The sequence below is a fragment of the Pleuronectes platessa genome, chromosome 15 (genome assembly GCF_947347685.1).
Source record: "Pleuronectes platessa chromosome 15, fPlePla1.1, whole genome shotgun sequence".
NCBI classification, from domain to species: domain Eukaryota; kingdom Metazoa; phylum Chordata; class Actinopteri; order Pleuronectiformes; family Pleuronectidae; genus Pleuronectes; species Pleuronectes platessa.
The window spans coordinates 11,028,237-11,309,873 of record NC_070640.1 but is presented as its reverse complement, the minus strand read 5'-3'; the positions used below and the strand labels follow the sequence as shown (position 1 = coordinate 11,309,873).

Below are 281,637 nucleotides of genomic sequence, written 5' to 3'. Positions count from 1 at the left end.
TCAGGATACACTGTTCCATAGCATCCAGCTTCCTCACTTCCACTAATGGCCCCTGCCACAAATTGGTCCCCTTTGAGATTAGAGAAGAGAACAGACATGTTTGCAGTCTCCTCGCCGTGTGTGAGATAAATGCTTATCTGTTGTGTACAGCTAAACCCATGACACTCCCTTAACTGTAATAACTGCCAAATTTGGGATTTCATTGTGCATTTTAGAGAGGGGACCTGCTTCTATACCACAATCCAAAAGCCTTTTCATTTGTAGCTTTTTCACGACTTAATGTTGACATAATTTGTTCTACATGCAGGTCAGGGCCATTGCGATGCACATTAAGAGTCACAGATTGTGTGTTATATATTTAAAAAACAGCAGTGTCAGTGTTGCAGACGGTTTCAGTTAATAAGCAACCAATTTGCCTGGTGTCTCCGCGTTTCTCACCTGGTGATAAGTCTGTTATCTGTGCCTCCCCTGCTCTGCCACTGGCCCACTCGCCTCAATACTTTGCCCAACCAATCAGACTGGCAGTCACCTCATGCACAGTTAGCCAGGGACTCGGGGAGCTGTGCAGAGGGGACAGAGTGACTGTCACTTCAAATCATTAAGTGAGTAGGAAGATTCTATATATATTTTTTACTTGTTTGTGTCTTTTGTGGGAGAAGCCAAGAGTAAGAAAATAAATAAAAAGGCTTCCCATGCTGTTTGCAGAATGAAGGGCAGGTTCGGCCAATTAAATTGCCCACTCTGTGCCCACATTAGCAGCTATGGCAACATTTAAAATGTGTGAGTGAAGTGAGGCAACGATACCCTCTCATTATGTTGAATTAATGCATTCGGAAGAACGGACGCTAAAAGACACAAATGAGACTTTACCAAACTAATGAGTTCCCCTCCCTCTATATCCTCTTATTTATTTATATATTAAACATGGCATTGTTGGTTATAGAAAAAGGAAAATCCCTATCAATTCTTTATGGAAGGGATTTTCTACAGAGAAACAGTTTCCCAGAGCAAATCTTTACACTCAAGTTTATTTTAACAACTTATTTACTTTGAATTTGTGGAAACTGCATTTTTCTATTTTATGGCATCATCTTTTATGTTTTCACCTCTTTCTGTTATTCTGCTTTGCTACATCCTGAATACAGTGCATCCTGAATGTGCATGTAGAACGGCCATTACATTAAAGCTTTAGTCTATCATCAGTGCATAATGCTGACATGGTCGCTCTTAGTGCTGACCTGAGTGGATGAGTCTTGTTTCCCCATGTTGACCAATGTAATGAGCACACAAACAGCAGATTAGGGTGTTGTATGCTTTACCGCTTCGGAAAGGCAGCGAGGCAGTGAATGATAAAACGCTTTGTCCAGAAATGATTTACTTGGTGTTTCCGTGTTGACAACACTGAGGGAAGACCCGCTCTGTTTCTCTTCACAGTCCAAATATGTTAACAAGGTACCGGACTCCACAGCTCTGGGACGCGTTCCAAACCGTTCTTGGTGTCTATCCAATGCTTGGCTGCATAGGTACTGTATATGATTACCTGGGCTCGCAGGTGGCAGAGAGGAGACAGATGCCAGACTTTTGTTTTCACCTTTTTAAAACGTGTCTCCAGAGAGCGTTTTTCTCCCTTCACTGAGCCATATTAACAAGAGTCTCCACTGCCACTCACTTTCACACTTTTTCTTTCCGTCTAACTTTCTTATCTTGTCTCCCAGTGTTGTCTTCACACAGTTGTATACACACCATTGGGCCAAGTGTGTGGGCACAGACAGACATGAGGACTCTAATTAGATCAAATTACAAAAAATGAGAAAACATCAAAGACACAAGCAGCACCTTGACGATATTCTTCCTCAATGAAAATAATCTAAAAAACTCTTTATGTCGAAAATGATGCAAAGTTTAAAAGTAGAGCAACATTTCCAGATATTTTTGTCCATCAATCCATTGTTCTGCTTATCAAGGCTCGGGTTGGGGTGTAAGCAAGTAAGGTATTCCAGACGTCCGTCTCCCCAGCTACGCTTTACACCTCCTCCTGGAGATCCGGAGGTGTTCCCAGGCCAGATGGGATATATAGCCCCTCCTGCAGGTTCTGAGTCTACACTGGGATCTCCTTCAGATTGGACGTGCTCGGTAATCCTCCAACTGAAAGCTCCCAGGACGAATCCCGGGCCAGATACCTGAACTATACCTAAACCGCCCCCTCTCTTCCTGGAGCTCCCTTCAGGCGTCTGAACATCCTTTCTCTAAAGCTGAGCCCAGCATCCTGACGGAGATATTTGTGATCTGGCTCTTTCGGTCCTACCCAGAGCTGGTGATCACAGTTGACGGTTGACACATAGATTGACTGAAAATTAAGCTCTGCCTTTGGGCTCAGCTCCTTCTTCACCACAACGATCCGATACAAAAAACTCATTATTGCTGACACTGACCCACCTATCCATCTATGCTCCTTCTTTTCATAAGATGCATATTCTTTTTTTTGTCACACCTATGGAATTTATTACAAAACATTGAAATGCTATCTCTTAACAGTTTGAAATCCAACGTCTGAAGATCTTTGATTTTATATAAGATGTAATAGTGTATAAGAAAACAAAATGCATAGTGTATTTTCCAAGCGATATTTAGGTGAAGCTCGGAGCAGCCCGTCATGGTTGACGGCACACAAATCTTTTTCGTTTCTCCTGTGTCTCCCTCCGTTCTAACCTTAACTTTCCCCCTCAAGCTCTTCTTTCTTTTATCCTTCAGCAAACCTTGGTGTCTCCCTTGCGCCTAATTTTCTCCACACTCTAACCTAAATTCACCCCTGCTTTACATTCTTCCTCTTGCAGCCACATAATACCGTCTCGTCTTGGGGTTCTCCCTGCTGCCTGACTGATGATGCTGTTCGACTGATGTAAGATCGCTGCAGGGGTGAAACACCTCGTCTTTGGGGCACCTAGGAAGACAAACAAACTCGGCTATTGTAAACATTTTTCCCAGGGTTGCCAGTTCTTGTATATCCAGGTTGTCCAGCTATGATGTTTTAATTAGGACAACATACCGGCTTTCTCCCCTTGCTTTCCATGTCGGCCTCTCTGAAAACTCATGACTGAGTCATGAGCCTGGAATATTTAAAAGCCTTCTTACTTTCTCCCACAAGAATCTAAAATGTTTTCTCCTCTCCTCCCCACCTCCAACTTTCTTAAAATCGTTAGCGCTCTCATCCAAAGCATCCCAGCTCTTTGAAATTCTGAAGCCCACGTTGGCACAGCCTTTTCCTCAAGCAACAATGGCCACCTACGAGAACGTTGCCATCAATCTCTTACCGTCGTGCATCACCGATGTGGGGGAGCAGTTGTCTGTGTACATATTAAAGATGGGGGAAAGCAGAAATTCTTCACACAGCATTTCTACTTTACTGAATCTCATTATGGGAAGAGTGACAGGAAAAACACAAACTCACGATGAGTGAAGTGGCACAGGATGTGTTTTATTTTGTGAAAAAACTTATTTGGCTATAATCAATCAATCATACCTTATTTGTCAAGTGCCTTTCTTACAGGTTAGTGCAGTTCACAAAAGTGTTTCACAATTGACTGATGAGCCATGCAAGAAAAGATAAAACAAATAAAAATGCTGATATTGAGATACCATATAATACTTTTTATTAGCTATAGCAACAATAAAAACTTTACTTTAAAAAAGTACAACAAACAAGAAAAACAAGTCAATCAAATTGGATATCAAACACAGTGACAGACAAATAAACATAGATAAATAAAATAATGTCTATAAACAATACTTCATAATCAAAAGCAAGACTACATCTAACTAAGACTGTCACTGCTGGTAAACAGAGAAATGTATTTGAACATTGCTCTGCTTTAGCAATGCTGTTCTCGATATTGTAAAGTTTAAATCCGAACCAGAATTATATTGCACAAGAATCAGATTTTGTATCACTGTGGAAATGGTTCTTCTGTCCATGTAGGACCATTTGCCTTTTTTGTGGTGGGGGGGGGGGGGGGGCTAGATCTAACACTGTGCTGTAATTGATTTGCTTGTAAACTGATACCCTGCAGAAAACTGCATCTTGCAAAAACAAGCCTATTGAGAGCTGCGCAAGCAACTACGGCCGTCAAACTTGCTGATGCCATATTTTTGCATTTCAGAAAAGCGATAGATTCAAAGGGAAATCTGGGGGAAGACAGTGCACATGGCCTCTAATGCCTTGAGGGCTCTCGCTAGTCGAGGGCTGTTGGTCCCAAATTGAAGCAACTGATTCATTAATTTGGGCCAGAAGGTAATTTGGATCCATTACTGTAAACTGGATTTATTAGAGTCGAGCTGTACGTCCTATAAAAGGAATAAGTGTCTTGTTAAATCAGTCAGCGCTGATGCTTTAAAATGTAAGAACGGCGGCCATTATAGTACTGAAAGTTGCACAGTAATGACTGCAGTTCCACGGCCAGGAAATATAATAAGAATAAACAGATGAAAAATAAAACAAAGGTAAATACATAAATACATTTTTGCTCAGCAAAGCACATTTTAATGTGTTGAAATTTGACCACAAAGACGTTTTAAATTAGTGCCTTTCTGCTGACGGCAAACTCACAAAGCTGCTCTCTCTTGGTCTCACGCTCATAGCAACATATTGCAAGACAAAATCTGTCACAATACAGATTTCAAATGATCTGGATGAGACTGCACAGGTGTGAACTTGATACATCATCCGATTTATCAAACACCAGCAGTGTTCAGACCACGTCAGCAACATTTTACATCACCTCAAAGCGAAAAAAAATAGTAGTGCAGAAGAATAAAAGGATGCAAAGAGTTGGATTGTGTGTCTTGGGTTATGAGAAATAATTTCAGAGGTAAAAGACTTAAACGTGCAGGTTTACAGCATGTTGTCCTTGTCTGCTGAGTCCATGAAGCTGCTTTTAATGCTTGCGAGACACATCTCAGGATTTGGGGCAACAGCCTGACATAGCAGGTGAGAGATTGTCCTGCCCTGAATCCCAGCCTCCATTTTATTCATGTGTTCTTTCCAAAGACATGAAATCCCCTTGAACTTTTTCTGTTCTGTGTCCCGCGGCACTCTAACCACTTTGTGTTCCTCCAGAGGATCAATAAAGCATCACCTTGTTTGCACATTGTATTTCAGGCTAGTGGAATATTCTTGATCTGATATAATAGGGGAATAGAGAATTGGGGAAGCCAAAGAAACCATTTCAGTACGGCAGAAAAGAGACATGGATTTGAACTAGGAGCAGTATAAAGTGCACTCAAGTCTCTGGTGGGGTTAGCTGGAGGACACAAGTTTCAAAATCTTGCCTGGAGAGACAGAAGGTAGAGGAGAATAATCAGTGAGGTTAGAAAAGTTTGTGGGAGAGTGGAGGAGGATCGTGGATGGGAATAATTGCTTGGGATGTCATCAACCTTCTCTACAATCTAGATATGGACCTAACAGTGTTAGGGTGCTGGAATATGATCGCCACAGTTGATTGGAGGAGAGGAGAGGAGAGGAGAGGAGAGGAGAGGAGAGGAGAGGAGAGAAGCTCCATCTTATCTGATTTGAAACTAACATCATATTCTATCCAGGTTAATTCACACACTTGTGAGTAAACAATAACATTTGCCCTTACCTGATAACGAGCACAATGCCTATAACATAATACATAATACAGATTCAGGATTAATCGACCGTCCAGAAACTTCAGAATCAGAAACTCACACCCATTTAATAGGAAATCAGATAGAAACACATGTCTCTCAAATACACAATATTTAGAAGATCCATCTTGATGCAAGCGTTTCATTATCCCCATGCACAATAGTTTGGTGATGCAAATTCATTGTGGAAAAATGACAGTGAAACCTAAATAATTGATGGAACGAGTGACAATGAGCTACAGCCACAAATGCTGTGCAATAAATGTCAATAGTTAGTGGCAGGACTATATCTTCATCATGTCAAATAATAGTACATTTTTCAAAATCGTATAGACACATCACAGTGGAGGGACATTTCTCCTTCTCGTTACTGTGCACAAATGTTACACCCTTTTCTTGAAGGCCCCCAGAGACCCTCTGGCGTAGAGAGACACACAAAAATGAATTCTACTCGAGGGTGAAAATAGAAAATATGTAAACATTATGTGAGACTGTAGCTCACATACCTGCCTCATCACCATCAACATCTGGCAAAGTGTTTGGCGCCATCACTGAGCCGTGAGCTTGTTGTAAATAAGCTTGTGAATCTTTACTTCTAAATTCCCAGCTTCACCAGCTCCCTCTTTTCTCTCTCACTTCTACAACTTGTCTTTTAAACTCCTGTCTCTCACTCACGTCCCCTCATATTGCATCTGTATAGTGAGTCCATGAACAGTACGTTATTTAAACAATGTGCAATGCTCAGATTGATCATGCTTGAGCTTAGGGGTCGTGCGGCACATGCGCTCTGGGTTTAGTCAGCCTGGAGCTAAAAAGTTGTTGTGTTATCATCCATTCATATAGCCATTGATTTTATCTAACCTGTCACCAGCTCTTGAGGCCCACAGGAATATTCCCATCCTCCTTGATTAGCCAAACTACCCTCACCCTGCATGGTGAATACAGAAGTTATTTACAGTTTCCTCACCTGGCAGCTGTCTTCTCTTTTTCTGCTGGTACCTCGGCACAGGCTAAAGCTGCAGCCTGTACTTCGATTCACCAAAACACAGTGCTGAGAGGTTCATGGACTGTCCTGAGGGGCTCTCCAACAAGGAAAGGTGAGGGGGTAGGTAGCTGACTGCACTGACACTATGGGGCTGATGGCAGGAATAAAACCGCTCGCTCACTCCTGACACACACACACACACACACACACACACACACACACACACACACCAGGAAAGGGGCTGAAAGGAGGACAAAGCCTGAAGCTCTCAGTGGGGAATCCATCCCTGGAAAGATGGATTTCAGAGCGGAGGCACCTCGCTCTCTCTACCTTTCTCCCCCTTATCTCCTCGTCTTTCTTCATCTCTCTCTCTCGGCACTGCAAGGTGAAAGAATGACCGGCTGCAATCAGGAAAAAATGTCTTCTATATTCTGACACGCACGCGCTACATGCCAAACGTAGATACATTTTATTTTTGGTAACCTCTCTATCCAGGGCCCCACTATTCAGTTCATGTCTTTAATCAGGGATAACTGCAAAGCCAGAATCTTTAACAACATCATCCTGTTAAAACGCATGCAGGAAATGTGAGCAATAGAATGCATCTCTCTAACACAACATACGATAGGTGAAGTAGAACGGTTGTACAAGAGAGAACCAAAACATACAAGAATATAAGAGACTGACAACTGACCTGTGGACATGTCATTGACACAGACCTGGCACAGGCACATCTATGTGAGAGAATCCTAATTATAGCCCTTAACAACAATGCTGGCAGCTCTCTAATTGCCAATTAACTCAGGGTCACTGCTGTTATCTCTCAATCGCACCAGCATCCCCGCTTTGCCCCCTGCTCTCCCTCCAGGACAAGAGGGAGCTGTTCTGCTTCCTTTTTGCTCATTTGCCCTCATGTGTGCAGCTCCAAACCTAGGCTGTGTGTTAAATGTGTTGTATTTCCTTTTGAAACGCTTGCAGTAGCACAGGGACATGACAAAAACTAAATGGTTATCATTTTGTGTCACAACTGCCCAAGCTTCCTGCTCGCCCTGGCCGGTCTGCAATTCTGCCCGACGGCCACTAAATCACCTTAACCCTCTCCCAAGAACAAACACACACTGCAGCTCATTACGCGCAGACACACACAGATACACACACAAAGTGAGCCACTAAATCACACAGAGCAAATGTGACAGGATAGCTAATCTAACTGTAAACACATTTGCAGTTAATCCTGAAACAGTAAAGGTCCTTAGAAAATACATAACAGTAATGGGAATATAAAAACAAATTCATCTCAGGAGAGACAGAGAGCTTGAGGTAAGAGATAGATGTTGAGTTTAATTGGAAATAAGCCAAACTCACAATTACACACACACACACACACACACATACACACTCAGCTGCATGTTCAGTTGACTGCAACTCTGTCTCCTTATCACCACCTCACTTATCCAGTTACTTGGGCAGATATAGATATAGTCATTAGGAAAGGTGCACCCACACAGTCATATAGTTGGTACAAGGATTTTAAAATCAACTTGTCAACTCCAATCCACATTTTTGTTAATAATTATTCTGAATCTAAAATCTTCCATATTTTGAAATAAGAAATCTACCCTAGAACAAAACACTACAAGGTTATGGTTAGTTTGGTTTTGGATTGCAGGTGATGTGTGTGGCTCCTTATATACACTGTATATTCAACAGAAACAGATATGTGCAGCTTTTTGAAACGCTAGAAAACTCTCAGAAATTGACTCCTTTCCCTTTGCCTGTAGAGGACTTGCGTTGCGTCACGTTCAACATCACAAACGCATCAAGAACGGAGGCTCTCTCTCACCTCGCTGTCTTGCCAAATTAGCACGTTCACATTTATATGCCAATTGAATTCACTCCAATCGCAGACAGAAGCCAGATGTAAGCTTGTATTAGTGGGTTTTTTGACCAGTGGAAACGGGCCTTTAAAGATATGCGCCCCTCTTTCTCCAAATTCATGTATGTGTCAATCCACTGTGTCCAGTCTGCACTCTTCTTCTCTGGATCGTTTAAAAGGCTTTTTGAAAAACCCAACTTTTCAAAACTTTTTTTCTTTTGTTTGTTTATTGCATGTATGATTTGCATCACTAAATCATGGACGTATGTGTGGCTCAGTCGTCCATTAATCAGACGGAAGGTGGTTTGAGCCCTGCCTCCTTCAGTCTGCATACAGTGTCATAGAGCAAGGCAGTTAACCCCAGATTGTCTCTCACAGCTATTCTGTGTTTACCTGATGTGTGACAGAATGGCTGAATGTGACCTGCAAATATTTTAGTAGAATAAAATTTGAACATTATAATAACCTATTTATTAAATAGTACAAATCCAAAATTCAAGTTAATATGGACCAAGATTTGTGCTGAATATTAAACATATGTTACTTGGTCCAATAGTTATTCAGTAACCCAACATTTGTTAGGGTGTAAGCGGAAACATGCCAAGCTTGATTCTGTATGTGAGTGTGTTTGTGTGTGTGTGTGCCCGTGCAGTGTTTCACACCAATCTTCAAGAGTAAGAGAGAAATAGCGATAAGTCCTGCACTAGTCATCATGCAAGAGTAGAAAAGGTCTTGAGGACCTGGCCTAGGAAACATAAAGGCAACCGTGCCAAAGTATTTCCATTTTTAAAGAGGCTGCTTAGTATTTCAGAGGAGTTCTTTTAAATGTCTCTCTGAGAAAAGACTGGCTAGAGGAACGGGTGGTGGGAGGGATGAGGGGAGACAGAGCGAGGCAGGTGGAGGACAGGAGAGGACAGGAAGAAGGGGGTTATTGTATGAAATGGTATGCAAGGTCTTAGCACTAAGGGGTAATAAGTAAATAACTCTGTCTACAATATTTTTTCTCAACCTGCTTCCTTTTAGAGGCATACGCACACGGTCTTTGCCTTTAATCAATATCATTTGCCAGAGATGGGAAAGGTTAAAAGGATCAATGGTTCCTGTAGCTGACGTCTCCTTTCCATTACATAGGCTGCATCTACTAATAACCTGATGGGACAAATCAGAGCAAATGCCAAAGCTGAAGTGACAAGGTTTATAAACCCTATATTCACATGCTATCAAAGACATATTTATAGATCACTAATACGGTATCTGCGACCAGGCTCCTTGACCTTCAAATCAAGTCCAGAGTGAATAAAAACAAGTCCCCAGGTTTGCATTTTTATTTAACCGTACACACAGAGAGTAGAAAAAACTCTGAGCAAACACTTATTCAATATTCAGCTGGCATACACTATGACTACAAGTTCCTCAATCAAAAGGGTTAATAACAAGTCAAAAATATCTGTTATGTATCAAACAACTGTATTTTTCTTTATATTGTATGGTGTATGGTATTGTATTTTATTTATGTCATAGCAAGAAAACAATCTTAGGAAGGAGCTGTTCATTCATGTTGCAGACGAACAACATCTCCTCACAGGGTCCAAGGACAGTTCCCTGGTCCTCTCTGTGCGATGAGAACTTTCCCTTTAATTAACTAACAGCTCATTTACTATCTCAGACTAATTTAGTTGTAGCTTCACTAACAACAAGCACACAAATAACGTACAGTAACAAGGGCTGCTATCATACTGAGAGCTCTCTTAATATGGCTAGCATGAATACATGTTAGTCACATTGAATCAGTAGAGTATAACAAAATACACACTCACACAGACAAATTTGATCATATCATGTTATTCAGTTTTATTTCAATGGACTTAAATGACACCAACATCTATCTTATGTCCTTCTAACAGATTCTTCCACCAAATGTAAGTGTTGGCTCAGTGAAGGTCTGGAAAGATGTTTGAAAAGAACCGCTGTACTTACAGGTCCGCCTTTTAAAGTATAATATGTCATTGATCTACATACATGGAGCTGCATTTCAGAGCTGTTTAAAGTCTTTTATCATATTGCAACACTTAGTATGCATTCTTATTTACAAATATCTAATTGAACAGACCTTGTATCATTTTGTCTTTCTACCATTTGAGGTAATTTCCCCCTGATGGAAGCTGATGTTAAGCAGACTTAAAGAAATCATTTGCATTTCACAGTCGTGGGAGGAAAACTGTGTTAATACTTCCCTCACTTAAACAGCCAGTATGTCCAATTTTCAGGAATGAAGTCAAACATGTTGTTGAGAAAACAAATCTTATCACAAAGTCCATTTAGACACTGTTGGAGATTTCATTCATTCCACATGGGGCCTGATTTATTAAAAGGTTTGCATGTGTAAAACGTCTGGAAACCTGATTTCACCCGGAAAACAAACATGCAAGATGATCTACTGACGTTGTGCCCTGAGGATTGTGTGCAGAATCACACTCGCTTCCCGTTTACTACGTTTGCCTTAATGGATATGCAATATCAAGCGCTTTTACCCAAGTTCGCAAACATTGGCAAATACTTTTATTTAGCACAAAAAAGTGATTTGCAATGCCTAAAATAAATTGCGGTGGTTGTGACTACGTCTATATTTAGTACTCTATTTAATCAACCAGATGGCTGCAGTTATTTTGGTGAGGAGGAGACGGCATGGAGGAAGACGGAGAGAACGGGTTTTTCTCTGCTCGCGTTAGCATGCTTGGATTGACAGAAGCAGAAAGAATCCCTCTCTTGCCAGGGCGCTGAGGGCCATCGTCACACCAGGTACAGAGCTGACCAGCTGCCTGCTGTGCACTCCCAGGGCTCTACAATGGCCGAGTGTTGTGCCTGAGTGCTTGTGCCACAGAAAGTGAACTGCACCTGCTGCTCATTATTGGTCAGTGGCATCTCTTCCTCTGCCCCCCCCCCCCCCCCCCCCCCCACACTTGTTATATTTGCCGAGGTTATATCATGAGCTATTTTTTTCCTTTGTTCTTCTTCTTTTGTCCCACCATCTTCTCCCATATCACGTTTCTTTGAGTTTAATTAATATATCTTTCCTGTAGCTCAACAAATTCTCGGGAATGTACGGATATGGTTCCTAGACAGAACAAGCGGATTCGGTTTGAATGACCAAGTCTTTGTGAGAATGAGTCATGTCGCTGTCAATTTCCAAATAACTCAGGAGCTCTTTGAGAATCATTCTCTCAACTTGAGTCACTCCAATACGTTATCCGCGAATGTGAGCAGCTCTCAGAAAGTCAGAAATGGAGCTAAAAACACAAGAGTCTAATGTGTAATGTCATATCAAAGCACACTTTCCACACTTTCTAAACCTCACTGTAGGTGTCACTGGTTCTTTATTGTCTCTGTGGCTGGTTGTTGAACGTTTTACTCAATGAAATAAACTATCTATATTATGCCAAGGTTAAGATTATGTTTGCCAATCTTTGCAAGTTTACTTTGTTAAATCCAACATTGCACACGTTAAACATATTTTAGTCTCCTCTTTTCTGCTGTAAGATCCCCTTTTCTTTGATCGTGCACATATCTTTTCCTGGCTCCACTCAATTGCATGTTTGTCTTGGTGTATGTATGTTTTTTGTAAATTCACTTCATATTAATTATTTATAACTCATTGGGGAACTAGAGGGAATGGATATAGGTGTAGGAGAGATTAAGTTTGAATATGTATCACCTCCCCCTCGAAAACAAGACGATTCCTCCTCAGGGCTTTAACCTGTAAATTGTGTAAAACTGCTAAATCTAAATTCATAATGCAAAGAGGGGAAATGTAAAAGTCGTTATTTTCTGGCTGATTTTGTCTGTGTTGTTCAGAGTTGTTTCTTGGCAGATGGTTCGCATGTGGATGGACCTTTAATGGGAGCGTTGGTTTGAAACAGTCTCTCAAGCAGCGAGAAGAGAGAGAGAGAGCAACACGCACACCAAGTATTTACTCCATGCCATGGGATGCGGTAAAAATATAACTGGTCACATTTAAGGGCATACATCACAAAGGAGGGATTACATTCTCCCAGCACAGCTACATGTTATCAGTGACCTTGACCTCTACAATTCAATCATCCTGCATGATGCAAAGGCATGTCATGTGATGTATGTGAACCTCAACATGAATAGTTCCAGCAGAAATCTCTCCAACAGTCTGACGGGAAAAACACAACAACTTTGAACACACACCGTCACACACCTTCTCCTCTTAACTCAGTCATTTCCACTGATCCAAAGCGATTGATTGAGCTGGCCGACCTTTAGGGATCACTGTGCTGCCGGACGTGCTTCTCTGTAACGCCTCCAGTAACACTACTAACAGACTGAATCAATTAGATGGACCAGATACTTGTTTCCTCCTGCCTGGATCCGGAGGGGCCCAGCGGGGGTTCCATCTCTTCATCTAGGTGACACGCGGACACACACATACATGCAGGGTGGCCCACGCAAGCACTGATGTACAGTGCAGTCAGTGTGTGTCAGTGTGTACAGTGTTTGACTAACAGGAGAACCAGAGGGAGTTAAATCCCATGTTTAAGTCCCACGGTTTTTCATTCGATCACCGTGTAGCGGCCCTGACACCAGAGCTAATCCCTGGAAATTGTTTATCAACTGTGTTCTAATGAGCTACAAACCAGCGGAGGCAAGACGAACGCCAAATATCCCAAAACCCTGCCTAGCGTACATGCAGATGTGATGGTCATTCATTTAGAAATGCAAATGCTGGAACAAACATGGCCTCTGAAATGGGCAGACCGCAACATAGGCCGCGGATAATGGAGATGTGTTCAAAGCCCTGTCGATATTTTGGTCATGGATTTAATTTGTTATTCCTGTTCTGATTTATTAATTGCTGCATTTTGTGTGCGTGAAGCCTTTGTTATTGTTGTGGTCCTTTGGCTGTTTGTCTGCACCAATTATGGTTGATCCTCCCGGGAGTAGACTGGACTCTTCAGATGTCTGTTTATAATCTATTGATTCTTTTCATGTCTGCTTGGTGTTGCTGGTGTGTGTCTGTGTGTGTGTGTGTGTCTGTGTGTGTGTGTGTAGGGCGACTTTGTCAAAGACAGATGGGGGTGGTGGTTATGTCTATGTGTTGGAAATGAGTCGATCTCATTTACACTGGTCTCCTCACCCGGCAGGGAGGGGAGGGCCCCTCGCTCGTGCATTTGTTGCTTCACTGTTTCCTTCCTCTTTCCTCCTCTCCCTGTTTTTCTCACATATGCTCGTAGAATCCTGCCCTTATTGTTCTCCGTCTGATTGGTCTCTTTCTCTCCCTATATCTTCCCTCGCACCCTACCCTTGCGTTGCAACATGTTTTTCTGAGTCTGTCGATCTTCTGCCATCTACCCATTCACTCTCAATTTCTGCCTTTGGCTGCTTTCTATTATTCTGTCTATTTCTATTCCACAATCATTCACTCAGAATCCGTTTCAATCTCTTATTCACTCACTCTTTCAGCTCCATCTCCATCCTTTCTTGTTTCTCTCACTGTCTATCAGGGAGTGTTAATTCAAAATCGCACTTGCCAAAATAGCTGGGTGTCAAAGGCAAATGATCAGTTCAAGACCTTGTGCAATAGGGTAACTGTTGGGTGTCAATGCAACCTAATATTCCTGTGTCTAATAAGAGGCAGTTTGACTCTTTCGAGCGACAGTAGTGCTGATCCAGTGGATATCAAATTACTGGAAAAGTGAATTAGCATCAAAGCTCAATAAAAATACAAACATCCTCATAAAGGCTTTGTTGATTTATAGCAAAGAAGGTCGGCCATAAAATAAGGAAAGATGCAGTTTTGACATCAGTTTTGTGAGTCTGATGGATCTGAATAAATTTTAAATGTCATAAGTCTAGGTTGTATATTCAATACTGAATATTAACATTTATTATGTAGCATCCTGCTCTAATGACTGGAGATGTGAGGATAATAAAGCAACGTTGTTCATCACCTTGTATTTGACAGCAGACACTGGTTCCACTTTTACACACAGTAATATTTTACATATGCTGTCCTAAACATGTTATATTCCCTTTTGTCCAAAAAGCACAGTGTTTTTTAGTGGTGCAAAAAAGTGATATAGCGTGCTAATATAGATAAAAAACAAATCTGACGTAGCATATATAATATTTTAAGTACCTTCGGCCCTTTTGAATTGTGACAAGTGTTGTTGTTTATTAGTTAAAGGGAGTGCAGGTCAGTAGTAGAAGAGAAAGACATCTCCCACACACAGCCAGAGACAAACGTGTTGCTTTTCAGCATTTTATTAACACAAACAAACTCACAAAACTCTCAACTTGAACTTGCCAGCTATTCCAGCTGCACCTCGGGTTTGCAGCTTTGTCCTGTCTGTGTCTCTCATCATGTGTGTCCTTCTCACCGAAAGCTCGGCGGCTGCCCTTTGTACCAGGGGATCAATCAGCTAACTAGCCATGCTGATTAATCCTCTGGTACAGGTGGAGGTTCTCCAAATTTACACAGGGAGTAGGTCATCTCTAAGGAGGCCGCCATGTTTTTTACAGTAGCCCAGACTGGACAGGTTTCCACAAGTTCTCTCTCATGTTTGGAAGAGGTGGGTGAGGTGAGGCCCCATGCCTGTGCTTTCATCAAGCATATCCCTGCCGGATGCTCTTTCTAGCTTTGCCTCAACCCTGAGTCTTATCTTATTTAGACATTAGGCACCATTCCAAATCTTGATAGTGTTCAAGCAATGTAATTGATAGAGTACAAATGGACTCTAATCAAGAAGATGTTGCAAAAATTGGAAGCACCCTAGCTAAATTGATGGTGTCATAGCAAAGGATCAGAAGACTTATGACAATGTTATTTTTTCCAATTAACTTTTTGAATAGATTTGCAGAGATTTATAAAATTCTGTTTACAGACATTATTTGGGATTGAGTGAATATTGATGAAGGAAAAATACATTTCAATTATTTTGAAACAATATAACAGAGTGTGAAAAAAGTGAAGGGGTCTGAATACTTTCTGAATTCACTTGCACAAACAAACATGGGCAGATGCTCTATTGATAATCCCTCTCTTTGTGTCTCTATCTCAGCCTCTCTCTCTCTCTCTCTCTCTCTCTCCCTCCCGCGTCTCCATCACTGTGGGCATTTCTGATGAAAGTGGATCTATTTTGCTGCGACAGTGGATGATATGACTTGAAGCCATAAACTCCTAGAGTGGAAAATCAAGCGCTGTCTGGTCTCTTTACCATAATCATGATCCCATCACCTCACACTCATTACACAATTTACAGCAGCCGTTTCGATCAATCACCACCCATTGTGGCATCACTGTAGCAACCTTGAGGCTTTCTCAGCCCTGGGACCTGCTAAATAACTGCCTCACAGCGAGAGAGAGAATAGAAGCACAATGATTCCGTCAAACATTTTCCCTCTGCGCTCTCACCTGTCTGTCGCTGTGTGGCCTGGTTTACTCTTTGAATACAGGTGATCTGAGCAGAGATTATTTGTATCTGTATGTGTGGTTGTAACTGTTGATGTGTAGAAGTATAGATTGAATAGACGGATGGATGTTGTGTCACCGCGTTCTCCCACTATCCAGAAATACAGCCAAAATATCCCCGAATCGTGAGTCAGCCTCGGCTGTCAATCATGACAGTTTCACCCCTTTTTTTTATAAAATCAATTAACCAATTAAAACCAAACATACCTAAGAAAATGAACACTTACATGAGGGTGATAAGAACTACATAAAAGCAGAGAAACATCTCTTTTTGGTACATCCATGTCCCATCCTGTAACATGGGGGAAGGAGACTTTATGACCATACTGCAGCCAGCCACCAGGTGGCAATCAAGACATCTTGGCTTCACTTTTGGTGAGCAGTCATTTCCTCCATCTTTATATACTGTCTATGTTTGGAATCGGTTGCATCAGTGTGTGTGTGTGTGTGTGTGTGTGTGTGTGTGTGTGTGTGTGTGTGTGTGTGTGTGTGTGTGTGTGTGTGTGTGTGTGTGTGTGTGTGTGTGTGAATCTTGGGTAATACTTGGAGAAATACAACATATTGAAGTTTCCTGTTGCTGATACCTTCTTGGCACCATTCCTTTAGTTTTGACTTCAACCTTGAGTTTCTAATTCACATAGTCTCAAAGGTGTTGCTGTGACTTGATATAAACTACATTAGGAGTAGTGTTGCTTCATAAAGTTGTCCGTGCAATGAAGGAATAATGAAGTGATGAGCACCGTGGCATGAGCAGCACATAGTAAAACACACACACACACACACACACATTGGCAAAAGATCTGACAACTGACTGGGGAGAAGCCGGCTGTGGTATAAATGAGGAAATGAGTAGCAGTTGTGTAGGTGGGCGGAGACGTTTCAGTGATGGGCAATGGAAAATAGCCGAGCAGGTGGATCTGGAAACAAGAGGAAAGTCTGGGGACATCTGGTGGGGGGGTGGAGTATGACAGGGAGCCAAAAAGCAGAGATGAGACACAAATCATGACAAGAGTTGGCTTGAAAACAAGAGGGAACGCTTAAAGAGACAGGGAGTCAGACACCTTGGGGCACAACATGCTTCCTCACCAGTAGCAGTAGACAGGCGTGTTATTGAGGCTTTAATCACTTAAGACTGCTCACACCATGTGTAACTGCATGAGTGGGAGGGCTTTCCTCCACCTTAAGAAACAAAGCAGACACCCTGACCTTACTCATGTTAATTTTGTATGGGCATGTATTTACATTGTGCTTGTCAACATATGTTTTTGAGTTTTGCTGAACCTAAGAAATCAGGGGAACTAGGGTGGTAAGATTTCTATTGAGGGGAGTTTGGGTTAGAGTTAATGGAGATTGGACTATGTACAGCACACAATAACCTTTAGTCTGTAGAGCCTCATCTACAGAACCCACATTACAATAGATGTGGAGGAAGAGAAGCCTTCATAACTTAATATGACGCCACACTCAACTTGCTGAGCTCATCTCCTCCTGAGTGTTATCTCAAGTTTCTCTGCTGCTTCATCTAATGACAACCAAAACCTTACTCACGAGGTGTGGGAGTTAGGAGAAGAACCGAAGTATGCAAGAGAAGAGTGGAAAAGTTTTCGAACACACTCTTGCATATAAACAGTATCAAGAAATGGCAGACCTTGAGTGGCAGATGCACCCAGACTTCCCCGTTCAACAAGGTCAGGCACAGGGCTAAATACTTTCTTGAACATGCAAAAGGGGGAAGCACCATGGTGGCACAAATTTGGATCAGAACAAAGTCGGTTACTTCAATGAGTCAATCTCTCCTCAGGGTGTCTTTTGGAATTCACTTGAAGGCAAAACTTTGAGCAGCGGAAGAAGGAGCATTAGTCCCTTGATAGATAGCGTTACCCTGACACAATATGTGAAGTCCAAGAAGACAATGGGTGCCCGTAAGCCCAAACCCTAAGAGGCTAATCCCATCTGCGAGTCTGGGCTCTCTGCCTGTTAACCGGCACCCTATTCAGTCAACTGCCATGCCAGTTGGATTGGACAGGAATCCAGCCCCAGTTACCAAAAGGTCTCAGCTGCCAGGAGGAATACACTTCACCATTCCGAGCTCCAGACTGTGGTGTAGAGGGCTGTCTGTTTTCAGCAGAGATGCAGCTATCATGTGTCCTTGTGGTCTCCAAGGACACACTCAACTTTTGACAAGTCTGCTTCTCCGGCCCAGTCTGCTTGTCCGGTAGAAGATGGTCACAGACTATAGTTTGAGTGTGTTCAACTTTTCTTAGTAACTCAAACCAGCATTTTACTCCTTTTTCCATTCTTCATTCTTCAACAGGAGTGCCTTTAGCTCATTGAATCCTATTTTTATTTGCTATGGACAACACTGTCTTCATTGATGCAATGAACAGATGCCACAAACAAGGATTTGTGGAAGGGCCAGGTTCATCTAAATTCCACTTTCCTAACATTAAAAAAGATGTTGTGTTAGATGTTAGAAATGGGATTTTCATGTTGCCATATGGTACCATGCTGTAACATATGCCATAGTACTGAGCATATTATCCTCAACTACAATTATTTTGGTGACCATAAAACTGCGCTACTCACTGATGAGAGGCACAGTGAGTTTGATTGCAACTAAAAGCAATTTTAAAATAACATTTTCTGATAAACGTTTTCTGAATATCCTGTAAAATATTAGCAAATTTCTCAAGAATGTAAATTTAGAACTTTTTATTTTGAGACACTCTGTAATATGGCAGCACTTTACCATATAAATAATGTTAATATTTGCAATAACAATTTCTAGCACCTGGTTAAGGGCCTTATGTTATACTATGAATTGGCACGTTTGAAAAGTAACAAGCATTTTGGTTTTCTGTCAATCATAACAGCTGACCATGTTTTCATCATTGAGACAATGTATTTGCTCTCTAATGTGTTTAGTTTACCTCATGCCCCATCTGCTTTCATGCTGGAGATGCGGTTTCATGACCTGTACTGCAGTCAGCCACCAGGGGGGCAATCAAGATGTTTTGGCTTCACTTCTGGGAGCTGTCGTGTCCTCCATCTCTATTTACCGTCAGATGTAAAAAAAAAAATCGCTGTTTATTGAGTCTGCATAACTTCAGCTGCACATGCTTCCACAGTGGACATGCAGTTCTCTACAGACTCACAGAACTCGTTGATTACTGTAGATGAGAGATGAGAGAAGTGCATCGGCCAACAGACCCAAGTCGCACTCCCTGGAGACGTAACAGAATTTGTTCATTTTGAGAGAACGAAGGCCTACGGGATATGTACAAGCCTCTGCCTGCTGAGCAATGACTTTACTACGTCCCTCACTCAGTCATGGACATTAAAAAGTATTACGCTGATGCAAATAATAGTACAAAAATGAAGAAATATGTATTTGCTGGGTTATAAACACATTAGCGGTAGTTAATAATGTAACTGGGATTTGTTGAATATGTGGCAGTGAGTCAAGCAACTCGAGTGTGTGTCTGTGTGTGTTTTAAATTCTTGCACATTGTCACATCTTTCCTTCCATCAGCGTCTTCTCCCTCACCCCCCCCCCCCCCCCTCCACTTTTTTTTCCCAGGCTTTCCCTCTGATTGCTGTCTTTGATAGTTCCTCCTCTTCTCTGCGATTCGGCCGCTCCCTCCATCCCCGACTCCTCCGTCTTAAGACAGCCCGGGCTGAGAACAACTCTGCTGTGGGATAACTTCATTACAAAGCAGCCGAGGGAATCGAGGGAAGGTTGAAAGAGAGGAGGAGGGGGAGGAGGAGGGGAGACGGGAGAGATAAGCAGCAGTGTTGTTATAAGGCCTGTCTACCTTTTATGCCTTCATCTCTCCTCGCGGCTCTTGTCCTGCGCTAATAGAGAGATGGTCAGCATTAAAGGAACAGACGCTCATACAACAGAAATCTCAGCGCACTGCTTTCAAACAGTTGGGTTTTGCAGTAATGCGGAGAAACGAAGTACAAATGTGATTCTTCTTTTTTTGTTGAATCCTTGTCGGTTCAGTGTCGTATTGTGTGTTCATCAGGCTCGAAAGGAATGCTGCGGCAGGGACTGTAACAGTATCACTGAGATGATACTTTACGGTACGATAGCCAGAGCTGTTTAATTATATTGTGTATTCACAGGATATGGGTTTGCTTTTGATGTTTGAACTTCAGTAGTTTTATCACAGTGGCAGCCTCAGATGTTCATAATGCAACCAACAATCAGATGCTTACTTCAAGTGTTTGTTTTTATTCATGAGCTTGTTATAATCTCTCTCTCTCTCTCTCTCTCTCTCTCTCTCTCTCTCTCTCTCTCTCTCTCTCTCTCTCTCTCTCTCACACACACACGTTTTCCGTTCCCCCTCTCAAAGCAATGTGTTATTAATGAGATATAATAGGAAAGAAGAGGGACGTGCGTGTGTGAAACGGAGGCCACAAGGCTATGAAGTATTCCTCCCAGCATCATTTAAGTTTCTGTAATTAAATCCTCACAGGCAGAAACAAGTCTGTGAAGTGCACTGGTGTGTGTGTGTGTGTGTATGGGTGTGTGCCTGCATATATCTGTGGCCATGCATGTCGCTCTTTGTCTTGTAGCTGTAGTGTAATATCCTCCTCTGGTTGAAAGACATTTCTCTCCCCACAAAAAGAAGGTTTTGTAAACAAGAGGAACTTGAAGACTCTCTGCCCCAAGGCAGCAAGTCTGCCGTGTCACTCAGCCGGCGCGCACACTCCTCTTCTGGGGTTGAGCGGAGGATCACAGCGTTCGGAGTGACAGAGGCGGAGTGGTAGAAAGTCAGTGTGATCAGCTGCAGAGAGGGTGCATTAAATTCAAATTAATATTCCTGTTAAAGCGTCTTCTCACTGCGCCACATTAAAACGACTTCTCCTGATTTTATCTACATCCAGACAAGTGGCGTAAAACTGCTCATTGTGATTAGACTCCACATGAATTAGAGGCAGGGTGACATAATGAACAGTGCCTCACCACTCTGATAATCGCTGCAGCCGATTCAGAGAGATTCTTCATTTAGAGGATAAAAGCAATTGATTTAGTATCCATGGAAACAATTGCAACAATTGGAGAAGATGTTTTTTTTTTCACCTAATGTGCAGCTAAGTCATGTCTGCCAATTTAGGAGGGAGCATAAATCAAGTGAAAAGTAAATAGTCAGATTATCCAATGGACTTTGTGTTTGTGTTTTACAACCATCAATTTAAGACATTCCTTAAGAATTAGAGACTTCTGGTTAATTCTGGCTTTCTCCCTGGTTGTTGGACTGTTTGTGTGTTTTTTCCCAGTCTCTGTTCTTCTCTCCTCCACTGTTGTGTGTTCTGCTGGCTGCGAGTGACCTTCGGTTCCTGCTCCTCCAACCAATTCTCCCACAGACCTGTTCTTCCTTTTAAAAAATCTCCTACCAGCTTCATTTAAGGACTGGTCTGACCACCAAAGAAACTTTTTTTTAACTTAATTTTTGAAAGTTTGAGTGTAACAACGCCAATTATGCAGCAGTATTATGAGTCAGAGAATCCAATGTGCATAGCAATTTATTTCATTAAATTTGAATGTTATATTACAGAGAATCTTTGTACTTGGTTATTCACCTGATATGTGTAGGCCTGCAGTGTCAATGTGGATTATCTGGTTATGACTTTTACCCCTAGGTGCACTTTTGTGGGAACCCCTGGGTGTGGCTGTGTCCAACCCCCCCCCCCCCCTCCATTCACTAATATACTATACAGGGTCGTCTGTATAGAGCACGATATAGTGAGCTCATCAGAAAAAGAAAAAAAATGCTGTTGGACACGTCTCGGCACAAAGGTAATACATTTTAAATGTTTATTTTACACCTGGTATTAATACTTTAACATTATAGAAAGCATTGAATAACATCTTAAAATGTAGAAATCAACTTGTTTGCCTCAGTTTGTTCTGTGATGCTCTTCTCTGCTCGTATTTACATTTGTACGATAGGTCCACCAGCTAAACAAGCGTGTGGCCTAAACTCTTGTTTGGTCTCCGTTTGCTTCAGGATCAGCAGCTCAGTCAGTCACACTCCAGCTACTCCGTGGATTCCCCTCGGACAAACACTCTAATCTGCACTCTGGCCCCTTCCCTGGACACATTTTCCCCCACATTAGCTCCACACTTAGGTTTGTTCTGTTGTCAGCGTATCGTGTGTTGCACATTTTCTGATTAAGGCTGAGGCCCGTAGCAGTGTCACTTTTTGTATTTATGGTGAAACTTGTTGTGCTCAAACCATCCTCTGTCCCAGAATCAGAGGCTTATCTCTTAAAAATGAACCAACTGCATAAAAACACAGACTTATATATAGAACTGATTCCCAAAAGGCACTCAAGGTCCTTTAGTTGCATTTGTGGTTGAATGAGGGTGCTCAACTATTCAATGTCTTATGATGCCTGTCTTTGTAAGATGGTCACAAGAAAATTTACACTTAATCATATTTTGGATTTAATTATGTTTTTGGCTTCCACAGATTATAAAAAAACGGAATAATCAAAATAAAAAACGTATTCATAGTGCCGCTGTGATTTTGTCTTGTGATAATTCCAGCTTCCCTACAAAAAGTAGGGAAAAGGAAAAGCCCCCTGTACTTCTTCACAAGTCATCGACAGTGTATAACACAACCGACCATTTAACACTCAGAGACATAAAGAAATAACTGATACTATTACCCAGCAGAAGACATACCCAATCAGCACTCTATGCCACTAGGCATTCGTGGGCGAGGAAACATTATTGGACAGCATTACACAAAACCATCTCATCACCATTTCACCAGAGTTGTACTGCCTGCCTCTTTACTACATATTGTATATGATCTATTATCTATTTGATTTATATTTGTTTTACATTTGTTTCACATTTGTTTCTTCAGTTTGATCACATTTTAAGTTCAAGAGAATAAACTGTTAAATGAAGGATTTTTTATAAACTCAAAAAGTGCATTCTATTTCCAAAAGTCATTGACTAAGAGAGTTGAATATTAATAATTGCAATATTGTTTGAAACAATCATTATGATTTTCCATAATAGTTTTTGCCTTAATCAAAATGTTAAAAATACCAAGTTACATAGGAGAGCACTTCAGAGGGTGGATGCTTAGAGTGGTTTATGTTAAGACACAGCTCCAGGGGGTAAGGAGAGTCACATAAGTCCAAATGTTGTGGGTTAAAATAATCTAAATTATATTTTTTGATAAAAAAAAACATGTTGGCAGATTCACTGTCTTGTTTGTCGTATCAGGTGAGTTACACAAACCTTGTGCTTAGTATCTAAAGGACAGAGGTGTTCAGGGATGGTTTCCGCTCTTCCTCCTGTCCAACCTGCTCTGATATTTGGAAGCTTATCACTTCCATTGCTTCAGATTTGAGACGGTGACCTCCATGACGCTGTTTCATTGTAGACATGTAGGTAACACAGGTACAGTGGAGTCTTCCCCTGAAAATCTACGAGACACAAGGAGAGAATAGCGGTTAAACACAGAAGACATGAATATAGAGTACAAACATTTCATTAAAGCTTGTGGACTTTTTCAGATGCCTCTCTTCCTTGTTGTGTTGTTTCAATCTCCCAGCTGTCACTTCTGAGCTGCACACGCGTCACCAAATGGCTCATGGCTAAAACCAGAATAGCCTCTGTCTCCCTCAGACTTTTCATCAGGTGCAAAAATTCACCCGAGCAAGCAAAGGCTGTATGAAATGACTTTAACAACTGCAATGCTCACAGCAGATTTATTTTCCTGCCTCTCCCTGCACCTTGCTCCAAGCTCCCTGGGAGTTACTGAGCTGAGGGCTGCGAAGGAGAAGCAGGATAAGAGCGCTGGTAATCAAATGCAGGTAATAATGGGTAATTGAGGTCTTGTAGCAGAGGGGGAAAAAAGTCCCTCTGCTTTTCTCATTTAGCCCCAAAGGTTCTCTTATTCACGCTCTTAACTTCTTCCAGTGCAAAAGAAGGACACTTTTGGAGGAAGACCTCAGCCAGGACAGCTGTTGTGTTTTCTTTCCTAGGCATTCTCCAGCATCAGTTGTCCTCTTTGTTCCAGACCGCTTCATTTTGTTTTCTCATCATTGCTTTCACCTTTATGTTATCAAAAGTTCACTTTGTCAAGAGTGTTTCAAAGGACTTTGGCAGAAGGGACCCATTATACTGGACCATCAATCTAATCTTCAAACTATTTTTGTTATTACTTCTATCATCTTAATTATGAGCAAAGTGCGGATTATGCATACAGATGAATAATAGGAGAGTAGTTGAATTGAAGCTCAAACTCCTGCCACCTTCCCAGGCACATCATATGCACTCATTTATACCTGTTTCACACAAACATTATAGGTGCACACAGTTTTTTTTAGTAAAGCTATTGAGTCCCTCCCTTTTGCCAGTAGAGGAGTTTCCCTTCTTTTTATCCCTTTTTCCTTGATGCGCCATGTTCGACACGACCAACGCATCGAAACCGAGATGCTCTCCCACCTTGCTGTCTTGGCAAATTAACCTTGCTCACCCGTGTGCCATGTTTCCATCAGAGCCGGAGCCGATTAAAACCTGTGTCCAATGCAGATTCATTTGACCTGCGATGAACCCTGATTGTATCTATTCCTATTGCAGACACAAGTCAGATGTTAATGGGCGATAGTGGTTTTATTCGACCAGTAGAAACGGGACTCTAGACGTTCTAGTCTTCAACCAAAACTTTGGCTTTAGGCAGAAGGCAAGTGGCATGGGGTCTGGTTAGTTGTTTTTTTCAACCATGCTGTTATTGTAGGCTCCTGTATATCACTGATTGTAGAATTTTAGGGAGTTTTCACAAAACTGTTGTTGCATGGGCTAATGTAATCCGCCATTTTTAGGGGCCTAAGGCAACTGCCGGGTTTGCCTGTAGCCTGTTGCGATGCCCCTGTGCCTAGTCCTTCGGTGGAGGAAACTGGAAAGATACACGAATACTTAAATGATACCACTATGTTTGTCTCTGTTTTGTTTTTTTGATTCAGCTTTTTTTCCACTCTCAGTTTTTTATTTACATGCCAGAACTGTGTAAACTCATCAAGGGTGGAGGAATATGGTTTTGACGAGAATGTGTTGGAAGAAACAGCAATTTAAGACGATAGAAGAAAATGTCCTTCCTTATTAAACCAACGATTTGATCACCAGTGTGGGCAATACACCTTGTTAAAACCAGAATAAGATGCTTTCCCAGGATTTTTTCCCCCATAAATGTTTGTCAATTTCCAATGTGATCTGAATAAATTGTTTTGTATTTATATTTGCATTTCTGAGGCGATAGAGAAGTGTGTAGAAGCGGGTTTTCTTTGTTTTGCTTTAAAACGTCTGCCCAGCATGCCTCAGAAGCCCTGGGGTTTAAGTGCTGCTCTCATGTGGTCACACTGAGGCGGCTGAAAGGCTCTTGCACTTGAAAACCCGACAGGACCACTAGGTGCTTCCATTGTCTCCACAACTGTTATATGTGTGATACTCTGAGCATATTTGGCTAGAGAACAGCCTATTAAAATAATTAAATGAAGTGGGCTTCTTGTTTCACTTCAGCCCCCCCCCCGTCTTCTCCATGCTGGCACTTTTTATTTGGACGTAACACTCCAGAGGGACAATTAGGCTGGTGATCCATTGAACAATGCAGACCGCATCAGCTCCCTCCTCCCGTCCCCATTCTTTTATTTATGTTTTTGTTGCTTTTGAATGTCTGGAGAAAGCATATGAGGTTACCATGGAGATAAGAACCAACAAGCGCTCCATCCACGTCATCCATATGTGCTCGAATCATGACAGCGTGTAGAAGCATATGTGGCATTCCTGCCTTGCTTAAGAACACCTTGGTAGCGAGGTGCTTTGTTTCCCCCCCACTCATCCATTCCATTCGTCTTTCCTCATCTTCTGTTTTCTGGACTAATTCTGCCCCCTACTGGGTCTGGCTTTATTATTTTACTCTTTTATTTCTTCTTTTGCTTTATTAAAATTTCCCACTTTACAGCACAATAAGCAGCTGGTAAATATAGCTTTCAATATGCAACCTTGTCTTGAACAAGATTTCATGTCCCCATCCAGGGAAGCGTGGCTGCCGAGTGTGCTGCTCATGTTCATCGTGTCCTTCCTTGTGTCATATTCAGCGAGGACGTGGCAGATAGTAGCCATCTGTTGGGACTTCACATGCGATTTCACAGGCTGCTTTTACTGCCTCAAACTATCCCGGCCTCCTCAGCCTGTCTTTATGAGACGCACCAAGGACGACCAGCGAGCAAAGTGTGTTTGTGAATATAAAGGTGTGTTTGTGTGGGTGTCAGGGAAAGAGAGAGAGAGAGAGAGGCCACCATGCCCTGTAACAAAGGCTGATGTTGTTAAATCACCGAGCTGAATACTCATCAACACTGAATGCATCGTATGCAGAGGTAGGCAGAGACGTGGCACCATTACTCCGTTCCAGCCACTTGACCAGATTTTTCAAATATTTGTCCTCTAAATAGCCTGATTGGTCTATTGGTCGTGCTCAGTGAGGTACATATTGAAACTGGCCTAGTTACAGGGTGTAAACCTTTTCACCATTGTCTCATTAAATTGGTTTTAAAAGGTACCTTTCATTGTGACAATTGTTTTTTAATGTTTTCGCACACAACGAGGTTTAGAAGGTGCACAGGACCAAAAACTACACACTACTTCTCACTGTATTATCATCAACTAATTGAAATTATTAAAAAAATTGTCTGTTTTTCAGACATGGCATAAACAGACATGAGAATGTCTGGGTCAAAAGCATCTTTCTTTCACTTTTGCCTCCGTTGCAGGATGTTCTGCACATTCTATGAAAATGTCCAGAGCAACTGACTCAGACGTTTGCTTTCACACATACAGCCCCTCAGAAGATTCGGTAGAAGTCCAGTGCAAGCCTGAAAGCAGCGATCAGTCCTTATCTCAGGGCAATTATACCAATTAAAGACCTTGAATTTTTTTTTAAGCAAACTCAATTAAAATTTTTATTATTGTTTTTCCCTTTTATATTATGTGGCAGTGAGCAGCTTTTTTAATCCCCAGAAACGGAAAAAAAAGGCACCAATAACTTAAAAAGGGACGACTGTGCTCAGGAGTTATGAAGCTGATTACAGCCTAAAACAATTCCATTAAGAAGTCAACTCAAAGGAATTAACGAGACCTGGCACAAGACGAGCTTCTGCGTTGACACCTTCACTCTGGTGTTAATATCGTGTTCGCGTCATATTGAATTTTCCATAAATACGAGCGGCCAACTGGGAAAAATGGGCCTGTCAGCGTCCTCGTGCTAATTACAAGCAGGATGTGAGGGTCTATCCGTTGGCTCCGATGTTTCCCACTTGGCGTCGCAAATTTCAAAAAGCTCGTCAGCTGGCAAACACTGAAACAAAACCCCACTAACGTCAGTAGTCTAAGGTATTTCAAATTAAAATGATCATTCACAATCACTCTAATACCATCAATTCCACTTTCAAAAAGGCACTAATGCACGTTTTTGGAATCAATGTTGGAGTCCAAATAGGCCACAACAATATCATATAAACAAAAACACAAAAATATCTGATTGCCTGCCAGATTCAAAGCAATGGGACAGATGTTCTTTGGGCATTAGCTGTTTAATTTCCATTGAGTGAACTGAAATGCCACTTGCTTATCCGGTCAAACTAGTGCACACACACACACACACACAGACATTGCATTCGTACACTTGGACCGAAATGACTCGTTGGCTTTACCTGGCTCTCACAGAGCGCTCCTTACCTCAAGTCACACTCACACCTGACACCACAAATCTTTTTAACAGCCCCCTGACAAACCTACGCTCTCACTGAGGTAGATCACTCACATCTGTTTTTCTTTTATAACTTGACAAGGAAGCACCGAGCGTTATTTCCCTCCAGCTCTCGGTAAAACAAACACATAACACCACCACAGTTGCTTACCTTCACCCTTCAGATCACGCAGTATATCAGCGGATCGGCTCTGGACACAGTTGAGCGGAACAGTTTCAATGGCCACTTACCGTGCTGCGTCTCTGCAGCACCTCAACAAGACAGATCCAGAATCAGCTCCCTGGACATGATGGAGACAGTTGTTCTGAAAGTATCCTGTACGGGTTGTTGTTTGCATGAGAATTGACAGTTATACTTTTATTCTCCCCGGGTTTTTAAACTGTACATCCGCTAAGGATTTGCTTGTAAGGAGGATAACAGAAAAACAAGTTGCCAGGTTTCGACAGCCTAGCTGGAGGGATGCAGTATGGGTCATACTGCATTTAAATTCCTCAGGGGCTTTTTTAAACATTGCTTTTTCAACATTTTAACAGTTTTCCAAGGGAATAATATAAAAATCTGGCACATTTTTAGGGAACTAATGTCTTTGGGTGTGTGACATTTGTTCCAGCAGAGTTCAAGAGGACTGGAGTACCTCGGTGGAAGTGTGCGTTTTACTGAGTGTCATAATTGTTGCATCAATGTGTTAGCTCTGGTGACTAACAGACACCACCAATCAGGTAGGGAAGAACTGACTGAGGAAGGAATCTGCAGAAAATAAATAGAAATTAATCTATGTCTCTTTCAACAGCAACATTTTTCTTTCCTAATTGTAATATGCAGATTAATTAATCCCATTCATTGGTTTTCCACATGTTTCCTCTTTAAGCAACTCCAAATAAAATACTTTTACTTCATGAATAATTTAAGCCATGACATGCAGTGAGAAGTGAGAACTAAAGACATCAATAAGTAACAAATTGTCCTGCATCCTGGTACACACTCTCTCCCATGCTGTGGTCAGAGAGATGCTTTCATATCCTTTATTCAATTTCTGTGTTCTTCATTTAGAGTTGTATTTGTTTCCTCACCACAGTCCTGTGGTGTTCTAATGTAATGAATTAGCTTACGGAGGAGAGGCGTCATTCTGGAACTGTCGTGATGGGAAGACGTGAAAAGGATTCTGACGACAATGGAGAGAGAACAGTTACTTTACTTCAATGTGAGTCAACTTGTTAATAATGTAGTCACTTGTGAATACAAAATACCAATAAAAGGGAAACTAAAACGTATCAGTCATTATGGTGTATTGATCGATTGCAGATTCCAGTAAACATTTTAAATCCTGATCATCTAATTCCAGAAAATGACAACAATTTGTGCGATTTGCAATTTTTGGTAAAGTGATTGTTTAAAGTAGCTCCCGACCATTTATTGTTAATTAATAATTTTACAGACACAAACTGTATCATTTTATTTTGATTATTGAATTTTATGTTTTTTTTTAAATACAGTGTCAATGCCATACGAATTCCTTAATTGCTATAAATTCAAAGATTTTTTTACGTCATTAAATGTTAATTATATTGAATTCAGATGGACAAAAATACAAATCCTGTTGCTAAATGTATGTATTTGTGTTTGCATATTTAAAAAAAATCTCTGTTGTACAGCCAAATGTTTTATTCGATGGTATTTGGTAACTTTTGCAGCCAGACTTTTACTGTATCTTTACATTGTGGTCGGCTTTCAACATCCATAAGGCTTCCTAACATCCCTGTGCCATTTTCACTAATTGGTAAACAACTGTATCATTTGAACGCATGTGATTGTCATTTATAAGCCGGATAATTAAGGTCCACGTACACTTTCCTGAGCCTCGTCAGGGGAACTGAAAGTAAACACATTGACTGGCTCCATGTTGGATTCAAACCAGATCCATTTCCCACCCTTGACATCCCCCACCCCACAAGCCCCTACAAAAAACACTACACACACGCTGTTTATTTTACTATATACAGAGACTATATTAATTCATCTACATTGACACATATTTGGGTAGATATACAGTTGAAGCATCAAATTGAAAAACAATTCAATAACGTATTGAAGTCAACGCTTTCTTGTCAACTGTTGTTCGAGGTTTTATGTTCATAAACACATCATTTATCTGGAATTCCCGACTGCTGATATAGATTTAATCTCCACTGAAGAAAATAATGACCCTGATAATAAAATTCGTCATTATATAAATTGGCTGTACTTGTCATAAACTGTGGTGAATTACAGGAAGATTATTAAGCATTTAAGAAGCGTGATCATCATAATTAACTCTCAAAGTTATATCAAAAGATACATCGTCGAGATAAACATCAGAAGTTTTCATTTAATAAGACGTTGGCCTCTAATTAACCATGTAATTGCCTGATGTGAACTCAACACATTAATTATTATTCATGAAACAGTAAAGTTTGCAAAAGCAAGTCTTGGGGAGGTCATTTCATTGAAAGAGGAAGAAATCAGCATTTAAACAGCATCAGCTTTCTGCATCATTTCAACTCATTACACACTCGACTGGAGGGGAGGGCTACCTGGGCTGCGTGTGTGTCTGTGTGTGTGTGTGTGTAAGACATGAAAGTATTTATGTTTCTACTTCCACCTTCCATCGCTTGCAAAAGCAAAAAATGTGTCTATCTCTGCTTCGTATTTGTGTGTCTGATCTGTCTGACTCACTTGAGTGAAAGGGATTTTTCTTGGGAAGGGTGTCTGCACTGTGGTCTTAACCACACAATACCCAAAAGTCTCCCACTCTCTCTTTACACATTCCTTTTGTTGGTCTCTGTAAATATGTGTTGGGTCTGACTGAACTCCCTGACCCTGACGGTGAACTCTCGAGTGCTGGCGGAGAACCGGAGATGACTGTGAAAGAAAAAGAGAAGCAAAAAGCAGCAAATACTGAGCTTAACATGAATCAACATGTAGAACCACAGTATTGGTATAACGTTGTGTCCATTTGTGTGTCCAACAACTGCAAGTGATGCTGCCAAGATGTTGGTATGCGGTATCTACTAAAATTATAAAAAGCAGCATAGAGGCTAGCACCTAACCAGCTCCTCTTCAAGAGGCATAGAGCATTTTTCGATCAAACCAAATGACACATAGATGCACTGATGGCAAGGCAAAATGTGCTTTTTCTATTCCACTGTGTGCCAATTAAGGTTGAACAATCTCAGAGCCCAGTGTCTGATGAAGAATCAGTCTCTGGGGGCAATGGCCAACACATGTGGGTTAAGACAGTGGATATCGTGGCCAGGAAACCGCTGCGCTGTATTTACAATATGATGAGTCCACAGGAATTATACGTTCCTCCACACAAAACACAAAAGAGTGATGCTTTTTGAAGATGTTTTAGGTCCAGACGACATTTTGCTTAATATCTATTGAAATATATCTGGAGATATTGATGCAGATCGATTAAACAGCTTATGTGTTCTGCTCAATGTGCTTCCGGCCCAAGAATCTTGACAGATTTATGCATATTCACATACAAATCTGTTCATAAAGATTGTTTGATTATTAATTGGTGCTGCTATCATTGCTGCTGTTATTATTAGTAACATTATTTCATCTCTAATATTATTAGTTTTATTATTACCATCACAACCAGTTAGTTGCAAAACATCTCCTGGTTTCCTGGCTTCTCTCTATAATAGCGTGAAGTCTCAACCACAAGCTCTTTGAGATAATGTGTTATCTCATTTTGTGAAGCAATTCAGTTCAAATAATGCTGAACTGAATTGTTTCTGTAGGAAGGAAGAAAATAAAGTTTACAAGAGGGAAACCAGCAAACTATTTAATGACCCAGAATATCTTACAGCTTGTGATGCAGACGCCACACTGACTAACTCAGCATTGCAACATTAACGCAAAAAAGAAAAAGAAAAAACAGTTGGGCACAATTACAGCGGCCCCCAAAAGTGTTCCCGGCATTGCTGCAGAAAGTTTGATGGATTTCAAAGACGTTTCAAAAGTAAAGAAGATTTTCAGATTTTTGTTCAGAGCTCCTGAATCAAAGAGGATGAGAGAAAGAAATGACTCACACAGGCAGTCCGTGTTCTTTTGCTTTGTCATTAGGAAGTTAATGAATGTGTGTGACTTTAGTTTTTTATCGTTGCTTTGCTGCCAATCGTTATTTCGCTCAGTCTATCTGACACACATAAACACACACACACACACACACACACACACACACACACACACAGCTGTCTCTGAATCCCTGGAGACCAATTTGCTCCTGCAGCTGGCATACTGTAGGTGGTACAGGCCATGGGGCATTTACCCATTTACCAAAGTAATGAGGCTTACTACTATTCATGGGTCTCTTACTCCTCTTCTTTAAAATAAGCGGAACACTCCTCCATTTTCTCCCACACACAGCGAAGTAAAGTTTTTTTTGTTGACTTTGGCTCAACCTTAGTCAAAGAATTCCTTTAGCACAAAATCAAACTGGACTGAGGTGCAATTTAGCGCTCTTCCCAGGCACAATGAGCCCTGCAGGAACAGTTCATCAAACTGGGCTGTTGTGGAGCAAAAGCAACAACACCGGCACACAGAGCACACAAGCCCATCTGTGTGGAGCAAACAAACCCCTCAAAGAAGTCGTAGAAGAAATACATCACCTGAGGGGAGCAACAGCGTGTGCCAGAGAAGGTTCCCTTGTTGCACAGGCCCTGATAATTGAGCAGGGAAACAGACGTATTACCTGAAAGAGCACAGTTATTCCAGATTCATTATTGGACTGTGGTTTACCTCCGTGCCAAAACTTCAGCCGCACGCTGAAATATCCATAAGGCTTTGCAGTGTTTTAACCTGGCAGGAACTGATGGTCAACAGAAATCTGTTACTGTTTGGAACTGATAACAATAAACGACAACTGTTCTGCATCAATTCTGCAGAGCCTGCCGCCTGTGGAACCATTGACATAAGTGCAGGGGGCGAGATACTGCAGCAACACACACTTTTCAACTATTACACTTTAGCTATAGCAAGATTACTGATTGACAGAAAAGCTTTAGCACAAAAGAGTATTTCGATATTGATTCATGCCTTGTCTATGGTACTGCTGATATTTCATTGATCCTTCGCTTTTTGAAACATCGACATCCACACAAGATGAGAACAAATGCTCAAACAACCATGCCAGGCAGTAGGCGGGGACAGTGTCCAAAATAAAGCCTACGCCTAATACCCCTTGGACCTAAGCTCAAGTGATGTTGGGCGAGTCAGATGCCTGTAAATATTGGTAATGTGGCAGCGGGAAGCTAATTTAGCTGCAAACTTGTAATAAGACCTAGCCGTGCAAACCAAACGTAGAGAAACCGGTATAATATTTGTTGTTGTTTATGGAGCGTGTTCACAACACAAAGCAATAGTTTGCTTGCATGATGTAAGCTGTGATGTTTCACAAATGCTCTCTCACTTGTACACATACAGATGTTTGAAAATACACACTGTGGAAGAAATTGGTAAAAACTTAATTTAAGTGTTTTATAAAGTCTTTTGCATGTGGACAGGACTTTTGAAAAATGTATGTATTATTGTGGACAGGCTGTCAGAGGTGAAGACCATGCATCATGAGGATATTCGTATGTAATGGTCCCTTAGCTTATATCCTCGAGAAATGTAATGTAAGTTCACAATCATTTTTGGCACACATAAAGAAGGAGCACATATTTGGCACATAAAAACCATGATATAAAACAAAATGCTAAGGAGGTCCTGTAAAATACACATATCCTAATGACCAATGTGACAGAGGACATCACATCCATCAACTTGCGTCGTCCTGATTGGAAACCGAAAGGAATCAACACAAACAAGCTTCTATGGCCATTACTCTAAATAGGGGACAGTATGAAACAGGAACCCGCGGTTAGAGTTGAAACTTGGCCTGAATTCATCATTGGGAAGGTGTGTGTTCAGACAGCTGAGGGAGAACAGGGACGAGAGGATTCAAGCAGACAAATGAAAGCAACGTGCAGTCCCATAGTGTCAGCAGGAGTCTGAGGTCTGAATCTGAATTACAGTCCAACACTCGGCCGTCTGTTTACTCGCTAGGACCCACTCTGCCATGAGAGGAATGGAAGATGAGGGCAGAGTATAACTTTTGTGGATTTGAAAGATACATGCATTTCATATATACTTTCCAATATCGATGTGGATACAGTCTAGATATGCTAAAAATTGATTTTGATGAAAGATCTGGCTTTTGAAACACATTGATGCTAGTCTAGTTATAGCTATTTTCTATATGGATGGTGAAATTCATGAAAGTATGATTGTAGGTGTGTGTTCTTCTTTAGAGCTGCAGTATCAAGCTACAAGTCATGAAAATACCTGTTGCCTTCAAAATATTTAAAACACATATCAATCAAATAATGCTGTATCCTACATAGGAAGTATATGAATATGGCTGACATGTTTCCACTTCCTTCCACTATCCATAAATGAAGCCAAATTATCCTGGAATCCGACCCTGCCATCTTGAGCAATTTCAGCCGAGAGTCTTTGCCGTGGCGATGGAGCAGCGATAGCGAGGTTTCCCGCTGATACACGTGTTAGACCAATCAAGAGTCAGTCTTTCTATCTGTCATGACATTAAACTCAGTTTTTATAGCATCAAATTCCATAAACATACCTGGAAATTTGCAATTGAGCAAACAACAGTACTTTGAGAACAACAAGAAAATTGTAGGTTTTTAGGCCTTGGGAGAGGCGGTGGAGTAGTGGCTGAAAAAATGGACTACAGGCAGAAAGTTACGGACATCATACCGGAAGGTCTCTGGTTCGACGCCTCGCAGTGACAATAAAAACATACCTGGATGGACAAACCCTGCATCTGTTCGAATAGTCCAAAGAGGACTCTCCCTACCCCCACTGTCTAAGTGCCCCTGAGCAAGGCACCTTACTCCCCCAACATCTGCTCCCCGGGCGCCGTGCATGGCTGCCCACTGCTCTGTGTGTTCTGCTATGTTCACCAGATGGGTCAAAAGCAGAGGACAAATTTCCCTCATCTGCATGTAGTGTGACTGTGCATGTGTTCGGGATCAATAAATGTATCTTGTATGTAACGTGTGCTTTGTCTTTATAGTTTGGTACATGTACCAACCACTCACATGAAGGTGACTCGTTTATGACCTTTACTGCTTCCAGGCACCAGTTGGCAATCAAGATGCTTTGGCTTCACTTTTGTAGCCTCTGTTCATGTCATCTTTGTATTCGGTCTATGCTATCCTAGCCCTATGCTTCACATAAGCTGTGAGTGATATATAAACAAATATTACATATAATTGCATGCATATTGTAAGTTTTCTCAAAATTTTATCAACTCTCCAGACTCAGACTAAGCCTCGTCTCATCCAACTCCCAACCACGCAACGCAGGATTGCTCCTGTCCCACGGCAAATCGGATTGGTCCTGTGGGAGTCTGATTAATGTCAGCCTCTGCTGTAGATGATTACGAGTCTGATCAGCGATGATGGCGGGTGTTAAGAAGCGGGGCTCTTGTCTCTGGGAATTTGTGTGGGCTGTGCTTAAATAAAAAAGGAAAACAAAAATATAGAAAGATAAAAGTGAGTAGGAGGTACGAGCCTGATCAGACCAGCGACAACACAGAGTCCCAGCTCTCGTTTATCAACCCGTCTCCACACTTGAAACAAAGTTTGCTCCTTAGTCCCTTGTCCTTAATACCATAACAGATGGTTACATCAGATCCCGAGCACTGATCCATTTTCATCGGTATTCTTCTTCTCTGCCGCGTGTGCATGTTGCACAAAAGGCTGGGCATGAAATTTAAGCAGCATACATTTTTCTCAACACAGTAAAGTCCAAGGGAGAGCTGTGGGACTCGTACTTGTTTTTAGTTTTTGCAGAATTACATTTGTCAGAATTTGTTGGCCTTTTTTTTTTCTTCCTCTATTCATGTCATTAAACCATGAGATTTATCCGAAAGCAAAAATTTCTCGTGAGGAATAATTTACAGAAACAAAAGATAAAAAGTCTTGGACATTATTGCCATCGAGGAAGTGAGCAGCCTTGCCTTTAATGTGGCTCTTGCCCTCCCCCTGCCCTTGGATAAAATATACTGCGACCGTAATAGAAGCACAGAGGAGGAAAAGTGGGCTGAAAGTGAAGTCATGTGTAGCAACTATGATATATATATACATGTATTAATTATAGATGAAGTCATGTTCTCATTTTTAATGTCATCTCCCCTGATCAGAGGCGACAGTGTGTGGGCTTCAGACAGTATTTTTGTCCACCTTACCTGACTGCAGCATGGCATGTTATATTACTCTATTAGAACATTTCCACACATCTCTGTTACACTTTTATTATCAGTATCAGTAAAAACTTGTGTTATGTGCCACACAGCGGAGGCCTTGTGTCCAGAGCCTCGTAAGAGGTCCTCGCAGGTTGTGTGTGCATAAATTGTGTTTGTCCGTGAGCTATCAATCAATTTTATGTAATTCCATCACTTTAAGATTATTTTGTGACTCCCTGTATGAAAGGAAATTACTCTCGACGAGGGGGATTTGTATGTGGGTCAGATTTGTTATGCCGTTAGTAGTGCATGGCTTAGTGTAAAAGGAAACAAACGTTCTGAATGTTTCCAATCGAGACTCACATGACTACACACTGGTCGTGCCTCCCCTGTTTTAGACTGAGTTTACATGTGGATTATACATTTTTCACATTCTTTAACTTGACGAGATACGCTCCCTGAATTCTGGATTCTAGTTTCCAGTAGTGATTGATTGGTTTATCTTTCCATCCATACAACCATAGAGTAACTGATGTAAACATTTTATAACCATTTTTAATCTCTACTGTCCGGGTTATACACCACTAAACACACAATCTTTGTGCATGCAGGCCGCACTGTATACATGAAGCTCCCACTAACAATGAGTCAGTCCACAACCCACCTCTCTTCCTCCTCATATTCCTCATCCTCCATCTCATAGCAGGCTGAATATCTATCCTGAATAAAGTGATGATGACAGAGAGCGCTGTGTCTTCTCATTATGCATCTGCCTTCAGAAGGAAGAAAGCATGACTGGATATTTTGCACATTATTAGTCAAAAACATTTCCGAGTCACCCTTTGATAAGTAGGATGATTCTTCCCAGTCCTCAAACGCCCCCTTCTCTTCATCCCCCCCCTCCTCATCCATCTCGTCTCAGGGTCTCAAGCTGCCTGTTGTCCACCAGCACCAGTACCAGCACCGGCACCAGCAGCGACAGCAGCAGCAGCAGCCTCAGCCTGAGCCTCAGCAGCAGCGGCAGATTGTGTTGCCACAAACAGAGAGCGAGCAGGAGAAACCCACCATGACAGGCAGATAACAATGCTGCAACACCACACTAATTGGCCTGGGGCCTACAGCGAGAGTCTAGTGTTCAGCAGCCTGGTATTTTGGGATGTGAGAGCCGAAGGTGGGTAGGTGGGAAGGCGAGGAGGAGGGGGGGGGGCGGGCAGAGGCAAAGAGTGTCAGTTTTGATTATGGATGAGTTGTGAGATAAGTTGAGCGAGGATATGTTTTTTTTGGAACGAATCCTCCGCCTATGTGTGTGTGTGCATATTCATGCGTGTGTGTTTTTGTGTGCACGTCTGCCACACGAAGCTCTAATCAGAGGAGATGGATGATGTTTAAGTTATTTTTTTATTTTTTTATGAGCGATCAAAGAGGATACTTATAAAGTATGCTAACGCAGGCACATTTACCACTGCATGCAGCCCGTCAACAGACACACAGCCGTCTTTGATGCTCTTTCTATAAAACCCTCGTGTTAAAACCAGGCTTTTATGTTTCATCAGGATTTTCAACCGAGGAATTTACAAATGTTTTTGCGTTTCACACCTGCAGTAAAAACAAGCCGCTACTCGCCTCCATCCCACCCTAAAAACGGCATTATGACAAAAGAACATGTGTTTAGTTTTATACCTGCAGTGCTGCACATAATATAATCCAATACCTTTCAGTTTTCTTGATGTTGTTAGCTGCTCAGAAAATAAACGGCCCCATTAATCATCGGCTAAAGACAAGGCTGACCTTTCTGACTTAAAGCGGCCGACTCTCCAGCTCAAAAATCAAGCTCTGTAAGAAATTGCTGGTTTAATAATATACTGTAGCACAATAATAACAAGAGCTGGGACTTCTGCTGAGGCCTACATATCGAGAGTACCTCCGTGTTCTGGGACTTGTGTCAATAGGCTGCTCGGGTCCCTGAAAGATTTCCCCCATTTGTCATTCAGAGTCCTTTATATATTGCTCTGTTCTCTGGCCTCTCCTTCCACTGTCGTGCTTCCTTTCTCACCAGGACCACTGGGACTCCACCTGACAGCGTGTCAGGATTCAGAGAGTCGGAGTGGACATGGCAGCGGGTACTTAAAGTTGTGCAGCGAGAAGAAAAAGATATAAACATGGCATTCATATTTACTGTCTAGGTATGACAACCTGAGGAGTTGCTGTTCCAAACCTCCTTGTTACTTTTAATGGCTTTTCCTTTGGGCACAGTGGTAAAGTGGTTAGCAATGTCCCCTACCAGCAAGAAAGTTCCCGGCTCGAACCCCAAACAGCTGGAATCCTTGTGGAGTTTGCATGTTCTCTGTTCGTTGAATGATTTTTTTGTCGCTGGATGTCGGCCCTGTGAAACCCCGCCTCTCGCCCAATGTGTGCTGGGATTGGCTCCAGCCCCCCTAGCAACCCTCAAAACGATAAGTGATCAGTTTTTCCACTGTTATGCCTTTACATTATGAACTATCATAGACTATTAAGAAGTGAACACAAGTGGCAGATCTAGGACTTCTCTTAATCAGGGGCCATAAAGGGGCCACAATTTACACAGAGGGGATCCTGGATCCCCCAGCAAGTGGAAACAGACTTACATCTTTGACAAGTTCTAACTTCATATTTCTTTTGTGTGTTATAATAATGTTAAACCCACAATTTCAAAAAGGCTAGATGCTTTTCAGTATAAAGTTGAAATCTGAGGATAAAAGATGTCGGAGCCAGAGTGTTTGTAGGCTCCTCACAGGCTTCACATATTCACATTTTCTTATTCATCTTCCAAAAACTAGAAATTGAAAATGTTTAAATTTTTTCTAATCTCACAAAAACACGGAGACACACACACACACACACACACACACACACACACACACACACACACACACACACACACACACACACACACACACACACACATCATTACATTGTATTCAGATTAATTGAAAGATGCCAGAAGGGAAATTGATTTGTGAAAACTGAGTGTAGGAAAAGGTAGTAATAGAATTTTAATAGACTCACAGCATGTGCGGAGTCAAGTAAAGGTCATTAAATCTTTGAGCTTGTGGAATGATGTTCACAAATAATGTCACACCCTGCAGTTGTCAAGTTTTTTCTCACATGTTTAAGCTTGCAAATGTGTGACAAAGTATTGCAGGTGTAGATATATTTTGTGCATTTGTGAAAAGGGTTTGTGTGCACTAGCTTTTTGGAATGTTGTGTGTACATGTACCTGACATTTGTGCAGGAGCACACAAATCTCCTATTTGTGCATGTAGTAAAGCAAAGCATAGTAAGATGTCACATAATTTTAGTGAAGCAGATTTTTAAGGTGAATTACTATAACATAATTCAATACATGTGCATGTATAATAATTATCTGCTGACAAATATCTCTGCTAAATATTGCATATCTTTAATCCTGAATGTCAGTGGGAAGATTAAATAATTTACCTCTTTCACCAGAGGATAAAAAACAAATTTGTCCTTCTCCATTTGAACACTGTCAGTACGTTTGAAATGATGGATGATAAGTTTTTAAAAGATGTATCTGATGTTATGTCTGCAGCGCCAAACGCATTATATTAGAGCGGTGTGGTAGATAACCTTATCAGAGATGAGTAACCTATAAGTATTTTTAATTAATCAAATTAATCTTTTCATTAAAGTTGAACGGTAGAAGTTGATGCTGGAAACGATGACATTTCATGACAAAGATAATCAAGTAATAATGATAATAAGTGAATGGCAATTAGTGGGGAGCGTTACCTTAGCTTAATTCAACGGCAGTTAAAGGTACAGCAACTATTGGTAAAGTCGCATATTTGAACCAGATGAATACACCTCCCCACACCGGCTATTTTCAAGCATATAGAAGAAACATTAGTGACCTTTGGTTAGCATAAATATGCAAAAGCCCTCTTAAGAGCCATTGTTTGGTTTGTCTGTTGTGGGATAATGTAAAAACATGGAGGTCTAACACAGCGGACTCTGTGCAACAGGACCTGCTCCCCATGTAGATGTAAACAGGTTGCCATAAGGTCAAATGAACACAAAGATTCTTAGTTTCTGGTGATTACAAACTAATGACGAGATAATTAAGTCATATTGTATTTCATTACGATTTAAGATCCCTCTAAATCCTACACACTGGCCCTTTAACTGGTCAGCTCATCTTTGTACTGAGTTGAGCTTGACGGAACTTTGAGTAAACAGGTGAACAGCTCTGTGTGCAGCTGTGGTGCTGCAGCTTCAGGGTTGTGTCATCCAGCAGCAGGGCTTTACTTGCTGCTGCAGGTCATTTTTATAGTTTCAGTAAAAAAGCTGCAACCAGCACCACCACAGGCCAAACAGACAGCCCGTTCCAAACAGACAGGTTTAGAAGAGGCACTGCACTAGTTTATCAAACTGGGGAAAGTTTCTCTCATCTCTTCATTTATTCATCTATTCAAGATTCAAGAGTTTTATTATCAAATGAGATAACATTAAGCAGTCGCTGGCAATGAAATGATTGAGTCACAGGCTCTCTTCTAACAATGCTCAAGAATTAAAAATTTTTATCAAATAGTATAAAATATAATATAAAAAATGTAAAATATGAAATTAAATATATATATCTAAATATATATATACAGCTGAAGAAAGAAAAAACAGTAGTGCAATTATGTGCAATAGTGCAAATATGCCACGGTGCTTATTTAGTGGAGTTATTGCAGTTCGGAGGAGTTTAAAAGTCTTAGTGGGTGGCTGTGGCTGAGTGGTAGAGTGTCCGTCCTCCAAGCTGAAGGTCGGCAGTTCGATCCCCAGTCTGACCCATCTGTATGCCGAAGTGTCCTTGGGCAAGATGCTGAACCCTGAATGGCCCCCCCATAGAATAACAAAGTGCTGCGAATAGATGCACTGTATGAATGTGAGACTAGAGAAAGGCTACATAAAAACAAAGCCATTTACCATTTATGGCCTGGGGGATGAAACTGTCTCTGAGCAGAGAGTAAAAGTCTGAGTTCTCGGCCATCTGTTACCAAAGTGTACATTCACTGTAAGTTTTTAATTTGGGTTCATTCCATTTATGCTTTTCTATCTCGAATGCTATCAAGTTTTCAAACAAGGTCAAAGTGCTGAGAGGAAAGAGGGAGAAGACCAGAGGAAGGGCTTCTTGAACGAGTAGCATCCGCTCCTCCCTTTAAAAGAGTGCCAGGGACCTTTTGGGAAGTTTGAGTCATCAATAACCTGTCAGGTTGAAAGCCTTTTCACTTTTTTGGACAGTCCACCTGCTGCTGCTCAACTCAACTCAATCTCTGCTCTTGTTTTCAGCCTATCGAGTGGCTGTGCCGGCTCAAAGAAACATTGTCTCCTCTTGCGCCTCTAAGACTTTTAATAAAACAAGGGTCAGAAGAGCTCAGGTGGAAAAAAACACATATTACAGAGCACAAAGTCACTCCTGTAAGACCAAACCTTTACTCTGCCTTTTTCGAGTGATGCCACTTGCCAGTGACTTTTGCTGCGCTGCTGCCTTTGGATCCTGAGAACAGAAGATGTTTTGTCACTTTAAAATTGATTGTCTGAGCTCTGAAAGGACTGACAGACTTTACAGAAAATCCAAGCTGTTAAGGTGTACTTCTGAGAAAAACGGATGACTGAGGAAACTGATGAAATGTCAGTAAATTATAAGAATTCACCTAGTTATCATTTAAAGCAAACATCTTTTCACAAGTCTACTGATAGATAAGTTTTCTGCCAGTAAATTTAAAGATAAATTCTGTCTGTAGAGACATGAAGGATAGCACTGTTACCTCACATGAAGAAGGTTATTGGTTTGTATCCTGGTTTGGTTGTGTGAAGTTTGCATGTTCTCCCTGTGTCTGTGTGGGTTTTTCCGGGTTCCTCCTAGTGTCTGAAGACATGCAGATTGGGGTGAGGTTAATTATAGACTTGACTTTTCCCCTCTTCATGGGTGTGAATGTGTTTGGGAATGGTTGTTTGTCTCCATGTGTCAGTCCTGTGTTATGCTAACGACCTGCCCAGGGTGTACCCCGCCTCTCGCCCAATGTCAAATGAGCTCCAATGGATGGATGAATAGCATTATAAGAAATACAATTAAATTGTGCAGGGTCTATTAGTTTAGTCTAAATCACATGCACACAGATCTTGAAGTGAATAGAAAGTACCTCACGCAGCATTACTATTGCTGCTCTTATCCTTTTACAATGCATCTGGCTTTTTCAGAGTCGGGAACTTTAAAATAAACGTTAGATTTGAAATGGTTTAGAATGGTTTTCTAACGTGTGCAAGGTTAGCTAGAATAGCACTCAGTAGCAGTAGCATGCACATACCCTGTACAGTCCCTTTATGAAACCACATTTAAATCCTGGATATTTATTTGGATCTGCACTAAATTGATTTCACACACTCATAGATGTCAGTCCTCAGGATACTCTCATGAGAAATCTATGAAGATGTCGCAAATATTGCAATATTAAAGAAAACTTCCTGGATCAGCCTCTTTATACGGATCTGCACCAACATTTTATGTGTTGTTTGTTGGCCCATGTCCCACCCTGTACCAGGTTTAGTGGAAATTCAGGTTTAATCCTGCAGAGAAACCAACAAACCAATAAACAAACAGAAAAGGGTTAAAACATAACCTCTCTGGGTGGAAGTAATGAGAGAGTTAATGATGTGATCTGATAATAGCAGCAAATGTTGCTGTTTCCCACTGTCTCACCAAGGGCTCATCAAAACAGTAGATCTTTTTGACAGCTTGTTTTGATTTATTTAGTGTAAATGTATGTTTTCCTCTCCCTCCCTCTCCAGTCATCTGGAGAACCAAGCAGGTAAAAGCCCCAGAGAGGTTCACCCTCCGGACCAGAAACACCCCTCAGCTCAGGTAATCATCATCTGTCAATCATCCATCACTCAGAGCCTGTCACTGCACGCTCGTGGTACCACATCATTTAGATGATTGATGACCCCTTGGGTTGAAAAAAAAATGATACTAGTCTTACAATCGTTTTCTTCCAAGTACTGCAGATTTCCACATGCCCATTAATGCACACACGCCACATACACACTCATGCGTGAATGGAATAAACTACTGTAGATGTATCCTTCAATTACACACACTGACACAATCAAGGACAATCTAAATATCCATAACGTAATTCAGAGGCCATATTCAATTATTGAACATCTCTTTCTTTAATTGTTTCTTGCTGTGATTTAATCGATTGCTTGTAATTATAACCTTTTGTATTAAAATATCTGTTGGAATTCTATTTGATGTCAAATCGCTTGTTGCGTATAATGCATATAGACGTGTGTTCGATTGTGTGTGTAGTTGAGGGTGTGTGTGTGTGTGTGTGTGTGTGTGTAGGATGGGCAGTGGACCAAACCAAACTTTCTAAACTTAATATATAATTGGCACACGTGATTTAAATTTCACTATGCAAAAATGTATAGTTAGAAAGAGTGGGACAATGCCAGGATGGGGGGGGGGGGGGGGGTCCAGACATGCCCCTGTCCCACCCTAATGACAAACCCTCCAGTGATCCAGAGTCCGTTTCACCTCGAACTGCCCAACCTTTTAATGTATGCCCTGAATGGATGTTAATTGCTTAACTGTACCATACACTTCACTTGGATTTATGTTTCTCCACTTGTTATTCAGGTTTTTCCTTTAATTTGTTGCCCCTTCTTTATTAGACAGAAACACACTCACACATCCCTGTAAAAGGTGAGTGTTAAGCCAGGCACGCTCCTTCATCGACCCACGCAAAATGCCTGAGAGCAAATTGACCGTGGTAGCCTGGTGGGACCGCAAAGTCAATATAAACCAACAGGAGTGATTGATTGATCCCCTGCTACCCTACTCTCCTCCATCTCATCATGCACACCTTCAGGTTCCCTGTCCGTGCACTCTCTGTAGATTTGTTCAGACCGAGCATCCTCTGTGCACATTTATCCAAACTGGATCAAGATCCTGTAGACATTTATTACACTTCACACCTCACATGAGAGTGCATCTCAGAACACATTCTCACACTAAGCCAGTTAAATCATTCATTTTTTTCCTTTTTGGGGGGGGGGGTGGGTTCAAACCACACTATAAGCCTGTGTTTCACAGCCAAAAATGGATCGCTTCAAAAATGCTCTCCAGAATGGAAGTTTACGACCTCACACCTTTAGCACGAGTGGTGAAACATTGCTGAAATGATGTGAGAAGATAAAGTGTTGTCAATGACTTTCTCTGTGCTTGTAATTTTACATAGCCAATCCCACAATGCAGGGGTTTTTTCAATAATCTGACCTACGAAAATCTGATTATTGTGTCAGTGCAGCAGTGAAAGAATCATAATGGATCAGCAGAGTATATAAGGGGTTATATTCTATGTGTAGAAAAGGTTATTTCAGTCGTTTTTTTTTTTTTTTCTGTCCCTTTGAGAGAGAGCATCCTGGCACATTTATCTCAGTTAGGCTTTAAAGCAGTGAAATCATGGTTTTGATACCATATCCTCTCATGATTAGTTAAACATCGAAGGAGTATTTATAAACTATTATGAGATATTTAAGAGATTTTGCTCTTTTTTTTCTGCAAAGTGTAGTCCGGGTATTTTCACTGAGTACAGGGAGGCCTTTACGCACACATGACATGTCCCTGACCTCCTTGAATATTGATCAGCTGGTCCGGTCCCTGTGATTCCACAATAAGCTTTGCTTTTACAGCCACTTGGATGATGTCGAGTGGCTGTAAATGAGAGGTTTTATTGCCAGGTGTCTACAGGGCCAATTTTAAACGGCTGACTCATTGTCGACCAGGGAGCAACAGCAACAGAACAATCCCATCCTTATTTATAGATTATTGATGAGATAGCTAATAAGTGAAGGTGTGGGTTATTGAACGCTGAGGACTAATGACTCGTGTGCAGTTCTCACCTGGTTATTTATTATTTTGTCATTGGGGAGAAAATGAGATGTACATGTTTGACTGGGACTGAGGTAGGTATCACAGTGATCCTCCATCTGGACCTTTTTCTTTCGGGGTACATAAAATGACTAATCATGATGAGCGGAACACAGGAAGAGAGACAGGAGGCAAGGTCAGCTTTAAACACCGTGATTAACAGTTCAAAGAGAACAACTGGGGTTTCATTTTCCTCTCCTCCTCTCCGCCGTTCCCTCCTCTCACACCCGGTTCCTCTCATCTTCAAATAAAGCAGGTGGAGGGTGGAGGGTGAGGGACGGCCTCTCCTGGGTCAGTCCACGGGGAGCATCGATGGCAGGGGGATGGAAGGCTGGAGGGCAGCTTTGTTGCCTGCTTGGCCTCTCCCCTTGCTGGGCAGTGATTAAATCAAGGCCCCGGTGTGAGGCCTTCTGCCGGGGCAGCAGTGGGCTCCTGCCCCTGGTGAGCTTGGATGTGTCCCTCAGAGGAGATGTTACAAAGTCAAAGCCTGTTCTTTGTTGGTTTTTCGAATTCATTGCAAATGCTCACAGTCCGCTCTGTTTTTCCCCTAGCGTGAACCAAATAGAGACGCCCCGTACCTGCCCTGAATCTCAACTTGTTATTGTTAACCTGCTGGATATCAAACATAAGATCAGGCTGGATTTTGATGCTCCTCACAGATATACTTCACATAGCCCTTGGCCTTCAAGAGCAGAAGGTTCTCTGGAGTGGTGACAGGAATCACAAAAAGGCAACCTCAAGTCAAAGGAGTGGCATGAAAACCCCTTGCTTAATATTTAACTGTTCACACACAGACCAGATCTGATTAGAAAATGTAACTTCATTTTTCTACCACTCATAGAACCTTGCAATTGTTATGAGAAAAGTTCAAACTTAGTGTTTAAGACTTTAGGATTAAAACTGAGGAGCAGGTAAGAAAAACTGGGTCAGGTGTAAATGAGCCGTCCCACTACAGCCATTACTGAAGTACCTATGAGCAATCCCCAGTTGTTCCGGTGAAGCTGCTCAGTGGCAAACAGCTGAATGTGGTTGCCCTTGGCAACTCCCCGGTGGGAATCTATATCAATGTATGAATGTGACACAGTATGGTGCTGAAAATAGCAGGCCTGCTCAAGCAAAGCTGCTCAACCCCTGTATAAGTAAAGATTCAAAAAGTTAAACGCTTAAAAAAAAAGTAAAATGTAAACTTTTGGAGGATTGTAACTGCCTCTTGCAGAACAGCAGCAGCAAGTGATTGCTGTGCCCCAGGTCCTGTTCCTGTCAGCGTGACAGAAAGAAGGGGGAATGCACTCAGGGAGAGTTATTCTTATATAATTACTCTGAAATCAAGGTGGAGGGGGAGAAAAAGTCTTTTTGTCTCCACGTATAAACTTTGGGGAGATTCAAACTCCCTCCTGCAGAGGAGAAGTGAGTGATTGCTGTGCCCCGGGTCATGTTCCTGATGGGTTGACAGAAGAGGAGAAGTGCATTCAGGGAGAGTCATCATTTATCCTTATGTAATTACTCTGAAATCAAGGTGCTGAAATATCTGGTACTCAGGCGGGCCGAAGAGAGAAGCCCCCGAAGGACTGTGTGAAGCATACACTGCCGAGGAAATGATGCGACCGAGAGAGGAGGCAGAGTGGAGAAAGAGAAGAGAAATGAAGAGACGAGAGGGGGGAGAGAAAAAGTCAATACAAGGTCAAGTAGTTTTAAAAGAGAGGGTCTAATGAGCAGTCAGATAGAATGATTAATCAGCAGACAGGGATGAAGAATGGAGGGGAGACGTATAAAAAAAACGGTGGAAGTCAAACATTTATTCTTAACCGTCAGATTTACTACGCCAGGATGATCTGTGATGTTTAATTTACCATAGATTGTCGGTATATTGAAGTGTAATTATCCAAACTGCAGAGCACTGTTAAGAGCAGGAACACATGCTGCTCAGACTGTCTTTGTTTGTGATTGTGTACAATGACGTACTTACTGGTTCAGCTTAAACTAAAAAAAATGTTATTGAAATTCCTTTCGGAATTAGTTCCCCTTTCATCTTCTAAACCTCTGCATTGAAAGCTCTCCTTCGTTTTTCTCTTTTCCTGCAGTAATTCTCCCAAACAAGCGTCTCCTCACCCTCCCGTTTTGCCAAATGAGAAGTTTAGTTAACACATCCAGCACTAATCTCACCGCCATTATGAACATTGCTGGAATGAAAGAACATTAAAGGAGCGGATGAAAGGCAGGGAGGGCTCTCTCGTCTGTTGTCCGCTGATGAGGGAGTTCTTGAGGATTTTTTGAAGGAAAATAAATCCCAAAATTCTCTTCTCCTCTCCCACTTGAAGACAGCGGCGTCTCCCAGCACACAACATATTCCAAATTCAATGTGCGTCGCTTTAACACACCCGCGCACTGACTCTTGTGAGCTCTACACATGCACTCAAGTGTGTGTAACTATGGCAGGAAATGAATATTTAAGCACTGAGCCGCAGGTGTTAGGAGCTGCAGCCATTTCTCCAGTTGTCTTGAGCACATCATTTATTTACCAGTTTCCAGCTTCAAAGTGGGTTTAAACGTCATCATTTTCTCTGCCTGTTCTCTTTAATCAGGCACATCATCGGCTTCAACCCCTTCCTCAACTTTAGCCTCCGCCTGCTTTGCTCTCAGGTGCTGTGTGTCTCTGAAATGGTACTTATGTTCTTCCACTGTGAGGGGCTACAGATCAGGGTGTGCCGCTTTTCTTGAATCCTCCACACGAGTGCAGTGCATACTTACAAACGCGTCCGGGTGGGAGAAGTTGTCAGAGAAGGTACAGACTTTAAATGTGAGCTAAAGTCCTGATGGAGTTCCTGCAACTGGACAGGATATATGACACTTTAAGAATAGCTCTGGTTCCAGAAGTACATTTCCCATGCACTTTCTCCATCGTCATTTCAGAAAATGCTTACACGCTTAGTTTTCAGCCTGGAACTAGGTCAACGAGCTGCTAGATGAATCTTGACCATAAGAAATTTGATTTTGAGCATACAAATTATTGGGAAATGTAAAAAAAAAAAAGGTAAAGGTACAAGGCTGTACACAATTATTTCAAGAGTCAACCCATTGCTTATTAAATTTCATTTTTTATCATTTCTAAAACAGAGCATGATAGAAAGTGAAATCATGCCTGCTCTGTAAACGTGATGTTACAATGAACCATCCGATCGAAGCTAACATGATTTTCGCAGCTCCACCAAATACAGACATCACCGTGACACCTAGGGATTATGGGTAGTGTTATACTTCTCCTTGACATTGCGGATAAAACACATTTTTCTTATAACACATCATACAAACCTGTGGCCTCTAGAGGAGCACAACACGTTGTTTATCACAATCTCGTAGCTTGTTGGAAATCTACCTTGGATGGTTCAAATATTACAGCCGATAATCAAAGTCTCTATTCAGAAAATGAATGTTTTTTTTTCTATACCTCCCAAACCAGGCAGCTGAGCTCTGTAGCCAGGTCTCCCCGCTATCAGGCTTTGTTGTTGTCTTGAGTGACAGGAGAGTTGCTTGAGAGTCGAGGAGATGTTGCTGACGCAGTAGTTTCGAGACAGCTTTCTTCCTCATACTTTTTCCGTTTTAAACCTAAAAAAATAAAGTATTTTGTCCCTTTTCTCTCTGCACTTTCAGCATTGAAAACAACAGCTTTGCTCGGAAGGTGGAACGAGGGGAGGCAGCCCGGGGGAGTGGGGGAGCGGAGGGGAGGCTTGAAACGGCCAACGTCAAATTAGTTTCTAATGCGTGACGGAGGCAGATGGAGGTCACTGCCGTGTTCACGAGGATGACGCCTGAGACAAACACATACCTGCTTCACCCATAATCAATTCAGATCGCCGCCACATACAATGAGCTCTGCGACACGAGCAGGCAGAAGGCACAGAACGAATATGCAGATACTCGACGAAGCTCCTGCACATGCACACAAGATACATTATAGCAGAACGGATGGCACTATTCATCGACTAACTCTGGATTTAAGACTCCAAATGTGTTTGTGTTCTTTGTCTTCTTTGTCTGTGATTTTAAGTCCACTTGTGTTCAGATAGTTTGTGTCCCTGGTAACGGAGGCAGTTACTTACTTGATTTGATCTCAGTGATTGATGGTGAGAATGGCCACTAGGAGGAATAAAGTACCACAGCAGTAAAAAGGGCCTAAACAGAAATTACCTTGGTGAATCCTGGTCCCCCGTTAGAGTTAAATATAATTACTTATCCCCATCGGTCAGGTTCTGCAGCTTCTTATGTGCGCTTGTATCACAACATTAATATTCTGTGTTCAAAGGGTGCTATTACCTAAGAGCGCCGGGACCTATGAAGAGCTCCAAATTTAGATAGCCGTCTTTAAACAAAGCTGACACGCTGCATTATGAAACACAATTGCGTTCATTTGAGATTTTCGTGCAATTTATGTTTTAAATGCCAATTAATGTGGGGTTTTAATATACAAAGCCTTGCATTAAGTGGTCAATAAGAGGTGGAGGGTGTAGATCCGCTTGTCCCTCCATTACTGCGCCTCTTGTTTTATTCTCATTCCGTCTTCATTACCTCCCGACGTGCACGCCGTGTATTTAATAAGACGAGCTATTCAACCCTGATGTTTGTTCCATCAGTGCAAATGAAACCTTGGCTTCTAATTTTTGCTTTAAACAGTCACTCCATCCAGCAGCAGCAATTTAAAATGGCCTCACTCCTGTTGCACGACATTAGAGAAAAACAAGACATACTCCCCCGCTCTCCTTTCACTACAGACCCCTGCAGGTAAACAACTAAACAAATAATGACACACAAAACCGATTGATTTCCTTTTACAAATCATCACACACATCAACAGCTTCCTCTATGTGATGAGAGGAGTGATTTGATGAGCCTTATGAACCTTTGAGTAGCAGTATTGATGTCATCTATATTCATGCTGGCTTGTTTCAGATACATTCACTGGATCAGGAAATGTCATTGTATTTCATTAGCATTTATACACAAGTGAACTCTGAGCAGCACCTTGGCCAATCATGAGACACAGAGTTTCTCTTACGAGGGGCTGCAGTGCCCCCAAGTGGACTTTTGATTCATCACCTCCTCGTTGGAAGCGCCGAGGAACAATCGATCTGCGTTTGTGTGTGTGTCTCATTTAAAATCCCCTGTGGTGCCGAGACTCTCTCAACTCTCCAGCCTGGTTTCAGCTAATGAGGCTGACCACAACGTTAAACACTATCACATCAGAACAGGTAACTATTGATTCTGAATTTGAGAATTAGGATATGATGGCACTTACAAATTGGACCTGGGAACAACATATTAATTTCCTTGTCATAACACAATACACACATACACACAAAACACACAGACTGATAGGTAAATATCCAAAGTTCTTACTGCAGATTGTACTGAAGTAAAATGTACTATTCGAAGTAAATACCCTGAATTATCAAGAGCCAGAAAGCAAAATATTCAGATTCTGATCACCACTTTTTTGTCATTTTGTCCTATTATATAGGTCAATACACAGTGTATAAAGAAAAGATCAACTCTGTATAATATGCAATATGATATTGAAAGAAATTAATATACTTATATATATAATATATATTGTAAATACTATATATAATGTAAATATAATTGCTACATTTCCAAAACAATACAAATTAATCTCAACATATACAACTGATAACCTAATTATTTCCATTGACACAACTCCTCCTCCTCCTCCTCCTCCTACTACTACTACTACTACTAATACTAATACTACTACTAATAATAATGATAATAACAACAATCTTCGCTGCATGGAAACATGATTTGAGGTAAAAATGTAGTTATGATATGTGTTTATTTAAATAAGTCAGTATTCCATTCAGACTCAGAAGGTCATTGTAATTCCAGATTTACGATCAATATACATGACACTTAAGTATGACCCTAAATATACTGTGATGTGGAAATAACCACAGTATCTTTATGTTCCAGGATAGTTTTGACTGCATCACAACAGGATTAGAATAAGTTTTCTGCTCTGTTAACTCTGCTCCTCAACAATGAAAGTGTATTGTTATGGGGGGAAAGGGCTCTGGGACTTTTAAACTGGAATGCTGCCAATAATGGGAAGATATTTATCTCCAATTATCGCTTTAATGGCCAAAGTTCATCTCGACATTAATTAATCACAACATATCACTCTGGCTTCATCAGCGGTGACACTTTAATTTCGGCAGTTATTATCACTACCAAAGCGTCGACTACACTGTGTCAAGTAATGGCTCTGTAATGACCCTCACTAACTGCAGCTTACATGTCCTCCATTAATTAAAGGAGCTGAGTGAGCTGGAAGTGCAGAATACATATTATCTGTTTCTGTTTGGGGAGACACATGCTCCGGCTCCCATCACATGTTTACCACGCAGACACTGAAGCAGGAGGCTGCAGTTTCAGAGCTGTGCATCTGGGATAATTGGGGCGATTGAAAGTGAGCTAGAATGAAATTAGAGGGTTTTGAGAGGAGGGAGAAAAGAGGTGTGAGAGGGTCTGTGGGTGTGATTCTTTTGAATTGTCTTTCTCTCTGTGTGTCTGTACTCAGACACAACCTTTTATGTCAACAAGCCACCGACTCGCATGCACACGTCAGGACTTGACCTTGAGTTTTTACACAATGGGCCGAGCAGGAAAAGTCAATCATAACAGTAATTTTGGCTCCATTGTCTCAACAGTGTGATGGTGGTGATGACCCTGACTGATTGACACCTGTTCTTCTCCCTCTGTGACACCTCTGAATGGGTCAAAACAGGCATTTTTATCAACATTCGGTTGATACTGTCACTCTCAGTGCAGAGTTGGCAAAGTGCTGAGATGACACTCAGCTCATAATGAAGATGATCTGATGAAAGCCCTACGACCAGTTAGTCAATGAGAAAAATGTCTTGCTGTTGTGTTTTTCATAATGCTCCTTGTTTCTGCGTCTGGTCATGATACACGTGTGTATCGATTTTCGTGAAGATCGGTCAAAGCATACTCAGTGGCTGTGTATAGGTGGCGCTGTTGGCTAGTGATGGCGACATGAAGCTTTTTGAAGCAGTGAAGCTTTCCATCAAACTAGATCTCTCATGGGCCGAAACTTCATGGTGCTTCATTTGCTCTACTGCGCCATCAAGTGTACAATAAATGTAAAACAGGCAGAGTGATTATAATGACACTATGGCCTTGGTGTCTGAAGCTTTGAATTGAATAAATGAATGAATGATGTTAGTGATGCCAATACATAAATTGTGAACTTATTAATATGGTGTCTGTCTTTCTGATACAAGGAGGGGTCAAAAGGGAAAGTGGGAACAGATTGGGCAGAGGGTTGTGATGTGAATGTGCTTGTGTTACTAGGGACAACATGTAACACCTAAAATAGGGAGAATTTAATTTGGAGATTTTTCAAAGTAAAGTCCAACATTTTCACTGTTTACAATTTTTCAAAGTAAAGTAAAACATTTTCACTGTGGAATAGATCATTTCAGAATACTTCAAAGTACTGTAAAAACACTTTGCTCAATAATTTCAGAGAGAGACTGATATGCCTGTGTTCAGGACCTTCCTGACTACCTACATACATGAATATCAACGATTTTTACTGAATATATTTGGAGTTTTTCAAAGTAAAGTCCAACATTTTCACTGTGGAAAAGATCATTTGAGGATACTTCAGAGTACTGTAAAAATACTTTGCTCAATAAGTTCAGAGAGACTGATATGCCTGTGTTCAGGACCTCTCTGACTACCTACATTCTGAATATCAAAAATCAAATCGTTGATATTCATGTATGTAGGTAGTCAGAGAGGTCCTGAACACAGGCATATCAGTCTCACTCTGAATTTATTGAGTGTTGAGTGTTTTCACAGTACTTTGAAGTATCCAGATATTAACTACTTGAAGCTAAAAATGTGTGATTTTTACTTGTAAAATTGCATAATTGATAGTCAAAATGCTATTCATAAAAATAAAAATGTGAATTTAATCCAAGACATTATTTTTCAATAATGCATTTTGCATAGGCTCCATTGTCAACAGTTTATTTTGAAAACCGGACATAGGCCCACATGTGTTCCTCTAACTTCGAGTACTCCGTTGCCGTCCCCTTTCTGGGCGGTTTGAATACGTTTACCATAAGTATCAGTATATGAGTGCAGTAGAATTTCTGTGTCGGCTGATTTGACCACAGAGATGCGAGTGTCGGCTGGCTTAACCGGAGTAAACAGTCTGATCTTACGTGATGTTTCACACTCTCGTCCAGTAGGTGGCGGTATGCACCTGAAGCTGTTTGCAATCCGACAATAAAGCGAGAGAAGAAGAAGAAAAATAGCGTCTAAAGGAAAATGGCCGCCGGCCAGTGTGTGGATGGTGTCTTTTGGCTCCAACTATAGTTTTTAAGGTGTCCAGCGATCGGAGCATGTGCTGTTGCGTTTAACGAGGGGAGCACGATGTTTAAAAAGGCGAAACGAGCGAATTTCCGTCGGAGGAATGAGTCCGACGAGGACGAGCAGGAGGAGGGCCAGCAGCCCCCGCTGGCGCCCGCATCGCTCGGGCCTGTTGTGGAGGAAATCCCGTTCATGGAGATTTCCAGCAGCAGCTTCACCGCAGCCCCCAGCAGCGCAGACGGCTACCACAGCAACGGCTTCACGTCACACCTCAACAGCGTGAGACCTGTCAAGCGGGAGAAGAAAGTCAAAGAAGTCGTAGCTGTGGTGCCGGCCCCCACCAAAGCCAGTTTGCTGAGTTTCCACGATGACGAAGGTAACGTGCTTAAGCAATGCTAAGTCAGCTAGCTAGGTGATCTAAGCTGGAGAAAACGTGTTATCCTCACCGGGCTTTCTTTCTACGTATACGGAAATCGTATTAATATTTGCATTCACCGGCACAGATCAGTACTTTTCTTATGGATTCAACCAAATCATTAGCAACTAAACCCGGGTTATGTTGCACGATGCACTGCGCTCACTCACACTGTCTCGTTTGTAAACAGATGGATCCGAGGTGTTCAGGGTGAAGAAATCCTACCACAGCAAGAAGATCGCCAAACAGCTGAAGAAAGAATACAAGGATGATTTGGAGAGATCTGGATGTTTCAAGCAGGAAAACAGATCAGGTGGGAGTAGTAGCACGCTGTTCATGTCTCCTGTCAAGTCTGCTGGCACATGACTGACCAATAAGAACGTCTCACCGTGCCAAGCTCAACAACTCAACATGCAGCAGCAGGCAACAAGTAGTTTAAACATTGACAATGTGCACATTTTAAAATCTATAAACATTTGAGGGTGTCATGCTATTGCACATCAAGACAGGATCGGTCTCTGCAGAGATCAATTCAACTTCTCATTGCATTATTATACTCAAAGTCCAGTGTATAAGATGCAGGAGAAAGGGATCTATTGGCATGAATTGAATACAAAATGTTCCTTGAGATGATTTCACAGGTGTGTTTCATCTAAATAGTACAAATTGTTGTTTTCTTTACCCTAGAATGGGCCCTTTTATATTAAGATACGTTATATCTACGTCAGGAGCGGGTCCTCTCTAGGGAGGGTGCTATGTTTTTTACAGTGGCCCAGACTGGACAAACAAAACACCTTTTGAGTTGAGGGGGATTCAGCTGCAACATAAAACTTCACCTCTAGATATCACTAAATTCTACAAACTGAACGTAAAAAAAGTTTGTATATCAGAAATATTGATTGCCTTTTTATATACAGATCTGTATACCTCTTGACTCGTGTGTTTGTGTATCCTGTTTTCCTAGATGCAACACCTCAGCTTTCTATGACAATCAAAGAAGAGGTCACAAGTGCTGCAGGTAGTGAGCATGGGGAGGAAGAGATGGAGGTGGACAGTACAGAAGAGCATGAGGAAGAGGCAAAGAGTCAAGGCAGCCAGACACACAGTCAAGTGGCCAAGACGAACAACACCGTATCAACTTTCAACACGCTGTCCTCCCTCGGCAGCCTAAAACCAGGTAGCACATGCTTGTTCAGTGTTTTGACTATAATCACTGGCACATTTGTGTAGGCTTAGGGTGTGTCTGTGCTTCTTTATCAGCCTCCACCACATTTTTCACATGAAAAAGATGGCGTTGTCAAAGACGGTGACATGTTTATAACTTCAGAGAGGGAATGAAGCTGAACCCATGAATAGACAATGATAGTGAATTTAAAGTGTTTATCTGGGTAGTTCAGCCAAGCGCCAGCATAAATCATATTTTATGTTTGGAAATTTAAAAAATAAAATCTAGGGAGCCAAATGCTTCGCTTAAGATGTCAGTAGAGGAGATACTGGATCATCAGCAATAATCACCAGGCTTTATTTTTTTATGAAAATTTTGCATTCTTAATCTTAAGAATATAGAAAATATTCTATTCAAGTAGTATTGTTTCTTTTTACCTCATTCTTTTCCGCATAGTTTTACTTTTTCTTTGCCGGAGAGATGGAGGGAGGACAGTGGGAGCACTGGGGTGACAGGTGTGGCTTTAGGAATAGAACATGGTATGCGTTACTCACAGTTGTAGGCCCTGTTAACATCATTTTTATTTTATTTTAGGTGAGATCCCTGATGCAGCATTCATCCATGCTGCCAGAAAGCGGCGACAAATGGCTAGAGAACTGGGGGGCGAACCTCCATTGGTAGAAACAGAGACCCCCAAGAAACGTCAGATACGAGAAGACCAAGATGTCAGTGACGACGAAGAAGAGGAGGAGAAGAGGATCCGCTTCAGCGGAGTCAAGAACAAAACCCAGAGACAAAAGATAGCCGAGGAGATAGGTACTGTTATAGCTACAGTGGGCCAACCAACCAGCCATTGATTTGTACAGTCCTGTTTTAAATCGGTTGGTTCCTAAGACATGAACCACGCCTTTCCACATTCAGGTATCGAGGGAAGTGATGATGAGGCACTGGATACAGGTCAGGATGAGGAGGTGAGCCGCTGGGAGCAGGAGCAGATTAGAAAAGGAATCAGTATACCCCAGGTAAGATTTACTTCATCTGTTAACAGCTGTAAAACATTTAGCCTTTCTGTAAGACTGACAATGAATCATGAGCAATTTTGACAAATGATAAACTAATTATTTGTCAAGCATTAATGTCTGACGTTTGAAGATGTCACATTCAGTCCCACCATTTAATAGACTAAATGAGTATAAATAACTATTAGTTGCAACCCTAATTAATTGTTATTAGAAACAGCATGTCTGTGAGTTGTAGTGGTAAAATGTTTGTTTATTTGCCTTGTTTCTATTTCCAGGTCCAGAGCAGCCAGCCAGAGGACAACACAGTCTACTACCAGAACAGCTATGAGAGCCAGCCCTATGGCTCCTCCTACAGCATACCTTTCACCTACAGCACTGTGGCCCCACAGACTGGCAAGCCAACTGGGCGAGCAGACAACGGCTCTGTTCACTACGGGGCTCCTATTAGTGATCTAACCCCAGTAACCATTGATCTGGTAAAGAAACGCCTGCAGGATAGGTAGGTTCAGTGGGAGACTGCTCCAACATCTAATATGAGTTGTCAGCTCAGCTGCTGCCAACTCTTTGTGCTGTGGTCCTGAAAACCCAGCAGAGCAGTCCACATACCTCAGGGCCTGAGACTCCGGTTCAGCCAACATCATTCTAACACATTGTCGCCTGATAATTTGTTATCATGATTTGTGTATTCAATGGTTGCACTCTGCAAACAGTCAGCATTTAAAACTAGATTAGCTCTGTGTTTCATCAGTCTGGTCGAAGTCATCCTTTCTTACTGTCTTCCCCGTATGTCATGTGTCTGTAGACTCGGCCAAATGCACGCAGGCCACAATGCAAACTCCAAGCGCTACAAACAGATCGAGGAAGACCTAGCTGCCTCTGAGAGCGCCATTCAGCAGCTGGAGGGCTCGTCCAATGATAATGCAGAGCAATATAAATTCTTGCAAGAGATGCGAGGGTATGTTGGAGACTTGCTTGAGTGTTTCAATGAAAAGGTAAGGGAGAATTTGTCTGCTGTCCGATTAGCTGTTTTGTGTCTGTGTATCTCTGACCACTTGATGAGAGCTGAGAACCCAGTGTGACTAAAGATTAGTTGTTTGGAGCACTCAGTATTTTCCAATCAAAACAGCTCATTTTAGTCAGAAATATGACTTTGATCTGTTATCTCAGTAACCGACTTCTATGAATTGTTTTTCTGTAGAAGAAAATCTCAGGGTGTTTAATGTTTTCAATGTCTTTTCATTGATACTCATACAGTGAGTAAACAAAGTTATATGATGAGTTGGTGCTTTAGAACGACCCAGAATAGTGGTGTAGCTAAATACACACAGGATCTGTAGCCTGTGTGCTGGATCTGTTTAAAGAGGTAGAGTCCAATTTGGTAAAACATGACAAAATAACGCCTCCAGCTTGAACTATGTTCTCTACTCCTGTAGCGGCTGACTAAATGCATGGGACAATAACTAAACCTTGATCCTGCAGCAGCAGAGTTGGAACTAGATGGAATGGCAGCCGACGATATTTTTTACGCAACCTCACTAATGTCTGTTTTAACTCTGTCAGGTGACTCTGAGTGCACAGAACAATGTGACGGAAACGGGACACTAACCATCCATTATCAGCATGACTTAGTATGGAGTCCATTATTACAGCGTAAAATGACTGGGACTGTATGTTGTCGGTGTTGGGTAGAAACCTTCTAACACAAATTAAGTGGTTCAAACGCATTCGTTTCACGAGACATCTAACACGGTCTTCATATGGGTTTTGGCAGATTAAAAGTACAAAGTGTTTCTACTTAATGGAAACAGACATTTTATAGAATCTCAGGTTTCACCCGACACTTACAATATTTTGCTTCCAGTATTTTACTGTCCATCATGCTCCAGCAAGACATCCCCATGACTCGGAGTCCCACTTTTGTTTGGATCAGAGGTCACAGAAGGCAATATATCTTTCAGGTGCCTGCTGTCCTGGAGCTGGAGGCTGCCATGCACCAGTTACTAAGGCAACGGGCCTTACGACTTGTCCAGAGAAGACAGGATGATATTAAAGATGAATCGTCGGAGTTTGCAAGCCTTTCAAGTCAGTCCATCTTGAAGGTTTTTATGATTTATTTGAACGGCCTCGTTAGTTCTCTGTATGCGAGTGTGTGTCTGTGTGTGTGTTATTCACATCCTTGTTTCCCACCACCCCTGTTATGTTTCCCTCATTCGTGTGCTTGAGGGTGATTGACATGTGGTTTTGAGTGAGTGAGCGTGCACTTGCAATAGAGATGTTTTACTGGAGGAGCTGCTTTGGCTTCTGTTAAGTGGCTGAGTCTCACAGTCACCTGGGTGCCTGTAACTCAGCGCAAGCACTCAGTCACTCAGTAATGATGAGAAAAACGTTAGTGACTTATCATCTGTCACTTTCACTGTGACATGTAGGAAGTTGCAGACAGGTAAGTGACTAGAACATGAATGATATCCAAATTATTTGTCACAAATATGATTTTTGTATTGCTGCTGGTACATTTAGACTAATGTTTGAACTTGTGTAATAAGGTTTAAAACAGTCCTCGTGCCTTTCTGATCTCAGAAAATCGTAATATTGAGTGTCCATACTAAAACTAGATAATGGGTTGTCTCTGCTTTTCGTAACTGGTTCTAAAATTGTTCCTGTCTCTTGCAGATAAAGCTGTCATGGCGCCTAATTTAGACTCATTTGGTCGTGACCGCGCAGCATACCAAGAGCACAGTCGTCAGAGGAGGATAGCAGAAAGAGAAGCTCGACGGTACGAGGCCAAGATTCCATGTGTCAGACTAGCAAATGCCCAAAAAACTCATATCTGACTTTAGCGCTCTGTTCTGTATTCATTACAAAAGTCAACCTTGATTATTGCTTGGTTTGCCTGGTCACAGGTAATTCAATGCAAAACATCCGACCATGGTTTTAATAGTTTTCCTTTGTGCTTGTGGGTGAGTGCAGAACTCGACGGCGACAGGCTCGAGAGCAGAATGGAAAGAGGGCCGAACACAATGAGGGCTTATCGTCTGATGATGAGGAGACGTCTACCGACATCACCAGCTTCACCATGGAGAAAGGTTGGTCATGGAATTGCTGCAAAAGTACAGAATCAACCATTGACAGTGACATTAGACATTCTGTTGGTCTTCACTAATTAAAGACATTTGTCTCACCCAGATCGTATCAGCAGGGAATGTAAGAAAGCGTTTGAAGACGTGGTGGACGATTTTCATTCTCTCGACTGCATCAAATCCCATTTTGAAGTGTGGAGGAGGGAATACGCCGACTGCTACAGGGATGCTTACATTGGCCTCTGTCTGCCTAAACTCTTCAACCCGTTAGTCCGCATGCAGCTGATTACATGGAGCCCACTCGAGGTAAGATGAGATAACACTTCACTGATCTTCAGGCTAGAAATGTAGCAGCAGCAGAAAGACAAATGAAATAAAAAACAAAAGAAAACAAACGCAGAGTCAGAAAAGGAGAAGACGCAGACGAACATGTCAAAAGAGCTTTTGGGGGAAAGAGCCAACGTCGGTGCTGATGTGCTGTAACCGAAAACACGTGATCCTCGCAGCTGAATTAATGCATCACATCCTGCGCCACTCCTCACGTGAATGCGCTGGAGATCGATGTGTAGCTGTGAACACGTCTGAGCTGAGAACCTCCTGCTGCGTTGTATGGAGGTGAAGCCAACTTGTGGAAAGAGTCCGATCCCAATTCCTCCTGACTTCCTCCGGTGGCCATGTCTAAAAAAACGGCTTCCGTGATGGCTCTACTGTAAAAAGTAGCTCGTACAGTTTTGAAGCAGAGGATAGCAGTCATAACATAAGTCCCCATAGCCAATTGCTGTTTGTTAATCAATACTTTATTATTACAATCAAAAATCAACATAACCAAGCAGCCAGCTGTATTTACTAGTCAGCTGTTTGGCAGGGAAGCAGGCAGTGCTAACAGAGATCGCTGAGAGGGGCAGCAGCTGGTGTGTGTGGTGTCCAACATGTTGAGAAACGGGTTTAGCTTATTTGCACACTCCTGCTTCCTTCCACAGCCGAAACAGATTATTTCTCACGTGCAGAGCCAGAGACCCATCCCACTCCTACATGCCTGCTTCTCCCACTAGCTGTCCTGGGCCTTCTTTCTCGTATTGCTACAGAAACACTGGACTTTTTTGCAGGCAACAACAAAACTGAATATACTCTGAGTGGTCTCAAAGACCAGGTTCCAGTCTGTGGTCTCTTAACAGTAATGCAGATTAGACCACACCTTCCCTTGCATGTTGTGTATCAGGTTGTAGTCTGTTCCACCAAGGAGGCAGTGGAGCTCCATGCCTCCTTCATGTTGGCAGAGCCCAACGTAACATTTTCCTTCTGTGAAATGGTTGTTTGAAGTTCTGAAATATATTTTGTGTTTTTCTGTCTTTCAGGCGCAGTGTGCAAACTTCGAGTACATGCTCTGGTTTGAGTCACTATTGTTTTACGGCTTTGAGGAGCACGGCACGCTGCAGAAAGGAGAGGGAGACGCCAGTTTGCTGCCCGCTATCGTGGAGAAGGTCATCCTCTCGAAACTGACAGGTAGGGGAACCAGCGCAGCAGCACCCACTGTGTAGTATCCTCTAAAAAAGTACCTTGGCTTAAAAGTGCAGGCCAGTAAACAAAATATGAAGTGTTGATGTTTGGTTTTTGGTTTGTGTGTGTCAGTGTTGACGGAGCAAGTGTGGGACCCGCTGTCCAGCAGTCAAACAGCCAGGCTGACGGGCTTCATTCACAGACTCATGAAAGGTTACCCCACTGTGCTGCATGGGGACAATCGATACACTGAGGTACTGTCCGCTCTCTCACTGCGTACATACACATGATGTACTTCATCTGAAAAGTATTAGACTACTCTTGCTCCTGGGCTAGAAAATATTGTCATCTTGATTTCTTCTTTCCATCAGGAACTTTTGAAATCTATTGTCTTAAGGACGAGGCGGAGTCTGGATGAAGACGTCTTCCTTCCCCTCTATCCCAAGAAGTACGTTACACAATTGTTAATTTTGCACATTGTCCAGATGTGATTTCTGCATCTGTGTTGCATTTGATTACTGACTGGATGTGGTTTTGCTTCTTTTCAGTGTGTTGGAGAACAAGAATTCTGGTCCCTACTTATTCTACCACAGGCAGTTTTGGTCCTGTGTGAAGGTATGTGGACACACTCATTGTTCTCCTCTGAATCTCATCTGACTGACTTAAAGAGGAGACTTAAGATAGTTCACAGGGTGGAATATTGAGATGACCAGTGACAGGCACTCCTACTGAAGTCCAGATATTTTGCCAAAACCGTCCAGAGTGGCTTCATGTTAGATCACAAATGTCTGATTCGGTTGCTCCTGTCATTATCCGGAACTTTTGCTGCCATCCCCTTAGTAAAGTGTAATATCTCTAGAGTGAGCCCATGTGAGAATATGTCTTGGTACACATCAGAGCGGGGATTGTGTTGATGTCTCTTGAGCTGACAGACACAGAAGTGTGTGGGGGGGGGGAAGGTGCCATACCCGTAGAAGATGCCAGCAAAGATTTCAGATTGGAAAGAATGAGAGCTTTTGATGATTCTACATTTAATTTCGGGCTGCATGTCCCACATATGTTCCTGTTGTTGTGAACATATCTGACCCGAACAATCTCTTACTGTATTCCTCATATGTGAAAGGCTAACTCTTGAAAATGTCTGGACCCAATTTTTCTGCTATTTTTCGGAGTTCACGTCTAAATACTTCAGCAGACAACGACTTTGATAATAACGTTTTGTGCTGCGATGCTCTTGCTCCCACTTTGTGCAGCTGCTGGGGAACATGCTGCAGTGGGAAGGCATCTTATCCACTTCCTGCCTGAAGGACCTGGCGTTGGATAGCACAGTCAACAGATACATCCTCTCTGCACTGCAAACCACAGAAACAGTGGAAGACAATGTTGAGAAGTGCCAGAAGGTGGGAGACGCACGCCGTTTTCTTATCATTTCAGGATTCATGTGTAAACCTACTGAATTGCGAATGTAGCCAGAGACACTATTTGTTTTGAAGTTTCTCTGTCAGTAAGAAACTCATTTTTCAAATGAAGGGGTGAAGGATCTAAGAAGGTTTTGTCTGATTTATGTTGTATAACAAATGCATTGATTTCATAGATATTAAAGGGGAAATTAGTTACTGCTGCTTGTTTCCACACACTTTGAAAAGGTCAACATATACAAGGTTACACTGACAGTCTTCATGTATTTGTATATGAAGTCTGTTGGTTTTATTTCAGTGAGTAGAATGGGATGGGGTGACTTTCCACTCTATGTCCTGTTACATACCGTTCTCCTCATAAAACATGACCTACTGCAGGACTTCTTTTCTTGTGTAACGGACCATATGGCCGTGACACCTCCATGGTCCTGTCTACACCTCACATTTACATATTTACAACAATATCATTCCATACATCTAGTTCTGTGACAAGACACCGGCATTATAACTAGCACGCTGAGAGGAGAAGTGCCACTCAACAGAAGGATCTCCTTTCTCAGATGATTTGACTCCAGGGTCAAGTGCAGAACGTTGTACTAGAACTAATTACGATCTGATTTCCTTTTTAACCAGTTAAACAATTCCGCTCCCTTAACTCGGTCCCAAACCTGCAGAATAAATAATGATGGCAACTTGTTTCATTATAGTTTGAATCTGATGCAAATTGCATTAGGGCCATAGTCTTTAGCAATGTCTAAATATAGAGATTATTTGTTTAGCCACTTGAGCAGTGGAGACCAATTCCTCTCCTTGATCTGACCGTTTGAGAGGAGTTTGTCTTCTATATTAACATTCTCTCGCCCAGGTCAACGAGAGCGGCTGGTCTTCACGTCTGTACCTTCTTTTCTTTTTTTTAATAGCCAGCAGCTGACGAACGCACCTGCTCTGCTGCTCAGATTTATGACTCCCTAAACGGGGGCCACAGAGTTTCCGTCTAACCCGTCCTTGTACCTTTCTCAGGTGGTGGAGTGTCTGCCCGTGCACTGGTTCTCTGGGCTGAAGGGCCAGCAGACGTTGCCTCAATTGGAGCCGTTCTGTCGGTACCTCACCCACCTGGCAAGCTCACTGCACCGCGGCACTGTTGGCTTGTCTGATGTGGAGCGGCGCTCTGCCAAGTAAGACACTCTGCTAAGTTCTGTATATACAGCTCTAGAGTGTTTGTCAGTTCGGGGATGTAGGATTCTTTTATAGCTCTATGTGCTGGAATAACAATGCTATTTCGAGTGCATGAAGTAGCATGACCAGTATTCCGTAATAAAAATGTATTTAAATTACTCTTCAGATCAGTATCTTAACATTGTGTTGTAATTCTTTGGATATGTGCTCACACTTATTCTAATCAAACCCACCTCTGCCAACAGGGATCAAATCAGAGAGGTTGTGAAGATGTTGGCCCGAATGAACGCCCTGGACCACATCGTCGCTGTGGCAGCAGAGCATGGCATTAAAGACATCAAACCGTTTCTTGAGACCATGTCATAGAAGAAGTCTGAACAGCAGCCGCTCATTTGTCTCCTGGTATTTGCAGCACATCTAATGCCAAGAGATGAAAACAACGTGTGAGAGACTAGAGTGAAAATACTTGTAAATATTGTGAATACTGTACAGAGAGGTGTCCTGGCACACCTATCGGCACGGGACTGGTGCTGAAACCAGGCCTTGTGTTGTCAGCACGAAACAGCAGCAGTGTTTTAAATGCATAATTTATTAGAAGTCAACATTTGATGATATGAATTACTGTACAATAGAATCACTATATTCATCTAGGATATGTGTAAAAAACATCCATCCCTCACATACTTGTCCATATTTGCCAAAAGAGGTTTGTAGGTGGTAGAGCCTGCACACAGGAGTATGAGCTTGTCTCTAGATGAATGCTCTTCGATCCCCACTTCATGTTACAGCTCGCCCCTGCTACCCATAGACTGTCCCCATGACCCTGCCACAGCTGAATGCTTTGTGATTACATTTGTAAGACTTGTTTTAGTATTCTGTTTGCCTGTGAATAAAATATTCATTTGAGAGATTGATGTGGAGTTTTCTGGTGACTACTGGGTTTAAAGGTACCGAAGTCCACTATTACTACCTCTGCCAAGGAGTTATAGTGGCATACGGGCGGATTTCCAAGAAACTTGCATGGATTAAGGAAATAACCTGTTAAATTCTGGTCTGGATCCAGGTTGAGAGATGGGGAGTGTTTCAACATTTTAATAATTCACATTAATTTAATTTATTGATCTCGATGCAAAAAAACTTAAATGTGGTTTCATCAGGGGACTGTTGAGGGTTTACAGTCTGAGTGCATTTCTAGTGAGCTTCAATTTATGAATGAGGATTTTAAATCTCTTCTCTACAGACTGAAATTGGATCGCCATCCCTGATTTGAAGGATTTCTTTCATAGGAAAGTGACCTGATATGTTATTTAAACTTCTCTAATCATCTCCCTACGTCAGGGCCGGCCCTTGCAATGTTGGCGCACTAGGCGAGATTTCAAATTGGCGCCCCCCAACATACACATGCATCCCCCAAGAACTTTTGGACTGTATACAGATGCACACACAGGCAGACATCTGCCAAAATGAGTAGGTTTTATACATGTCTTTGTATGCATCATGCTGCTATGAGGAACTGTTGTGAAGTGAAATGAAACTCCCTTCTTTTTTTTCTGTTCATGCTGAAATAAAGTGGATTCACTTGGTCTGACGTTTTTGATCACATCTTTATAAAACACCTCATTAGCTTCACACTACAAACCCTATGGGTGGGGAAATGTATTTTGAGAGAAGATTCCAGATTCATTCACTAGACTGGCACTCAGTAGAGATCAACAGAGTCCTATAGGTTCATCTCTGATCCATGCAGCTTCCTTCTTCCAAGTTGTGTGGTTATTGGTCCAGTAGTTTATTACATAAACCTGTTGACTGACAAATCAGAGGTGAAAACATAACCTCCTTAGCAGAGGTAATAAAACCTCCACACATTTATCAAGGAAATGTCCCCAACATTAATAATAATAAGAAACACAACCGGAAATTAGAAGTAGAATGAAATGTTTTGAGAATATCTAAATAGTTGACAGGTAATTTTCTGTTGGTACTTAGTCTATAGGGTGTTTATATTGGGTTTTATTTACATTGTATATATTGGTTTATTTTTGTCGTGCACTGATTGCTGGTTGTACATAAAATTACCCTTGAAGGATATTAAAGATTTTCTTTTATGGACAACTTTAGTTAATCACAAGCTGCACAAACCAAACTAGAGCAGTAGAAGATCCCAGCAACCAGCAGGGGGCAGCCTCAGGACATCACATGGAAACAAGCAGCAGCAGACTGTGATTCTTGTAAGGCGTTAGAAGACAAGTTTAGAACCTACTGGGTTATTCTCTAACAATAGGTTATTAAAGCATGTTTAATTATCCAGTATCTAAAATCCCAAAATATAAAAGTAACTTTTAAGTAAGGCTGTCAAATAAATGCTGTAAAGTAGAAAATATTTACTCTGAAGCAGGGCCGGGTCTAGGCAGGGGCAAGAGGGGGCCTGGCCCCCTCAAATAAATGTTGTGCCCCCTCAAACTAAATAGGGTTAGGGTTAGGGTTAGGCACAATGCCCCCTCAAGATTTGTGGCTGCCCCCTCATACATGCCTGTCTAGACCCGGCCCTGCTCTGAAGTGTGAATCAAAAGCAGCATAGAAAGACACAAACACACACGATAATTTGTCCATCTTCTTATAGGGCTTAGTTCCTCATGGCAATGAGCAGGTGACGTGGCCTAGTTGGTAGAGTGAATGTTCTTCAACACGAAGGACCCGGGTTTGAATTTCTATTTCCTATTTCCTATCTTCAAGCTAACAATATACTGAGCTCTTAAAATTGGCAGGATTTCTCCTATTAATTGAAAAACATCTTACACTATGAAAATTTAAATTATTTAAATATAAAACAGAAAAAAAGAAGAAAAAATGCGCAGGCAGCAGGATGTTCGCAGTAGGGTTCTGCGCAGGATGTTCACAGTAGGGTTCTGAGCAGGATGTGCGCACTGGGCTTGTGCGCACTCGGCTTGTGCACGATGTGCGCAGTAGGGTTCTGCGCAGGATATGCACAGTGGGCTTCTGCGCCGGATGTGCGTAATGGGCTTCTGCGCAGGATGTGCGCGTGCAGTTTTTAATTTAATTTTTTTAATATTTATTTTAGTTTAATTTAATTTAATTTAATTTAACTTTTCATCATCATCATCATCATTTCTCCGCGCTGGTTCAGGGGTAAATGATGCTGGTCTTCACAGGTGACTGACCTACGCAACTGTAGCCGCCCCCCCCCCCCCCCCCCCCCACAGGAGATTATGTGCTTGTGTGTGTGGTCTCTAGATGCAGTTCGTGGCTGCTCCACCACAGTAGTGAGTAGGCGGGGCTGCCCGTGTACCCCTCTCCTTCTCCGTTTACACTCTCAAAACACAGCAGCCCGAAAACTTAAATTCCTCCACACCACCTGTGGAGAAACACCTCCACCGAGCGTCGACACGGTTCGTTCTTCTCCACTTTGAGGTGCTTCTCAAACCTCGGAGGGAAGCTCTCTGTCTTGGAGCGCTGCTGCAGGATCTCCAAGGTAAAGAACCTCATGTGCAGCGACATGCATTCGGTGTTAACAGTGTGTGAAGACAGAACTTCAAGTATCAGGATGTTGGTTGGACGGTTTTCAGCGTGCACGCAACACTTTGGAGAGTTTTGAGGCAACGCGTTTCCGTGCGTTAAGCTGAGCGGCTGCACGAACACTCACCCGCGCGTGCACGCTGCAAACCACATGTTTCTTTCACTTCCTTTTGCGGCGAAGCCGAATCTGATCGCCTTCCAGGGAGCAGCTCATGAGATGTGAGTTTGCTTCCGACGCTTCAAGCGAGGTGCACGATTCTTCTCCCTTGAATTCGCTCCTCAGATCCTTGCTTCTGAGTTGGAAGCGTTCACGTGAAGGGGGTGCTTGAGTTCATTGTCTGTGCGTGGCCGCGGTGTAACGTGAGAGGGGGTCCGTGTGTGTGTGTGTGTGTGTGTGTTTGTGTTTGTGGGGGGAGTTCTGCAGACAATTGTGGTCTGTTCGAGGAGCCCGGGGACGGACCAGGATGTGTCTCCTGGACTCAGACCCGATCGGAAACCAGCACGGACAGGTCTGCGCTCCTTAGGCTGTGGGGACGCTCTGGAACTAAGCAGAGCTGGGATCAGTAAAGCACATCCACCTATCTGTCTGTCTGTCTGGAGCTGGTCCGAGCTGTGGCCAAGATCTGAAATGTCAGCTCTTCTTTCCATAAAATAGGGTTTATTTTGTAATTTTCTCTAAATCTCTGTCAAAGAGTCTGTGGTTTGTATATATATATATATTGACCTTTTAAATCCTGGTCATGGTTCAGGCCAGTTCTAGTTGGTCTAACTATAGCTGGTCTGAAAGTGGGTCACCAACAGGGAAGTTGCCAAGTGCAGGATTGGATGTAGCCTATACAAATGCACAGGTGTGTGTGTGTGTGTGTGTGTGTGTGTGTGTGTGTGTGTGTGTGTGTGTGTGTGTGTGTGTGTGTGTGTGTGTGTGTGTGTGTGTGTGTGTGTGTGTGTGTGTGTGTGTGTGTGGCTTCACTGGGACTGGCTTCAGCGTTGTTGGGCTTCATGTTTCACTCAGACTAAATGTTAGGCTGGATACATGCTCTGCTGCACATGTTATATATTGCCCAGAATCCGGATTACATAATCCTGTCATCTTTACTGCCTTGCCTATAGTATTTTTATTTTATATAGAATTAATTTGGATTCTTACCACATTTGTCCCTTTTACTGCTTCTTTTAAGACGGACAAGGAAGTTTAAAGTAAGACTTTTGCTCATGAGTGAAGGTTGTGGTTTTAAATGGTTCCTAATGGGCAGAGAATGATAAACGCTTGTCTCTTTTAAGACTTTTGTTATATTGCTACTGATGAAAAATGATATTGTCCAGCCCTAACTAGTGGCATTTAGTAGTTTTTGACTTTGACATCTCAGTGCAGGGTTCAAACTGCCCCCCTGAGTGACTCAAGTAATAGTAAATAGACACAATGTGTACAAAATATGGATCAGGGGTAATAGTATAACACACCTACTCACAGTCACACACACATACTGTGTATTCCTGGTAACAGAAGGGATTATTCATGGAATTGAAATAGATTTAGATTATGAGAATGCACTTTGTACTCAGTGGTGCCCAGTAACAATCCCTAAACAGAACAAAACACTATCACAATAAAATACACACACATCAGAATATAAATGTTCATACATTTTGTATGTTGAAATACACAATCTCTATTTTATGTAATATTACTTTATTAAATAGTCATATAGTACAGGCTCCAAACTGAAAAGAACTCAAATATTCTCTTGTAAAAGCCAGGGTGACCTGGATGACTCAACTGATGCTGACCATCCACTCACATTATTATTATTATTTATTATTTATTTATTTGATTAGGACAGTGCACATTAATCAATATGTCAGCCAGAGCATCAATATAAATATGCCGGAGTTAGCTTAATTGCTAATTTTCATCCGTTGTCCTAAGGCAAGTCAAGAACATAAAAACAACATACCAGTATACAAAATAGATTAAAAAAACACTTTTACACACAAAATAGGTCCCCATATCAAGAGTCCATGTTAAAAAATTAGAATGACCAAAGGTTACATATGAGAGCAGGTCTGGCTTGCTACTAACCACTGTTTAAGGTTTTTTCTAAAGGTGGTGTAAGTGGCACAGTCTCTAACATGTGTTGGTAATATATTCCAGGACTGTGTTCCTCTGATGGACACCACCATTTGACCAAATTTGGTCTTGCGGCGTTGTATTTCGCAGTCACCTCTAGTTAGTGCTCGTGTATTTATTGTAGGGGATTTCTTCTTTATAAAATTCTGTAATGGTGGAGGGGCTAGACCGTTCAGAACCTTAAAGATTAGACAGACATCCAAAAACAGCTGAAAACTATCGAAGTCCATGATTTTGTGTTTATTTGTAATTTTACAATAATGGTAGTATATAGGTTTTTTGTCTAGTGTTTTAAGAGTTCTCTTGAATAAAGATTTGATTGGTTTTAAAGTGCTCTCAGATGTATGTGACCATGTTGTGTAACAGTACGAGATGTGAGTAAATATCATTGCATGCATATAAGTCTTTGCTGTCTCCATAGTCAGGAAAGGTCTTATATACTTGAAATTTGATAAATTAAATTTAATTGTGTTTTTAACTTTCTTAACATGCTGCTTAAAATTAAGGTTAGAATCGAAGATGACCCCGAGGTACTTAAAATATTCAACCACCTCAAGTCTCTCACCACCAACCATGACTGATGGTTGCTGTCCCGCAGTTGACTGTCGGGAGAACAACATACAGACAGTTTTCTTTGTATTCAGATGTAGACAACAGTTTTGGAGCCAATGGGACACTGGCACCATGGCTCCTGAGAGTACTGCAGCAGCATCTTTGATTGAGCTGGCATGACAGTATAATACAGTATCGTCAGCATATAGTTGCATTTTAATATTTCTACAGACATCTGGTAAGTTATTGACATACAGGCTGAATAAAACAGGGCCCAATATTGAGCCCTGTGGTACTCCAGCAGAACAAGTTAGATAAGAAGATAATGAATCACCAATTTGAACTGCCTGTTTCCTGTCTGACAGGTATGATTTCATCCAACAGAGGGCGCTGTTTGAGAAGTTAAAATGGGTTAATTTGGCAATAAGCAAGTCATGATTGATGGTGTCGAAAGCACGCTTTAAATCTAGAAATACCGCAGCTACAAAGCCGCCTTTATCCAGCAGGCTTTTTAAGTTTTCCAGGAAATAGCAAGTAGCAGTCTCTGTTGAGTGAAGTTCCCTAAATCCAAACTGCATTGGATGAAGAGTGGCATAGCCATTATTTAAGTGTTCCGTCAATTTTCTGGTAACCCATTTCTCTGCTACTTTGGAAATTATGGGCAAGATACTTATTGGTCGATAGTTCTCAGATTTTGTTTTGTCCCCAGCCTTAAAGACTGGGGCGACCCTAGCAATCTTCCATGTTGATGGTATTATCAACAAGTTAGGTTAGGTTACTTTATATGTACCTGTAGCCAGTTTGGTTTGCAGCAATAAAAGAGGAGGCATCCATCCAATACACAATTAAAAATAATAACACACTGATATAAGATAAGACCACAAAAACCATGACACGCATTATTGAAAAGTTAAATGTTTCCGGGGGGAGGGTCTGCTTGAACCTGTCCCAATAATTGTGGAGGTTGCGGCTTCGCAGAGTTATATACAAATAACTGCGGTCCCTGAGTTGACGTGATCTCAGTTTGTGAAACAGAAAGGAAAGAGGGGTTAGCAAACTTTTTAAGTTTTCCTGAAGAACCACTTCGTGGAACGGGGCCCGAGGCCTAGCAGCGATGTTGACTGTTCACAGGCCAAATAAGCTTCAATGCAGTCAAGTTTACCGAGCAGAGTTGGATGGCATCCTGTGTGCACAAAGTGTGTGGAATAGGAAGAGAAGGAAAATGTCAACCACCAGCAACAACACTCCACTCACTAAAGTGTGTGTGTGTGTGTGCATGTGGGCCGTTGCACATCGTGTAACTGAACAACTTCCAAGTAGACGACTGAAACACAGAACCCCAAGGATTGTATCTGTCTGTTCCTCAAACATCATGTGGTGTTGCTTGTGTACATTATAATCAGTGGTGTGCAGGGATTTTAACACACAGGCAAACAAAGCTGTGGACTTTGCTGTCAAGGTTATATTTGACAAAAGACAGTGTTGATGGTGGCGCATAATATGTGAGAACATCCGTTATAACCATGGCAGGTGAGGGCAGCAAGACTTTTTTCCCGGGATACAACTAATAAAATAATACAGATTATAGCAATTCCAAGTGCATGTCCTTCAGGTTGCTTGCCTCTGGCTGTCGGTCACTGTCGGATTGAAACACAGCCGTCGCCTGAGACCTTTAAACCTTAAGTAAATACCTTAAAGTAAATACCAAATGTCAAACTGTATGTATGACCCATTTCCACTCAAGTCTGCCTGACCTAAATCTGGAAAACCAGGTGCAAGTAGCATCATCATCATTATTACCATCTTACATCAGACACCTAGCCAAAGAGAAGCAGTTTCAGCCAGTTAGTTGTGAAATGTGTCCTTGGCAAGATACTGAACCCCTATATGGCCCCTCATAAATGGTGAGTGTACTAAAAATGTAAGTCGCTTTGGACAAAAGCGTCAGCTAAATGCCATGTAATGTAAAAATGTAATGATATCCTCCTGGTATCTATTGCCTGGTATACAGTGATCAGTATGCCCCTCTGGGAAAGTATAATAAATGTAGGTTCCGAAGCAGTGTGAACTTTTCTATCACATTAGCCAGCTAGTGAAATGTATTATTTATATTAAGCATTGTTTTATATGTTTTCTAACTTTAAAGGCTGAAGTGAGTGGAGGCTCAATTTGGCCTTTAAAGTGTTGTAGCCCTGAAAAGGTCTCTAACTGTAAGAGGTGTCATATTCATAGACCTCTTTCATTGGTCCTAGAGGATCACACCCCCTTTCTTGTTCAACGCCCACCACTGGTGGGTGCTGCCTCTTCTGTCAGCACATTTCATCTGCTATTCTCTACAAAGCCAGTTTTAAACTTATAAAAGCTCTTGTATTGTGTCATTCGCTGTATACCAAGATAAGAAGAGAACACTCTTTCATAAGCCAGATGGGCTTTGTAGACATTTTCTTAGAGTTTTGAACCTCTTATTCCTGTTGAAAGAATAAATTTCCTTTTTAAATTCAAATAAAGCATGCATGAATGAATTCATGCAAAGGCATGCCTGAGTGACCCCCAAGCCAAAAGCTTCTGTGGATGCAGCCACCAGTTAAGGGCACTTGTTAGAGGCTGCTTCTTTGGCTTCTTTCAAAACATGGTAACTGTGACTGTTTGCCTCCATGCAACTGTAGCTCAGTGACTTCATTAGAATTCATGTGCATCCAGACGTAGGACTTTAATCATTAGGGCCTTGCAGCTACTGCTTGTGTGTGCATTTGTGTGCAAGTGTATGCAGCTTGGAATAGCCAAGCCATGTGATTCCTCCAGATTCTATTTCAGATAGCCGAGGCCTCGGTGAACGCTCTGCACTCCTCACAGCAGCTTGAAAGATACGTAGTCCAGTGCGATGTTTAATCCCCGTATCTGTCCTCATTCTGTCAAGACACAACCGACGGGTGAGGCGTAGCTATAGGGTTTCAAGTTCGAACTCCGCCTCGTGGAAACAGGTTTATTCCATTTCGACATCGATCTGCAACACTGACATTTCACGCAACATTAACAGAGTTTAAATCAAGATGCCTCATGTTTCCAAAAGTTTTTTTGTGTTTTGTCTCAGCTCTTGTATAACCTGTGTTCCCAGGTCACCGATTGCATTAAGGCCTCCTTCTCTCTTGCTTACGTGTGTGCAGGTGCGTCTTCGTGCCCCTAAGTGCTTCATGATTACCGTTGGCGATTCGAATAGTATTTTCCCTCTAAGCTTTTATTTAAGAACTTCCTGGATTTTACAATAATGTGGCACACGTGACGTTGTGATAATCAGCTACTTCTTTATCTTGGGGGATTTATAACGTAAGCATGGGCTCAGCGGTCTAACCGCAGCTGCTTTAGTCCAGTGATTTAATGGATTATTTATTGCTCCTAATGATGGGCAGTAGCACAGTGGTAAACAGTAAGGGAGCTTAACCTCTTAGAGCGTAATATCCACTGTGGGTTTTCTCTTTTCAGTAGTTTTGTCCCAAGCACGTAAATAATTTCCTTTGGATTTGAACACTTGAAAATTGGATTGATGATATCAGAGCTCTCGACCTGGTATCAAGTGAAGAATGTCATGTGTATGATGACATCGTCTCTGTTTTGTTTTTTCCTGATGTAAGGAGGCCGTCTCAGGAGGGGAGGGGAAGTCAAATGCCATAAATACTCCTGATGGCTTTCTAGGAAAACTGAAACAGGAAATGTTTCCCACTGCAAATGTGAGCTTTTTCACAGGAGTTAATCTATTATTCAACATCTATTACTCCATTATGTCTATTCTTCATATGTGGACCAATAGGCTGGATCTGATAGGTTGTAAAGCTGCACTGTTTTTGAGCAGTCACCTCAGCTTACCCTTATGTGGAAGTTTCCACGAGGGTACGACACAACTGTTGCACTGTCCACACAACCTTTTATAGATTTGTGTCCTCATGTCAATGGTTTCTGGATAGCGGCCATTACCTTGAAATGGGTCATTAAGTAATTCTCCTCCACGTCAGTCCCTCAAGTCCCAGTGTTTCTTCCATGGAACATTCCACGGAACTTCTACCAGACATTTTCCGAGTTGTTTACACACACACTACCCCCCCCCCCCTCTTTCTCAAGCTGCCCTCAATGTTTTGTTTCTCCCTTCCAAATATCAAGTATTACCTCTCAGTATATTTGAGCTCAGCACTGGGGAATGTCCGTGAGTCGTTGACTACTGACCCAGAGAAGCGTCTCAGCAGACGGTTATGGAGTCTTACAGCTGTGTTGTGCCTCCAGAGACAGTTGCTCATTTCCCAATGAGTGTGTAGTTATGTCAGATAATAATACGCCTCCAAAAAGAACATGTTCCGGTAGTGCTTCAGTTTAAAGGCTGAGTGCACCAATTTCTAAACTTTATAAAGTCTCAAATAAATCTGATAATAAGCGTTTGTTACAAACTGGAGGTGTCATGAAGTTGCCATTAATAAGGAAGGGAGACATTTTTCAAGATGCGAGTGAGTGTCATTTTGGGAAATGTGGAAACCAGCAGGTTCGGAGCTTGACAAATACAAGGGACTAAAATTCAGGTGGTCTCTGCCTACTTTTTAGATAAACTGTACAATTTTTTCTTAAATCTGTCACTTGCGAGCCCCCCAGCCATATGGAAGTGCAATAAAACCCCTTAAATTTCATTTGAAATATTTTAAATCCTATCCTTAAAGAAAGAATATCGAGAATCAGAACAACTGCTCCTTTTTTGCTTCAGATTTATTCTGTATGCTTTGAAAAATTGACTCCAAGTGCAGATACAGTATTTGTCTTGGTGAGTTTAGTTTCCTCTGCCATGTGCAGGAGTAACTCAATATGATGAGCCTCCACAGTGTCATTGGAGAAAAGTATTTTTGTGTCATGAGTTATGATTCTCTTTGTGTTGAAACAATCTGTTCACGGCTCTGCCTCCTCTCCAGTTGAGTTGCATTGCGTAACACATGTTGGAAACATACCCAGAAATAAGATGGATTATCCCTATAGGTCCTCAGTTTTTTGGCTCGCGGTCACACATTGTGGATTTGGGTTGAAACCGTGTTCTGCTGACGAAAAGTTTGTTGAGCACAGGTGAACCCCTTTACCCGATCTGTAATGCTTGACCCCTGTGACACTGGTGTTTATAGATGTGCATGACGTGCTGCTGTACCAGTGGATCAAGCATGATACATGATTCTGTCAGTATGGGATTCTTGTTTAATGTCCGTCCTTCTGTCCCTCTCCTCCTATTAGGGTACGTGACCTCTCCCCTGCTCCCCTGTGACCTCTGAATCCCAGCCGACCTTCTACTCCTCCCCCAGAGGCCCGACTGTCATCCATGGCGCTGGAGAAGCTCCTGCGTTTCGGGAAGCGGTTGCTGCGGGTGAAGGTGGTGAACTGTAACTCAGATGACTCCCGCCTGTCGCGATGCCTTAACACTTTTGACCTGGTGGCCCTGGGCGTGGGCAGCACGCTGGGCGCCGGCGTCTACGTGCTAGCCGGGGCTGTTGCACGAGAGAATTCGGGTGAGTTAACATCACAGTAAATAAGTCAAGATGTCCTCAGAGACAGATCTTCTAATCCTGTGATTTCTCCTTCAATCCCAGGTCCTGCTATCGTGCTGTCTTTCCTGATAGCAGCCTTGGCCTCAGTGTTGGCCGGTCTATGCTATGCTGAGTTTGGAGCCCGTGTTCCCAAGACAGGTTCAGCTTATCTGTACTCCTATGTGACAGTAGGGGAGCTCTGGGCGTTCATCACTGGATGGAACCTCATCCTCTCCTATATCATCGGTAAACAACACAGCATTTCCTTCTATGTTGTCTCCATATGTCACTTTCTAATTAGACGTGATTTATTGGGGATTTGAAGAACACCAGGTGCTGTAGCTCAGTGACAAATTGAGAAAGGTCTCTCCTCTGCTCTCTCTCCATCTCAGGTACCTCCAGTGTGGCCCGTGCATGGAGCGCCACCTTCGACGAGTTGGTAGGGAAGCGCATAGAGCTGTTCTGTAGAGAGCACATGTCTATGAATGCTCCGGGTATACTGGCAGAATACCCCGACATGTTTGCTGTTGTCATCATATTCACCCTAACAGGTTGGGAAACCCCTCTTTCTGTATTTCTCTATCTCGTCTCATCACTTATGGTTTCCACTGAGCCAGTGTCTGTGATGTTTTCTAAATCCAAGGGCCATAAAGGGGCCCCAATTTACACAGAAGGGCCAGTTAAAAACGTCCTATCTGTGCAGAATTCCTGATTCAGTAGGGTGCACATTTAAGCTATTCTTTGTCTACAGTTAGCTCTATAGCCTTTGGCAAAGACACACGTCACAGAATATTATTTTGAAAATAGTTTCTTGCTCAATCACATTGAATACAAATATTTGACCAACCACTTTATTTGACAATAAACCACAGATATGGAAACACCCGGTATGCAAACACTTTAAATCTGCTGCTGATGATCATTATAGCTGCTGACTGGAAAAAATATGACTGCATTGCGAGTATGATTTATTTTTCTATCTGCAAACACTCGTTCTGATTCCATCCTGTGTCTTCTCTATTCCCAAGGTCTTCTGGCATTCGGGGTGAAAGAGTCAGCCATAGTGAACAAAGTTTTTACGTGTATCAACGTCCTCGTCCTGTTGTTCATGGTGGTCTCTGGGCTGGTCAAGGGTACCATGAAGAACTGGCAGATCGACCCTGACGAGATCCTTAATGCCAATTACACCAGTAACTCCAGTCTCAAGTAAGAAAATAGACCTACAAACATGTTTCACATATTGAAGGTGTTCTGAGAAACATCCCATGTTATATTGGATAATCTTTCTATATTAAAGGTCTCATTCACTCTGGGTAATACACAGTTTGTAATTCTGGTGAACTGACCCTTTAAAACACCACATTTAAGGCGGTATTTTGCTGGTTTCATTTATTCCATACCCTTCCCATCCAGTGAGACAGTTGTCCTGCCAACCAAAGAGAGATTAGGAGCGGGCGGCTTCATGCCATTTGGGATCACAGGCGTCCTCTCAGGAGCTGCTACCTGCTTCTACGCCTTTGTGGGGTTCGACTGCATCGCCACCACAGGTCAGTGCAGCACGAAACCAGACGAAGGAAAAAAAACACACACTCAATTTTGTTGGCCTCGTTCTCTTCTCGTTCCACTTCTCAAATCCTTTCCACTGCCTCATGGGTAGGTTTCAGTTCTGGGGGGGGCGTGGGGGGTGAAACCGGATCTAGAGTCGGGACCATTTCAATCCTCCACTTGTCTGAACATCCAGGGGCCTTGCACGAGAGGGGCAGGGTGTAAAAGAAAAGATGCAGTTTAGTGAGTTGGGCCCTGCTCTTGGCAGAATGCCGAGCAGCGTGACGGAGCTTAGCGACGTAAATCAAGATATGGGCTTTGGTGGGAGTGTTTTTTTCTGTGCAGAGCCACACCTGTGTGTCTTTATGTGTGTAGTTCCTGAACGCTTCAAGGCCCTTGAGTAGTTAAAAAAGGGAGTTTCTTTCAGATTGTCTACTCTCCAGCCCCTGACTTTACCCACCCCTCTTTTTCCTCAATTCTAATTGGCTGGTGTGAAGTTAACCCTGAACGAGTACTGGAGTTTAGCTTGTGGGCATGTTAGTCACACACACACACACACACACACACACACACACTTAGGCACCTTTCAGCCATTATACCTTGTGTGTGTGTGTGTGTGTGTAGCGTCAAGGTGTCATAAAGCCATCATCTCATCCTCCGCCCACACACACACGTGCAGCCAGTACAGTACATTCTCACAACTGTAACCTCTGTTATTCCTGTGACCCCTGACCTTCCAGCAATCTTAAATCAGTAGCTGTCATTCATCATGAATAGTGGCGCAGGACACGCTCCATCATCGCAATGTGATTTCACTGCAGAACAAGACCTGAGTGTTCGCCTTCAGGGCGCTGTTGCATAATCGCCTGCTACGTCCGAATAGTTGGGTGTTTTAGTCTTCTGGGTGCAGAGGGACAAAATAAGCTCCTTGTTCAAATGTGTTGCAAAATAGCACACGGAATGTTTCTCGAATATATCTCTGTTTGGACAGTTTTTCCGTGTTTCCAAGAATGCTGCTGCCACAAACAAGGAGTGGATACTGTGAATTATTCTGAGCTGCATCCCTGCTTTAAAACGGTGAATAGTTAGTTATTAACAAACTGACATAGATGCTAATGGATGGCTGCTAATGAAGTCTCCTCCAAAATAAATTACCGGTCCCACTCAAACCATTTATGGGGTAATTTGACAGCTTAATGTACAATTAACAAAATTGTATTGTCAATGTAACAAAAGCGATTTTACTAAGCTGTGATGCTGGAAACAGTTTATGGAGGTTATTGATACATTAAAAGGAGAGTGATCTTATTGGCCTAAAATATATAAATATCCCTGTAGTTGCCTGCTTTATTAGAGTAATGGCATACTGGAGTCATATGTGTTTTAATAGTCAAGAACTACATCACAGAAGATGCAAACTCAGCACAGAAAGAACCGGGAACCTTTTAGTTCCGAGGCAACAGTCCTATACCACGCACTGCCACTGCCCTTTAAAATAGATACATGTCATTAAAGTTTCAAAGAAAAATGTTTGCACCTGTTGCAGTAAAAAGTGATTCATTGCCACTTTAATTTTCTATCCATGCCTTAGGTGAAGAGGTGAAGAACCCCCAGAGAGCCATCCCTATCGGCATCGTGTCCTCGCTGCTCATCTGCTTCGTGGCGTACTTCGGTGTGTCCGCCGCGCTCACCCTCATGATGCCGTACTACCTGCTGGACAGCAACAGCCCTCTGCCTGTAGCGTTTAAATACGTGGGCTGGGGAGGAGCCAAATACGCTGTAGCTGTAGGCTCTCTGTGTGCTCTGTCGACCAGGTGAGCAGCAGTTACACAAGCCTGCAATGCAAAATGCATGTTCTAGTTCTGTCCCGCGCTCTAATAAACACACAGAGACACGCATTTAGGTGTGTCTGCACGTGTCTTTGTGTGTTTGTGCATGTGTCTGTGTGTGTGACTATGTGAGTGTATATTTAGCTGCAGAGGGCATTTGATCCCTTGGACTGAAAATAAGATTTTAGTATGTGATTATTTAGCAATGCCGCAGGTCACTATCGGTCACCGCAATCTGCATTTATATTACTAAACCAGTTTTTATTTGTTTTATTAAGGTGATATTACCATATGCACACGTTTATTTTGTATGGGAATTTATTGCTTTTTAAAAATACTGCATTATTTTAAATTAAAGAGGTCAGGTTGATAGGTGTGAACAGATGTGGGCTTGGGAATCAAACATGTCCTAGCATGCTATTATTTATCTCACCCTATATGTTGTGCGCAGTATGTATCAGGTTGTGTAAATGTAATGTTTATATACTATATATTTGCTTTGTCTATGTTGATGTATGTTTCACGGCCTTTTCATGTGTGTAAGTGTGGATACTATATATCCTGGTCTTCCCCCCTGGTAGCCTGCTGGGTGCTATGTTCCCTATGCCCCGTGTGATCTGGGCTATGGCCGACGATGGGCTGCTTTTCAAGTTCATGGCCGAGATCAGCCCCCGCACCAAAACCCCGTTAATCGCAACCCTCACCTCGGGCATAGGGGCAGGTGAGACACTAACACGCATGTTTTTAAACTGCATCCACGTACACAGAGGCGTCTCTGCACGCTGCAGCACGAACAGTGTGTATTTAGGTTATTGTGTCTGAACCTGCATGCTCCATTGATTTTGACATGTTTAAATGTGTCTCTGGCGACTTAAGGGATATGTTCCACCTGTGTCTTAGTGATGTGAGGAAGAATATGAATACAGAACTAAACTGCATGGTTAGGTAACCCAGGATTTGACATTGGAATGGTGCGTAACAGCATGGTGGGCACGATATTTGGTATTTAAGGGAGATACATTTTGCATGCTGACATCAGAAGGTCCTTGGACCGCCATCATGACCCTGATGCTCTGCAGTGCACCCTGAGTATCCTGTTGCACATTCTCCGTCCCAGAATCCCCTAACTTCTGTCTCGCTGACATTACTCAACTCTTTCCCCTCACACCTCCCCTGTGTCTCCTACTGAGCCCCTTCAATCATGCCTTCCCTCTTGTTCCTCTGCTCTACACCTACAACTATTCCAATCCGATGTTTTCTTCCCCCACTCCCTCCCAGTCTGTTGGGTTCCATGTTCCCCCTACCCCGTATCATCTTTGCCATGGCTAGGGATGGCCTGCTCTTCTCCTTCTTGGCCCACGTCAGCGAGAGGAAGTCCCCGGTAACGTCCACTATGGTTGCTGGGGTTTTGTCTGGTAAGATTAAAAACAGGGGTTGGTCACTACAACAGATTTCACTCTACTGGATTCCAGAGAGCCCATGTCAGAGATCAGGGTAGATCTAAAGACAATACAAGGCAATAAGTGAAAACCCTACAGACGGCTGGACGGTGTATGGTCAGTGTTCAGGTTCAGTTCGGATCAGGTCCGGGAGGTTTGATTATTGTCGTTGGCCAGTGAGGATGCAGCAAGCTCTCGTTATGGAACTCTAATTCATACCTGCCTGTCAAGGATGGTAAAAACATGGAATATTTTAAAGTTTCAACATTGATCTGGATTTCTCTTCGCTCAACAAGTTACATTAAAGATCTCTTTTTGAAAATGTGATACAATTTGGCAGGCATGGTCTAGATAATTAAGGGGAACCGCTGTCATGGTCAATCGAGGGATGGGGGAAGTGGCAATGACCAAGCCAGGGGGCGATAGAAAGCTTTCTTTTGATAGTGTCGGCCCTTTCAAGGTAAACGGACAGTTAAGGACTCAAAATGAGATAATTGGGTGTATAGCTACATGTCTATTAGGTGCTTCTGCCTTTTTAACATAACCCTATGGAAAGTGATGTTAGAGCTTATTCCTGCTGGCAAAACATTCGACTAGTGAATCAACTCAGCTACTTTATTATAGAAATTTTTGATTTTAATAAAATAGTTTGGATCAGCAAGTTGCGATTCAGTATGTGTGTACATGTGACAACCACTAGCCTCCACTTTAGATTAAGGCCAGCATGATGATGGAGAAACGTGCCCATATTTTGTATCAGTCCTGCGTGTGCGTGTGTGTGTGTGTGTGGGGGGGGGTTCACACGCTCAGCTGAGAGGCTGTGTCCTGCTGGAGACTCATCTTATGTGTTTGACTAATACCAAACTAGTGCACAGCACTGTAATCAACATGTAATCAACCCCCACTGACTCGACCTGAGCTACGGAAAAGAAAGAGAAAGGGTGACAGAGAGATGGAGTGATGAAGAAGTGGAGGATGCATGAGATGATGTTAATATATGATTAAAACGCAGGAGCATTGTTTCAAGTCAGCTGTCGTCTTTCCTGATAACAAATGACATGGCTGTTTTTTCAATGACTTGCGACACTTGAGAAAAACGTTTAATCGCATATCAGAGGGCAATCTTGAAAATATGTATCAATTATCTTTGTTTAAAATGTTCTTACACTCAAGCAAATATCCTCACTGCTCTCTCTCTCTTCTCTTTCCTGCTCATCTAAGCTATCATGGCCTTTCTGTTCGACCTGAAGGACCTGGTGGACCTGATGTCCATAGGGACGCTGCTGGCCTACACGTTAGTGGCGGCCTGTGTCTTGGTGCTCAGGTCAGTGGTGGGGACAGAAGTGTACAGAGCCTAGCGTGGGAGAGGAGAGGAACTCCTTTGTTGAATGTTCCATTTTGATCCTATTTTCAGGCGGAAACACTTTTGAGTTTGAATCAGCTTAGTGTGTGTGTGTGTGTGTGTGTTTGATTGTGTCAGGTACCAGCCGGAGCAGCCTAGTATGGCCTATGAGTTGGCCAGCACCCAGGAGGAGGTGGAGCAAAGTGACGGCATCAGCATTCCCAGTATAGGCATCCTGCCCGGTGTGGAGGAACGGTTCAGCGTCAAGACGATGCTGTTCCCAGACAACCCAGAGCCATCCGCGTTGTCGGGCTTCACCGTCAATGTCTGCACGTCTGTCCTGGGTAGGTGATCCAGACTTACTGTGTGTCAGCGACATAACACAAAATATATCAAAACAATGGTGAGATTCGTGCAGAGTTAAACATGAAGTACTATAAAAATGACTGTCCTCCAGGAACGTTGATCCTGGCGTTCAGTGTGCTGGCTGTGCAGGGAGGCTTCGCTGTGTGGAACATCGTAGCCCTCACCTTCATCTTTATGGTGTGCCTCTCCATCACCTTCATCATCAGGAGACAACCTGAGAGCAAGACCAAACTTTCTTTCAAGGTTCGATTCCACGAACTCCCGTCTGTAGAATAATGAAGGATTAAAAGTAAGCCTCTACTTTTTCCTCATCACCCCCGGCGTTCATGTTTTATCTTTCTCTGACATCTCCCTCCTTAGGTTCCAATGCTGCCGTTCCTCCCGGTGATCAGCATGTTTGTGAACGTCTACCTGATGATGCAGCTGGACAGAGGCACTTGGATACGATTTTCCTTCTGGATGGCCATAGGTAGTGATGCTCTGTTACTATCCACCTCACCCTCGATACTGACCCACCTGGTCCAGAACGTGAACTTGAATTAACTTATAATAGGACACTTTTCACTTGAGTGTCTCTAATCGAATTATGGTTGGTTCAGACACTTAATATACACAACTGCCACCTATTTAGTACCTTGAAACTGCTGTCCAATAAAGTGACCTCTCTTTCAGGTTTATTTTCATCATTTTAAGGTTGTGGGAGTCACATTAAGCAAGTAAATATTATTCCCTGAGAAAATAAATGTTGAAAAAACAAAGCACCTGGATCTGCACCAACATTTTGTGGGTTCTTCCCTGAACTATAATGCATCCTTCTACCCAGATTCCTCGCCCTCTGTCCTATAGTTTTTGTGTAATCCTATTAACTCCCAGATAAACATACACAGATGAAAATCATAGCGATGGTAATAAACCCTTAAATCTCAGGTTATCACAGAAGGCATCAAAAGCAGAGTTATTTTTAATGAAATAAACATAACGTTTCCAAACAGCAAGCTAAAACCATATTTTTAATTTCAATGACTACATCTCAGACACTGATGATATTTCTTGCTCTGCTTCTTCAGGTTTCGTGATCTACTTCGGTTACGGCTACCGTAACAGCGCTGAGGCCGAGATGGCCCGCTCGTCTCCAGACACGGAGATGGTGGGCTTCAAGCACAATCGCCAATCGGAAGCCGCCTCGCAGGAGAAGGAGGCCTTCCTTCAGAACGGAATCCTCGCCGGAGAGGAGCTTGAGGATGAGGAGTTGTAGGAAGCATCGGAACATATGTCAACCTGCCCTGACGCCCAGTCTGTCTGTGTAAGAGTATTTCTGAAAGGACAACTCCCAGCCCCTCACTGACAGTACTCCCAGTTGGGGAGAGTAATGATAAAAATGACAGTTTGGCCTAAAATTCACAGACGTGTAACGTTCCCCCTTCAACTGTCGGGTAGAGCGCAGGCGGCTGGTGATAAATGTATCATCCTAAAACAGAACATTTATGAACTTAACTTGTATTATTTCGGTTTGTGAGAAAGGCTTGTTACTCCCTTGTGGTTGGCCTTGAGGTTTAGCTGCTGTCTGATGCGGGTGGGTGGAGGAGGGGGGCTTCATGCTGGAGACTGGTTATACTGGGAAACCAGAATATCTCATTGTCTTCATGTTAGGGTTGCTTCTTCAGAGAGTGCCTGGGTTACATTTCTGGCAGCAGGACCACGTGCACATGACATTGCAGCTGTCGTCTTGTTGCCAGAAATTTCTGCGGTGATGGATTGCATATATCTGTTTGAGCAGAACAGCTCCTGCTCTGAATCTACACGACTCTGGAACATCGGAAACCACACGTCAGTATTAAATACATATTTGTACCAATAACTGTTGAACCCGATAAACTCTTATGTAACTGATGTTGAAGTGCTCCCAGCGGGGCAGCTTTCACAACACGCCCTGCAGCACACTCTGCTTGTCTGTGATGTAATTGCGCTCGTTCGGAGCAGCAGAACCGTGGCGGCAGGAAGCTGTAACTCACACTTTCCATGTGTCCGACTTTAAGTCTGAATGATTGCGGTTGTACTTGCCGACACTGGCAGCGTGTCGTGGTTATACAGTGTTTTAGGAGAGTGTTTTAAATCAGGCAAGAAGCAGTAGAGAACATTAAAGTCATGGGCGTCGCAGCACATTTTGATGCAGGAATTGGTGTTGAAACTAAATGTCCCATGCAGATACAGTGAGAGTAGGTGATCCGGTCTTACAGGAATATTCTACATTTTCAACAATCCTGGTACATGTTGAACATCAGGTGCAGACCTTGGCGGTTGCTGAATGCCAGCTGCTGTCAAGTCTCCCTAGATCCCAGTGTGTCTTTCACAGTGCTGGCTGCTGTGTCTTTTAGCATCTGTAGCTTATAAAAAAAAAAAAAACAGCCTGACTTTTTTTCTGAAAATGTTTTATTTGGATTAATGTGTCTTTTTATTACCCGCTTTCTAAAATATTATTTTCAGTGTTTTTTTTACAGATTATGGATCTGACTTCATTTTTCAGTAAAAGCGTGTGAAGAATCTGATCAGGTAGAATTTCATCACCCATGATCAGGTTTATTTCCATTTTGTTGTTGTTGCTCTATACAACTCAAGATCTGTGATTGGATTTAAACATGTGGTTCCCCTTTAAAAAAAAAAAAAAAAAAGATGGATTAATCCCATTAAACGCACATATATTCATCGATTAACACATTATCAACATATCAGCAACATGTCAACATTGATCTCATTCGTTTCAACCTTTCAGTGCATTTTGTTTCTTGTTTCTGGAGTCCTACACAAAGTTTTAAATGTGTGATCATTTTAATCATGTGTACATAAAATGTTGTGTATATTTCTTGCAGTAAATTATTTGTATATTAGGGAAAAGGATTGAAGGAATGACTTGTAGTCATTTTTATTGTCTTTGCATGATCAGCGCAACGAAAACTGTGTATCGTCAGAGTTGGTAAAAAATATTAAATCACATCCTTAACTTTCTTAGGATCCGTGGCCTACATGAGCAGTGATGCCTTTTTAATGAAACAGCAGTTATCGTGTTTTTACCGCTTTCCTTTTTTTTCTGGTATGTGTGTTAGACAGATTATACAAAAACTACTGGATGGATTATTACATTTGAGTGTGAAACTCTTTGGTGGAGCTGTCAAAGTGGAGCTGTCAAAGAAAAGAACTCTTCATAGTACAACAGGACAACTATTTACAACAACTCAATCACTTCATTTACACTCAATGGACAATAACGGTTTATAGTATGTGTGTGTGTGTGCATATATGACAGTAACAGGTCAGAGGGAATCATGTGCTTCTTTGGTGAGTTTGTTCGTACATGTCGTGCCAAAGCTCAGTGTTTACCCCTGACAGAAATACTCAGTGTACATACATCTACTCTATAAATAGATGAAGGGAAGGGGCTTCTTTCCGTCTCCTGTGAAGCTGCTTTAAAACTCTGACCTTAGCTCTCCCCTTTCGTAACGCATGTCGGTGTCTGTGACCAGCTGCATCCTGTTTGTCAAGTGGTTGAAATGAAATCGTTTTCTCAGAATAATTTTTTTTTTGTTGTCTTATTTTTTTCGATGTGTGTTGCCATGTGTTTGAGATTGTCGAATTGTGAAAATGAAAATGTAAACCTTGCTGAAATAGCACAAAAGCAGTTTGACTACTGGGGTCACACCAGTGAATTTATCACTGTTGTTTCTCGTTCTGTTCTTCATCGTGTGTTCGGTTTTCCCTCTACGCATCATGATGGTGTCCTCCTTTGCTGCATTAATGGCAACATGGTCGACGAGACACGTGCCCTGTGATGACCTTGACAGATTTTGAAAGACTGTTGAGCCTTTTGGTCGTTACGGCTTCTCAGGAAGATCTTGAGATGCACCTGAAAGCTGCAGAAAACTGAAGAAGTGGTCTTTAGTTGATACAGAGAAACTTAAATATCAGTATCAAGTTAAGATTTCCTAAATGGTTCTTTTTCTTTGCTTGTCACAATGTCTGTTTCTCTCTGTTAAAGTTTGTATGTTTCCTGCACATCTCTCTGTAAATAAAATGAGCCGTTAAAAAAACAACACATGATCTCAGAAGGCTCGTGTTTTCATCTGCTACGGGACTCAAAGGTTTACGAAACACATCAGTAAATATTTTAAAAGCACTCGGGTCAAATCTAAAATAGACATGCATGCCTCACAGTCTGACCTTTCAAGGATGGTTCACCCCAAATATTTAAATTCACTTATTATCCACTCACCACTATGCCGATGGAGGGGTGGGTGAAGTGTGTGAGGACACAAAACACTTTTGGAGTCTCAGAGGTTGCAGTCAAATCCAAAACAATTGATGTAACTGGTGACCACATATTTAAAGGTAGAAAACAACAGGGGGGGGGGGGGGGGGGCATATAATGCCTCCATACTGCTCCTGTGGTGTCATCCGAGTGTCAGCAAGCCCCCAAATTCACCATTCATTGACATTATGCTTCTAAGGCCACATTTTTTAGTAAATGACCTCGTTTCAAGTGGAATTTGAATTTCTGGGCTTTGTGACACCTGGATGACACCAAGGGAGCAGTAAGGAGGATTTAATGTTTATTATCCTGTTGTTTTTATACGTTTGAAGAAGTGGTCACCATTTACTTAAATTGTATTGATGTCAGATGTGGGAACTGTTGAGTTTTTCTCTATACTAATGTCTAGTCTCGACATTTCTATGTGGAGCCTTGAGATTATAATCTGTTGGGATTGGCCGCTCTACAAATACAGTCGAAATGAATGGATTTCTCATATGATCCAGCAGAGGACGCTAACGTGTTGAAAGCGCCTGAGCAGAATGATGCTCTCTGCGAGGTGTCGGCTGCAGCATCAGCACCGCACCTCCTCCTCCTCCTCCTCTTCCTCCTCCTCCTCCTGTCCGCAGCATCTCTCTCTCTCTCTCTCTCCCTCCACTCAGAGAAGTGGTAGAGGAGGAACAGGAAAGACGCGCATGTGTTTTGTTTTTGCAACTCCTGCGTCTCGCCGACATTCTTCAGTGAGGCAGAGGAAGCCGAAGGTGAGTCGCACATGTGGAAAACACCTTTTTATGTGTTTCGTTTCTCTAACGCAGCGACGCCGCGGAGCTCAGCATCGGGTTCGGTGCGTAGTTCGGCTCGTACCGTATCTGCGTATTCTGCTGCTGACTCGGTTCGGTTCAGCAGCCAAACCTCTGATCTTGTTGTTTTTTTTAATTCTGTGTGATTTCATGAGGGAAAGTGTGACATTTCTCAGAGAGAAGGACTGTGATATGGAAGTTGACCCACACACGCAGGTTGTAACTGGAGCAGGAGACTGTGGCTGCATGCGTTGAAGAGAGGGAGAGAGAGAGCGAGAGAGAGAGGGGGAGAGCGAGGTCAGAAACAGCAGGGTGGTGATGGATGGAGCAGATCAGGTCTCTGAGGGTGATGCTAATGATCAGCTATAGATTATGTAGGATTTAGACCAATGATCCACTGCACTGAGAGGGGACCACGAGGAGAGTTTGAAGGAATTTATGAGTTTATTTTTGTGAGGAGTTATTGGGTTTTTTTTGTCCCATCAGACAGAACGTGATTCTGACTTTACAAATATAAGGACCATCCTCCATCTTTAACTTGTTTTGCAATTATTCTATTGTTTTGCTATTATATTGAGCCAGACTTAAACCATTGACTGAAAGCATGTGAGGTTGAAGTAAAGATTTACTTTGATCAAACACTCGAGGAAACCTTTCTCACATCTAACCATCAGTGCTGCTTTCATTTTGTAAAATGCTTCAAGTCTCTCTCTTCTCTCCGTGAATGAGACTCTCACGCTCTCTTGCAGCTGACCTCACTTCATCTTTAGTATCTAATTCTCTAAAAACCCTGAGCAGCCTTATGTCAGAAGAAATTAGGAGGATTTTTTTTTACTTTTGCAACAATTCCCGTGTCCTGGTCGTCAGCTCTTGGTTTCTGAAAGCAGCGAAGGCAGAGCGGTGACCTGGATCAAGTGAAGGTGCAGACGGAGGGCATGTCTTTCACACTCAGCCGTCTCTGGCCCTGATTGATCGGCGTCTGATCCTTCAGACCTGGTTTGGCTGTAAAGTGTGAATCTGCTGTTCTACTTACTGATTGTATTACTGTATTAATTCCCAGTATTTTCAGCTTTGAAACTCCATCAGTTTACTTTGTTTAGCATTTGGCTGCACTGGTTTTTATTGATCCCAAAACCAGGCACGTCCCTCAACCATGGATCTCCCAGTTCATTTTTCTCAAACCTACAAATCCCTCCCTGTCGTTGTTAATGTGCAGGTTGTCACTGCGTGTCGAGCAGGAGCCTGAGGCCTTGGCTTGTAGCGGCACGCTGTCTCTGCTGTAGCTGCTGTTCTCGATGCTGATGCATACGTGATTGATTCATTAGATCTGACCTCGGCACTGTCTGAACAGCAGATCAATCCAGCAGATCTCTGCCAGGAAAACCACTCGCACCAGGGCAAGTGCGAGCGAGTGTGTGTTTTGCTTAAGTGCTTGCGGCTCAGGTACCTGTGTACAAGTGTGTGTGTGTGTGTGTTTGTGTGTTTCTGCAGGTAAGACAGTTTGTCACAAGACCCAGGAGAGTAGCACACGGGTGCAACCTTCAAGGTCATTTTATAGGACAGAAGAGAGCAGGAGGAGGAGGAGGAGGACGGTTGAAGGGAGAAAATGGAGGTTATAAGAAGAGTGAAGGAGAGAGGCAACAAAAAGTGTTCTATCTCTTAATTATATGTTGTGTTTGCAAGGTTTTCTTAATTTTCAAACCAGGTTTTTCACTTTTGTTTTGGATGAAAGTGCTTTCTAATGGTTATGGTGGTTTTTATGTAATTTATCTGTGCATGTTTAAAAAGGGTTTGAATAAAGAGAGAATGACAGAAAGAGGAAGCAATAGTAACCAAAATAATAACAATTGTTGTTGTGATCACCCATCGATACACAATTAGGCTCCGCTCTGCTTGGTGGGAGGATGATGCGTAAGCTTGTGTGAGCTCAGCGTGAATGAAGTGTCAACACACGTGCAAACGCACACTCTCAAATTCACGCTGCCTTTGTCTCGGAAAGGTGGCAACGAGCCTGTCGTAGCTCCTCCCCTGCAGTCACAGGCAGGACATCACAGGGTGAAGGGGAAGGCACGCCTCCACTGATGGAACACACACGCACACACACACACACACACACACACACACACACACACATACACTGAAACTGACACACACATAAACACTGACACACACACAAACACAAACTTCCCTGTCCCGTGGGTGTCAACATGAAAGACCCATTTCCACTTGTGTGTGTATCCATTTGATGAATGTGTGTAGTCACCTCAACGGCAATGCTACAGATTTGTGTTTGTTTATTTTTGTGTGCAAGGTCATATTAGTTAAAACAGCATGTTACGATGCAAATGAATGCAACTCTATGAATGAGCTCAGTGTTTTAGGGCAGGACTGTGAGAGCTTCAGTTAACGTGACTGTAAAGAGCCACCGAACCATTCAGTCCACTCCATTCATTTTTAATAACACATCTCCAGTCTGTAGCCTGTATCCACATTCTCTTGGAGGCTTGTACCCAAAAATAAACTTAAAATGTCAGCCGCAGCATGTTTGAATCCTTGAACTGGATCCTTAAAAATTCCCTCTTGATTTCCCGAGGGAGTTCTTCCCCTCATTGTGTCCCTCCTCATCCTCTTTTACCCAGAGTTTGAGAACAGTCCTTTTTTACAGCCACTTAAAATCATTTGCTTTTTTTTTTCCATCATCATCACCACCAAAAACCCTGAGCTCACTCTATTCTTCGCTCACCTCTCACTGATCCTTCGCCAGCTCTCCCTCCCCCACGCCCCTGGGGTTTATCACTTGCACATTACACATGCATACACACACTTACACATTACAATGCAAACTATAACCCCCCCCCCCCCCCCCAGACAAATCCCCAATTCCTTTCCAACGCCCCCACTTTTCATCCTCTACAGCGTCATTTAATTCTCCTAAAATAAACAGTAGTGACTCAGCCACTCTGAGTTGCTTTTCAGCTTCTCTTTGTTTGGGCTGTCTCACCTTGCCTGACTGTGTGTGTGTGTGTGTGTGTGTGTGTGTGTGTGTGTGTGTGTGTGTGTGTGTGTGTGTGTGTGTGTGTGTGTGTGTGTGTGTGTGTGTGTGTGTGTGAGCATGTGGCAACTTCCTCTTAGTCCCACAGATTCCCCTCCATCCTTTCCTTCTTTGTCTGCTTTGTGTTTGAAGTGAGCCGCGCTCTCTCTCTCTCCTCCTCTCTCTCTCCTCCTCACCTCTTTGTCCCCCTCATTACATTTCGCCCACCAGCCACGCAAGAGTTAACGTTTTCCTCTGCGACAGGAGTGAGGGTAGTGGGCGGAGGGGCTCTGCTAATAACAATGCGGTGCTACCAGCAACCAGCGTGGACAGACAGACCTATATCTCCTCTCCATGGTGCATATCAGCACCCCCATCTGGATGTGTGTGTGTGTGTGTGTGTGTGTGTGTGTGTGTGTGTGTGTGTGTGTGTGTGTGTGTGTGTGTGTGTGTGTGTGTGTGTGTGTGTGTGTGTGTGTGTGTGTGTGTGTGTGTGTGTGTGTGTGTGTGAGTGTGTGTGTGTGTGTGTGTGTGTTTTCACCGCAGGGCACGGTGAACCAAATTAACACGAGGCTCTCATCTTCTCGTTCTCCCCTCCAGACTGTACTTGTCACTTTATTTCTAATCAAGCTAATCTCCCGTAATCTCCCCAAATTGCTCTTTGTTTCCTGCTCCCAACTTCTCTGATTTCTGTGCCAATGCTCGCCTCCTTCCTTCCCTGCACACTTGCCCCCCCGACCATCTCACCTACCATCCATCCTCACAGGCGGCACAGCAGAGCCCAACCAGACAGTGAAGCAGGGCCTTGTCTGATTTAGTGGAGATGCAGTCCCTGTGCTTACAATTATCTAGACGGTAAATTGCATCAGTAAGTGTTTTGTGCAACAGACCTCAAGTTTGCGAGCCACATTCCCCTTTCTCTTTGTCTCTGCTCCCGCGATAGGCACTGTAGTTGTGTGTGTGTGTGGCTGGCACTTGTCTTTCTTTGCATGTAACTTTGCATGTACATGTGTATATAGGTGCACGCATGGTCAACACTTGGGTTTAATACATGGGGTGTTTGTGGATGTTTTAGTGACCGTCCGTTTCCTTATCCTAGCGCAGTATGTCATCATTTCAGCTGCAACAGAGACACGAGGCTTGTGTGTAACCATGTGTTGATAGATGGACGTGCATGTGTGAACTTGTGTGTGTCTGTGTGTGTGTGTGTGTGTGTGTGCGTGTGTGTGTGTGCATTGGCCATTTTTTCATTTTGCCTCGACAGATAAATCCCATTATTGGCATATTGCGATTATCCGGCGATTTCAAACAGTGCCTGCCTGAGCGCAAATAAGGAAATGAATCAGCTTTTATTGCAGATGATCGGATTTCCTCACCCCTCTTATTCAGTTTGGTGTGACCACCCACCCTGACCCGAGATCCTGCCGAAATCCTGTTACAGTCTCCCCTGATACAGAGTATGAGTCCCCCTGAGAGGCATCCGACTGTGTGTATGTGGGAGTGAGAGAAGGAGAGATGGAGGCGGGGGGGGGGGGGGGGGGGAGAAGATGAGATTATTTGGGCAGATGTAGTCTGCTGTCCTGATGTGTCTTCTATAAGGATGCAAATGGGATTGATCACCTCACCCAACCCTCATTAACTCGGTGTTATCGAGGTGAGAATGAAGGGAGGAAGAGGAGGATGAGACAAAGACAGGCATGAAATGATCTTTATTTCATGAAAAAGGAAGGAAACAGTCGGGAAAACACAGAAAAGAAAATGCTAATTGAATAAAATTTCAAGCAGGACCTGGTCTGTTGTTGTTTTTTGATGCATAGAATCAGTGCAGATCCACATCCGACAAAGTGAAGGATACTATTTCTGGATCTTTCTCTCTTCTCCTTCATCGTTCTGTGAGACAACATGCTGTCTGGTGTGCACAGGGAGTTATTGCTCGGCTCACACGTACAAACACTAAGGAACGGTTTGGTGAATCATCACTTGTGAATTTGTGTCTACAGGGCGCTCATTGTGTCTCCTGCGAAAAATGGAGCATTAGGCTTATTTCACTGTATTTCTGTCTGTGTTGTGTTGCTAACAGAGAGGGGAGGAGAACGGGGGGATGACTAGAGGCTTAGCTTTTTTTTTCTCTGAAGAGACTTTCTCTCTAAGCTTCATCCTGCTGGATCATTGTGTGTGAACAAAATAAAAAAAAGTACTGTTTCCTTTTGGGGGGGGGGGGGGGGGGGCTGCAGTTTATTTTTGATTATTCAAAAAGTCTGAAATGCATTCACATGTCTGCAGAGAGTAGATGTTCACAAGTTCCCAGATTTCTGCCACAATCCAGCCCTGGGAAAAGTGTACAAGGACGTGCAAGGATGGATTCATGAGAGATTAATTACGTGCATGCTAAGACACAGTATGTTCTGTATTAGAGGAATGGATTTTTCATCTTTGAGGATAACTGCTGCGCTTCATTTTAATGTAAATCCTGCTCTAAATCTAATTATGTTATATGGCAACACTCAGGAATCATAGATTGTTACGCACATGTTGGCGTTCTGTCCATTTGCGTTCCCGCCGTCGCTTGTTCTTCCACTTCAGCGTGTGGGAATTCACATCTGTGCAGAAAGGTGTGGATGAAAGTGAGATGGGGGAACCTGTGAGTGTATGTGTGTGTGTGTGTGTGAGTGTGAGTGTGTGTTGTTTGGGTTCCCCAGGGACCACGGAGCTATAAAACCTGTCTGCTCTTCTGTGGGGGAGGAGAGGAGCAAAACCAGAGTGCCAAAGACAAATGGCATCTGTAATAGCCACATGTGCAGCTGGATCGACAACAAAGACGCTGAGGGACGGCTTGTGTTGATGTGTCTGTATGTGTGTGTGTGTGTGTGTGTGTGTGTCTGTACAGGTGAGCGTCTTTGTGCTGTCACATGTTTACATATGTTACTAGAAATGTAAAGCTGTGAGCTCTGTGGCCATTTCTTTTGAATTTGCATTTCTTTGCTTGGCAATACAATTCTGTACAACACATATATTTGAGCCAGTGGATGATATTAAGATTCCCCCCCCATCATGGCAACTGTGCATCCCTGTCTCTTTAAACTGTATGATACTTATATCAAATTTTTATATTTGTTGAATCAAGACCTACCAGTGTTATAAATATTTTCTGTGGACCCTCCCCTTGACTTTGTGCCTGAAAATACTATTGGACATCGCTTCTGTGGCATTTGATTTTTTAAACATGTTAAACTTATCCTCGTAAGGAAGAAGGAAAAAGTCATCCGGAGTGTGAAAAATACAAACCCTCCCCCTTCTCTGACCCCGTCTCCTCCTCATAACTTTAATATGAGCCCTAAGAGGGAAGCATAGATACCTCTTATGGAAATATATGATCCCAGCTTCCTCATTGGGAGCAATTTAGCCCTCATTAGCAGTATATTATGGTAAAGCAGTCTCAATAATTAAAAAATCCTTCTGCTCTATTAGACTTATATCACCGAGTCACTTCAGAAATCTCTATAGAGCTCGCTTGTACTTTAGAGGCTGTGTTCCCCGGCATCAAGCTAATTAGAAAGCATCCGTCCTCCTGCGACAACTCCCTTTCTCTCTGCGTCCAGCCTCTGCAGGTCTCATCTGTTCCCACACAAACAGATTCCTGCTGACAATAAGAGAAACACAGAAGGATGGAGAAGGCCTCTCTCTGTTTTACAGTTCTAATTTTTGGTTTCCCCCCCTCATTTCCGCAATCCCTCAGAGAAGAGCTTTTATGATCGGTTAGCAGCTCAGTGCAAACCACAAAAACAAGTCCTTGACACCATTTGATGACTATTCTGATGTTGTCTCATCCGGCTCCATGCTCTCATCATTTCAGCAATTTGCCATCTACCCACTCGCAGGGATGTGATTTCCCCGGTATGAGTCACATGTGACTGGTGGGGAGAAAAAAACATGTCTTTCACTCCGCTCAGGGGCATAAACACATTTATATATTTTCTTCACTTTTTTTGCAGCTATCACAACTGATCATTTAAAGCTTAAAAAACGCTTATTTTTGTGTTTATAATCAGCACAAGCACTTTAATGCATATTACAGCCTACCTTTTTAAACTATATAGTCAGTTAGATATTGGTGGCGACAACTGTCTGTTATTGCCAAAATGGGAGGGGGGTCCACACCCCCCTGTCCCCCAGGTAAAATCTGACCCTGACTACACTTTTTCTAGAACTGCGTGTGTGCATTGCGTGGTCTGTCGGCCACATGAATCATCTTCATGAGCTCATGTGGGAAATGCACAGCAGAATGTATGCATGAGCTGTCAATGTAAAAGCATGAAGCTGACCTTCAGACTACACTCTGTCTTTCTAACGCTGACCTTTTTCCCCTGATGAAAGATGCAGGGGTCAACACGTACCGTATATTCTCCATTTCCCAGGGACATGTCATTGTCATGACAACTGGAACAGGACTGTTGAAAAATCTTGCCAGGTTTTGCCTCCTGGGGTTTTCCCAGAGGAGTTCAGACTGAGTCGTTACCTCAAGTGATGGGTCGCTGAAACAAAGCCTGCGTCATTAGATATTCTGGCCCTGATAACCTCAACATGAATATATGCAGGGATAATACTGATCTCGTCCTCTCTTGGAAAAGACCTGAATTCAATTAAAAAAGTCAAATTTAGCAGTTATTAACCAGTGGGTCGGTGGTTCAACCCATAACTCCTCTAGTTTGCCTTCCCTAGTGTCCTTGGGCAAGATACTGAGCCCCAAATTGCCCCTTACAGCTGTGCCGACAGTGTTTGATGCTGTGTGATAGAAGAAGTGCGGCATATAGAAGTGCTGTATGTGCAAGAATGGTAAATGTCAATTGTAATGTGAAGCACTGAGTGGTCCATAAGGCTGGAAGAATACAACATAAATATCGTCTGTTCACCATTTGTTGTTTTAAAGAATGTGAATGAACTATGGTATTTGCTTTGTACACCTTTAATCCATCTCGTGAAAACAAACCTGATCCCTGTGTAATTATTTGCAGGGTTTTCTCCCCATCAAATATATTTTTCTACATTTGTTATGTAATTGCACTAAACATACTTCAGTCAAAGTAAACATGAACTCAGCTCCTCACCAACACATCTTCCTCCATCCCCTCTCTCACATGTTCTCCTCTGTACTCAATGGAGCAGAGGTTTTCTTTTTTCCTAAGCACACGTCTCCTGAGGATGCACCTAATTTCTTATAGTTGTTTTCCTCACAGTGAGTCTTTTTTCCTCAAACAGCTCTCGAGCTCTGTGTCTTCTTACGTCCAGGCTTTTGCCAGATTGGTTTTGTCCACCTCTCACTACGGGGCGATGCTGCGCTCATTGTGGTTCAGCCACTGTGACGGAGCTCAGCGCTCAGCCTCCCGCAGACTGCTGCCATCAGCACAAGCTCCGGCACTACATCAGTGCCGTAATCGATCTGCCACCATGTCCTCGCAGACATTTCTCTCACTCTCTAATATTCACTCTCTGTCTCTTTCCCTCCTGTTCCCGTCCCTCCCCTCCCCCCACGCCTCTGAAATGTGTTTTGTAATTAGCTGGTTATCTGATTGTGTGAACCAATTCAGTGTAAATATTAGCAGTGCACACAAAGGCAGAGTGCGGCAGATGATGTGTGGTTTATTCTACATCTTGTTTGTGTACCACAATGACTCCTCCCCATCGCTCTCTACAATCTTCATCCGAAGCAAAATCTGACCAGTACTAGTGCAGTGCACATTTTACACATGCACGCTAGGAATGGGCTGTTTTCTTGTTCGGTGGTAGTGCTGCTAATACCCTTATCTTGCTGATGTTCTCCTTTATACTTGATATTTATTGTACTTCTGTCCCTCCTCGGAGAGGGATCCCTCACATGTGGCTCTCTCTGAGGTTCCATGTTCTTTTTACCCTGTTAAAAGTTTTTTTTTGTAGTTTTACTCTTTTAAGGGTAAAGACCACAGGATTACACACCTTGTTAAAGCCCTATTAGACAAATTGTGATTTGTGTAAATAGGCTATACAAATAAAATTGGATTGATTGATTGATTGATAGTGCTGGTTGCACAATAGGATTCAGTCTGCAGCAGAGCCCTGAAGCTGCACCACCGCTGCTGCACGAAGAGCTGTTCACATGTGTTTATCCAAAGTTCGGTGAAGCTTGACTCGGTAGCAGAACCCCGAAGTGTAGATCAGGTGTCAGTTATGTCGATGGTCACAGGTTCGTTCAAATTTTATTGATATCGAACCTATCCTGTGTAAGTTTGAAGCAGATAAGGTGAACGGTTCGCCAGATATGAATTCCACAGACAGACATTGAGACTGAGATTTCTGAAATTGGTAGATAGGTAAAGAACTTGATATTTCACTCTGGAATTAAATATATGATAAAAGTATTAAAATTTGGATTTGATTATCGTTGTCATTTAATGAAATAACCTTTTTCAATATTCAGCTCAGAGTTCTCCTTTTCTTTTCAGGAAACTATGATAATGTCTCCAAAATATATTTAGGAGACCTTCTGGTACATTTGGAAAAACTGTACTTCTACACCAGCAGCATCAGATGAGCCACAGGCAGTGGAAGCTGCCGTCTTTGTGCGTCTCAGAGTTCACTGGTATCACTGCCAGAGGACACACGGAGCAGGCACCTGCTAATGAGAATAAACTCCCCCGCTGCACGTTTAATTAGAGGGCGGGTTATATTTGTACTGTGGAAACTACTCAAATATTCAGTGTGATGGTTGGGAGACACATATTTGACTACATAATGACCAGTTTATTCAAAACATACAATATTCACTGTTTACATTAACCTGACCACTGTGATAGAAAATCGTTGCTTGCACAGACAATTGAAGCTTGATTTGGTTTAAATGTCTGTTGTTTAAGACAGAAGGACGAGTCCTAATAGAGAGTTTGCATATTATAGGGGGATTGACATTTTAAAAGACAATGGAATTATTTTTTCTGAGAGCAACTTTAACTTTAAACCGCTCCGATTAAAGTGTACTGCAGAATGAAAATGGCGCAACACAACTCTCAGACATTGGCCGTCCCTTTCATCTGATCATCTGGTGCATGTACATGTTTGTCAGGGGCCGAGAAGCAAGCACAGGATTTCAGGAATGAAAAATTTAAAACTGGGGATCCCATTAAAAGGGAACAGGCAGAACTATACTCTGACAAAACATTACATTAGCGCTCACAAATTATTCATAAATGAGACAAGATGGAGACATAAGCTGGCTGATAAATGTATTTGGAAACAATGAGGGAAAACTAAATAAACAACAGTGGGGTGTCTGGATACAAGGAAACCCCATTCCCCCATTAATTGGTCTTGTCCAATTACTGGGCGTGTATATTCCTGCTACCTCTTTTGGTCAAGCCAGGAAGATGGACAAAGAAAATCAACACAAAGAAAATGTATCAATATGATTTATAAAAACAAAACAGGGTGAACCAAATGTGCCTTCCTCGTTTAGAATACAACAAAGTGTCAAAAATGTCACAATAAAACAAACAAATAGTCTGTTTTTGAAACAACATGATAACGTGAGTGTGTGTAACCATCGACCAAATTGAACCCATGTAATGAACTAGGTGTGACAGACTAGATTTATAATTTATTACAAATGTGTGGCTGTGGATACAACCAACCCAGTGTGTTAGCAGCACCACATGCACCCAGTGAAGATGGTGTCATGTACACGGAGCGATATGAATCTTGGTTTTCCTGTGCATCCTGCAGAATGTCGCTTTCAAATGAAACAGCGTGGTTCTGCTGTGTGTGATCAAATCGTGGCTTTGGCTCAAGCAGCCATATGGCATGTTGGAGAAGGCCTGTTGAGAGAGAGGAGTGTTCACTCCCCTGTAGTGATTAGACATACAGTATGGATTTCTCCCTCCAGACCCGGTGTTTCCACTCCTCACCTATAACAACACCCACGCATAATTATCATGTTTTTTTATATTGGATACATACACACACTCGAGCAAACTGTTTGCCTGTGCTATGCTGTAAAGCTAGAATGTTTAAAACATACTTTTATTGCTGATATTTTAATCTTATCTTCATCTTGGATTCTATTTCCTAATGTCTCTAGAGGAAAAAAGCTCATTGCAAAACACTTCACACCCTTCCCTCTCTTCCTCCCTGTCATCATCAGACATTCCCATGGAGATTCCTTCACTAACATCCAAACAGTCCTCTCCTCTCTTGTCACTTATCTCTTTTCTTCTTGCACCATTTGCTCATTTAATTACTATTGCTGGTATTGCACTACTCTAATAATATTCTTATTCGGCAGGTGCTTTCATAAAATGCAAATAAAAAAAAATGCATTTAGAGTGGAAACAAGATCCAGTCGTGGCTCTTGTGTGTTTTTGTCTCATGGAAAGCCTGTTCCATTTCGTTTCAAATGACCATCCATTCATATTGATTTAGTCTCAAAAGACTGAAAGCTATACACTGCTAATGCTAGAAAATTGCTGCAACACAGACCAGACTAAATATAAAGCAGCTAAATTGGCCCCGCAAGCGTAATGGCTTCTACAGAAGTGGCTGTAATTCAGGCATATGAGTTGCTCTTGCTTACAGTGTCTTTTGTCATTTTTATTTCAGATCGAACAAACCACCATCTCCCTGAAGACCTATCAGAGACGGCTTTGTTTACACACTGTAAACACAAAGTAAGCAGGGGGGTTGAGGTGGAAAAGATTTCATGAGATGACATTTCGTCCCTGGAACACTCAACTGAGGGGCCATCGTCACGAAGACCCTGTCGAGGAGAGGCATGCAATAGAAATATTTCTTTATCTCCATTAATGGCCCCAGCAACCTGCAGGTGTTTATTGTGAACAAGTCAAAATAATCAGTCCAGCATGAGCATCCCAACAAGTTTTCAGGGCCTGAGGGTCAGTGTGGACAGAGGAGATAAGATCGGAAACAAAACCCAGATCCAGTTCCCCCAGACTGGGGATGATAACGCCAATCGTATATCTTCTATAGGTGATCTAGGAGGAAGGAGACTGACAAAGGACACGAGATACGGCACAAGTTCAATTCCTCCTTTGGTGTCTCAAAGTGAATCCCCTAACAAGTTGGTGATCTGGGGCTCCGAGCAGCAATGCCTGGAGACTGACCTCCGAGAGTTTGAGCTTGTAGAGTGTCAGGAGATACATACGTTCTTGAGAAACAGGGATCAGGAGGAGGAGAACGAGGAGGAAGACGATGGAGGAAGTCTGAGGGATGGACGAGATGAGGGTCCAATGTCCATATCCTCCAGTTCAACTGCCAGTTCCAGCTCGGTCGGCATGAGGAGAAATGACAACGACAGCAACAAAGTGGACAGGAGAATGCAGAGGGACAAAGGGGGGCAGAAAAGGATTGCCTCTCATAGTACTGAAGAGTTAGACACATGCGTGGCAGGCTCAACAGGGAGGGGGAAGGGAGGTCTGAAGGAGTCCAAGTCTGAGACAAATGTGTTTGTGTCCAGTTTGTCAGCCATCGCCCTCAGCGGGAGCTTATCGAGTGCTCTGGACTGTACCGGAGAAGCGCCATCTCCTATCTCTCTGTGCCAACCCAAGACCCACCCTTACCCAAATGTCAACAATGCTACCTCAGCCCACACCAGGAGAAGGGCAGTCCCTGCAGATGTCAACCAGAACTCGGCATCATTGCATCCTCAGGAGATATATGACTATCCTCAGTTCTGCAGCCAGGATCAGAGACAGAGGGATGGAAGCCATCACAGAAATGCAATGTCCTCTAACGTGGGGCTGGGCGAAAGGAGGAGGGCTGGATTTGAAGAGAGGGTTCTTCCACCACGAAGGCAGCAGCTTGTCAGACCTCTCTGTCAGACCGAGATGGGGAGAGCGAGGAGCTCAGCAGAGTCCAATTCATATCGAGATAACACAGGGCAACCCAGTTCTCCCAGTCACACTCCAGATTCATACAGTAATGGGTCGAACACAAAGTTTACAAAAACATCTTTACGTGAACCCTCAGATTTCTCCCATCTCTATAACACATCTCTATTCTGCCAGTCCAGGCAGCCCAACCAGGCAGCCCAGAGGGAGGAGGTGCCCGTAGAAAGAACACCAGTTGCAGCAACAAGGCTTAGTTCCAGTCCTCCCAACCATTCCACCTTAGAGAAGAGACCAGAGACTCAATTCACATACAGAAGGATTTGCTCCAGTCCTAACAAAACAGGGATGGAATCCAGGTCATCAACCCCTCCTCACTCTCCTCTGAGGACATCCCAGGGCTCACCACGCAGGCAACCCTCTGTATACCATGTTTCCAGGAATGTCTCTGGAGTGATTAGACATATCCCGTCAGGATGCAACCCTGCTGTACCGACGTCAGCTCAGGGCTATGGCAACAGTTGCCTGAGAGCACCAGTCAGAACTAATATAAGCACAAGCGGAATCCCCAAAGCGCCTCCTAACAACCAGCAGAGCTCCCCCCACTCTAACTACAACCCCAGCCCCAGAGAGAGCTCCCCATCACCAAAACTCAAGCCTAAAGGAGTTCGCCCTAAAATTATCACCTATGTCCGAAAGAATCCTCAGTTCAAGCCCCAAGCTGCAGACGGGCCGTATCAGGTATCCTCTCTACCATCCAGGCTCTCGACATACGCACAGGGCCAAGCACCCAATTCCTTCAAAGACAACGCTAAAGACCCCTCCAAGCCTGAGACAGAACCCAGAGCAGCTCCAGTGCTTATGGCCTCCAATCCGCTGTATGACAAGTACCGGCAAGACATGCAGACAAGTATGTTCCCACCAGGTGTAGTGAGCAGGAGTATCAGGCCCCCTGGACATGCAAACACCGTCCCCCCTGCACACACACATGCCCCTCCGCATGTGCACCCGCACAGCCACACAGCACCCCCCAAACTGGGCTGTAAAGCAGACAACTTCTATGGTGCACCATCAGAGGTGAGTATTTTGTACTTTGTACTCAAAGTGCTTTGTATGATTTGAGTAGAAGCTTGTATTCTCATGTCTTTTTTTTTGTTGATTTTAATTTTGGTGGCCGATGCTGTGATCGATATTAAGGAGTAGAAAAAAAAAATCTGATTCCAATAAATGGACCAATAGTGGTAAAGCAATGTAATTGAGGCTTAGTTTAAACATAAACTAATAACCATAAATAAAAGAAAACACCAACCCAACTAATTGTATATAACTTGAATTTAGTCAATAAATGTTTTAAAATTAAATTCTTGCATTGTTTATTCTGTAAAAATGAAGGTTTTCGTATCGACAACATAATCGCTGATATCAACATGTCTGTTAACGGCCCATATGGGTAGATCTTATCGTCCAACCGATAAATCAGTCAGACTCTATAGTCCACTGTTCATTCATACAGACGGTGAAAAGGGAGCAGCGATTGAATTTGAATTATGATTGTTGCATCAATTAGCAGCAGATAATTACTGTATGATTTGCAGTATGTTATAAACATTAATGCTGCATTCTTTTGTTACTTGAGGTCCAGTTTCCCAATTATTCTCCCACCACACGACTATGAAGTCCAAAGACAAGCTTCACATCATTTTTCCTGACTCCTCATATCAATGTCCCCAGCTAGTTTCCATATTTATTCTATCCCTCAGTAAACTATGTATAATTCATCGCAGATATTCTGCATTTTATCCCCATTCTCACAAGAGCTTTATTGCTTTAAAGTCGTTCCTTATTGATTCTGATTAAATAGCTTTATTGGGAATTCATATTCATGCAGCATCAAGCTCCAACATGTGGAAATAAATAGTTAATGCATGCTCAACTACAAAGCCCACAGGGACATGGGAATTCTCAAGGCTTCATATCACACTGCATGAGAGACCCATACATTGAGCAATTCCATTAAGAGATTCCACTTACTCCAAAATGATGCCGGTGATGTTAAACAAGCTACTTGCGGCGGATACAACTAGATGTGTGACACTCTGCTCTCCTGCAAAACGTAGAACTTCTTGTTATCAGAAATCATCTGTTGAACATGATCCGTCATATCATATTTGAATCATTGGTTTTGTTCAAACTGAATTTTTGATGACAGAGATTTGAGTCCATGCCTGTGGATACATTCAAAGATGTAGAATATGATTATGGCATCTGCTATTAGATTACATGGTGCATCAAAGCTTTGTTCTCATCGTGTCCACAGGCAAAATACACAAAAGTAATCATGTGTTGGCAGGAAGACTTAAATCAGTAAACACATTAGCTTCTTTCCTTTACTGTAAGGAGGATATACAAACATGATGCAAGTGTGCAAAATGATGTTTATGCTAGAGATCTCTAAATAGGTTACAAGTGGGTATTTAATGGTATTTTTGGTGGCATGACTTCTAGGTGGTGCGATCTGGCAGTTTCAAAGGGACTTCTGTTGAGGACACGCTACAGCCCCGGACAGCCCATCCGGCCGGAGGCAGTGGCAGTCTCCTGCGCTCTGGCCGAGGTCTGCGTCTCGGCCTGGGAGCTGTCAACAGGGCGGCTACGGATGCGGCCAAGGGCAGAGGACCTGGTCAGGGGCAGAGGTCGGCACTGGTTTTCAGCCAGCCAGTCCAACCTGTCATCCCGGCAACCAGTCAGAGAAGCCAAGATAACACAGGTACATAAAATCTTCTCTCGCAGCATGTCATTTTTTGGTTTCCCTCTCAGAAAACAGCTGCAATGGCAGATGGAGGCCGTCTCTGTGGAGCTACAGTACACAACCCAGAATTTGACACACTAGAGAGCTACCTTATCTTTCGTCTCCTATGCAGCAACGAAGAGTTGTGGGACTTTCTTCCTCTTCCTAAAATTGGCCTGAGATGAAGGCAGCTCATTAAAATGCATTCTCTGAGATTAATTTGGGCTGATGTTATTGGAAGGTTTAAAGAAATACTGAGGGGAGTGATATTGCTCCGGGAGGCTTCCATCTACAAAACAAAATAAATAACTAGGCTTGCTCACTCTCTTTCTTCACGCAGCAAATTTCTAATTCAGATGTCTCTGATAGCACCTCCGACTGCTGAAGTGAGATTTGCATTACAGCTCACGATCGTCCCCGGAATATCGGAGTATGAAATTTGTTCATCGCTCGGCACTCTGCTGGAAAGCTGCAGCATTTATCACTTACATGCATATTTGATCTGCTCTTTCCCTGAGTGCGATAACCTGGACCCACAGTGAAAATACATATGTACATTCATTCAAACACAACCCAAAGCTGCACGTATAGAATTGATCGGCACAGTTTTATGGCGTGCTAGGCATCCTTATCATAATCCCTATAAATACAGATGTAGGGCCTCTTGATGCTGCTGCTCGGCCCTCTGGGGAACACAGGCTTTGAAGTACAGAGCAATTAACGGTTAAATAACGTCAGTATTTTTTCTGCCTGAAACATCTCTCATCAATGTTGCACCCTGGCTTACACACAGTGCATTTATTATTATTATACATATTGAATATATTGGTCAGCATTATCAGCTTCCGTCACTGTGTGTAGGATCATAATTGATGGAGTTCCATTTGCCTTTTTTTGTTCTGTTTGTTCTTTCACCCGTGTTCTGGAGACATCTGACCTCTAACCATGTTTTTTCCTTTCTTTCTCTTCTCTCCATCACTGTAAATTAAAGCATTTTAGCCTTTTGTGAATTATAATCTCTCCATTTTTCCCATATTTGTACATTACTCTAATGGTACTAGATAGCTATAGTATACCTGATACAAATTACTCGACTTGTGTAATTATGGAGCAGGTTTTAAACTCTAATGAAGATCATACCACAGGACATTTGTGTTGAAGCTGTACTTCTGCATGTTGAGGCGCCCAGCCCCCCCCCCCTCCCTCACAGCAGCCGAGCGCCGCGATTTTGTTCCGGTCGAGCTGCAGAGATTGCGGTGCACCGAAGTATCACATTTAATAACATGCAATTTAACGCTTTACGGAGGAAATCTGTGCAGGTTGCTGCAACTCACCTTGGTCTGTAATTAAAATCGGTCGGTCATTATAGTGCTTATCCCGGCTGTCCGTCCCATTGACTTTTCTGAGCTGTATTTACATAATTCACCTCAAGTTTGGGTCCTTCTTTCAGTGAGAGCCAGTGGATGGATGTGGTGTCTTTCTGTTTTGTTTTTGAGAAACTGGAGGTAGTGTTTCAGTCCTGAAGGCAAAGTCAATTTATTTTATTCAAATCTGTTGTGTGGCTGAAGGGAGAAACTGCAAGCCCAGGAAAACACCCTGCAGGCTTTTATGATTTATAGTGTGTGTCCTAAATTCACATTTGCATGAATTTTAGTCCTATTTTGTTCCTTAGGAGAACCACTTTACAGGTTTGCAGGTGGGATTTGGGGGATTTGAAAGAGAGGGAGGGAGTATGGAAAGAAGGAAAGAAGGAAGGAAGGAAGGAAGGAAGGAAGGAAGGAAGGAAGGAAGGAAGGAAGGAAGGAAGGAAGGAAGGAAGGAAGGAAGGAAGGAAGGAAGGAAGGAAGGAAGGAAGGAAGGAAGGAAGGAAGGAAGGAAGGAACAAATGAAAATGACAACGAGCATTTTCAAGCATTTCCTTTTAGGTCGTTCAGAATAATGTGTGTTCTCATTGAACAGGAGAGATGGTCCTTGATGTCCAACCTAAAGTGGATTTTTGTCCCCCCCACTTCTCTCCCTTGTCTCTTAGGTGTCTCATAGGGGGCTTGATTGGAGGGGAGAGGTTGCAGGAGGCAAATCTGGGCATTTATCTTTAATGATTCTGACCTTCCCACTCAAGAGGGGCTTCCTATTTTGTGTCTCCCCTCCCTCGACTGTCGCTCTTGTCCTGTAGAGCGCTGTGGAGAGAAGCGGGGGGGTTGCCCACCTTATCTTTGCGGCCAGCAGGGGATAATGCTTTTCTTCTGCAGGATCTAGACCCTTTACTGGGAGCTGGGGCAGCCAAAATGGGGCTTCTATTCAAAGGCCTGGGGGTTTTGCCCAATGTGTGTGTGTGTGTGTGTGTGTGTGTGTGTGTGTGTGTGTGTGTGTGTGCCATGGTCACTCATGCCTGCACATTTCATCTGTTTTGCTGTTGGAAATCATAGATTACTGAGAGGGAGGATTTCTCCCCACTGCTCACTAACAAAAGCCACCACCGTGCAGCTGTGATGACTTTTTCATCCTCTCTTTGATTCCCTGTCTTTGTCTGTCTCCTCCTAAAGATGTTTTCTCTCTTCTTCATTTTGTCTTCACTCGCTTAATCCAACTTTCATTTGAGCTTTTTCTTTTGTGGTTTAACGTCTGGAAAAACCTGCATCTTCCACCACAGCTTTTAGGATATTTGGGTGACTGCTGTCAGATTCACTGTAACCCCTGCAGTTACAAGGAATAATGAATAATAGCATTACCGTTAATGTTATAAACTATGAATCCAAGCAAACCTAATGTATGTACTGGAGAGATAAATGGCCTACCTCCTAAATTGTCATAACAGTGTTTACAGCATTAGAGAAACCGCTGGCCAACAGCCCAGTCTGCAGGCACGGCCACAGCCACCAGCAGCTATTAGCATGTTGTTGTGTATATGGTTAAAGTATTTGCTCGCTGTAGAAACCGGAGACATAACACAGACGACTTCCTGGTGCCTGCTGAGAGCTTCATCAACACAGAATGATGAACGACGAGGGGAAACAAACATCATGCTTAATCTCCTCCATTTATTTAGCTGTCAGCGGTGGTTAATGAGTTTACAGTTGTCACTCAGACACACACACACACAAACACACAATCTTGCTGTCTATACTTCTGTTGAGCACACATGATTCAGTGAGGAAAGAAGCATAATTGCTACTAATTACAAATTGAGATGAAATGGGGGGGATCATGAGCTATAAATAATACACATATAGCAGTCACTGGGTACAGGGCAGTGTGTCTTCAGTGTGTGGACCAGGTTGAACATGTCTTCTTCTACATTCACAACAACAGTGGTCGGCAACTGGGTCAAATCGATAGTCAAAATCGCAGCCACATCTTTTTATTAATCGGATATGTTTTTATTATTATTACAGCACAGATGAAAACTTGATAACTTGGGTGTGATGATTGTGTTGATGGATCTAAAATAGCTGACATGTAATGTAAGTCAAATTGCACCTGTCAGTCATTCCAACTTATATATGGACCACACACGTAGATGGTAAAAAAACTAATTCAGTTTCATTCAATGACATTAATGGACTGTAAAATCAGTGCAGATGAACCAGGTAGGATGAACAAAATGTTTTGTAACATCACCATGCATCATAGGCCGTTTATAAAAAGCTCTGCACGCACAACGTCCAGCACACAAACCAATAAAAGGTTTGAGGATGATTTGAGGAGAAATCTGAATAATTCATTCTCTAGAGCCTCACCACAGGCCAAGCAAACATCCCATCCCAAACAGGCCCATTTGGAAGGGTCACTGCACTGATTAAAGAAAGATTCACCATAATTCTTCATTTTGTGCTTTTCTAACAGATGAGGTGTTCACCCAACACACTTCTCCTCCGGTTCCAGCGATGGCCGCAGCCCAGTCCCAGTCCGCCGCCGTCAGGTCCCTGCTGCCCAAAGCGAGCCAGTCGGGCCTGCGCCCCCCGGGCTTCAACTCCAGCCGTCACCCCGCGGGCCGCCTGGCAGCCTTCGGGTTCGTCAGGAGCTCCAGCGTGTCGTCCGTCTCCTCGGCCCACTCCGCAGACAGCTCGCAGAGTGACCCCTGCAGGACAGCTCACTGTGAGTGCGCTTATTATAAAATCTGTAGACGCAGGCCAGTGGGAGAGCTGATCCCTGCTGGGTGTTTAGTTTTTGCTGCATCGTGCGGTTTGTCCTTTTCATAACATACTGGTATTTATCAGTTAGCTTAATGGCTCATTCAAAAACACCCACTTTATCATCATCATGAGTGCACTATTATTATCACCATACTGTTTTTATTGCCTCCTTCTATGTATTCCCCTCATGAATATAATTAGCATAAACAGCCCCCCCCCCCCCACACACACACACACACATTCATTATGGTGCAGTCTGCTTTCTCTTCCTGAGCTCCGCCTCACTAACAATGTATTCTCTAATCTGTATTTTTAATACACAAGCTGCATACAGTTAGAAACAAAGCTGCGGTTTTATAAAGCACATTTAATTTAACACAAAAAGACACAATATAGAGTATGCAGCTATTTTCAGTAGAATGTGTATTTGTTAATAGAGGGGTATTTTGATTTCTTTCAATCATCTAAAGTTCAGTATTCTTTTGTTTGTGCATTCGTTTCACGTGATCGACCCAATAAGACGCCCTAATATTAGTCAATACAAATAATTATCATATTATTATTATTTAGGTCAGAGCATTGAGAATTTCCTTCAGGATGGGTTTTCATGCATGTAGCAGAGCTGATGTGTTATTACAGACAAGACAACTAGATGACTTGACTTAAGAAAAAGTTAAAAAATATGCATTTTCACAGTTTACCCAAGAAACAGTGATATTTCATTTTTTGCCATACTGAAAAATACACTTTGGGTCATTAACTATCCCCATTTGACAGCTCAGCTTTTATCTATCGTGAATGTATGTAGAAATAACAGAGCACAATATGTCAGTCCAGGGATTCATGAGTTATTTAACAGCCCCGTAACTGGGTCTGTGCTGCAAGTTCAGTCAGTGTTCTCCGATGAGAGATCAGTTTGCTGACTGAACTGGGGGGAAATAGTTTTTATGTTCACGGTCACCTGGACGTGCACATGCATGTTGTGATTTCCGTGCTGCCTCTCAGTCTGGTTGGGTAGTTGGCTGAATTTGTGGTCGGTGTGTGTGTGTGTGTGTGTCTGTGTGTGTGTCTTTATAATGTGACCTACATAGGGAACACTTGCTCTTCCTCTCCCAGTTACAGATGACGTACAGCATCTGCACTCTCACGCACGTCAGCCCCCCTGTTATGTCATCTCTCCATTCCCTGCTTTTGTACTTTATACTTTTTTTTATCCCTCTTTTTCTCTCTCTCTCTCTCTCTCTCCAATTGGTTGAATATGAGGACACACTCTGGGAGTAATGTGGGGGGAGGTACCTCTTCATCTGCCTTGAAGCAGGGAAAAGAGGAGTCCCTTAGGTATCTGGAGAAGAACCTGATAATTGAAAGAAAGTGTGAATGCGGAGGTTGTCATTTTTTTTAAAGCTTGACACAAGGCATTGGTGTTGAGTTTATCATTCTTTTTCATCTCTGATGTTTTTCCTATGATTTTGTTCCATGTTTGGGTAAAAACAGTAGGAGACCAGTCTTTATTAACAATGTATGTGTGCGTGTTGGTGTGTGTGTGCTAAATCAGACATTTAAGGATTAGGGCTACACATTTAAGGCTAGGAATTGCATTCTGTCAATCCGTGTCCTCACAGCTATAGAAAGAAATGTGCATTAAAAGCGAAATGCAGAGCTCCTCTTCTCCTTATCTTTCCGTATTCTTATTAATTTTCAATTTTTTGCATTATCTAAATCAGCTGAACATGGGAACATGAATTTCTTCCACATTGAAACTCCAGAGAGTTGGATCTTCTGAAAGATATATTTTCCTCTCTGTATATATGTAACATTGTGGTTTCTCAAAGTGATCTTGCCCCAGCATCTACTGTCACTGAAGTCGAAATGTAAAAAGATCAGTGTATAACAGAAAAGTAATAAGAGTTAAAAAAATATATTGTTCACGACACATACACTACTAACAGCCACTTTCAGCTATAAGTTTCACCATCTGTATTTTGGTTTGTTGTCAGAGACAAACATAAACAACAGTATTGAACCCCCCTCTCTCTCTTTCTAGCTAACAGCTTCATTTGTATTGTACTTAATAAATTACCCTGCAAATATCAATATCATGAATCAATGAAATGAGATCCAGGCCTGAGAGAAGCCTGTGCTGCATCGGTCTGGCCAAAGATTACAAGTTCATCCCCGGCTACGTAAATCAGACTTAATGTGACTGTTTGTGTTACAGGAAACAAGTGCGTCCACTAAATCTTGAAGATAAATTACACGGTAACACAACTGAGGCCTAATCGCTCGCTTGTTAACGTATTGTCTGTTTAAGCAGCTGTTGGTTTAAAACGCCTGTTAAATTATGCCGTTAATTTATCACCTACATGTAGTTCAAAACTGCATAGACATAGTAGACATGACGACTTTATAAATATTGTTCAGGCACACACACACGTGCACTAACAGAGCGTAGGAACACCTGCCAGCAGAGCACGAAAGAGCAGAAGTTTTGAATGGTGTTGCCTGAAGCCAGCTCTTCCTCTCCCCGCTGCCACTCTGAGCTCAGTGAGACCGAACTGGAATCGAGCATGAGAGGCAGAAGATTAATACGCTTTGATGTTCATTTCCCTGCGTCCGCCCGTTTGCGTGTGTGACACCTCGAGAAAGGCAGGGCGGGAACGTTTACTTCCACTTTTGACTCTGTGTGGTGCTCGTGACCTTTCGCTGCGAGGCATCGGAACTCCCCGCTCCGTTTGAACTTTCCGGATGAAACGGCCCGACTGTAGGTCCTATACTCCGTCTATTTCTGGGTGCACTTGTTGAGCTTTCACCAGAGGGTCGTCTGATGCATTTGTGCGTCTAACCTGCCTTTGGCATGTTTGATATTAGAAGCTTTACTGTGATTTGTCTTTTCTGCAACCTGGATTCAATTCATATGGATTGTTATCTTTTTTTTATCCCAGGGGCAAATTAAAAGACAGAAAATACGATTGACATTTTGTTAAACTCTTCTCTGATTTGAATTGGAGATTTCACCAAAACATAATTGCATTTGAAATCCTTATAAAGTCCAACGCAGTTTGTGAAACATTCAGTAGGATTGTACTGACTGCATACATCTAGACATTAAGTGGCAGTCATGAGAGGTCATCAGAATCTTCCGTTTCTAATTTCCAGAGGCTCTCATGCTGTTTAACCTGTTTTCTTTGTGTATGTGTGCACATACAGTAGGTGTGCAACGACAGGAAGCATCTTTGCAGTACTTGTATTTCCTCTTTCACTCTGGGATCTTTGCCTCCTCTCGCCGCAACCCCAGTTGCAACGAACAGACAGATTGACAGATGAGTTCTCACACATCCTTCCATCGAGGATACCGGGGGGAACACAGGCAACCCGTTACTTCCTTCAATACCAGAGAAGAAAGGCTTAGTCGCTTGTTTTCCCCATTGATTGGCAAGTAAGGCGGACTCCATTAGGGCTCTGGGTGATACCAACAGGAGGAATCATTAAGGAATAGAGTGATGGGGAGGGTAAGGATTGCAGCCCTCTGATAAAGTGTAGAAGAGGATCCCTGGAGATTGAACTTCCCACTGTTGTAGCTCTGTCAACCTCTGATCAATGATGCATTGATGCATGTAAATGTGGACATGTGCCTTGATTGTCCAGGAAGAAGAGAAAGATGAGGGAAGGGACATATTTAACTTGGTGAAATATGTCATATTCTTCATCTAACTTTCATTTACCTTTCATGATGTGAAAGATATATTGATTTTTTTCAAACTAGCCCTGCATCTCAGCCATCTGGCAGACAAGGACTCCTCTTCTTTTATTTCATCTTTCTCAATTGGTCCATAAAAACAAAAAATTGACCCTTTTCTTTGTCTCTTATTCACGCCTACGCTACCTGGTAGCAAGAGGGGTATTGTAAGCAGTGGATTCAGTTTGTCTCTCACAGCAATATCTTGAGCAGTTTTAATCTTATTTGGATTAAAATTGGAGAGTTGGTTTAGGGAATCTTCGAGTGTTGAGATGGAAGATGCAAGGTCTCAACTTCCCTCCTTCCATTATACAAACCTGAAGCTAAAATATCCAGAATCTGTGCAGTAGTGACTGTGGAGCAACGGTGTAGAGGGCCCGCTGATACATATGATATATCCAATGGCGAGGTCAAACAATCATAATGTTTCACCCTGTTTTTTTAGCATCAAAACCAAACTTATCAGAAACATGAATACTTGAACAAACATGAGTGTTACTTATCTGATTTGCTTTGTTTGTTTGGAGAATGGGTTTATTACCTATGCAGTAGCCAGCCACCAGGGGGCGATCGAGATGGTTTGGTTTCATTTTAGAGCGCTGTTATGTCTTCCATAGTCAAATAAAGTTCATGGTCAGGACCTGTGCTTTTTTTGTTGTTGTATAAAACTGTAAAGGTCGCAGGTTCAAGGTCGCAAGTTCAAAGTTTTAGCCTAATGCTAAAGCATGGGACAAACAATTAAAGCAAATATACAAATGCAATTATGTTTAATTCAGTTACATATTTAACATTTTGTCAACAATATTCACTTGATTGAAAAGGAAACATTTTGATACTACATTTTCACAAGGTAGCTCGTATTGAATATTTTAGACTGAATGTAACCCGGTGAAGCATCTTGCCGGTCACATCATATCTTTAAGCCCCTCCCCCTGTGGCCACAGGGTTTTCACAAAAACAACAGGAGACAGTTTAACATAACGAATCACACACACACACACACACACACACAATCACACTAAGGAAATCAAGGTGACATTGAGCCAAGCTGTTATGGCCTTGATTGATTCTTACGGCCTGTTTGATTATATATACATTCAAGTGTGTTTGACTAACATCAGGGGGGCTATAGGCTACTCTATATAACATTGATTAGCCATTAACCCAATCCTCCCTTTAGCCAAGTCGTTGACATCCCCTAAGCCTTTTTGTGTGTGTGAGAGGATCCATGCATATGTGATGCCTGGTTAACTCCGTGGTGACTGACAGACTCTATTACCTAGCTGAATGCAGAATCCAGCAGCAGGACGCTGATGAAGCCGGTGCCCCTGAGCCCAGCCGCCTCCTGGATGAAAAACTCAATCGCCAAAACAAACAACGACAACAAAGAGTATTATCACCTCGATCCATCTTCTCTTTAGGTGATAATGAAATAAGGGTGGAAATCAAATGAACGAAAGAGTGAGCAGAGCTGAGACGGGTGAGGGGAGAAGATGAGTTGGAGGAGGATGCAGCGATAAAAGAAAACTCAATGAGTCCAAATGAGCAGAGAGGAGAGGGGGAAATGGAGTGTTTGAAAGAAAGATGAGCGGAAACAGGAACATGGGGAGGCTGGTGCAGGGAGGAGAGAGGATGCCATACCCCAGATGCAATGGCTCAGATCTGCTCTGTGAATCATGCTAGCTCAATGTGAACAGATGGTTTCTATGGTGCAGTCAGATAGACACAAACGTGTAACACACAGAGAGATGCACACACTGGTAGTGCAGCACATTAGATGGGCCAATTAGATATGGCTGCCATTCTGTGGCTGATGAGAGGCAAACCAACATGGCAGCGAGTTACTGAAGCAGCAGAGCTGTGACAGTGAGGATGGGCTCAATGGGCCTTTTCATTAACTAATAACCGCTCGGCGTTTTCATCCAGCTCCATATTAATCAATGTTCATGGCTTTGACTGATGGTCCTGTGTGACAAAAACACAGAGGACGTGGAAACAGGAGCATCCGAATCAGACAAACCTTAATGTGTATGTATGTAATTCTCTTTTACACTGAGAAGAAAGCTTTAGTCATCTATTTTTCCTCCAATAACTTACACAACAGAGGAGGTTATGTTCTCACCACGTGTCCATTGGATTGTCTGTCAGCATGATTACATAAAAACTAATCAACAGATTTCCAAGAAACCCTGTGGGAGGATGGGACATGGGCGAACAAGAGAGGCTATTACATACTGGCACCAGGAATATTTCGTTACCTACTTAGTAGTGGGTAAACACTGAAAGATAGGGCATTTTTTGACATTTTCACCATTTTCTCATGGAATAATTCATGGATCTTGATTAAAAAATGGCTTTAGGTTAACTGTATTTATAGGCTTTTCAATAATCTTTCCCAAAAACTTTTTATCTGGTGTTCTCCCATCTTTAGACCCAGAAATGATTTCATCCTGCTGACATTTAGTGTAAGGATTTCTCGGATCCAGTTCAGTGATGTACTGGCTCCTTCATAATAAGAAAATAACTCCTTGATTTAGTGGAATAATTATGAGAGAACATCATCAGTAAAACTGTGTGGTAGTTGTAATTTGATGCAAAATTCAAGTATAACAAAATAGTTTTCAACACATGGAGCTGAGTTAATGAGAGGAGATAGCTGTGGCTGTATTTGGATATTCAAAAGCTTGCTGTCCAGTGTGTTGTTGGTGTTGGTTATTAAACATCCCATTTATTTTTGTTCTGTCTTTCTGTTTCTCAAAAAGAACAAGTAACAGCAAAAATCCACAACTCTCACAACTACAGTGGCATTTTAGTTTGGTGTGTTTTTATACCTGCCATAAAGGTCCAAGGTGAATAATTCAGGGCATCGCAGAATGGATGATAATGGAATATATAATATATTCATCTCTAGCTTTTTCATCAGCTTTTAACTAAGAGCGGTTCCTTGTATGTGATGTAGAGTGCAAAATCTCTATTGGATCTTAAGGGAGAGAAAACATTTGTCTCCTGGCATGTGTCTAATCTTGAACTTCATCAGTCAAATATTCAAATAACCATTTGACGGTTACTTATATAGAAAGGAGCATAACTCTCTTGTTGTCCATCGTTAAAATAATTCACGTCCTTGTAGGACAGAGCATTTGATTAAATCTCCTGACGTCTGGGTCCTGGCAGAGGAGAGGGACCCTGTGGCTGCTGCTGTCAGCTCCACAGTTATCACCTAATCTATCTGTCAGTCCACAACCCTGATGTTATCTCTGCAGGACCATTACAGTTCCTGCTATATGTATGCAGCTTTAACCTTGACTGTCACACATATCAATGTAGATGCACAGTTGAGTACTTTGCATAATTGCGCCGCTTTGAACAGGAAGTCTTTAAATGCAGCGTTTGACAGCTGTTATGAAGTTTTGTTAGTTCAGATGAAACGTAAAGATGTAATTTATTTGTTGTATCCATTTTTCAGTGACATTGATTTTCAGGTTATTTCACAGTTTTATTGTGAATAATATAGGTTTTTACAAAGCACAAATATGTCTTGCATTTTGACACATGATCTGCCTCTTATCATATTTCACCCTCTGCTATTTGATGCAGATGAGGCTGCTTGTTTCTGGTGTTTAATTTGTATTTTCTTCTTTTTTGAGTGTTTAACCCAGACAATGTGATGTGTTCATAAACTATGATCATAGCAATATATATTCTGATATGAAGAGCATCAGACATTTTGAGCCAGCTTTGAACAAATGACAGGAAGCAACGATTAATGAGCAGAACAAATTATAGACTCTTCAGGCTTAATTACACACACTGTCGTCTTTACTGAGAAGGGTTGAGTGAAGCTGACGTCTGTCTGTGAGAACACGTTCTCCAATCAAACTGGCTGAATTGAGATTACACCTCAAAACGAACTAAAATCAGTGTCAAACCTATATTCTTAATGTGTATAAATTATTTATGTTAGTAAAGGTTGTCAAATAGTATGTCTAAAACTATATCCGATATGATACGGGTATCAAACCGATAACCTGGACATTGGTGAACAACCCACTCTCCAACTCTCCTTCTAACATGGAAATATTCATAAAATGTAAAAAACAAAAAACAATAGTGATGATAATAAAACGTCCCCATTCCTCAACATCAAAACTACCATCAATATCCCAAATATCAATTTTAATACAATACAATTTAAAGATAGGCTATATCTAGGAACGTATAAATCAATTTTTCTCTGTGAATGGACTGTAGCTTAAAAGCCTGAGTGTGGGCACACACACACACACACACATAAGGTGCGACTGGATGCTAACTGCAGTTGCACTAAACGCCGAATCAGCATTATCCTCCTGGCATTAGTTTTGCTTTGAGGGGCGAGCTGTTCCATTAACACGGCCTCCCACTGAGCTGTGTTACTGCTCTTTTGTTCTCACTCTCCTCGTGCTCACTGTCCCTTTTCTAATATCTCTGGTACTTGCCATACATCTTCTTAATATGCAGAGATTTCTGATGTCTTCTCTGCTGCACCATCCGTTTATTCCCCCCATCCTGGCTCGCCATGTCCTCATGTCTGCTTCCTGCTGATCTCTTGCTACCTCCCTCTTCCATCCACGCTCGGATATTCATCATTGGCTGACATTTTGCCAATCAGTGACGCACGTCAGCTTGCTCTCACCATTAATGAAGTGCATCTCTTTTCTTCTCTTTGTCTAAGCCAGCGAATTTCACTCTCTAATATTCTATCATTTTCATTCCTCTGTTTTCCTTCTCTGACTGGCCGCCTCACTCTTCCTCTCTCTGAACTGCTCTCTGGGAATTTGATCGTATACTTGACCTATGACTAATGAACATGTATCTGTTCATATCCACCAGTCAATTGCTCTGTGTCAATCAGACGACTGAGCAAAGCATTTGAGCTTAACGCCAAATATTTCTGCTCCTTCCATTTAAACATATGTTTATTTAATCCGTGTATCATTTCAAGACTTTAGCTTGTGGATGTTGACAGCCGTAGATTCAGAGCTCAGTAACAGCAGTGCTGTGTCCTAGATCATATCTGAGGAGTGGACACTCTGCACATGCCCTTGACTGGTTGATGAGGAGGAGGCACAGTAAACAGCCTCACTGATCAGCACCTCGAGCTGCTGGGGGACGACTAATGATGCTTTGAGAATGTGACATGCAGCAAATGTGCGGTGATGTACAGAACATGCACAGACAGAGAGAAAATAGCCGCCGGTATCATTGAATATGCTAGACATTTTTATCTATATGTAGATTTTATTATGTAACTGTCACTTGTGAACTAATTTTCATTTTACATTTAGGATTATCTGGAGTAAATTCCGAACCTGCACAGTAAATAGCACAAGTACTTTACAGGGGTGGTACAGTGTTGTCATTGCAGTGTGGTTGTGTACATTGCCTCAGGTGAAAGAATGAATCATCCACTGGCTGCAGGGTTAGTAGCTCGACTGGACTACATGGCAGCACCGGAGAACAAACTGGAGAGGGCAATGTCTGAGGAATCGAAAAAGAATCGAGGAATATAGTCCATATCGAAGAAAGTGTGTTTGCATTCATTCGTAGTGTCAGTGAAACTATAAGGAGGTGAAGGGCAGGCAAACGTTTGTTTCATTCCTGTTTGGGGATTGGATAGATGAGCAGGATATACTCTGTGTGTGAGACTACATCAACCATCCATCAGTCGGTTGTTAGATAGCATTACAGGCCAGGGTGAGTGTGTCGGTCTCGCTAGCGCGGGCGCTAACTATCCAACCAGCTTAAACAATCAAAAAACTCCACACTGGGTATTTTCGTGAACTTTAATGAAATTTGTAAAAAGACGATGCGTTAACCCATTGAAGGATGACACAAATTACGAGTGGAGCTGCCGTCTATAAACAACATGTGACGCAGATAAAATAACATTGGATTACATCCGGGTGATTTACAACTTGACCCCTGGCAATATTGTATGGCTGAACTTCCCCAAGGGGGCGCTGTTGCAAAACTAAACATAGCATGGCATTTGAGGGGCAGAACAGTGAGTGACTGCCATGAAGGACTGTAATGTTGCGTTTGTCTTTCTGTCTGGAGTTTGCATGTTCTCCCTTCTTCTGAGTGGGTTTTTCTGTAGGTTCTCCCACAGTCCAAAGACATGCAGATTGAGGTTAGATTAATATGAGACTCTAAATTGACTATAGGTGTGAAGGTGTGAGTGAGTTGTTTGTCTCTATATGTCAGCCCTGCAGTATGCTGGCCACCTCTCCATGGTGCACCCCGCCTCTTACCTAATACCAGCAGGGTTTGGCTCCGGCTCCCCCTGTGACCCTCAAAGGATAAGCGGTATAGATAATAGATGGATGGACGTGCTCATGTGGAAGCATTGGAATGTTTCTGTAGCGTGTGTGTGTGTGCGCCAGTCTGTGCGTGTGTGTGCAGGTTAACGGAAAGAAGATTGGGAGCAGCAGCAGTTAGACCCAGAGCTTACAAACCATTTCTCAGTTCAGTGAACCTTGATTCAGACATAACACAACCTATCAGATCGAAGAAAAAACAATATGTGATACTACGAGGGAGAAAGAGACGGCAAATATGTGATATATATGAGATATAGAAAACCTGAGTGGGAGTTCTGAAGAAAAATCCTAACAAACCGTATCTACGGTAACCGAACATTCCTTCATGAAAATGAATGAACAGGTAATCCAAGTTCTTCATCTGCTTCTGTGTGTTTCAGGTCTGAGTGTGAGTGAGGAGCCTCCTCTTCACAGAGTGACCACCAGCCCTCCGTCAGCTGATCACCAGCGAGGGGCGCCGTGCCGCAGCCACAGTCTCCAGCCACCCTCCACCCCGGCTCTGCCCCGGCGCTACCTGCCTGCCCAGCCTCGAAGCTCCCCTGGAGGTCAGCAGGGTTACACATTTGTGGGACAAGGGAAACAATTTGTTTCTGAAAAATATTCTGAATATTTATAATTTCTATGTGGACATAAAGTAAAAATCTTTACAGGAACAATATTCACATGCAAATTTGAGTTTTGTGCATGTGAAAGGGAAATTTGAGAGAGACTTCTCAAATTTTGCAATGATGCATTTATTGTAGGTAAAACTTGAAAAAGTATTTCATTAAATCCAGCACTTTTACTTTTCCACTATTTTCTGCTTCCTTATGCAGTGTAGCATCTAAGTAAGCACAGCTCTTGCTCTCTGGAGTTGTTCGAAGTCATTTGGGGAAATTCACACTCCAATAATAAAAATAACCATCAGAAAGTACTGAACTACATTAGAGAAATGCCGGGGTGGTTTCTCCCTTCATAATGTGAGTTTATTCCGGGGCACTCCTGTTCATTATGACTGTAACACTTTTGTAGCTTTTACTGCTACATGGTAAAATATACAATTAAAGACTAATCACCACACATTTAATATGTTGTCCCATGTGCCTTTAAGAAATGTTGATTAGGTCACACTGTCCTGTCCTGTCTGTTCAGAGGAAGCTCACTGTCAGTGATGCTTCTCTCACAAGGCTGTATTTTCACACATCGAGGTTGACACCAGAAGAAGCCCTGTAGTATCTCACCTCACACACACTTAACACCCGTCTTTAAGAATGTCCAGTAACTGATTTAATAAACAAGCCAGAATCCTGTTATCTTTAAAATCATGTCTAAGACCAACACAACTTACAGGAAAAAAAACATTTCAAACAGCGAAACAATGTAGAAATTGTGTGTGTTTGTGTGTTTGTGTGCTGTAAATTATTGATGAAGAAATACCTGAGGTGTCCCTGTCAGCCAGAGTCATGTACAGACCCAACTGTTTGTTCTACTCTTGTCTCTCTGTCACAGTATATCCCATTAAACACACACACACACTCACACACACACACACACACACACACACACACCTTATCAGTGAATGACAGTGAATGACAGTTCTGTTGAGCCCCTGAAAGTTTCAGCCAAAAACTTCCTTTACCATCACACACTCACACTGGTGGCATGATGATCGATCTCCGTTACAGTGGTCGACGTGCTGACATTTTTTTGTTTGGTCCATGTCCCACCCACTAACATAGAGGAGGCAGGGCTTATGACCTGTACTGTATCCCGCCACAAGGGGGGAATTAGGAGGATTGGCTTCACTTGTATATTGAGCTGTCATGTTGGGCAGCTTTATATACGGTTCATGGTTTGTCAGTCGGACTGCTGCAAAAAGTCTCAGAGGACTGCTCAGCCCGTACATCCTCACAGAGCTGCTAGCATCCCTGTAGACCCACTATCTTGTACAGCGACACCTGAGCAGTGAACACACACACACACACACACACACACACTGAGAAACTCACTCGCACACTGTTTGTGCAGGCATGAACTCTCTCTCCGGGGCTATACAGGGATTTGTTCAGGATCAGAGGCTTCGCTCCCAAAACAGGTCTAATTAGTTTCCTTTCAAGGCCTCTCTCCTCCTCTCTCCCCGGCTTCACAACAGATTCCCCGCTAAGCTGCCCAAATCCACTTCTTCATTCACTATCATCTGTTTTTGTCCTCCCCACTTCTCATCATTCCTCATGTATAATGTTTCAAGCCCAGCAAGTTGTCTCTACGCCCACACGCCTCACCACGCGTCTGCGGCAGATTTAACGTGACACATGAGAAGACGCGAGAGCTCAGAAATGATATTTCAAAATAAATATTCAGAGTTCAGGATTCTTGTCTGTCTTTGCTTTAAAGTGTGACACAGGTAGCAAGGAGAAGATGGGCACGTCTGCTAGAGTACACGCTCGGCTTCTCTTTGACCCAGAGTCCCATGGGGCCTTGTTATACTACGCAGCAGGGGGGGGGGAGATAGCTGAAGATGAAAGCAGGAGGGTATAACAGAAAGATTGAAAAAGTTGGGTGGGAGGAAAATCAGCAAAGAAATGAAAAAGAAAAGAGAGAGTGAGGAGAGGATGGGGACGGATCTTGATGCTTGTGTGAGGACGCTTGTTTGAATGTTATGTGAAGTTCAGACACCTGCATGTGCTCTGTCAGTCAGATGTCCTCGTGTGCTTCTTTCTGATTCAAGAACGTCACACATCACACATTGATCGGTTGTATCTTCGTTCTCTGACAGTTGGCAGGAAGGAGTTCCAGCGGAGTTCAGAGGTCACGCGTTCTCTCCCGTCCTCCCCGAAGAGGCTCGCAGTGGTTCCTCCCAAACCTCAGTCCCCAGGTGAGTTCACCTTTAGAGTGTATCAGAAAGTTACTGATGCTTTCTTGATTCACCTCTACACAACAATGACGATGCAAATTTAGAGCAAAACAAATAAATCAAGAGATTATTCACGTTTATTCACAGTTTGTACTTGTCAAATCACTTTCAAAGTAAGAGATTTGTTTGAATTATGTGTATCGATGTCATGTGGGCGTTCGGTTTGGTTCCATGTAGGGTCCGTTTTTCCTGGTGCTCTCAAAGTCCCTTGAAACGCTCCTTTAATGTGTTGAGTTGAGTCCAAGGTTATTATTGAGAAACGTCAGGATCATGTTCGTCCCCTCTCTGTGACTCCTACCTCTCCTTTCCAATCGCCTCCTCCCAAATCGTTCCAAAAACAAATCCTTCATATTTCTTATGAGCTGTTTTCACTCTCTACACACCCAGAAGTGGTTTTCGCACCCATCTCAGAACTTTGTGGTGCTGGGCCGAACACAGCTTCAAGCAGAAATTCGTGATGGCTGGCACTTTATTCTATGCTGGGATTTGATCTCTGCAGTCTGAACTTTCCTTCCTTCAGGCTCTGCACTGGTAAAATCATTTTCGTACAGGATTGCAGAGGGTCTCCCCATCTTCCCTCGCAGAGTTGACACACATCTCCTCAGGCTACACCTCTGTTTTTATACTCACTGCCGTTACTGCTCAACACTTCTCCTTACTTTGTCTTTATGGCTCCTTGTCTCCTCCCACACACAGTCATAAGATGTGTCTCAGCTTTATAGCGTTTCTCTTGTTTACGGTGATTTACAGTTCACTATAGGACCAAACCCCAACAATATGGGCTTTAACGTTTTTTAATAGAGATGTGTGCATTTGATCTTGACGAAAATTGGCCATCGAGTGAAGAGGTTCAGGGGACGGGCATAGGGAGACTCAGTGTGGGGGTTCTGTCTCAGGAATCATTTCACCTGGACAGTACTTAGAATGAGACATGCAAGACGTATGCACCAAACTGAATAAGAAGGGATGAGGGAGGAAAGGAAGAGAGGATGAAGGGATGCTGTTAGGGACGAGGGAAGAAAGTTGAAGGGATGAGGGAAGGAGGATGAAGCAATGAAGGTAGGGAAATGTGGAAGGGTGAATAGATCCAGAGAAGAGAATGAAAGCAGGGTAGGGATGAGGGGAAAAGGATGAAAGGATGCGGTTATAGGCAGGATGGAAGAAGGATGAGGGAAGGAGGAAAAAGTGATGAGGGAAGAAGATTGAATGGATGAGGAAAGAAGGGTGAAGGAATGAGGGTAGCGATGAGGGAAGGAGGATGAAGGGAAGGAGAGTGCAGGAAAAATTGGGGTAGGGATGAAGAAAAAAGGGGGAATGAGGTTGAGGGGTGACAGAATGAAATAAGATAAGATGATAAGATGCATTTATTCGTCCCAAACACATGCACAGTCATGCAAAGGCACACTCATGCATATAGGGAAATTTAATCTCTGCTTTTGACCCATCTTGTGCAGTACACACAGAGCAGTGAGCAGCCGCGTACGGCGCTCGGGGAGCAGATGTTGGGGGAGTAAGGTGCCTTGCTCAGGGACACTAGACAGGGTAGGGAGACTCTTGGATTTTTGGACAGATCAATCCAGGTTCGTCTTTTGTTGTCTCTCCGTGGAGTCGAACCAGAGACCTTCTTTGCCCATAGTCCAAGTTTCTGCCACTAGACCACCGCCTCTCCTTAGTGGCAGTAAGTGGTAGGATGAAGGAACAAGGGAATGAGGATGAAGGGATGAGGGAAGGAGCGTGAAGGAATGAGGGGAGGGATGAAGGTAAAAGGAGGGATGAGGTAGAGGGCTGACAGGATGAGTGGAGAGGGTGGGTTGAAGAGTCTGAGACAAACGAAGCGTGTTGACCGGGCATGTGTCGGCTTGACAGGTGATTAGAGGTGTGGCTGAACATAATTTAACCAGTTAACTTCGAATGTTGACACGTTGACGCAACTCTGGACAGCGTGTCAGCAAGATGACAGTGTGTTGTCATGAAACTAAAATTCTCCTCTGCCTAAAAATACACACGGACACACACGAGTCTCTACAGCCCACAGGGTCTGCCATCACCTTTTCTCATTGTTTCTCACATCGTTATTCTGCTTCCATCAAACCCAGAGTTATACACCCTGCCTCCGATTCTCTCACATAAACTCATTTGGTATTCAGAATATTCTCTTTCTCTAATTTCTCATTTAGAGTCTACCGATTTCAAAGAGTGTTTGAGAAATCGTGTGTGTGTGTCCCCGCAGAAGAGCTAGACGTCTTTTACTAAAGATTTCTGGCAGTCGCTTTCAAACACGGGGAATCCTGATGAAGATGTAACACGGAGACATTTGCACTTTCTTCTCCCTAGTTTTAGAAACTCTTCTTTTGCCTTTTCATGTGTAGTTCTTTCATTGTCTCTCGGGAGCAGAGAGGAACATCCCCTTGTTTCAGGTTTAGTTTGCTCACACACTTCACACCATTAGCTCCATCACCATTATCATCACTCAGCACCCCTCAGGTGTCCTCGACTCCCCCCACCCCCCACACTACAAATCTTCTCTCAATTACCTCGTGACCCCCAGACCACTCCCCCCCTCCCCGTTTTACCCCACCACAGCCTCCCCCTCCCCGGTCTCTCACTCATTACTTTGGACCCCGCACCCCAAGCCTTGCCTCCCGTTGTCATGGAAACCCTTGCCGCCCATGCTTCACTGAGCCGGAATGAGACGGCGAGGCAGGTGACGCGGGGCTGCAGCGGTTTTTCTTTGTCGCGTGCCCAGACAGCCACGCTCCCGTGTAGTCTCTCTTGTGTTTACATTAGGATGATTTAAAGATTTGAGCGAATTGTGTCTATTCAAATAAAGCTGAGGTGATGCTGTGTGTTTGGCCACCGGCTCGGACGTGTTCACACTACATGACAAGGTGACTCACATAGTGGTTAATCAATCTGCCTGTATGTCAACTGCAGCTTAATAGTCCCCCACCCCCCAACCCTCCAAGGAAAGATGGCCTTCACGTGTTCATGTGTGCCTGGCCTTTGAATCACAGCCGTCGTTAATACATTAAGCATTGTTTAGCATTTTTGCAGAAACGCAGTGTAAACAATAAACCCAGACATGCATATGTGTGGACGCTGCAGCTCAATCATTACTTGAGAGATGAGGTCGTCCATCATGACAAACAGCAGACTGGGAATTACCCCGAGGCTTCCTCCGTAGAAAGATTCAATTAACTTACTATCGTTTGTCATGTGAACACAGTCATTAGCAATAGGTCAGGTCAAATCTCCTCTGAATTAATACTCATCAATTCCGTTATTGCAGATGGATACAGCTTGGCATAGTTGGATTTCTGAATTAGCACGCAGCTAATTAGTGACATAATATTTTTATATTATATGTATTGACCTTGATTTTCCTCGTAAAACACGTGTGGGATAATTGTGCTTGTTTATAATGTCCCATGGTTGTTTTTTTCATTCCCTGCAGTCCAGTCTGGGCAGCGGCCCGCAGCAGCGGTGCGAGGGTCTGCTCCCCCAGGGTCCCCTCTCCGCGTGGCCCCCCTGAGGCTGCAGCAGGAACAGCAGGAAAGCCTGCAGAGGGAGAAAGAGGAGGCCCAACAGAAAGAGAAGGAAAGGCAGGCGGAGGAGAGGGACAAAGAGGAGCAGAGGGAGGAGGTGAGTCGTTGAGAAAATCTGCAGCATCGTTTGGGAGCTTTCTTTTGTCCTGTTCTGTTTTATTCGATTCTTTTTTCTTTAAATTCTATGTCACTCAGGTTCAGAGGCTGCAGGGACGCTGTGAACAGCAGGAGAGGCAGCTGAGAACTCTGAGAGACGAACTGAGGAAGACTTCCTTAGGTCTAGAAGCCTTCATCATCACCACTCAGCATTACTGCCTCAAGGTAACCGACTATAATGATACAGCTGCATCTGAACTATAGATGTAAAAATATATTTTCTTATTTAAATTCTTAAATAATTCTTAATTCTTTATATATGTGAAGATTTACCTGAAATGGTATATTACTCCTTAGTGAATAGCACAAACTATCATCATCACCACCATCATCATCCTCATTAAGGCCATATCTTCTACAATAAAATGATTATATATATATGATTAACAGGAGATGATGTATAGGGAGGTTCCCATGTGGATATAACACTCACACACGCACACACACGCACACACACACACACACACACACACACACACACACACACACACACACACACACACACACACATACAGTATTTAACACCATGAGGTGAGCATGGTCAGTGAGCAGCGCAATGCGTGAGAGTGATTGAAACTGTGAGGGGTTCTCCAGAGTTCAGTGTGTCACCGAGCAGCTCTCTGTGCCCAATCGTTCAGGCCCTGTTATACTGCTCCCAGACTGCTGAGGCAATGTCTGTCTTGTTTATGGTTATTGCCACAGTCTGACCGCTGCAGTCACTTGACCACAGTGCAGATGTAAGAGAAGATATTGTTGTAATGGAAGCCCACGTGAGAAGGTTTGAGCTCCCTCTGCTGGCCTCAGTCACACACAACAGCAACAGTACAGATGGTGGACTTCAGGTGAAGTTAAGAGCATTTCAGGATCTGGTCTACTGAGGTCTTCATATAATAATCTCTACACACAATACAACACAAACACATAATTATACTCTGGTAACCTTTACTGAGCAACAGCGCCCTCTGCAGCCACACGTGGTGATTAAATATGTTGGACTTTGTGTCTGAGCAATTTAGTTGTTTTCATATGGAGATAAAACTAAGCCTGTCATTGTGAGTGTTGAACTGAAAAATCAACTGAATGGTGGATATTACCCATGATCCCCGGATACCTGAACCAGAACAACTGACGCTGGAACAAATACTCATAACCGGCTGTAGAATTTTTTATATATTAAAATTTTATTGCTGGTTTTTAACGACCTTGAAGTCCTTTCAATTGATCCACAGTTCATCATTGCTCTTGAACTTGCTGGGACTTATTCTGGCAATTTAAACTGCGACTGTCAGGCACTCACCAAAGTTACAAGGACCGTGTAAAGACACTCAGAGTGAGGCATGGGAACCCTTACATATATATTTTTAAACTGCTATTTTAAGATAGTTAGTTTAAAGCTAAGAGATTTTCTTGTAGTAGTAGGGATTAAACATGAATAGTAAAAGGTTTTGTTTTTCCTGCTGGCTCATCTATGGTCTGTTTCTGCACAGGGCTCCAAAAGTCCATTTCCTTTTTCTTTTTCTTTTGTATTATTGCATTACAAATAGCCATTACTTAATTGACATCCATACTATATGTATATGTACTATATACTATTCGTATGAGTGGTACTCGGTTCCTGCACTAAGCAGATTATAAAATGCTGTTTTATTCCACATTTTCAGAATAAAACCACAGAGGAAAATGAAAGGAAACTGTCCATGGAAATGCAAAAGATCAGAGAGGAAATGGGTAAGTAAGAGCCACATTTCCTCAATGAAAACTCCAAATCCGTCAAAATCAGGTAACAGCTGCCAATGTGAGTGGTAGAAAAAGCTCCTAAAACATGAACAGTGGCACCGCTGTAGTTAAGTGTCCCAGTGAGCCATGACAGTGTGTCACACCCCGCCTCGGGTGAAGGTAATGTAACCTTAAAAAGACTGGACTTTCAAACCCAAAGATGGCAAGGCACACAGTTGCAAATTGGTTTATAACAACATTTATTCTCCCAAAGTGTCAAAATAAGTGCACAACATACATAGGAGGCCAAAACCCAAACATCTCAGTAGATATTCCGTGGAGAGCTGCGCACCCTGCACAACACCGACAACCTCCTCCGGCAACAGCATGCAGCAGACTGTCAGAAGGACAGCAGCTCACCCCTTATATACCCCATGGCCCCTCCCACTAGACAGGCCCAATCAACAGGGGGATTATAATACTGAGCATTTTGCCAACCAACCATGAATACACTCATCAAAAAATACAGCATGCATGTTAATGTTACTTTCATTTAGCAGATTAGTGATTTTCACTAGTACATTTAAAATTGTCACTCATTAATGTCCAATGTCAATGTCCAGTGTCCCCCTTTGACACAAGGGAAAATGGTTTGGCCCAAACATGGCCAATCAGTCCAATCAGTTGCAGCAGGTATTTCCTGACACCATATTTAAAGCCCTCAGCCCCACCCTGACTCTTTTAGTCTGCAGTACAGAGCCGTGGTGAGCGGGTAAGATTGTTTGTGAGTGTTTGAACAAAGAGAATGTATGCTTGAGGGCCTTGCCGCTCACACCATCCATCAATGCGCGCCGCCGACAGGCAGCCAAACAGGGACAGTGGTCTAAACTGTCACATCACCTCCCTCCTCTCCAGGAACTGCAAGTTCAGGCAGGCGGGACAGGTAATCGGCAAGCAAGTTCGTTTTTCCAGCTCTGTGAGTAATATTGAAGCAATATGGCTGTAATGCCAAGTACCATCTGGTGACACGGGAGTTCTTATCCCTCATGGAGTTGATCCAGCTCAATGCCCGGTGGTCCGTTTCCAAATCAAAGGTCCTTCCAAGAAGATAATACCGAAGGCTGTCCAATGCCCACTTGATTGCAAGACATTCCTTTTCAATGGCAGAGTACCTAGTTTCTCTGGGATGCAGTTTACGGCTCAAATAGAGAATAGGGCATTCCTCACCCTCCTTTCCTTGTGCTAGGACGGCTCCAAGGCCCACACAAGAAGCATCGACTTGAACAAGGAATCTTTGGTTAAAGTCAGGACTTTGCAAGACCGGGGAAGAGCACATGATGGCTTTGACATTGGAGAAGGCCGTTTCACATCTTTCTGACCATTTCACTGGATTAGGGGCTGCTTTGGTAGTCAGATCTATAAGAGGAGCCGTGATGGTAGAGAAATGTGGCACAAATCTCCTGTACCACCCAGAAAGCCCCAAGAATGACCGGACTTGCTTCTTTGTCCGTGGTCTAGGACTGTCTCGGATTGCCTTCACCTTGTCCACCTGAGGACGTATTTGGCCATTGCCGAGATGGTAGCCCAGATAGCAAACCTCCGTTTTGGCCCACTCACATTTCTGGGTGTTAAGTGTGAGGCCAGCGGAATGGATCCGGAACAGGATCTGATGCAGGTGAATAAGATGGTCTTCCCAGGAAGTACTAAAGACCACCATGTCATCAAGATACGCCGCAGAAAACTGGGCACATCCCTGCAGAACTCGATCCATAAGCCGCTGAAAAGTGGCAGGGGCTCCATGGAGTCCGAACGGCATGACTGTGTAATGATAGAGACCCTCTGGGCCACGGAAGGCAGTGTACTCCCTTGATTCCTTCTCCAAAGGCACTTGCCAATATCCTTTACACAGGTCAAGGGTGGTAATGAACACAGCTTTGCCAAGTTTCTCAAGGAGTTCATCAATTCGTGGCATAGGATAAGCATCGAATTTAGAAACCGCATTCACTTTTCGTAGGTCATTACAGAGTCGTATAGTGTTGTCTTTCTTTGGAACAAGAACAATGGGATTACACCACTCACTGTCTGAGGGTTCGATCACTCCTAGATCCAGCATGGTTTGTATCTCATTGTTGAGGGGTTCCGTCATTCGCTCAGGCACCCTGTATGGGCGTTGACGGATAGGGGTAGGGTTCTTTAACCGAATGACATGCTCGATTAATGGAGTTTTCCTGGGCTTTCCACTGAAAAGGTCTGGGAACTCCTCACACACCTGCAAGAGTTCAAGGGCTGGTTGTGCAGGCAAGTGACTCACGTCAGGTTGCTGTGATGTAGTAAGCATGGCTAGATCTGTATCCTCTTCGGCATCCTCCATTCCCACTTCCCGTGCCAGCATCCCCTTTTCCGACAGTTCTGGACTGTCCTGGACGTCAGTTCCTTCCACAGATCCTTTCCTCTCCTTCCATTCCTTTAGAAGGTTGATGTGGTATACCTGGGAACGGGTAAGTACTGGATAAGCCTCTTGAATGGCTGGGGTTGAATTGGACTTCACCCGCTTCTGGCGTGCCTGATGCACAAGGTCAGGGAGAATGGGTAAGTCCCTGCCCAAGATCATGTCATGGGGCATGTTTTCAAGAACCCCCACACGAAGCAAGAAAGCCTGGTCTTCAATGACGACAGTCACATCAGTCACTGGATATCTTCTTTGATCACCATGGACACACTGTATGGCGGTGGCAGGCCGATAGTCAAGATTGCCAAGCAAGACAAAGGAATGGTTAAGCAGTGTCATAGAGCTACCTGTGTCAAGTAGTGCTTGCACTTGACGACCGTTAACCCGAGCTGGGATCATAATAGGCTCAGTGTCAGGTTCAAGCTCAGGTTCAGGATCTGGTGCTAGGAACGGTGCCACAACTGAAGCTGGGAGAGATGGATGTGGCACATAACAGAAGCTGGACAGTTTGGGCCCTTTCAGAGGACAGACTGAGGCCCAATGCCCTGGCTGTTGACAGTGGTAGCAGATGAGATCCTTCACTGGACCCGGTCTCCAGAATCCTTGCTTCTCCCCAAAGGTGCCTGGAACACTCACGGGACCAATGGCTCTGTGCTCACCTCCTTTGTGAGACACGTCAGCTGCCACTTGGGCTGCTACTCGGGTATTCTGTTGCCTTGGCATTCTGAGACCTTTGCGAGCATTCAAGTACTGGCCTGCAAGCTTAGCCGCAGTAAGTCCATCTTCTGGCTCATGTTCCTTGACCCAGGTCTTCATTTCGTCGGGAAGCATGCGAAGCATTTGCTCAAGAATGAGAAGCTTGGCGATGTCCTCTTTGGACCGCTGCTCTGGCTTGATCCATCTTCTGTAAAGTCCTTTGAGTCTGCTATAAGTCTCCTTGGGAGATTCACCAGGAGGTATGTAGGTCGACCGGAACTGAAGTCTGTATGTCTCAGGAGAGATGTCGAATTTTGCAAGGAGTGCTTCTTTAAGGCTAGCGTAGACGTTGGAGTCGTCTTCCTCCATCGCGGAGTAGGCATCCAGGGCTCTACCCGTCAAGAGGGGAATGAGCCGACAAGCCCATTCAGACGGAGGCCAGCCCCAGGTGCGAGCGATCCGCTCAAAGCGCACAAGAAAGTTCTCAATGTCCTCTCCCTCTTGGAAAGGAAGCATCTTTGGACCTGGACGCAGCGGTGTGTTGGAAGAATCTCTGGACGGAGACGGAGGGGGATTTGGTGTTGAAGCTTGAGATCTGGGAGTGGCTGTGTGTGTGTGTGTGTCTGTAGGCATCTGCACACGAAGACTACCATCAGAAGGTAGGTTAAGAGGAGGGTAAGCATTTTGGCTAACAGGTGAGGCGGTTATGTTGGGCACTGTAATGGCAGTTTTTAACTGCTGAATTTCACGGACCAATACACCCTCCCTACGTTGCTGGCCAATCAAAAAGTCTTTGAACATGTCAACCAGTGTAGGTTCACCTGGCATTGTTGTAGGCCTCGGTGGCTCAGCAGACCACCTAGCCTTTCTAGACCCCTCTTTGTCCCGCTTAGGCCTAGCCCCCAAGTTCTCATATCCTTGAACATCTTCATCAGACTCCTCGGTGTTCCATCCAACTCCTTCACGATCCTCAGCCATGGCCGCCGCCCCTTCCAGCTCCATAGCCATGGCCCTCGGTTTGGCCACCTCTTCAGCCTCCTCTGTAGTTGCTAGCACTGACACTTGGGATCGTAACCCACTTCTCGCTCTGCCAGGCTTGTTAAAACCTCTGCGGCCTGCCATCCCACCACTGCCACCAATTGTCACACCCCGCCTCGGGTGAAGGTAATGTAACCTTAAAAAGACTGGACTTTCAAACCCAAAGATGGCAAGGCACACAGTTGCAAATTGGTTTATAACAACATTTATTCTCCCAAAGTGTCAAAATAAGTGCACAACATACATAGGAGGCCAAAACCCAAACATCTCAGTAGATATTCCGTGGAGAGCTGAGCACCCTGCACAACACCGACAACCTCCTCCGGCAACAGCATGCAGCAGACTGTCAGAAGGACAGCAGCTCACCCCTTATATACCCCATGGCCCCTCCCACTAGACAGGCCCAATCAACAGGGGGATTATAATACTGAGCATTTTGCCAACCAACCATGAATACACTCATCAAAAAATACAGCATGCATGTTAATGTTACTTTCATTTAGCAGATTAGTGATTTTCACTAGTACATTTAAAATTGTCACTCATTAATGTCCAATGTCAATGTCCAGTGTCCCCCTTTGACACAAGGGAAAATGGTTTGGCCCAAACATGGCCAATCAGTCCAATCAGTTGCAGCAGGTATTTCCTGACACCATATTTAAAGCCCTCAGCCCCACCCTGACTCTTTTAGTCTGCAGTACAGAGCCGTGGTGAGCGGGTAAGATTGTTTGTGAGTGTTTGAACAAAGAGAATGTATGCTTGAGGGCCTTGCCGCTCACACCATCCATCAATGCGCGCCGCCGACAGGCAGCCAAACAGGGACAGTGGTCTAAACTGTCACACAGTGTGACAGTGAGACAGTGCTCTAAAATGTAGGCAGCTGAATTTAGTTTTTGCCTATATGGTGTGAAAGACTTTTTGAAAGTTAAAACTAATCTTTATAATATTATCCTAAGAATCATTCTCCTTCGTCCACAGCATCCAACTCAGTGCGATGGGAGCGGCTCTATCGGGAGAAGATGGCGTTGGAGGTGGCGTTTGAGCGAGAGCTGCAGGAGCTGCAGCTGCAGCAGGAGGCGGAGCTGGCTGCTGTGGAGGAGGGGCTCCGAAAGGGTCACTCAGCAGAGGCTGAACACCTGAAGGCCGAGCATTGCTCAGAGATGGTGGAGCTTAGGACTCATCAACAGGAGCAGGTGAGAGAGGGGCATCATGGGAGATATGTATTTTTCAAGAGATCAGATTTTTTCACATGAAATCTGAGCAGTTATTAAAGGTGTGTGTGTGTGTGTGTGTGTGCGTTTGTGTGTGTCAGGTGGAGGAAATGGCAGTCCATCACCAGGCCACCGTTCAGGAGCTCAGAGACATGCATAACATCACCATGGCAACACTGCATGAGGAGCACGCCCGTACCATGAGAGGTAGAATTTTAGATCTAATTTATATAACACAATGTGGCACCTGCACTGCTAGAAACAACCTCACCTCTCATTTGTTATGTTTTTCTGAATCTGTGTTCAGACTTGAGGAAAGCTCATGAGCAACAGAAGATGCTTCTCGAGGAGGATTTTGAAAAACTCAGGCTTTCTCTGCAGGTCTGATTTAACAAAAACACACAACTTCATGTTTTGGTTTTTAATTGTACACACTAATCGGTACTGTGTGTTTGTGTGTGTGTGTGTGTGTGTGTGCCTTTGTGCTCTTGCTCAGGATCAAGTGGATACTCTCACGTTTCAAAATCAGAGTCTGAGGGACAAAGCCAAACGTTTTGAAGACGCTCTGAGGAGGAGTACGGATGAACAAATCGTTGTGAGTTTATCTATAACACAAACACAATAGAATACAGTTATTGTAGTGCGATAGTATTTGGGAGAAAAAGAAGAAGAAAATGAGAGGAGGAACAAAACAATAAAACAATAAAGTCAAAGGAAAAGGAGCGACTGACTGCTTTGTGAGCTGCCAGGGTTATTGGCCCAGTCTCTTCAAAGACCTATCTATAAGTTTAACTTGAATTTGAAAATTTGAGTTGACTTTATTCACAATATGCAAACTAAAAGAAGATATCCTATGATTTAGTTTCCGGAGATTTCAAACTAACAACCCTCATACATTTCCGTACAAACATGACTTCTAGCATGTCTCAAGAAGTTCATGTTTCTGAGTAAAAATCTGTATTTTTTATATATTATAAATGGTTCAATTGAGAATTTATCCAACAATCCTGATCGTGTCTTTTGAAACCCCACTCATGCTCTGTCTGTCCTTTCTGTTTTTGTATCAGGACGCTTTAGCTCCGTACCAACACATTGAGAAAGATCTCAAGAGCTTGAAGGAGATTGTAGAAATGAAGAACCAGCAGATACACCAGCAGGAGAAGAAGATCTCCGACCTGGAGAAAGTGGTAGGCTCAAATAAGCCATCTCAGCATACAGTAAAACACACATGCGTTCTCTGGTCTGGATGCATCGTGATCAATGTGCCCGGTTAAGGAAATACGTTGTGGTTGTGTGTTACATTTGAGCAGGCCCAGAAGAACGTGTTCCTGGAGGAGAAGGTCCAGGTTCTGCAGCAGCAGAATGAAGATATGAAGACTCGTATTGATATGAACCTGGTCATGTCCAGGTAAGGTGAACGCAGTCATCATCGTGATCATTAGCAAGGAGGTTACTTTATCACCCCTGTCCGTTGATTGGTTGGTTGGTTTGGTGGGTGGGTTTTTGGTTGATTGGCTGATTTTGGGTGTCTGGGTGGTTGTTTGGTTGTTTGGTTGGATGGTTGGTTGGTTGGTTGATTTGGTGAGTGGATGATTTTGTTGCTTGTTTGCCTTATTGGTTGGTTGGTTGGTTAGTTGGTTGGTTGGTAGGTTGGCTGTGTGGTTGGTTGGTTGGTTGGTTGGTTGATTGATTGGCTGATTGGTTAGTTGGGTGTCTGGGTGGTTGTTTGGTTGGATGGTTGGTTGGTTGGTTGATTGATTGATTGGCTGATTGGTTAGTTGGGTGTCTGGGTGGTTGTTTGGTTGGATGGTTGGTTGGATGGTTGGTTGGTTGGTTGGTTGGCTGATTGGTTAGTTGGGCGTCTGGGTGGTTGTTTGGTTGGATGGTTGGGTGGTTGGTTGGTTGATTGATTGGGTGAGTGAGTGGGTGTGTGGTTGCTTGTTTGCCTGATTGGTTGGTTGGTTGGTTGGTTATTTGGTTGGTTGGTTGGTTGGTTGGTTGGTTGGTTTGCTGGGTGGTTTGTCAGCGTGATTCTACAAAAACTAAATAACTTTAACCAAACCCGGAAGAAAATTCTGGCCCGGCTCTACTGAGTGTCATTCTACTTAACACTGTCATCTCTATCATCTAATATTCTAACATTAGCTTCCACTGTGCTGTCTTCTCTGCAGGCAACTATCAGAGGAAAACGCCAACCTCCATGACTCTGTCGAGAAGGAGAGCACAGAGAAGAAGCGTCTGAGCATGAACAACGAGGAGCTCCTGTGGCGCCTCCAGACCAGTCCCCTGATGTCCCCCGCCTCCTCCCCACTGCACCGCTCCTTCTCTACCTCCCCTGTCCCCTCATCCCAATTCTTTTCCTCCTCACCTGTAGCAGGGTGCGACTCCCCCACCCACTGTCACGGCTGTCCCAAGCTAGTTCAATACTCCTCCCCTGCCCACAGGGTCACCACCAATCAAAACCTCTCCCCAGGACCAGCCACACCCACTCACAGGGCAGCGAGCAATCAAAATTACTCCCCGGGCCCAGCCACGCCCACACACAGAGGGTCGGCCAACCGCTGCAACTTAGCTGCAAGATAAGCTCCCGTCTTTCTCCTCTTTCATTCCTTTCATTCTCCTCCTCTCTTTCTGAATGTGAATGGAGTTTTAGTACATGTTGGACAAAAAGACAGAATGTGATCCCCAGTCTTTACAGGTCAACCTGGACAGATTGTACAGGCAGCATCAATCTGTCAGGCATTGATGTTATACACAGAGAACATGTATATTAACGTTAGTAGAAAAAATGATGCCAGTAATGCAGCTCAGTCCTTTGTCCCACCATTTATTAACACAGAGTCCTGGAGTTTGGACTGTATATACTGTATGATAGTGATGCAGATAGTATTAAATCCTGCATGGATAGTCACGAGTCCCACATAGACAGAAACAGAGGGAAAGTAGCACACTCTTAAGACCTTAACACAACAGGGAAGGGTGCTAGAAGCATGGCCACATCCTTTGTAAGAGAAGATGTATTCCTTCTCTTTGGGATTAGTGTCTCAGAGTCGGTTCTGTTGAATGATGAATTGTAATTCTGCGTCACAAACTCTGTTTTTCATTTGGAAAAATCCCCAACAAAGCGCCTTATACTTGGTCCTGCCGTCTCACCAGCAGAGAACAAGCAACATTTTACTTCATGAAGGACTTTACGTAAAGAATTGGTTTGTAAATCTGAGTGGATAATATCTCTCAGCCTCCTCGAGGTGTATTTAACATTTTGTAATTAGTTTAGTGCTGATATTTTACACGTGTGGGACTCACACTCCTTGGAACCCCAGCCATTTTACCTGCAAAACACATGCAACTTTGCATTCAAAGTCTCTTAAAACCTTGTCAGGTCTTCCTACATGAGCTACTCTTCACTTTTCATGATCCCTCAGGTCAACTTGTAAAAATGATACACCTGCCATTTTATATTGACCTCTGTGGGAATGTGCAGTCTGAACAACAACACACAAGTACTGAAGAGCTCAAAGCGAATGGGGAACCCAGCGAAGGAAAGACTAAGTTAAAGCTTGTTGTGGATTTCTTTATAATGTGATGTTTATATCTTTTTTTTTTCTTACATGTATATTGCTACTTTAAGCAAGCATGTCCTGTGAAAGTCTTCCAGTCTTAACGTGAACTTTATTATTGCTGTGAGCCGTCTATTTATTAAGCTTGAGGCGTGAAGGAAATTAACTGTGTTTGTACCTCTGAAGATATCACCTATGAGAGATAGGACACATTTTTCACAAGTGATGTTCAGGGGACTGTGTTATGATATGTTATGACTCTATAAGCTATGTACATTTAAAAAAAAGAAATACAGGTTAACCCTCTGTTTACCTCTGTGACGTATTAGAATAGCGTAGGCCTTTCTGAACCTTTATCAACTTCCTCATAACCCATGGTTAACACGTCCTCCCATGTCAATCTTGGAATGTTTTGTTGGAAAACTTTTGCAAACTGCACTGCATTCTTGTGGTGCAAGAATATATCGTTCAGGGAATTATTTTCTAAATTTAGATTAGAAATACTTTCAATTATTTTCTTTTGTATAGCTTCCCTACAGAACATTATACACAAGATATTTGCCGGGATGATTTTCCACTTATATGATATACAACAGAGAAACCAAGCTTTGGTGTATACAAAACTGAGAATAATTTTATAACATACAGTATGTTATAGCTGCCTCCTTGTACTATACTCTATAGACTAACTTACCCTCAGGGTCCTAATGTCTCATCTAGCTTTTAAGAAGTCAACTCTGACAATATTATAGTGTCACATGTGATCTCAGTGACTCATATGTTAGCACGCAAATCTAAAACTGTTTGGTTGACATGAAAATGATCCGCTGTAAATACACATGGCCGATGAGGAGGGAGGAGGGTTAGTCTGCTAAAATAATTCTAATGGGAGCATGGGTTACACTTAGTGACTAATGTAATATTGTTAAGTAGATGCATGGGGGGGGGCAATATGGAGGTCTGCCCGAGGCCTTGAAACTCCTTGCAGCCCCACTGGTCAGTTTTTCGGTTCAGTTACAGGCTGAGTAAATGTAAACTTTTACCAGCATGTAGAGGAATTTCTCTGGGTTGACAGAATTGTCCGTAGAAGACTTCTAAGTTGATCTTTAAATTGCTTATACCAGCACTTTTGATCGTCATGAAAACGTAAAACTAAAATGTTCTTTTCATCGATCTTCAAGATTTTTTGTACGATAAATACACAGGGTTAAAACGCTCTTAAATAAAAGAATGTCTAGGACAGCGAATGATTTGAGAAACGTATCTCAATTCTCAGTGTCTTTGTACCGACACTGACGATTTAGAGAATGTCTTTGTGTAACGAGTAGTTATAAGAATACACCACTCCTTGTTGTCAGATGTTTAGGATTGTACTTCACCTAGAAAGGTCACTTCAGGTCAAAAACATAAACACAGTCTACAAGGATGCTTCAAATCTAGTCTTTACAAATGAGAGAATTAAGGATAATAATTCATTTCAGATTAATATTTCACCTCTGAATTGACTCAGATTTTCCAACGGTGTCCTGGTATTGTAACGACCCTTCAATGTGTCCTGTGGACATTTGCGTCTCACTCTGAATGTCAGCAATGTAATGACTGCGTTTTTTAGAAAGTCACTCGTCTGATTTTGTTTCATACTGAAGGGCCTCTCGTCCGACCACTGTAGCATTTAATATGTAGCACTTGGTTGAGCCTCCCCTCAAGAATCATGGGTAATTTATCCAACGTCTCAGCACCCATGTTAATATATATATATGTTGTTTTAGCAAATGTTTCCATAGCTTGTCAACCTTCAGCACCACGTAAACTATATACAATTACCCCTTGAGGATTACAACAACATATGCTGAGTTTGTTCAGGTACTGATTGTATCGTTTGAATGTAAATACATTTACAACCTGATTTGCGTCTTAGTGCACCAACAAAGTAATAGAAGCATGTTTCTTCTGTCTTCTCTGTTTCTCGCTCTCCCTCGCTCTTCTTTTACCTCCCTGCATTTGTGACGGTCGACATGTTAACAATGTAGCGAAGCGGTAGGAGGCACAGAGGACGAGGAATGAGATACTTTGACATGTAATGTACTCACAGTATGTTGGTGATTTTATTTGTACTTTCTGGGGGAGAACACAGTATTAAAAATATTTAAGAAAATGAATGTGAGGTGTCATTTAAGGATAAACCCTGCCTTGCCTTTCTCTTGTTCAGGTGTTTGACTTCAACATATATAATCTGAAGTGTGGGTGTTAGATAACAGCACATGCAATAGTGTGTGTTCAGGACTGGTGTCAAAGTCTAGTTTCAGATGACATCAGTTCAACCAGCCATTTTTTTGTCTTCTTTCATTCATATCCAACAATAATATTCAGCTTCAAGACTCCACAAAACACAACAAATACTGTGTGTATAAAGCTTTTTACATGACTGAATATTTGTGTTCATGTTTCGTTCATTTTTACGAATTCTTCTAATCTTTCATGTTTTCAATTCCTTTCATTTGTTAAATCCTGATCACCACTTCATCACTGGACCAACTCATGTCAAATAAATGTTACCTGCAGCTGACCACCCACCGATTCATGAAACTCTCCCGGCTCCTCAGCAACCAGTGGTGCAATACTGTATATTTACTTTGTTACTGTACTTAAGTAACTTTTATATGTATCTGGACTTTACTTAAGTAGATTTATCTTTAGGTGTTTTTCACTTTTACTCCACTACAGTAAATATCTGTATTTTCTGAGGGTGTTTTCTGTTTTTATATTTTTTAAGTAATCAATAACGAGAAGGGAACTGGTCCACTGATCCAATCAGAGTTGATATATATCTGATGGTAACCAAATAAAAACAATACCCTTGCAAATAATCAATATAAGTGTTTTCAGAAGCATCACCTGAAGCATTCTTTAGTAATTTAGTTATCTTCAGTGTAATATTCATGCATTAATACACAGTGGCCACAGTAAATGATTACTTTTAGTTTTAAAGTATATTTTAAATCAAGTACTTGCATCATTTCTTCTCAAATAAAAAAAGTTAATCTGGTTATTTTACTTAGTGCATTTTTGACGATTACTTCGTTTTTCACGTCCAGAGAATGTTTCAGTGCTTCCTCCACCACTGTTAGAAACACCACCACTAACTTAGAAATGGATCTGATGTCAAGTAAACGGCAGACGGAGAGACAAAGACAGGTTATTCAATTTATTTGCATTGTTACATTTTGCAGTTGATTAACATCACATCATACTGTATAATATAGACACAGTATTTATTATATAATTTAATGAAATGTACATTTTCATTAAAAAAAGACATGTAAACTATGCTGAATACTCTGTATTTAATCCAGATCACATAGGTGAGCAGGCTCGGCGTCGTCACAGCTTGACTATAAAAACCATAAATGTGTTTTCATGATCAGTTACAAATAAAATTTGACCATTTGATAACAGCTTTAACTTGGCAGCTACTACTCGCAGCTGGAGTCAGTGACTCAACAATATCGATCGAGGACCAGCAGATTGAATCATCTCGGAGAAATCACTTCCGCATGAAGTGTGAAATCATGTCCATGGGCAGAGGGAAGATGATGGTGGAGTTCTTCTCTGCTGCGATGGTGCTGAGAGTCTGCAGGTAGCGAAGCTGCAGCGCTGACGGAGACTCTGCGATCACGAGGGACGCCTCCTTCAGGGCACGCGATGCATTCATCTCACCCTCTGCTGAAATCACCTGTAGGTAGCGCAAGGAGGACACATTAGGATGAAAAGTTTCTTCACATAATTCCAACTAAGAGGGCCCATTGTTTGTTCGTTTGGCCTCCATGTATCATGGCACATGTCCTGACCTTGGCTCTGGCCTCTCGTGTTGCCTCTGCCTCAGCAGCCATGGCTCTCTGCAGCTGAACTGGCAGCTTTACATCTTTAATCTCCACACGCTCCACCTTGATGCCCCAGGGGTCTGTGGCTTCATCCAGGCTGGACTGCAAAAAGAGACGGAGGTTATACCTGAATCTGAGCTTTGCTCCCTATCTTGAAACAGGTCCGGTTTTCTGTACCTGCATGGTGTGAGCGATGATCTCACGGTCAGACAAGACCTCTGACAGGTTCTTCGTCCCCAGAACATTTCTGAGGGTGGTCTGTGCCAGCAGACGGGTGGAAAAGTCAGCGTTCGACACGTTGGCCACGGAGGCGATGGGGTCTTTGACCCGGAAGTACACAACTCCATCCACGCTAACTGTAACTGAGTCCTTGGTCAAGATCTGGAATAGAAAATACAGGACAGTTTCTGTGTGTGTTCACAGCCTGAGGTTATACCTCCACCATGGAGGCTATGTTGTCATCTGCATTTCTTTGTTAGTTAGCAGTGTGAAGGAAAATGTAGATTATCTTTCGGAGAAGACGAAGGAGATAAATCCATGATGCTTTTGATGATATCTTTTACAGTGTGATTTCTAGTAATCAGAGAGCAAATGATAGTAGAGTACAGAGTTTAATAAGTGTACTTGTGTTGCTTTAATTGCGTAGATAAGTAACACATTCTCAATCATTTATCTTTTGGTGATCAATCATATATTACAATTTGTATTCAATCCCTAATGAACCAAGTGTCATTCCTAGTTTCACTTTATGTTTGAGCTTGTCTTTTGTTTAAATATTGACATTTGATGTCATTATTGAAGTGTTCTTATCCCAAGTGTGTGAAGGTCTGTCTGAGTGTTTGGATTTTAAGATCCAACAAGAGGGACGATTTGATGCTATACAAATCAAATTAAATTGAAATGAGTTGAAATGAACAGTAAAGATTTAATGGGATTTTGGGTTGAAGTAACTTAGTATGTTGATCTATATGTTGTGTTTCAGTGAAGTTCCCATCATTCTGGAGCTGAGAAGGAAAATATCAGAGAGCAGTCCTTGTGTTTTAAAAACCCAGTGGTTTGCCCCACAGAAGAAATCTTTGTGTTATGATTACCATCGTCCTCTTTTGATCAACTTTTAGGTTCATCTGTTCAGATTGTTAAGACTTGAGAAAATTCAGTTATGGTTCTATTACGTTCAAGAAATATGAACCATTTGCATTTTTTTGACAACGTCTTAGAAATAAGCAGAAGGACTATTTGTTTGCTGCCGAGCTTTCACTCAAATGGGCTGAGAGATGTTTGCCTGCGACAGCCCCCTTTTATAAAAGAACGTGTTACTTCAGCGGCTTGTTTGTAGATGAGGGGGGGGGGGTCAAATTAATAGCTTGATGTGTGAGACCTGTCAAGTTTGATTTACACTGCGTTTTATCCGTTGTATTGCACAGCTTTTGTCATCTCTCCTCTTAAATACGTCCCACTGTTTAATTGGGACATCACACTTACACACACACACACACACACACACACTGACAGGCAGTTCTGTGTTGTTGTCTGCACCAGCCCTACCTCTTGTGGTGGGATGTCAAATGAGATTGTTCGTAGATCCACCTTCACAAAGGAATCAGTGCACGGCAAAACAAAAAAGATGCCTGTGGAAAATAGGAGTTAATATTATTTCTGTTTGCTGCATATCACTAATCATATCCCCTATGGAGAGTTAGTTATATAGAAATCACAGCTGTTTCTGTACCTGGTCCTTTAGCCTTCCTGTCTGTGATGCGGCCCAGCCTGAAGATGACGGCACGTTCATACTCCTGAACGATCTGTGACACACCAACAAACAACACAACACGAGCTCAGCTCACGTTCACATTTAAACGGGGATTTGCTCTCTTCATCCGACTGTGGTCATTTACTGAGTTCACTCACCTTCAGGCAAAACCAGACGGTGAAGGGGAAGAGAAGAAGGGTGAACATGCCAGAGAGGATGACAATGAACCAACCAATGCATCCCAGGGTGCCTGTCCGCTCAGCTGGAGGAGGAGAGAGAAGAGAGAGGGTCAGGGATCAGAAACCAGTTTTGAGGGACTGCATGTGTAATGTGAAGCCACCGGGAGACACGCAAATACACAGGCAGTTAACACACAAAGAAGCTCACAGAGACTCACACGCAGAGCAAACAGTAAAATGTTTACTCATTCAGCATGATCCTACAGAGCCCTTTTTCTACTTTGGTAATAAAAGGAGTCTTTGGCTGAGGGAAAGGTCTGTGAATAACTGTTATTCAGTTTCTCCTCTTCACACTGACATTTGATTTCACCTGAGTACGCAGCCGTATTACACTGCCAGTACAGACCAAAACAAATATATATTTCCTGTTTGCAAAAGGCAGCAGCTGAATTGCATCTGTCCTACTTTCATTTCCTTTATGAATTTCAAAACATCTTTCTTGTCCAGACCACAAGAACCCTGTTTCCGGTTAACAAAATAGTGGAAATATAACAGTTGCACTGATCTTAAAGGGAACACTGTTGCCCTTTGACAGCTTTGCAATTCACTTCCACTTTTGCACATGATCTGGAACATTTAGTGGCACTGATTGAGAGAGGAGCGTGAGGAGTCATGAGAATGATGTGCCGACCGCCGTTACATCTGTGTGTATTATTTCAATTTTTAAAAACTCGCCAAAATCTGATGTATGGTCGAATGGAAAACTTTCATTCAGATTCACAAATAATCGTTATCATTATTGGTTCACCATCTTTATGTATTGTGTCCCCTGATTGAAAGTAAATGTAAATGATGTGTACACAGCCAGCCATGCAACATGATCCTGTCCAGCAGGTTGGCCAAAACAAAGACGTGGAAAAAACATTAGATGTGAACAAAACTCTCATATTAAATCAAACAGTTTAGGGAACAAATTAAGGAACATTTGCACGAAAGCCTCAGTCCTCCTATTCCTTGAGACCTCACAGAGCATGGATACACAAACACACACACAAACACACTAACACAAATGACAGGAGACACGCACACAAACACTCAAAGTCACATGCTTAAGGGACTCCTTATCTTGGTGACATGTGATTACTGTCTCTATGACGATGCAGGTTTACTCTGCTCTGGTCGCTCTGGCTGCCTTCCACCTACACAGGTGAGCTCCCACACAACCTATGGTGGCTGATGTAAGACACTTAACTGACCTCTTAATGACTCAATGCTCATTCAACCTGTTGCTCAGGGTTAAACAAAAAGTTGACCTAAGCCTCTAAAAACCTAGTTTTTGATATTAATTCAATTTTAACACAATTTTTACTTTTCAACAAAAAGTTCAATGTAAAATAACAGCTCAGGAGAAAAAGAAAAAGCAAGGAAAAAAGGGTTTTTTCTTACAGATCAAGTCTTCTTGGCTAATTCCTCTTCTCTTCTGGCTTTCCATCTGGTCCTCCATTTCCATGTGTTGTGAGGGAACTGAGTGGGGAAGTGTGTGTGGAGAGGGTTTGTCGGAGTGTAGCTAATGAGGAAGGAGTCACCCTGCCTTTTAAAGCTGTAATGCAGCAATATAATGTCGCTCAGAGAAAAGCAAGTAGGTGTGGCTATCTACTCTGAGTTGATCATCGACAAAGTACCATCATACTGTTGCCAACAGGTCAGGGTATAACCTAAGAGTTGTGTTTAAACACACGTTTCAGGTGGGAATCATGGGAAATCCAAAATAAAACCTACTCACATGTTTAAAACACTGTAATATAAACACTGTAATATTACATTTATTATCAAACCTGCTTTTTCACGACTCCCAATGGCTAGCCTGCATAAAGGCCCTTCCTGTTTTTTTAACTGATTTCCCGAACATGTTGTCATTTTACTTTCTCTCATTTCACTTCCTGTTAAAATGAGGAACTGTTCAAACAATCAGTTGATCTTCACCTGGGCTTATTTAACACAGAAAAACTCACAAATGGTTTTTCATGATTTCTGCTTAAATCGAATGTAAAACTTTAAAAGACATAATTAAAGAGTATGGAGAGAATGAAGGAAAAGAACAAATAAAGACGATAAAGGACTTGGGTATGGGGGATTCAACTTTTTAACAAATAGGTTGCTTTAAGAGAGATTATTTAGTATTATATTACCTTTTTATATCAAACATATACTTATATTTAAATATTCTAATACTCTTTGAAATAAACACAGAATCAATACAGAAATAAACATTTGCATTACTGCAAAGGTTGTGTTCAACTGTGCTGGTGCAGAAATTGACAATATCTAACAATAAGCAACACAACATGAAATCGGTAATTACTAGCAATGAGTAGAGTTTTGAAATTAAATTTAGTTACATTTTCAAAGATAGTTTCAAAGATTATAAAGACAGTTTATAATAATAAAATATAAAATGTGCTGCAGGTGTTAATTTCATTGGTTTATAATTCATTGTATCCCTGTCATGGTATTTTTTTTAGATGAACGATTTTCTACTCAGATCTCATGACTCATTGACACATGACGCATGGCATCACCGGTGCATTAGTGGTCATGGACACTCAAGATAAGCAGCAACTAGAGCACTCACATATACATCTACTTTCAATGCAAGGTTATGTAAATATCAAGATTTTGAATAGCGTAATTTTCCTATTCACTGCTGCAACTGTGTGTCAGTTATTGTTCAGCAGCCTTCTCTTCTGGTTTCTCTCCATGTTGCGTGAGACACAGATCAAATCTGCGGAAGCTGTGGTTTTCATGCAGGTTTCACTGGAAGGCAGAGGTGTGATTTGTTTTTTTGTTGCAGTGAGCTTGTCCTTATTTTCATAGTACTTTGTTTAATCATACATGAGATTTAATCTCCAACACTTAAACTTTATTTTATTATAGGATGGTAACATTTTGAATCAATCAAGCATTTAGTGATGTGATAGTCTTGTAGTATACTGTACACATATTAAAAGACGTATCGTGTTTTTAGTCTCGAGTGCAGTTAAATTGTCTTTTCCTTTTAGAAGCTGCCTGCAACTATCATGTAAGTTAAGTCCCTGACCGCAAACCTGGACCTTTTCTTTGCTTAAGAATCATTATGTGCCCATTATGCTGTTTGTTTATGATAATGACCTTTTATCACATAGTTATAAAGGTTTTATCTGCACGACTGTGACTTTTTAGATGTGACTTAGTTACATTTAACTTATTTAACTTACAGTATATGAGCCTGACAGCAATGAAGTTTTATGGCATGACATAGAAAGGAGAGGACACCAACTCCAGCAACCAGCAGTTTACTGACAAATTAATAAAAACAGGAAACACAAAGAGAAAACAAAACAACACAATGTAACCACAGAAAATATCACTTTTCGTGTGAACCTCAGTGAGTTGGAGTACTGAGGTGTACAGTGGATTAAAAAATTACAGTATTCATTTGCGAAGAATTACTGAGGAATGCAGTCATTATACTGTAAATTCTCAGTTCCACATATCGTTCTACAAATACTTCCAGATGTTTTCAGTGATCTCTGCATACAGTATGTCTGGTCATATCCTGTAACAACACCTCTATTACTGTTAGATCTGTCAAAAGAAAAACTTTGTAAACATATTAAAAAAAAAAAGATTCACAGTAAACTGCAGAAAGCCACAAGTGAGTGTTCACTGAAAATAACACATGAGCGGAGCTGCCAAATGCAGGTTTTGTACACAATACTCCCGGCTTTGACACAAAACAAGGGCTTCAAATAGTCATGGTGTTCCCTATTTAAAATGTGACACAAGTCAGCATAAGAGTTAATGTAATAATACAATATTCAATTCAGGGTTCTCTGTATCTGTATCATATGTTTTCTCTACTTAGATGAACATAAAATACTACATGTGAAGTCATTACATATCATTTACAATTTTCATTTCTTCCTAGAATTCATTATTCACTAATAAAAGGTGATAATCTTCATTAAAAACAGCCAAGTCCAGCTAATGTTAAAACCAGTCACAGTCTACATGTCAAAACCTAAAAACAACTTTGGCAACTGATATTTACAACTGTTCACTATGAATAAAGTAACAAATAAACCTTCTCTCCCCTGTACACTATCTCAACTGATTTCAAGGTAGTGTTCCTGGTTGCAGTAAACTCATTCTGGCTCTGACACACATAGTATTGAAACACTCTTTATCTTTCGTCAACTGCTCGGTAGGGTTCAAGGCAAAAACATAAAACAGTGTAGGTCAGCATGTAAGTCTAATCCAGTTCCAAAGTGAGTGGTGGGTTTTACTGCCAGCCCAGCTGGGGGTGCAGACCTGGCTGGAGGGGGAAGGGGTTTCCTGGGCCTGGAGGGTAGTTGAAACTGTTGGGCTGAGGAGGAAAGCCCTCTAAACCAGACGAAGGATGAGCCTGGAACAAGACCAATGAAGAGAAGAACCTTTGTAAAAGTGAAGCTTTATCAAACTGACATTCAAATACTTGGGTGGGTGTGCCCTGTATGTCTTGGGAAAATTAATACATTTTGTGACTGGCCCTCCTGACATTTCAACGAGAGGCTGTTTGTCAGAGTGCAAATGTCTGAGTCAGTTTCTCCGGACATTGTGTGATCTCAAATGATTTTTCTTTCCAACACTCGAAGACTCACAACTCTGAATCTCCTGCTGCGTTCTTCCTATGTGAAAGACAAACTCCAGAACATGTCCAGAGCTGCCGTCTGAAAAGTGCTTTAGTTTTAAGTTCATGATTAGAGTTAGCGTAAGGTTACAATAAGGGTTACGGTTAAACAAGTAGCAGATATATGGTTCGTCAAAGTCTCCAGCGAATTAATGCAAGTCTATGTAATGTATCAAATAGGGCCCTTCGACACCATGTGCATTTTTACCTGCATCAAGGCCGACTGCATGGCCTGGTTGTGGAGGCCACCAAGCGTGGCAGGGGAGCCAGAGGGAGAGAAGCCTGGTACACCAGGGAAGGACAACAAGCTGGGGAATCCACTGCTTCCTGGAGGCTGGAGTCCACTGCCCAACCTAGAATGCACACAAAAACTTCTTTCAGACCCTGTTCACACCGGGTACTAAGATCCATCTTGAGTCATCCGATCACAAGTGGACATATCCACTTGAGATCAAAGCAGTAGTCTGGGACTCATGTGACCTCTTTTAGCAATGAGAACACAAATAGTCCCTGGGACACACCTAACATTCACTGACTGGCTAGAGTATACTAATATATATAATTAACCATAAGTACAGTTTCAATGAAAACTATTTTTGTTATTCTTCAAAGAAAAACGTTTTTGCAAGCATGGTTATTTTTACCAACCAGAACCTCTTCAATCTCTGCTAATGGTTTGAGTATTATGTACAATCTATAACTATCTGTGATATGTTTATTTCATACAAATGTGGATACCTCTTCCTGAATCTTATAACAGAAGTTGCAACATTATAACCTTTAGGTGCATATTGTTGGCATGTATATATATTATGTAAGTGTTTTTATTTTACATTATTATTTTGCTTTACTTTAAATTTGGCAATCCCCCATGAATTAGCATTAGCACTGGTTAATATAATTACTCTTCCAAGATAAGACAGCTTTTTAATTGCGGAAATGGCAACATAATGTGAGTCTTGAGCCTGAAACACTTCCTCTTTAACAATATAACTAGATTATTACATGGAAACCAACTCTTCAAGAAAACACAAGCCAAAGTCTAACCCAAACATTGCACAACGGTAGAACAAGTGCACTTTACACTTTGCAGGTGCAGTCTTTCCACTTGTCACATACAACCCAAAGTGGAAAAATCACTTGCCCCGATTTACGATGCTGTTTGGAAAATCAATGTCACATGCTATAATTAGCACAGACCCTATTCTAACTTTTGACCTATCGTGATATAACATTACTAGAGACGGTATGGGCTTTAGGTCATGGCTAACTGGCATAAAAGGACGTCTGTGAATTGAATATTAGTCCAGTAGAAATTCTACAGGTAATCATAATGTTATTTAAAATTATCCATATGACATGGTTCTGTATACTAGACAGATCTCTCAGTGACTGCCCATCAAAAGACCGTGTCTGACATACCCAGGCTGGAAACTGGAGCTGAAGGCTGATGCAAATCCAGGTAAAACTGGTGATGACGATGGAACCCCAGCTGCTGCTGCCGCCGCCGCTGCTGCTGCTGCTGCTGCTGCCGCCTGGAGTGGCGCCACTGATGCTACTGAAGATGGTGTTGCGCCTGGAAGTCCCATGAATGAAGACAATACGGGACTCCCAGCACCGTGCCCCCCTGACACACCCAGTCCAGGGTAGCCAGCGGGGCCGGGGCCAGGCGGAAGGCCTTGGAATATAGAAGGGGCAGAGGTGAGGCCTAGACCGAAAGGGGAGGCTACACTGGAGGCAGCGTTGGTAACCAAGCCAGGGAAGATGGAGGTTGGTGGGTGGTTAGAAATGTTACTATTGGGGGGCATTGCTGACATAGAGGCAGCCATGTTGGAAGGAGGGAGAGCAGAAGAAAGGGAGGAGAAAGGGGACAGGCCCGGGTAATGAGCGCCAGCTTGACTGGAGGACAGAGCTTGGAGGCCGGTGATAGCAACAGGACTAGGGAGAGAGACTTGAGGGGAACCTGATGGGTGTGACAGACCCAAAGAACGTGCCAGTGCATGCTGTGCTGAACCAGGGACCATCATAGAGCTAAGAGACGGCGTGCCAGAACGAGAGGTGCCCTTGAAAGCAGAGTGCACAGGACTGTTACTGCCACTGCTGCTACCCCCGTGGTGTCTGTTCAATGATCCAGCCATAGCCATGGCAGCTTGAGCTTGTGCAGAATGAGCTGGAGAGGGTTTTGGGCCTGGGGTGGAACAGTTTGGAATTATAGGATTGGATGATCCAGGAATAAGAGATTGTGGTCCAGAAGGGGTGTAACTTCTTATCACTGACCCAGATGGGTTACCTGCTTGTTGCTGTATGCCAGAGAAGGGGAGTCCTGACTGGTGATCTGTGGACTGATGAAAAATCTTGTGATGATTTGGACCCATGGAGTTCGTCTGAGTCAGGGGGTCTGGGCCGCCACGAGAGTTGGCAGGGGTGCCTGGTCGAGAAAGAGCATGGTAGGGGGAAGAAGAGAAGTGGACAGGAGTTCCACAAGGAGTGCCAGATGGGGTGTGGGCTTTAATAACAGATGAGGGTGTAGGTGTAGTGTGACCACTGGGTGTCTGTGGCCCTGCTCTAATGACGGATGGGGATGGAGAAGGGGACGGAGAGGGAGAGGGGGCATTGGGGTTGTGAGAGGGAACCATGCCAGGGAAAACCGGTGTGATGGGGGTTGTAGGAGGCTGCTGAGCAGCAGAGGCCTGTGGTGGGACTGGTGTGGAAGGCGTGGACCCATGAGGGATGAGGAGGGGTCCACTGTTGACTCCAGGTGTGGTGTGCTGTGGATTGCCTGGTTTGGCATAACCTGGAAGTAGAAGGAGATCAGATTTGGTTAGAAAGATAATCTAAAATAGTGACTACTATTATCTGAATGTGAGATTCAACTGAGAAAAAAAATTGTTTTTAAAGTTGAACAGTATAAAACATGTGTAGTGCTATTGTTAAATGAAAACAAAACATTCAAAGACAGTGGCAGAAAAAGTTAAAGCCCAACAAACTATTGCAAAAGAAGCAACTCATTCACAAAAATGAAAGAAGAATCAGAGCAAAGAGGAATGGCCAGAGAGCATCCCTGCGTGCAACTTATTACATGAAACTTCAAACAATTTTCAACATTGGAATATGTCTCCTTTTTACCTTTGGGGAAATGATCAGATACTTTATATATTTAATGTCATATTATGTCTTCCATCACATTTCACACTGGACATCTTGGTTTAATGAAACTACAGTCACTGTTGAGCTTATGACCTAACGTCTCCCCAAAGGCCCTAAAAGACGTATTCCGATTTTGAAAACTGACAAAGCGCTGCGTTAAAAAACTGAGTTATCCCAAGCGATGCATGATTCCAGGGAATAAAAAAAATGATTATTGAAATTAGTTTGAAGCCGATCCCAAACCAGGGAACCAAAGATGCATCCTCACAAATCACCCAAGACAAAGTCTTACACTGACTGACCAGAAAACAGAAACATCTGCAAGATATAAAAGAGCCTTCTTTTTGTTGTGACTAATATTTATTTGTAATGTCCTACTCTCCAACTCAACTACAAAAGGAAAGAGAAAGAATACAGTGCATATTAAATACAACAGAAATGCAGGTGTATTGGATCTATATATATATATATATATATATATATATATATATAGCGCAATGTAATCCAACATTACCCAACTCAAAAATTCCCCTTACATTGAATCAATATATCTCCAACAGCACTGAAGCTGATTCACAGCAGCTGTATTGAAAATCTGTACAATGTAGGGGGCTTGATTTTTCTGGTCACTCAATGTTACTCCAGCATAAGTGAGAAGCACATTCTTCACCTGATAAAGGCGGTCAACTGGAGAGGCGCAGGTAAGCAGCATGCCAGGAAGCCTATTAGCCTATTTGCTGCCACACGCAGGCATGAGCGCACACACTCGCTTCCATCAAATCATACCTGCTACTTTGTGGGTGAAGTTGTAGGGGGGAGGGGCCACGCTGGCTGTTATAACCCCTCCCACAGACACAAGGCCTGCGTTGTTGTACACACCTGAGTAGCAGTTGTAAATATTAACAGTGTCCACCACAAACACACTCGCACAGACACACATACGCAAATGCAAGGCTTAAATACAACTCGACCCACTACCTACCTCACCTCAACCAATCCCAGATGGCAGTGATAAAACATGCCTGACAATTTAAGGCCACTCAAAGCAGATTATTAATCCTCTGTTAGCTTAGAGTTTAGTATCTTTAAGATGTGTACTTTTTAATATTGACCAGTTATACAGGGCAGAAGAAGGCAGGGCAGGGTGTGGAAGTGGGTTGTTTCTTACTAGGTGCGATGGTAGCATGGGGTCGGCACGGTGGTATAGGGTAGGGCACAGGCCGATGAGGGTTGTAAGTTGAAGGGAACTAAAAAAGAAAAGACATTAAGATATAAAACAATTCGCCCATCAGCAATTCTGTATAATCATGATATTTAATGTTTCTCAAAGTATGTCAGTAACTACTGCTATAGTTGCAGTGTCGCTTTTAAAGGCAGCAGTTGAGACATTTCTGCCATTTAAAAGCTGTTAAATAAGATTTGTAAATATTCACAGTCATGCTTTATATCCAGATGTCAATGTCTTCCAGTTCATATCACATTACTGCTGTACAGAATTTATTTGTGTTTCCATTATGCTCTTTACAGCCTCATTTAGCACTTTAACTGTGGTCTATCAGAAGCTTATATAATGAGGCTTGATATGTAGGATATCACGTCTAAGTAATGTACTCATATGATGTCTTGTCACTCAGTCATGAGACTTACGGGTGTCAGGGCACAATTACATCATGGCACTATTACATTCTCCCCTTCAGTGACGCCCTTTCAAGTACTTACAGGCTTGAAAGGTCCAATTATCCGAGAAGCAATTCCTTTCCCATCTATGCTGTTAGAGGCATCATCTTTCTTCTCTCCTTCTTTTTTTGCCGGAGGGATTCCCTGTGAACGAAAACAAAACACTTATTTTTCTTGTCTGGTTGCAAATGTTGCATAACGAACATTTTATTTTACAACTTTGCAAATTGCCTGAAAAAAATTACAAAACCAAGCACTGGTATACAGAATTCAGAGTGAAATATCAACCATTAATTAGCTTTTTCCCCTGCAAGTCCACTTTGTTATTAGTATTCTGAAGTTTGCCAATATGCCGAGACATGGAGAAGGAACAGGTGACATAAGGACCAACATTAACAAAGAGATAATAAAATCTACATCTGTTGTGAGTTGGTGATGTTTAGCTCATATCTAATATACAGTACATACAATCCTAATGCTCAGGAGTAGAATGCATTCAGGAAACCTCAGTGTCAAGCTCCGCACATACTTACAGGGAACGTGCCAGTGACCAGGCTGGGTCGACCTTTAGGGTATGGATTCCCGGGTATCATACCACAGGAGGAGATCATGGCTACAGGAGCCTTACAGCCAACCTTACACACCTAATGAGACAGACGTATTATTTTCTGATTTCATTTCCATTATTTTATTCTTTTATGATGGGGTCAATTGGTTACACATGCATAGATACATTTATTGCTTTCAATGCAAACTTTATAGAACACATAAAAACGTTGCGTGAATTACTTTGGAAAGTAGAACTTACTTGTTCCAATATCCTGCGAGCTCGTTTCTTCTCAGACAGGTGTATGCGAAACAAATCCTCCACAGGACGATAATTCTGAGCATCTGAAATATTCCTGTAAAGGAACAGAGACCCCAAAACTTTCAAATAATCAATAAATGAACCAAACTGGATGAAACCGGGATGTGTAATAAAATTTCATGTGCTTATATTTCTCCAAAATCTACTCACAAAGCTATCAGTTCCAGTACAATCAGTCTGTCCTTCGAGAAGGTGAAGCAATTCAGGATATTTGCTACTTTGGTTGTAGGAATTGCAACCATTTTCTAAAAGAAGGAGAAACATGCTTAACCAACACTTTAAGGCATTCCAATGACACTGAGTGGTGAAAATTTCACACACAGAAAGGATAACTGTTTCAGCACAAAGTTAATATAAAAGGAATTACTGATGCAAACCATTTTAAACCCCAATAATTGAAATCGCATGTTACTTACATGCTGCAGAGCTTTAACTGCTTTGATCTGAGGTTCGGCCCATGAGAAGTACTTCAGAATCTCCATCACCTGCAATGATCCAGACAGTGTTGAGACATAGAGTAACACTGGAGCTGCATTGCTCTCACATAGAAACAATATAAAGTATTATAGAGAGTTGATATCTATTAAAGATGCTCGGACACAACTTTTCTCTTTAAAGTCGGACCTAGCAGGAGAATTAAAGTTATACACACAGGGTCAAACATCATATATTGTGAGCTCTATGTATTTACCATCTATCCATATGCAGCATTGATTATAATATAAGTCAGCTAATTGTTGTATTCCCGAAGATTCTTTTTTTTACATATACATATATGACCTGTGCGACGTGGGAACCTTGTCTATCTAATGTGTTAAAGGATAAATAACAGTGTTGCTTTTTTCAACAATTACCTGCTCACTGGAGAAATACCCGTGCACCTGCTCTATGGCCTTGATGCGTTGATCGGTCAGGACGCACTGAAACAAAAGATGGAGAACAATCAAATCCTGTTGAGTGGAAACGGTTTCAAATATTTAATCGAACATATCATTTACTATTTTTACCTTTTTTATCTCATCCAAAACGATGTCAAACGACTTTTTATCCATGATTGTTAACTTAAACAAACGCCTCTGTGACTATGAACACTTACTCCACCACTCACTTGGTAAATATACTTTCTACAACACAATATTTATAGTTATCGAAGATAAAATGCATCCGGAAGACTTCGACTCTAAATACTGTGTTATATATCCAGTGGTACTGATCAATTCATAATGCATTCAAACAATAATTTAACCCAATAAATATTCGCTCTACACGATTTGCAGCATAACAAAATTGCATGATCTTTCCAATTCTTTTCCGAAGAACTTTTCCGCCTGTGAACAATGACTTCCAAACCGGAGGAGCAGTCTGCAGCGAATCTGGCCGCAGCTAACAACAAGCTAACAACTAGCTGCAGCTACCGCGGTTCTGAACAGCGCTCAACAAAACCACACGAGACGCTGGGAATCAATTGAATATTCGCACATCTTTGTACCCGATCTTAGTTTGTATCTAAAGTCGGAAATAGGAACAACGGGGACGGGAAATGTATAAATTTCATTCAAATCTAAAGGCGAAATCGCTAGCAAAGATAGCACTGAGGCTAGCTTCCTCTGACAGCTGGCGCTAGTAACGTCAACACCGAGAAGGACCCCCTCTTAGGTAGCTTCTCAGAAAAATACACAAAATACAATTGTTGTATTTTATGTTTAAAACAAATTATACACTTGCATTATGTGATATAATAAGAAAATATCGGTTATTTATAGTTTTAGAAATTGAGTATTTTATTTGACATTAACTCACAGTATATATTTTTGTGTTTCCATTCCGGCAGGGTCAGGCCAGCTTTGGACAGGATACCAGAAGTAAACATAAAATGAGTCTCGGCGGCGGAGTAAAATAAAGAATAAATTGTTCAGGGAGCTGAAATGGATCGTTTTTTTTGGTCAAACGGGCTTTTGGAAATAAACGAAACTTTAGTGATCCAACAACGAGGCGTGAGACTGTATGACGGCGACGATAAGGTGCAGGTTTCCTCTCTGTTAGCAAAGTTTCTGGCTTGACACAACGACACAGCAGCTAAAACTTGTAGTAAAAGCTCAAACAAAGACAGTTGAATAGTACAGCAGTAATGAACGATGACCCTAGGTGCTTTAATGTGTAGTATGTGGTGAATATAACACAACATGTAGCCTCAGTCAAACTTTATTCAAGCAAATAATCACGTCATGTCTTTTTTTCTGTCATTGTTCCAGGCGAAGCTGGACGTTGGAGTTGCCCTGTTGAGCACCCACCGGCTGATCTGGAGGGATGTTAAAAATCATGTATGGCAGCAGCAAGCATAATTACTCACAATATTTACTGCACCAATCGTTTGAGTACAAGTACAAGTGTTCACAGGTTTGTGTTATGACTCTCATGTATTTTCGTGTTTCTCTCAGGAATGCTGCATAGCCATGCCCCTGTCACAGATCCTCTTATTCGAGGAGCAGGCTGCAGGAATAGGAAAGAGGTCAGTAATCATGGTTCTCTTAAAGGTTCAGTGTGTAGAATTTAGTGACAACTAGTGGCGAAGTAGCATGTTGCAGCTGAATACCCCTCGCCTTACCAGCCTCTTCTCCGAGTTTGGATCACTGTCTTGTTGCAGAAGGCTTCCTCTTTCATTTGCACTCTGTTGAATCGCTGCAGGACATTTGAATATATTTAGCAGAATCAATACTTTCCACTAACCATGTTTCCTGCGTCACTGTCTGCCACAAAACCCCAAATATGAATATTCTAACCTGCAATTAACACAGACGGAAAAGATTTCTTTCCATCAAATGCTTCTCATATTAAGCTCCAAACACACATTTGAGAGCTAAGTTCTAGCTTTACCTTACCATCGAAGTCAGGGGCTTACAGTTTGTTAGCTAAACACTTCTGGCTTTTCCAGATCTTGTTTATTAAACACAACCCCCTGACTTCTCTGATAAGGTTGCAGGTACAATTCCCTTCCGTTCTCTCCTTCCTGATGAGCATTCTGAGCAGAGAGTTAAAGCTGGTAGCAGTTTAATAACTTTTCATCGCCTGTCCTGTTTTGTAGCCAATAATTAGCTAAATGTTCCTGTTCCTCAATTTAATGAAGGACTGTGTGTTCACAAGGACAGTTTTCTGCTACTTCTTTTCACTTAACAAATAAACAGCCTTTGTAAAATATGCTCAAATATTTGCATGTAATTATATATAAAGTATGGAACTTTGGTCATGCGTTATGTACGTGATATGTATGAGAAAAGGTGATAGCAACATTTAGACGATGATATGCAGTGAAATGATCCAAAAAGATGATATGAGGACTTTTTTGTGAAAGTTCAACTGTGTATTTTCACTTCTGATAACAACCACAGCAACAAAAATTGAGGCTACAAGAAGAAGACGATTACTTTACTGTTGGTTTCTCTTATTCTGCAGTGCAAAAATAGTCATTCACCTGCATCCAGCACCTGCCAACAAGGAGCCAGGTCCCTACCAACACAGCAAATATCCCTACATCAAGCTGTCGTTCAAAGAACATGGGCAGATTGAGGTAATCCTGTTCACACAAGGAGCAAAAATAGCTTTTTGTTTTCACTTTTTTGCATCAATTCTTTAGAATAGACCATGTTTGTATGAAATGTTTTACCTGAAACCAACGACATGGTTTTATTGGCTTGCAGTTTAACAGGAGGCTAACAGAAGAGATGACTCAGAGGAGATGGGAGAATACACCAGTGTCACAACCCATCCCCACAGGAACAGGTTCTCAGGTCAGAAGCTGAACAGACAAACCTCCTCATCTGAACAAAATCTCATTTTTCTCACTGGTTTAAAGTCCTGGTGATTTTTAAAAACCAGAAGGTGGTGTGAGTTATTTTCACACCATAGGAGGAACTCTACCAACCAAACTGCCACTAAACGGACTGAAGTCAATTCTAATGATGATCCACAGGATGGCAGTGTTGTCCCTTTATTTTTTGGTTTTACTATGTGATGACTATTTTAGGAATTTTTCAAATTTTATGTGAAACTATGTTTAGCATCCCTCATTTGTTGGACTGTGCTTTACATAATCAAATAGTCTTTATTAAATATGTTTACTTGCATTAGGTCCTGAATCTCCAAATGAGATTACATTAATCTTGTTGTTTTTGATTAAAATGCCACAAAATCAAACCTACCTAAACTGATTTATGCACCGCAACAGCAGTTGACCATGATATTCTCCCTCCTCACTGTTTGTCTTTCCAACTTATCAGTTCCCAGTGTGCCTCACTGTGTGTGTTTTTCTTTCCTTTGTGGTCATGTAGACAGGAAAGACACGTGCGGTGGGGATTGTTGGCATCGAGAGGAAGATAGAGGAGAAGAGGAAAGAACAAGACAAAAACATTTCGGAGGTACTATGGACCAAAAATACTGAATTACCAACAAATGTGTCAGAATGGGAATTGTAGAGTTCATTAAACTGTGTCATTCTATCCTTGTCTTGAAATCTCCAAGCGGAAGTTTTGTTTGAGGCCATATTCTAATTGTGAATACACTACGAGAACAGAGTGGTTCACTTTGTGAAAATTCTGTGAATGTATACATCAGTTTTCTCTGCCATTAAATAAATGTTACCATTGGAAATTAACCTGACCACAGCAGCTGAGACACTCATCAGGCAACCATGAAGTTATGTGTTGATACACCCGCTATGTATGTTTGGTTTATGAATAAATTAAATATAAATCCTATATATTTAGTGACATAAAATGTATAAACAAGTGTGTTTTGTGAACATGGAAGAATGTTCAGTTTTATCTTCAGTCGGTTTAGGGGTGTGGATGCTTTGGAATGATATTTAAATTGTATCTGAAACCATGAAGTTTTGTGGTTTATCTAATTAAGGATAATTTTGAGCCCTACTTATTAAGTCTCTGTTTTTCAGGCCTTTGAGGACCTCAGTAAGCTGATGGTGAAGGTAAAGAAAGCTTTTCTTTACATGTCCTCATTTTCCTGTAGTTGGTGTTTTATGAAATAATAATTAACGTCTTACATTTGTATCTAATGACACTTATACTCTAAACTTGTTTATGCTATACTTTGCTATGCATTGGGATGTGCTGAACGATTGTGTATTCCTTACTAACAGGCCAAAGAGATGGTGGAGTTGTCCAGGTCTATAGCCAACAAGATTAAAGACAAGCAGGGAGACATAACAGAAGATGAGGTAAGAACTTGACCAGTATGGGTGAGAAGCAGAAACATGGGGACAGTAGAGATCGCTTGTAACTACCCTACATGAGGAAATCAGAAACCTTAGAGGGGTCCATAAGTGAGGGTTCCCTCTACCAGGACAGTGGTGCAAAAGATACCACATGTAACTGTGGAGAGGCAGTGGTCTAGTGGCAGAAACTTGGACTATGGGCAGAGAAGGTCTCTGGTTCGTCTCTGGTTCGACTCCACGGAGAGACAACAAAAGACGAACCTCGATTGATCTGTTCAAAAATCCAAGAGTCTCCCTACCCTGTCTAGTGCCCCTGAGCAAGGCACCTTACTCCCCCAACATCTGCTCCCCGAGCGCCGTACATCCAGCTGCTCACTGCTCTGTGTGTACTGCACCAGATGGGTCAAAAGCAGAGATTAAATTTCCCTACCTGCATGAGTGTGCCTTTGCATGACTGTGCATGTGTTTGGGACGAATAAATGCATCTTACATCAACAAAATTACAATAAGAAGAAGAAACGGAAGGAGAAATCCTGATGTTTTGAATTGACTTGAAACTAATGTTTGAGACCAATAAGAGTACAGTTATTTTCTCATAGACTTCTATTGAAACACTTGTTTTTGCAACCACTGCTGGATCAGAACAATACAGGTTTCATGCACATATGAATTGACTTCACTTTCTGTCCCCGAGTGTAAATGCACTCTTTATTATACAAAAGAGTCCAATCGCATCAAGCTGTTACACCAAACAGTCTTTACACTTAAATATCCACAGTTTGGTTTCCTTCTTATTAACGGTTGTGTTGTGCTTTGCAGACAATCCGGTTTAAGTCTTACCTACTCAGCATGGGTATAGCTAACCCTGTCACCAGGGAAACACATGGATCGGGCACACATTACCACCTGCAGCTGGCTAAGCAACTGGGAGATATGCTACAAGCCCCTCTAGAGGTTGGTGTGAATCTTTTCATGTTGTGCAGTTCACCTCAACACAGGCTGAGATCAAACGCTACTTTTAAATAATTTTTCTTATTCTCATTTCTCTCCCTTCTCCTTCAGGAGCGTGGGGGAATGATGGCTCTCACTGAGGTGTACTGTCTCGTCAACCGTGCTCGAGGGATGGAGGTAACGCTCACATACACACACAACATGAAACAATTTATGCAGTTGCGTGTCCCTGCATGTTGATTCTAGCTGAACTGATAACACAACTCAACTCTGGTGTCCATAGATTCATGGTACACAAAAATGTCTGTCACTGAGGTTGTTTTCCACATTTCCGTAGCTTTTATCTCCAGAAGATTTGGTCAACGCCTGCAAGATGTTTGAGTCGTTGAAGCTCCCTCTGAGGTGAGTAAGAGTTGTGTTTGTCTCTGTACTGTATTCCCCTGTGGTTGTATAGACAAGGATATGTGTTTTACTGTTTAATAAAGGAATATGGGGCAGGGTAGACGCCCTCTTCACACAGACCAGGCTCTTCCTGCCTGGCTTCCTGTTGTTGGAAGTGGTGTCCAGCCCTCTGCAGCTGTCATTTCCTGTCACTTCCTAGGGTTTCAAAAAGAAACACTGGCCTGGTTCCCTGCTATCTTTCTACTAGTGCCCACATGGTTGCATTTTAGCTTAATAAAAGATCACATTAAAACGGTTGAACTGCTCTCTACTGCCTCCCTCTCTCTCTCTCTCTCTCTCTTTCTCTTACACACACTTCACACACTCTCCTTCATCCGTCTTGTCTTCTCTGTTAGGCTGCGTGTGTTTGACAGTGGTGTGATGGTGGTCCAGCTGCAGTCTCACAGCGAAGAGGAAATGATCGCCTCTGCACTGGACAACGTAAGCTTTCCCTGTTGCAAACATTATACTGACGTCAACCCAGTCAAACCCTTACATATACACATGTTTATGAATGTACTGTATATGAGTTTATGTTCTTCTCCTCCCTTGCTCTTCGACAGGTGTCAGATAAAGGTTCGTTGACAGCTGAGGAGTTTGCAAAACTCTTGGGTCTCTCTGTTCTTCTGTCTAAGGAACGGTACGTTATCTCCTATTGTATATTTATTTTATTAATTGAATTGTATTCCAGCGTCTTAATCTCCATGTCTTTGTGTCCTCCTCTGTACTCCCTCATCTCCAGGTTGCTGCTGGCTGAGAAGATGGGCCACCTGTGTAGAGATGACTCTGTCGAGGGTTTGAGATTCTACCCAAACCTCTTTTGACCTGTTTACAGTCATTATTGTTCAGATAGAGAAAAATAGCTGCTCTGTCTCTACTGACTGACTCTGAGCTCTGTGTGTTGTACAGCAGTAAAGTGCTCTCCTGTCTGATTCATGATTATTAAACAATAATCAAAATTTTCTACTTAGGTTAAAAACCAAGGCTTCCTCTTTTACAATAATTTAAAAACTGCCAATACTGTATATCCAGAAGCAGCAAAGTGTCCCCAGATGTGCTCCTAGTGTTTCTTTGGTAATAAATGGGTTTTGGAAAGTTGACTTAATGGAATCATTTATTTTCATCATTTTAATTTTAACATTTGGTTGTGTCGCACATCATAAACATTTTAACAAGTAGTGTTCCTGTATTAAAAAGCCATAGTTACATATCACATTTGCCAAGGTAAAAAATACAGTTATTGAATATATAAATAAGAAATAAAGCTTGTTCTGCTGTCTTATCTTCTGAGGTAGGGGAGAACATGCCCAGACGTCCATGTGTCAATCATCTCAATATACTGTTTCACCTTTTATCACATTTTAGTCTCACTATCAAACTGTAATTTGAGTCCCTTCTGTGGAAAAATAGCATTTGTCAAGGATACGTTCAAGAAAAGATCAACAGAAATTAAATGCCTGCTCCACTTCAGTTTGGTTCTCAGAGTATAAAATAAATGGCACATTGCCAAATGTCATTCTTCAGGTAATTAATCTCTTCAGTGTACAGGTCATGTTAAGGAAATTCCAGTTGTGACTCTTGAAGCCAAACTGAAAAGTGAGCAGTCTTGGTAATTGGCTCAGTGAAGCTTTCAAAACAATCACTTTACCATATCTATTAACACTTTATAATATTTCAGGAGGTCTTTTCATATTATAGAGTGTGTGAAATAGGAGCATATTGTTAGTGTCTAAGAAGCATCATATCTAGCTATTTATTTTTGGGTTTGTAATCTCCCTGTTGGGCTTTTCCTACAAAAGATAGAACACTTCTTTGTTCCTATTGTGAGCCGAGCTGAGCAGTAAACAGGGTTTCATCTCCACAGCAGCTTCCTGTTTTCTGCTGTCTCGCTCTTTCTCCGTGTCTGGAAGAAAATCGAAGGTCTGCAGAGCTATACAAATGATTAGATTATCATGCCATGTGCTTCACTGATTGTTCTTCAACTCAATTTGTCCAGGAGATCACGAGAGCCGAACTTTTGAAGGTATGAGCCATTAATTGAGGGGTTCATGCATAGTATTCAACTTTTAGGCGAACTTGAGTGGTGGTGTTGATTTCAGGTTGTCCATCCATGTGAAGTCACTTTCTCATGAATGTGATACCTCAGGAACACCTTGAGGGATTTTTTACATTACACCAAAATTGAATTTGATCTTAAAGATGAACTGATTAGATATTGGTAGTGAAAGGTCCAAGTTCACTAACGTCAAATAAGTAAAAATGTTGGCCTCAACTGAAGAATGAATGTGCTAATTAACGACTTATTTTACCAATTTAAGCCATAACTCATGAGGGGAGATTGTTGCCTTATATCTATTCATTTAACTGAATAATATACAACACGGTAATTCTCAGTTTCTTTTCTACTTGCGTCCTGTATTCTTAGAATATCTGATGACTTGATCATCCTCTTAATAAAGTCTGTTTTCATCGATGTGGGGAAGAATGAAATGTCAATCTTTATGGGAGGAAGGGTTGATCTGATTATGAGTAGTTATGCAGTTTATTCAGTTAGATCTATCTGTTGCATCTCACGTATTCCCACGTGCACTCACTCTCCTCAGGCGCATGCATGTGCTCAATGTCTTCTGACCTGGGTGCCTGTTGTTGCAACTAACCTGCTGAAGGATACATTTGATGTGATGCAATGCTTGAGCTGACAGGAGAGTGAAGGGTCTGTCTCCTTGTTTCTATAACAACCTTTTACCTGAAGCCTGGGGGAAGTTAGTGGTTGTGAAAGCACCGCTGAGACACTTGTGGAAATGAGAAGCAATATTGTGGGAATAAATATGAATGGGATTTGCAGTGGTATCACAGAACCACATTGTAAAGTCCACTCACAAACCATATGCTTCATATTGCAGGTTAAACTGCACAGTCATTTAAAAAATATAAATAAATACGTGTATAGGGTTGTAGTAAATATGTACACATATCTGTCCATCTATCTGTCCGTCTCTCTATCTACCTTTCTGTCTATCTATCTATCTGTCTGTCTGTCTGTCGGTCGGTCTGTCTGTCTGTCTGTCCACACCTTTCTCTCTTTCTTTCTTTAATATTGTCAAACACCGCTTTGTTTTATTTTGGATGATTAGTTTATTTTGAAATAGTTCCATATATGCACGCGCTTCACCGCGCCCCCTGCTGGTGACCGTGACGTGACTGTGCCGCGGAATCCCTCTCGCAGAGCTCGAGCTGCCGCCTCCCGCTCGGACGCTCAGTGGAGACGATCTGGAGAAATGTGGCCCCGGAGCGCCGAGGGGCCCCCGGTACCTGACAGCACCTGGTGACCCAGTTCAGAGCAACAACACCGAGACCGATGCTGAGCGGAGTCCCGGAGAAATGTGAGTAAAACGGGTTCATGTTCAACTCAGCACCGAGCACCGCACGTGCGTTTCTGCTGCTCTTTTTTAAAGTTTGTTTAAGCTAATTTCCACCTGTTGGTTCCACCTGAAATCTAATAAAATGGCCTATATAGTATTTGATTACAAGTAAATATGGTTACTGATATGTATTATAACTACTATCCAAACTAAATGTTCAAGAAACACATGATGGAAAACAAGTAACTAATGATTATTTTCAGATGTTTGCTCCTGAGTCAAGGTTGTGTTCTTCTTCTTCTTCTTCTTCTTCTTCTTCTTCTTCTTCTTCTTCTTCTTCTTCTAAACTCTTCTTCTTGGACAAAGATTGATAAACACTTAATAAACAGAAAAAAACTGTATAAATCTGAGGTGTATTTTCATCAAGTATGTGTTATACGTCATCAAAGTGTTCACACAATGCATAAGGAACATATTGACTAAAATGTACAACAGAAAAGTTATTTTATTAAATAAAGTAAGAGTCTATAAACGACATTTAATTAAAAGCAAAGACATGACTCAGCCTCATGATTCTTTGTCATGAACAAAGCTCTCCTGTTGCTTCCCCACTTGTGTGGTGACGGCAGCTCTACCTACCCATTGTGAAGATGGAAGGAAGGGGAAGACGCCACTGTAAATCCACAAAACTCAAGCGCTCAGCTTCACGCTCTTCAGCCTTCCTGTTTTTCTTTCCTCGGACGAGTGCATTGCTTCTTCCCCTCCTTCTCTGGACTAAAAAAATCTCTACCAGTTGTTACCCGCTGCCTTCTTGAGGATTCCTTCATTTTTTGTGATTTGCCTCTGATTTGCAGAGGTCAGAGATGGTGGCAGACGACGGTCATGTGGAGTAGCAGGATACAGAGGCACGGACTTTCGGGGATGCCAAGGGTTGCCAATCTGCTGCCCGTCCTGCTGACGCTCCTTGGATATGGTGAGGTTCATTAAAATCATCTAAATAACATAACTACATATTAGAAAAGCCTGGCAGGATCTTTGACTTTTAATTTAAATGGGCTGTAATGTGTGTTTACATTCAAATGGGACAGGGAAATGCAGAGGAGGGAATTGGGTATTGGAGGTTCAGCCTCTTCCTCTTCCCACACCCTCTTTGCTTTGTGAGGATGTGAGGTTTTGCACAATAGACGGCACAATAGAGCTCGAAATAATATGCTGCCAATGCTACTGATTTACTATTTCCCTCAGTACTGATACACTAGAAATATACTCAGTTACATCTGAGCGGATACTATGAGCAGTAACATCCGTAGTTTAGCATCAGTGCATATCAGTAGTTTGTTCGGTGGAAAACTGAGCTTATTATTGAGTCGTGCTGAGCAGATTCCATCAGTTGTGGCCGTGTGGTTATTCAAACTGAAGTTGGTGCAACAGGGAAACAGGAAATATATGAATGGGCCTATATATACTGTATTCCCATATAATTGTGCATGAGATTTATGATGCACAATTATGTTGTCAGCATTACGTAGCAATTAAGTCACATTTCTCCCAGAGTGACATATGAATGTGAGAATGACCTAAAAAAGTGACAGTTCCCACAACAACTTTACATAAACTTGTCCACACCTTAACGGATATACGTATATAAGTCTTTTCAAGAGAATTTCAAGTTGTTGAATTACTGCAGATTGATTCACTCACACCATCGTGTCACAAGCGGAGCCAAAGTTGAGTCCCCAATATTCCAACTGATTCATGTTCTGCAGTATTGGCTGAAGGCTATAAAAAAACACAGAAACCGTATATATTCCCACCGGTTCACTGTGTGCATTGTTGTGTTTGAATTGATGTATTTTAATTGTATTGTTTTGTATTGTATATATTATTGTGGATTACTACATTATGTTAATATTTTACTTAGTCACTGCTGTCTCTCTTCTCCTCATACTTTCCTGTAGCGTTCGCAGGGCTGAGTATCTGGCCCTCACTCCACGTTGCCCTCAGCAACCCCAGTGTATTTGTGGACTTCATCACAAAATCCAACATCAGCACCGTGCGCAACACAAGCCTCTCACTGGTCAACATGGAAACCAACACAACCATTGACACCAAGACTATCCCCGGCAACCAATCGACCGGCCGGGTGGAGTTCGGCTGCTCCCACTTCCTATATGCAGGAACTTTCAGGTTCCTGCTCATGCAGACCAGCTACACTGTTGATGCTCATGGTGGTAGCATAGATGTGAGAACCAAGGAGAGCACCTCCTGGTTGTGGAGTTCAGAGCTGCAGGTGCAGTGGCCTACCTTTCACATTGCAGTGGAGAGGAATGGAAACCACTCAGGATCCTTTCAGGTAAGATAAACAGGCTGTTAGTGGCGTATAAAGTACCTGAACGCCATACTTAAGTAAAAGTACAGATATCTTACCTGAAAGTGACTCCAGTAAAAGTTAAAGTCACCTGTAAGAAAATGACTTGAGTCAAAGTCTGAGAATGAGCGAGAGAGAGGTGCGCCGTGCGTAAAAGCGCGCGTTGTGTAAACCATTGCTGCTCAAGTAACGAGCCAGTATTGAGAATATAAGGAGTGAAAATTACAGAAATTTGTGTTCAAATTCAGCTAGTTTAAGTAAAAAGTGTTCTGGGAAATAAATACTCCAGTGAAGTACAGATATGGGAAAAATCTACTTAAGTACAGTAACAAAGTATTTGTACTTCCTTATTTCCCACCTCTGCAGGCTCTCGGACTTCACTCATCTGATTCGTTGTGCTGCAGAATGATTTTCATACATCTCTTCTTCTGTCCCTCATCAGGTTGGAATCTCCACTAATGAACACTTTCAGGCTTGTTCCAGGGGCCTCGACTCTGCTCTCTACCTGGAGGTCAGCTACGTGGAGTACAACCAGATTGGGCGCAAGATCATTGACAAGGTCCGAGCCCGCACGCGACACCCAATCAAACCCCTCCGTTCCCAGAGCGTCGAGCTGTCCTGCGCCTTCCCGTTCACGGAGAGAGACTTTATACGAGTGGCTTTGGAGTCTCCTCATACAGCGCAGGAAGTGAAGAGCTCTGGGCCGCTTTACCTCTCACGTATCTTCTCCTATAAACTGCTGGTGGAAAACGCCAATGCTTATAAGAGTGGCTGTGAAGGGACAATGACTGTTAAACTCATAACCCCACCGTGTGCTCATATCAACGGGAAGGTGTTGCTGTATAAGGATGCAGGTGTTGGGAGAGGGGTTGCTGTTTCCTCACTTGTACCAAACCTGATGGGGTTTGGTCCAGAGGAGCCCTCCTCTCCTCCACTGGCCTTTAACTGGCTGACGCAGGGAGAGGATGAGACAGAGTTCAACTGCTCTGTGTTTGAACCAGGAAGGAATAAATACTGCTTCCGCTTTGTTTTCAACTTCAGCCGCTCCCCTAGTCCAGCACAGACCTGCTTGGTGGTGCACAAGAGGGCAGGTGAGATGGGACACATGCACATTGGGCAGCTGCCAAGAAGACACATACACACCACATGTCATTAGAGCAGGGCTGCAGTGACTTGCTCAGGAAGCACCTTCATTTTGAGCAGGAAAAATTGTTCCTCTGCTTTAGTTATCCAGATTTTCCATGATTGATAAAATCCACTTGTGGGAAAAAATACGTTTTTTAGTGATAAACTAAATGGAAATCCATTAAATAAGATGTTTCAATGGCCATGATGTTATATTCAAACATGTACGTAACGGCTTGTAAATGGAGGCAGTTTTCCACCTTTTTTTATTGATTATTTCTTCTCTGCAGAGTCGTGGGGACCCTGGCAGCCATGGAGTGTGTGCAGTGTGAGCTGTGGAGACGGGGTGAGGGAACGAGTGCGGAAGTGTTTGCTGCCCTCCAGTGTCGGAGGGATGCAGTGCACCGGCATGGTGAAGGAACAGTCCCTTTGCTCACTGGAGGACTGTGTTGGTCAGTCACTTGTCCCTTAAACTCTCCATCTTGTCCAGATTAGAAAATAAATTCATAGTTCCAGATGCACATTCTAACATAATTGTCTTAATTTCCTCCACAGCTTTGCCCGACCCTTCCCCATCCCTCTCTCCTAAAGCTGTTGGAGTTGCAACATTTGGTAGTAACGTGGTCGTTGTGGTTGGTATCTCCCTCTGCCTGACTGTGATTCTCGGCACTATTGTGGTGGCGATCTGGAGAAAATTTTGCCAAACCCCTCAGTGCAGCGCTGTCCGCAGGGGCTCCATGCATTCCCCTGGGGGCCGGAAGCTGTCCGATGAAAACTCTATCTGTGGACACAGCCTCCCAAGACCCAGCCTCACCAACGGCCAAGGCCCACAAGGGAGCATGGGTGTGGGTGCAGCCCAGAAAGAGAGGCCTTCCTTGGGCAGTGTGCCTCTGTCACAGACCCTGGTGATGACGCCCTCACAGGATGCAGATAGACTGTCTCCCACAGGTCAAAAGGTGTTGCCGACAGTATTTGGGTATGTCATCACACATACAATGTTATTCTCAAACATAATCACAGTTTCAGAAACTAAAAATGAACTCTCCAGGTACCGCTTGGCTCAGCAGCAGCTGAAAGAAATGAAAAAGAAGGGGTTGAAGGAGACCATCCAGCTGTACCATGTCTCTTCAAGCCCAGTCCATGACACCTTGGTGGAGGCATCTACTTTACCCACCAACTCCCCGATTCCTTCACCAACTGGATTGGTTCATTCAGGTCTTCCATCGGGCCTCCAGGACGAAGCCAACCACAACCAGTATAGTATCGCAGCACCCTTGCAGATTTCAAGGGTCACATCGGACAGACTGAGCCCCAGAGTGGACCTAGTCTTAGGTGCTGCTCTCTCTACAAGTGGGGGAAGCTCAAAATGGCGTGACCGCACTGCCCACTGGGTGGAGATGGTGGACAGGAGCGGGTTAGCAGGCCACAGAGGCGAAGGAGGAGGAGGAGGAGATTCAGGAATGGGAAATCACAATTATCCAAATTTCCGGCGCACCGCCAGTTTCAATGACACCAAACCCCAGACTCTGTCCTCAGCACAGTCCAGAAACTTCAGAGAACGGAGCATGACCCACGTGGGTGACCTATCCTATTTTGTTGATGTATACATTGTTGGTCAGATTTGCACAGATCTGTTTAACAAAGATTATACGTTGTTCTCTTCAGGTGGGATCTCGCACCCTGCCTGAAGGAAGTTGTTTGACCAGGGGAGGATTGGAGAGGCAGCCGTACCACGCTTACCCCATTCCAGAGCATGGGACTCCAGATTTGACTAGACCTGGACCCCAGAGGAATGACCAGAGGAAGCCCTGGTTAGAGACCGCTGCTCCCTCTCGCAACAGTGAACTCAAACACACAGGGGCCAACCCAAACAGCATTTCAGCATCTGAGAAAGATGGTAGAGGAGGCGTCATTTGCAATGCTGAAAGGCAAAGGAGCGGTGGGCCTGTAAGTGGAGGTAAAGAGGGATTGTCAGGGATCGGGGGTCTGGCTGCAGGGCCTGCAGGTTCTCATGGAGTGAACCAGTTGAGTATAGAGCAGGCTGAGATCAACTGGAACCGTCGTGGCCCGTCGCCCATCCAGAGGAACATCCTGGCCCGCAAATTAAAGGAGGCTCAGTCCTGCTCAGGGATCAATGGTCGGCAGCGGAGCTCCACCTTTAGCACGCCGTCGTCTAACCAGAGGCAAGGTCGCTGCCACTCTCTGCAGATGTCTGGAGGCTACAGCAACACTGTCGACTCCCCCTACAGGCTGAGCGAAAAAGAGCAGAGGATGCTGGACCTTGATCTGTCCTCGTCGTAGATCACTGGTTTATAGTATGATTCTATTTACATGTGTTCCTCATGTAAAATCCTGTTCTGTTATAATATATCGGTTAAGATTGTTCTGTTTATTAAGAGATTTATGGCTGTTACTTATCTTTAAAAAGCAGAGAAAAATCTAAGATATTTAAGTTTGTTTATTTGATTTTTTTTTTTATATTTATAATTTTGGTTGGAATTATAGCCGAACATATTTCTCTAGTTCATAGAGTCACTGTTCAGATTTTCTCTCGATACAAGATCGTTGGAATAAGTTTCTGTTTTATAAGAATTACCTGTACAGGAGTATAAAACGATGTTGTACATCCATTAAAAAACACTGGTCTTATTGTTCTACACCACTGAATGTGCTGTTTTCATTATGCTGTGAAATCAAGCTAGTTAAATGTTCTGGGACACACTGAAGCTGGTTTGACTTATGAACCTGAGTTCACATATGAAGATCGCAGCCGGAGATGTTAGACATGTTCATGACAAGAGAAAAAAGGGTGGAACATTCAGGCGAGGGGTGGCTTCTGCGTAGAGCATGCAGGAGGCAGGACATGATGTCTGAACAGTGGTTCTGTTTACAACATATCAACACGGCGTCAGCCCTTATCGCCAAAAGCTGTTGAATCTCATTCCCTTTCCAAGTTGACGTCTTTGTAACTTCTACTCGCTTGCTGTGAATTTTCAAGAAATTTCCCTGCTGTATTCCCACATTATTTCACTCAAACATTTTACACTGGTGCAGACAGGAAAGGTTCAGGAGAATGTACTGAGCAACTTAGATTTCCGTTCTCAGATGTAGCTCCTCTGGAAAATGTCTGGACTTCATGTCTAAAAGCAGTTTTCATGTGTTTTTCCAGCAAAGTGCACAAGTTAAAGCAACAGTATCCAGTTGTGACAGAAGAAATGGGAACATCCTCTGGGCAGCATGGCTGAAATGCTTTACATTTTATTGCTGGAGTAATATACACTTTATAGAAAGGGAGTGCCCACTATAAAACAGTTTATAATCTACTATTGACTTTGACAAAGGGAGAAATTAAAATACATAGAATTTAAACATGAAATCACACTTTGCTCTTATTTGTTTTCACTTGATTCTCTGAAGCCTGTTGTCTTTTTAAATATCCCCTGCTCCGCTGCCATCCATGTCCAAGAAGACCAGAGGCCGCACCTTCATGGTGGTGTGTCGAAGGGAATACCAAAGACCTTTCCAGGTCCCCCACACCACGCCATTGTCATGCTGGTTCTTGTACTTCCCAGAGCGGTAGAACTTCCCATTCAGGTTGGCTGCATGACATCTGTGGATGTAATGGTACGACACAATGTCAAGGGGGTTACATCTTACAAAGTGATTCAATCTCTATGTATTTGATTTAAAGCTTCTACAATTTCTAGCAGCTTCATCAGTATGATTCCCTACTTCCCTAAACCATAGAAAGAATAGAAAGATGGTCGACATGACTGCTCTCTAAAAGTGAAGCCAAGTCTTCTTGATTGCCCCCTAGTGGCCAGCTGCAGTATAGTAGAATGGACTTGGGCCGAACTTGAACGTCAAACATTCAAGTTTGGTTTGAATAATAATTTGATGTCGAAAAAAAAACATGAAATGTTGCTCCAGATTATGTCAAAAGCAAAAAAAATGGCAGCGTTAACTTTACTTTTGTACAAAGGTAGAAAGTGAAGAGTGTCCTCCATACTTATTCATGGGTTCAGAGCAAAACAAAGCCATTCACAAAAACTCAAGCTTCACAACAGTCCGGGTATTTTTGCGTGTGTGACAATCAAACAGAAGGGAGAAGGTCTCACCTGTTAAACCACCATCCTGCCTCGTTCTCCTGGGCACAGCTCCCCTGAAGGTAGCGATCATTGTCCTGTCAATCAACCATCACCACAGTCATCATCTCCACATCATCATCAGTACCAATTCAGATCAGTGTGGCAGCTATTAAAAAGCATCATTGATGGGAAGCCGGCCACAGATGACTAACCTGATCCCTCGTACTGAACTGCATACCACTGAGGCAAGCGGACCACTGCTGCACCGCCCCACCACCACCAGTCAGAGCGTCTCCAGCTTTGCCACTGTACTGCCCATAATGGAGCCGATACTTATCCTGTAACGGACAGTAGAGCAGTTAATGTCTGTTTGGTGTTGCATCTGAGATCAACCAACAGAAACGCAAAGTAGTATTTCTTACCGCCTCATCACTGATCCTGAAGTTTTCGTAATATGAATGACTTCTCTGTCCTTCCCAGTCCATTAGATCTATCTTCACCAGGTTCTTACCTCCAGCACAAATAGATACAGAGAGTCGTTGAGAAATAAGCAACCAATCGGACAGAAGATGAGACTTTTCATGTTAGTCATAAACAGGAAGAGTTTATTGAACTATATTTGGGTTCTCTACTGATTTTGGGTGGATTTTAATTCTTGCTGACCTTCTGAGAGCAGAGAGTGCATGTGCTCGTTCCCCAACCAAAACTCATCGTTCCACAGTTTGAAGTCCCCGAAGCCGTCTCTGTAGTCCACCCAGTCTCTGAAAGTACAGTCAAGTTCTATCAGCGCATACTTTGTATTCAGATGATGGTCATTCCCACATATGGTACAAGGGAGAGTTTCTCTATTTAATACCTGTTGAAGTCAACTCTTCCGTGCCGGCGTCTCTGAAACACTGTCCATCCTCCTCCATCCTCCATGTCACAGTAAACCAGAAATGGGTCCTGGTGGGACTTGGGTCTGATTCGGTAGAATCCACTTGGGGGTCTCAGTCTGTCGAACAGCTCAGAACAATCTAGGACGACAACATTGCCTTAAAGATTAGTTGTTATCATCAGTACCAGTTTAACCTTCCCTCTGTACGATGCCTGATCATAAACTTAAACCTAACACCCAAACACTGGGATGGTGTGATGTGAGCTCTTCTCACCCCTGTCGTGTACGATGATGTTGCCTGCTGATGGAAGTGGTTTCATCAGTGTCGTATTAGAGCTGTCGAGCGTCGCACTGCCGTTGTGGTTTGCACCAGAGGCTTTGTCAGCTTCAGCTCCAGCGTCAGGCAGCGCAGGTCGAAATGGAAGGAAATATTTGTGCGTCTGCAAGTGCTCGACCTGCCAAGTCACAATCAAGAGGCTATTCTCCAGCCTTTTAATGCTGCGTTTTAGAGCTGTGACCTCCGGCCCACACCAGTCTGTCTGAAATGAGAAGGAAAAAGCAGTTTCAAGTTATGTACGATGTTTCTAACCTTGTTTCCCTTCAAAGCAGCTTAGGTCCTCCCCTGCAGCAGAGATTATTAATGTACGCCTTTCTAGGAATGACGATTCTTTAACAGCACAACCGTTGAAACCCAGATCCTCAGTTTTCAGTGTCAATGTAGAACAAAAAGAGAAAAATGCGCCTGTAGCCCGTCAAGAGAAGAAGAATTTAAATGTACTCACTGATAACTGGGCAGAAGAGGCCGTGTTCAACACCAGAGCCAACAACAGAAACACTGACATGACTTCTCAGAAGAAGAAACCTCCAGCGATATCAGTCTGAAATCATAAATACAGTACGTATATTAAATAAGCTGCAATTCCTCCAACAGAATCCCTGCATCACAAGCCGTACCTTCATCTCCCAACGCTTCCCCCTGGTTTCTCCAGGTGCACTGGTCTGTTCCTCTAAAGATTTGTCAGTGTTATTTATAGGCTGTGTCAGTTCTGCATGGTCCATATCACAGGATCCAGATTTCACCAGCGTTGCCAAACGCTGAACTCATTCCAGGTTCCCCCTTCTTGGGAAGGTGTAGCTGATCCCAGAGCTGCCAATGGCCTTATGGACAGACCGTGCTAAGAAGACTTCATTCCTCACATACCAGAAGAGGTTGTTTTTTTTCTTTCTTTTTTTAACATCATGTTGTTTTGAAGAAAAAATATAATAAAATGCAGAACATATTTTATTTTCATGGAAGTTCTGGTCATGTTATCACTTGTTTGATATTGCGTCATAAACTGGAATTTTTTCCATATTTTGTTTTCTTAACTAGTGTTCTACACCAGCAGCCTGGGAGGAAGCCAGTCTAAGTTTTCAGCATCAGAGTAAACAGTAGCTTGACAACGACTGTGGAGCTGAGGCAGATTGAAGATTAAGGCTCTAAAATACCAAAAATCTTGGAAACTATTTCCCTCCTTGAGTTGAAATTGTCAATCGAATGTCATAAGACCTAAAGATAATCAATAATCACAAGTGTGTAAGCAGCAGGTTCTTTTTGAAGGAGAAGCCAGTGTGTAGTGTAGAAGGGCTCTCTCTTGTGTTACTTGTTGGCTATTGCAATATTGGAACTAAATATATGCTATGGAATTATTCTTTTTTTCTATTGATTAGTTTTATTTTATGCTATAATAATAAATAAAAACAACATAAGTTCTTTATATTTATTTATTTAATTATTTTACCAATCTAGGCCTCTGGTTCTATATTTCAAAAACTTTTTTTCTGAAAGCAAATACATTTCACTTCCAGTGTTTTACTGGTTAACTGTACATGACTAGTTTCTACCTTTGCAGTGGTTTACTAGCTTATTTTTGTAGTTTCATTTGTGCACAAAGTTAGCGTTTTTTTTATTATCCTTTACTTTATTTCTCTTACTGAATTTTCTTGTTATTTTATTTCTAACATGGAACATCTAATATTTCATCCATTCTTATATAAAAAATTAAAAATTAAAAAAACTACTAAGTGATGCTTTCGAAAAGTTCTGACAAGATTTTGACTTTTTACACATTTAGCGGACTAACTTACTTCGTGTTCTTCTTTCATTCTTTACAAATTCTATTTCTAACATTGTAAATCTTATCTTTGATCAATTTTAGTGTTGCCTCCCAAATAATGATTGTAGAGCACTTTAAACAATTTAATAAATAAATACATAAATAATTTACAAAGTAATGCTTTTGATAACCTTTGACAAGATTTGGACACCTTTAGCTGACTAACTTATCTCCCATGACTTCCAATGATTTTCTTTGTTTCTTTTTGTTTTACAAATTTTACCTCTAATATTGTTCATCTTATCTTTTATCAGAGGAGCCTTTCAAAGGATTGTACGATTGTAAAAACACTTAAAATAAATAAATAATGTCCCAATTCAGGGGGGAAATTTAACATTTGATGAAATTCCATCAAATGTAAGATAGCTGTCCCAGTTCGGAGTTATTTGAGTAATTTGAGTATTTTTTGTATTTTGAGTATTTTGAGTATTGTGGAATGCACAGCAGTGATTGAATCCAGATGTTGGAGACAGGCGGAGGGGGGATGTGGCCGCAGCAGCCTGGCGACCTATTTTTGTTTTATTATTATTTGTATTATTAACATTTAACGTGAAATCTGTCTGTGGACAGGAAGGCTTGTGTTGTGTTCAGGCTCAGTCTGTATTTCTGTGGTCAGACTGAAGAGGAGGAAAGAAGGAAACCAAGGCCGAGCCAAGTTTTCTAGTGAAGTCCAGGAAGTCTCAAACCGCTACGTCTGCAGAAAACGACACGATGAGGAGGAACATGCTAGTGGATGGATAGAAGAAGGAAACAAAAGTGGCCGATTAACCTTTGAGCCTTCTTCCTCTGTCCTCACGAGAAGTCACAAGACAAACTCTCGTATAATTTCCCGAATGCGTGAACCTGGACTCACGGTGAGAGGACGCTGTGTCTCTTTGTTTTTTTCGGGGGACTATTCTGTTGTGAGCGCATAAACCCACTGAGAGGACTGAGGGAAGGAGCCTTCACACAGATGAACTGAAGGAAAGCAGCTGGTTTGTCTTGTTAAATCCTCCTGGTCATTTTACATTGTCATTGAGGTAATAATACTCCATTCAAACTTCACTGTCTCCTTTCTCGTGTGCAGGCTTTGCACAAACATCTTGCAATGTACTTATTGTTATAGGAAGCATGAAGAACTGCACAGGGAAGTTTGATGATTAAAGAACAAATGTGTCAGGATGTTTGATATGAGCAGATAAACTATTTCAGGACATGGCAGGAAGCTGTTTATCCTCAAGTGCTGTCTGTTTTAATTTGATTAAATGTGCAGCAACATGCAGAGCAGATGAGTTTTCAGTCAGGGAATCCAACTGTATCGACAACTATCAGGATAAATGTCCTATTTTTATATTCTTGTAAGTTTAATGATACATTCTTGCTCCGGAGTGAACGTTGTGGTTTTAAACTTGATAAAAAGCCAGATATTAAACAAATCGGAGGTAGATTAATTACGTGTTGTACCCCCTCACTGTGCTTACATAATATAATAATCTTTATTTATAGAGCGCATTACAAAACATATTTTACAAAGTGATTTACAAAGGCAGCATTGCTCATAAAATGTGTCATAAAACATCAGGTTTATAAGAAAGCAGGTAAAATATATGAGTGTATAAATACCTGTGCCTGGGTAAAATGCTCAATAAAAGTAATTAAAAGATAGTTATAAAGACAGTTAAGACTCAGGTAAGGCTCTCCAATAAAAGTATGAAATAAGAAGAGACTTTAAGAAAAGACTTATAACAGTACAATTGTTATTGGCCAGTCCTAGTTTTACTCTTTCCCCACTTTCTTTTTCCAATTCCAGAGACAACACGATCAGAGCAAAGCCAGAGGGAAGACACACAAACACACACACACGCCATGACCTCTGTCCATTTCAGTCCAGGCTCAGATTCAGGTGTAAATGGGTGAGAAACGCAGATTTGTCATGGCAATATCAGCCTCTATTCACTTTCTGTGGGCCCTGCAATGTTTGAGACGCAGCTGCTGTTTGGTATGCAAGTGTAACGTTGTTGATTTGCATGTTTTGTGTTGTTTCTATCAAAGATATTTGTCATGTCATTGTTATCTATTAGAAACGTTTCAAAGATGGAGGATGCTACAGTGGAGATTGACGACGGGAAGGAAGACATCGCGGTGCCAGACACGATGTACCAGTAGGTTTATGCAGCAGAAAGCTTTATGTGCTTTATTGACTCGAAAAGCAAATTTTATCTGCACTGACGAGCATCACAATCTTTCCCTCTGTGCAGAAACATCCGTACGAAGATTACACCTTTCGTTATGTCCTTTGGATTTCGGTGAGTGTGTTCTGAACCACTGTACCACCACTAAGTGAGGATCGCTAATGATGGTTGTGTCTTTCCCTCGTAGTGTTCAATGACAATAACAATGGGTATATTACCTTTCCCCTCCAGTATATTCGGAGTCATCCTGATCATAGTGGACGTTGTGCTGGTGATTGTGGATTTGTCGCTGCCTGCTAAGAGCAGAGAGGTGGGCGATGCCCTCGAGGCCGTGTCCCTCACCATCTCCTTCTTCTTCCTCGCTGACGTCCTCCTGCGGGTCTATGTGGAAGGGTGAGTTCAGAATCCCAGGCCTTGTATACTGTAGTGTGTAGCTAGTATAACCACTTTCTTATGACTGCTCCAGATGAATTTTGTGTTTATTTTAATACACATACAGCATGAACACTTGTGTTATTTACTTTATATTCCCTGCAGCCTGGCATTTAATCTTTCCTTGGTAAAGCTGTTGCTGTCTCTGGCACTGTGTTAGACGGTGGTTCATTCGTGCAATCGTCTGAGGAGTTGTAACAGGTTTTGTAAAAAGGACCGGGTGATGCAAACATTCCTGTGTCAGCAGAAACAGAGAGTGATTCGCTGATGCACAGGAAGTTGCAAAGAGGAAGCTCAACAGGAAATGTATGGCATGTATTGGGCTGGTCCTTAGGAAACATGATGGCTAAGAGAGCTACACTCAAAATCTGTCAGCTGATTCTACTTGTTGCATGGAGTGAGCAGTTTTTCTCAGCAGCGTGTTCAAGTGTCTCCCCCTTTCAGATTCAAAGTGTACTTCAGCTCCAAGCTGAACATCATAGACGCCTTCGTTGTGGTCATCACCCTGGTGGTCACCATGATCTACACCTTCACTGACCTGTCAGGAACCAATCTCATCCCCAGGTACAAGCTCCTCCCTAAGCTTGTAGCACAGACCTTGGTACAGTTTGGTGATATCTTGTTATTTCCTGCAGAGCTCAGGTTGAGCCCAAATGAGGAATGAGGCAGTTGGACTCTTTAAATAACATAAAACAAAGCTCCCATTTCCTATGGGAGCTTTGTTTACTCTTAATCTGCTGCAAAGGACTCTGCAATAATGTGTATTGCTTTGTACTTTATATTTAATATATTATTATTTTATTCAGTATTGATAATTTGATACACTTTTCGTTTGTTCTAACTTGTTTAAATTACATAAACCAAAACATTATATTGTAATTGTATTGCATTATGTTTATCCTGAGAATGAATAATAATCAGTACAGTGAAAATAAAAATATGTGTAAAGTTTTTCATTTATAAGCCATGTTGAAAATATACTGGTTTCTAAAAAGCATTATTAGTAAAGTAATATTGATTTCTAATATTCTATCTAATCCTGAGTTTCCTTACAGGGTGCAGAGAGCTACACTGACCATACTTTATAATGATGTTGAGCTCTTTACACTTAACAACATTAATATGTTATCGATTGTCTCATGAATAAAAGGAGTCATTCGTTTTTTTCATCAGGGCGGTGACGTTTCTCCGTTTCCTGAGAATAATAATCCTGGTGAGAGTTTTCCGACTGGCAGCTCAGAGGAAGGAGCTCGAGAAGGTCACCAGGAGGATGGTGAGGTCACGCCACGGACGCACAGGAAACAAACTCTGAATAAATGATGCATTAAAATCAGTTTGAGAGAATCATGGTTGGGAAAAAAAAGAGAGGAGATGTCTGCTAATCCCTGATCTTTGACTTGTGTTCATTTCGTCAGGTTTCTGAGAACAAGCGGCGTTATCAGAAGGATGGATTTGACCTTGACCTTACCTACGTGACAGGTGGGAGTTAGATGGTGTATGAAACACACAAATGCATCTTGGATAATGCATCTAAAGAAATTGCTAAAAGTAGAGCTTTTGGCTCAAGCTTTTAAAATTGTTTTAAAATTGATTTCCATCTTTATTTGTGTCTCTAGATCGCGTCATCGCCATGTCTTTCCCCTCCTCTGGGAAACAGTCCTTCTACAGGAATCCGATTGGTGTAAGTCTGACTGGACATCTCGCACACGTCAACATTCCCTCCTCCCTTTTTAGATATAATTACACACACTAATATCAAAAGTAATTCATTAATTTCTAGAATGATTCATTCGCCTTCCCAGCTGCTTTAAAGGTTCAGTCTGTAAGATTAAGGGGAAAGGGTTCTATCGGCAGAAATTGAATATAAAATAAGCTTAGTGATGTTGTCACTTGTGTGTTTCATCTAAATTGTACAAATAGTTGTTTTCTTTACTCTAGAATGAGACGTTTATATTAAAATACTTTATATTGACATCAGGAACGGATCCTCTCTACGGAGGTCGCCATGGTTTTTACAGTAGCCCAGGCTGGACAAACTAAACACCTTTTGAGTTTTTATGACAACTGAAGGCCACCACAGGTTCTCTCCTGTGTTTGGAAGGTGAGGGCGAAGGGAGGGGTGTTCAGCTGCAACATGCAACTTCACCACTAGATGTCAATAGATCCCCATCACTGAACCTTTAACCTATTCCTCCTCTCCCTGTGCAGGAGGTGGCCAGGTTCCTGGACGCTAAACATGAAGACCACTATAAAGTTTACAACCTGTGCAGTAAGTTTGCACCACCTCTCTTCACGTGCACTCTATTGCCTTTGGATAGAGCTACACAAACAGTATCATTTTTGTTCCCAGGTGAGAAAGGTTACGACCCCCAGTTCTTCCACTACAAAGTTGAACGTGTGTTCATCGACGACCACAACGTCCCCTCCCTGGAGTGAGTTAACCTTTTCTTTAGTGACGTTTGTTTTTCTGTTGCACTGTTCCCTTCTGCTTGTGATTATATGGAAGCGCTGTAGATTAGAGCTTGTTAAAATAGTGCAGTGTGGGGATAACATGAAGAACAACCTCACCACATCTGTACAGTGGCTGTGTGGATGTGTTAAATCTTTAAGAACACAAGCACAAACTGGATGTGTCGCAAATAAGTATTAATATTTTCTCAGTTAATCTCTCATCATCGTGTGTTTCACTGTCTGTCTCAGGGACATGCTGAAATACACAGCCAATGTGAGGGAGTGGATGTCGGCCGATCCCAGAAACATCATTGCAATTCACTGTAAAGGAGGGAAAGGTGAGGCCAAAGAACTGACTTGTTTCATTAAGATTTCCTGAATAATTAGAGTGGAATTTTAGTCTTTTGCTGTTGAAAAAACTTTCCTCTTGATGATTCTTGTTGTTCTGGGTTTGTACCCTCGGGGTTGAATGCACTTATTGTAAGTCGCTTTGGATAAAAGCGTCAGCTAAATGAAATGTATTGTAATGTAATGTACCCTGCTCTAGTCTTGCTTAAAGCCTTAATCTGATCATGACTCTGCTCTCTTTGACAGGACGCACAGGAACTCTGGTGTGCACCTGGCTCATCGATAGTGACCAGTTTGAGAATGCACAAGTACGTCTTTTTTACTCTGAAACTTGGTCAAACAAGGGTTAACGAATGAGCAGCTGCAGACTTACACTTAGATTCATTTCTGTTTGTCCACCAGGACAGTCTGGAATATTTTGGTGAGAGGAGGACGGACAAGAGTCGCAGCTCCAAGTTTCAGGGAGTGGAGACTCCATCTCAGGTAAGAATCAGCCACTCAGGAGACCTACTCACAAAAACATCAGAAGAAAGAAGAAAGATATTTTGAGACGACACTTCTGGCTGCTGACTAGCGCCTCGTTGTGGTTGCGATTGACACAACTTGAACAGGGTATTTAATAAGTTACTCTCTTATTGCCTTTTACCAGTATCTTTGCACCCCGTTTTGCTTTTTTGAGTCATTCAGTAGAGCGCATACCTCTGCAACAGCCCCTTTTTATTTCAATAAAGCTGCACTGACTTTCACACACTGATACTGATCATTATCCTAAATATGCCTCGATAGTCCATGAACTATTCCGTTGGAAATCAGTGAAAATGTCAAAGAAATACCCTCTATCTCAATGTCAAAGAAAGTCATAAAAAGATTCCTGGATCTGTCTCTTTGTCCAGATCGGTGCCAAAACTCCTTATTGCTCCTTATCACCTGTCAGTAATATGTGAAATTAGCTCGTAAAGCCTTAGAAACCTGAATTAATAAAAGTTGTTTTTTATTCTCTACCTGTGTGGTCCACAGAGCCGGTACGTGGGGTACTACGAGATCATGAAAACGAGGTTCAACAGGCAGCTGCCTCCGCCCAAACCCCTCCACATCAAGAGCATCCGCATACACTCTATAGCAGGTAAAACCCTTCAAACCTTCTGGGCACTGAAACATCCTTTAAATTCGGCTTCGTGCTAATGTTAACATCTGCTGTATGTGCTTTTTCCCAGGCGTGGGTAAAGGGGATGGCAGCGATCTTAAGGTGAAGATAATTGTGAAGAAAGAGCTGGTGTTTCAGTGTGTGTGTGCCAAACAGGAGAACTGCAAAGTGAGTCTCACTCAAACCTCATCAGGTCACAATGATTCAATTGTTGATTTGCTGATTAATGAATTTCCGGTGTTTTTGAAGGTGTTTCCTGACGTGGGCAATAATGCAACAGTCATCAGTCTCCAGAACGGGCCTGAGGTCGAAGGAGACGTGAAGGTCATGTTTGAATCAAGTGCTGTGAGTCCCCCTCTTTACTTTGTCCTATGATCCTACTTGTCTTTTGTTTTTATTCACTCACTTTTAATGAAAATGTTTTTTATTCTTCATCTATGAGGGTGTTCAACGAAGTATTATTTTAACTTTTTTGTATTATTTTGGATTTTATCCTTTTTATTTCTTTTACCTCTTTTAATCTTTTTTATTCTACTCTTTTTAATTGATTTATTTTAAATACATTTTTTTTGTGTTTCTAATGTCTCATCTTCAGGGTCTTCCAAAAGGATACGAAGATGTCCCGTTCTACTTCTGGTTCAATACGTCCTTCATAGAGGACAACAGGTACATTTCTGTTGCGCTGATAAAAAATGTATTTCCTTTGCCTTATTTTCTGTTTCTGACGAACTTTGAATTCCCACCACAGGTTGTTTCTACCCAGGGATGAACTTGACAACCCACACAAACCCAAGACCTGGGACCTGTACAAGGAGGATTTTGGTGTCTCCATGTTCTTCTCTGAACCATAATAATAAAATACGCTTTAAAAAAGGAAGAATGCATAATGGTTTGTTACAGGTGAACAGGAAACACTAATAAATTAAAAACTGAAATCAAGACAAAATCAAGTGAAATATTTAGTAAGGGATATATGAGGAAGCACCATGTCATTTTATGTATTGTATTCCAGTAAACAAGTTGAAATGTGTCTGTGTGGTGACTCTTTTGGGTATTATTAAATTTAAAAAAAATGTATTTTACTTGAAATGAAATTATAAAGCTTAATTCTTGTTACAAAATAAGTTAACACTTTTGGAAAAAAATGAACTACCTCTGAATTTGTAATAACAGGGTTTCTGCAGGTTTCAACATGTCAAATTTAAGATTTAATGTTAACATTAAAATACTAGAAGTGATCGAAATACTAAAAATTCACTGCATGAGATCAAAGTATTTATCCATAATTGAATCAATTTAGATTTTATTTATAACAGTTACATTAATGTGTGATTTAAACAACTTTGCTACTCAAAGAGTGTTTCTGCCTTTAATTAGTACTCATTTCTTTGACAAGCACTTAAAGCTTGAAAACTGAGTTTCTTATATGAAATTTAACCCAGACAGATGAAGTATACATGTATATATTGTCACAAACTACAGGCAGAGACAGTAGGTATCATTGTCTCTCACAGCAGAGGGCACTGAGAAACTGAGGTATTTCAAGAGGTTGTTAGTTCCATGTTGATCTTGTTTTTACTTTCATGACAGCATGCACACAGACATTACAAACTCACAACTCATTTTAAAGTGGGAGAGAATTGGCATTTAAGGAATTTTAACAATTTACACCAACTTGAATGGGTTTAAAATTCAAATGATTATATGAAATGTTTGTTTTAAGACACTTGAGAAAACCCTGATTCAAAATTTTTCCGTCAAAGCAAACAAGTGGGCAAGAGTTTAAGATATCATTTATTCGTATTTTATACAATCTTTGAATTATTGCTTTTTACATCCATGGTCATGTTACACCACAGGACACAGATCAAGACGTGAAAACCTTCTCCGTTGAAAGTCTATCAAACTTGTTCTCTAATACACCTGGAACTTAAACCAGCTAACAAAATAATTAAAGTGCAGACACAAGTAACACTTAGCGAGAAACACTCTTATCTAGACTAGAAGATGTCTTTGCAAGATCTAAAAGGCAGATGGTGCTGTGCATTAAGGTTTTGTACTTTGACTGAATCTTCACAAATGGCTCAGATAGAGAACTTGCATTTACGCAACATTATGACTCAACAAAACTAGCCCTGGATTATAATCACTGAGGTCCATTAACCCACCAGATTCAATAAAGTGTGTGGTGAACTGAAGCATTGGGGGACAGATCAAAAGTCAGTGATAAATTTAAAGCAAACTTTCCAATGTCCCAATCAACAAGGCGGCAGTTGAAGAAACTTCATGAGTGAAGAAAATATGAGCAAAATGTCGCAAAATCCTGACAATCCTCGAGGACATTTACACGAATGAATGTTGTCAGAGCAGCATTTCAAGATTGTTGTCCAGGATGGATTCAAATTATTTTCCCTGACAAAAGGCACCCAGTATAGAAGGAACTGAAAATCGTGACAACGTCAAACAAACCCGTTAACCCTGGCTGTTCTGTACTTTTCAAGTAAACAACAACATTATGGAAACTTTCTCTAAGTCTTCACACAACTGACATTGCATTTGCAAAAACATGACCAACAGCACAAGGCAAAACTGACAAATCCTCAACCTCTTCACAGTAGATGAAATCCTCAGAGTGTTCCTATCCTTACCCACCAGCAACAAGAAAAAAACAAAAACTTTTTGGCTCAATTTCTTATTTGGTCCAACTGCTCTTTTTCTCTATTCAACCAGTCAGCCCAAACTTCCTGAGATCAGCAGAGAGTTTTTCTGGCAGCCCTCGCCATGTTGCCTTTATAACCATTGAAGAGGTCGCACTGCTCCAGCTCGTCGTAGCGCCCACTCCGCAGAAAGCAGAGCAGGGAGGTTTTGCATGTCTCCTTGCAGGGCTCCGACACGTGTCCTTTATGCCTGAAGTACCAGAACCTTTGGAAGACTCGGTCATCCTTGATGAAGGCCTGCATCAGCTTGTCGTAATCAGACGGGAACAGGGTGGAAAGACCGTATGCCTCGGTGGCGCGGTAAAGCAGTGTCCATTTCGGGTTTTGTTCTGGGCTGAGTGTAATCCCTGGAGCGTGGTTCACCTTTGTGAGGTTGAGGATGTAGGTTTCATGGTCGAGCACGAGCCGAGAGCTGCCGGGGTAGTCACCATCGACATAGTAGACACGGTATCCTGGAAAGAGTAAAATAATTAAATCTTTGTTGCTTTTCATATGAAATGTTGAATCACTCCACTAGTTTGTGAACTCACCTGGGTTCAGATTAATATAGGTAGTGACACTGGGAGCGATGAAAGCCACTCCCAGCGGGCGGCTCATGGTTCTCTCGTCATAAAACATTTGGAACTCGTCTAAGTGCGTGTGACCAAAAAACTGCCCAGCAATTGTACTTTCATATCTGGGAAGACAAAGCAGAATGTTAGACAAGGAACTGAAAACTTTACAACGGGCCTCATCTCTCAGTTGGGCTACAACATGCAGCAACTGAAACCATAGGTTCAGACATTAGTGAAGAATTAGACAGTACACAGAGAACGTGTGTAGCAAAAAACAAAAGTCCTGATTCGAGAAAGTGGCAGTGTCGTTATGAGACATGCAGTGTAACCTTTCAGCTACCAGACTACTCAAGGACTCGGAACATTTTGATTACTAAAGCAGAAAACACAAAAACACCATGAGATAGATGACTTATTAATGCAAAAAAACTGAGATAAAGCAAGCTTTGCTGAAAATAAGTCAACCATGTTTCCAAGAGTCCAAGAGTATGGATAAAAGACTGCAGATAGAACTATCACTAATTGACGCTGTGAAATTGTGTGTTTCATATTAAATATTTGATCTCATTCACAACTTCTGAGAGTATGGAACAAAATGTCCTTCCCTCAGTGAAAATGACGTTAACTGGACATATGATGACGTACTGCTGTCGTTGTCTTTGCTGCCTTACAACTTCCATTCCTAACAGTTCTATAATCTGCATCTTTGGGAATAAGTGATCAGTGTAGCTACCTGTTGACAATGTGATAGTAGTTCCAGCTCCAGCTACTGAGACACAGGCCAGGTGGGATGTGACCTATGATGTGTACCTATGCAAGTAGAAAATGACACAGGAGAGTTATTGTACTAATAAAAACAGGTTTTAGTGCAATCTCATGCTCAGTTCTAGTTACTAGAGGGTAGGTCAAATGAAACAAGTCATTTCCCAGGGCTAACATGAAGTAGCTAGTCAAAGTGGAAGATTCAACACGCCCAGACTTTTCAGTTCTACAATATTAAACAAACTACCAGAAGTTCCTATTTTCTGTAATATAATAAACTTTCCCATAATCTGCTTTGATCGTGTCTTCTTTTGTTATTGTGGCGCCACTCACCTTCTCTCCCTGCTCCTCACTGGTCTGCAGTATATGGACCAGCCACTGCAGCTGGTTAGCCGGGTCAGTAGAGTTCACCATCAGCCAGAAGTTCTCTCGAGCACAGAAGTTCATGTTGAGAGAGACCACCCTGAGACCAGGCCGAACCTTCACCGTGTAGAATCCTCCGTATCTAAAAGAAAAGACGTACACAGAAAAGAGTTGATCAGAACGTGAGGACAGACTCCAGGTGAGCCCACCTCCACTTTTGTGAAGGGAATAATGCAATGTGATCACCTCGCTGTACAAACAGTGGAAAGTGAGGTAAACATTAAGAGACATGTGACATAGAAAGTTCATGATAACTTGTATAAAAAACATTTACTGAACAACATATTTATCTAGAAACTAGAGGACATAACAGCAGATATTATAAATTTGCCTTTTTACAGACATCAGTACATGTTTCGGTTTGCCAATAAAAAAAACATTTAATTCCCTGAAAAAAACAATACAGAGATCATAATTTATGTTTGCATCGTGAGTAAAAAAAAATAATTACCGCTACATTTCAGTCCCTACTGTATTCCCAATGAGGTCATTGTGACCTTAACCTTTGACCACTGAAATCTAAATCAGTTCATCTTTGAGTCCCAGTCTTCAGCCTCGAGTCCAACTGAGGATAAGAACTAATTTTGAAGAAATGTCCTCGAAGCGTTCTTGAGATATGATTTTCACAAGAATGAGACGGAAGGACAAGCCAAAATTAAGATTGCCTCTGGTTACTGACTGTCTGAGGTTTAAAAGAAACAGCATCGACGTCTTGTCTACTAGATGTGCAAACCAACGTCAAAACTCAACTTCACATTCAAATAAAATAAACACATGAATATGAAGAACCTTAGAGTCTTCAAAGCTTCCTCTGGTAGCCATGCGGACCATTCCTCTGCCATCGTATCGTAGAGCCAGGAGGAGGATCTGTTGCCATGAACAAAGGGCGGTGGGAAGCTGTTCACTGGCGTACTCTCATGATTCCCTACAGCAGGGTAAACTGTCACATTAGGTCCCAGGTGTCTGCACAGAAGATGGGAGGGAAGAGGTCAGAGTCAATGCGTGTTTGGATCAGTTCCAGTTGACACATGACAAACATCCTGAACGATAAACAGGCTGAGAATCAAGAGCACAAGGCCATCTGAGGTCTGAGCAGGTACATTACCAAGCAGCTGTGATCCCCAGCAACATGGCTGAACGGTTTGACATTTCAACACCAAGTTTCACCAGATATTCTATTAAAAACTACTGACAGCTCAGTGGCTGCTGTCAAATGTATATCCAGTAGTAGCTAGTCTACACACTGTGAAACTCCACTAAGAGGCAGTTTATGTTTATCAAAACACTCAAAGCTGATCTTGAAAAAGAAATTACTTGTGGATGAGCCTGGAGATGACAGAAAGCTCTGACAGCTGCTGTTTCCTGGTCTGGGCCCAAACATTGTGCGCTGGTATATCTCCGGTCCAGTAAACCCAGTCCCAGGATCCGGCGCCGGCTGCATTTTCCAGGAGGTTCTCCACCGTGCGCAGAGGCAGGTCACACTTACTGTAGGTTCCCCAGTACCCAGCCTGTCGCCGCCTCCAGCTGGGAGAGCCAGAGTCTTTCCGGCAGCACAGAGGGTCCTTGCAGTCTGCAGAGCTGCCGGCTTGGTACTCCTGTCAACAGAGAGGATTTTTAAAGACGCACTTGAGCCAAAACAATGTCAAGTCACCAAAAATCATGCTGCCATTTTCTGTTAAATTATGAATACCAATGCACTTTCTGATTGACTTTAACGCAAAGATGCAACAGAAACCTGACATGTTAAAAAGAGAGGGGTAGAACCCAATTTTCCAGACTCAAACAATTGTACTTTGGGGAATCTCTCAGCAGCACACGCTCACCTTGTCCCAGTGGATGTCAGTTAGAAATAGGACCCTGCTCTGTGGAGAACCAGGTTTAGGAGGAGAGGGGGGTGTCACAGGAGGCTTGGGGACCTTCGGCAAGGTGATGTTCCAGGGTGCGTAGATGTCAAAATTGCCACAGGAGGGGCCGATCAGCATGGCACAAGCCTCGGAGGGCCACAGCACGGACTGCTGCAGAGCTCGGATGAAGTCGTCCCTGAACAGCTCGGTTATTTGTCGACACACCTGCTCATCGGCCAGATGGAGACGGATACACGCCTCACCGAATGCACGGGCCACCCGCTCCTCATTCGAATCAGTCTACAAGAGGCAACAAAGAGCCAAAACCGAGGTCTAAGAAGTGGTGTGGGAAACAATGCTTCACTTACTGAAATCAAAACCACAAACTTCCTGGAACAGCAGTCGAGCAGATATCCCCAAACACTCTTGTAATTGGTTCTGCATTTAAAGTATTAGTAGTATATACCCTTTGGCTCGCAATAGTCAAGATGAATCTGCCCGGCCTAGAAATGCATATTTCTCTGTAGCTGGTGATCATCAGAGGCACTTGAGGTCCACGATGAGACCATAATCTTATTTGAGGTCTCAAATTGATTTTTAATGTTGAATCAGCCATTTTCAAACCTACAACACTATGTATACAGCATTGCATTTGATTTATGTTTAGCACAATTTATTTTTCAATGATACTGCTCTTATTACTGAGCCGACCTGTTATTCTCCTCCATCAGATTACATTGCACCATTGACCCTGTGTTAACTTAGATATGACAAATAAAACTTGGAACTGAACTAATGATAGAATGTGTAACAGTAGTGTGTCAATTTCCTTTTGTATAAACACTTTGAACAGTTATATCACTTGTTGAGGGTTAAGAGCAGAGGAGGTTGCATCTGTTAAAAGCTTTTAAGGCATATTCTGACTTGCGAACAGCAACTTTATAAATAAAACTCAATTGATTTTTCCTAACTTCTATTTGCCCACTAATGAAACTTTGATGCTCCCAATGAACAAACTTGTCTGGCTCCCTGGACTCAGCTGGCTCCGCGCCCAGCACCACTACGGATCTGCTGCTAACCTAGGAGCCGCAGCGCAGTCTCACTTCCTCGGACGGGGCTCTGCTCGCTGTTCCCAACTCAAGACTTGAGGTGATCAGGCTTTTGCAGCCAGGGCCCATCAGCTCTGGAAATCCCTGCCATCTGAGACTTGCAAAATCAGTCACATCTTTCAACATCACTTGCACCCAAAGGAGCCTTTTATTACTTTGAGAACAATGTTTGATTGCCAACATGTCTTATTTGTGTTACTCTCGTTTATTGTAGGGACCTTTATTCCTTGTTCTTACAGTAGGGTTGTTTATTCCATCTTATTGAATTGCCTTAACTTATCTGCCTTAGTCCTGAATGTCATAACCCTAGTTTACTTTGCATATATAAAGTTTATCATAATTACCTTTTTTTCAGTTAAATTAAATGCATTTCGAGATAACACGTGGCTCAGTAAAGCACCTCAACATCATTATTAGCAGGAAACCTGATGTGGATCTGATCACATTACCAGCAGAGCGACATCAAGGATGGTGAAGGCGGCTTTACACATCGAACAGGAGACATTTCTCCAGTTGAATCCGACCCTGTTCTGCTCAATGAAAACCAGGCCCGGGTTCTCCGGGGTGTGAGCGGGGAGACCGGAAGCCAGCAGCGGCAGCAGCAGCACCAGGAAGCCGGTGAGGAGCCCGGAGGTGGGCGGCACAGCGGGGAGCCTCATTGCCCTGACGGCAGGTGTCATGCGGGTGGTCCGCAGCGTCTGTGAACAAAGAACCAGGAAGTCATATTAAAAAAACAGCAAGGTAACCAAACACGTACCCACAAACAGAGGAGATAAGCTAAGAGTGGTAGCTAGCTTAGCTTCTCACTTTCCCTCCGCACCTCACAACGATAAGTTCCCCGGCCGAGGAGGGTCGAGGTTGTCAGCGTGTCCCCTGGCTTTGAGGGCCGGGGAGCAGTGGACTCAAGTCGGGCAGGAGGGTGAGTACAGTCCCGGTGAAGGAGAGCAGGTCGACGGGCTCCTCTCGTGCTCAGTGTTCAGTCAGCTGCACGCGACCTGTTGTGATGATCACAGCCTCTGCGCTCGCTCTTGTGAAATGCGACTGAGTCAGCTGACCCGTCACGTGACCGCTTCTTTTTATCACCACCAGCCCCGGACTTCTTAACACCTCCTCCCCCTTCTACTCTGTTGTTTGTTTCACTTTCCACTTCCACACACCGGAAGTAGTACAACTATATACCTAAGTAACCTCTCGTCACATGAACTAGAATTTCACTGAGTAGAGAAAATATCTCAATCACGGCCTAGTTCTCATTGTAAAAATATAAAATAACTACAATTACAGCCCTGATGTCATATGCCTCTGCCTATTGGTAAGGTTTCAGTTTAATAATTACTTAATATTTGTCCAAGTGACCACTAGTCAAAGTTTGAAGCAATTCCCTACAAGCAGATTTTAGATATCAGGTTCAAGACCATGTTCGAAAAACCAAAAACATGTTTGTAAGCCCACTGTGACCTTGACCTTTGAACTCCAACAACCAACATCAAATCAGTTGGTAATTTAGTTCAAGTGAGTGTTTGTACCAAATGTGAAGAAATTTGGTCATGGTGGTTGAGAGGCATAAATAGGAAGTGGTTTGATTAATAACTATGATAACTTATAATTAATTTGCCATAAAAGATTGTATAATTTGTTATAAAAACTCTGAATGTGTCCCTTAATTAATCTGCATCTGCACCAAAATTGAATGGGTTCTTTACCGGCCCAGGAAACATCCCTTCACCAACTTTGGTGAAAATCCATTCAGTAGATCCTGCTTAATCCTGCAAGAAAACAAACTGATGGACAAGAAACTCCTATCAGACATTTAATTTGCTTTCATAGAGCATGAGAACTGAGCTTAGAGGTTTACTGTTACCTTAAAAGGTTATATTTCTCAAGAAGTTAGAACATTATCATATTGCCATCTTGTGGCCTTCTTCACAGGATAGAGATCACTCAGTTTCAAAATCCATCCCGTGATGAAAAGCAAGATAACATACCTGAACATTTTCCAGCAGGCTAACCATCGTTCGGAGGACGATGATATCCTCAAATAAAACAACGAGGGTTTGTCATAAATATAAAATATTTATTGCATTGGCATTTGTTGATGTGTATAAAAGCAGTGTTTCTATACACATGTCTTTGGATCAGTCTCTAAGCAATTGTGCCTGACATATCGCTGAATATAATCCACACTGGACTTAAAGGTTCGCCAGCATTTCAATTCAAGATTTAATAAAAGAGCTCAGAGATACGCTAAAGAACATTTATACCTCAATTTTAAATTATACACCAAAAGCAGATTTGAATTGTGTGGCTGAAGTGGTCTCTGACATTATTTACAGCAGCTTAGCGGATACATGACTGAAGTGATGATACGAGTGGTTTGATGATTAAAAAAAGACATAATAGCAGGAGAGTACATGTTGCAGCTGATGCCTTCACTTGTCTTGCATCTTCTCCAGGATGGGGACGATCATGTCGAACTTGGGTCTCTTGGCCGGGTCTTCGTTCATGCAGAGCCTCATAAGTTTACAGATGTGAGGGGAAATCCCCGGAGGAATAGTGGGCCGGAGACCCTCGAGGGCCACCTGGGAAAAGGGCGGAAGTCAAAATGTTTTGAAACACATAGACAAGGATGTGAATACTGTGCATACGCCTGTGGGTGGATAAACGCTGCACCCCGATTACCTTCATGCCAATCTCCATGTGTGAGAGGTCAGCGAAGGGCACCTCCCTGGTGACCAGCTCCCATAGCAACACCGCAAAGCTCCACATGTCCCCAGATCTCCTGTTGATGTCTTCAGGCCTCTTCTGCAGCGCTGAGGACAAAAGAGAGAGGGAAGTGGAAAACCATGAATATGACTGGACCACTCGCAGGGTTTATTTGTATTCCGTAACCCGGGCGACCCACCATATGGACACAGCATGGTTAAGAATAAATTATAGAGCAGAGGATGATTTTTAAATGCATGACTCATTATGGGGAACATGAAGTGGACGGGAGTGAGAAGGGCGAAGAAGGAAAAAAAAAAAAGAATACCTTCAGGGGCCATCCACGCTGGAGAGTACATACGACCCGGACACTGGAAGGAGAACTTTGCATCCGCCATGCTTAACCTGGCTGTCATGTCCTCATCAATCTGCAGGGCAATCACATCAGCTTCAGAGTGGGTAGTGGCACTAACAGACTAAACTCTTTTAGGCCCCGTTCAGACCTGGTATTATTACCGCCGACCTCAGTGACATTGTGTCTCCTGTGACCCCTGTGTGGGTGTGTGTTGATGTGTGTGTATCTGTGTGTCGACTCGAGCTAGAGAGAGGGAGGAGTTGGGAGGGGCTGAATCAATCTCGTTTTACCAATTTAACGAAAGCATCAATCATTATGTGTTGGTCAGTGCATAAATTGTGAGGGTGTGAACAAAGAGTCATTAAACTACTTTATATTAAAATTCATTGTGAAACTGCAGCGGGTCAGAAGACGTTTGCTGAGTATCGGTTGTCAACAACACATTTGTTTTCACACAACACAAAGAATGTGGCCAGATGGTTCCCACATCAGCTTCCAATGTGGTCTGAGCGATCGGATCTCAGGACGGATGTTAAGAGCAGGTCTGAACGAGGTCTTCGTGGTCAACGACAGCACTCACCATGATATGCTTACTGTTGAGGTGAAGCCGGGAAACCATTGGTTCTAAGGTGTGGAGGAAAGCCATGCCGCTGGCGATGTCCAATGCAAACTTCACTGCTTGGTTCTGGTCGACCACCAGAGCTGAGGAAGAGGAGGAGGATGATACAATGAAGTCAGAAAATAGAGAGTGTGGTGGGTTTGATATCCATTTCCATTCCATACTTGATTGACTTACTGGTGCCCTGGTGGAGGATGTTGTAGAGGGATCCGTATGGCATGTAGTGGGTAATGATGATGGGGTGAGGAGAAGGAGGTGCCTGACAGGCCCCAAGAACAGGCAGAATGTTTGGATGAGAAAATATCCTAGGGACACGCAAAGGACAGAAAGTGTGTGTGGTGTTAAAAAAAGATTTCTATATTCTGCGAATAGGAAAGTCTTTCTCAGCTGATTAGGAAGGAAGAGGAAGCCCATTTAAAAAACAACAAGACGAGTAGAAGCTTTTTCTAGAGAGAAAGAAGGAAGCTCTGACAATTCATACGACATCTTACCACCTCTGTATTAGCTGAGGGCCTTAAAGACTTCCCTTTAACCAAGAACCTTATGTGCAATATACTTTCTGTTTACAGTATATTACAATACACCATCTCTGTTATATCATCTGTCATTTATTAGTATGTGCAACTCAATTCTGTTGCATGTAATATCCTCATGTCTGTTTGTACCATATTTATCTGATATTCCTTCATTTTCTATTTAAGATAGCCTTTATACTTACTTAGGAAACCCACAGCATTCCATATTACATTTGTGTGATAAATGCAATGTAAGTTTGTTCTGCTGCGCACTTGTCTTATGACTGGTTTGAGTCAAATAGAAAATCTTGAACTGCAGTATTTTTTATGTCTTTATCTGCAGCTCAATACAGCCGAATTGTTCAGGATACTCAGAATTCTTTATCCTCGCATCACTTCTTAAAAAAGGGCAAAACCTGAAGCCAACATGGGATCACACTGCCAAGCTCTTCCAGCTGCACACTGTTCTGCACTCCCTGAAAACCATTCTCTCACTCTGCCTGTTCAGACTCTTCTCTGTCCCTGTCCTTTTAAGGTTTTGTATCAAGGTTTCATTTCACTTTCTTTTCTTTTTTTCAAGACAAAAACAACACAACAGATTTCCCAACATTTTTATGGATAGGAATTGAGCTGGATAAATGCGCCGTCAGCCTAAGCTGAGGTATCGGTCTAGTGCAGCCCTTTAGTTTTATTCTCTTATTCATTTTTGATTCATTAGATCTAGTGTGTGTGTGTGGGGGGGGGGGGACACAATCTTATGAGTAGCTCATTTGAGATATGCACAAAGCACAACAATGGTTCCCTGAATGCAGTCCATCTGTCTGCACCTGCTGGTATGAGCTCACTTTCTTCAGTAGAATGGTTTAACGCTTAGCTTTTTGGGAAGAGCCTTAAATATGTTTTTATTTTACGTAAAAAAAAAAAGGGTTTTAGAATCATTTATTTTCCAAAATTAGTGTTTTTTCTTTTTAATATTTAAAACATTTTCTGGTTAAACTATAACATATCAAGCCTCAATCAAATTTTCTTCAGTAAGAGATTCATTGCTGACTGTTTTTTTGTATGTATCAGCCGATATACATTTTTCAATCCCTAATATAAGCAATAATTTTGTGCAGCGGCCAAGAAAGTCATTAGGAAAAAGTTGACACTAGAATATATCAACACGGGTCATTGCAACACTTACCAACATGATTCAAAATAAGGTTTCATTTAAGCTGTGATGAATTTAATTTCATGTCATGCCGGCCCTCCTGTTTACTAACAGAGGGATGTTTGTGGGATTTGTTTTCCGCAGTCAAGCAGAACACATGACACAGTGAAAACAGTGCCAAGAAATACTTCCCCACCCAACCAACCACCACCCATTCTTTTGAACTCCGACAATTACAAACTCCTCCGATCATTGCACAGAACCTTTTCTGACCTCAATTAGCACCAATCAATCCCATGTAACCTCACTTTAGTGCTGTGTTTATACCCGGACATGAGTAGAGAGGAGACTCCTGCCAAGCCAAATGCATTAGCCTCAGTTTCTGCAAGCAAACAGACTCTGCGGCACTTTACCCCCATTACGCCCCATAAAATGCACCCTGACGTCTCTATACAGGAAACACTGTTAAGGGCCAGAAACCTGAGTTTGGGATGCTCCTCGTTGAAGTCTCTGCTCTTCCTGGTGGTCCAGTCTCTCACCTGCAGCACCTTGACGACGATCTCGTCCCCCTGCCACCGACCCTGCCATAACTGCAGACACAGCACACAGTGTGGGCAACAACACAGGGGCTGAAAGAGTTCTAAAAAAGACTGACACAGACAGCAGAGTGCCACCGACCTCTCCAGACTGGTTTTCATTGATCTTTGCCAGGAGAGAGAGCTGCTTGAAATCAATACCAGCCTGCTTGTTGAGGGTGCCATTACCTGAAAGAGCGAGAACATGAATAATGAATCAAATGTCTTGGTTGGACACGCTGATTAATTCTTTTTTTATGAAACGCCTGCTGCTCACGAGGTCGTGTTCGCATGGTGCCCTTCCAAAAGGTTTCCTTATAGGGGACTTTGGTCAAACTCTGGCCCATTTTCTCTGCCTTTTCTATAAAACAAACACAAAGAAGTAAGACAATAAAATAAAGTGCCATTTCTTTTGCCTGTAAATTTGTCAAAATGCCGACAAATGCCCTCTGACCTTGAAGCAGCTGTCTGAGGTGAGGCTTGGCCTTATCCAGAGGTGTCTGTCCATACCTGTTACACGTACACACCTGGGCACCGCTGGTCATCAAGTCCTAGGATAGAAAGAGGTTCAGTTATTTTGTGTGCTGACATTTCTCCCCACAAGAGGGCCTCTTTTTAGCCAACAGATTGATTGTGTGTGTTTGTGTGTGTTTGCATCGCACCTCTGCAACCTCATCCTGACCCCAAAAGCAGGCGTAGTGGAGCGGTGTGTTTCCATGTTCGTTGACTGTACTTGGGTCTGCTTTGCACTGAATCAGCTGCCACACACAGGATGTAATGTTAGAAAATGGACAAAGTCAACAGAGACGAACCCACACTATACATCGGACTTCTGCGTACCTTAGCCACGATGTCCCTGTGTCCGTGGCTGGAGGCGAGATGCAACGGTGTGTCATCCCCGCGGTTCATTACGTTTATGCGAGCGCCTCTCATGATGAGCATGTCAACAACGCCGCTCCTCCCTTCCCTGCATGCCCAGTGCAGGGGGCTGAAGCCGTGGTCGTCACTAAAACACACAAGACGCACAAAGAGAACGACAAGCAAAGACGGACAAATCCAAAAATTAGTCGTTGAGCAATCGTGAACTGACTTGGATTATGACACTTTAAGTTCACCGTAAAAGGACATTTCACTCTTTATCTTATGAGCACTATGGCGATGGAGGGGTGGGGGTAGTGTTTGAGTACACAAAACACTTTTGGGGTTTCAGGGGTAAACAGCGTTGCAGCCAAATCGAATACAAATGGTGACCCCTTCTTCAAACAGGAAAAACAACAGAAGAAAACATGAAATGCCTCCAGACTGCTCCTGTGTGACTGGAAACAGCATCATTTACACCATGTTTTTAGCCTAAATGTTCACTTCCAAAAACATTGAAGAATTGGTCACCATTTACTTCAATTGTATATGATTTGGCTGCAACACTGTTTACCCCTGAGACTCCAAAAGTGTTTTGTGTTTTGTGTTCTCAAACACTTCACTCACCCCTCCATAGGCATAGTGGTGAGGAGATAATGAGTGCTTTTTTAATTCTGGGTGAACTATCGCTTTAAAGTCAAAAGAGGACATACTTGTTACTTTGAGGCGAAAGTTAGTGAGACCTTAAGCAAGTATCAGCTGACAAAATACTATCTGTGTGGTTGTCTCTGTGACACACAGGTTCTGACACCCACTACCTACCAGTCTTTATTTAGACATTTTTTAGCACATGCTTCCTCTCCCTGCCTGCAGCCTGTACCCATCTGACAACAGGCTAGGTGGTAAATATGTCTGCACAAGCTGGAATGCCTGGTAACATATATATATATGTTATATATATATATATGTATAAAGACACCAACACACAGACGGTGTACACCGCGCTGAACCGGTCCACATGGAGCCAAACCATCACCTACATGCGACGGGGCCCTTCACCCAGCTGAGTGCTTTACATGAGATGACCCCCACAAGGCAGCTGCCGTGGCCTCTCGCAACTCCCTGCAAAGCCACAGAGTCTACACTGTACCTAACAATAAAACTGAACGGGGCTGTGGGGAGAAGCTGCAGCCCTAACTCACACTGAAGTGAAACAGCAGTTAGTCACATTCCCTGTCGATTCTGTTCCACAGACAATTTGCAGTCTGTGCTATAATAAGCAACAGGGAGAAAAAAGCTCAGGAATGACAGAGCAGAAAATACTCAGAGGGATCCTCAGCTTATGAGTTTTGTGTCTACCTGTGTTGTTTTGCTTCTTGGGGGGGGGGATCTGAAATTTCAGTTCCTACTCAGCCACATTTATCTTCATATATGAAACATAATTGGATTCTCTGAGAGAAATAGTTCACACAGTTGAGCCTCCTCAGTCAAAGCAGGCCTCCCTCCAGCATAATGACTGGTCTCTCAGATGTTTATGTGGGACTGCAGCTCTGTCAGCGAGGGCCTGGCCCTGTATGGAAGTTGAAGAGAGGAAATGGTCTTGGCTGCTGCGTGGTTGGCCAGCAGCTTCACAGCCCTCAGAGTCAACGTCAACAAACTGCACATATATGGCCTGGCCCAAGAATGAGATAACCACGTCACGAGATCCTCTAGCTCCTCTGCAGCGAGGAAATTATGGAAACAGGCAGAAAAAAAACTATATATCCTTAACAATTTAAAACTAAATCCATTCTATCTATCAATTGCTTGTATTTTAGAAAGATTATGTTTTTTGTCACAAATTCTGAATAAAAAGATTTTTTGGTAGCCAGAAAACAGGGCAACAACTATAAAGTGGTTATTTTGTCTGAACAACAGTATAAAACCCCAGTTATTTAATTTAAAACAAATGTTCTATTATCAAATGGGCTATTGGCAAATGTTCTGCCATCCAAATTAAAGGAGCCCTTCAATCTGAAGTCTCTAGGACCAGATTTTGTTCATATTTACTTGTCTGAGTCACTTACGTCATCACACAACCACCATAAATCACCCACTGCTTTTATACACACACACACACACACACACACACACACACACACACACGCACACACACACACACACACACACACGTTTTTGGGGTATGACATCATATGGGGAGAAATCCAAGAAGAAAGGGGGGAAAAAAGTACAAACTGGGCTGGAATTACTGTTCAGCAGTATGTGGAGTGGCTGGGAGAGCACAATATGGAAACTATTTGAAGCAGGGATCACACACACACACACACACACTCACACACACCAGCACAGATTCCCTCACCTACCATACCAAATGTGGTACGTCTGCTCCTCCGATCATTAGAAACTGCACTCCCGGTTGTTATTACACACACTGACATCACTACACAGCAAGAGCCTCACATCCATGAGGAGACACAGGCAGCTGGTGGCACTGCAGTCACAGCTTTGTATATAGATCTGAGTGAGGTGTGTGCAGGTATACATCCCCTTACCCCAGGTTGAGGTCATTCTCTGTGTTGTCCAACCAAAGGCGAACAGCCACTGAGTTCCCCTCCCGGCACTGCGTGAAGATGTCATCCATGGTTATGCAGCTGGTGCCCCCTCTTGACTCTTTGCTCTATTAATCTCTAACAGGATCAGGAGCATGAAGCCTGAAGTAAAATAAGTGTTGAACAAAGAATCTTATTATAGTTTGTTGCAGATTCATTTTTTGTCGTGCCCCCTTTTTTCCCCAGGGAGCTGAAGGTAAAAGAAGGTAAACAGACAAACATTTGTCGGTGTCTTGTGAGCCTTATAGAGAATAATGTGTGATAAAAATAACATTCCATGATAATAATGATAATAGGAATAAGAAGAATAAAAACAACAAGAAGAATATTAACCTTTAACCCATATTTACCATTTTAACAATTATTTTTCTTGTTGTGAAGCAAGTTGTATTTTGTGTTTAAAAGTGCTCTATAAATAAAGTTATTCTTAATAGTTATTAAGAGCATTCATATTAATACTACTACTACTACTGCTAATAGGAATAAGAATACGTATAAGTATAAGAATAAGAATACGGATAATAAGAATAAGAATAATAACAATAAGAATAATAACAATGACAATGACAATAATTAACAAACAAAAATAAGAATGATAAGAGAAAGAAAATATGAATAACCAACAACATCTGTTAAAACCAGTGAAAACCGTTACCAGTCAGGCTTTAGGTTAATGGTACATTCCCATACATTCATCCCCATCCTATTTCAAAAGAGGTTTACCACTCATTCCAACTTTAAGAAACCATGAAGCCTGAATATCAGCCTGAAGAACTAAAATAGTTTCACATCCCACATTTCCTCTCGGACTCGGAAGGGCTGGCCTGTTCAAGGGACACTTGGAAATCTATTGTTAGAAAAGTCAAAGTGAAGTTCATCCATAACCAAACCTGTTGTTCACAGGGAACACAAAGCTTTACCCCCCACAGATAAAAGAAAAACTGCTGTGAATGATCTTACCAGCAGCTGAACGGTCGACTTCTTCTCCTCAGCTCCTTTTTTTCCCACCGTCGGTCGTCTCCTCAGATTTAAGGGAATGGTCGCTGAGTCCACGCCCCGATCCTCACTGTTGATGTGGGCTACTGCTGAGGAGCTACTGTCCCGGGACACCCACACAACCGCGCCCCCTGCTGGACACAATGCGCTGACGCTGAACCCAGAAGCATGAGTAAATGTCACCTTGGAGATTTATCATCTTCTTCGATTTCTTCATTTTCTTCTTCTTCTTCAACTTCTTCCTTTTTTCTTCTTCATCTTCAGCTTCTTAATTTTTTTCTTCTACTTCCTTTTTTCTTCTCGTCAACTTCTTCCTTTTCTTCTTCTCATTATGGCAAAATTCCATTCATGTAAATGAACTGGGCTTTGTTGCATTTAACAAGGAGTTCATACAATATGTTCAATTTGACATACTGAAAAAGTGATCAAAAATATAACAACTGTTTTGTTTGTTTTGACTTTTAATTAAAGCCCTCGCAATAAAATAGATTAAAAAAATATTTCTGCATTTTCTTTGTTATCTTGTTTTGTATATGAGTTTTTATATATTCTTATTCAGCTTTTATATATTGTATATATTGAGGTATGTAAAGTGTCTGTTCAGTTTAATGATTTAATAACTGCTCATGATTGAGCAAAAATTCATAGTATAAACCTGAGAATTAATCTAACAATATGATGTGTCACAATAGGACCTTTTGTAAATATATGGTGTGAAAGTTGAAAAATGAACTGCAGAAATATAGTATAATGTATGGGATTATTTGACTTACCATCTTACTTATTTGCCTGCCTTTAAGTATCCGACTTTAACAAATTCACATTTCATACTTGTGTCAACTGATCCTGATGTTAAAATCTAAGAGTAGACAATTGTAAATTGAATTATTCACTCCTCTGCATTTCCAACTGACATGTTAAAATGTCTTCCATGAAAAAGACCTATAAACTGAAGTGGCACTAATTCCATGTACCACTGAAAATACTTTTTCTAGTTAGTTCCTGAAATGGACAGTAAATCTCAATGTTTTTTTTAATTATGGTATGGCCATATTGTCAAAACAATGGTTTGAAAGAACCATGTTCGTAGTAAACAACCATCTCCCACAATCTGTCACAGTTGTCATCTGAGACATCAGAAAACTTTGTGGTGGATGAATGGAACCATTAGGAATGCTTTAAGATCACTTATAGTGGTTGTGCTGCTGGATTAGAGAAAACATAACATGCACGGTGCAGAGGCAGGACATGTTCATGGACTGAATTCACACCCACAACACGGAGAGTACACGCTGCAGCCCACTGCTGCATTAGGACGTCCAGCGGCGCGAGGCAGCCTTTAATTTTTGCAAACAGGAAATACATGTTTGTAGTGGAGCATTTTAAATGAAGAAGAAAACTTGATTATAAGTGATAATAATCATTCTTGCTGTTGTCGTCATCTACTCAACACCATCCAGGCTTTTAAAAGTCCAGACTCAAGACTAATCTGACCAGGACTCACCAATCCATGACTGCAGACTGCAGACCAGTCACTACCACTGCATAGACACACTCATATCCAGTTAGAACAAATGCAATCTTGTAATTGCTGCTTATAAAAAAAACATAGTATTGTAATACAAGGGATTTCCCCTCTCACAAGTTGCCAGAGTCTATATTGAGATTTTCAAGTTACTTTTGTAAAAACTAATTGTGAAAAAACACATTGTTAAAATATGATGTGAAAACACAGAAATAAAGCAAATGCTCACACTGGAGAGAAATGGAGAGATTATATGACATGATTATATCATACAACTTATTTTATAATCAACTATTCCTTTCAGCAATACAGAGAATAATATCACATTTGGGACGATCAGTGATGAGTAACATGGCAGATTCAGGTTGTTTGTTGTGGGAGTTGGGATTCCACTCAGACTGGGAATCATTACTGGCCTGACGCAGGAGGAGCCTCTGGCGCTCTCTCTTGGCTCGACACAGCAGGTGCAGAGACAGTTGACACAGGCATGTCTACTGATAGTGAGGATGTTGAAGATGGCATTAACACAGGCATTGGGCTCACTGACTCAGTTTGGACACCGGCTATGGGCAGCTGTGGAGAGACTGCTGTAAAAGACGGTCCGCTGGCAGCTTCATTAAATACTGGAAGATTCACGGCTTCAGTTGCAGGTGTGAGAGGGGCGGCTGCTGAGAAACTGACTTCTGTGGCTGCAGTGGGTTTGGATAAAGCAGCATCCAGCTCAAAAGGAATATCTAACCCTGATGGCTTCATGACTGAGCCTTGTGCCTCTAGTCCAACATCAGTGGCTAAAGCGGGTAACAGTGCAGGTATTTGTGGGGGTAGAGACGCGGCGAGAGGGATTTGAGATGCTGATGAGGCCTCTGCGGCAGGAAGCTCCAGAGATGCGCCAGGAAGCTCCAGAGATGCGGCAGGAAGCTCCAGAGATGCAGCAGCGGCTGCCTCGGCGGCTTTGACGTTCTCCGCAGCCTTGCTCTCCATCTCGTCCATCCGCCGCTGCATCATCCGAGGCATCAGCTGCACGTAGGCGCCCATCATGCGGTGGTTAGAGCGAATCAGCTTCCCCGCACAGCTGTCCAGGCAGCGCTCCTGAACAGACAACATCAGGTCAAGAGTCCATTTCTACAGAGTTTAAATGGACCAATTTTGCAAACCTGACCCCAGACCCAACTGGTTACCAGATATTCATACTATGGACGCCACTGGCTATTTTTTTCATTACGTGATCCATTTAGATGTTCCAGCTAGTGCACTGTCTGTAGTGATAGTTATTTAGGTTCTTAACTTTTTAGCGGAACCTGGAAACTTACCAGTTGTCGTTTTGGCAGATTGCAGTGCGTTTCTGTATTTGCATGTGTTGTGACTTTTTGCAGCATGATGTATTCTGAGTTTGACAGAGCTTTTTCTATTTGCATGTGGTTTCTTTAATTGCAGTGAGTTGAGCCCTCTCGGCCACCGTAACATAGGCTCTGAGGTAAATTCATGTGTCAGTATACTTCTGGCCATGTATCAGGAGGTAAAGGGATCAGAAACACAGGAAAGCAGCCACAACAGGTCGAACACATAAATCTGTTGCGGTGCTGGTACCTCGTCCATCGTGAGGTTCCTGTAGTTGAAGTTGCTGCTGCATCGCTGGAAGCAGGCTTCGGTCATCCGGTTGTAAACGAGCAGGAAATCCCGCAGCTATAAGAGACAAACACGCTCCATCTCAACATTGAACACGTTCACGGACAAATGAACTCGGCGGAGCTGCCAGTGGAAGGTCATGTGACTTACGTTTCTGATCTGTGCCTCCGCTTCCATCGCTGCTCCGTCCGGTTAGCTGGTTAGCTAGAATGCTAATGTGACAGCAGTGCAGCTACAGAGTTGTGTTGTTCCCGTGTCTGCGGTGAATGAAGACACAAAATCCCGCAACATGTAGTTCACATGTCAGCCTTCACGCACAGATTACAAACACACATGAAGACGTTGAGGAAGTGGATTGACATGGCATGACATTCACATGCTGGCCGCCATGTTTGAAACAAAGATCGTCAACGCTCGGAATGAAGGTTGCCTACAAAATAAAAAAAAACACTCCCTTTCCGGTTCGCAAAACTACAAGTTTAGCTTGAACTGGTATTTAGTTACAGCTGAACATTCTGTAAAAGTGAAAAAAATATATATTGTTTATCTGCTTGTAATATAGCATAATATAAATTATTCTATTATAACATAATATAATATAATGTATTTTTTTGCCCGAATTTGCATTTTATTATGCAGCCAAATATTAACAACAGTAACATTCCGTTTATTAGGGCCCAAGTACTGACTGACAGTGAGGCCCTGTTTTTCAGGAAAATTAATTGGCTTTTTGAGGCTTTAACATGCTGAAATTCTTACCAAAATGTTCAGAAAATTAGAAAGTGTTGAAAATTTACTTTTCATTTTTTTTCTGTTATTTATTTATAAATTTCCTCCGCAGAGGTGAACTGCGCACATACTGCATGGACTTCGCAGGATTCATTTAATTGTATTTAATTTTTTATTTGATTTAATGGGAGTTTTTTTCTTCTTTTTTTTTTAGATATTGTAAGATATTGTGCAATTAATAGGTGGTTTGAAGTTCTGCCAGATTTAGGGCCTCAGTATATTGCCAAGAACACTTTGGCATGCAGATGGGGAAGAGTGGGATTTCAACCCCCAACCTTCTGGATAGAAACGACCACTTTACCCACTAGGCCACACCACCTGCTCATTCCCATGAGAAACTAATCACAGTGAGAAGATGGAGAAATTATTGTGTGTGTGTGTGTGTGTCTGTGTAGTTCTATGCTGCTTTTGATTCACATTGCAGAGAAAACCTTTGTATTTTCTACTTTACTACATATATCTGACAGCCTTACTTAAAAGTTACCTTTATATTTTTGGATTTTTAGATACTGGATAATTTAATATGCTTTAAAAACCTATTGTTCGAGAATAACCCAGTAGTTTCCAACCTTGGCTTCTGACGCCTTACAAGAATCACAGTGTGGGACTCATTTAATTTAATATAATTCTGAAAATTCGCTAGTTGATCTCATTTACAATGATATTTCCATTCATCAGTAAAGTGCGAAGCAAAAGGCAAAAAGAAGGTTTCTAGTAAGTACAAATTAATATCAACAATGAACAAATCAAATTTCTCTGGTAAAACACCATCGATACACTTCATACTGTGGGGTAAGGGACACTGAATCAACTTATGACTGCTAAAACTTTTGTGTATGAATCTATCCCATAGCTACAATAAAACTAAAGAAACATGGAGACACATGCACTTTTGTCCTGTTTCTGCAGTGTCTTTTGAGAACAGCATGTACTCAGTCCCTGCAGAGCCTGAATGACTGACTGTGTCCTCTGTCCTGCTCACAGCCACAGATTATGCTGCTTGTCTGGGAGGAAAACAAAGCTCAGAGACCAAAGATGAAGTCAGAGAAGGAGGCTCCTTCGAAAGCCAAAATAATTCCCCAAATTGTTCTTCTCCTGTCTCTCGGTCTCTTCAATTCAGGTACGTCAGATTTCTTATTTAGAATTTGCTACATAGTTACACAATTTGCTGCTGTTATGCTTAATCGATCACATCGCTTTGCCTCACAATGGTGGGACGTTTCACTTGCATGTTAATGAAATCACAGTTTACAATGTAGCAAATAAGTAACAACTAATGATGATGTGTTGAAATGTGGTTGCCATTTTGTTTAGTTTATTTAGTTTTTAGTATGAGGGAATCATGAAATTGCAGTTAGTAAATATAATATTTTAACTACAGATTTTCAGGACTGGGATACCTCCTCGTCATTATTACTTTGAAAGTTTTTGAAGAAATTGCAAACAGAACGACGTAACAGACTTGTGGTTTTAAAGTTGCATACTTAATATAAATATAATTACATTTTTTGCAGGGTTTGACACAATACAGGTTTGTGCTAATGTCTGCGTTGTTATGTCTTATATGTAACAATGAATTATAGCATAAGAAAAATTGTTTAATCGACAACTCTTTGAAATCTGCACATTGTAGACATAACAAAGGTGGCATTTGTTACTTGGGTATTTGATTACATCAGACTATGTGGGTGTTTTTGTATCCAGCCTTTGCAAGTATCACAGTAATCCTGCCTTCATGCTGTTAGAGAAGCAGTTTTCAGATGTTCAGTTATTTTCAGCTGTGGCTGAGTTTTATCTCTGTGCTGCTATTGTTGTGGCACCAGAGTCACCGAGCTGCTCTGTTTCTGCCAAGCTAGCATGACATCTGGATCCCTCGCAGTGCTCTGTTCATGAACTGCCAGGGAGGAAATTTGAACAAACAATCCTCACTTTTGTTGACTCATGCTTGCCCATCCCATGGACTGACAGCTGTTAATGCTGTAATGTGGATGTGCTGTGTAGACTGGCTCCAGCAAACAGCAGCGATGGGGCGTGATGCACCCACTAGCTATAACTCCATTAGCCGCTGTAGGTGAAAAATCAATAACACCGATATGCACAGTAAATAACGATGACCATTAACATCTTACAACTGTTAATAATGATTGTGCTATTGCAACAAGTTGTTGAATTATATGTTGCAGGTCATTCTAAAATGTTGTCTGCCCCACTGTATATCAATGACTCTAGGCTAGAGAGAGCACACTTTTACAGTTGTGTTGTCAGACACACTAGTGTCCTGTTTTTTTGTATTGTTGTGTTTTGCACAAGTAAACAACTTACCCCAGTTTCGAAGACCTGATGAGTCCTTATCCTTATCCTCCTTTTGATAAATCTGGATGTACAACCTGGACTTCCCTGATAGAAAACAGAATTCTATTGCCTGTCAACATATTATCCAGCTTTAAAAAACATTTAATGTTGACGTGTAAGAAATCAAGGCACACTTGCAGGAACTTAAGTCTGCATTCTCTTATTATCATTTACAAAAGGGCATGAATAATCAGGAAGCCATATCCTGAATATTATCAAAAACATTAAAAGGATCAAAAGCATGCATAGACACACTTTATATAATGCTAAACATTGCTACTGGTACCACAAACTAAATTACCTAAATAGTTACAGTTTTGCCTTTGTAATGAAGAGTACAGTAGAGATGCAGGAGGGTTATTGTTTCATATGGATATCGGCATTCAATACAACTTCTATTAGTCATCACAATGACATAAGTTGAGCTATATTGAAATTGTGTGGATATGAAAATCGAACACAGGAACCTCTCTTCTCTCCAGGTGAGGTGTTGGCCGTGAACATGACGATCCCCAACTCTCTGATCAAAGGTTCAGTCGGAGGAGAGGCCGTTCTGTCCGTCTGCTACAGTAGTTTCAGCCTTGACCTCCCGGTAATCAAGTGGCAGCTCAAGAGGGAAAAGTCTATCACTGTCGTCCAGTCAATCGGAACCGACATCATCGGAACCCTCAGACCTGAGTATCGTGACCGCATCCTTGTGTTTGAGAACGGGACTCTGCTTCTCCACAACCTCAGACTCTCTGATGATGGGAAATATGACGTGGAGATCTCGATCACTGATGATACTTTCACAGGAGAAGGTGGCATCACACTCTCTGTGGATGGTAGGAGGACTATTTTTTACTGTTCAATTCTTTGAGGGTATTGCCAGGGTACAATCACATCTCCTTGGTGTGCACCTTTGTGTTAGTAAACATCTATCTGACTTAGTTTGAAGATTGTTGACTCGACTATATGTGACAAAATGTGACTGAGCTCTGGTGGAAGCTTTTATAATGAAAATAAAATAAGGCCTAAGATGGAGCATTGGTTCACACCACAGGAGAGAGTTGGCAAGAGAGGATGAAAAAAATATCAGTCATATCTAAAACTGAGGTGTATTGCAGATAAGAGTTAAACCATCACTACAGCCAACATTGAAATGTAATGAACAGAACTGTGAGGATAAGGAATGGAGATAGAAATCTGAAATTAGTCATGTTCCAGGTTTTTTAGAACTAGGTTTACGTTTAGAATTTAAGGCTTAATGACGTCATACTTGAAGAAAGATAGAATATAACAAAAAATGCAGTGTGGATTACTGGTCATAATTATTTATGTTAGTAAGATATCAGTAATTAGTGTTGCGCTTCCATCTTATTCCTGCAAAGTTGCCACAATATGGTTAGAACTATGTATTAAACATAATTGTATTAGATACAAATATCCACCGTTTTTTTTAAATATTACTCTGTCTGATGTGATTACTTTTAGATCTTGAGACATCAAATCGTGTGCATCAGAACATAACGTTATCTTTTCTTTTTTTGTCTACATACATGTTAAAAACTTATTGAATTACTGTCACCTGTACCCAGAACCTATATCAAAGCCCTACATCCACATGGAGTCTTCATCAGTGCTGGAGCTCAGTGAAAATGTCATCCTCAACTGCTCCCATGACAACGGAACCAGGACCACATACAAGTGGTTCAAAGGCGGAAAGCTACAGACCAATGAGACGAGGTTCATCCTGTCACCTGACCAGAAGCTCTTGACCATAAAACGGGTGTTGATGTTGGATGACGACATCTATAGCTGCACAGTGGAAAATCCTGTGGGGAATGGGACTAGCCTGCCCATCAGACTGACTGTCTACAGTATGTGATACTATCATGGTTATTAGTTACAATGTGTTACCTATTGTCTTTACATTTCTGTTCACTATGAATATTCAGTGGCTGTAATCTTGATTATCCAAACAGGAAGAAGTTCCCTTTATATCATTCTTTCCACTGGTGGCATCTTCCTGGTCATCACCTTGTTAACAGTATGTGCCTGCTGGACGCCGTCCAAAAAGTAAGAATTGCTATTCAACATTTAAATCAAGCCTAAGTAGTCCAGGCAAACATGTCTGGAGTGCAAATAAACAAAATCATGACTCAACAATAATGCATGGGTAACATTTTGTCTCTGTCAGGCGAAGACACCCACCTGGAAAGCCTCTCAGCTTGTATGACCTCTCTAACCGCCCAACAATCAAAACCAGAGGTACGATATTGTTACACTAAATTAACAAGCTACTGGCATGACAGTTGAGGAAATCAAAAATCAGGTGATGTGAGTGAATGACTGTTCAAAATGTTGTGCTTTGCCACAGATATTGTGCTTTCAAAATCGAAAGAGCATAACGGAAATGGAGTAAATGCAGTAAACGCAGTAACGTCTCTTTACATCCTGCAGCAAAAGGTAACTGGTTTTATTTGATTCTCTGATTTGCAAACAGTGGGAAGACAAAAAATTGGCAGGAATATTAGCTTGGGATTTTCTTTCCACTAGGAGATTTTTCTATACGGCAAAATCAATCGTGGAACTACAAATGTAGAGTTTGGCTTTTTGCCCCCGGGTAATAGTGGTAGTTGTTACAATGCACAGTGGGTTATATGTTAAGATTTCGCAATGTACAGAACCAAAGGTGAGACATTTATTGTCAAACTTCAAACAGGATTTTGAATGTGGACAGAGAGTGCTCATGAATCTAGAATCAATAGATACTCTTCTACTAAATGAGAACTGTTAAGCTGCATATGGGCTGAATTCACCTTGTGTTTTGAAGGATCCCTCCACGGATGACTCATCCAGCAACAGTATTGGCTCTCCTGAACATGACGAACCACCACGTTACACCAGTTACCTCAAGCCCATCAGTTCACCCAATAAGTACCCTGGCTCCCCCGACCGCTCCTCCCTCAAGTACACCTGAAGATCACTTTCACCTCTGCATGTCACAGCAACTGGGAGGTCGGACTGGCCTATCAGATACTTCTCCTGGCAGCAACTTCCTGCAAATCCACCCCCCCTATGGAGAAGATCTGAAAACCATCAACTAGGGTTTTACAATATCATTCGTGCCTAATGACTTTAAATTATATTGTAACTTAAAGAGCAGTTGCTGGGTTAGAGGCACAGCCCACACAGGGGAATGTGAATGTGGTGTGATATGACTCAAGGTTTTAAATAGCATCAGAGTCTGTGTTTGGGTTTACCACATGATACCATCATTTACCAGATCTACAATTTCTGAACTTTGGCAAACAGCATGACGCCTTCATGAAGCTAACACTGGGTTTGTTGTTCGTTAAGATCAAATTCATAAAAACAAACCCTGAGAAATACTGTTCTGTTATCGTGTCGAGTGTGATATTCTCTTAAGTGTTCAGTGAAATTCAGCAGTAGCCTTGTAATTTTGTGTGATCACTGTTTTAGTTTTACTAGATGACTTAATACCATTGTGAAGACAGACAAGAGCACATTAAAGGAGGTGACGTGGTTTTTAAATTTTATATGAATTGTAATAAAATGTGAAGTTCTCCAAATAAAGAGTGATGAGAAAGTTTTTCTGCTCCTGCAAAGTTTCCTGTCGTCTTTGTGTCGTTCCTCGGGGGGGGCTTTTGTGGGATTTTTATTAGTTCAGGTTGGATAGATGAAGAGAAAACTATTTTCAGTGATGCAATTTAAATTCAATTTTTTAACGTTTGACTTGAATTATAAAATGTGACCTTCGATAGCTCAGCTGGTAGAGCGGGGGACTGTAGGGGTGTAATATCAGTAATCCTTAGTTCGCTGGTTCAACTCTGGCCCGAAGGAAGTGCTATTCTTTATATGTTCAGAATACATAAAGGTGAAAATGTCGGATGAATAGAAATTGTCCCAACATTGGCAGGTTCATCAATATTTAATGCCATGTAGTCAAGGGGACATTGTGGTAATAGGAAGAGATCCTCTCCCCAGTTTGCACATCGCAGCCTCTTTGAGAATCAAACCATACAACACTATTCCAGCCAATCAGCAGCCGGGGCATTTGTGCTTGTGCACATTACAATGAGAGAGGAAGATAAAATCAGAAATGGGTGAAAGGAAGAAGTGGGAGCTAGTGTCAATTATAGACAGTGCCGATAAGACATGGAGTTTTGAAAGGGATCATTTTGGATTTGAGTTCGAATTGCAAAATGAAGTCGAGTGTAAGGAAGGAAGCAATAAATTAACCTTTTGATAGTTGAGCTGGAAGAGCGGATGATTGTAGGTTCATAAGAACAGTTATTCTTAGGTCGCTGGTTCAACTCTGGCTCTAGGGAAGTGCCCTCTATTTACAGTGCCTTGCATAAGTATTCACCCCCCTTGGACTTTTTCCCATTATGTACTGTTACTAACTGGAATTCAAATAGACTTAAATAAACTTTTTCCCGTTTGATCAACAAAACATGCATAGTACTTTGGAGGTGCAAAATAAATTTTATTGTGACACAAACAATAATGAGAACAAAAAAGTTGACATCTGTTGGGTGCATAAGTATTCACCCCCCTGTGTCAATACTTGGTAGAACCCCCTTTCGCTGCAATTACAGCTGCAAGTCTTTTGGGGTATGTCTCTACCAGCTTTGCACATCTAGAGATGGAAAGGTTTGTCCATTCTTCTTGGCAAAAAAGATGAAGCTCAGTCAGATTGGATGGAGACCGTCTGTGAACCGCAATCTTCAAGTCTTGCCATAGATTCTCTATTGGATTGAGGTCTGGGCTTTGACTGGGCCATTTTAAGACATTAACATTCTTTAATCCAAACCATTCCTTTGTAGCTCTGGCTGTATGTTTAGGGTCATTGTCCTGCTGGAAGATGAACCTCCGCCCCAGTCTCAAGTCTTTTGCAGACTGCATCAGATATTCTTCAAGGATTTCCCTGTATTTGGCTCCATCCATCTTTCCCTCTATTCTGACCAGTTTCCCTGTACCTGCTGAAGAGAAGCATCCCCACAGCATGATGCTACCACCACCATGTTTCACTGTTGGGATGGTGTGCTCAGGGTGATGGGCAGTGTTGGGTTTTCGCCACACATAGCGTTTTGCATTGAGGCCAAAAAGTTCAATTTTGGTCTCATCTGACCAGAGCACCTTCTTCCACATGTTTGCTGTGTCTCCCACATGGCTTCTGGCAAACTCCAAACGGGATTTTTTATGGATCCCTTTCAACAATGGCTTTCTTCTTGCCACTCTTCCATAAAGGCCAGATTTGTGGAGTAGACGACTAATAGTTGTCCTGTGGACAGATTCTCCCACCTCAGCTGTGGATCTCTGCAACTCCTCCAGAGTAACCATGGGCCTCCTGGTTGCTTCTCTGATTCATTTTCTCCTTGTCCGACTCTTCAGTTTGGGTGGACGGCCTCCTCTTGGTAGGTTTGCGGTTGTGCCATATTCTTTCCATTTTCTTATGATGGATTTTATGGTGCTCAGAGAGATGTTCAAAGCTCTGGATATTTTTTTATAACCTAACCCTGCTTCATATTTCTCCACAACTTTATCCCTGACCTGTTTGGTGAGCTCCTTGGTCTTCATGATGCTGTTTGTTCAGTAATGATCTCCAACAAACTCTGAGTCCGTCACAGAACAGGTGTATTTATACTGAGATTAAATTGCAGACAGGTGGACCCTATTTACTAATTATGTGACTTGCAAATGTGACTTGTGAATGCAATTGGTCGCACCAGATCTTTGTTAGGGGTTTCACAGTAAAGGGGGTGAATACATATGCACTCAACACTGTTTCAGATTTTTATTTGTAAATAATTGTGGAATCCATGTAATATTTCCCCCCACTTCCAAATGATGCACTATTTTGTGTTGGTCCATTACATAAACTCACGCTGAAATAAATTTTAATCTGTGGTTATACCATGACAAAATGTAGAAAAGTCCAAAGGGGGTGAATACTTATGCAAGGCACTGTATATGAGCATATCCAGATGGATGTGGAATAGCCAATGGAGGATGAGAGTTTGTGGGAATAGAAGCAAGATTACCCTCCAATACCCAAGTGAATTCACTTACAAACATGTAGATATGTGTCTCTGTGCTTCTCCCTTTAGTGTAGTGGGATGATTGTGAGACATGGAGCCTGATTTGCTAGCGTCAGGGTGAATACAACAAGGACTCACTGAGTTTGACAGTTTATTAACATTAGATGTGGTAATGTGACCATAACCATTTACAACAGGGTTACATCAATGAATGGGAGGAATATTCAATTTCATAAGATTCTACGATAACTCTCTCCATACACTCTGTATTGCTGGAAACAGTTTTGGATATACTTCTATTTGTGAGAGTTCTATAGAGACAATGGTGTTGTAATAAAACAAGATCCCAAAGAGACGTGACATTTGGAGATAATCATTTTTTTTTTTAAACGAAGCAAACCCACATCCTAAATGAAAAAAAAGATAAAATGGACAGTGAGCTCATGCAGGCACATAAACATATTATTTTTATATTATTATGTATGAAAATAGTGTCACCAACACAACTGAATTTCAGAATAAAAGCCTTTTCTGTTGAATAGATAGAGGCCAGGCTTTATTTCATTTTCATGGAAATACCAAAACATTTAAATTGATCGGCTACATTAAATACACCATCACTGGACTACACTGCACTTGGGCAACTAGGTCTTAGTTTGTATGCACTTTGAGGCTCTATAGCCCACACACTGCCAATATTAGAAAATTATACTAAGACTAGAGTAGTAGAACATTAACTTGGCATTTTAACTTGCATGAATGCTTGGTCCAGTGAGACTGGTTTGGCCGACTCGCCACAGGTTTAGACTGGCTTGACAAGAGAAAGATAAAAAAAACAACACTGGCATCAAAAGAAACAGTGGAAACATTTAAAGCACATAACAGGTCTGAAGCAACTGCAACATTAACGCAGAGGTAGATGCACAATAAATAGGAATGACAATATAGGTGTATAAAGCCGTGTACAACTATGTGGTTGCAGTAAACAGGGCTCTTACAAGGAAGAAAATATATTTGAACGTAATGTGCAACTATTCTTAAAATGGAGTGGCACTGGTGTGTGATCATATAATCATTAGCTGATGTGGTTTGTGTAGTGGTTCCAAGCTAGTAAGCAAAGTCATATACGATGAAAATAACAGCAACCGAGCAATTTTGTCTAGGAATTTAAACAAACAAATTGACTGTATGTTACTTTTTAGTCTGTCTGTTCTACAGCCTGCAGATACACTCACTTTACTGAATGTATTAAATATTTTTTAACACGACTTCTTCATGCGGTTTGAAACTTTTGTTTGCTTTTTAGAGAGGTTTGGGGATAGGTGGAGATGGACAGAGAGCTTTGTGATTAAGACCTCTGCGAACCTGCCTCTATTTCACCACCTGCAACACAGAGTAATTCATGTGGGAAGCAGTAAAGTGCTTGGCTAAGTACGTAATCTCTGGCATGAATTAGGGCTGCACGATATATTGAAAATTTATCGCCACCACGATATCAAAGTGCGTATGAAACGTAAGAAAAGATCCCAAATGATCTCTGTGGGTGACACAGTGGAGCTGTGCATGGCTCCCAGGGTGTCTTCCCCCGGACTTGGTGGCGCTGCGGCCGGGCTGTGTGCCTTCTCTCAGCTGTAGAGCTGTCCGTGGTCTCCGCGTCCGTGGCCAGGGACTGTTTATGTATCGCAAGTCGCGATATTCAAAGTTATCACATAAAGTTTTTTTTCTTATATCGTGCAGCCCTAGTCTCAATTCTCTGTTTTCACCTTCTAAGAACTCCACTTAAAGCTTTGTCAATTATTCAATTGATGTTTCATATTTTTCAATATTCAAATGTTAAAATGTTTCCTTTAAAATGCTGCAAAAACTGTGAGTATTTTAATTACCTACAAGTAGCTGTGTTGAATACATGACAGGATAAACTTCAATACATATGCGGCTCAATGTTAATTTAGAAATAAGTAATAGTTCATTTTAAGCCATGTTTCCTGAAATATTATTACTGGTCTCAAACCTTCACACATTAATGGCAAGAGGGGAAACAATCAACACTGATATTAATATGTGGGTACGACTGAAGCAAAGCCAGTATCAAAAATAAATCAAAAGCAAAAGAAGCTGCAGCATACAAGATAAAATCCATATAATGGCTCCATGGAAACAGGGGAGATTTCTTTTTCAACTCGGGAAAGTTTCACCATCAGTCAAATCTTCACAACATTAAGACACTAAGTTAAGGATGGAATGGTCGTCAAATTATCCACTGTGAGGTAAAAACGGAAATGGGGAGTTGATTTAAGAGAATTCATCAATGATTTCAGCTGCCAAAATAAGGGAAACGACAGTGTAATGCACCTCAGTTCAGTATACAGAACCACAGCATGGTCAAAGGAAAATGTTCCAAATGTGCACGGCCTCAAACTGTTTGGATTCCCTTGTTTTGGCAGTTAGCTGCAGGTAAGAGAAAATGATAAAACACTGCTGTTTACTGTCAGGAGGAAGCAGAGTGGCTGAATGACGGAGCGGGTCAATTCTTCAGCACAGAGTCATACATCAGGTAGACGTACTGAGAAACCTCAGGGGCCCGACACTTGAGCGACAGCTGTGAAAGACAAAAGACGGGGAGATAAAAAAGTGTTAGGAGAGGAGATTCCCTCATAAGTTATCTCCGAAAGATGCCTGGGGAAAATAGGATGGGAAACTACTTTTTATTGCTTTTGAATTGATGTTTAAAAAAAGATAGATTGCATATACTGAAAAAAGCTTATTTGAAAGAATAAACACTGCCAAAGAGATTTGCATTCATTTCCATTTTACGTCAAATGTGCTAGACAGTTCTATATATTTAGTTGTAATTGGATTTTCCTTATTTATAACAAAGTTTATAGTAAACTGTATATTATTAAACCTCATTGAACCCCAAAACATTTTTGGGTAAGTGTTAATGACATCTTTGGAATAATAATCATTTCTTTTATGCTACTACATAAATTGGTGGATATATTGATATTGGAAATACACCCAAATATCAGCATCTGCATACAAAACTCTATATCCGTCAGGCTCTACTTATATGTTTAGTTTTTATCGGTAGTTATAATGTACAAATCCTTGGACAATGAACAACCATGATGCAAAGCTTAATGGCAGATAATAAAAACTGATTGCAAATGATTTACCGTGTAGTTGGGGTTTCCAGGCTGAATGCGGAGCTCAGCCAGGATCCAGATGCCATTGGTCAGCTTGAGGGACTGGTACAGCATGTCCTGGCCTTCTACGTTTCTCTTGGCAATGGTGTAGATGTTGTTACTCTGCAGCTTCCCCGACACTGTGTCTACAACACCAGAATCAAGGTTACTTCAAGAAATGAAAACACCTCAATTGGTGCAACCATCTATTTACTGAGCAACCACAAGAAACACACTAGAAGCTGTAGTCACTACAGGATCTACACTAAGGTATAAACAAGCTAGTGCAAACTCTAATACTGGCAAAAGGATTTTAAGGGAATTAAAGGTCAATTAGCTCTAAGAGGATTTGAATGAATTATGACTGGAAACCTTTTGACTTCAGTAAACCTGACCAGGTGTACTACAACACTTGGCCCTGCTAGGAAGAGCCACTAGTGGTGTTAGCCATCCTGCTGCCAGGTTACAGTGGAACAATTATGGGCAGCTGATAAAAGAAAAGTCGTTGAAGGTTTCCTTCTGCTACAGAGAAGAATCCCAAGACAGGCGTGTGGTTGAAGAAAGAACAAAGAGAGAGAAGTGTGAGGTCTTTGGATAAATTGTCGCTGGCAAAACACTTTGGAGCTTTAAGTCCAGACTCGGGTTTTCAACACTGCGCTTGGGGAACGCTGAGAGATCACAAGAGGGCAGTTGAGTACAAACTAACTAATGTTATTCTTTTGTTTTGTGTGCTTTTGTTTCTGTCTGTGCATCAAAAACATAATTAATTAAATAAATAATTCATGTTTTATGAGCAAGGAACATTGAATCAATTCTTGTTTTCTCCTGTTGTCATTAATATGTAAATGAAACCATCAAGATGCTCCAAAGTATAATGAGATCATCGAGTCCACACAGAGTACCTGTGGTATAAGTATGAATTGTTCATGCATTGCTGACAGAATAAACAAATTGATGTGAAGCTGAGAGCAATTTTTATTCAAACACTTCCCTACCTGCATTTAGGTGACACTCCTTTATCTGATATTGGAGCTCATTCTCATTGGGGATGTCTTTCCAGGTAGCTAGGAACACCTGTCGCTCTGAAGAAAGAAAAAAAAAAAGAAGACAATATTAGTAAAGTGGAAGTTTAAGAGTAGAGAGGTTCACATCCAGTGTGAGAATAACGCAAAAGATTTCTAATTAATATTTTATTGGTTGTAGAGGACAATATGAACCGTTGTAAATACCCATTTTTCCATCCTCGACAAAGAAAACGTAAAGAGGGATGAGTACGCTGAAGTAGAAGACATCTATGTTGTTCTTCACAGCCACCTGTTAACAAGTAAACCAAAAAGAACTTGAGTCCAATAACCAGATTAGTTCGAAAGTTAGATGTATTACAATCGGGAATAACTGACAACTCCTTCTTATTACAAAGTGCAAAGTGTTGCAGTGTGTTGTTTAAATGGATTTGTTCCATGTGAGGGAGTCCTTCTGTACCTGCAGATTATTGAGTGGGTCCATCTTCATGACTGGTCCAATGGTATTAAGAGGCAGAGAGACCTCAATACTCTGACTGGGCATCAGAGGAGTGTGGACGGCAAGAGGAGTGGTAGGGATGACGCCAAAACTACGTGTAGGAAACAAAACAAAATAAAGATTGACTTTCAGAACCTGAATAAAGTTATATCATAAACAATCCTCGTTTCTGAGGCACGCCAACCTGACACTTAAGTGGTCAAAATAAAAGCTCTGCTGTTTTAGAGAAATGTTGATGTTTGAGTGAAAGTGATATTATAGTTCCAAGTTTTTTGACTTTGTCCTCACTGACCTGTTCTTGTTGAACTGGACAGCGAAGTCGGTCATGTGCTGCAGGGCCTTGTTTGTGAAGGTCATGTCCATGTACATGTGGCCCTGGCGGCGAGAAAAGGTCCCAGAAATCTCCAGTCCCTTGGCTTTCACTGCAGGCAGCCACACCTGGATTAAAAGAAACAATATAACCAATGAGATGTAATGCAGGAAAACAACAAGAGGCTTTCAGTTTGAGCTTTAAAGTTTTCCTCGAGCTACTGCCTTTATTGTGGGCAACGCATCTGTAACTATCTAAATGTATGTTACACATCATAAGAAAGAGAATAAAAGAGATTTATGGCTGAGAGTGGAGTTGTGTGAACTCACTGATTTTGCAGCAATGTGGCCTCCGGTGGTGTTGGCCATGCCTGTGGAAATCTCAAACAAGTCATTGAGGCCACTGCTGACGGCCGGCGGTGCTGGTGTGGGTGAGGGAGCAAAAGTGCTGGGGACAGACGAGGGGATGAAGTTCTGTCCCACCTAAAGAAATCACAAAGAGCAAACACACAGAAGCACACAATCTGAGTGTAACACAGGCAATTTGACAATCTACACAAGCAATCACACTGAAAATCCTAGGTTATGTGAAAGAAAGAAACAATTAACTGTTTAGTGATTGTGAGGAAAAATGAAAATGTCAACCATAAAGTGATTAGCAAAAACCTTACGGCAGAGAAACTGAGAGTAAGATCAATTAAATTGTGTGAGTGTGAGACAAAGAAGTGTAGGTTTAAAAACGTGATGAAGCGTTAAATTCGGGAAGCATGCAGCATGCAGCATGCAGACAGGCCGGCTGCCGAACAGAAGGGCTTGACTTACTGCTGGACTTCCCCCAACACCTCCGCCCAGGTCTCCCCCAAGCTATAGGAGAGAAGAGAGGTCCCCAAAGACCGCATCCAAACATCACACAGATAGGGCAAACACACAAACAAAGACAGAGACAGAGACTTTCTTAGCAACCGCAACCCATCAAGAGGAGCCCTCAATTTCAGGGAAAGCTTCTAACTCCACGTGGCATTTCAAAATAAGACCTAAATCTGCATCAAGATTATCAAGAAATCCAGCATCTTGGGAAAGTGGAAAATGACAGATATTAAATACAACAAGACTTATGCAATTTCTTCATATAATAACAAACTAAATGTATTCCTTATTTTAAAATAATTCAAAACATTTGAGTGTGCCTTGTGTCTTGTTATATTAAGCTATACATACAGCAAGTTAGGGAAATTATTAATTAGCTGTACGAGGATACTTAAATGAACATCATATCTCCAAGTCATGGTGAGAAAATGGGCTGTTATTATCTTCAACAGTAAGAATCAGAGGAGGAAGCAGAGACCAACCAAGGGAACCTTTCGGCATATTCCTCTTTGTTCCGGTTAAATGAGGAACAACTTTTATCAAAATGCTGATTTATACTTTTTTTAAACCTACATTACAAAAACGTTCTCTTCCTTTATCAGATGGTATCCTGCAAGTCCAAAAACACAGTAGAATAGTATGTTCCCAAACCATCCGTCTCTCTTCTAACCAGCCCCGCTTGTTTGTGGCATTCGACTCCAAAGCACAGGGGTTACATCCCTCAATCATGAGGTCAAAGTGACCTTTGAACTATTCAATATAAAATGTCATTAGCCAATAACTGTATCCAATTAGAGATTTTTTATGAAATATTGTCATTTATTAACACTTTAATTCTCGAGATGGCCAGAAATGTGTTGTCAGAGCCTGTGTGTGTTGAGACGACGCTCACCAAGCTGTCCAGGCCTCCTCCCAACAGGTCCACTGCACCCATTTGCATGGAGGACACTTGGGGCACATTGACTGGAGGGCCCAGGTCCAGGTTGAGCAGGTCACCCAGCAGGTCACCCTGGCTGGGGATCACATGTGTCTGGTCCATGGCAGGTGCTGGCCCACTGCTCACTGGGCTCTCACCTGTATCAATGCTGTCACAGGAGAAAAACAGTAGACTGGTAAAGGAAGGGCAATCAAAACAAATCATGCATTACCAACTGAAATGTGCTGCAAATAAACAACTCCAATTCAAACTACTACAATTCAAAATGATTTCATGTTATTGGCTTAAGAAAGAGTTATGAAAGGATTCATAAAGGATATCGTCTCACTTCATATACTGTCATTTTGTTATTCCTGCATTTCTTTATATTTATTCTGATGAAATCTTTTAAACCCTTTAAATAAATACATAAATAACATTGGGGTTATGTCAAATCATTGTGTCTGACCTGCTGTGCTGGACAGGAAGGTGTTTCCGGTGGACTCCGTGGCTGCCCTCCACAAAGGCGCTGGGGGGTTTGTGATAGACGGAGGCCAGAGAGCCGATGTGGCAGATGAGCTCATCCAGCAGGGTGGGCTCAATCAGGTCTGTCTCCTCAGAGATCAGGGGCTTTTCGGACAATACTACCTCCTTGGCGGTCACAGGGTCGGTGGACAGAAGGCGCCAATAAATGTAGCCCCTGTCACGCAGGTCAGGGTTGTCAGAGTCCTGCAGAAGAGAAACTTGCATACTTACATTGCTGTGTAAGACCAGGTAAAAACAGGTAACATCATCCAGAATTGAATAAGATGATGTAGAACTGCACTTCTTTAGAATAAAGGATGTAACCCACCTGTGTAGCCAGACTGAGGACCTGCTGCACCAACTCCTGGGTCTCTGATGGCTTCTTAAGGAACAGCTTCACAATGGCAGTCAGCAGAGTGAGCTGGACCTGGAAAGGAAATCATACAGTATCTTATTTTGGTCGATTTCACTGACCTATCAAAATACAACTCCTGGTCCTTGCTAAATGCAATGAATACAGGAAAAACACTCTTCATGCTCCAGTGTGCTCCATGTGAAGACAAATCGATTGAATAGTCTGACTTCCATCTGTTTAACATTAAACAGTTAGTGATTTAAAAAACAACTTTCTTGTGCAACTTGGACATTCCATACTTCCTGTTCACCTCACTTTATTGCCTGGGAAATCCTCTAATGTGCTTTTAGGAAGAACCTACCTGAGTGCTCTCGTCATGGAAACCCTCGAGGAAGCTCTCTAGCAACTCGTCAGCATTGTCGATCCTCTCTGCATATTCACCAACGATCCAGATCATGGCAGCACGAGCGTCAGGCTCGTCCAGAGAGTCCAGGTTCTCACACAGTGTGGCAATGATGCTTTCATACCTGAAGAGGAAACCCTTACAGCTTTAATGTATGATATATAATAAAGGCTAGGTGATACATAAAGCTATAAAAAAAATCATTATTAATTAGACAACATTGAAATATTGATAATAGTTATTAGGCGTATAATGACAGGACATGTGCAAGTACTAGTTAGTTCATTGTTTTGTTTTATATGGAGTTGTCAGGGTTTCAGTGGGAAACTCACTTGTTGGGGTACTTGCGAAAGATGTCTCTGATGACAACAATAGCCTCCTGAACCACGTAGTTGACTTTCGTCTGGATCAGGTCCAGCAGAGTGCTGACACAGCGCTCCGCTGATTGCTGGAGATGGAACAAAACCGAGGCACCATGTACGTTATGATTTTTCTATAACCACAATGCTCTGGTGACTGAAGTGAAATATGTTTCTTATGCTCAAATGCACATGAGAAATTTTCAAAATACAGTGATGGTGGCAGTTCTTACCTCTACTTTGATGGCACAGCGTCCGATGGCTCGGACAGCCTTGCGCACAAAGTCAACATCCACCTCTGTGGCGTATTCCTTCAGCTCAGCCAGCACCTGAAAGTGAAAGATAACAGCTGTAATACTCAATTTTAATATTTTTCTTCCAGTTTAGTACCTTAAAATTTTACATTTTCTCCTTCTCTTAACATCAGTTAATTACCAGAATTATGAAAAGTTAATATATTCATGCAGTCTCTCCTTTTGAGCAGGGGCACTTGCAAAATACTCCTATACACTATTATCTAGAATATAATTTTACTATAATTGATAGGATAATTTAGCAAAGAGAAAATAAATGACTTTGGTAAAAAGTTACTACTTAGTTGTGTTTCATGGAGGGTACCTGGGCGATGTTGGCCTGAGAGGCCAAGCGGATCATGATGTCCAGTTTCTCCAGTTTCACATAGATTGGGTCGTTGTATTTGACAAAGAACACCTTTATCTCCTGCTTCAGGATCTCAGGCCTGCACACATGAACACATTACGCATTAGACAGTGGAAAGACCGGATCCTAAACAAACAAGCAGCTGAGGAAGTTGGGTGTGATTTGGCTCCAGAAGACCTAACTCTGGGATATATCTTAATATACAGGAATGGCTTTTGTTTGTCAATACGATATTGTATCACAGCCAGCTCTGACTACAAGAGACTGTTGTATTATTTAAAGCCTGCATCCTGCTAGACTTGCAAATTTGTACCTGTGTGTGTGATAAGGATCTACTAAGCAAATTCATACTGAAAGAATATTATGGAAGAGGATGGTGAGCCCAAAAAGACGTCAGATTTTCTAGATTGAAACACTGAAAAATTCTTGACTGTACTCTACTTATTTTTAAACTAAGTATTTAAAATGTGATTCATTTATTTTTGTGATCACACACCTTTTCTGGACAATGAGGTTGATGTTCCTCAGAGCCACGTACTGGACCTCCGGCTCTCCGGAGAGCAAGGTGACCAGTGGTGGGGACAGCTTCTTCAGCAAGGTGTTGTAGTAGTCGGAGTCCTTGGGCAGCAGCTCTAAGAATTTCATCAGCACCTTGACAGCTGACAGCACCACGGCTGAGTTGGCGTGAGACAGCCGGGGAGTTACACGCTCACAGATGCTGTAAGACAGGAAACCGGATGGTTATAGTCATTAAAGGAAAATGTACTACTTGCATTAAAAAGCATCTTGTATATTTGATTAATTGCTACCTTTGGGCCTCACGCTCATCCTTGGGGTTATAGTTGGACAAGCAGTCCAGGATGAAGATCTGTCCCCACTCTGTGCACTCATTGAGGGCCGTCAGGAGCTTGTTGATGTTCTGGGGATTGAGATCCAGCAGGTTGCTGTTGGGGTGAGACTCACTGATCTCCGACAGGGCAGCAACTGCATTGGCCACAACCTGAAAGGCACAGAGGTGTCAGGAAACACTGCTCACCAGAATAATACAAAATGAAACTTGGGAAAACACAAACTACAGTCCAAAAGAAAAAAATCTCACACAATAACACAGAAAAGCAAAGGGAAACAAATGATTAAGCCCACAATTCACAATAATAGGCTGATCAATTATTATTATTATTAAGTCATTATGCATTTACCTGTCACCAGACTGGAACTTACCATGGGATTTGAGTCAGCGATGAGATCTCTCAGAGAGTCCAGGAAGCCCTGGTCCTCAACCATCTGGGCATTGATGTCATGAAGTTTCGCCACACACACAGCTGCCGTCTTCCTCACGTAAGGGTCCTCGTCCTTCAAGCATTTCCTCAGAGGCTCACACAGGTACTCTGTGATTTTGTCCACCCGGATGCAGCCCATGGTGCGGACGGCCAGGGCTCGGATGAGAGGGTTGGGGTCCTCGCAGTCCTGGAGAACAGAGAGAGCAAGGAAATTTGGGTTTTAAACAATTCCTATTGTGAGCCAAAGGTGGCAGTATATGTTATAGACACCTCAAAATTGCATGACAATCTTAACTTCCTGAAGCCTGCCAACACTATGCCAGCTACATTTGCAAACACACAATATCTCACTCATGAAAAGGTGGAAAAATGTTATTTGAGATTCATCTATCTTGGTGGAGCTGTCGACACGTTTAAGAAGGCTTGGCAGTATTACAAACAGTGGAATAACAAATTTGAGTAATGTTTGGACTTGCCTTGACAAAGCTGTTGACAGCCATGATGGCCATGTCAGGTTGGCTCTTGGCATAGTTCATTAAGTAGAGGTAAACCAACTTCTTCAGCTCCAGGTTGTCAGTCTGCATGCAGTTCACCACATCTGGAAACAAGGAACTGAAAGCAAAGCAAAAGGACTTGGTAAAGATTTACAGTTTGAGGTTTACGACTGTTCTTATGTTTACATTAAGCAATGTGATAAATCAGTCATTCTATAGATCTATATATACTCTAAGAAGTCTTGTTACACAATCTGTAAGTGGCAATAAGCTCAACCTACAATTTAACTTCAAGGTTTATTTCAGATTATATATTTCACACTGTACCTGACATCCTTGCCAACAGTCATGGCTGCAATGACCTTCTTCACGGCCTCTTTTCTCTTTTCCTTCTTCTCATTGTTCAGCTCTGCCTTCAGTTCAAAGATCTCCCCTGAAAAAGATCAGATTAGATGTCCAACATTAAAGCCGCTTGAAGTGAAAATGATAGGTAACTGAATGCTCAAGGATTAGATGCATCCATGATAACAAAAATGACCAGGCAGTCTAACGATCTGCCTTCCATACTCACCTTTTTTGTTCGTTGTGAAATATTTGGAGTCCGTCATGGTTGTGGTCCTTTAAGTCTGTACTGAAGATATACACAGATTTATCTCATCAGCAAAATGGGTAAGAAGTTTCCCTTTAACCCATCCCACTCTGCATGTTGTCATTCACATGTGCATCCTTACAAATGAAGACGTAAAGATTCCAAATGGATTGGAGTACTAAATTGACAAGGACACAAATACTTTATTATATTGGGCATCACTCTTTTCTAATTATTCTCTAGATCTGTTGATAACAGTCTCCTTCTGTGAAAACTGAAAAAATACACAAACAACAAATATTTTAGTATTCTCGCTTTTGATTGAAACTCAACACCATCATAACTGCGAGGGAAATACAATATACAGTAGCTAAAAGTAAGTGAACAAACATTGTTGGTGGGTTCAGGTACCTTTGCTACAACTTTAAACATACAGTCTAGTCATCTGCAGAGGAATATGCTGCACTCTGTGGTTCAATGTGCCACTGTCAAGAGATTGCTGCTTTCCCATATTCCATCAGGTTTTATTGCTGAACATCTCAACGATCAACATTGTGATAAAGCTTTAACTGAACTCCAGGGCCCTGCTGTCATCCCATCTCTCATATCTGAAATAGCAGGTTCATATTCTGACAGGAGGGTATTTTAAATGCTGCCCTGGCTAATGTCATTATCATATATGCTGTAAAAGTACCCAGAGACACACAATCAGACATTATTACATTTCATTTAGCTGACGCGTCTATCCAAAGCAACTTACAATAAGTGCATTCAACCATGAGGGTACAAACGCAGAACAACAATAATCAAGAAAGTACAAACTACTATATGTAAGTACTTTATGTAAGTGCCTTATAATGACATATCAATAGCCACAGCAGTAGACATCCTTAGCCTAAGCAAAGATCCCTGCTGGGATCACAGACAGTAGCTCAAGGCTGCAGTCGGTTCCCTCCAAGAGTGTGTATGTGTAAGTGTGTGTGTATGCATGTGTGCTTCTCACTTTGAGAAAAAATATCAGAGCCTGATGTCATCACCCAAAATCAATGTGCAACCTCAATAAAGCTCATATGTCTGAAAGAGAGCATTTGATCAGTATCAGCGCGGTTCCGCAGTTTTATGAAATGACACCATAAAAAGGAGCAGAGTGTGTTGTACCAATGTCAAAATGACCACGGGTTTTAAAGAGCATATCCAACAATTTGTGGGGGCGAAATATACAAGTGTCCACATACTTTTGACCATATAGTTTGTCAAAATCAGATCAGTTCATATTCTGCATATCGCCCACACACGTTACAACAAATACAGCTACACTGGGAGGTAAGACTCTGCAGCCACACAATCATATGTCATGTAAAATGATGAATCTCTCTCTGTACGAGTATGTTCGCTTCATTACTTGACACAATCTTATAGGGTTTAACTTTATTACTTACCCTAGCTAGCTGTATTCACGTAGCTACCGCACCGGTGACGTCCTAAACATTAACTCTTTAACCTCGCGTTAGTTATAAATCTTCAATATCCTCGTTAAAACAACGACAAACTTAACTTTTAACGTTTAACCTCCTCTTCACCATCACATCAACCAGCACTGACCACAGCCACACTAGTTTAACTCTGCTTTCGTGAGCTAGCTCGCTTCGTGCTAGGGGCATCAGTGAAACGATCAACGCTAACGCTACCCCCACTGAGACTAGCAATGCTAACAAGCTAACAGCGACCAACCACAGACTCCGCCGACGGTGAGTTAGCCACAACCGACAAGCGTCTGTTTTATCTCTGTTAGTCGGATGCGACTTGAAACGTTGCGACAATAAATCTGACGTGAGAACAGAGAAGTGACTCGCGGCCCAGTCTCCATTGCCTCTGACAGGAGCTATGTTAATGTTAATGAAGGTGCCGAGCCGCCCAGCCGACTGGCCCACATGAAAACAACACGCGAAGGATGATTAACACACAATACAGAGTCCAGTCAAATAACCCACATACCTGATGGAGTGTATTTTAGCCGGGAAATGTGCAGTAACCGCGGGTGGAAGACGCAGGTTGGTCCCTTTGCCCAGTTGGAGGAAGATGGAGAATCTGGATTGTGGCGCTGGGTTCAAAGACACCGGATATTACACTACTTCTCTCTAGAGCCCCGGCAGTGGTGGTTGTGCACGTCGGTAAATTTTGGACTAACGTAAACATTTGAGCAAAGCAAAGATTCATAAACGGCTATTGTTGGATTTCAAATTACTTAGATCCATGAGTAGTGGAATTGCAGGATATCTTTATTCATGAAACGGTCCGGTGAGACAACAAGGTCAGGGATCCTAACCAGCAGGTAGTTGATGGGGAGAAATTGATTTGTTCCACTGTTATTTAGGTGCACATGTTGTATCAATAAGTTCAAGCACTCTATCTACATTTCTATTTATATTCATAGGCAATTACAATGGATCTCGGGCGTGACCTGTTAGAGTTGTATAATTTCCCATGCGTATGAATGTAGCACGAGAGGAAAGTGGAAACAAGAGAAACATGAATTATCAGGAATATTCATTGCAAAATATCAAAAGTAAAATTACTGATTGTACCTAACTGATGTTATAATATCCTGTAGCTACTGTATTATATTATAACTTGTGCAATAACTAGTAAGAAACATCTATTTGTTGAAGGTCAAGGCGTAGCTAATATTGAATTTATGTATTGTCAGGCAGTTTAATGCATTATATTACATCAAATGATTGCTAAATTTACACATACTTTATATGTAAAGTAGAAATCTACAAAGCAACCATGCAGCTTTTCCATGTTTTAACTGAAGTGGATGTGTCAGTATGTCATTGCTTTTAGTGGCAAACATGTGTGACCAACAATTACAGCATACAACGCACACATTGACACATTTAGCACCCTTTGCAGTGTCAATGCCTCTCTGTCATACCTTTCTGTTTGTATTAAAGATTTTCTGATGAATTACAGATTGAACCAATAACTTGCTGATTTCTCTGGCAGTATTTGTAATGCGTAATGTAAAGTAATGTGTGTATAACCCCTCCTCAAGCAATGGCAAGACGCTCTAGTTATCACAAAAATCATTGTGAAATCAACTGGTGTGTGGTGTGTCATTCACACCACACACCAGTTGTTCAAGTTTACAAAACATATATGACACTTAACTACATTATACAAAACATATAATCCCAGTGTAAATTTGTATGAAATATGAATGACAGTGGCAAAATATAAATTGTTTTGGATTAAAGCAAAGGTGAAGCTTGTTTCATGTTTGAAATAAACTATGGAAAACACACAGGTAAAATCTAAAAAAATGTTTTATTGTTCGTTACATCAGTTTTCACAGTGTCTGTACAAAGAATAGTATGTGTGATGATTTAATGGCTTTTCTCCTTTACCACAAAATCACCATGTAAATCCATATTATACCCCAATTATTCCCCACTCCCTCCATGTATGCTGTCTTTACAGATAATAAATAACTATTAGACACAATTTCCCTCTCTCTGACTCACAAAAGAGCTTTGAGTGGTCATCAAGACTAGAAAAGCGCTATATAAATCCAAACCATTTACCATTTATAGTGCTACAGCATTTTCACACCTATGTAGAAGATTCAATTTGGAGCTGGGAGGTGGTGTTGATAAGGTCTCTGGGAAGGCTTTCTCTGGCGTCTTGCATCTTTCTTCTGGCTCTGTGGAAGGCCTCTGACATAGGAAAATATATACTTTAGTAACAATATATATTTACCACAAGTTGATCTCACAATTCAAAACGATAATCAAACTGTAAAACCTCTACAACTTGAGCCATATGAAGTATTGAGTAACTTTTCATGAGTGAATGTTTACCCAGGATGGTGCAGACAGCTCCTTGCTGACTAAATCCTCCCAACTGGTCAAACACTTTCTGCCTCCTCTTCTTCAACATGGCTGCATCAACAAATGATCTGAAAATACACAACATGGATATAACAGACCACACATTCAGCTACAGAACATGAAATCTAATTAATTGTATGATCAATGTTAACAATAAGTAAAGCATTTAACTGAAATGCTGCTAAAAAAACTGAGGTTTGTATGATTGTGACACCCATAGTGACATATTCAAGGAGTAAAGATCCACTTTGTATTTCCACATTTACAGGACTGATGTATGATTTCAATTTGACTTTAAATTTTTATTTCGTTATCTTCTACATTAACGGATGCCATGAGCCAGATTGCAGAATAAAGAAACTAACTGAAGTTTTTGATAGAGCCACAAGATATCTCCCCACTAAATACAACAAGACAGTAAATAAGCCTAGATTTGAATTGCAGCCACTTATAAAACAGAACACATAAGATATTTGATTTATGGGTTCAAATCTGAGATATCAATTTACTCAAAAGCTGAATAATTCAAGTTTCTATTCAAGAGAAGAGTTTCACCTGATCGAAGGGTTTCTGATATACTGAATGACCTGAATCTGGCTTCTGAAATTCACCTCTTGCACCATGGGAATAATGATATCAGTGTATATTGTTGTGGTCAGTTCAGTTAAACTTAATAAGATGAAGCTTCCTCTCTAAAGATTCTGCGTTGCTTGTGATTTTGTAGATTCATTTTTGTGGTGGAATTTATGCATTAGTTTATTGGTCACAATTACCCAGGTTCCTTTACCTGGCTTGCTGGATGCAGTGCAGATTAAAGGTGACACTTCCTGTGGTTTCAGTGGAAAAGCCAATGCGACTCAGCCTCTCCCCCTACAGACACATATAGAAGTATTCTAATCAAAAAGACATGGAAAATGGACAGTTTAAGTTCCAAAATATTCACAAACAAATGGTACTTGAACTACATCAGGATGCAGGTGTAGATCAAAAAACTGAATTCAACCAGAGCTGTGTTTATTTACAAAAATTTTCCATTACTAGTTACCTCAAAAGATAGAAATGAAAATAACAAAACTTTTTGGTATATCATATACAGGGAGCTTCCAAAGAACTTACCTTGAAAGTCCCTGGTATTCGGACATAGCTGTGGTCTTCAAGCTCTGGAGAACCTCCAATAAAGAAACGTCTCATAGCAGAGACTGTCCCCGTCTGAAGGGGTCTCCATGTGTGGCATGTTACTTTGTGATTACCTGGCAAATATGAAATTACACACACATGATGGAGACAACATTCCTTTTGTAAATTACAATTTCAGCCAAAATTATTCACTGCAGCCCTGAATGTAAACCCACAGCTTTTCAATGTACATAACATACCTGGTATGGCGGGAAATAGCACATATCCATATCCTTCAGTTCGATAGCGCTGCCAGGAATCCAGAGAAAGAACCTTGAAGTAGAGCACTGGCCACTGTGGAACTGGTTCTAAAGTAAAAGAAAGTATCAGTCTTTTAAATTAAGTTGAAAGAAAATCCACTCAAATCAATTAAAATACACAAAATAACCAGAAAAAAACGAATTATTTAAACACAATATTCCTTAGCTGACACTAACCTTCACTCTCTTTTTCGCTCATGTAGAAAGCCTCAAAGCTGAAGGGGTGACTGAAGAAAGCTACATTTTCCTGTGGGCAGACAGAATGTGTGACAAATCTCAGTAGAAACATTCTGAGGTTGTTTACCAGTTTATTTTACAGTATACACACCTTCCCTTGGGTTTTAGTTCGGCAGGTCTGGGTAACCCCGGAGTGGGACTGGAATGGCAAGCTGGACCAATCTTAATCAAACAAGAATGGTACAATTTGAATTTAATTAAACTAATAAAAAAGGTGTCAACGACACCTACAGTAAGTACCACGATTTAAACAGTGCCATATACTGGACGTGACTCACTGTTGGGCAGCTCCATGAAGAAGTGGATGTATAGGTTATCATATTCAAAACCTTGAGCTGAGACTGGGTAGAAATAAGAATGAGACTTGATTGACAAAGACAATTCATTTTTAAACGTGAGCTATGACCACAGTCTGGCTACTCACCTATTTCTCCATTCATAAAATAACGCAGAATACCGACAGGAGGCTAGAGGAGAAACATCTGGTTAGTGCAAAAGACCAAATATGGACCAACAATTTAACTGTTGAATAGCTAATTCAATATTTTGATTTGTGTCCATACTTAAACAATTATTTCAATCAATTTTCAAAAAGAAAATAAGATACTTCTTAATCACAGCTTCACAAAAGTGAGAATTTGTGCACTTTGTTGAAAAAATATAAAGAATTTCCAGTATGATATGACTTACCATTTCAAAGTCCTGTCCAACAAGGCTATTGAGGTAATCCTTGTGCCTTGCATACAGCTAGAGACAGAGAAGAGTGGAAGAATCCATGTCATAATAATATTGTTTGACCCCATAATCAATAATTCTACCCTGGTCCTAAAAAAAGGTAGATTTATATTAACTTACATCTTTGTACATGTTCTGCTCCCGGTCCTTTTCCTCTGGTTTCATGGCTGTGGATACATTCTCCACAGTGAGTCGCCAAACTTCTCTCCTTTCCCCCTCTGTTACAATCCTGTTCAACAGCACAGACACCATATAGTTTCTATTTTGATTAATCGAGTAACCATACGTTCCCTTATCTTAGTAAAAAAGAGTTTTGTTTTAATTGTTTTCCACGCAACCATCATCCAGTATTTGTCAATATTCCTCAGTCTTAGCCAAAGCAGTGAACTTTAAAACCACCTGGGCTGTGTACAGATTTGCACGTGGGTCATGCACTTGTTTTGAAACGTGTTACTATGACAGTATATCAGTTAATGCTGGACCTACTGTGACATTTTGAACTTGCCTGTATGGTTCTCTGCCTTTGTTGAAGTCTGGTTTTAAGATGACTGTTCCACTACCATCTGTTTTTATTGTACAGAGCAAATATTCATTCTCTTTGCGACCCAGTCTGAAAAAACAAAAACACATAGAGAGAAAAATCACAACGGAACCACATAACAAACGCAGCAAACTTCCCATGGGGAAAAATAAAGACTGAGCTGAACACTGCAGTTATGATCTTACCTTCCGGGGGGGCCGAGGTCTCCCATGATGTGCATGGTCTGCATAGCATTATTCACCACATGACTGTTCTTGACAAACTCCTCTGTCGGCTCCCAGTTGACGATTTTAGTTTTTGGGATACTAGAGTCCCTGCAATATACAAAAGATCCACCAAGCAATCGAACAAATATTAAAAACCATAAGAAAGAAAGTTTCGTATTGAATTTTAATACTATTGTCATTGCATTTACTCAATGTAAAGCAGTATAGTGTTATCAGCCGATTTGCATAAGTCGGCTGGCGGTTCACCTACATGGTACGTCTGTCCTGCCATCTGTGTCTTATGCTGGCCATCCTTTCTGCCAGGAAAGTGGGGCTGGATTTGGTTGTGGTCAATACGTCACTGGATTGCTGCTTTCAGGATAAAAAAGAAAGAGCTATTCAAAAACACAGTTGCAGACAACAATTGTAGAATTTATGCTTTTCATACTCATTTTGAAATGCAATACAACAGGAGAAAGGCTGTTACCTCTTACAGTTACAACACGTATGCTGGAAGTGTGGCAGTCTAGTTAAAATGTAACACTAAAGCATCAAAGAAGCCATAAACATATCATAGCGATAACAAATGACAGAACACCCAACAGAATCAAATTGAATCACACTGTTTGGCAGTGCCTTTAGGGAAGTAGTTGTAAAAAGTGGTTTTGGATTTAGATACCACTACAAGATATGGTTGACTCTCCAAGAAATGCATCAATATGTTAAATATCTACTGCATCGTACTTGGGCTTTATTTATTAGAAAATAGGATGTGGCTTACCATCTGGTGGAATGGAAGGCAGTTGGTGTAGCGGTCATGATCAGTGTATGTGAAGACCCTGTGATTTCGTCGGCCCTTGGCTCTCTTCAGGGCCTTGACTTCTGTCAGGTACTGCCGGTCCAGAGGAGTCTGACATGCTGCCTCGTTCTGGAACAGCTCCATCTCATACTGGAGCCACAGAGAGATATAATGGTGGTGGTAAATGTTGTTTTTAAAGGACAAGTTCACTATAATTTAAATATAACTATAAGATATCTTATCTTAAGTCTACAATTATAATATGCTGTGGGATGAAGATGCTATGTGTTCTACCTCACTGAAGAGTTTCTCCTGCCAGCCCATCTCCAGTTCCTCCTCATTATCACCTGATGACACAGGAAAGGGGTAAATTCAAATCTTTATTGAAGTTCAATTGATGGAGGTAAGTTGGTGTAAGTGGTGTAACACATGAGTACAATACATTACACAATAATCTGTGGATTATGTTCAGAGAAAAATAATACACAGAATAAAGTGTAAAATTGCCCAGCAGTATTATTAATACCTGTCTGGCCTTGTGAGGTGAGGGTTTCCAGTTCAATGGCTCCTCTGTCTTGCTGGGACAGAACTTCCTGCTGGAGGTGCTGGGAGAGTGCTGCTGTGGAGGTCACCCTCTCGAGACGCACCCTGAGTTTGGGAATAAGACAAACAACGTGTTGATATAACGTTACCTGAACCAGGAGTTTTATGACAAGGCTAATGCTAACGTTACCTTGTGCTACTTACTTTACTCTCAGGTTTTTCACGGCATCCCGGGAGCGATACACAGCTTCTCCGGTATCAGTGTTCCAAAAGTCTGCCATTAACAATACCACGTAAACACACACACGCTATTGCTGTGGGTTAGCTAGCGTTAGCTCACGGCCAGTTTCATTAGTTTGATATTTTGCGCATTCACTACTTGAACTTTGTGAGCTAACCACTCACTGCGTTTGGAAGCGTGACCTGCAAGAATGTCAGCGAAAAGTTAATATTAATGTTGTAGGTTAAAGTTACAATGAGAAGCTAACAAGCTAACAGCAAAGCTAAAAGGACAGCAAGCGGATAGTTGTTGTTGCCATAGAGATCAATGGTAGTTATTCTTTTGTTTTTGTTTATATAACAGCATTACTGCCTCCTACCGGGCTGGAGTTTGCAGTAGTAGCGTGAGTTAATAACACTTAATTCTCTATATATTAAGAAGGTTTTAATTAAGGTAACTAACCAAATAATTCAGCCACAATAATATTATTAATGTAATTTTATTGTTTAAGCAGACAAATCCTGTGATTATGTCTGATAACACATAATGTGCGCATGTCAATTGAGGAAATTATTTGCAGATTATTTGATAATTAAGATAATCATTAGATGCAGGCCTGCTCACACTAATACATCTCAAATCATGACACGGTCCTATCATTCAGACGATACACACATATATACAAAACAGGACAATGTAAAATAAACATAAAGGAAAAGAAAATATCCTTATCCTTAGGAAATTACATTTGTATACAAAATACTGCTGTGATATTAAAATGATTACTACCCTTCCCCTTGTGCCATGTACCTTCCGGTTTCCTTGTCCCTCTTTTCATGACATACTATTTATTTATTCATTGTGGATCCTCTTTGGATCACGACAGACCTCTGCCATACGCCTAAAGTCCTTTGTCATACACTCTCCTAACGTCTGAGGGAGGTAATGATGGGATCTGGTAACAACTTGTCCTCTATTTAAATTAAACGAAGAAGAAGACGCTGGGAGGCGGGTCCACTAGCTATTGGAACCAATCGTGGCAGCTGGCGGGTTGTGAGTTGTTGTCGCACGGAGGAGCTGAGGCTCGTCTGTCCCACTTGTTTTAAACCAGTAAAACATTATAACTTCGCCTCGCCATGGCGTCGTTTGTGACCGAAGTACTCGCCAGTTCCGGCAAACTGGAGAAAGAGGACCTGTCCGGCAAAATTAGCAAAATGTCGCGCAAGGTGGAGGATACTAAGGTAACCCGCTAGCTGACGTAGCATTAGCTCTGCTGGATAAAGTTTGAATTAGCTTTAGCTGTTAGCGCTAACACTGACAGATGTGAAACTTCACTCATCCTCGGACTAACTTGTCAATAGCGGTTCACTGGAATAACACGTAGCCGCGAATAAACACTGGTGACACCATTAACTTGTAGACGTGGGCCATCGAGCTAACTTAATACAAGTTCAGTGTATTTTCTTATCAGTACAGTTAGCTAGCCACACTGTATGTGGTGCCATCCAAAGAGCTACGTGGCTCAATAACAAACTAACAAACTAGGCACATTTGAAACCTGAAGATAATCACTCGGATGTGCATCAAGCCAGTGTCTTCTGTCTTTCTGGTTTGATGTATGATCGTTAAGGTCAGCTTGAAAACTAAACTTGTTTATCCATTCAGTTATTAGACAGAAGACACTGGCTTCAGTCCAAAAAGACCACTAACACCTATAATGAGTCTGAAACGAATCTAGTAAACTAAGCAAAACAAACAAGTAAGGAAGCTGAAGATCAGTGACTAAAATACTAGTATTTATCGGATTTTAACTTTATACAATTGATTTTGTTGTGAGAAAAAAAAGACTGATCAACACAATACATACATTTTTATAATCAATCAAGGAAAAAGGCAACTGTTCTCAAATCCCTTTTGAATGCACTTTGTCAGATGCCATGATGCCGCAGGTTTGTTCCCTGTGTAAGCCTGGTTTTTTACTGAAATCAAACAGAATTTGCTTCTATTCAGGACATTGGATGGATAAAAAGAGAGGTCTACCAAAAATGACTGCTTAATGTGCACCCCCACTATGATTTTCTGTGTGTGAGTTTTCATTTGTATTAATATAAACAAGATATTAACACGAACCAATATATGTGTATATATATATATATATATATATATTACTATGTAGATGAAAATAATTAAACAATTGTAAACAAACTGAAAGCAGGGCACCAAGCTCAACGGGAAAACTTTCTATTAACTCCTTTTGCTTCATGTTTTTTTCTCAGGAAGAAGTATGTGACATGATAAATAAGCGATATGGTGACTTCATACCTAGTCTCCAAGGATCAGAGGAGCTAATGGTGCAGGTGGATGTGGTCTCCAAAGAAATGGATGTCCTTAATAATTGCATTGAGAATGAGGTATGTTTGAAACTGTTTAGAAATGGTATGAAAGGGCAGAACAGAATGGGATACATTTGTTAACACTGCCATTAAACTGTGTGTGTGTGTTACACAGATACAGCAGAATATCCACGTGGCTGTGACTGAGTATGCAAAGCTGAAGCAGCAGCTGGAGAAAAATACCATCATCATAACAATGCTAGGATATATAAAAGAGGTACATCACACATGCATTTTATCAAGTTAAATGTTTGTAAACATGTAAATAGTGTCAAAATGCTTTGATTATTAACATTGTCATTTACAAATATATCCAGTTTATACATTTTAATACTAACCCATTTCAGTTTAAAAATAATATCGATGCTAATGTCACTAATGCGTACAAAATATATTACAATTTTATCTTATTTCTTCTGTTTGACTCAGTTTCACAATGCAATGGAGGAGTTCAGCAAATCTTTACAAGAGAAGAAGTATGTTGATGCAGCAAACCAGCTTGAAAGGGTAAGATCTGTTACCATCATGTCCACACAACCTCACGTCTAATCTAAAGAAGACCTCAGCAATTATGAATGAATGAATGAATATAAAATAATCCTAATGATGTTTTCACTAGTGTGTAATTATCTAAATTGGATGAGATGTTGTTTTCTTCTTTACCCTAGAATGAGCCCTTAATCTTTGAATACTTATATTTTTATTGGGAGCGGGTCATCTCTTTGGAGGTGGCCATGTTTTTTACAGTATCCCAGACTGGACAAACGAAACACCTTTTGAGTTTATATGACAACTGAAGGCGACCACAGGAAAGGTTCTCTTTTATGTTTGGAAGTAGAGGGTGAGGTGGATCCAGCTGCAGCTTCCCCACTAGATATCACTAAATTCTACATACTGAACCGTTAATGTAAATACTGTCCGAAAATGGAAAACACTTAAGTTCCAAAATTAGGTCAAGGAAAAGGGAGACGATATCTCCTACATGTGTGCATATTTATCGTATTTCCAATAGAGTATTTTCTTAAGTGCGTCCCAACATATTGATTGAATGGCAATATTTTCTTCTAGGCTAAAACCAGTGTGGATTCATTGAAGGGTTGGAAGACGTCCCAGCTGCCGCTGCTCAGTACTCTCAGCTCGGAGCTGACGGTACAGAGAGAAAACTTAATATACCACATGGGAGATGAATGGAAACGCCTCGTCATCTGGAAGTTACCATCCTCAAAGGGTAAGAATTCCTCTGGTTGTAAATGTTAACTATGTTAGTCAGACGTGGTACATCTATAACTACATTAAGTCTATGCTGTATCATACATTGCTGAGTATGAAGGGATTGTTCAGTGTTATATCAAAGATACAGAGACTTAGAATGTTTTTTCTTCCCTACCTGTATGTATATGACTCTGATCACCCAGATGACTGTAACAAAACACCACGAATTCCAGTCATAATCTCAATCCCATACAGCTTGGACCAAATAGATGCATTTATAAGCTGTTCTTAGATTCTAAGCGTTTCATGTTCTTTATATTTCCAAAACACGACATTAAATCTACCTGAGCGTGTTGCATTAATGTTGGCTGTTGGATTCGGACCATTAGAGCCTGAAGGTCTGAAGTCCTTCCTGAAGGTTGAGCTGAAGCTGAGCCACCCCGGCAGTAAAGAGACGGAACCCAAACCACCTGCTTTGTTGTGCTGCGTCCTGCAAGCTCTGGCCATCCAGGGAGACCTTCAGCACAAGATCAAACTCTTCAGTAAGAACAACAAAAACGGCTCGCTGTTGAATATGCAGTCCTTTATACGGACATCATGGGTAAATCCCATTTCTGTCCTTTCTGTCGTTCAGGTCAAGTAATGTTGAAGAACATGTTGAAGCCGTTGGTGGTGTACCCGTCACTGTCAGTGAAGGTAACAGAGCAGCAGGGTGAGGGAACTTTCCTGGCTTTAGAGTGTCTGGAGGAGAGCCGAGAGGAGCGATCCACACCTTCACAGGTCTACAGGAAACTGCTCCTGGTGCTCCAGACACTACACTCGCACATGCTAGGTAAAGTATGGCTGGGCCCATGTAGAATCATTACATCATGCTCTAAGGTTGCTCAGTGTCGCTGCGTTTTACATCTTTATCACAACTGCATAAATCATAAGGTGCATGTTTAATGAAAAAATGGCAGGTGGACAATATTAAATTACAAAATAGTGACAAAATAAACGTGTTTGTTTTTCAGATGTGTCCATTGTGGATAAAAAGCTCTCAACAATCTTGGGGGAGCTGATTTGGGAAGAAATTTCCCAGTGCATCATCCACCAGTGTTTGGTCTACTCCATCCCCACCAACAGCAGCCAGCTGGAGAAATATAAAAGTGTATGGACCTAACAGCAGTTTCTATAATATAATTATATAATTTATAATTATATCTTTGTCTTGCTGTCATAATAGGCTATTCTTGTCTGTTGAATTACATACTTAATGTGTTTTCTCCTGAACATATTCAAGGTGATCAAGGAAACAGAGGAGTTTGAGAAGTCTCTGAAGGAGATTGAGTTTCTGCAGGGCGACTCAACAGATCTGCTCAAGTATGCCCGAGACGTCAACTGTCACTTTGCTAGCAAGAAGTGCAAGGACGTTATTGTTGCGGCCCGCAAACTCATGACCTCCAAGATGCACAACACTGTCAAGGCATGTGTGCATATGAACTTTTGATTATGAACTTATCCCCCACATGTTTAAGGTAATGTTCAGATTAACAGTCACAGCCGAGTATGAGTATGTTTTACTAACAGTTGAGATGACAGTCTTTCACTTTAGGTCTACTTCTGTTTAAGCAGAATGTAAATCGGACATTTGTGCAGCTAATAGAAGTGAATTGAATCGAAGATGCTTACAGCATTAAACCTTCAAACAACCAGTAATATAGTTTAAAGAGGAAAGTATGGTTGAATGTCCAGTCCACTCTTTTTCAAACATACTCTCTTTGAGAAATATCTCATGCTGGTGTCTTACAGTAAATATTTTATATATAACCTAATGCCATTTTGTAAAATCTCCCTCCATCAGATCACAACAGACTCCAAGCTGCGTCTCCCCAAGCTCCCTGCTCCAAGTTCAGAGCTGAAGGTGAAGCAGGAGGCCACAAAGGAGGACATCACGATGGAGAACACGAAGCAGCTCTCTGCGTGGAGTCTGTGTCTACCGGCCTGTCGCATCAGTGAGTCAGTGCAGCAGCTGATGGAGCTGACACTCAACACTCTATGTGAGGCTGTCGGAAGCTCCACACAATGGTATGTTACAATGCTCAAAGACCCTACTGTGTATTGTTCTGATGTACATATGAGGTTGTTGTGCCTGGCAGCACAATGTCATTGTTCAATAGAAAAACCAGGACTTCCCTGACAGTAATCATTTCGGATTATGTACGATTATTATTTTTGTCGTTTTTCGTCGGTTGTAGAGTCATTGGCTCACAACACTGTTGAGTTACTGCCATTACAAAACATTGAGGCTAGTGAAGTCAGTGTATCTGCAGTCTACAGTCTAGAGGAGATTGACATCAATGGATAAAAACAATTTGAAGCAGCAGAGGCCAAGATAGTTTGATCTGTTGCCCTTAGACAGACTCGAGCTTTACTGGATACTGCAATCATAATGTTTGTTCTCAGACCACCAGGTTTCATCAGTAAAGATGTGTTGTCAAAATGAATCTATCTCTGTTCTTTTTAGTGCATTACAGCTCTTCTTCACTGTGAGAAACATTTTCCAGCTGTTCTATGATGTTGTGCCAACATATCACAAGTAAGAATGTTTTCATATCATAATTCACAGCAGACCAAACCAACACATTTCCACTGAAGGTGTAAAAAGTAGGTCATGGTTTCTCTGCTCCTCCATTCAGGGAGAACCTGCTCAAGTTCCCTCACCTGGCTGCCATTCAGCACAACAACTGCATGTACCTGGCCCACCACCTGCTCACTCTGGGACACCATTTCAGAGCTCATCTGCCACAGCCCCTCAGCGAGGGGGTTGCAACGTTTGTGGACATGGTGCCCGGATTCAGGAAACTGGGTAAGCAAACAGTTCTATGACCTAATATTGGTTCAGGAAGCACAATAATAAGGCATCCCTAGAACTACTGGCTTGGTGTCATTAAGATCTCATGAGGACATTTGTTGGTCTGCACATTTTCCTGTAGGTGCTCAGTGCTTCTTAGCTCAGCTGAATGTGCAGAGAGCTGAACTGTTGGAGAGACTTTCCACTGCTCACAACTTCTGCAATCTGGATGATGAAGATAATTACATTGCAGCGAGCAAAGCAGTGAGACAGGTGAGAAGGAAAGGCTTTAAATATACTAATGTTAATGAGTTGTAACAACAATTGTGTCAGAGAAAATATGACCGAACTGTAGATTTGTCCTTAAACCTATTGAGGAACTACTGATAATATGACTAACATTAGCTATGCCACGGTTTTACTAGTCATTCTTTCACTTTCCATGTGTTTCTTTGCAGGTGATTCATCAGTTGAAACAGTTGGGTACAGTGTGGCAGGACGTCCTGCCAGTCAGCATCTATTGTAAAGCCATGGGCAACCTCCTCAACACTGCCATCACTGAAGTCATTGCCAAAATCATGATGCTTGAGGTTTGTCTTGTTTTCCATCACGTAGGACCATATTACCAATTATACCAATACAAAGGTATAAATGCCAAAAAATGAACATAGGAAAAATAAATCCATGAATCAAATGGCTTCTGGGTGTGTAATCAAGTCTGAAACCAAACTAGGAGCCAAATTGTGGGGCCTGGTGAAAATCAGTGTACAGCACAAAAAAGAAATAATGGTTCTTAATTAATTCCTGTTGAAAACATTAAGTATAGTGGAATTATATATATATCTACTATAATTACTCTAAATGATGACTCTTGATATGGTATGAAGATGATCTTCTGTAAACTCATGACTGTTGATCAACACGGACTTTATTTCTCTGTCTACAGGATATTTCCTCTGAGGATGGGGAGCACCTGCATACCCTGTGCCAAACCATCATCGAGGAAGGTCCGCTCGTCTTCATCCCTCTGGCTGAGGAAAACAAGAACAAGAAATATCAGGAAGAAGTGCCCCTCTATGTGAAGAAGTGGAGCACCTTCAAGGAGCTGGTCATCGTGCTGCGGGCCAACCTGCAGGAGATCGTTGACAGGTAAGATGGAAACTGGACTAAACACTGGATTCCAACTGTCAAACTCCATACCTCTAGTTTGAAGCTTCAACATTAAGAAATGTGTACTCTCCAAACCTAAACTAAGTTATTAGGTTATTTAGCCTCAGATAAACTTTAAATAAGTGTTGTCAGATATTTCTTAGTACTTCTCATGACAAGTAAAATTGATTCACTGAAACAGAGAATAAAGGTCTCTGATAACACTCAGAGACTTTTATTTTCCATAGATGAGTTAGACTGGCTGGTATTAATTCCCCCATGATACCTCTCCACAGGTGGACTGACGGTAAAGGTCCTTTGGCGTTGGAGTTCTCCAGTTCCGAGGTGAAGAATCTCATCCGAGCCTTGTTTCAGAATACAGAGAGGAGAGCTGTGGCTCTGACCAAAATCAAATGAACACTTGGAGGAAATGACCTACGAGAAGATACTACAGCACTCCGTCCTCTGCGGAAAACAGGATTTGTGTCCTAAATCATTTCCATCCTCTGTAATGTACATGTACATATTACTACTCTCTTCCTTTAACATAAACCACATGGTGACATTAATTAATAGAGAAAAACCTAAAGATTTGAGTTATGGTATATCATTTTTTATCGCCAAAATGAGCCCCAGTCGTGCTTCATAAGTTTACTTACAGCAGCATAAGTCCTTTTATGTGATGCCATTAAACGAAACATAAATTTTAAGTACCTTTTCTGTTATTTCTGTTGAACATATATGTTCATGTATGCAGTTGGAACTGTTTGGTTGTCTTAGGGATTATAAACTGGTTGTAATCAATCTGTGGGATCTGATTCTTCTCATCATGCTGCAATCAGTCCCACAGAGATTAAAGGAAGGCGTCTTTACATCAGCCTGCAGACTCAGTCCTATAGCTTCGCTTCGGGGGGGTGTTCCATGACAAAGCCAGCTAAGGTTGTGTAACCATTGGCCTTGCCATCTGTTAACATGTGATTTGGCATCCAGGGTTCATTTTGTTAGTCAAACGTCATCTGATTTGCAGTGTGCTTGTGTCAGGGGTCTCTGTTCTGTATTGATGACATTTCAGGTGAAGGTTTGCTGAGTTTGTTGTGGCTCTAACGGAGAATCACAGAAACTTGCACCTCATAAAAATATCCATGTACAAGGAAGCAGTGAAAAGAAACTCTTCACTAATGTATTTATTATTTCTCAAAATAAACCAAAAGATGCAACTTTTTACAACCTTTTGAGAACCCTTTGTTTTGAATGAATGTGATGTTGGCGTCAGTACCTGATGCTTTATTTTACTAAGAAAATGGGGCAGCTGTGATAGCGGGTAGAAAAGCGTCATCCACAAATCAGAAGGTCAGTGATTGGTTCCCCGTGTCATCTGGTCTGCAATCCAAAGTATCTGAAGTTACTGACGCCTAAATTGCCGCTAACTTCTGTGCTGAGAGTGTATGACTTGTGTTGAAGAAGTACTGCATATAGAAGCGCTGTATGAATGGCAGAAAGTGCCTTGAGTGGTCGATAAGGCTGCAGAAGTGCTGTATATGAATGTATATATTCAGCATCAACCTGTCATAATTTTAAAATTTGTTTAATTATGTATATATGCTTGTATGAGAGTGGTTTTGGTCTTATTAAACGCGTTTACACAGCAGAATGAATTAAAATAGAGCCAGACCCGATGTACAGTAGTGACACTCGAGGAGGTGCTCTCTTCAAACAGCTGTCACAGCCATGTTCAGTGTTATGGGATGATCGTTGTCAGGAGCTGCTGTGTGAATCATTGGAGGGGAGGAGACTAACAGCCGGACAGTAGCAGTCACACAGGAGCTCGTCCGTCACTCATCATCTTTCTTCTTCTGATCAAACCTGATGACTTCAACAAGGAAGAACAACCCTGGCAGCAGCTGTGTTCATCTTCAGGTATGCTCCACAGAGGTATTTGACGACTCATCCTTTTTAGAATGACCTTTTCAGCAGCTGTGTTTGAATCAGTGGTGGCAATCGGGAGATAATTATTTTGGATATTCATAACATTGACAGTTGTTTTTTTTAATAATGACTTTAGAAATTAAATTAACCCTACTTCCATTCAAATTCATTCAATTCCAATTAATTGATGATTTGCATTGTGTAAAAAAAATCACTGTTTCCGAGAGCACGAAGACACATCAAATATCTTTGTTATTGATAAAAGACTGTACAAAATTCTAAAATAAGCATTTCTAAAAGTGAGAGAAGAAACAATCCTCACAGAAGAGATACAAAAATTAAAGGAAAAAATGGCAACAAAATACATTGATTATATTCTGTCAATTAACTAATTGATAAACCAAGCAATTGTTGCAGCTCAAACTAATTTAATTTGCAAAACATTTCCTGTAAATAATTTATTTTCACTAAAATTAAAACTTGCTCAGACTCAGAATAGACTGTGTTCATATTTTAACTGACTGTAGTTCGTTATTACCTGTTTTTTAGTATAGTATTTTTGTCTGTCTAAGAAGACCGATTGCAACAATAAAATTCTGTCCGCCTGATTGGGTGGATTCAGAAGGGTGTCACATTGTGTGCGTGAGTGTTTTGCTACAGTAAATACAGCACTGTTTAAAACATAAGACCGAAGTTCATTTGGTCACATCTGGACAAAATTATTTCTAAGCCTCTCTGTCCAAACAAAGTCGGTAATCTTTTCAAATCCATCGTGTTCCTTAGTGTTTCTCAGATGAATTTTGAGGATTAGTGATAATCCCTTCATGTTCGCTGGAGACACTGATCAGCCCACTTCAAACCTCTTGTTGAGCAGATGAAGAAGAAAAGCATCATCATCGTCATCGTCGTCACAGCTGCACAGGTCTGATCTACAGACGCATGTGGGGGCTGTCAAAGAAATTGCTCTCCTGGGAGAGCTGCTGAACATTAACAGGAGACTGAGTTGTCACATTTTAAATGTGTCACTGAGTGAAAGCAGGTAACACCCTGAATGGTTCCCAAATTTTGTTTCCACAACCTCATACTGAAACCAGGATGCTTCTCAGTAGAGTGCAGACCTCCGCCAAGTCCCAGCAGCTCCCTGATATTGAGTCAAGCTGCACCACATTCCACACACTCATAGATATCAGTTGCTTAAATAGGCCTGATTTAAGATCTATGAATTATATCCTGAAAGATTTGTGAAAATGTAAAAAAAATACAAATCTATCTTGCAATGTTAAAGAAAGTGATTAAAAGTAGTTCCTGGATCCGTCCCTTGAACTATTTTAAAGGTTCTACTTGGCCTCTGTCCCATCCCTCCCCAGAGTTTCATAAAAATCTGTTCGGTAGCTTTTGCATAATCCTATTGGCAAACAAATAAACAAACAAATGGAAAGGGGTGAATACATAATCTCCTTGGTGAGGATAAGCTTCGGGGCAGCACTGACAGGAGACATAGTGATGTCCCTCTCTAGCTGCCTTTGTAAATCCAGTTTGATGTCGTTGCCCAAACAGAGGCCAGGCTTGAGGAGTGATCCACATCTTGAAGAAGACCTCAGCGATGAGCTCCGATGGGATGTGCAATAGAGAGACTCTACAGGACGTCAGGGTCGAGCCTCGCAGGAACTCCCTCCCCCCAACGCAGGCCCTCGCTGATAAACATCTGCTGGCTTACCTGCCGCGGCCACAACCAGAATCCATACGTTACACTCCTTACACTTACAAGGTACAGCTGTCTGTTTTAATCACTGAGCTGCAGCTTAATTAAATGCCAAGGAAGAAATATATTCATTCTTTTTCTAATGGCAAGCTATATACAGTACTTTGTAAAACAACTTTTTTTTTTATTATACGTCTTTTATTTTTCTATTACCATCAATGAAAATACACTGGAAGTAAACTACTAATCTTTTGTCTGTATTATAATGGTTACTGTGTTATTCTGACTTCCCTGCCTTGTCTATACTCCCAAACCCCAGTGACTTCTATTACAAATATGTAGTTTAGTCTTTTTTTTTCAATTCTCATTATCTCCTAAAACAGATGGGGACTGTAGTTTTTAGCAAATGTTACTCAACCTGGAGGAAATAGTTTGTTGAGGTTGATTTTCAGCTGCAGGTTGAAACACATGTGGTGTCCAGTGGATATGGGACTATCAGACTGTGGGTGAACCTGTCAGCAAGTCCAATGGTGTAGTGTAAAGGATGGCTGTGGCTGAGGAGGTAGAGAGGAGGTACAGATAGTGGTCCACTAAAAGAATGGTTCGATCCCTGGTTCTGCATTCTGATGTGTCCTTGGGCAAGATACTGAGCCCCACATTGCCCCAGTTTAACAAAGAGTTGCTGCGTATAGAAGCGTACTGTATATACTGTATATGTAATAATCTGCTGTGTTGCATAGCACAGAGGCTTTGGATCCACAGACTTCACAGACTTTTTATTGGCTCTACTGACATTAGACAAATATTGAATATTAATATTTAATGAATCAAGATTGATTATTTATATCCCTCAAAACACATCTTGCAGTAGTGGACTGGTATGCTGAGCCCACTCTGTATATGTTGGAGTTAGGAATCTTTTAGCAGTTTCAAATCATTTTATATGTCCTAGTTTCTAAAAGAACAGGAGTTTTGATGGGCTTATGAAGCTACCTATCATTAATTTCATAGTTAAGCCTTTTATGATTATTGTGCATTTTTATCTTTTATTCCAGGGTGCAGCTAAATCCACTGTTGCTTCCATGATGATGGCGAAAAGAGCCTCTCTTATCCACAACAACTTTAACTACACCATCTGCTCATCCCTCCCGTCGTCCCAGGAGGCCTCTCCCTCCCAAACCCACGGTCCCTGCACTCCGTCCTCTCAGGATTTGACTTTAACCAAGCAGGATCCCCTTCAGCAGCAAACCCCCCAAGCAGCTCCTCAGCCACCAGCAGAGGAGACCCCGGTGCCTCAACCTTTGCATCGCAGCAGAGCCCTCAAGCGCTTCAGCTCCAGGTGGCAATCGAGAGGCTCCACCAGAAGCAACAACGTCCCGGTGTCTGCGCTCGAGAAACAGCACATTGCAAAGAGTCACAAGAAGCGCTGCAAGCTGCTGGGTGATGAGCCCTCCTCACATGTCACTGCCAGCAATCTGCGCCAGCGTTACATCACCAAGGATGGAAAGTGCAGGGTCAACCTGGGGCCTATCGCAGACAAGAGTCGCTTCCTCTCAGATATCTTCACCACGCTGGTGGACCTCAAGTTTAGCTGGTTCCTTCTCGTCTTCACTATGTGCTACATCCTCACATGGCTGACATTTGGTGGAATCTATTTTCTAGGTGCGTGGTTGCGTGATGACATTGCTCATGTCCATGACCCTCAATGGAAGCCGTGCTACCAGAATGTGGACAGTTTCCTATCAGCCCTGTTGCTTTCATTGGAAAGCCAGAGAACCATTGGGTATGGCTCCAGGATGGTGACAGCTCACTGCTCCGAGGGCACGGTGCTCCTGATGGTCCAGTCCATCCTTGGTTCCATCATCGACGCTCTGATGGTGGGCTGCATGTTTGTTAAAATCTCCCGGCCCCAGCAGAGAGCTCAGACGCTGATCTTCAGCAAGAACTGTGTCATATGTGAGCGGGACGAGAAGCTGTGCATGCTCTTCCGCATCGGTGACCTCCGAGTGAGCCACATGGTGGACGCCAAGATCCGGGCCAAGCTGATCAAGTCCCGGCAGACCAAGGAGGGCGAGTTCATCCCGCTGGAGCAGTCGGAGATCAACCTCGGCTACGACTCCGGGGGAGACAGGCTGCTCCTGGTGGAGCCGCAGACCATAACCCACGTCATCAAGGAATGCAGCCCCTTCTGGGAGGTCGGGGCCGAGCGTCTGAAGAGGGAAACCTTTGAGATCATTGTCATCCTGGAGGGCATCGTTGAGGCATCAGGTTTGGAGATGTATTTTTACTATGCTGCTGTTCTAAAACAAATGTTGTGATGTGATTGCAGGTTATCAAGGTTTTTTGACTGTGTCTTGTGCACAGAGGGGGTCATAGCTTTGATTTAATGAGATTTTACCCTCTGTAGCTTGTAGTGCTTCTTTTATATGTGTATTCTAACAATCACAGGGAAATCTGATGGCAGCTAAATGTGTCTGAACACTGCTGCTAAGCAGGAAGTAAACTGGCTGAAAACAACTGAAGGGATTCCATAAACTCCACTGTGTTTCCAGTGTATAAATATATAAAAAATGTAGATCAGTGTAAGCAGGAGCCAGTTTTACGATCACTGGTATTTACTTCAACCTCACACAATACAGAACACACAAAACGGTCTTGGAACAACACCAGTTTGGAAGTATGATTATCTGGTCAGGGTCGCGGGTGCTGGAGACAATCCCAGCGGGCATTTGGCGAGAGGCAGGGTACACTACTTGCCAGGGTGTAGAGACAACCACCATTCACACCTATGACCAATCTTAAGTCTCCAATTAACCTAACCCCAGTCTGCATGTCTTTGGGCTGAAGCCGGCAGAGGTCCCCTGCCAAGCTGGGATTCTAACCAAGAACCTTGCTGTTAGGAAACACTGCAGGGCTAAAACCTGGTCTATTTGGATGCGGTCGCAGCAGCCTGTGGCACATGGTGCAAGATATATTAAGATACAGAACACCAATAACGCTGAGCAACAGACCCAAAAAGGACTTTAACTCTTTTTTTTAATTGAGTTTTTTAATCGGCTCTGACCACTGAATATATTTCTTTGTGTTTTTTTCCCAAGAAAGTGCCCTTTACCAGATCTCCTGTTGACTTTGTGCTGCAGGTATGACGTGCCAGGCGAGGACTTCCTACACAGAGGATGAGGTCCTGTGGGGCCACAGATTTGAGTCCTGCATTTCCTTGGAGAAAGGAGCTTTCCGTGTGGACTGCAGTAAATTTGACAAAATCTTTGAGGTTCAAATGTCCAACCTCAGTGCGAAGGACAGGAGCTCAGCAAAGGAACAAGATGATTTGTTTTAGAAAATCTTACTAAACATCTCCTTTTTGTGTATTAATACTGCATTAAACTTTAACACTCATAGTTCATAGATATTCATCTGAGGGTGGCTGTGATCTCTGGTTTGTGTTTTAGGGTGTGCTTTATGTTTTTGTTGTGATAAGCCATTTAATCTATGTTGCAATATGAAAGAGTTTTATGTTATGTTTAAATTATTTTTCAAAGATTTGAATAAAAATTCTGCTACACCAGTATGGTCTTGTCTGTGCCATTGGAAAATAACGTTTTCCAAGTTTTTGAAGAGTTGTATGACTACACATTTATCTTCTTTTTTCCAGGATAATTAATCATCGCCTCAGCTTTATCATGTGACCTATTGTAACTCACTGCACTGAACTATTTCACCGACTGAAAAGCACTGACCGACAGTGAGCTCCTATTGAAATTGTAAGGATTATTATTATTATTTTTCAGGCAAATGAATTGGCTTTTTGAGGGCTTTAACATGCTAAAATTCTTACCAAAATTTGAAGAAAATTAGACAGTGGTGAAAATGTACGTATTCTGGAGGAATTTTAGTTCATTAAAGTATCTGAGTACTCCTCTCCCACCACTCATCTGCAAGATTTGGTTCTCTAAAGGCTCAGTGTGTAGAATGAAGTGACATCTAAAAGTGAAATTGCATGTTGCAGTTGAGCTCACATGCCCCCTACCTCCCCCTCCCCTTCCAAAGAGAACCTGTGGTTCACTCAAAAGGTGTTTAGTTTGTCCTGTATAGTGTAAAGAAAACCACAATTTAGAAAAAAACCACTAGTGAAAACATCACTAGTATTATTTTATATTCAATTTCTGCCAGTAAATCCCATTCACCTAAATCTTACAACCTGAACCTTTAAATTTGATGTGAAAGGTTAGATGAGTTTCTCCTCTTTCTAATATCAGTCTACGTGTAATACCGATTCCAGTCCGGCAAGTGGCGCTCATGCAGCAAAGCCCAAACACCAAGAGAAGAAGAAGCTGTGTCAGAAGCGCAGCATGATGGGATATGAGAATCCTCCGGCGGCGCGTTGCCGCCATGTCACCTAGAGAGAAACGTTTAGTTCTTCTCTCTTTTTTAGGCGTAATAGGTCTCGCTCTTTATTATTTTCCTACTTTTCTTTACGCGTCTTTAATTATCGCAGTTTGTTGTATTGTGTGGTACTACCACAGCGGAGGACCGCTTCCCGCCAGGCTAGGCCTGAATCCGCGGGCTGGACTGAACGCCCCAGGTGTGCTCCGGCGCTGGTTGCTGGGTTGGGGGGTGACCGGCGTGTCGGTGGCATCGCGGGGGAGGAAGAGGAGCAGCGCTGACAAAGCCGAACACCGGGAGCCAGTGGGACATTTCAGACAAAGGCCCGCCGAGAGCGGAATTTATCGAGGGGAAGCTTTGGCAAGTGACTCGTTTCTGTTCAGTCCCCGGGATTTCCTCATGGGCAGCTACATTGGAAAACCCGAAAGTCCCATGGCTGAGCTCGGGAGGCCGAGGGCTGGGAGAAACCCCCGAGAGCTGTTGCGGGAGAAGCTCTCCAGACCCAACCATGCTGTCTACACCCCCAACAGGAGGCTGTCGTTCGCTGGGTATGTTTACGTTCAAATCTTGTTATAACGTCTTGAGCCATAAGGAGGCACTAACTGTCTGGGCCATTCAAAGCTTCATGGCGGGTTTTATTCACTAACGGGTAAATACCGGTTAGTACCTGGTTGATGTGATGATCCATAATAGGCAGCACAAGAAGTAACGTGTCGCACATGTGTGATTTGTAAACATCTCACCTTAACTTGCTCATATGATTTGCTGTAGGATGTGAAGATGCACTAAGTGGTACAATGGTCATCTGAGGCTCCTTTTAGTGGAGAAGAGGGCAATGGACTCACACTTGCACACCTCATTATTTCAGCAGACTTGTAAGACCGTTGTGTGGGTCTAGTGGTGGAATCACTGAGTCATGTATGGACGTCTGAGATCACTACTTGGCCTCTGTATGATTTAGGTGTGTGTTGTTGAAGAACATATACTTCTTGTGTATCAACTCTTTCATCATATTGTTTTTTTCCTCCGCAGGGAGCCACCTGGTCAAGTGGGCAGGTTCACCATTACCCCCCAGCGTCACTACCCACTGCAGCAGCCGGGCGCCTCGTCAGTTGGCATCTTACCTCCTGTCGGTTGGGAAGGCTTCAGAAAGAAAAACATCCTCAGCCCTCGTAACTCGGCAGCCGCCCTCAGTCCCGTCACTGTGAAGATTGCCAGGCCCAACCACAGCACCCCCAGGTCTTTACATTCATGTATATATATATGACCTTATTCTGAACCATTTGCAGGTGTAGGAAGTCTGCTCAAAACAGATAATCCATCAGGCCTTGCTTAATTTTTATCACATGCATTATTGTTGTGAGGATTTGCTGCCTTGCTCTATTTTCTATTTTTTTAATTTACCCTTTGTGTTTTGAAGTGTTCGTTAGCCAGACAGAGCAATCTGGGTTTGACATTTATTGACCAAAGGATGGATTTATTCTTCAGCCTTCAGCAGTGATGCTGTTTGAAAGTTAACATTGACAAAAGCTCAACCATGTCCTGTTTTATTTTTAGTATGGACCATCTAAGTTGTGCCAGGCTTCCCAGGGCCCCTGCAGACCCTTGCTCCAGAGAAACTGTCCTCAAGGTGTTGAAGGAAAGTCGCAAGAGAGAAGTGGAGGATGAGGACAAGAGCTTCACGATCGAACAGAAAAGCAAAAGAAGGTACCAAGCTAATACAGCCTGTCTCAGCGTGTATTGTCATTTAAGAAGATTTACTTTGATATTTGTTCTTACCTCTGACTCAAGTAACAGTTTACATAACGTATACAAACGCCAAAATCACTCACTCATTCAGTTTTTGGTCAGTGTTTTTTGGCTTTTGCTATCTCTGCATGATTGACCATTAGAGCACATACAGGTCAGTTTGCTCCATTCATTTCAATCTTATTCAAGAGAGAATGTCAACTTGGTCATGGCAGAGAGGTTTGTACGGGATTTAGACAGCTTATCGTTCACCTTATTTCCATCTGTTGTTTACATGCACAGCTTCTGAATGAGGAAAAACGTTATTGCAGGTGTAAATCGGCTACCTAAAGTAGCCAAGTGAGTGCTTTACTTGAACATTGTCCCCCTCCAGAGTCTCTTTAACCTGGGATAATGTGATGGGCTGTTATTGTGAAGCATGAACACATCAATCATGTTCAAATATAGTTCTCCGCTAACAATGTTATGTTATGGAGAACAAATACCACAGAATTACAACACAGATGGAAAAAAAACACCCAAAATAGGTTTGGCTTTATACATTAACAGTGGAGTTTATAGAATATGTATAGAGATTCCTCCAAAGATGTTTAGCTGCTGAAATATTTCTGTTTTAGGCTCAATATTTTTTTCCGCAATGTGTTTTCACAAAAATCCAGGTATTCAAATCCGAGTAAATAATAAATTATTTGACATGTTTGTTTTCCATATTTATTTCCCCAGACGTAATGACAGTGAAGGAAGTGCACACTCTGCTTTTGAGCCTCTTCTGCCCAATGGGACACCGTCACAGTTGGTCCCTAAGTGAGTTAAAAGTTAAAATATTGTCTTTGATTGTCACTGAGTTTTTAAGGCAGTAGCACTCCACAAAGTATAGTGTGGCTGTCTAAATGTGGGCTGATATGCTTCCCCGTCACCTCTCCAGGCCCGGAAACCTGAAAAGAGGGATGTCCTCTCTGGCAGAGGAGTCCATCATGAAGAGGTCTCGCACCTCCTCCATCAGCTCTGGCAGTGGGGCCCATGCCCCTAGAGGAACCCCAGGCACCAGGAGAAACCCCATAAACAGTTCCTACAGTTCATCACTAGGCCTTAGCCAGGTACGTCTCACCTGCTGCATTATATTGCATGTGGCCCTGCAGAGATTAAGTGGAGTTTTTAAGGCTTTATCTCCTTGTTTACATGAACAGCGGAAGAAACGGTCAACACCCAGCTCCCCTCTCTCCAGCCCTGGATCTTCTCGCTGTCAGACTCCAGAGGGAGTTGCCAAAAGAGCCAGGTATGTGTCTGCTGATTTCCTGCTGGGTCCAGTCATCCACATTTAACAGTATATTACATTTCCTTAAACTTGTCTTTTCATTATCAGAGAGAATGACCGACAGTCCCCCAGCGCAGCATCCTCTGTGAGGTCGGAGCAGACAGCATCCAACAAGGCACCTGATACTTGTAAGTCATGTATGTCAGGCATTACATAGACATTTATTTGGTATTCATTGAAATTAAAGTTCAATGATTTAAATGTATCATTTTATGATGTTTTTGCAGCCAAACTAGCCGCAGTCCCAAAGGTCCTAGTCCCTACCTCATCAGACTCTACTAGTAGTGGTGGGAAGAGAAAAAGGAAGATCCAGTTGGTGTCCAGCCACCGTGACGATGAGATCTCACTGGTAGGAAGCGATATATTGCCAAACTACAAGCTTCCTCTAACCCATGCTTATGTGATGTGCTAGATTGATCTGAATATCTCTATTTCATTTAATTGCAGCCCCCGCCTCCAGAGCTTGGCTACAGCATCACTGTGAAAGACTTGGATGAAGAGAAAAAGGCTGCCATCAGCAAGATCCAGAAGGTCCTGGAGACGCCTGGTGAGTAGACGCAACCACAGAAAAAAAAAACATTAAACATTAAATTAAACATGCAAATGCTGGAGGAGTGACAGATTCATTAACCAAACTTTTAAATACTATTGTGCTGCTGCACCCAGAATTTTTAGACCTGACCAGTCTCACATGGCTGTTGATTAGAGAAGCCCTGAGTCAGTTCTGTTGATTTGTCCTTATTTAGCTCCAGAACCAGAGAAGTCGGTTGCTCCCCCAACCACCACTTCCAGCCAGACCACCGCCTCCTCTACCAGCTCTACCGCCACCACCACCCTGAGCAGCCTTCTCGCAGCTCCTCTGCCTACAGCCTCCAGCGCTGCCATCCCAGTCATCAACCTGGATCCCAGTCCAAGCAGCAGTGTCAGTACGGCACCTGCAGCCTCCAACCCACTGCTGGAGGCTCTGAAGATGAAGGCCGGCACTCCTGCTAGCGCCACACCTGCAGCCAGCACAACCATAGGTACGGTTATCTTTACAAAATACACAACCTGTATAACGTTGTCTTCTATGAGAAGTCCATTCCTTGTCACCATTTGTAATCTAGCGTATTTAGAACATTTCTTTTCGCAGTTCACTATTTTTAATCTATCAAACTGTAAAAAAAAATTGCATCTTCTCTGTGCTTAAGTTGGTTAAAATCCTTAAATATATTGATTAAAAAGGGTCTATTGTTAATATATTGTTAATTCTACTTATTCTTTGTTTTGTTAGTATTTTCAAGTTAGGGTTTACTTTCTAAATATCTTATATCCAAGCATCTCCTATATTTCATGACCTATTGATTATTGTCATATGTTTGATCAATTCCATTAGTTTTTCCCTCCCTAATTGTAAACATTGTCTGTAGTGTCTGTGTCGACCACACCAGTGCAACCCAGTGGCTTCAACCTGAAGACAACAACTGCAGTGGATTCCCAAAGGCCTCCCCCTGCATACCCGTCTCAGTCCTCCACTGCTGGTGTGGAGCAGCCTTCTGCCTTCACTCAGGTCCTGAGTCAGGTCATGAAGTCTCCCAGCAGCACCCCACCTGTAATAGGATCAACACTTTTCGGATTGGCCAGCCAAAGCAGCACCCTCTCTGCTCCTACATTCTCTAACCCGATCACCGCTGCCAACGCCCCAGCCAGCAGCTCTGAGTCAGTGAGTAGCACAAACCCTCTGCTGGCTTCAGGATTCAAGCCCATTTTCGCTGTCACCACCACCACATCCGCGTCAGCTACATCAGCTCCAGAGAGCAAACCTCCGGTCCAAAGTTTCAAGCCCATCTTCGGAGGTGCCACTGCAGGCATTGGCTTTGGACAACCAGCCACCCTCGCAACCACAAACCCAGTCTCTGCCGTTTCTGCAAATAGTACATCCTCAATATTTGGTGTGTCAACAAGCAGCACCACAGCTGCCTCATCGGTTTTTCCTGGCTTGACCAACCCCCTCATGGGAACAGTGTCCACCAGCGCCATCACCACCACCACACAACCTGCAACCCAACAAAGTGTGAAGTCCCTCTTTGGTAGCTGGGCCACACCACCTACAACAAGTACCAGCTCAGCCACAATGCAGGCCCCTAATACAGGGAGCACATTTCAGGGCTTTGGAACTGCTACCACCACTGCTGCAGCTGCACCTGCACCTGCCCCAGCTGCTGCTGCTATCACAACCTCCAGCAATGGCGGCTTCGGATTTGGTGTCACGCAGCCGGACCCTCAAGCTGCCAACCAGAAGGCATTTGCCTTTGGTCAGCCAGCACCCAGCCAAAACTCAACCACCGCTTCATTTGGAGGCTTTGCCATGGCCAATGCTGCACCAACCACTGCTACTGCCCCCACCCAGTCCACTTTCCCCTTTGGGAAGTCGTCTTTTGGACCGCCAGCAACGCAGTCTAATTTTGGCTCCTCAGCAGCACAACCAAAACCATTCAACTTTGGAATCAACACAGCATCATCCACACCTGCCCCTAACTCCGCCCAAGCTCCTTTCAATTTTGGGTCTGCTGCTGCCCCTACAGGAACTACATTTGGGACCACAGCACAACCCGCATTTGGAGCTAGTTCCACTGGTTTTGGTTTTGGTGGATCCACTGCTCCCCCGGCTGCACCCACTGCTGCTCCGAGCTTCGGTGCAGCAGCCCAGACTCAGAGCTCCTCCTCAGCCGGATTCACATTTGGTAGTGCTGCCCCTCAGCCAGCTCCCTCTGGTCCATCTCAGCCAGCACCCAGTGGATTCAACTTTGGTGCTGCTATGCCATGCCCTCAGTTCGGAACACCGGTGGCCAATAATCCTGCACCGCAAATGGGAGGCTTCAACTTTGGGGCTGCTGCTGCTGACAAATCAGCTTTTGGTAAGGATAAATGTTTTGCTTATTTAAAGTGGGCTCTACTGTAGGATTAATTTCATAAATATCTAAGTATTTTTTGTGTGTGTCATAACTGACCGTCATTGGTTTTCTATCCAAGCAGAAATTTATTTTCAGCCTCGGATGATTAAGTTTAATCAAGGTTTTTGGTGCTTTCTCTGCAGGGACGTCTACCCCATCCTTTGGTCAGAGTGCTGCTGCAGGTCCAATTCCCTTTGGAAGTCCTGGAACTCCTGTCCAAGGCTTCAACACTGTTCCATTTGGTACGTCTTTAATGCGGTGACATCACCTCTGTTTGTAAAACTCTGATCCCCAGGTGACTTGTCGATCCCAAAACTGAGGGGACCCAGGTATCACTTGCTGTTTACCATCCAGTTTGATCACTACCTTTGTTTCAGGAGTCTCGCAGTGAAGATGCTACACAAAACTTATACCATTGTGCATTTTTAGTATAATCAAATATAACCACTGAAAAGAATGAAGCTTTTAGATGCAATCACTGAGAAAATCCAGGTGCTAGTTAACGTAGTCAACTAGCAATGAATATTCATGGTTAATGGTAGAACAAAAAATACAGTTTAATGATATGCACTCTGTGTTTTTCTTTTTAAAAATCAGGATCTCCAGCTGCTCCCTCCTTCTCTATTGGAGCTGGAACCAAGCCATCTAGCGGACGGCAGAGGCTGCAGGCGCGGAGACAACACAACAGGAAGAAGTAGCCTGGTACTTGTGTTGATCACCGCTTTCAGGGGACTTCTGCTGCTGCTGCTATTATGGCTAACCTGGCTAACATTGCTCTGTTCTAAGCTCAACAACCCCCAACCAGGCTGCCACCATCCACTCTGCCTCCTACGCCTCCTCCAGTGGGATTGTGCTGGCCCTAAACAATGTTTGCAGAGGAGTTAGAAAGAGCACATCAGCTTGCTGAGTTCATGCTGCCTGAATGACTACATGACCCAGTGAGGGAACGTAGCAGTGAAGCGATAGAACAATGTACATTACTTGAAGAGAAAGAACAGACAATTGAATAGTTTGATTCTGAACAAAAAGCATATCCAAAGTTCTTTTTCCTTTAACAGTATGTGGACACTCCCAATTGGTTCGTCTTAAGGAGAAAGTGGAGTCAGACAATGAAATTGAGCCTCTGCTCAAACATTTATTTTTTTACGTGAAGCACTCGCTGGTTTGTATGTCTCTGAATTTTTTTGAGTACATTCTCTGAATGAGTCTGAGTTGGGTGAAATGCACAGTTGATTCAGATAAGGTACACAACGCTGCAGTGTAAAACAAAAGTTATGAGTCGTGTGCATTATAAATTATTTTTTTAATTGGATCTCTGACCCTGTACATGAGTGATGGATTTCAGCACCTTAGGGCAACTTATTAAATGTCTTAATGTAGTTAGTGGAGGCCCTTGTGTTCTTGTTTCATACTTTGTCATTACAAGCATTCCCAGAGTCCTCATGCGGGCAGCCTTGTTTTGGTAGTGATTGCCAACACAGATGTAATTACTGAGTCAGTATATGATGAGGATGACTACTTTAATTTGTGCTGTCGAACCAAAGCCAATTCTTCAACTTCATGCCTGTGAAACAACCTGTGTTCTGTATCTCATCTTTACATCCGGAGACATGTTTGTTTGTGCCAGACTACCTCTCTTTACCTCCCAGACTCTGAAGTCTTGTTAGATCCCTAAAAAATAACCAACCTTACAGCATTGACTCGAACATTTTTCTTTTAACTACTGTTAATACAGATGTACCTTAATAAATATGGTGAAGTTTTCTTCCTTTCATACGTTTGTGAAAAAACACTTTCTCCCCACTTCTGAAATATCACTGTTCCAATAAATTACACCACATTGATGCATAATCAAATCTTTTGATTTGGAAACCCTTACCTGCTGGTGATTCTCACTGATGATGCAGTGATCTTGGTCGTATTCAATGACTTATTTGCACAATGAGGTGAAGAATTTTGTGAAGCAAAAATGGTTGACCGATTGATGTCAGCTATTGAATCAGTTATTTATTTTTCACTTCTGAGATTCAAAAACTTAATTTTGGACATGAATGTTCCAACAAGAAACCATTCAACTTTTCAAGGTCCTACTCTTATTTTCCTCCCATAAGCCCCATGTGATCAATGAAAAGGGTCCAGACCCTGGTCTGATGCTTGTGTAGCTGTTTTAACCATATTCAAATTTTTTAAACAGGGTGACAAATGTTAATTACAGTCTATCTGAAAACACTACTCTACTATTCTGTCATTTTTAGTGTACACATTTTCATATATACATTTTTAAATTGTGAAAATTTACCTGAATAATAATTTAACCACCAGCATGTTCTCATCAAACATGATACCATACCTCTTCCAATGGGACTTATTGATCTGTTTGTTTATTTGATTGCTATCAGGATTACGCAAAAACTACAGGACAGATTACCTCGGAACAATGGTGGGAAGATGTGGGTTAGGGAAAAATTCAATAAATTTTGGTTTGAATCCACATTTCGTTTTCTGAACCTGTTTTAATGAAAGGGTGTTTTTTTTAAAAACATTTGCATTGTTTGCTCAGAATAATAAATGAATCTTGATGAAAAACAATCCGGCACGTTTAGGGGACTGGCATTTATTATTTATTATTCAACTGCTCAAGAGCTACACGTATAAAGGTTTGGAGTTACACACTTGTTCCCATGACAAAAGTTCAAAATGAATATTTAATCAGTATCTAAGAACCACAAACTGTTGTCCAGGTGCTGCAGTTTAACTCCGGTCCTGTAGGGGGCGGTCTTCTCTGTTTAACTACAGGAGGAAATACTACGAAGTAGCTTGGTACGCCTGCGCAGTGTCTCACAGGCGCCCAGTGGTGGTAGCTGGTCTGAAGCTACCTTAGCTGTTAGCGGTGAGGGGTACGTGGCAGAAAGCTCTGGACATGGAGGTGGCTGCTCTGGTCGCCCTGACCTTGTTACTGGGGGCTCTGGTGGGGTTGGTGGCACTGGCGGTGGGCAGGCGGAAGGAGGAGATACGAGAGGAAGCGGAGCAGGCGGCGGAGTTTGCCGGTAAGAGCAGCGATCGGACGGGCTAACGTAACTCTAGCTAGTCCCCGGAGCGGTGAGTCACCGACCAGCTCACAGTCACTGCCCGACTCTCCGGGACGTATCAGCGGCTGCAGCCACTAACAAGCACCGTGGACAGACAGTCAGTGGTGGCGGTCTGTCTGTGAGGTCTGTGATTCATTTACACAGCGACACAAACGACCCACCAAAAGCTAAAGCAACTTTGGAGACTGTCAAGTGTCCAATGAATACATGTTGCACTGACTGACCAATGGGATGACAGCTTTATGGCCATTCATTGTTAATATGGAGAAACCTGTATCTGTTTATTGGTATCAAGCCTTGAAAATGAACTAAATACAAAATCAATCTACAGAACAAGACAAGGAGCAAAGAACGAGGCAAAGAAACCTGAGACAACTATTTTTATCAGTGCACATTTTTAAGCTGTTTGGTGTTTGGTATTAGTTGCAGACACAAATAGATTTATGGGTTGATTTTCATGATTAAGATGTTATACTTAATACTTGTATTATATTTTATGAAAATAAAAATGTATAAAGCAGAATTGTGTAATCCTAAATCAGTACTTTGCACCTTTGGCAGAGAGTCTGGAGTGTTTCAGAGCTGTGAGATCTCTTGCAGTTGATAAACTAAATCCTTGATTAGGAGGGTGTCCAAAGTTTTCCACATGCTACAGCAACAGTAGTTCTTCCTGTTATCCAAGTTGATATTTAAACGGTGCAAGAAACACAAGGTTCTGCACATACTACTGGATTAGGATTTTAAATTTTTGCATTTAAGGCCTTTTTTAAATAACAGAATCATCAGTACCTGGTTTGTCTTTCAGCTGAGGCCAGTGTTGTGAAAGGCACTGGACCCAAGAAACAGAAGCAGGAGAAGCAGCGCAGTCGTAAGGATAAAGCCACACAACACACATTCAGCCATCCGCTGTTGGCTTCCTCACTGAAGGTAAACCGCATCCCTGACTCTGACACACACACACACACACACACACACACACACACACACACACTCTAACTTGTGTAAGAGCCTCTGAGGACAATTACGACACATCAGAGATCCAAAAGGGTCCTGTTTTCTATTCTGTTTAGTCATTGATATAAATGTTTTAGATAAAATATTAGAAATGTAATTCTAAAACACTTAAATTAAAATAGGTCTCTGCACAGTTCTTTGTCAGTTTTATCGAGATGGACTCGATTGACTGGCAACTGAGTGTATCGGTGATCCATTTAGAAAGATTAGCATCTTTATCTCTCTTTATCTTTGAGCATATGTGTGTTTGTCCTTTTCTTTCCAGGCCCACAGTGGCAATGTGACGTGCCTTGATTTCAGCAGTAATGGCAAGTACCTGGCTTCCTGCGCAGACGACCGCACTGTGCGCATTTGGAGCACCAAAGACTTCCTGGACCGGGAACACAAGTGTCTGAGGGCCAATGTGGACCTGGATGATGCCACACTGGTCCGCTTCAGCCCGGACTCCAGGTCTCACTCTCTAAATGTACCCATTGATGTAGATAACCAGAGTATAATTCTGCTATTGGTTCGTCTGGGGGTAATGTTAAGATACAGTCACATGATTCACACCCCTTCCTCCGACACTGTAGAGCGTTCATCACCTGGTTGGCCAATGGAGACGCCATTCGAATCTTCAAAATGATCAAGAAGGATGACGGCACTTTAACCTTCAAAGCTGCGCCTGAGGACTTCCCACAGAAACACAAGGCCCCCATCCTCAACATTGGTATCGCAGAGACAGGTACAGAACGAATGAGTTTGTAGTTTTTCTTCTTTTCATATTATTTGTGTTTTAAGCCAGTAATGAACAAAGATACCATGGGCATAACTGTTTTTTTATTTTTAGTGTAGACACTCTTTGCCCAGATGAATCTGCCAGGCGAACATGTAAACATTACTCTTTGCAGGCAAATTCATTATGAGCGCCTCCGTTGACACCAGCATCCTCATCTGGGACCTGAAAGGAGAGATACTGGCCTCTATCAACACTAACCAGATTAACAATTCCTATGCTGCCGTCTCCCCATGTGGCAGGTAAGTCCTAAGTCCCACCTCCTTCCATCACCTCAAACCTTCCCCTCAAAGAACCATTAGGGAGCAATCAAATATGACACTTATTCTCCCACCTTGTTAGGTTGTTTTGTGTGTTTCCTCATTGAATAAAACACATGTAATTAAATGATCATGTGACCCCTGAACAACTGTGTCACTGTGTATACATTTTTAATGCCAGAAAAAGAATAACTAATTTGTGACGCTTATTATCACTAGGTAAATGTTTCTACAAGAGAGAAACCCTGTATGTGACTTTGGTGGAGATGTAATTGTTTGTGCCATTCATCTCTGTGCTCAGGTTTGTAGCATCATGTGGCTTCACTCCTGATGTGAAGGTGTGGGAGGTTTGCTTCGGGAAAGGAGGAGAGTTCAAAGAGGTGGCGCGAGCTTTCGACCTGAAGGGTCACTCGGCCGGAGTTCACTCATTTGCCTTTTCCAACGACTCTCACAGGTAACAAAGGCTTCCGAAATCTACAGCCCCACCACTATGTTTTTGCTTGAAGACACATCACTGTTGCAATGTTTATGGCTGCCCTCCATGCTACTCCAGAGTTATCAAGCCCCTGAAATAAAGAGAACTTTGGAAATGACACCGTCCCCATTTTAGTTTGAAAACTCCAGGGCTGTGTGTTTATGGACGGACAGAAACTAAGACCTTTTGAAACAATGACGCACTTTTTTCTCATCAGTCACTCTAGACTGAGGGGTGACTGCAAATCGTCGGTAACTGTCAAACTTGTCTCAGAAAAAAATATCATGGTCTTTTCATCATTGCTGTTTTCAGTAAATCTAAGCTATATCTTTCTTTTTAAAATGCTGTGGTATTCTCTCATGTAATTTTTGCTTTCTTTTGATCGTTTATTTTTAATCAGAATGGTGACTGTCTCTAAAGACGGAACATGGAAGCTGTGGAACACGAACGTGGAGTACAAAAAGCAGCAGGATCCCTACCTCCTGAAGACAGTCCCCTGTGTGTCATCTGAAGGGAGCCTGACGGCCTTATCTCCAGACGGCCGAGTGGTGGCCATCAGTGACGGCTGCAACTTGGCAATGTACAACGCTGCCAGCGGCAAGTTGGAGGAGGAAATGCACGGCGTCCACAGCGGGGCGATCAACGACCTTAGATTTGATGTTAACGGACGCTTCTTGGTGTGCAGCGGTGACAAGGCCATCCGAGTGTTTCATAACGCCCCGGGGTACCGGGCGGCCATCAGCGACATGCAGGACATGCTGAAGAAAGCCCAGAATGAAGCCATGAAGCAGAGACTGCAGCAGCAGATACATGATGCTCAGAGTGCTCTGGACACTGTGCTGGCTGCTCCTGTCGATTGAAGGATGCTCATCAAACCACACTCTGAAACTTTCTGAATCGGACTGCTGATTTAGTTTTTGTGATTATTTTTATTTTTCTGCAGCCTCAATTCCTCCTGATCTGTTCCAGGAATGAAGGAATGTGCAAGCAGTTTTGATAAAGAACATCTTTTTATGGAAAAATAAAATGGTTTGAGTTATTTTGATGTGCTTGTTAATGTCTTATGTAATGATTTGTCTTTTGAAACTTAAATTTAAAGTCTCCCTACACTCACAATTCTTAATTTTAAACCTTGGCTTATGACCTGCATGCACAAGATGATTCCATTTACTTAACATGTTCTCTGCCAGGAAAACCATCCCAACCATACCACACATATTGTATCATAAATTCAAGTTCAGGGAACATAAAGAAAACTTTCCTGAGAACAAATGTTTACATAGCCCTAAAAATAGTTTGATTTTTAAACTAAACCAAATTTTTAATCATTATTTAATAATTGTTTCACTTCTAATTTGGCTTCTTAATCATTTTAATAGAATGCTGCTTTAAAAAAAATTATCGTTATACACTTTCTGTACGCAGTCAAAACAAGATATAGTTTGCATCTAAACATTTGTTAGGAAATCATTGTTATGAATTAAACTATAAATGTATTGTTAATATAGACTAGAAATTACATACTATATATTATATTATGTTATCTCAGCCAGGGCGGGCCCTGGTAATGTTGGCGCACTAGGCGAGATTTAAAATTGTTGCCCCCCAACATACACGCAAACTGTCATGCATCCCCAATACCTATTGGACTGTATACAGATTCACACACAGGCAGACAAATTTGTAAGCTATAAAAAACAATAATATATGATAAAAAATATAAAAAGAGTCCTGTACTGATAGCATATCATGTCGACACAAATAAACATTAATGATGTCCACAATCGGGATGTTTCTTACCTCTATATTGTTCTTTCTTCTCCTCTACTTTGCGGTGCTTTCTGAATTGTGCACCTGATAATTTAATCTTTTTTTTATTCATCTTTGACTCTAACCGCAGTCTATCACCACAGCGTGTACATCAGGGACACACCTGAGGTGGAAGCGCAAATACTGTGCGAGCCGCCGCCTGACTGTTCCCACAGGGAGCCATCCAGGAGGATGTTTTAGATGCTGGCACAGAGCCACAGGAGGTGACATCAGCAAATGTCCCTACTATGCTGCCGAAATGAGTAGGTTTTTATACATCTCTTTGTATGCATCATGCTGCTATGAGGAACTGTTGTGAAGTGATATGAAACTCCCTTCTTTTTTTTCTGTTCATGCTGAAATAAAGTGGATTCACTTGGTCTGACGTTTTCGATCACATCTTTATAAAACGCCTCATTAGCTTCACACTACAAACCCTATGGGGGGGGGGAATGTTTTTTAAGAGAAGATTCCAGATTCATTCACTAGACTGGCACTCAGTAGAGCTCAACAGAGCCGTATAGGTTCATCTCTGATCCATGCAGCTTCCTTCTACCAAGTTGTGTGGTTATTGGTCCAGTTGTTTATTACATAAACAAATTACCCTTGGAGGATATTAAAGATTTTCTTTTATGGACAACTTAAGTTAATCACAAGCTGCACAAACCAAACTAGAGCAGTAGAGGAACCCAGCAGCCAGCAGGGGGCAGCCTCAGGACATCACAAGCAGCAGCAGAATGTGATTCTTGTAAGTCGTCCGAAGACAAGGTTAGAAGAACTACTGGGTTATTCTCTAACAATAGGTTTTTAAAGCATGTTAAATCATCCTGTATCTAAAATCCCAAAATATAAAAGTAACTTTTTAGTAAGGCTTGTATGCAGTAAAGTAGAAAATATTTACTCTGAAGTGTGTATCAAACGAAGGATAGAATGACACGAACACACGCACACGATAGTTTTTCCATCTAGTTATGCTGCTTAGTTTCCCATTGGAATCAGTAGCCTAGTCAGTAAGGTGACTGTTCTCCAACAAGGAGGACCCGGTTTCGAATCTCACTTTTTCTCACTTTTTCCCATCTTTAAGTTGGCAATATACTGATCGCTTAAAATTGGCAGGATTTCTCTTATTAATTGCAAAATATCTTACACAATGTAAATTTAACTTAATTACAGAAAATTAATTTAATTTAATAACAAAAAAAAACAAAAAAAACTGCACGCGCAATTCCTGCGCAATAGGCTTCTGCGCAGGATGTGCGCAATGGGCTTCTGCGCAGAAGGTGCGCAGTAGGTTTCTGCGCAGAAGGTGCGCAGTAGGTTTCTGCGCAGAAGGTGCGCAATGGGCTTCTGCGCAGAAGGTGCACAGTGGGTTTCTGCGCAGAAGGTGCGCAGTGGGCTTCTGCGCAGAAGGTGCAATGGTCTTCTGCGCAGAAGGTGCGCAGTGGGCTTCTGCGCAGAAGGTGCGCAATGGTCTTCTGCGCAGAAGGTGCGAAGTAGGTTTCTGCGCAGAAGGTGCGCAATGGGCTTCTGCGCAGGATGTGCGCGCGCAGTTTTTATTTTATTTTTTATATTTAATTTAATTTAATTTAAATGTTTTTATATTTAATTATTTTATATTAAATTTGTCATCATCATCATCATTTCACTGCGCTGGTTCAGGGGTAAATGATGCTGGTCTTCACAGGTGACTGACCTGCGCAAGCCTGTACCCGCCATCCCCCCACAGGAGGTTTTGTGCTTGTGTGTCTGTGTGTGGCCGCGGCGCCTCCCGGTTCTTTCCGGCACTACGGTGCCGGTGCGAACAGCCCAAGTATTTATCATGGGCGAGGAAAGGAGGCGGACGGCTTTTCGCGGCGCTTCTACCTCCGGTGAGTCCCGGGGTTAGAGGATGATGGTGTGACGTTAATGTATTGTTTTACATTGCATGAGTCACGTCATGATAAATGAGTCTTCTGTGCCGCCCTCTCGGCATTTTGCGCCCTAGGCAACCGCCTATGTCGCCTGTACCAGGAGCCGCCCCTGATTCCATTCATTGAATGTAAGTGTAGAGCTGATATTTGAATTTGTCATTAAAGTTTTTGATGGCTGTAAAAAACCCGGAAGGGGAGAGTGTTGAACCGGAAGAAGTAGCTGCGCTGTGCGGCACGTGTTTCCTGCTACAGCAGCATGGGCTGGTAGTGGTGTTGACTGTTAGCTGATGTCTGTAGAGATGGTGGAGCTCTCCGTAAAAACCGCGGAGCCGGTCCGAGCCGCCGGCGTCCTGCAGCAGAACCGGGTCTTCCTCGACTTCTTCTGGGACCTGGCCAAACCGGATCAGGAGGTCCGGCTGAAGGCGGTAGAAGACCTGATCCAGTACCTGAAGACCAACGATAAGGTGAAGCAGCGCTGATCACTGTTAAAAACCCAGCGTGGCACTGCCGCTGGTCCACTGCTGCTGAATCCCTGGGATAAAAGCAGTGATGTTATTATCACAGTGAGAATGTCAGATATTATTCGTTATGTGAAAATGATACAATACCACAAAGATACGCTTATCAAGTGAAAGTGCATAAGAAGTAGAATTACTCATTAGTATGACGCAGATTAGTCTGTCAATACTACATTATTATACTATTGATCCATTATTGTCTATGTACAAACATGTAAACAGAGCATTAATGTTGTGGTTGAGATGGAGCCTTTACAGCCTTAAATACTTTTAGTTTCTTGTCTGCATCATGTTCTGCAACAACACCATATGTGTTCTTAGTAAAAATTATTTATATAAAGTAACTTGAAACTACAGCTGTATAGTAATATGTACAGTGTTTCTCTCTGACGTGGCTGGACTAACCACAGACAGGGCCCAGGGGCAAACATTTGTTATGTGCCCCCTCTCCACTATTTATGACAGTTTCATTATGTCATCAGGCACCTACAAAAAAATACATAACTCCCAAATTGAAATATTAGCTAACTGACATGAATTCACTCAATCTAGTTGACTGATAAAATGTTTAAGGGATTTTAAAGCAACAACAGCAAAGATAAACTGGAAGCAGCTTTTCAACTGTGAATATTTGCAATTTTCCCAGTTTTCTATAATGACAATACATGGAAAGCAACATTCTGTCTATGGACCTTATTCCGAATAAGGTATTGTTTGTAGTAAGATTTGTACATAAAGAAATTCCACATGTGTAAGTGTATAATAGTTGTGAAGTACTCAGCAGTTGACCATGGAGTTCTGTTCTGTGTTTCCTACAGGCAGATGAAATGGAATACACCTTTAAACGGCTGGTGGATGGACTGGGGCACGCACGAGAGACTGCGAGGCCTGGATTCAGTCTGGCTCTGGGACATGTGAGTGGAGACCACCCCTAGTTTCACCTATCTGTCCATGTGGGACATTATAAACCCAATGCAAAGCTCAATTTACTAGTTATTCAAGAGCTCTCAAATAAAGTTTTAATACTGGTGACTTCACCAAAGCTGAACAAGAGCCATTCAAAACTGTGAGATGCCGTTGAAGTGGACTTTTAGTTGAGATCCCTTTTGACTGTGTCACTCATACTTTTCTAAATAAATACAAGTCAACTGTGAGAATGAATCTTCAGCTCATTAGACTGTAGCTTCATATTCATCTTGCAGATATAAGAGTGTTATCAGTTTTTTTATCATTTATGAGCATATAACCGAAGATGTTCAACCTTTTTTAAATTTTGATTGGCATAATGTCATCAAATGGCTTTACAGTGGATGCTGAGCTTCAAACCACAAGTGATCAGTTCTGGCACTGACTTCGTTGAGCAGCAATAATCAACGTGTGTTACTTTAGATTGACACAAGTTTGTGTTTTTCAGGTCTTGAGTGCGTTTGAGGACGTCCCTCTGCAGAGTGTCCTCGACAGAGTCAAAGAAAAGCACAATCTGCTGACAGTGAAGAAGGTGAGTGTTCTGTGTTTCCCCCTTCGGCTGCGGCAGCTTCACGAGTGAGACCTTTGCCTTTCAACCCTTTCTTGTGTTTTTCAGAAACTTATCAGAAATGCTATGTTCGGAAACTTGTTCGGCGTCCTCGCCCTTCAACAGTCCAGTCGCCTCTCTAAAGTGAGTAGTGTCCCCAGCACAAATGTATTTAGTGATGAGGTGCAACAGCTAAACTCAGAAAATAGGAGACGATGTTGTCACCCATCGCAGTGGGAAAGACTTTGTTGTAAATTGTAAAAATAATTATAGTCAATGTGAGCAAGTTGAAATGTGGGTAACATGTGTGCGTCTCTGCAGGAGCCGCAGGTGGTGCTTGGTTGTGTTCAGCTCCTCCAGAGCCTCAGTCAGCACCGACAACACTTGAAGGACCTGCCCAATAAAACCATGATGGACATCCTCAATGAGGTGACTGTTCCAAGTTATACTCTCATTCACACAGGGGCCTAATAACACATATTCCCACATAATGCATGAGGACTTTTAGTATGACTTTGAGTTGTGTGACATATTCCTTTATTTCTAAAAACCTGTGTGATCCTGTCTGTCAGATCCCAGAGGAGGTTTTTGAGGAGGTCCTGCTGAGCACTCTGAAAACTGACCTGGCCTCAGCCTTCAGCACTCCAGAGCAGATGCAGCTGCTGCTGGTGGCGCTGCAGCGTTTCCCACAAACACTCAAACCCAAGAAACTCAAGAAGCTGCTCGGCTCCTCGACCATCATCAACGCGGAAAACATCCCAAAGTAAGAGCACTGTGATCGGCTCAATGTGGTCTCTATTGAGGTTAATGTTCCCCGTCCCTCTGTTACACATACCCCAACAGTTATTCTGAAAATCTAAGCAGTATTTGACGTTCTCTGGCAGGCTGGTAGAGGTGTTAAAGACGGCAGCTCGCTCGGTGAAGAAGGAGTGTGTCCTCCCGGGAGTGGTCCTGGACCTCCTGAAGCTCTCCCTGAAGGAGGACAGCTTCCAGCTCTTCTGGAGTAAAGCCATCGCAGAGGGCATGTTGAAGGATCAGCTGCAGGGACCGACACAGTGAGTCCTCACAAGAAAGGGAAAACAACAGGGAGCAAAAAGTTTATAATTTTAACAGAAGTGATTCTGTGACCAAAATAAATCTAGTAGTTCAACATGGCAGGATCTTAAAATGTCCCACAAGGCCATGAAATTAATTTGATGGTGGTGGTAGACAAGACTAACACATCCCTCCAAAATCTCCCATAGGTGTCCAACTGCCTTTAAACCATCTGCATCAGCTCCATTTTCATTTGCTTTCTATATTGTCCAGTCCTCGTTCCAGTGAACAACATTCATGTGTTCCTGGTAGGGATGTCCCGATCCGATATTGATATCGGAAATCAGTCCGATATCAGCCAAAAAAGTGAATATCGGATTTTATCGGACTGAATCTAAAAACTCCGATATAAGCGCTCCGATATAAGCTGTCCATTTACCGCTACAGGACTTCTATAATAGGTGACTCTGGTTTGATCACACTCAAACACAGTAGGTGGTAATGCCCCTTAATTAACGTTGGTGCCGGCCGCGGAAGAAGAGCGTCTCTGATCCAGCATGCACAGCCCACGTGATCACAACAACGACAACGTGTGTGCCTGCAGCAAGGTGTAGTGATGTCGGCTGTGTGGAAGTATTTCGCTCAATTGGATAGACCTACAACCAATCAGAGCAACGTAGTATGTGACGTATGCTAAGCAACGCATTGTGAGTTATTTACTAACCCGGGTTCACACCGGACGCTTCAGCGCAGCGCCAAGCCTTAAATAACAGCTGGCTCCCATCCACTCCCATGTTAAAACTTTGTGCCGGTCACACCGGAGGCTGAAGCACCGCGAGGCAGCCTTGGCGCAGCGCTTCAGCCTCCGGTGTGACCGGCACAAAGCCGTGCAGCGATCTACTGGATCAACGGGTGATATTATTAGCGCTGCCCGGCGGTTCAGCGTCGCTTCAGTGTCCGTTGTGAACAGCCAAGCGCCGGGGCGATAGGGATTAGCGCGGTGCTGTGGCGTCGCCTCCACGTTCTGTGTTCCTCTTTCAAAATGAATGCGCTGTCGATGTCTTCTAAAACAGACTCAATGGCAGCATCTACACATCTCAGCTCGCCAGCGGCAGGCATGTTTGTTGAAAACGAATTCAACCCGAGGGCACTTTGGTGACGTGGTTGATTACGTCACCGTTGATCATCTGTCAATCATCGTATAAAGCCCGCCCTGACAATCTGATTGGCCCAGTCCGGCCATAATTTTTTCCCAATGGAGCGACCCCAGACCGAACTGCCCGACCAAATCTGTTGCGGGCGGGGCTAAATTCGTCTGGCATCCAGGCTATGACAAACTACCACGGGACAGCAAAAAGGCAATGGCCATAACAGAAAAGATAGCCCAGTTTATTGTGCTTGATGACCAGCCCCTGTCGGTGGTGAGTAATGTCGGGTTTAAACGCTTAATGGAGCACCTCGAACCTCGCTACATTATTCCTATAGTTTTTGTTGTTTTTGTCCCTGCCCACAGTTGTTTCCAACATATGCTGACAGTAGAAAAATAACTGAAGTGAACTTGAATTGTTTGCACTTTAAAATTTAATTTATTCTATTCAATTGTATAATGATGTTGGTAACCAGTGGTTATTTTGCACTTTAAATATAACATTTTGTTTTCATTGGATTTGTTGAGGTAATACTCTTATGTTGAAGGTTAAAATTTATGTAACCAATTGGTTAATAATACATGGGTCAGTTTTTCCTATACCTACTGTTGCTGACTATTGTTTTCTGTTATATCACTACAACATCAGTAACAGTAACATCACTTTATCAAGCCTTTTCTAACATTCCACACAACAAAATAAGGAATAAATATATGTATGATTTGTGCCTATATCGTATCGTATTGATATCGGTATCGGCCAATACTCAAGGCTACAATATCGGTATCGTATCGGAAGTGAAAAAGTTGTATCGGGACATCCCTAGTTCCTGGTGTCGTCCTCTCTGTTACTTCCAGTTACCTGAGCTTCCGTCTGCTGGGCAGCGCTCTGCCTCATCTGTCTCTGGACCAGCTGAAGGACGTGCTGTCCGGAGCGGTGATGATAAATTACGGAGAACACGTGGTGTCTGCTCAGGTCAGTGGACATGTCTCGTTGATTTTATTTAACAGGTTAAACTCTTACAAGATGTATCATGATTTAGAAAGTACTTTGGGTACAACTGGTTTATATAAGACCCAGGTACATGTAGTGTTGCTGCTCGATACATGAACAAAATATCTCTATATATGCATTAAGAAGTGATTGTTGAGCTACTTAAACTGGAGGTCCTACACATAAACATTTGACCAATTTTAAATCTCATTATTTTAATCTTTTAGAAACCCGACCGCTTCAAGCTGGCTCCAGAGATGGAAGTCTACGTGTCAGACTTCTTGCAGGGCTGTGAGGACTCAGAAAAACAGCTGGTGGTGATGGTGGCCTTCTCCTCGCTGACCAACCAGGGTTACCCCGTGGTGCCGTCGGTGTGGAGGGTGGTGCAGCACCTCCAGCCTGCAGCTCTGCAGGGTTATGTGGACTGGCTGAAGCTCACGTTCACGAAGCCTCAGTTCGACAAGCTGCTGGACTTCAGCACTCGCAAGCAGAAAGAAAACAAGGATGCACGAGAACAGTGAGTGTCTATGACCGCTGTGAAATGTTTATCTGTACATGTCAAGTCTGGTGATGGAGATGGAAGCATGAAACCAGGAAGTAACTGTTCATTTCCCCTCTCTCAGGAAAGAGGAGCCCATAGTCCGCCTGAGGAAGTGGATCGTTTCTCGCCTCACCTCAATTATTGACAACCACCAGGTGAAGAAGCAGGAGGATCTCATCATGGATGTGGCCAGGTGAGACTTGCCTCAAATGGAGAGATGTAGATGTGAAAGTTTCAGGGCTTGACAAATAATCTTTTTTTTTTTTTCTTGTTATTTTTCTTCCAGGTTCGTCTTCTTCCACGCTTTCTTCAGCTCCAAGAAAGCTACGGCTGACATCGCAGAGACAAAGGGGAAGCTCTCCGTCCCAGTTGATGATAAAACCAGAGCAGTGCTCGTCAGTTCTTTCTTTGGGTGAGACATGAAATCCTCTCTGCTGCTGTCAGACAGCTGTCTCTTTACTCCTCTCAGTCTTTGTTAAAGAAGATGGTGTGGCAGAAATGGGGAGGGAAACAAACCAGCTGTTACGATAGGATACATCATGTAGTTAATGTTGAATATGTACATTGCAATACTGTTCATGTGACCTGTTGCCTCTCTGCATCACTATTTTTCTGTCCGTCCACCATCCAGTCTTCTCCTGTCCATGCACCACCTGCCCCCTGCTGACGACTCAGCCGAAGGCGCGGCCGCCAACCAGAAGCGAGTGCTGGGTGCGACAGCCGATGGCACCATGTGGATCTACCACCTGGTCCAGTACGCCCAAGTCCTGCTAAGCCACCCAAAATCCATCGAGAGCAGTAAACCTTTCAGCCCTGAGCAGACACAGGCCTGGGACAGGTAGGACGAGACAATCTCCTCAGATAGAGTTCGTATTCCGAATACGTGACCAAGATAATGATACAACCCAATGCTTCTCTTCTTCTACACATCTCCTTTCAGCATGCTGGAGTCAGTGGCGAACCTGAAGAAGAAAGCAAAGAAAGGCCAAACAACAGAGAGCCGCGCCTTCCAGCAGCTCTTCCTATTGGTCGGAATGCACCTCTTCAAGGTACAACATCCAACCAGAGCCTTGATACTGTCATAACGTTGTTTTGGGATTATCATACCCTTTATGTTAAGGGTAAAATAGTCATCTTGACTGAATACTGTAATTATGTTTCCTCTGAAGGCGCCCGAGGAGCTGCTGGACATCATGAAGGACCTGCAGAGCTGTGTCGACAAAGCCCAGGAGAAGAAATCCAAGAAGAAAAAGAAGAAGCAAGGTGAAGCCTCAACTCATATACAACGATTATTTAATCACACACATGAAAAAAATGGTTAAAAAGTTCTATATATATATATATACAGTTTATTGCATTCATGCAAAGAGTTCAATTAGAAGAGGTGACACCACTCATGTGTTTGCGTGTTTAATATGTTGCTCAAGCAGGTAAAATTACTTAAAACAGCAGGAAACAGCAATCAGGGCTTTGCTAAATATGTAGACTTACCCTCTGTCTGCTGTCTATTTACCACCTTTTGCCTCATCAACTGTTTAAGCTGTTAATATGTTAGATGTTGTGTTTACGGCTTGTCCCTCTGCATCCAAGTGGTTAAGGAAATCAGTTAAATTCTTCTTTAACGTGTGAATTGTCCCTGCTGCAGCCACAGAGGAGGAGCAGGAGCCTGATTGGGTGGAGGTGATGGTGGACATCTTGTTGTCCCTGCTGTCCCAGCCGAGCCGCCACATCAGACAGGTCTGCAAAACCGTCTTCACCTCCATCTGCCCCCACGTTACCCCAGCCGCCCTCACCGCCATCTTAGACGTAAGTAACACACACAAGGTCTTTCACTGTCAAATGGCAAAGAAAGTTATTTCTGTAGATCAGTGACACGGAGATGGTTTTGTTGCTATCGTGACACTTGCAGCTTTGTGTTTGACTGTATTTCTGGGGCTTTGTTTAGGTTTTGGACCCAGAGAAGGATGAGGCGGACGGTGCTGTGTCTATCACTGATGACAAAACCCAGAAGACGAAAGATGAGGAAGATGGGGAGGAAGAAGAGGAGGAAGAGGGTGAAGAGGGGGAAGAAATGGAGGTCAGTTCTAATCTTATCACAAATCTTTTCTCGTATTGTTCCAGCTTCAACTGTTTATATTGTCTTTTATTTAATGATCACACAGAAATAATGCACATGTTTTTGTAGTTTGTTCAAGTAAACACTTTATACTCATATTCTACAACGTGGTGTTTACTGTGCCAGGAGGAGTCATCAGAAGGAGAAGATGACGACTCTGACAAGGATGATGAAGCAATGGAGGAAGAGGAAGACGAGGAGCAAATGGAAGGAGAGGTGGACCAAAATTTCCGTTTGGACTTGATGAAGGTGTTGCAGCAGCAGAACGCTCTGGTGGGTTCATGATTTGTTTTTTGTACACTTGGGGGCAGTGTTACATTGTATAAGCTCACTGAAAAGTAAATGCGGCTACGTCATGGCCTGTTAATAACGAGGGATGATGCATCTCCAATTTAATCTGCTGTACAAAGGTTAAGGCAATCTAGATAATTTGCCTTAACTTTTGGGGAGCTGTCATGTGCATCTTTATATAAAGTTTTATGAGCTGGAGCCCTTTATAAATATATGTGCGTGTCTCTAGAGACATTTTAGATGAGGATAACATGGCTAAGGCCAAATCAGACTCTTCAGCAGAGCTGGTTTATAACCTTGTGAATGTTCAGGCCACAGAGGAGGACGCCAGCGATGAAGAAGACCTGGATGATGACGCCATGATGGAGCTGGATAAAGGCCTGGCAGCTGTGTTCACGGAGCATAAGAAGAATGCCCAGGCCAAGAAGGATGAGAAGACAAAAAAACACAAAGAGAAAATGCTGGTCCGGGACTTTAAGATCAAGGTAGGTTATCCTCAGTGTGGGGTCTTGTAAAAATATTTTTGGAAAGGTCCTCAACCTTTCAAACCTCAAATCTGTGTCCCTTTGTTTCTCCGCTGCAGGTGTTGGACCTCATCGAGGTTTTCGTGGCGCGGCAGGCCGGCAGCCCTCTGGTGCTGGGTTTGGTGGAGCCTCTGCTCAACCTCATCGACAGAGGAATGAGCTCCGACAGCAACCAGCAGGAGCAGGACTTCCTGCGCCGAGCTGCAGACATCTTCAGGTAACGCTTTCTAACTGTGGACACGGCCCTACTTTGGATTTTAAAATAATCATATCTCTCTTTATGATTTCTGACAAAAAAAATACAACGGAGAGAGAACATAAATATCGTTATTTACTAGCACGACCAGGCTTTTGTCCCTTACTTACTTTTAGTGAAGGTTTTCAATTTTCTGTTGACCTGTTAGTAGGCCTGTCACGATAACACATTTTTCTGTGCGATTAATTGCCCCAGAAATTATTGCGATAAGCGATAATATTGCCGTTTTGACACCATTTTCAACTTATATAATGATAATGGCATAATAATGCAAGTACACCCTTTCGAAGATCAATAAACTTTTATTTTTAAAGAACACTGGAACTGGACATCTGGAAGACATTTAAAATATCCAGAATTAATTAACAAAACATCCAAAAACAATAAATAAAAGTATTACCGCGTTTTGTCAATACTGTTTTCAAACAAATGCGACATGTCGGCTCGCATAAGTTATTTGGTTCGCCCCGGCCGTTGGGTTTGAAGCCGAAGTGCTCCCACACGGCAGCTGTCGCGTTCGGCTTAGAAACCAACTTCATCTTTTTATTCTTCCAAATGTTTTTTCTCTTCTCCTCTCGGGACTTTCATGCTGCACTCTGCACTGCGCAACGCCAGGGCTCCGCCTCCCACATAGAGACCAATGCTACAAGTGACTGAGACGTGACGAGGGGGTTAACTTATTGTGCCCTCAGCTCGGCCTTTAAGGCTGCGCTGCAGGAAATAATAACCATCACCAACTGAATGCCTAACCCTGCGCGCTGCCTTGAAGAATTCAGATGGGGCAAAAAAACACCATCCGGCGATTTATTGCAGCCGGCAAAAAATTATCGCTCATTTTAATTTATCGCGCAATTAATTGATTTATTGCATATCGCGACAGGCCTACCTGTTAGTATAATTTTTTTTTTTTGTTGCAGGAACCAGCTGTGTAGGTCCAAGGTTTACTGCAGGACCGCTGCTGACAGACAGGGGGAGCTCCATGACCTGCTGGAGAAACTGATGACCAAAGCCCAGAAACTGAACGACTCCTCAGTTTGTCTCTACTACTTCAGGTACAATTTCATTTCGAATGAGTAGAGAAGAAAAGGAGGCTACTTAGTGTTGATAGATTAGGTTTTAATACTGTTCTTACATGGGCCATATTTGAGCCAATACAGTATCAACAATCTGAACTGAACCATTCCACTCACTCCACACACTGTGTTTGCAGTGCTTCTCTGTACGTGGTGAAGGTGCTGAAAGGAGTTCCTCCCACCGCCGAGACAGAAAAGCAGCAGACTGATGAGAAGTCAGCGGAAAGCGAAGTACGTTCACCACAAACTAATTCATGTGTCACATTCCTGAGGTTTCAGCTTCCATCCAAATACAATGGAGGTGAATGGAGATTCTATTTTCCATGTTAATTTTTCAAAGCTCTATTAAGTGACGGAAGTGTAACTGAAAGTAATGAGACTTTTTCCCAGCAGACATTTTGACATGGGGAAAGCAGTGCCATTGATTAATGACAAGTCACTCACTAGAAAGCAGTGATTAATTAAAATGTGCTTCCATTGCACTTTGTTGCATTTGGCTTTTGTCAATGCTCCGACTTCTCCAACTCAGTCAAACACAAAATCGTATTAGCAACTTCCTTAAGTCGCCATGGAATTAAGTCATCATTCATTTTATTATTTACACATTTTCTTTTCCCACTGTAACATGTCAAGATGACTTCTTTTCTATTCTGGACCCTCTGATCTCACCTTTTATATTTACGTATTTACAGACATGCCTCAATTGGTAGAAGAACCTGAAATGTGTGTGTTGTCTCATCTTTTATGGCGTCTGTGTGTTTGCAGCTGAGGTTCATGGGTAACTTGGATGCAGATCGCGTCTCGGCCGTCTTCAGGGAAGCTCTGACCTCCTTCATGGGCCGCAGGAAGAGCCCTCTGACTGCTCAGATGTTCACAGACTTGTTCAACAGATTCCCCGTGAGTACATCGACATCCGTCATTCAGAGAGCAGAAGTTGGGTCAGGACACCACGGACGCCGAGGGTCACAGAGAGACACAGGGAGTCTCCACTCACAGTTACTGATGCAGCTTGTGTGTTGTTTTCCAGGTTCTGTGTGTGCATCTGTTGGATACAGCTGTGCAGCACATCACATCTGCAGTCAGACAACATCAGCAGGTAAATGTTTTCACCTTTTTCTACAGCAGTAACAGTTATGTAGCTAAATTACTGACGAGGGAACAAAGAGTAAGAAAGAAAAGCATTTGTCTTATGGTTTTATATACAGTTTGCTAAGTGGTTGTCAGGAATAACACTGGGTGGTTAGGCAGAAAGGAGACAGAGATAAAGTCTTGCGATCACTATTTTGCACAAAGACAAAAAACAAACAATGGAGAGATCAATGTGTTGAGCAGACCTCTGACTGCGTCGTCCCGCTCACTGAACTGAAACACGACTGCACAGTGGATATTACCCATAATCCCTGGCTTCATGACCCAGAAGAGCTACTGCTGTAAGAAATACACCTAAAACTATTCAGAAGTATTTGTATTTTAAAAGCTTCCTCGCTGAATAGTGGGGGTAAAAAAAGATTTGAATTACTTCAAACTTCTTTTAATCTTATAGTTCTTTAAACTGATATACAGTACATCATTACGATTGACCTGATTTTGACAGTTAACCCAGCAACAATCAGTCAGTTCCATACTTCTCACAGGAGATCGTACTCGCTCAAGTAGAGCAAGAACAGATGTTCAGGGTGAGGAGCGGGAATGAAAGTGGTACCACTCTCTCTACTCCAAGTCAGAGAGCCAGAGCATTATTTTGGAAGCTGCTATTTTAGGATAAAACAGTTGCGTAGTGTTGCTTTAAAGTGTAAAATTGCTGATGGTCTGTATTTATCATATTGTCCTAAGTCCCGTTATTAATGTTGTCATTGGTCTACTCTCCAACTTCCCCAACCTCCTGGAGATATTGGTCTTTTTTTAGCACCTTACTTGGAAAGAGGAGAGAGGTGTAAATCTGTTGGAGACTATTTTTGTCTTCTGATTAATCCAGATTTGGTCTTGTAGTATTTACAGGAACAGAACAAGGTATGTGTGATTGAGCCAAAACAAAGTTCTGACCACCTGCTCCCTCCATCTCAGCTGCTGAATCTACATTTATCAGCAGCTCATTCTACAGTTAACTCCTTGTGTATGTTAGATGTCCTGTTGATGGTCATTGTTTCATGTGTGTGTGTGTGTCTGTGTGTCTTTGTTTTAAGGGCCAAGCTTGTGTGCTGGTTTTGCGGGGGATACAGAGCAGGGAGGTTCAGAAGCTTCTGAGCGGTGCTCCATGGACAGAGCTCTGTGTGAAGATTACAGGTCAGCTGGCAGCGGTAAGTCAACACCGCTCCACATCACATGTGTTGTACATCACAGGAGTAACACAGGAAGTCAGGAAGATACCATCTGTTGTTAAAGGAATATCTGAATTTTACAGGAGGTTTTAGCAATTCCTCAGCAGTTTGAATGAGGTGGTTTTTAGTCCTATTCTAGTGGTATTAACCTGTAACGTACAACACTACTGTTAAAGAACATGAACATACTACAACAGGTTTGTAGATTTCGTAAGTATACGAATAATACACATTAACTTCAGGAAGTGACAACATGTCTGTTGTGTTTACTTACAGCTGCACTGCCCCAAGTGGTGAAAACATTTGATTCAGGTCTAACAGGAATCTTGACCATATCTGTTACTGTTACATTAGGGCTGTCACTTTTTCGCAAAAATCAAGGTCGAACGATTTTCAACGCACAATTTGTTAAATGTATTCAAATACGTCAAGCTGGTAGTGAGCGCCTTCTGTTGGATCAAAAGGAGAACTACTTCAGATGGTCGGATGCGCTTTGTATTGAATTTGAGCCTCTCATATATATATGAACCTTTCACCCCACATTCGAATGAAAAGTGAGAGAATATTGTATGAACATTACAGCTGTAATTGTTGGTGTGGGTGCGCTGACCTGGTACCATTAGACTGTAGTTCCACATTTTGTCTGTCAATATCTGCCTGATTAACATTCATATGTCTATGTGAACAGGAGGCTGTAACTACCCATCTTTTCCACAGCTCATACATCTAAGCCCCTTTAGGCTTGTGGGGATTTTAATTATATTGTTCTCAGGCTTTATGAGTTTGCGTCATACAGTGATAAAGGATGATTAGAGTCAATACCGCACTGACTGTCCTCTGTGTGTCCTTGGGACAGAGGAGAGTAAAGCTTAGCATAATTACATGCTTTTGCAATTCGTCACTAAACCAATTCTTCTCTGTGTTCTTTTCCTCCTTGACAAAAAAACTGAGCCATCAAAACAGCAACACTGTTTTTATTTCCAGGGGCTAAATGTTGTCATAAGATGAGACAGTGACTTCTAAGCTGCTCGGCTTATTGTTGAATATGATATAAACAGTTTTATTTTGTGTGTTAAAAGGACGGTGACAAAAATACCGGGGTTACACAGTGTTTGTTATTGTATCCGTCAGCCACACAGCTTGAGGGCTACTCAGGTAGATTAATAAACCAATATTGAATTATAGTCAAGCATTACTAAGATAAGATTTATTGATCCTATCCTAGGAAATTCACACATGAGGTAGACAAGAGAACATGAAAATATAGAATGAAATAAAAAGATGTGAAAATATGTATGTAAAGGAAGATATTAAAATAATAATTATATATAGTCACAGAACTGATGACAAAAAAGTTCCTTATAGCTAACCCTAACCCTAACCCTAACCCTATAACCAGATTATATTATTATTAACCATTTATCACATATATGACTTAAAGCCTCATCAGCTGCAAATGTCTAAATCAGGGTTTAGACAAACTCAAGTCACGGACGTTTCAGTGACTCTTCCTTTCTCACTAAAGGCTTAGCGAGTTTAAATGCCCTTTTTTATTACTAGATGTCCTGTTGGCCGAGGGCGTCTAGGATGCTGACGATTTAATCACTGCATCCCCGCTAAGAGTCCAGCTTGGGACCATTGTTGCATATCATCTCCTCTTTTTCTCTCTTCCTGTCACATCTCCATTATCTTCTAAGTACAAAGTGAACCATAAAATGGGTTTAGTTAGGGGAACGTGGAGCAAGAGATATTTTAATATCAGCAGTAGTTTAAGCATCATTAACTCACAACTATAATAAAGAACAATGAAAACACAAAATAGTACATAGGTAACTCACTTACAAAGTTAATTAAGACTTACTAAACATCATTGGTAATAATGAGTCAAACTGTACACTCACAGTGACTGTATCAGTAATAAGTTCACCCTGGATATCGGTCTAACACCAGTGTCGTCCTCTTCTCTCAGTGTCTTCAGCAGCTTGGGGAACAGACTGAGAGCAAGGTGGTGAGGGAAAAGGTGTTGAAAACCCTGGAGCTCTCTCAGTTCCTTGTCAAGCACGTTCACCAGCAGGTAGGTTGGGCCTTGAGTGTGATGATGACATCATAAGAGAGGGACCTGATCATGTGGTCTGACTTTCTGCCTCTCCTGTCTCCGCTCTGTGTGTAGAAGCTGACCGCTGACCTGGAGCCCCTTCAAACGGTTCTGCAGGGCCTGACCAGCGTCCTGACATTTAACCGGACCGGCAAGATGGAGGACACCTACTGGGCCGTGATGAAGCACTTTGGAGTCATGTGAGTTCATGTGGAGTTTACGATGGGTGAAACAAAACATTGGACAAAGTGAAAGATCTGATTTCTGTTATTTGTCTCTGTTTGGCACAGTTTTTCACGAAACCTTGTCCAATGGGCTTGTAGGTGTTTTAGTTAATACTGGTTCAGTGTGTTGTAGTTTTTTCTAAACAATGTTATAAAACTACAAACAAGACCCAACAGGGAACTGATAACTTATTCTAAAAACACCCTGGTCAGGATTTATCTCTTTACACTCACATGGGTTTTCGAGGGTCATTTTCCACTAGTCTACTTCACCTTATCTTCAATTATGGACAAGTTTAAGTAGTTGTGCTCTGATATTTCTTTATGTCAGTCGTACCTTACATAGGTCTTAAAACTCATTCATGTTCATGTAAACTTTTGCAGAAAACCCAAAGTAGAAAAAATAAAGCCTGATAAGGAAGCCGCACAACAGTCCCTTCCCAAGAAGAAGAAGGGCTTTCTACCCGAAAGTAAAAAGAGGAAAAAGCGCACAATGCTTGATTTAGAGCCTGCAGGAGTCGCAGTAGAGCAAGCCACCCCCGAAGACAAACCAGCGGCCGATAAACCAGGGGCCGACAAACCAGGAGCTGCCAAAGGACAGGCCAAAAAGAAACGCTCCAAGAAATCAAAGCAGAAGCGACCAGCCAATGGCGCACCGGCGTCTCAGCCCAACCCGGCCAAGAAGAGCAAGACACAACCAGAGAGCAAGATGGCAATGAAGAAGAAGAAGCCCAAACAGAAGAAAGAGGGAGGAGGGCCAAAGTGATGTGGACACTGTTATTTTTAATGGACACAAATTTGTTTTTTGTTAATTTCCTTTATGGCCATGTCTTTGTCTGTTAAATTGTCTGCTGCACACACGGTAATCACCGCTTCCACTCTGTGTCCGGCGATATGTTGCTGTATGAGATACTGAAAAGTTCCGATGTGTTGGAGTGAATTAGGAAAATATTATTTTTTCTAATGTGCGGCTTTTGATTAAAAATATATAAACAACAACTCCAGAATGCCTTGAGGGACTTTCTTCATATTTTGGTACAAATGTTAATTTGGAGGTTGAAGGTCAAAGGTCACAGTGGCCTCGTGTTCCTGTGAACGTGATGTATCAGGAAAACCCGTTGGGAATTTTTATTACACCTGGCAGCAACAAAACCCTTATGAACCTCATGAATTCGTTATCGTAACAAATCCTTGAGAATTATTTTAAATTAAGCACAAATGTTCACTTAAACTCAAGGAGTAACTGATTAGATTTTGACGGTCAAAGCTCAATGTGAGAAGATTGGCATCTTGAATATAATATCTTAAGATTTACTTTAGGGAAGGGCTGGAAAAAAACAACCGCTTGGTAATAATTCTAGTTTAGGTTGAAAATCCAAGTTTAATTCTTGTAATGACCAATTTGAAATTTGAAATCTAAGTAAAGTCAATACGGTGCAAATATTATAGGCATTTAAACTAAGTGAGGATGCTTCCAAAATTAAAGCTGCACTGTTCTCCGCAGTAGTTGAAGACTGCCTGACTCTCTGGTGTTGAGATCAAGGCTCTGTGGGACAGTGCCGTCTGTCGCAGGACTCGATGTCCTTCTTGTGGCTGAAGATAACTTCTTAATGACTCTGGCTGCAGAATGAAATTTGGGACTGTTCAGGATCTAAACCTCTAAAGTCCCTAAAACTTTTTCACAGCACTGTATATTATGTCTGCTAATACTAACCCCACGTAGAATACAAAGCAAACTTTTAAATTGTTTGCTTTTGTTTGTCCTCTTGTATCATTTTTAACTTCGAAAGCATCTTGTAAATGTGTTTTGAAAGATGCTATATAAAGTAAAGTTTATTATAAACTTTTCAGATGCATGTTAATACACGTTCGGTCTAATAAGCCGGACAGTTTATGTGAGGTTACGTTGGTTCGGTTTGAAATGGACATGACATCTAGTATTAGACTCATTGATGTGTTTTCAATGATTTTTGGGAATGACTCCAAGTGATGTACCTTTATTGACCCTCTGAAGAAGGAATTAAAATTTGACACAGCAACACAAAATAGTAGCAGAACAAGGGGAAAATGTAATGAGAAATATAATGATAGAAAAACACTGAAATAATACGATAAACATGAAATACTATGATAAGTGTGTACAATTCAATGTAGGCTATTATACATGTGATTGCACAGTTTGTCGAATTCTATTGTAATACAATATGTGCTCAGCAGAAGATTTGTATTCTTAGACTGTGGGTGCAGTGGCATTGTTCTGGCTGTCACATGTGCGAACTGACAGAAATGCTACGCCATTATATGAGAGTGTAAAAATGTCACACGCCTTTGCAGAGGAGGTGAAGTTGCCTTTGTGCTGTAAGCCAAGGTGAGAAATCGTACACAACTCTAATTTACCTGTCACCAAAATGATGCAGCGGCCCACAAATGGATTACTGTACGGGACATGAAGCCGTGCAGCCATAAATCTACAAGAGTGTCAGGCAAGGCGGCAGAACCATCCATCAGGAATCTCATCCAGAAGCCCCCTTTACTGCAGGAACCTTCAACGGGAACCATCTTACAAGCATTACACATGCAATCTGATGTTTGGTCATGTAGGACCTGCAATGGGGTTGTATTTATCCTACTAATGTTAGCATATAAATCTCGCTCTACACATTATCATGAAGTAGAAATAACATTTGAAATAAAAAATGTACACTTTAATCAAAATTGATTCTGGGTTTGATTTACTGTGATTTATGGGCTTAGTGGGCAGTGTTTATCTATAATATGAAATGAATGATTCAATAAATAAATGAAAATACTATGACTTTTTAAGATCCTCAAAAGTTTTGTTTTTAAGTTAGTAATACTAAAAAAGATTTTATAACATGATTACTCAATAATCATAACTACATTATTACAGGAATTAAGGGTGGTTGTCCAAAGTTATGTAACAAAGTAGTTTTATAGTTTTCAGTGGGATCATCTTGCAAGCATGACAGGAAATTAGTTGTTTGGTCCTGTATTGCAGCCAGGATCTGCAGCAGTGATGTATTTGACCTAATAATCAGTGAATGTAAAAGCTCTCTCTAAATTTGTGTGTGTGCGTGCGTGCGTGTGTGCGTGTGTGCTTTAGTGACAAACCCACCGTAAATGTTTTCATCTCCACAGAGCAATTTTTAGAAGCAGCTGTCATAAACTCACTGTGTACTATCTGTTCAGCACCACACAGCAGAAACACAGTGTTAAAAACTATGTGGTGAATATAGTGGTGCAATTAGGTACCTCAACTTTTCCCTTAGGACTTGATGGAGACTAAAAGCAGCTTAATAAGACTGAATATTAGACACACACACACACACTGTCGACGATTCTGATCTGCTGCTATTGTCCTTAAGCCGCTGGTCATGGACCCAGAAAGATGAGAACTCTTCCTTCGGCTATCTAAATTCAAAAAGTTGTTAATTTTCTGCAAGAGGCATTTAGAAAGGGAGGTTGTTTGAAGCTAACAGCAAAGACTATCAAAGTTATCATGCACAAAATTCCATCATAATCCATCCAATAGTTGTTGAGATATTTTAGTCTTGATCTTATAGATGAAACGCAGACTTATGTATCCAGTCACACTGCTGGTAGAAATGGCTTAAATACTGGGAAATAAAGCAATGTCTTCTTTCTGTCCCATTGGTACTCCTGCTGTTTTGTTTGAGTGACTGTTCCCCATACAAACAAAATCATTCATTGGCAATTTGTATGACTACTTGTGTCAGTAATGGTTCTGTTCAAGATTATGGATGAAATACAGGAGAATAAGGAGTGCATGTGTATAGCATGTGGTGTACGAAGGATTCTGTTCAACCGCTCCAACAAGGAGTTTAAAAGTTAAAGTTTCACCACAGAAAAAATAATACAGCCTTCAGACAAGTGTGATTTGTTGTCCCTTCTTCGGTCTACAGAGCCGCAGTGGCACCGGGTAACCTCACAGCCACAGCTTCAACCTGCTGTAATGAAGCATATAAACAGACACTGTTGGTGACAAATCATCCACCTCGAACCGTGACAGCAGGGGTGAGAACAGGAGCAGCGAGATGAGATATAGAGCGCGCAGCCAATCTGCTAATACAGCTCAGTGGAATAATCAGACTGAGCTGTAAAGTCGAGGGCGAAGACTCATAAATATGTGGAGGCTGTAAGCGAGCGCAGGCCCGATCCATCCCTTTACCTTAAGAAATATTTCACTTCCTATGCAATCACGCTGTAAAATATAGTCAATTTTTGTAATCTATAACGCAGTGGACTGTGGAGTGTTTATCATTACAGTATTTTGTCTTCACCGATTTTGCTTTTGTTAAAAGGCAATGGCCCTTTTTTTGTTCTGATGCTCCTCAGCAGGCAGGTTGGCAGGCCCGCTGGCAGGGTGTTAGTTTTATATCGAGTGCAACCAGAAACCCATTAATTAGTCTACCCAGTACTTTCCCTGCCAGGCCTTGTAGGAACAATCAGAGTCGTTCCACCACTACTTGGAGGAGGCCGGAAACTGCGTGCATCACAACCCACTCTGCCTCTCCTGTTAAATACTTCTGTGCTGAAATCTCTCGGTTCCTCCAGTAATAATTTATAGGACCATACCAATTTTGGTCCATGTTTCTTGTCACTCTCTACAAAACTCACGCTGCATTATTTATAATAATTTCGACCTTCTCAAAAAGCAAGCAAGAGGTAAAACTGTGTGTGTGTGTGTGTGAGTGTTCAAAAAAGAAACTGACTGGCATAACCAAACCAACGACCGTCAACTCGTGCAAGTCTCTGGTGCCTGCACGTTGATCTTCAAACGTTACAGAAATGAAAGGAAGTCAATGATTGTCTGGAAACACACACAAAAGAGAGGGGGGAAAAGCAATGAATACTGTACGTGCTCAACAGATTAAATTATTAAATTATTCACTGAGACAGTCCGAGCCATGTCTCAAAAACCAAGGTTAATCCCAACAATTCAATAACGAAACCAAGACAGCAAGATAAAAGTGTAATGGGTTCCTTTCCTGGGTCGTGTCCTCATCCCTCCACCAAGTTTGATATCGAGGAAATCGAGTTGTGTAATCCTGCTGAAAGATAAACAAACATAAGACACGGGTGCAAACATAACCTTCTTGGTGGAGGAAGTGAAACCTCACAGCTTTCCTAAATGCTCTGTTGGTGCAGGCATAATGGGGCCCAAATTGTAGACCAGGATATCCAATAATTAAAAGTTAAAGAAAATAGGTTAAACTTTTGTGGCCCTTTTCCAAACCAGGAATTTACTCAGCCAGGAGCAAGTCATTTATGATTATATGATCTTACTAAAATGTTTTAAATTGGAATAATCCACACACAACCAACACCCTTGTAAAGTCTTTATGCAGCTCAGAGGAGCCGATCCCCTGAGACAACAAAACCCTGAAAACTGGCCTCATTAATTCTAAATTAGGCTGTGTACAATAACTAGGCTATTCCCTGAGCAAAGCTAAATCACACAAAAATAACTCACTCTGTGTCTCGCTTTAATGCAACTCTGTTACCCTGACAGTAAATAGCAGCAGTCAATCATCTATTCACAGTAAATCCACTCCAAACCACTGACCTCTGACCTCTAATCATCATTTCACAGCCAATGACCGTCTCCCATCCCTATAATGACTTAGAATCAATTCATTCCTAGTCACTGACCACCACTGACCTCCATCCATTCCCAGTCACTGACCTCCATCCACTCCCAGTCACTGACCTCCATCCATTCCCAGTCACTGACCTCCATACATTCCCAGTCACTGACCTCCATCCATTCCCAGTCACTAGCCTCCGTCCATTCCTAGTCACTGACCTCCATCCATTCCTGGCTTCTGACCTTCATCCATTCCCAGTCACTGACCTCCACTGACCTCCATCCATTACTAGTCTCTGACCTCCATTCATTCCTGGCCACTGACCTACATCTTTTCCTAGTGAGTGACCTCCATCCATAGCTAGCAACTGACCTTCATCAATTCCCAGTCACTAACCTCCACCCATTCCTGGCCACTGACCTTCATCCACTCCTGGCCACTGACCTTCATCTTTTTCTAGTCAGTGACCTTCATCCATTCCTAGTAACTGACCTTCATCCATTCCTGGCATCTGACCTTCATCCATTCCCAGTCACTGACCTCCACTGACATCCAATGACCTCCACTGACCTCCGTCCATTCCTAGTTTCTGATCTCCATTCATTCCTGGCCACTGACCTACATCTTTTCCTAGTGAGTGACCTCCATCCATAGCTAGCAACTGACCTTCATCCATTCCTGGCCACTGACCTCCACTGACATCCATCCGTTCCTTGCCACTGACCTTCCTCTTTTCTGATAGTGACTGACCACCACTGACCATCGTCCATTCTTTACCACTTTCCTTAATCTACTACAGCCACCGACCTTCACTGTTTCCTATGCACTGAAATCTACAGGCACTTTCTAGCTACTGACCTCCACCCAATCTTAGCCACGGACTTCTTCCCCATTCCTAGCCACTGACCTCAATCAATCCATCTGACTGTTATTGTCCATCCATTCATCACCAGCTTTCCTCTTTCCCTAGCTTCTCCTCCTACCTTCCAATGAATTACAAGAGATGTGTTTTGCCACTAAACAAAAACATAGAATTCAACCCTGTCTTTAGCAGATGGAAAGTGTCACACTGTCACATCAAACAGGGAGATGTGAGATAGGTACAGACATGACTACAACAGTCCCACATGAGAACATATTGTGGATCCTATTCTATAAGCGTCCTGACGGAAACACATGTTTAAATGTAGAAAGCATTAGTCATCTTCTATTGACTTGCTTCCAATTTCGCTGCCAAGATAAATGGTTTCATTTGGTTTCACGTATGCTGGTGAGATAAGATGGGCAGACAGTCTGTCAGTGTATCTTCCAGATCTGGAGTCTTGCCAAAGACTACCTCATATCCCCTGTCTTTTTTGCAGGGGACAATTAGGAACATTGTCTCCTGGTATCTGGCCAACCCACTGACTGATGCTGATTCTCTTCCACTGTCCTCCAATGAGACATGCCATGGCGCTATCACAGGCCATAAGGCTGTGGAGATTAAGAGCGGTACTTCCGTGGATAACCTTCATGTCAGGAGGTCACTGAAAGATTGATGTTGTCCAAAGAGAAGACATTATGTTGTACATGCACTGGATCTGATTCTGTATTCGACAGACATGGTTCTACAGTACATGAAGTTAATTTATTATGAGAATTCATTATGCAATGATGTGGTCCTTAGGTATGTATAAGACCCAAAGTCTGTCGATCTCCCCTTGTGGGGTCATTTACATATGTCTAGGGAAATTGGTGCTGAAATTAAAATCCAGTCAAACATTTTCTTATCATCTCACATCACCTGTACAGTAAATGATGGGAATGAGCAATTCATTCAATGTGCTGGGAAGCTGCACATTCACCTGGGTCATAACATTCAGATTTGAAGATCACTGACACATTCAACGAGTTAACATAATGTAAGTATTTATTTATAAACTTTGAATAGTACATATTTTCCTTGGATAAGGCAGATTATATGAACTCCATAAAGATGATGTTACTGTAAAACATTCCAGCTCTCATAATGGCATACATTTACAATGAATTCATATCATGAATGACACAGAATTTCTATTAGGCCCACTATTATGCAATATGAAGGATCATAAACGAAAGAAAAGATCGGCTTCAACAGAAACCCTCTACTGGAAGGATTCTCAATTTATTACATGTCAGAGAATACATTAGAAATACTCAAAGGAAAAAAAGAGAAAATACTCTATTAGCGCAAAAACGGACTATCTGACACATCAAAGAAAAATATCTTATGTGCATTACTACAGCAAAGAAGTCTTGCATCCTGTCAGGCTAACTAGAGCTAGCTACAGATGTCTAACAGACATTGGAGGACAGTACTTTATGCAAATATGCTAAGTCACTTAATTGAAGGAAAAAATACTACGCAAACAAATAAGCTATTTCTATAGCCTATGTGCAGTTTTTTCACTGCCTAACAGCACCACAACATCCACTATAGTCTAACTACATACTGGTAGTGTGTCAGAGGACATGCCAAGGCAGATCAGCGAGCCATTATGCTCCGTGTTGTGTCATCAACTCTTAATAATTCAACACAACAGTGTGTTACATCCCAGGGAGGATTTAAAGTTTAAACATCTTTGAGGTTTAAACGATGTTTTTGGGCTTGGAAGGAGGAGGAGGTCCAAAAGTCAAAGCAGGCAAATACTTTATACAATTCCCTTAAGGAGATATCGCTTGTCTAAATATACGAGTGGGGGAGGAAGGAGTGTGGCCACATAGCTAACCAGCAGATGGGTGACAGATTAAAGGGAAATCCAACATAAAGTGGCTTTGTCAGGTGTTATCCAACACCTTTGTCAGGTGTTGGGCGACCAGGTGATCCCGGAACACCTTCGACATGTCTTGGCATCGATTCTACAAACCTCTGGACTCTACCTGAGCGATGAACACCAGCCTTCTAAACGATATTCCCCTCATTTGGTGTTTTGATGGCAGTGGTGCAGAGCGCTATCTGACAGAATCAAATAATCTCCCGATTGCGTTCAACTCGTTTTCTTCATGGACACTGGGGGGGATGTTTAA

The 281,637-nt window shown here is 42.1% G+C and overlaps 20 protein-coding genes across 36 annotated transcripts; 12 read left to right on the top strand and 8 right to left on the bottom strand.

Annotated features, from left to right (window-relative positions):
• Window positions 1-53,320: 53,320 nt before the first annotated feature.
• paxbp1 (PAX3 and PAX7 binding protein 1) lies at window positions 53,321-64,191 on the top strand. The gene is made up of 18 exons (XM_053441355.1): window positions 53,321-53,886; window positions 54,116-54,238; window positions 54,890-55,102; window positions 55,685-55,906; window positions 56,012-56,112; window positions 56,388-56,611; window positions 56,915-57,104; window positions 58,071-58,194; window positions 58,783-58,885; window positions 59,080-59,195; window positions 59,296-59,495; window positions 60,545-60,692; window positions 60,819-60,940; window positions 61,058-61,134; window positions 61,235-61,301; window positions 61,940-62,086; window positions 63,125-63,279; window positions 63,526-64,191. The coding sequence occupies exons 1-18, from the start codon at window positions 53,574-53,576 to the stop codon at window positions 63,644-63,646; spliced, it is 2,766 nt and encodes a 921-aa protein (XP_053297330.1). The 5' UTR covers window positions 53,321-53,573; the 3' UTR covers window positions 63,647-64,191.
• Window positions 64,192-66,549: 2,358 nt separating this feature from the next.
• Window positions 66,550-83,646, top strand: slc7a1a (solute carrier family 7 member 1a). Of its 3 annotated transcripts, none has more exons than XM_053441799.1 (13): window positions 66,550-66,770; window positions 74,748-75,019; window positions 75,101-75,283; window positions 75,430-75,588; window positions 76,066-76,243; window positions 76,451-76,584; window positions 78,174-78,396; window positions 79,690-79,826; window positions 81,072-81,174; window positions 81,331-81,536; window positions 81,650-81,801; window positions 81,919-82,027; window positions 82,626-83,646. In XM_053441799.1, the coding sequence occupies exons 2-13, from the start codon at window positions 74,833-74,835 to the stop codon at window positions 82,811-82,813; spliced, it is 1,959 nt and encodes a 652-aa protein (XP_053297774.1). In that variant the 5' UTR covers window positions 66,550-66,770; window positions 74,748-74,832; the 3' UTR covers window positions 82,814-83,646. The 3 variants fall into 3 exon arrangements, with proteins under 3 accessions (XP_053297774.1, XP_053297772.1, XP_053297773.1); XM_053441797.1 differs by lacking the exon at window positions 79,690-79,826 and adding an exon at window positions 78,993-79,132; XM_053441798.1 differs by lacking the exons at window positions 66,550-66,770; window positions 79,690-79,826 and adding exons at window positions 66,956-67,033; window positions 78,993-79,132.
• Window positions 83,647-98,571: 14,925 nt separating this feature from the next.
• On the top strand, window positions 98,572-132,858 carry mtus2a (microtubule associated tumor suppressor candidate 2a). Its single transcript, XM_053442074.1, has 15 exons — window positions 98,572-100,632; window positions 102,061-102,319; window positions 106,184-106,435; window positions 116,952-117,116; window positions 119,327-119,425; window positions 122,919-123,106; window positions 123,205-123,330; window positions 124,827-124,893; window positions 130,043-130,257; window positions 130,377-130,482; window positions 130,583-130,656; window positions 130,772-130,870; window positions 131,343-131,462; window positions 131,583-131,683; window positions 132,447-132,858. Exons 1-15 carry the CDS (start codon window positions 98,572-98,574, stop codon window positions 132,856-132,858), a joined length of 4,344 nt encoding a protein of 1,447 aa, XP_053298049.1.
• A 4,168-nt stretch (window positions 132,859-137,026) lies between these two features.
• Window positions 137,027-141,252, bottom strand: stoml3b (stomatin (EPB72)-like 3b). Its single transcript, XM_053441196.1, has 7 exons — window positions 141,092-141,252; window positions 139,625-139,728; window positions 139,446-139,518; window positions 139,262-139,344; window positions 137,894-138,097; window positions 137,684-137,818; window positions 137,027-137,568 (listed from the first exon to the last, which is right to left on the bottom strand). Exons 1-7 carry the CDS (start codon window positions 141,153-141,155, stop codon window positions 137,380-137,382), a joined length of 852 nt encoding a protein of 283 aa, XP_053297171.1. The 5' UTR covers window positions 141,156-141,252; the 3' UTR covers window positions 137,027-137,379.
• A 1,709-nt stretch (window positions 141,253-142,961) lies between these two features.
• Window positions 142,962-151,677, bottom strand: proser1 (proline and serine rich 1). 2 transcript variants are annotated; one of them, XM_053441790.1, is made up of 12 exons: window positions 151,053-151,677; window positions 150,900-150,965; window positions 150,462-150,530; window positions 150,196-150,290; window positions 149,986-150,079; window positions 149,711-149,821; window positions 149,220-149,321; window positions 148,669-148,747; window positions 148,287-148,379; window positions 145,776-147,147; window positions 144,562-144,706; window positions 142,962-144,089 (listed from the first exon to the last, which is right to left on the bottom strand). In XM_053441790.1, the coding sequence occupies exons 1-12, from the start codon at window positions 151,095-151,097 to the stop codon at window positions 143,967-143,969; spliced, it is 2,394 nt and encodes a 797-aa protein (XP_053297765.1). In that variant the 5' UTR covers window positions 151,098-151,677; the 3' UTR covers window positions 142,962-143,966. The 2 variants fall into 2 exon arrangements, with proteins under 2 accessions (XP_053297765.1, XP_053297766.1); XM_053441791.1 differs by lacking the exon at window positions 148,287-148,379.
• A 202-nt stretch (window positions 151,678-151,879) lies between these two features.
• vps36 (vacuolar protein sorting 36 homolog) lies at window positions 151,880-157,761 on the top strand. The gene is made up of 14 exons (XM_053441073.1): window positions 151,880-152,066; window positions 152,298-152,366; window positions 152,484-152,554; window positions 153,496-153,610; window positions 153,741-153,830; window positions 154,371-154,457; window positions 154,991-155,023; window positions 155,195-155,272; window positions 156,089-156,223; window positions 156,332-156,397; window positions 156,558-156,622; window positions 157,018-157,102; window positions 157,225-157,301; window positions 157,404-157,761. Exons 1-14 carry the CDS (start codon window positions 151,971-151,973, stop codon window positions 157,483-157,485), a joined length of 1,149 nt encoding a protein of 382 aa, XP_053297048.1. The 5' UTR covers window positions 151,880-151,970; the 3' UTR covers window positions 157,486-157,761.
• Window positions 157,762-158,438: 677 nt separating this feature from the next.
• Window positions 158,439-166,337, top strand: LOC128456741 (thrombospondin type-1 domain-containing protein 1). Of its 2 annotated transcripts, XM_053441064.1 has the most exons (9): window positions 158,439-158,684; window positions 159,888-160,044; window positions 160,878-160,996; window positions 161,982-162,376; window positions 162,834-163,482; window positions 163,807-163,968; window positions 164,072-164,492; window positions 164,565-165,090; window positions 165,182-166,336. In XM_053441064.1, the coding sequence occupies exons 3-9, from the start codon at window positions 160,906-160,908 to the stop codon at window positions 165,815-165,817; spliced, it is 2,880 nt and encodes a 959-aa protein (XP_053297039.1). In that variant the 5' UTR covers window positions 158,439-158,684; window positions 159,888-160,044; window positions 160,878-160,905; the 3' UTR covers window positions 165,818-166,336. The 2 variants fall into 2 exon arrangements, with proteins under 2 accessions (XP_053297039.1, XP_053297040.1); XM_053441065.1 differs by lacking the exons at window positions 158,439-158,684; window positions 159,888-160,044 and having other exon boundaries at window positions 160,686-160,996; window positions 165,182-166,337.
• A 406-nt stretch (window positions 166,338-166,743) lies between these two features.
• fgl1b (fibrinogen like 1B) lies at window positions 166,744-173,439 on the bottom strand. Of its 2 annotated transcripts, none has more exons than XM_053441075.1 (9): window positions 173,027-173,439; window positions 169,264-169,359; window positions 168,756-169,020; window positions 168,461-168,620; window positions 168,268-168,365; window positions 168,027-168,115; window positions 167,817-167,942; window positions 167,635-167,699; window positions 166,744-167,126 (listed from the first exon to the last, which is right to left on the bottom strand). In XM_053441075.1, the coding sequence occupies exons 2-9, from the start codon at window positions 169,321-169,323 to the stop codon at window positions 166,946-166,948; spliced, it is 1,044 nt and encodes a 347-aa protein (XP_053297050.1). In that variant the 5' UTR covers window positions 169,324-169,359; window positions 173,027-173,439; the 3' UTR covers window positions 166,744-166,945. The 2 variants fall into 2 exon arrangements, with proteins under 2 accessions (XP_053297050.1, XP_053297049.1); XM_053441074.1 differs by lacking the exon at window positions 173,027-173,439 and adding an exon at window positions 169,436-170,833.
• tpte (transmembrane phosphatase with tensin homology) lies at window positions 171,112-178,213 on the top strand. Of its 6 annotated transcripts, none has more exons than XM_053441069.1 (19): window positions 171,112-171,491; window positions 172,427-172,529; window positions 172,698-172,778; window positions 172,875-172,922; window positions 173,040-173,201; window positions 173,685-173,804; window positions 174,414-174,513; window positions 174,656-174,719; window positions 174,857-174,921; window positions 175,449-175,509; window positions 175,591-175,672; window positions 175,941-176,029; window positions 176,286-176,347; window positions 176,442-176,522; window positions 177,057-177,162; window positions 177,254-177,351; window positions 177,433-177,528; window positions 177,779-177,849; window positions 177,932-178,213. In XM_053441069.1, exons 2-19 carry the CDS (start codon window positions 172,483-172,485, stop codon window positions 178,032-178,034), a joined length of 1,536 nt encoding a protein of 511 aa, XP_053297044.1. In that variant the 5' UTR covers window positions 171,112-171,491; window positions 172,427-172,482; the 3' UTR covers window positions 178,035-178,213. The 6 variants fall into 6 exon arrangements, with proteins under 6 accessions (XP_053297044.1, XP_053297043.1, XP_053297041.1 ...); XM_053441068.1 differs by having other exon boundaries at window positions 171,112-171,611; XM_053441066.1 differs by having other exon boundaries at window positions 171,112-171,656.
• A 746-nt stretch (window positions 178,214-178,959) lies between these two features.
• smpd1 (sphingomyelin phosphodiesterase 1) lies at window positions 178,960-185,599 on the bottom strand. The gene is made up of 9 exons (XM_053441520.1): window positions 185,413-185,599; window positions 185,042-185,290; window positions 183,463-183,783; window positions 182,954-183,234; window positions 182,429-182,602; window positions 181,550-181,721; window positions 181,188-181,264; window positions 180,431-180,576; window positions 178,960-180,352 (listed from the first exon to the last, which is right to left on the bottom strand). Exons 2-9 carry the CDS (start codon window positions 185,270-185,272, stop codon window positions 179,934-179,936), a joined length of 1,821 nt encoding a protein of 606 aa, XP_053297495.1. The 5' UTR covers window positions 185,273-185,290; window positions 185,413-185,599; the 3' UTR covers window positions 178,960-179,933.
• Window positions 185,600-186,645: 1,046 nt separating this feature from the next.
• ilk (integrin-linked kinase) lies at window positions 186,646-195,077 on the bottom strand. 2 transcript variants are annotated; one of them, XM_053441633.1, is made up of 13 exons: window positions 194,940-195,077; window positions 193,923-194,081; window positions 191,353-191,518; window positions 191,175-191,270; window positions 190,967-191,063; window positions 190,790-190,873; window positions 190,616-190,701; window positions 190,418-190,527; window positions 188,447-188,574; window positions 188,231-188,352; window positions 187,624-187,723; window positions 187,272-187,402; window positions 186,646-187,171 (listed from the first exon to the last, which is right to left on the bottom strand). In XM_053441633.1, the coding sequence occupies exons 2-13, from the start codon at window positions 194,009-194,011 to the stop codon at window positions 187,022-187,024; spliced, it is 1,359 nt and encodes a 452-aa protein (XP_053297608.1). In that variant the 5' UTR covers window positions 194,012-194,081; window positions 194,940-195,077; the 3' UTR covers window positions 186,646-187,021. The 2 variants fall into 2 exon arrangements, with proteins under 2 accessions (XP_053297608.1, XP_053297609.1); XM_053441634.1 differs by having other exon boundaries at window positions 193,923-194,057; window positions 194,940-195,071.
• Window positions 195,078-196,256: 1,179 nt separating this feature from the next.
• On the bottom strand, window positions 196,257-198,552 carry timm10b (translocase of inner mitochondrial membrane 10 homolog B (yeast)). The gene is made up of 3 exons (XM_053441637.1): window positions 198,277-198,552; window positions 198,088-198,183; window positions 196,257-197,589 (listed from the first exon to the last, which is right to left on the bottom strand). Exons 1-3 carry the CDS (start codon window positions 198,301-198,303, stop codon window positions 196,909-196,911), a joined length of 804 nt encoding a protein of 267 aa, XP_053297612.1. The 5' UTR covers window positions 198,304-198,552; the 3' UTR covers window positions 196,257-196,908.
• Window positions 197,966-204,862, top strand: LOC128457103 (hepatocyte cell adhesion molecule). Of its 2 annotated transcripts, none has more exons than XM_053441635.1 (8): window positions 197,966-198,262; window positions 199,900-200,035; window positions 201,750-202,091; window positions 202,845-203,126; window positions 203,232-203,325; window positions 203,447-203,517; window positions 203,627-203,715; window positions 204,083-204,862. In XM_053441635.1, the coding sequence occupies exons 2-8, from the start codon at window positions 199,909-199,911 to the stop codon at window positions 204,227-204,229; spliced, it is 1,152 nt and encodes a 383-aa protein (XP_053297610.1). In that variant the 5' UTR covers window positions 197,966-198,262; window positions 199,900-199,908; the 3' UTR covers window positions 204,230-204,862. The 2 variants fall into 2 exon arrangements, with proteins under 2 accessions (XP_053297610.1, XP_053297611.1); XM_053441636.1 differs by lacking the exon at window positions 197,966-198,262 and adding an exon at window positions 199,057-199,262.
• A 2,590-nt stretch (window positions 204,863-207,452) lies between these two features.
• On the bottom strand, window positions 207,453-220,915 carry LOC128457451 (AP-2 complex subunit beta). 4 transcript variants are annotated; one of them, XM_053442133.1, is made up of 22 exons: window positions 220,773-220,915; window positions 218,760-218,819; window positions 218,516-218,621; window positions 218,171-218,306; window positions 217,636-217,881; window positions 217,224-217,414; window positions 216,911-217,132; window positions 216,373-216,493; window positions 215,988-216,083; window positions 215,728-215,843; window positions 215,354-215,519; window positions 214,966-215,064; window positions 214,582-214,841; window positions 214,089-214,281; window positions 213,152-213,193; window positions 212,660-212,812; window positions 212,313-212,458; window positions 211,982-212,111; window positions 211,729-211,813; window positions 211,495-211,581; window positions 210,491-210,645; window positions 207,453-209,913 (listed from the first exon to the last, which is right to left on the bottom strand). In XM_053442133.1, the coding sequence occupies exons 2-22, from the start codon at window positions 218,794-218,796 to the stop codon at window positions 209,839-209,841; spliced, it is 2,862 nt and encodes a 953-aa protein (XP_053298108.1). In that variant the 5' UTR covers window positions 218,797-218,819; window positions 220,773-220,915; the 3' UTR covers window positions 207,453-209,838. The 4 variants fall into 4 exon arrangements, with proteins under 4 accessions (XP_053298108.1, XP_053298109.1, XP_053298110.1 ...); XM_053442134.1 differs by having other exon boundaries at window positions 218,760-218,814; window positions 220,773-220,890; XM_053442135.1 differs by lacking the exon at window positions 213,152-213,193.
• Window positions 220,916-222,088: 1,173 nt separating this feature from the next.
• Window positions 222,089-227,756, bottom strand: mks1 (MKS transition zone complex subunit 1). Of its 2 annotated transcripts, none has more exons than XM_053442138.1 (18): window positions 227,372-227,756; window positions 227,151-227,272; window positions 226,919-226,971; window positions 226,607-226,774; window positions 226,097-226,197; window positions 225,805-225,933; window positions 225,584-225,688; window positions 225,199-225,307; window positions 225,034-225,090; window positions 224,768-224,810; window positions 224,622-224,684; window positions 224,435-224,505; window positions 224,284-224,353; window positions 224,047-224,154; window positions 223,787-223,920; window positions 223,458-223,540; window positions 222,641-222,738; window positions 222,089-222,496 (listed from the first exon to the last, which is right to left on the bottom strand). In XM_053442138.1, the coding sequence occupies exons 1-18, from the start codon at window positions 227,446-227,448 to the stop codon at window positions 222,393-222,395; spliced, it is 1,695 nt and encodes a 564-aa protein (XP_053298113.1). In that variant the 5' UTR covers window positions 227,449-227,756; the 3' UTR covers window positions 222,089-222,392. The 2 variants fall into 2 exon arrangements, with proteins under 2 accessions (XP_053298113.1, XP_053298115.1); XM_053442140.1 differs by having other exon boundaries at window positions 226,097-226,194.
• Window positions 227,757-228,405: 649 nt separating this feature from the next.
• On the top strand, window positions 228,406-236,201 carry zw10 (zw10 kinetochore protein). The gene is made up of 16 exons (XM_053442137.1): window positions 228,406-228,628; window positions 229,664-229,798; window positions 229,896-229,997; window positions 230,210-230,287; window positions 230,849-231,008; window positions 231,382-231,534; window positions 231,627-231,824; window positions 232,006-232,142; window positions 232,275-232,457; window positions 232,836-233,059; window positions 233,499-233,570; window positions 233,671-233,840; window positions 233,968-234,098; window positions 234,284-234,415; window positions 234,772-234,974; window positions 235,271-236,201. The coding sequence occupies exons 1-16, from the start codon at window positions 228,524-228,526 to the stop codon at window positions 235,389-235,391; spliced, it is 2,304 nt and encodes a 767-aa protein (XP_053298112.1). The 5' UTR covers window positions 228,406-228,523; the 3' UTR covers window positions 235,392-236,201.
• Window positions 236,202-238,484: 2,283 nt separating this feature from the next.
• Window positions 238,485-242,021, top strand: LOC128457454 (G protein-activated inward rectifier potassium channel 3). The gene is made up of 3 exons (XM_053442141.1): window positions 238,485-238,668; window positions 239,658-240,870; window positions 241,743-242,021. The coding sequence occupies exons 1-3, from the start codon at window positions 238,504-238,506 to the stop codon at window positions 241,937-241,939; spliced, it is 1,575 nt and encodes a 524-aa protein (XP_053298116.1). The 5' UTR covers window positions 238,485-238,503; the 3' UTR covers window positions 241,940-242,021.
• Window positions 242,022-242,949: 928 nt separating this feature from the next.
• On the top strand, window positions 242,950-250,756 carry pom121 (POM121 transmembrane nucleoporin). The gene is made up of 13 exons (XM_053442132.1): window positions 242,950-243,533; window positions 244,018-244,224; window positions 244,543-244,692; window positions 245,458-245,538; window positions 245,660-245,831; window positions 245,922-246,010; window positions 246,098-246,177; window positions 246,277-246,398; window positions 246,497-246,596; window positions 246,796-247,071; window positions 247,459-248,946; window positions 249,126-249,224; window positions 249,580-250,756. Exons 1-13 carry the CDS (start codon window positions 242,962-242,964, stop codon window positions 249,678-249,680), a joined length of 3,537 nt encoding a protein of 1,178 aa, XP_053298107.1. The 5' UTR covers window positions 242,950-242,961; the 3' UTR covers window positions 249,681-250,756.
• A 1,059-nt stretch (window positions 250,757-251,815) lies between these two features.
• tbl2 (transducin beta like 2) lies at window positions 251,816-255,634 on the top strand. The gene is made up of 7 exons (XM_053442142.1): window positions 251,816-252,029; window positions 252,877-252,998; window positions 253,351-253,535; window positions 253,658-253,809; window positions 253,976-254,102; window positions 254,422-254,574; window positions 254,996-255,634. Exons 1-7 carry the CDS (start codon window positions 251,903-251,905, stop codon window positions 255,453-255,455), a joined length of 1,326 nt encoding a protein of 441 aa, XP_053298117.1. The 5' UTR covers window positions 251,816-251,902; the 3' UTR covers window positions 255,456-255,634.
• Window positions 255,635-258,551: 2,917 nt separating this feature from the next.
• mybbp1a (MYB binding protein (P160) 1a) lies at window positions 258,552-273,958 on the top strand. The gene is made up of 27 exons (XM_053441759.1): window positions 258,552-258,778; window positions 259,651-259,746; window positions 260,247-260,330; window positions 260,415-260,489; window positions 260,667-260,774; window positions 260,918-261,108; window positions 261,230-261,400; window positions 263,386-263,503; window positions 263,749-264,038; window positions 264,145-264,255; window positions 264,349-264,474; window positions 264,694-264,900; window positions 265,003-265,111; window positions 265,232-265,325; window positions 265,708-265,868; window positions 266,008-266,139; window positions 266,305-266,451; window positions 266,781-266,954; window positions 267,053-267,210; window positions 268,167-268,301; window positions 268,460-268,553; window positions 269,088-269,219; window positions 269,350-269,418; window positions 270,506-270,619; window positions 272,610-272,714; window positions 272,811-272,935; window positions 273,344-273,958. Exons 1-27 carry the CDS (start codon window positions 258,602-258,604, stop codon window positions 273,723-273,725), a joined length of 3,885 nt encoding a protein of 1,294 aa, XP_053297734.1. The 5' UTR covers window positions 258,552-258,601; the 3' UTR covers window positions 273,726-273,958.
• Window positions 273,959-281,637: the final 7,679 nt, after the last annotated feature.

Coding starts and splice junctions, on each gene's coding strand:
- paxbp1 (XM_053441355.1), top strand. CDS start 53,574: ATGTTTAAAAAGGCGAAACGAGCGAATTTCCGTCGGAGGAATGAGTCC. Junction 53,887..54,115: donor GAGTTTCCACGATGACGAAG/GTAACGTGCTTA, acceptor GTTTGTAAACAG/ATGGATCCGAGGTGTTCAGG. Junction 60,693..60,818: donor CATCCTCTCGAAACTGACAG/GTAGGGGAACCA, acceptor TGTGTGTGTCAG/TGTTGACGGAGCAAGTGTGG.
- slc7a1a (XM_053441797.1), top strand. CDS start 74,833: ATGGCGCTGGAGAAGCTCCTGCGTTTCGGGAAGCGGTTGCTGCGGGTG. Junction 75,020..75,100: donor TGTTGCACGAGAGAATTCGG/GTGAGTTAACAT, acceptor CTTCAATCCCAG/GTCCTGCTATCGTGCTGTCT. Junction 79,133..81,071: donor CACCTCGGGCATAGGGGCAG/GTGAGACACTAA, acceptor TGCTCATCTAAG/CTATCATGGCCTTTCTGTTC.
- mtus2a (XM_053442074.1), top strand. CDS start 98,572: ATGAGCATCCCAACAAGTTTTCAGGGCCTGAGGGTCAGTGTGGACAGA. Junction 102,320..106,183: donor GAGAAGCCAAGATAACACAG/GTACATAAAATC, acceptor CTTTTCTAACAG/ATGAGGTGTTCACCCAACAC. Junction 130,657..130,771: donor AACTCAGGCTTTCTCTGCAG/GTCTGATTTAAC, acceptor GCTCTTGCTCAG/GATCAAGTGGATACTCTCAC.
- stoml3b (XM_053441196.1), bottom strand. CDS start 141,155: ATGGAAATGGAGGACCAGATGGAAAGCCAGAAGAGAAGAGGAATTAGC. Junction 139,729..141,091: donor TAGCCAAGAAGACTTGATCT/GTAAGAAAAAAC, acceptor CTCCTCCTCCAG/CTGAGCGGACAGGCACCCTG. Junction 137,819..137,893: donor TCATCGCTCACACCATGCAG/GTACAGAAAACC, acceptor CTCTTTTTGCAG/TCCAGCCTGGATGAAGCCAC.
- proser1 (XM_053441790.1), bottom strand. CDS start 151,097: ATGGATAAAAAGTCGTTTGACATCGTTTTGGATGAGATAAAAAAG. Junction 150,966..151,052: donor TTTTGGATGAGATAAAAAAG/GTAAAAATAGTA, acceptor CTTTTGTTTCAG/TGCGTCCTGACCGATCAACG. Junction 147,148..148,286: donor CTTCACCCACAAAGTAGCAG/GTATGATTTGAT, acceptor TTCTACTTCCAG/GTTATGCCAAACCAGGCAAT.
- vps36 (XM_053441073.1), top strand. CDS start 151,971: ATGGATCGTTTTTTTTGGTCAAACGGGCTTTTGGAAATAAACGAAACT. Junction 152,067..152,297: donor TGTATGACGGCGACGATAAG/GTGCAGGTTTCC, acceptor TCATTGTTCCAG/GCGAAGCTGGACGTTGGAGT. Junction 152,555..153,495: donor GCTGCAGGAATAGGAAAGAG/GTCAGTAATCAT, acceptor CTTATTCTGCAG/TGCAAAAATAGTCATTCACC.
- LOC128456741 (XM_053441065.1), top strand. CDS start 160,906: ATGTGGAGTAGCAGGATACAGAGGCACGGACTTTCGGGGATGCCAAGG. Junction 160,997..161,981: donor GCTGACGCTCCTTGGATATG/GTGAGGTTCATT, acceptor ACTTTCCTGTAG/CGTTCGCAGGGCTGAGTATC. Junction 163,483..163,806: donor GGTGGTGCACAAGAGGGCAG/GTGAGATGGGAC, acceptor TCTTCTCTGCAG/AGTCGTGGGGACCCTGGCAG.
- fgl1b (XM_053441075.1), bottom strand. CDS start 169,323: ATGTCAGTGTTTCTGTTGTTGGCTCTGGTGTTGAACACGGCCTCTTCT. Junction 168,116..168,267: donor GCACTCTCTGCTCTCAGAAG/GTCAGCAAGAAT, acceptor TTTGTGCTGGAG/GTAAGAACCTGGTGAAGATA. Junction 167,943..168,026: donor TCAGGATCAGTGATGAGGCG/GTAAGAAATACT, acceptor TGTCCGTTACAG/GATAAGTATCGGCTCCATTA.
- tpte (XM_053441069.1), top strand. CDS start 172,483: ATGACCTCTGTCCATTTCAGTCCAGGCTCAGATTCAGGTGTAAATGG. Junction 176,523..177,056: donor GAGTGGAGACTCCATCTCAG/GTAAGAATCAGC, acceptor TGTGGTCCACAG/AGCCGGTACGTGGGGTACTA. Junction 177,163..177,253: donor CCGCATACACTCTATAGCAG/GTAAAACCCTTC, acceptor GCTTTTTCCCAG/GCGTGGGTAAAGGGGATGGC.
- smpd1 (XM_053441520.1), bottom strand. CDS start 185,272: ATGACACCTGCCGTCAGGGCAATGAGGCTCCCCGCTGTGCCGCCCACC. Junction 181,722..182,428: donor GAAGCTTTGAAGACTCTAAG/GTTCTTCATATT, acceptor CTTTTCTTTTAG/ATACGGAGGATTCTACACGG. Junction 181,265..181,549: donor GTGAGGAGCAGGGAGAGAAG/GTGAGTGGCGCC, acceptor CTACTTGCATAG/GTACACATCATAGGTCACAT.
- ilk (XM_053441633.1), bottom strand. CDS start 194,011: ATGGATGACATCTTCACGCAGTGCCGGGAGGGGAACTCAGTGGCTGTT. Junction 190,528..190,615: donor ATGAAAACCAGTCTGGAGAG/GTCGGTGGCACT, acceptor CTGTGTCTGCAG/TTATGGCAGGGTCGGTGGCA. Junction 188,353..188,446: donor CATCCTCCACCAGGGCACCA/GTAAGTCAATCA, acceptor CCTCTTCCTCAG/CTCTGGTGGTCGACCAGAAC.
- timm10b (XM_053441637.1), bottom strand. CDS start 198,303: ATGGAAGCGGAGGCACAGATCAGAAAC. Junction 198,184..198,276: donor CGGAGGCACAGATCAGAAAC/GTAAGTCACATG, acceptor TGTCTCTTATAG/CTGCGGGATTTCCTGCTCGT. Junction 197,590..198,087: donor GGAACCTCACGATGGACGAG/GTACCAGCACCG, acceptor TTGTCTGTTCAG/GAGCGCTGCCTGGACAGCTG.
- LOC128457103 (XM_053441635.1), top strand. CDS start 199,909: ATGCTGCTTGTCTGGGAGGAAAACAAAGCTCAGAGACCAAAGATGAAG. Junction 200,036..201,749: donor TCTCGGTCTCTTCAATTCAG/GTACGTCAGATT, acceptor TCTTCTCTCCAG/GTGAGGTGTTGGCCGTGAAC. Junction 203,127..203,231: donor CATCAGACTGACTGTCTACA/GTATGTGATACT, acceptor TTATCCAAACAG/GAAGAAGTTCCCTTTATATC.
- LOC128457451 (XM_053442133.1), bottom strand. CDS start 218,796: ATGACGGACTCCAAATATTTCACAACGAACAAAAAAG. Junction 215,520..215,727: donor TTTCGCAAGTACCCCAACAA/GTGAGTTTCCCA, acceptor TTTCCTCTTCAG/GTATGAAAGCATCATTGCCA. Junction 213,194..214,088: donor GAGGAGGCCTGGACAGCTTG/GTGAGCGTCGTC, acceptor TCTCTCCTATAG/CTTGGGGGAGACCTGGGCGG.
- mks1 (XM_053442138.1), bottom strand. CDS start 227,448: ATGGCAGACTTTTGGAACACTGATACCGGAGAAGCTGTGTATCGCTCC. Junction 225,689..225,804: donor GACCTCGGCCCCCCCGGAAG/GTAAGATCATAA, acceptor TTGTTTTTTCAG/ACTGGGTCGCAAAGAGAATG. Junction 225,091..225,198: donor AGCAGAACATGTACAAAGAT/GTAAGTTAATAT, acceptor CTCTGTCTCTAG/CTGTATGCAAGGCACAAGGA.
- zw10 (XM_053442137.1), top strand. CDS start 228,524: ATGGCGTCGTTTGTGACCGAAGTACTCGCCAGTTCCGGCAAACTGGAG. Junction 231,535..231,626: donor GCACAAGATCAAACTCTTCA/GTAAGAACAACA, acceptor TCTGTCGTTCAG/GTCAAGTAATGTTGAAGAAC. Junction 234,416..234,771: donor CCAAAATCATGATGCTTGAG/GTTTGTCTTGTT, acceptor CTCTGTCTACAG/GATATTTCCTCTGAGGATGG.
- LOC128457454 (XM_053442141.1), top strand. CDS start 238,504: ATGAGCTCCGATGGGATGTGCAATAGAGAGACTCTACAGGACGTCAGG. Junction 238,669..239,657: donor ACACTCCTTACACTTACAAG/GTACAGCTGTCT, acceptor CTTTTATTCCAG/GGTGCAGCTAAATCCACTGT. Junction 240,871..241,742: donor GGGCATCGTTGAGGCATCAG/GTTTGGAGATGT, acceptor TTTGTGCTGCAG/GTATGACGTGCCAGGCGAGG.
- pom121 (XM_053442132.1), top strand. CDS start 242,962: ATGAGAATCCTCCGGCGGCGCGTTGCCGCCATGTCACCTAGAGAGAAA. Junction 245,539..245,659: donor CCGTCACAGTTGGTCCCTAA/GTGAGTTAAAAG, acceptor TCACCTCTCCAG/GCCCGGAAACCTGAAAAGAG. Junction 246,597..246,795: donor GAAGGTCCTGGAGACGCCTG/GTGAGTAGACGC, acceptor GTCCTTATTTAG/CTCCAGAACCAGAGAAGTCG.
- tbl2 (XM_053442142.1), top strand. CDS start 251,903: ATGGAGGTGGCTGCTCTGGTCGCCCTGACCTTGTTACTGGGGGCTCTG. Junction 252,030..252,876: donor GCAGGCGGCGGAGTTTGCCG/GTAAGAGCAGCG, acceptor TTTGTCTTTCAG/CTGAGGCCAGTGTTGTGAAA. Junction 254,575..254,995: donor TTTTCCAACGACTCTCACAG/GTAACAAAGGCT, acceptor ATTTTTAATCAG/AATGGTGACTGTCTCTAAAG.
- mybbp1a (XM_053441759.1), top strand. CDS start 258,602: ATGTCTGTAGAGATGGTGGAGCTCTCCGTAAAAACCGCGGAGCCGGTC. Junction 264,256..264,348: donor CTCATCATGGATGTGGCCAG/GTGAGACTTGCC, acceptor TTTTTCTTCCAG/GTTCGTCTTCTTCCACGCTT. Junction 266,452..266,780: donor TGCAGCAGCAGAACGCTCTG/GTGGGTTCATGA, acceptor GTGAATGTTCAG/GCCACAGAGGAGGACGCCAG.